Source organism: Corvus cornix, chromosome 6, assembly GCF_000738735.6.
Source record: "Corvus cornix cornix isolate S_Up_H32 chromosome 6, ASM73873v5, whole genome shotgun sequence".
Taxonomy (NCBI): domain Eukaryota; kingdom Metazoa; phylum Chordata; class Aves; order Passeriformes; family Corvidae; genus Corvus; species Corvus cornix.
The window spans coordinates 12,408,901-12,647,300 of NC_046336.1; the positions used below are offsets into that span (position 1 = coordinate 12,408,901).

At 44.2% G+C, this 238,400-nt stretch overlaps 5 protein-coding genes across 11 annotated transcripts; 2 read left to right on the forward strand and 3 right to left on the reverse strand.

The window, feature by feature from the left end:
- Positions 1-604: 604 nt before the first annotated feature.
- TAF5 (TATA-box binding protein associated factor 5) lies at positions 605-11,220 on the reverse strand. The gene is given in 12 exon segments (XM_039554166.1): positions 605-2,537; positions 2,818-2,995; positions 3,145-3,322; positions 4,234-4,398; positions 5,433-5,562; positions 6,161-6,281; positions 6,791-6,926; positions 7,373-7,536; positions 8,201-8,516; positions 9,216-9,456; positions 10,702-10,854; positions 10,857-11,220. Coding segments are annotated over 12 exon segments (2,364 nt in total). The 3' UTR covers positions 605-2,319.
- A 985-nt stretch (positions 11,221-12,205) lies between these two features.
- PCGF6 (polycomb group ring finger 6) lies at positions 12,206-31,918 on the forward strand. Its single transcript, XM_010409392.4, has 10 exons — positions 12,206-12,565; positions 13,502-13,601; positions 14,897-14,993; positions 15,536-15,591; positions 16,498-16,557; positions 17,154-17,262; positions 19,233-19,260; positions 19,825-19,923; positions 26,082-26,168; positions 31,405-31,918. Exons 1-10 carry the CDS (start codon positions 12,221-12,223, stop codon positions 31,453-31,455), a joined length of 1,032 nt encoding a protein of 343 aa, XP_010407694.2. The 5' UTR covers positions 12,206-12,220; the 3' UTR covers positions 31,456-31,918.
- Positions 31,919-40,185: 8,267 nt separating this feature from the next.
- On the reverse strand, positions 40,186-46,743 carry INA (internexin neuronal intermediate filament protein alpha). Its single transcript, XM_039554301.1, is given in 4 exon segments — positions 40,186-41,608; positions 42,161-42,285; positions 45,753-45,812; positions 45,814-46,743. Coding segments are annotated over 4 exon segments (1,332 nt in total). The 5' UTR covers positions 46,687-46,743; the 3' UTR covers positions 40,186-41,334.
- A 5,899-nt stretch (positions 46,744-52,642) lies between these two features.
- On the forward strand, positions 52,643-113,527 carry NT5C2 (5'-nucleotidase, cytosolic II). Of its 7 annotated transcripts, none has more exons than XM_039553925.1 (19): positions 52,643-52,717; positions 71,416-71,536; positions 82,536-82,609; positions 99,569-99,686; positions 101,092-101,187; positions 102,489-102,580; positions 102,771-102,828; positions 104,092-104,185; positions 105,200-105,253; positions 106,395-106,478; positions 107,209-107,250; positions 108,407-108,514; positions 108,836-108,902; positions 109,495-109,665; positions 110,093-110,203; positions 110,528-110,579; positions 110,817-110,877; positions 111,404-111,580; positions 111,791-113,527. In XM_039553925.1, exons 2-19 carry the CDS (start codon positions 71,436-71,438, stop codon positions 112,040-112,042), a joined length of 1,812 nt encoding a protein of 603 aa, XP_039409859.1. In that variant the 5' UTR covers positions 52,643-52,717; positions 71,416-71,435; the 3' UTR covers positions 112,043-113,527. The 7 variants fall into 7 exon arrangements, with proteins under 7 accessions (XP_039409859.1, XP_019147877.1, XP_019147868.1 ...); XM_019292332.3 differs by lacking the exon at positions 52,643-52,717 and adding an exon at positions 60,133-60,441; XM_019292323.3 differs by lacking the exon at positions 52,643-52,717 and adding an exon at positions 60,515-60,735.
- Positions 113,528-116,541: 3,014 nt separating this feature from the next.
- CNNM2 (cyclin and CBS domain divalent metal cation transport mediator 2) lies at positions 116,542-235,869 on the reverse strand. The gene is made up of 8 exons (XM_010409428.4): positions 234,285-235,869; positions 143,819-143,962; positions 137,756-137,893; positions 135,493-135,662; positions 132,988-133,081; positions 130,531-130,596; positions 126,676-126,860; positions 116,542-124,486 (listed from the first exon to the last, which is right to left on the reverse strand). The coding sequence occupies exons 1-8, from the start codon at positions 235,852-235,854 to the stop codon at positions 124,277-124,279; spliced, it is 2,577 nt and encodes an 858-aa protein (XP_010407730.2). The 5' UTR covers positions 235,855-235,869; the 3' UTR covers positions 116,542-124,276.
- Between the last annotated feature and the right edge of the window lie 2,531 nt (positions 235,870-238,400).

Below are 238,400 nucleotides of genomic sequence, written 5' to 3' on the forward strand. Positions count from 1 at the left end.
GGAAGAAGGAAAATGGCTCAGTCTGCTGCTGTTAAAGTCCCATAACACTGCACATTCATGAACAGTACCCCAAGTAGTCCTGTGCTTACTTTTCCTGCCTCTTGCTCAAGGAAGTGCTCTACCACAGTTAGGTGTGTGCAGCCTCCTCTTTGCCCAACACTAAAATCTGTCTACCACATTTGCCACAGTGTCTTTCTACAGCTCAATTAACACTTGGTACCTGCCTTAGATGTCACAGTAGTGCTGATGTGGGAATATGATGATACCACGCTTCTGCCAGCAGCAGGGGTCAAACCATGCTAAAGCTTGCAAATACCCTTCCCAAACTGAGGGCTGCAGGAGCTAGGAATGATTACTGGAAGAAATGGAAAAATTAATTGCAGGGTCTTGATGCTCTCTCTTTATTTCTTAAAGCCATTTTAGTGCATGCTGGGCCTCCTGAACAGATCTGGTCATCTTTCTCTCCTGATTGTTTGCATAGATGGCTTCACCTGTATTCAATTCCCCCACTGAAAAAATGGTGGCTGTAAGAGTGTAATAATGTCAGGAACTAGAACCTGTCACCTTTCCTTACAACAAGATGTACATGGAATGGCTCCTCATCAACTATTTCTGATTACTTTATTTCTCTTAGAGTTGTCACAGTTACAAACTGCTCTTGGTTCCATTGCAGCCATTAAGGGCAGTAAATGTCTTCTTGTAACATATAGACACAAATTACGTGGTTTTAGTATTTATTATATCAAAAGTATAAAACTGTACAAAGTACAAAGGCAGAACGTGGCAGTGTTTTCTTTAAGCTGTCAAAAACTACTTAAATCTAACTGGTCATATTGAGAGCTAGGAAATTTTGTTGAGGTACCATTACACAAAAGAAAATCAAAACAATTTTTACCCTTTTGTCTTTGAAGAAAATGTCTAGGTGACCTTCCTAGTGAATTTTCCACTTTACTTTTATGTATAATGCCTGTAGTATACTTTAAGAGTTAGAGCAAGACAAGAGATGAAAGAGGAGGTAGTTCTCCATTTACTTGACCTTAGAAATTACAAGTCTTGTTTTTATTTTCACTAGAGAGCCAGTAGATTGTTCAAGTGTCCAAGTCCTTACTGTGAAGTAATGAGGAACACAAACCTGCATAAATTTCTCTGCATAAATTTTTTAAGAGATTAAGAACAAAAACCAACCCAAGCCCACACCCCACTGGACCTGGCCTTTGGTGGTGATGTTTTTGGTTCAAAAACACAGATGCTCTTCCCAGTGTTCTGCATGTTTTACTCTTCTTTAGAAATAAAACACAGCTTTATTGGTAGTCCAGGAGGACTCACTGGGTACAATGTTTTCGTGGAATTGTCACTCAAGAGACAAGCTGGCCTTTCAAAAGCAAACTGATCATGCACTTTTCCTTTCATGCTGCTATAATGTTTCAATTTCTTGGCTAGTTTTACTGGGTTTTTTTGTTAAACGTTATGCAGAAAGGATACAGGTTTTTAATATTCTTTTACATCTAATACAAAGTAAAGGGTTCAAGTCCACTTTTTTAATAGTGACTATTTCAGTTGTGCCTCAGTTCCCCTTTTTATTTTCTCATACAATAAAGTATGAAAGTAAATAAAATTCACATTGCACTTCTGGTTGCTTATCACACTGACAGCACTGGCTACCTTTGAAAACAGTAACAAGATCTGTGTTTCTGACACCTTAAAAAAGCACATAAATTTGAAATCTTTTCAGGACTTAGAACTTGGCTGCATAAAAATCATGCATGGAGCTCCGCGGCAGTTCCCCACAAGCATCGGGCTGTCGGGCCCGCTCCGTCAATGCCCTGGTTGTTGCTGTGATCTCACCACACCTGCTGCCCAGCCCAGGCTGTAGTGAATCAAACTACATTCTTCTTTCCTGAAAATGGACAGTTTGCTTGTGTTTGAGACTGATGAAACATTTGCTAACCATAAATTAAGTGCTTTAAAAAAATCTGAGAACACATGTCAAGGCTGTTAACTTTTCACAAGTTTCAGCAGAGCTCAGTACCACCTCTGGGAAGAGATGGCTCATTTCATATGTACATATATCAATGTTATCAAAAGCACCACAAACAGTTCCTTCTTTTACAGCCACGATGTCTTGTCAATCTCCAGCATTTTCAAACTGCAGATAAATATGAAACAGCAGAACTGAGAAATGCTGCTTGCATTAATTACTTAGTTTCATTCTCCCTGCAACAGACTCGTGGGGTCCTTCTGTTCAAGATATTCCCCCTTGTCTCACATCCTGAGGTCACTACTGCAATGACTTGGCACAGTCAGTCTCAGCTTCCCGATCTACTGTGAGCTGTAGGCTCCCGCAGCCAGCAGCAGGTTCCTGCGTGTGAAATGGAGATGAACAACCGGGGTTGATTTGGTCATGTATGTGCCCAGTAGCAAGTCCTGTGAGTTCTCAGGCAAGTTTATGTGTCCAGTGGCTGTAGTAAAGTCATCAGTTTCTAAATCTTCAAATGCCTTCACAGCATCCCACAGACGAACTGTGTTATCCATTGAACCTAAAAAGAAAAAAACCCACAGTTTAAAGTAGTTTATTAATAAAATGGTACATAAAAATGTTTCTGGGGAGCAAGTTAACAGAAATTAAAGCTCAGAAAGCAAAAGACTATAGCAAGCCTCATAGCATACTGAATGCACACATAAAAGTTACCAGTCCTCGCTGCTTTTGCTAAGCAAGTGATTCTACTTTGTCTTTCTCAATTTAAGGAACTAATTATATCATTTCTCTTCAGAATTATGGAATACAATGGACACTTCAGTGTTCCTGGTGAATTTTACCTGATGCTAAAATCTCTCCATCTCTACTGAATCTGAGTGCATAGATAGTGTCAGTGTGCCCTTTCAATTCGCCAACCATCAAGCCATGTCCAATATCCCACAGCAGAACTCTTCCATCTGTTGCTCCAGTAGCCAGGAATCGCCCATTAGGAGAAAATGCCAATGAATGAATTGGTCCCTAAAACAGACATTGGGGGGGGGGGGGGCAACAAAACAAAGTTAATTAAGTCTACTCATATTCAGTCAGTCAAGCTGTGTTCAAAGAACTGTTTAGAATCTCAGCACAGAAATAAAATCACTTTCACACTGTGAGTGATCTGCCTTTACCTTATGTCCAGTGAATATTCTTACACAATTCCCATTCAAAACATCCCAGAGCCGTATAGTCCTGTCTGCTGAGCCCGTAGCAATATAGTTGGAGTTGGGATGAAATCGGGTACACGTCACATCTGCAAGATGGCCAGCAAAGATCCGTAATGGCTGGTAGTGATCTGTTGCCCACAGACTGAAAAGAAAAGCTTTATTAATAAAAGAACTGTAAAGGAGTTCAGTCTCTGTACCTGTTGGAGCAGCTCTAGAGGAAGTCACAAAAGTGCTCAGAGGGCTGAAGCACCTCTGCAATGAGGAGAGGATGACAGAGTTCAGCCTGGAGAAGAGCTGGCTCTGCGGAGACCTTGTTGTGGCCTTTCAGTACTTAAAGTACTTAAGTACTTCAAACTTAATTAGAAGAAAGATGGGGAGACACTTTTTATCAGGGCCTATTGCAACAGGACATGGGATAATGATTTTAAACTCAAGGAAGGTAGATTTAGTCTAGATATAAGGAAGACATTTTTTACAATGAGGGTCATGAAACCCCTTGGTGACCCAGAGAGGTGGTAGATGCCCCATCCCTGGGTACATTCAAGGTCAGGTTGGATGGGGCTCTGAGCAGCCTGATCTAGTTGAAGATGTCCCTGCTCATTGCAGGGCTGTTGGACTAGATGGCCTTTAAAGGTCCCTTCCAACCCAAACTGCTCTATGATTCCATGATCTGTTGCACAACAAGAAAAAAAACAGTAATTGTGGACTGATCTCTTATGGGTCAGTTTATTGAATTATCAGGATGTTTTTGTAAAAAATATACTTTTCAGAATGGAGAAATAAAGAATATTCTGTCAATTTCTTCAACAATTAGAGGAGAATACTTCTAATCAGAGGGTCACATAGGAGGACATCATCCCTTTAGTCATGAGATAATATGTGTGTTGAAAAAATAGAAAAACTGCATTAAAACATTTGCTCAGTATTTTAATTGACATAAAATAAAATTTATTTTCCATAATAGAGTAGGCAAGAGTATATCAGCTAATGACTTTCAGCGTTGATCCACCACAAACTGATCCAGACAAGTGAAAAACACATCCAGTTTCTTACCGAGCCACTCTGTCGTGTCCCCCTGACACAAAGTAATAACCATAAGGAGAGAACTGTGTATCCCAAACTGGATAATTATGTCCTTTATATCCCACCAAACACGTGAATGTTTGGAGACTCCACAATCTCACAGTGCCATCCTCAGAACAGGACAACAGATAGTTCCTGTCACAGAAGAAATTATAGCATATCACATATCAAACTCACACAGGGGCTGTATAAAACATTGCATAAACACTGTGAGATGTCCGTGACAGAACTGTCCCCTCAGCAGCACCTGTTTAGCATGTCACCCATAAATCAGCATTTCAGTGGGGTAAGCAACAGTGACCAATTCAAACAGAACCCAGTCCTAGGCCCTTATGCAAAAAAAGAGATGATTTGACATCGATGATTAATTCTGATGGCACTTAATACTGAGGGGAACAAGGGAAAAAAAACCACACCACACAGGAGGTCTTTACTCAGGGATCCAGTTACATGAAAAAATGACTAGTAAACTGCTACACTATGTTATTTAAAAAAAAAAAAATCTTCTAATACAATTCTGAACAAAATTTCATGATTCCCTGAAAAAGAATTCATATCATGCTCACGTTCTCAATTAATAATTATAGACTATATTTGTTCCACACAAAGTTTACTTCTCAGCTGTGTTTCTGTGGTGGCTGTTTCCTGACTAGAACCAAGCAAAAGCAAAACCTGAGACATCTAAACCTCTTTTCCACTGTCCAGACTCCCATCATTACATAAAGGTTTTAAATCTCTTATTTGAAAGGTACTGTTCCATACATTCTGAAAATAAAGTCTCAATAGAATATGAGAAACTTGAAGGGCAATGATGTGCTACTGAATCTTTAAGTTTTGCAACACTCTAAGTTAAATCAATGCTGCAGTATTTTTCCTCTCTATATCTCAGTTAGTTAAAACCCAAATTAAACTACAGTTTGCAAAGCTGTAGTTTTGCCATCTAAATCCTAAATCTCCAAAACAGTGCTGGTATCCTCAGCTACAGTTGATTTCAGTAATAGCTGAGAGATCAACATCCTGAGCTTTATGAGCATTTGCACAGTTTCTTACAGGCTGCATGAACAAGAATTGCTTTAACCAGGAAAAAGTTGCATTAAGAGTATGTTCTCATTCAGTAGCATGCAATTAAAACTGAAGACAAGCAAACTAGTTAGCTTGTAAATGTTTACCTATCAGGACTGAAGCTGGTGCCATAGACAGGTCCACTGTGACCATATAAAATCTTCAACTCACTTGCTGTTTTTTCATCCATGATCCTCTCCAAGACATCATCTGATTCTTTGTCAATGAGACTGAGGTCTGCAAGATTTCAAAGTTCATGTATCAGAATAACTGTCAGAAGTTCAAGATAAATGTCATCATGACATCATCTCAGTTAAATACCAAGATTAAGAAATGTTTGCACAGTATCCAGCTTCAACCAGAACACATTTTTAAACAAGCAGCAGAATTAAAGCATGCTGGTTTCCATGAATTTGTGTAGGTGTTGAGCTTCTCAGAGTTCCAACCTTCTCAGAGTTCCCTTCTATCATTTCTCCCATGGTACCTCTAGTGTCTCCCCTAGATCACCTAACCCCAACTGTCTATTACACCTTGTAGTTACCACCCCGTTAAGCAGCAAGATGGGTAGTTCCACACTAGTTATGACTAGCTCCAAGCTCTGTGCACTGACCACCTCACAGCAGGTGTATATGACCAGATTTCTCATTCCTTTAAAACTGTTTCTAATGGTAATATGTAAGATGTGATCATATATCTGTGCACATACTGTTTCTTCAAAGTGAAACATCTAACCACTGCAGCCAACTCTCCTGCCACAGGTATCTTTCCCTGTTCAGGCAGAACACAAATGTCACAAGTTATGCAGGCTCCTATTAGGTGTTACTGTCTTAATTACCTGCTGCTGTTTTTACACTACGTAGCTTTTTTGGAGTCACAGACCACACTCTGACAGTAGAGTCAGCAAAGCCTCCTACAATCATGCTGGAGTCATCTGTAATATCCACTGCAGTCAGACCCTACACACAGAATATCCAGTTATATTGTTTGCATCTCTAATGATATATTTCAAATATTACAAAATCCTAAGAGTATTAAAAAGGTAATTTGACTTAATTACAAAAATAGAGAGAATTATTCTAAGATAAACATAAACACACAGGAATTCTTGCCCCATTAAAAATAAAGCTTTATGTGTGAAGCACAGTCAGTAGTGACAAAGAGTATTGCTTTCCAGTATTCCAGTGCAAAATATCCTACTATGTTCTGTAGGATACACTTAGGGTCCCATAAAAAAAGCAAAAGAAGGAATTATGGCAAAATTCAAGCAAAACCAAGGAACATGGAAATTTCATAGTTTAAGGAGTCTTTGAAGAGAATTTTGAACATTTTGGAACATAAACTTTGCAATGCTTAACCCAAATACTCCGATTACCCTGGCCAACACTGTTATGTCTTTTTTCTTTAACAAGAGTGATGCTCATAATTTTGATTCCCTTTCCCCTATTACCCAAACCCTTTTACCAACCTGGTAAGCATTAAGGAATGTGTAGAAACAGATGGAGGGCAAGCACTCTGGTCCAAGACGCACTCGCCTTGCTGCTTCCTTCATATTCATTACTTTATCCAGCTTGTCAGAGTCTTTCAGTTCAGGCAGAGGAATTCTACACAAGAACCACATGTTTTTACAAAGCAAAAGCACCTTCCTTATTGTTAATCCAAACAAAGACAGTGAAACGGTCGCATGCAACCCCATACTTCAGTATTCAAACACAAAACAAGAATTAGAAAAAATGAAAGACTAAGACTGATGAGAAAGAGAGCCAGTAGCTTTCAGAATTTCAGACAGGTGGTGCAATAAGATAAATAATTGAGGGTGAACTGAAAAGATTAGTGGGTAACCAAGTAAAATTTCATCAAGGGAAATCTAGATTGACTTGAAGAGCAGTGACATGCTATGGGTTCCATGACCTCCCTTACAAGTCTTATGGCTACAGCTGTGTACAGCCAAAATAGCCGAAATGCTAAAACTACCATGTCAACAGCAATGCAGATTTGGCATGACAAGACTGGATTTTAAAGACTTCTCTACACATCATTTCCTTGGTACCTGTTTTGGGGAGGAGCATTAGGGTCCTGTTTTTTACTTTTTGACCCTACGTTATCTTTTTTAGGTTTTTTCTTCTTTGGCTTTCCTTCCTCATTTTCTCCTTCTTCATCTTCATCATCCAAAGGCACATCAAACTCTGGTTCTTTAAGTAAGCCGAAAAAAACCTACAAGCCAATAAAAAAACCACACAAGACAAAACAGTAATTGCTGTTCTTACTGAAAACTAAATTTTTTAATGGTAACTTTTCAATGGGATAGTCCAAGAAAGAGAGTTGCCCCCTTAAAGCTGCTCTGTTTAATATTACAGCATATATTACTGCTTTGCCCATTAAAAATGTAGTACATGTTCTTCTGGTTTACCCAGCCAACTGATCTGGGCAACTATAAGTTCTCCCACCATCTCTTAGCCCTTCCTTAAAGCTGAATCCCCACCCTACCTTATTTATTTGTATAGTACTGTGGTACTACACACACACAGCTCTCCTAGTAACAACTGGTAGCAAGTCAAAATTACATCTGCTGCACAAAAGAAGCCAAATAGTCAGGTGTCCATTTTAAAATTCCAAAGTAATTAATGAGTTCGTTTAAGTTCAGTTCAGTGGGCTGAACACAAGGTCGTCTCTCAAAAGGGTTCAGCAGTTTTGTCCACCTGACAGCAATACATCTTGTTCTCTCTACTTCTGTCAACAACTGTTTGTACAGTTCTCTTCCTTTGTTCTGTTCATGCTGGTTTTTAAGACCTCAACTTACAATTGTCAGTCTATACTAAAGTATCTCCCTGAAAAACTAGGGAGATTTGTAAAAACTGCAACAATCTTTGTCTCCTACCTTTGCTTTATTAGCCTCTCGTTTTGCCTCCCCAGCCAAGCTTCCAACCATAGCATCTATCTGTTGTTTACTGCGAGGCATTCCATCAAAGATATCAATGTAAAGATGCTCCTGAACAATGTTCCAGATCTGATTGTTCTGCTTTTCCTGAAGATGCCTCTTCAAGAGTTGGTAAGAGTCACGGGAAATGCGCAGCACAAACTTGCTTGTTCGGAAATCCAGCATGGTCTCATTACCTTTCATATGTTCTTTTTTGGTTAAGCTCGACAATACACGCAGGTCATCCTGGTAATAGCACTCCTGATCCCCATGAAATCTATTGAAACAATTTAAGATACGATAAAAGGTTTAGTCACTCAACTTGTTATAAAATAGTTGTTGCAAGGGACATTTCAACTATTTATAGAAGCATTTTTGCTGACCCTTTGAAGGGAAACAAAGTTATCCTTTAGAATTGCAGTATTTCACAATTGGTCTGAATCCACAAAACAAATTAAATTCTATTTTCTTCTCAAGTGATAAACAAGTGAAACAAAGTAAGAGTACGGAAAATTATAGATTAGCCAGAAATTAATTTCTTTAAGCTTATTTGAAGAATTTCAATGTATATGCTATGATATCAGCAAATACTTATAGCATTCATTACTTTGGCATCTCAGTGCAAGCTTCCAGTGCTAAAAAATGACCCCACAATCTTTCCCTAAAGATTCAGAATCTCTTCATTGATACTTTTGCAGCAAAGAGCCCATTGGCACACCATTAATATGGTTCAAAATCTGCCAGTGCACAGTTCAGTAGTTTGCACATCTTTCTAACAGGAGATTGGAAAAGAATTTAAGAACAGTTACTACAACCCATTGCAGTGTTACTTCAGATTTCAAATTTCTTCAACTTTAGAGAAGAAATATAATACATACCTATATATAAGTATATAAATCTATGCTACGATAGCTCACAGATTTAGCCAAAGTAGCAAACACAAAATAAGGCAAATGTACAAATGAAAATTAATTACCTTTCAAAAAAAGACTTTGCCTCACTCTCATGTTGATTGTAGACCAATTCCAAGTACATGTGCACAAAGAGAGGATAAAAGAGCTGAGACAATTCCGCCCGATGACAGTCCAGGGAACACTCGATGAAGTGTTTCAATCCACTGTAGTACTCCTCGTACAGCGTCGGGTCCCCTTGCTGGTTGTAGGCCGACAACACCGCGCTCACATCCGGCTGATCCTCCACAACCACGGCGCCTCCGACTGCAAAAGCACCAGCCAACAACAAGAGCTGCTCAGACAGTCTGGAAGAGCCAGCAAACAAACAGTGGCCACAACCCCCTGGTCAGGTGAGTAAAACACATCCTGTGCGTGTTCAGCACCAAGTCTAAACAATACAGGTGAGAGTTGGTCCAGCAGCCAATTCTCCCAGCACCTCCAGCAGCTTTTTGGACTTTCCCTGCCAACAGCTGCTTGTAGGTAGGCACTTAGTGCCTAATTCAGACAGGATTTTAAGTGTAAAGGAAGAACCCAGTAACATCAAGAGAATTTTACTGATAGGGCTAGAAACTCTTAAACAAGGAGAAGAATGTAAGACACACCCACCATAATTATTTTGCTTCCAGTAAACAAGTAAGTTAAGTAGACTAAGTGAACAATTCACCAAGACCACCACACAACCATCACAGAGCAGGGACACTTAACACTCTGACAGTTCTGTTCTACACAGCAGTTGTTACGCACTTCCATTGCTTTGTCTTTTATATAAAACAATCATATCTGGTGATGTCAGGAACAAGCTGACTTTATGCTGTACACTGACTGGAAGTCACACTAGCAGTTCTTGAAATTTCATTCTTCTGTAAAGCTGCCTCACAGAACACCTTGATTAACAACACTTAGAATTGAACTATCCAATGGACATCTCAAGTACTCAGAAACTAGAAAAAGAAATGCAGAAAGCCTCATCTACAAATATCCCATGACTATTTCACCAAAACGCAGCCTGTACATCAGACCTCTGTTCTCAAACCTGCGGCCAATCCCCACTAACTACAATGGAAAGCGCCTATTCCTGCTACTCTGTTAGTTGTGATGGGACACAAAGACAAGCGGGAGCACTTTTTACTTCACAGTGCTCCCTGCAAATACGAGAGACACCCTGTCCTTGGTCCCTTGCTCCAGGATATCCAGCTTTCCTTCCTCAATTTCTCCTTCTTCATCTTCATCATCCAAAGGCACATCAAACTCTGGTTCTTTAAGTAAGCCGAAAAAAACCTACAAGCCAATATTGACTTGTATGGGGATTGTATGGGGAAATGACACAGCCAAGGACCTCCCGGAAGACCGGGGTAGACTCTCGGTGGCACCGAGGACCTGACAACCAACCGACCCTTGTGGCCCAGCATCACGGAGAGCCCCCGAGGCTGCGAGCAGCACACGGGCTCCCCACTTCCCGGGGTTCCCGCCGAGAGGAGGGACCGACCCCGCAGTCCCCGCGGGTCTCACCTTTCCCCGGCGGCACGGCGGCAACCGCGGCCACCCCGGGGCTGGAAGTCGCGACAGTGGCGACGCTGCCTCCTATGGCGACGGCGGCAGCGCTAGTGCCCCGGCCGAGCAGTGCCTCGCCGGAGTCCGCGTCGCTGCCGGAGCCCCCAGGAGCCCGGCGCTGGCAGGGCTGAGAGCGGCGGCACCCAGGTCATCGCCGAGCAGGCGGGCTTCGCGGCGTAGGATCTCCTCGGACTCCCGGAGGTTGCTGCGCCGCAGGAACTGCAGTACGGCCACAAGCGTCTGCCGGTCCAGCGCCGCCGGGGAGGCGGACGGGCCCGGCGCCGCGGGTTTCGGGGGTGCTGCATCCCCACCTGCTCCCGCCGCCTCTCCCTCCGCGGCGGTGGCCGGGGCAGCGGCGGAAGCGGCGGCGGCGGCGGCGGTGGCGGGAGGCAGCGCGGGTGGCGGCGGCGGCGTCCCCGCCTCGGGGTCCGGCTGCGCCGCCACCACCTCTGCCGGCTCCTCATGCAGCGCCGCCATCTTCGCCGCCTTCCATTCGCCGGCGGCGCACGGCCGCCGCTAGGCGCGGCCGCCATTGCGACAGTGAGGGCAAAGGAAGGGCACTGCTGCCGCTGCCTCCACAGCCGCGCGCGGCTTCGTTTTGCGACGCTGGCGGAAGCGCTTTGTGGCAGCGCGGGAGCGGTGAGGGGCGGCGGTGCCGGGCCGGTGTGAGGGGGGAAGGGGTTGGGGGTACTGCGGGGCTCATGGAGATCCTTGGAATAGACCAAGGATGGCCTTGGGACTATGTGCCCTTAGGGGCTGTGCGCCCAATTACCTTAATTACGGCTGGGCCTCTGAGTTGTCCAGGTATTTCTAATGCTGCTGCTTTTATTCGTGTCTGTTAAACAGAGATTACTTGTCGAAAGGCTGGAAGAGCTGGGGGTGTTCAGCCTGGATAAAAAAGGCTCCAGGGAGACCTTAGAACACCTTCCAGTGCCTAAAGGGGCTACAAGAGAGCTGGAGAGGGACTTTGGACAAGGGCATGTAGTGACAGGACAAGGGAGAATGGCTTTAAATTGTCAGAAAGCCAGTTTAGATTAGATATTAGGAAGAAATTCTTTACTGTGAGAGTGGTGAGGCACTGGCACAGGGTTGTCCAGCGGAGCTGTGGATGCCCCATCCATGTAAGTGATCCGGGACTCAAAGGTTGGATGGGGCTTTGAGCAACCTGTTCTAGTGGATGTCCCTGCCCATGGCAAGGCGTTTGGAACTAGGTGATCTCTAAGGTCCCTTCCAACCCAAACAATTTAATTCTGTTACGGAATTAAAACCTAATTTTGAATGAAACTGGTGTTGTGTGATTGAGTGTCTTTCGGGACAAATTAACCGTTCATTAGCGAGCCTCTTGGGGAAAAAAAATCAAGAAAGAAGCCGTGGACGATAAAACGATAAAGCTGTTGGGGCTCAGCGCATGCGCGGTGGGGCAGCCACGCGTTCTTTAGAACTACATTTCCCAGTGTGCTCCGCGGCGTTCCCACGCATGCGCCTCGGGCCGTGGACCGACCCGTGCCAGCCCCGGTCCGTGGACATGGAGGGAGACACCGGATCCGGGGTCCTGGCGCTGTCGGGCGGGGATGGAGCGGGCGCGGGCCAGGGCCCGGGCCCGGCCGATGAGGACCGGGACATGGAGGGGGCCCCCAGCTGCTCGGGGTCGCGCTCCCTCCCCTTCGAGTTCGAGCGAGGTCGCTCGGAGTCCAGCGGCGATGAGGACGACGACGACGAAGACGATGAGGAAGAGGAGGTGGAGGAGGAGGAGATGGAGGGCGACACCGGGGCTCGATTCGGGACGGATGACGGGGAGCTCGACTCGGACGACGACCGGGAGGTAAAGGGCGCGGGAGGGTGCCCGGGGCACGCCAGGCCCCGCTCCCGGCGTGCCCCGCGTGTGGGAATGGGCTTTTCATTATTTTTACTATTTTATTATTTTTGTTACTTATTTTAGTATTACCCGCGTTCACTTCATCTGTCTCATTTAAGTGAAGCCTTTACAAACTCTCGGCGTGGCTGAGAGGGTGGTAGACGGTGGCACGTGGGCGAAATGAATGGTGTTACTGAGGGAAAGAAAGCCCTTTAGTCAGGCTTTGAGACGAGAGGAAACGGAATGTTAGAATCTAATATGTCACATCTTTCAGACACATCTCAGATCTTCGCTATTGAAGAAATTTTTTCTTTCTGAAATAGTACTATTCAGCCAAGAAACCTGTTGTGGAACTACTTCTGTGCGTTCCTGATAAGTATTCTTCGTGACCAGAATTCAAAGCAGTGAAATCTCAATCTTTGCTTTAACGTATATTTGTATAATCCCTACCTGTGTGTAGAAACAAGAGATGCCTGTCTCTTGTCATACAAACTCTCTATATGTTGATTTGGGACCCCAACACGATTCCTGAGCATTTTCAAATAATGGTGTTGTTGCCACCACTATCCACTTCAAACTTGCTGACGTGATATTTTGTTAGAAGAGTTTACCCAAAAGAACTTTTCCCAAGATGATTGTTTAAAGTTTTCTTTTTAGGTATGATTCATGAAACAAATTGGATTACTGTTGTCAAAAAGGTCAATTCAGAAGACTAGGTAAAAGTTTTTAGAAAAGAGCTGTATATGAGGATTGACTGATCTGTTAGGAAAACCCATTCCTGTAGCATATTGATCCCATTTTTTCCCCATGCATTTAAGGCTGTGGTATTTTGGAAGCTGCAGTCAGGGAATTTCATGGCTTAGCCTGCGTATTCAAACTCTTACCAATTGTCTTTGTTTGCAGCGTATGATAAACCTCGTAGAGTTGACCCCCTACATCCTGTGTTCCATCTGCAAAGGTTACTTTATTGATGCTACAACTATTACAGAATGTCTGCACACCTGTAAGTATCTGTCAGTATTGTCTGCCTAAGGGTATAGTTGCAAATTCAAACAAATTCAGCTGTTGAAATGTTCTGAGGTTGGAAAAATAATTCTCTGTTTAAAGTGAATGCGTGTTGTGTCTGTTCCTTAAGCGAGATATGTTTGTGGGTATTTTAAGCATCAGAAAATAATCAGTCATGAAGTTAGCTTTCCATATTAAGAAGGAAGAAGATGTAGGAAAAGATAAAAGCCCAAGTAAGACAAAAATAGAGCTACTACATACATTTTCTTAATTATTCTTTTTTTAAGTAGGCTCTGGCAATTTGACTGTAAAGAAAGTTGAGTGGCTCTGCTTTTAATGGATTAGAAAGTTTCCTAAGCTGTTGTTGATGTGAGCTTGTAAATTCACAAAACCCCATAAGCGCCTGTGTGGAAGTACCAGTTCAGATACAGAAACAGTGGTCTGCACCCACGGGACATTTTGTCCATAATCTGATGAATGGAAATAGGTGGGTAATAACAAACTGATTTCGATGTGCTTGTCTTGTTATTTTCCCCCTCAATCCTAGTGCTAACAGTTTTTCCAGTGCTAACAGAACTGTTTTCTCTCAAAACTAATAAAACACTTTCTGTGAAGCTGACTCTTTCATCCACACCCATGTTCCTACCTGAATCCAAGAATCCTGGTTTACTAGACCTCCCAAACGCTCACACTGCATAGAGGGAAAACTTTCTTTCTCTCTCTCTCTCTCTCTCTCTTTTTTTTTCCCCCCCTTTTTGGGGCACTACTCACTAGTTTGTTTTAGAGCATGAAGTATTCAGCACAGTGTGCAATTTATGAAGAGGCACAACTGTTAGTAAGGACAGCATAATGTTGCAGATGCAACCGTGGGGGTGTCTTAGAACTTTCCTGGTAAATATTATGGAAAAGTGTCCTCTGTTCAAACTGATAGGGAGCTGACTTGATAGTAGGTTATTTATTCTAGGTATTTCCACTCAGTAGCTTTCTGTCCAAATTTTTAAAGGACTTGTAAAACACAATGAAAATGGCAGAGTTGTGATGTCTTACCTTGTTTCTACTGAAACTGTTTGTGGGGTGCTTTTCAGCAGTCAGTACTCTGTCTTAGCTCTGCTCACCTTCTACGTACACATTGAACACTCACCCATGCATCCATTGGATTAGGAGTGTTCAGTGACTTCGTTTTGTCTCTGACAAGTTTTGTGTGGGAAGTCTGGGTGTACTTACCCCTTTTGCTTGAACAGATGGCACTGTGTACTGGACATGGGACTCCTACGGGATTTCTTTTCTTTACAGTTTGTAAAAGCTGCATCGTGAGACACTTCTACTATAGCAACAGATGTCCAAAGTGCAATATTGTTGTACATCAGACACAGCCCCTCTATAATATCAGGTAATAAATTTGTCCCATTTTTAAAGATTTGCTACTTGCTTTTAAATGTTTTGTTTTACAGACCTGTAGTGCTTTCCTATTTGAAACAAGGGAATGGTTACAAGAAACACATGTGTTCTTCATTAGGATAAGTTTCATCTCAACAATTAAGATAAAAATACTCTCTTTATTGTTTTATCTAGTTTGTATCCATTTCTAGGGTTTGTTACCCCTGCCCTGGGTATTTTTATGCATTTGCTCAGTGTTACAGGTGATACAAACACTTAACTATTTGCTTGGATTTCCTTTCAAGATGAAGCCTTGTTGGCATGTTCTATTTATTAACTCAAAAAATTGAGTTTTGGTTTCTTGAGCTGTTCATGGGGGGGTGGTGCTTTAAACTTTACATGGCTTCTGTTTAGAGAGATGTGGAGTTGCTGCTCTGCCTCTCCATGTACATCTCATTTCAATGTTGTGTTTGGCATCTTCATTGCAGTTTAAGGAAACCATTTTGTGTTGCACCAAAGACTCATCTTTTTTTTTTTTTTTTTTCTATTTCATAGACTGGACCGACAACTGCAAGACATAGTCTATAAATTAGTTGTCAATCTGGAGGAAAGTAAGTCCTTTTCTTTATTGTATTAGTATATAGAGATTGAAAAAACCAGAAAACAGACTAATTCAAAGTTTGTCTCTACTCTGGACTCTTTAAGATAGTTTAGTGATGTTTGGTTATAAGTTGTAATGAATTAACTGTGACAACTGGCATCTTTCTGGCTGCTAAATGCTATTGTGGGTAGTGGTGTGTACCTTATCTCATGAAACAAAGCTGTCACTGTATCCAGATAAACATCCAAATAACATTTCATAGTCATTCTTCTTACTTTAGTAGAACTATATTATACCATTCTGTGTAAAAAAGTTCACTTGGCTCAGTCAAAAAAAGTTGCTAAGACTGATTCTCTCAAATGCTTTTATTTTTTCCTCACTGCCATATTTATTTATCTGATTTTAGATGTGTTCACCGTCTCATTTCATTTACCTTCAGCTTTGGGAGCCAATGAATCTGCACAGTCCCCTTGGGTGGGCTGAGTGAAATATACAATCTAGGGGATATGTATGGATTATAGATGGTATTGCTGTTTATACCATGAACATATATGTAAAAATATATGTATATATAAAAATATGTCTATATATAAATATGGTTTTAAAGTACTGTGTTCTATGTGAACGTAGTATGAAAATACCATGTCGTGTCATGAGGCATGACAGCCAGAAGGATATTTCTTGCATCTATTTCGGTATTATTTCTGGCCAGTTTTTCTGATTTCCTCCCAGTTTTTATTAACAAAATTTTTAGTCTGGGTTTCTTAAGTGTCTCAGCCTCATGAAACAGTAGTGATGGTGAAGGTCTGTAGAAACTTGAGAAGTTTTTACTGTTCTAACCATTGAAAATTGGTCAATGAAAATGGGTATTCTCAGCATCTGAAACATTTCAATCTGTATTGTGCTTTTTTTTCAGGAGAGAAAAAACAAATGCATGATTTCTATAAAGAGAGAGGATTAGAAGTGCCCAAACCAGGTGAGCTGTAATCACTTCAAGGAACACTCTTAAGGAAATATATATAATATAATTTATTTTTAAGGGCTTTCTTTAAAATATTAGCTCACAACTGAAGGTGGAAGTAGTATTGGAAATACAGGCTTCTTAGTTATCTGGATATTATAAATTGTCACAGGTCTCAGGTTACAAAAATAGATGAATTGGCAACACTTAAACCCTGATCATGGTTGAAAATTTTTAAACTATGTATTTCGCTTACAGTCAGGATATATATATAAAACGTGCATTAATGTTATTTTCTGGCTGTTATTACAAAGGAGCAAAAATGAGAGCTTCAAAGTCTTTTCAACAATGGGGGATTTTTCTAATTATTTTGTGTCTTTCTATCAAACAAACAAAACTCTTTGGAAAGTGCCATGCTGAAAGCTATTAAAATTCTGATTCGGATACACAGCATAGAATGTAGGAAGAGCTGATTTAGTAATAAAAAAAGAGGATGAATTGCATGGGCTTTTTTACTTGGTGAGCTGTTCTGTTTTGCTCAGTGCATGTTAGTATCATATGCTACTTTTATTTCAAGTTATCTTTGCATTTTGGCTACTTGAATATTTTAGCTGTCCCACAGCCAGTTCCACCGAGCAGAGGAAGACCTCGAAAAGTTCTGGGCTCAGTGTTCCGGATCCCACCAGAACTTGACATTTCCATACTTCTGGAGTTCATTGGGTGAGCTGTGGGCAAATATAAGAGCAACTGACTGACATGAGGGTGCTGCTAGCATGTGTTGGACCATTAACCGGCTCTTGGTTTTCATTAAATGTGCGTTTCTTCCATCTCAAATAGCAGTGGGGAGCCAGTTTTAACTTACAGTGCAATAGTGACAGCCAGCTATGCACAGGTAGACTATGCAGGTAATTAAATGTTTAAGATGTGTCTGCCTATAAAGTAGCTTCCTAGGAAGTACAGTTTTAAAATTTAGATATGTTTTCTTTTTAACAAAGTAGTTCTGTCTCAGTAAACTGAACAGAGAAATCCCTGTCTGTCCCTGTCCCTGATCCCTGTAGGTGGCAGTGCCGTTAATGCTGGATGTGCCCAGAGCAAGCACTCAGCAGCTTTCAAATAATAGAACCTTTTTAGCATTGTGAATCCACGTATCTGCCTTAATTTCAAAGTTCATTTTCTTCATGCCTGACTTGCAGAAGTCAGTTTAGACCTCAAAGCTAGTAAACTTGTATCTGCCTGAGAAACAGGATGAGTTTTGAATCTGTCTTGTTATATTTGGTTTTTAGTAGTTTTATTTTAAACTTTCAGCATAGGCAGCAGAGCACATAATACTGTTCAAATACTATCTATACCATGTGTAACCATCCACTGTGGTTTTGTTGTTTATATGGAGGGAAGCACAGAATGTTTCTAACAAAAAAAGATGATGGCTTAACAGCATCTACTTTGTATTTTATTTTAGTGACTTTTTTAACCTTTGCTATTCTTTGATAATTTATATGGTCAAAATCAGAGAGGTTGTCTTGGCAATGAGAGATTAATAAAGCATTTTGGATAAAGAAAACTTGGAATAGATTGGACCAGCCAGAAGAAATTGTTACTTTGAAAGTCTGACTGTCTACATTGTGTCTCTACAGTATATAGTGTGGTCACCCATGGCTGTGGACTGTATCAAAGAAAAGGACAGCTGTGGTGGAAAAGCTTTCTTATATTTGTTTCATAGTTCATGACAGTTTTACTTATCTCTGTCTGATATCGGGTGCATATTTAGAGGTGGACATACTCAGTCACAGTAATTTGAAGTGCCATGTTAATGTGTGGTCTGCACAAGCATTACATTTGTTTGCTGTAGCAAATGGTCAGCTGATTTATAGCAACGCTGGATTTTTTTGCCATCTCCAGTGCAATGAAAATACTGCATTGTTTCCTCTCTGATATGTGCATACTTGCCAATGCGATGCAAGAATAATGAAGTGTCATGTATTGGCCTGAATTAATTGAGAAATTTACACTGCACTTACAAGAATGAGGTGTGGAGTATAGATGATCAATGGTAGATCACATCCTCAGGCTGTGCAAATCAGTGAACCTTGGCTGAAGCCAGCTGGAAATTTGGTCATTTGCGATCTCTGTGTTTATTTCACGTTCCAGAGAAACACATGCTGCTTTCCTGAGTTCCTTGATAGCATTAGCATTGCTATTGTCATGTGAACAGTCTGGAAGGCCAACATGTGGCCCAGAGAGCCCCTTAGGTGGTTGGGTGTGTCCTGTCAGTAATTTCTTAGGCACTGTCTGTTAAAGTTCCAAATATCAAGGATCATGAAGTATGGATGTTTAGGCAGCATCCATATTGCAACCTACTCCTATGAAAATTATTGCTATGTTGTGTTTAAAAATGGCTTTAGGCTGTGTTGGTTTTCATTCACATTTTATGTAGACAAACCTTAACATTTAACAAGAATTCACAAGAAAAATGGAGCAGAAAAATAAAGGGTAGGGGAAAAAGATACATAAATTCAGTCTAATATTATTTCATGTATAGCAGTTTAATGAAAGGAAGAGCCTGAGTTGGGAAAATAAGTTTGATATGCAAGATTCATAAATCAGTAAGTCACTCTTATAATAAAGAGCTTGAGGATATTAATAACTGTTAATCTTAGCAATATTGACTATTTACTCTTTTGCTTTTTCAGAGCTAATGAAGGCACAGGGAATTTTAAGGTACAAATATGATTAAATTTTTCTCTTATGGTTTACTTCAGAAATAATTATAACCTGAGTATATTTAATTTAGTTTGGTTTTCTTATACTGAGTGCAGCTGGAACTTTCATCAGAATAATAATAATCAATCTTGTATTACAGTGTATTTCAAACCTACTGTTGTATAACATCACACCTACCCAGCATTTTTTCTTCTTTTTATCCTTATATTTCACAGTATTTTTTCATCATCTTTTTTCATCTTCAGTATCACCTCTTATCCTTTCTGTCTCATATTTGCCCTTCTTTCTGCCTTGTTGTTTATCCTGGGTTTTTGGGCCACACTAAACATAGGGCTGTTTAAAACATTTAAAAAATAATCAGTTGCTGATTATTTTTTGAATGTTTAAGCAGTGTCTGGAGTCTTAATACATATTTAGTCCTTTCCCTACGAGGTAATCTGCAGGTAGATCAGAGAAGGGTCCAAAAATGTAAGCTGTCTCCCTCTGTTATTGGGCTGTCACTTGGACTTGGAGTTTATGAGGGATTAGTGTCAAAACCTTTAACTTATTTATTCTGTACAGCCTTTGGAAAAGAAGTTTGTACGTGTTTCCGGGGAGGCAACAATTGGACATGTGGAGAAATTCCTCAGAAGAAAAATGGATCTAGACCCTGCTTGTCAGGTATGTCACTTGCTGTAGCAGTCACAAGTTTTCTGTGCCTTGGACAGACGTTTCCATTGTTCATTAGATTCTAGAAGTAATGTTAGGGTTTTTTAATGCAGTAAGGATTAAAAAATTAATTGTTTGAAATGTTGTGTTCTGCAAGGAACAACTCTTCTAACTCATCTGCAACCTGTTCACGGTTTCATAGTACTGTACTAATTGGACAGAATTTCTAAAGTGCCATGTAAAATTTCACCTGATGAGATTCAAAGCCAAGAGATTCTGCTGTTAAACTGGACAGGAAAGTGGGAATGTGGGAGCATGCAAAGGCAGAGACAGGTGCAAGCTGAATAATAGTAAAATTTAACTGAAGACAAACAAGGGCTAAGAAAGAATTATACTGTAGATGAATGTGTTGAAATGAAAGGTATGAATGCAAATACAGACACTTTCCTCCAAATAAGAGTTGAAAGGAGCAGCATATGGTACAAAAGAATTTAGCTTCATATTTCTCAACCATTTTGAGAGGAACTGCATGTCAAAACCAGTTTCCAGTTCTTCAGTGTATTTCAGCAGCCATTCAGTTGAGAAAGTGGAAGAGTTCCGTAATGTGTAAATAATTCTTAAAGCTGTCGGTTCCTGGAAGATCAAGCTGATGCTGATGTGAATAGGCAAATGGTAGAAGTTAAGTGCTGGGTTTGGAGTTAAGATTGTTCTCATAGAGCAGTAGCTGTGGGACGATACAGCATGACTGTGTGCCTCAGTAATGAGCGTTCATGCTGCTTACCTTTTCAGTGATGACAAAGAAAATCGGGTATAAATTATTCATCCTGCAGAGGAATTAATGTATTTTCATTTGCTGGTTTCCTCTCAGTGAGAGTTTGTAGCTTTTACATGGTGGTGACTTGATATTCTAAACAGATAAAAGTATCCTCAAAATGAGGCTGGAGAAAATTCTTGCATTAATTGAGTTGTTTATTTGAGGGGAAGGAATTGTTTTGTTTGTTTGGATTTTCTTAAGTAGTATATCAAAATGTCAATTTTCAGGAGCACTGAGCATCTGTCATGGAAACTGTGGGTATCCATCCTTCAAAATCAACCTGGACCCATGTGTTGGGTATCTTTCAGATTTTACAATCTTGAGATCATCTAGTAGAGATAGCTTGAGAATTTTTCTCCCATTAATTACTTTCTACTTGGACTTTGCCAGACAGGTACCATCCCCTATTAGTGCATAAATGTTATTACATCTCAAAAGCTGATGAGTTCATAGGCTTCCTTTCTCAAGATGTTTCTTGATGCTGAGCCAGTCATTCCTATCTCTCCTAGTATCTAGTTTGCCATCGTGGTGTAAGGCACAATCATTGGCTAATTCTAATCTCTTGGTCTCTTCTGTGCAAGCCCTGCCTGTTTGGAGGAAATGTTAAATCATCTGTCTTGTGCAGAGAGATGCCTTGGCTGCCTTTTTTTCCCATCTTAAATGATGTGCTCCCATCTTTTTTTCAGTAGGTTTTTTTTTGTCATTAGAAACCTGTAGTTGATTTTTATGCCCCAAGTCATGACTGTTTTCTTGAAGATATCGGGGCTTATTTTTTAAAAACTACGGAATTTGGGAAATGAAGCTGGAAGTATTTCTTTCTAGCCTGAGTTGATAATTTCTTTGTCATATGGGGACTAAGATTAAAGGAGTGTATGTACTGAGCTGTTACTTTCTCATGGTAGTACACAAAACTGAAGCTGATGGTTTGTTGGTAAACATGCAGAGAGTGAAAGAGATGTCAGATACGTCTTTGAAGATTAGTAAGTCTAATGAAACATGTCTTACTCCAGCTTCCCAGGATGGCTAATAAAACAAACCGTAAAACAAAATTAAGGAGAACCTGATTGTGAATTTGCATGGGCAGAAGAATTTAGAGAACTAGGTTACAAACCATATGTGCAAAGAATTTAAATGTAGAAGGTTCTTTGCTGCTTTTTTAGTTTGCTGTAGAAATTTGGAAATGTTGAGGACTGCAGTGGTTCATTTCCTGTAGGCTTCCCCAAAGTATGTTAAAAGAAGAAATAGATACTAACTTTGGACAACAAGCTCTTCCTTTTAATATTACTTCTTTAGTCTTAATTTCCAACTCTCTTCATTATCTAAAATAATCCATTTTTATGTAAAATGTCTTGAGTTTGGTGTGTTTAGCTTGGGACTTGAGTCCAAGAATTAGATTTCCTGGGAAGCTAGGAAGTTTCTTTCAGAAACATATGTTTCAGGCATATTGAGCTAAAATGCACTACATTTGCGGTACTTTTTCCTACATTTATCTACAGAAAATTTATTGCAAAAGTTGAATTTTGTCTTACTTGGGACTCGAAAGGATTTGACTGTAAGGAAGGCACCAGCCTATTTCCTCCTTTCTCTCTTCAGTATATCAATTGCAGTTTTGGTTTCATTGTTGAAACTTCTCATAAGGACACTAAGTGTGGTTGTTTTGTGAGTGCAGGCAGTTCCTACTGAACATCAGCTTAGTTTGACAGTCTGCAAAAGTGCTATTTGTGAATGTTTCAGTCATTCCCTATTAGAGCTGATTTGGTGACCAAGTGATAGAATGTATGTTACCCACCCGCCTGAACTCCTGACTCTGTTTGGACATTTCTGACTTAATCTTTTCATGTGGAATATGAGCTGATACTCGCCCTTCTTCATTGACCTGCACAAGTGCAATGGATTTAGGTTAATGAAAATGTGAAATAAGCCATCTGACTTGTGTGTGACAGTATATATAAAAGTCTAAAAAGCAGTTTTGAAGTTACTGCCTTTGTTCTTTTTTTTTCCTACTCTGAGGCTTCAAATTGCTTTCAGACTTCTGTATATGCATTTGCAAATGGATTATGATTTAAACTCCCTAGTTTATCTGAAGGTTAAGGCTTCATTTATTTTTATCTACCACTTGAGCTGGCAGACTGTAGTTTTCTCTTTCTGATGCTTTGTTTTGAACTCTGTGCTTTGGGCAACAATTAATTTTCTGTATGTATTTATGTATGCTTCTAATTACAAGGTCTCTCTTGAATATTCTTGCTGGAATTTGTTGGGAGAGGGTGAAAATAATTTTTTGGAAAGTGGAATTGCCAGTAATAGCTAAGTAGGTAACATCTAATAGGAGCTAAATATAGGTTGTGGTGTTTGGAACCCAGTAGGTTCTTGTCTTTGACATCAGAAGTTTTCTTTAGAGTGTGATTTCCTTTAAGGTCCTCCTGTAGCAGCAGCAGTATTCCTTCTTGCTAATTCTTCTGTAAGGATGAGAGAAACTGCTGAAAGACTTGAGCTCAGGTGCTTGGAATTCATTAACGTAGCTGATGGAACAGAAATGTTCTGTAACCAGATATGCATTCCTGAAAGTGTGTGTATGAACTGCAGCCTTGGGGGGGAGATTGGAAGAAAGGACTCTGTGCTCATACAGTGTAGTTGTTGATGCAATTTCTTTATGCCAGTCTTAACCCTGGAATAAAAGCATCCAGGGCATTTGGAAAGTAAACAGCAGCTAGAGGAAATGGGAAACTCTGACAGCTTTTTGAATAACTAGCCCAAATACTCATGTCAGTCTCTAAAACTTTGTGTTTTCCTTGTCCTTCCCTGGGTAATATGAGTTGGTATAGAAACCATTGATTGAACTCTACTTCTTTCTGGGCCAACTTCTCCCTTGGGATGAGTCTTATGTAAGGTGCTCCTTACATGAACTTTTTCTATTTGTATTTCTGTCTTACTTAGTGAGCATGAATTTATAATTGTCTGTTATGGTGGCTGTTAGAGAAATAGCTCTTAATAGCAGACATGCCACCTAAAGAAAAGAAATGTCATAATGGAAAGCCTACTTAATATTAATAAGAATTTTAACAGAAGGGACTAAGTATTCAGCAGATCCACCTTCATGCTTCCTTTCAGCAAAATGTCCAGCTACAGTTATTGCTGTCTCAGGCAATCAGTACTAGTTGGCTTCAATTTTACCAGTCATTTGAAATTTTAGTAAATTCATAGCACTTTGGTCCTGGTGCCTCTTTTGTAATGGAACATGTTAATTCCTGTATGGCACAAGGATTCCTCTGAGACACATTTCACAACTTACTTTCACACTGACCTGGGATTTTTTTTTTCATCATACGTTTTATTCTCTTGTCTTTACAGAATGAATCCTAGCATAACAATTAGCAGGCAGAATTTCAGGCTTTGGTGCTGGAATTAGGAGATTAAGCATTTGGTATTCAGAGAACTCTAATACAGTAAATGTTAAAAACTCTTCTCAATTTATTATTACACACTGGCTCTTTAATGACTGCCATTTGAAACTGGAGCAGCAGGTACAACAGTGGGATACTTTCAAACCAGCATTCTAATTCTGTTTTGAGAGATTGTCAGCAGCTGCGACTGTCTGTTTGCATCCTGTATTGGTCAAACAGATTAGATTTTCTATGTCTGTAGAATATATAAAACATTTATGTGTTATGTTTCATTGGGAGCAGGATTGAGTTTTCAGTGCATTATGGTATAAAAATTGTAGAAGTAAGTTTATAAAGCAAAAGTAATTAAAGTTGTATCTCTGGAAAGCAAAGCAGTCATGGCTGTCTTCCTGCAGTAATAACTGTAGAGGTTAGAATGCATGGAAGATAGCAGAATAACTGCAGCCAGTTTTCCAAAAGAGAAAGAAATATATTTTTCAAGTGCTGTGTTAAGTACATCAAAAGTTAACGTTAAATATGTGAGTATATATGGACCAATATCTAATCAGTGTTTACTGTTAAGTCCACTCAAATTTTTACTTCCTGGCTTTCTTGTAGAAGCTAAAAGCAGGAGTACTACTAAGCAGTTTACATCTTTTGCACATTACCAATCAAATGTGAAGAGAATATTCTGCATCATTCTCATACAATACAGATGTTGCAGTGAATTAGTTCTTTTTGAGCCTCTGAGGAGTAGAATTCCCACATTCCCAAGTCTCAGAACAATGTGGTCTGCCAGCATAAGTCTTACTAAATCTCTTCATGAAGAACAAGAGAGAGGTAGTGGGTCAGCTTGCAGAAGAAGATAAATCTGGAGAAGTGGAATAGCTGCAGCACAGCGTGCATCCTGGGTGGAAAGTGGCTGTGTAAGACGTCATGATATTGCAGTGTGCTCCCCAACTGCTGCAGGGGCAGAGCTTAGGCAGTTCCCTTGCACAAAGCTGTGGGACAGCTCACTGTCAATGCTCCTACCTTCAGTTTTGAGGTCTTGTCAATTAACAAATGAGAGCACTCTCGTTTCCTTATCTAGAAATTGCTCGTAAGGAAAATGTAAGCAAGCTGCAGTTGAGAGAGAAAAACAGTGCTATGTTAACTGCTCTAATTTGGAACATTTGAGACTGGATTTACATTATGCACTGTAAATACATGGTAACTTTATAGAAGGGCCTGTTTTTCATAATAGTCAAGGCAAGGAATTCAAAATACCTGATTATGGTTTGTGTTTTTGACAAAATTATGTTTTTGTGGGCAGTTACTAAACAGAAGTGCCTCCTGTGGAATTGCAGGCACCACTGATAGAGTTCAGCTGCAGGAGAGGACAATGCATGGAACTGCTGAGTGTGCCCTGCAGCTGCACCCCAGGAATACTGACTGAGTGCATGCTGAAGGAGGACTGTGTGATGTAATTGCTGACAGTGGCATGCACCAAGGTGCTCTTTTCTATTAAGACACTTCTTCCAAACAGCTTTATTAAGTGGAATTAGTCATGTGTTTTCTCACTCAAGATAAGAATAAGGATGGCAATGGCTCACTTTCTGTTGGTGGCACAAAAAAGTTTCCCTCTTCTGCAACTGATGAATGACTCCAGATGTTTGTGTGGTTGTTTTAATATATGATCTAAATTCCCATTAAATTCATCACAGCTATTACTAAATAGCTTGCTTCAGTGGACACCCCAAACTGAGTGAAACAATAAACTGTCCTCTCTGCTCAGCAGTGAGCACAGGTCAGGGCCATGAGAGGCATTAGGGCAGTGCAGTAGTGCTGTGAATGCTAAATACATTTGGACAACAGAGGTGAAGGTGGCTTAGTGTCTAACATGCTAGAATTTAACTCTGCTAATAAAAAAGGGCTTGGATACTGTTTTGCTACTCCAAAGGTAAGTTGGACTTCACCATGCTTGTGTTTTTTCGCAGGTGGATATAATATGTGGTGATCACCTGCTGGAGCACTACCAGACACTGAGGGAAATCCGCCAAGTCATAGGAGAGAGTGCAGTACAGGTACGTGGCAGTTGGGGCTTTGTTCCAGGTATTCTGTTTCAAAACAGAAGACTTCTCTCTTAAGCCCTCAGGTAGCACCAGCTTGTCTGAAGAAGTCACTTAGAAAAATCTCTCCAGCTTATGCAAAATTGTTTTTATCTTGTAAATAGAGTTGACAAGTGTACCGTGTTCTTGCTGGTCTCATGATGTTCTGGATAGGAGGGGTTTGTTTTGGGGTTTGTTTTGGAGGTTTTTTTCCCCCCAAAACAAGTTGCTGTCTTATCAGTAATAAATTGTACCAGCCATTCTTTCAATTAACATTCCTTGGTTTTCCTCTCTGGCAAATGCATCGCTGCAGGAAGTCAGAGGACAAATCCCAAATAAGGCTATCCTTGTGACTGGGTCAGGAGAATAAACTTGTTCAAACAAACACAAACCAATGATAGAGGGTAATGAATGCAGTAAATGTGCTTGATACATATTGTATTGGTTCTGGTCACAGCATGAGTTTATGGCCAGCTATTTCTTGTTGATAACTTGCTGTCTTTAGTGTTGCTGGCTTTGCAAATAAGAATGCAATTTTTTTAAATTCTTTGTGACTCTTTTCAAAGCATCTTTAAAGGATCACACTCTTTTAGAAGCGCTGCAAAAACAATGAAGTGCTCTGTCAAGTGCATAGTAAGATAGAGATGTAAAATTATGATATATGATAAACTGTGTATTAATCTAAACTTGGAAGTCTGAAAAGTTAATATTTAATACAGTGTGAAGAAATAGGATTAGATTGGTATTTTATTTGGAAAGCAGTCTTAGCAGATAGCAGAAGGGCTAAAATCAGCTCTCCTCACTTGTTTGTGTACACACATGCACAAACCTTTACATTTAAAATTCCTGCTGAGCTCTCTTATTCTACAAGAAAGCTTTTGTGTTGGGAGCAGGAAGTGAAAATCTGATTTTGAGATATCTTGGATTTTGCATCACTTGTACCTGATTTGAATCACTAGGAGGGGTGCCAGAGTCAGGGCAGAGGTATTTGGCTCATGTTAATGTTGGCAGACATTAAAAGTCTGTGAGGCTTGTGCTGTTTCTGCAGTTGAAGGGAATGAATGCCACATCTGATGCCTTAGCTGTTTTATAATAGCATGAAGAAGAAATGAAAATGTAACCTAACCCAGTTTGGGGAGCAGGGGATTGCAACTGGGAGGAAGTGGGTACTGGTGACAAACTGGTTTCTAACATTATGAATCACTGTAAGTAAATTCAGCAATCAGCACATAGTGATGGAAGTGCCCTCTACTAGAAGCTTCAGTAAATGGCAGGGGGATGATACATTTCTCAGTCCAGGGGTATAGTCACATATATAGTTTTAGACTTGAACTTAGCACAAAAGCTTTCCATGTATGAGAAATGCTCTTGGGGGAGCACTTCAAGGAATACTGCATCAGTTTCATTTCTTGTCAGAATTGGGTCTGCCTGATTGATGTTTAGTGATGAAGTACCAGTCAGCAGCTCCACGAAGAGAGCAGTTGTCTGGGGATGCATTCTCCAGTGATGTTTCAAGTCTTGTTTATTACCAAACCAGTATGCTAGCAGTTAATTCTCTCAAGGCTTCTCTACTGGACAAACAAACAGGAAAAAAAAATCTTGGCTTTTTGTGAAGTTTTGTTCTTTTATAGTCACTTTTGTCAGGAAATTTGAAAGACAGGTTCATCCTTAATTTCTCTTCATTTTGTTAGAAAACCTCTTAGGATGCCAAATAGTTACAGTAGGAATGTTGCTTCTTTTTTGATACTGAAATAATTGTGACATTTTCATGTTCCTTAATCTAACATGATATAATTTTGTAGAAATCAAGACAATGCATTTGTAGGGTTAAAAAAACCTTGGAAAATATTTTTAGATAATCACCCATGGAAAAAAATCCCAACAGACAGGTCAAGTCTAAAATAGTGAGAGTTGTTTGTTTCTCACCAGGATGTGAAATTCAGTAAGGGGCACAGTTGTCCTGGCCAGTGAAACTACAAATACAGAGGAATGTTTGATGAATTTTACATTAAACTCCAAGGGCATCTTGTGCCTTTGTAACTTTCCAGCCTTTCCAAATCAGTGTTGGAGCTTGGAATGTCCCTAACAGCTCTCACCAGGATGCTGAGACACTGTTCAAAACTGCTGTTGTCATTTACAGGTTTCTGAGGTTCATTGTAGATGCTTCATGCAAAGAAAACTGCTTCAGTAGCTACTTCTGCAACAGAAAGTCATTTAAAGGAATAACATTGGGCTCTTTTATTTAGATGAGTACCACCACAGTTAGAGGAGAAAAATAGCTGCTATTCTGAGTCAAGTTCATTCATGTTAGCAGTTATTCTTTTTGCTGGGAAAAGTGATTATAAAAATGCAGATAAGTTTCTCTTTGGCAAATATATTAGTTTTAATGTGCATTCTTTGGTAGCATTTGCAGTACAGCATAACATACATTGTGTGTAATTGATTTTTCTGGACCATAATCACTGTCAGGGGTTTAGTGGCTTTTACTTACACTGAATGGTTCTTAAGATTTGTTTGTGAAGATTTTGGGTGTTGTATTCGTTTTTGGTGGTTTTTTTTCTAGTGACTAGTACTGTGTAGTGATGCCTTAGAGCCTGACTAAATGAAAGTGTCCTGGAGGTGCAAGCTAGCAGGATTTTAGCTCTTCTGGATACATTTCTGCCTTTCCAACAAGTGTGGGAAGACCAAGTGTAATCTGATGATAAAATAAATATTCCAGACGTTGGCCCCATAGTAACCTGTTAGGGTTGTTTTAATTGGAGTAAATAGGCAACCAAGTTTAGTGGTTTGAATGAAAGCAATTAACATGTTCATTTCTGAGTAGTTGATAGAAGGCTAAAAAAGAGTCAGTACTAAATCTCGTTTAATCTTTTAAGATATTTTGACATTACTGAAATAAGGTGGTTGGTTAAAATTTCCTAATTAGCTGAAAGTAGGATTTCTAGCTCTGTTTAGGGCAAAACCATAAAAAACTCACTGACAGAATTTATATAATAAGAAACAAATTTGCTTTTTTTTTTTTTGAACAGTGTGAAACTTGTGGAATTTGCTGCAAGGTGTGATCAAAGACATTTAGAGAAACTTTTAAAGGCTCAGTTTTGTTACCAGGCATTGAGATCTGCCTGTAATTAAGAGTGTGATCAAGTAGCTGAGGAAGGAAGCTCGTTATTAACTAAATGGGAATATAGCTTCTTCCCTGTATTACCTTCCTCCCTTCTGCTGCACAAGTGCAACCTTATCCAAGCTGCTGGTTATTTTCACTTGTCTAAAACTGGGCCTTCTCAGAGTTCTGCATCACTGATGGATATAATGAACTCACACATGGGAAAAGCTGAAAGGAGTAGCTTCCTTGATGTCCTTGGCCCTTGGCACAGAGGTTTGGCAGATTATAATGGTCTCTTTGTAGCTCTCACCTTTTTGTAACCCAGTGCTATTGTACTATTTTTTGGTCTCCTGAGCTAGGCAGCAAGAGCTGTGCTCTAATTTAATTACTGTGACCTTCTAGCACACATTTCCTATGGAAGTGATTTACTCTTTGCTATGGGGTTATTGAATTTGGAAAGTGGGGCACTTTTTGTTGCTGCTGCTCTTAGAACATCAAAAGGGGTGTATGCTCTGACGTTTTGGTCTGTCAGTTCCACTCTAAAGTTTATAGCTGGGTGTAACAGATGGGATCCTTCGCAGTTTTTTTAGGGTCACAAATGTGTGTCAAAGGACACTCGAGAGCTTTGCTGTTCTTTTGTGCCTGTCTGAGTTAGCCTTGAGATTTGTAATGAGCAGTGAGAGCTCATTCTCTGTTTGGACTTCCTTTTAATAACAGTATCTAGAGAGAGCAGCTGGACATAGATAGAAACGTGTAATAATTTACAAGTGAATAATTACAGAGTGAGAAGTGCCAGTACTGAAGTAACTCTCAGCTTCTCTTTGTAGAAAAGGAATTGCAATGGGTTTGGCCTTGGCTTAACAGGGCTATTTCCTTTAAATGTCCTACTGCCAAATGTACCATTTGAAAACTATTCATCAAAGAATACATTGTAGCATTTTCTTCTTGTATAAATATTTCTTTTCTTTAAGAAACTGGAAAATAGAGGAAAAACTGGTTTTGACCACAATTTTTCTCCAAAAAATAAAGTTTTGAATGTGTCTTATTTTCTCTTTTGAAGGAACTAACAGGCACAAAGTATAAGTACCTTTGGGAAAGTATAGCAATGTTTTTATGTGCCAAGAGGTTCCTGAGTAACCTCTTAGAACCTGTTCAACCTAACAAGCGAGGACAATCAGGCTTCTCTCTTCATATTGCAATGCTGGTATTCCAGTTTATGCTAGCCACGTGTGAGTTAAAGCTCCTGTTTCGTCCTGTAAGCCTTTCAGGAGTTAGCAATGGATTCCTGGTTATTAACAGGATGAGAAGAAGTTAGTGAGCTAATACATTATCTTACAACCTGCGTGTTAATAGATAAAAACATCTGAAGCAAAATATGGTAGAAGTTCTAACATGTCAGCTGGTACTAATGTAGTTCTCTCTTCAAAAGAAAATTTTTTTTTAAGTCTGCCCATATAAACAGGTGTAATACAATGTCAGGTTCCCAGTGGATCTGTGGTGGAAGCAGACTAAGTGCTAGGCCTTTCAGCAGCTGTGTGTGAATTGACATAAGCAAGACTAATGGGTCAGAAGTGTCCTGTTTCCCAGGTGAAAGGGTTTTTTCATTATGTTGAGCAGTCTTTGAAGAGGAGAAACATGAGTTAACAAACTACTAGTTTGTCATTTTGAGGTCTTTTAATTCAATATTATTACTCAATAAATGTATGTAGTAGTAGTCTAGACTCTTCTACAACTTCTGGCAGCACCTTCTAGAACTACTTAATGGATTACTTTTTTTTTGCTCCACCATATGATGTGGATATCAGCACGACTTGTAAACAAGAGCTTATTGTATGAAGATAATGCAATTAAAACTTTAAAATAAAAGCAGTACCAGATTTTACTTTTCTTTTTAACACCCTTCTCCATCTGAAAGAGGAGAGGGGAATACAATTATTTGCCTTGATATATCAAAACTTGCCTTGTCCATACGGAAGGGACAGGGTATAAAATGGTGATATTGTACCTGGGGTCCTGCCATGCAGCAATTGTTGTACCAGGTGGTGACAGAAATGCCTCGAGGAGAAGGGAAAGTGCTATGATGAGACAGTTTCTTTCTCTTCTCTCTAGGATGGTCTACTTGTGCTGCACTATGGCCTGGTGGTATCTCCACTAACTTAAAGGTTGCTGGAATATCAGAAGGCAAAAGAAACTGAAGTCATGGAGCTTCTTCACTGCTGTTTCTCACCAAAGAAGCCATCGCATTTCCTGTGGCAGGAAGCAAGTGAAAGGAACCACCATAACTGCTGTGTGCTTGTAATGTAGTGTCTGACTTCACCACTGTAAAATATTGCAGCTTCCGTAAGTACAGCTGTAGATGTTGCTATGCTTCATGTCACAAATTACTATCTTCAAATTTCACTCAGCTCAGGGAAATTAAATGCTCAAAGTAGCTGAATTTTTTTTACTTTCTAAAACCACAAGATTTCACAGGGTGAACAGCCTTTTTTTCCTCTAAGCTCTGAGATATCTCTTGCTGTCTACGTGTCTAGCTAGAACAGTGCACTCAGGGATGATCTTCAGTGAGCAGTATAATTTGTTTTGGGGAAGAGACAGTCATTTGCCTAAAAAAAAAAAAAAAAAAGAAGTGTACTGTGATCATCTGTCTTTGGATGTGATTTGGGGAGAGGAAGGAAACTTCAGAAATGCAGACCAAAATAGGTAGAAAATGATGCAGCATAAGCATTGTTTTTTGAGAAGTAGCATTAAATTTAGTTGTTTTTCTTGAAGAAAGACAATTTTGTTTGCACTGGAAATATATTTGCTGGTAGTTTGGCTTAAACCAAATGGTGGATCATGCATCTCTAGTGTGAATGGAGATGAGCTAGCTGTAAGCTGGTTAAACTATGCATGAAAAAAAAAAGTAGCACCTCTTTCTACCTGCTTGCTGTATATAAAGTAATCACTGTCAACCTGATTCTTCTATCATGTAAAATATGTCAACTCACTTGACTGTTAGAAGCAGAAATCCATTCACTTTAGCACATACCTCTCCAGCAGCTGTGAAAATGGTTGCTTTTTCCACTCTTTCTGATGTGTTCTAGTGCATTGCATTGTAGTGGAGACCAGGGTTGAGTAATGTAATACCTGCCTGTTACTACCAGATTCACGGAAGACATTAGGTGACTTTAATTTTAACATGTTAAAATACTAGGTTTTGTGACAACTGTAACACTTCAAATTTTCTTCTGTTTAAGATTTCCGTGTTGTCTTGTGCAGCATTAAGGATCAGAGAGCTCTGTGTGTTATGGTCTTGCTGCATACTGGGTCATCAGTGTGGGAATTCATGAAAGCTTCCATCAGGCAGCACGCTCCTTGCCTTCCCTACAGTCAGTGCAGGGAAAAGGAAGAGATTCCTTTGTAAGGCATTTTAGAGCACCTAAGTTACAGAACCACAGAATTGTTAGGGTTGAAAGACCTCTGGAGATCATCCAGTCCAACCCCCTGCCAAGGCAGGGTCACCTGGAGTAGGTGACACAGGAATGCATCCAGGTGGGTTTTGAACGTCTCCAGAGAGGGAGACTCCACACCCTCCTTGGGCAGCCTGTTCAGTGCTGTGCCACCCTCAGTGTGAAGAAGTTCTTCCTTCTTCCAATCCTCCTTTATTTCTTTCAGTCAGTTGGTGAGGCAGCAGCAGTGACTGAGGTAAGTCCAGGGCTGAGGTTTTGATTGAGCTGTACAGGGATTCTGGAGCTTGGAGACATCCGAGCAGCAGCCCTGAGCTCCATCCAGACTTGGAAGCCCTGGACAGCCAGTCAGGCATGGAGGGGACATTGCCAGGAGCAGTGAGGGGGATTTAAGTGTCAGTAAGGAGCAGAGCAACCTTTTGTGGCCTCTTCTGGGCCCCCTCCAGGAGCTCCTTGTCTTTCTTGTATGGAGGAGCCCAGAACTGGACACAGCACTCCAGATGTGGCCTCACCAGGGCTGAGTAGAGGGGCAGGATCACTTCCCTTAGACCTGCTGGCCACACTCTTCCCAATGCACCTCCAGATTCCATTGCCCCCCTGGCTGCAAGGGCTCAAATGTGTTTGTTCACTGTCAGCCTAAGAGGACTGGCATCCTTTGTCTAAGGAAAGCTTTCATGAATCGTCCCTCAGGTCTTTACAAGAAAACATTGTTTTGTCTGAGAAGGTGGTACCATAACAAAAAAAAAGTTTTGTTTGAAGTAATTCTCCTGATGCTTCTAAAAAAATATAACAAAAAGCCTTTTTAGCTACAAACTCCTATTTTACCTTTAAAGTTTGTATAAAAGTAGTGTTTAAAATGCAGCAGAAAATGAGATTATTTTGTAAACACTTTGTGAGTTGTGTTGATAAAAGATTATATATTGTAACAGTAAAATAAACTTTATTTTAGCCAATTTAAAATTGAGCCCTCTTGTTTCCGTGCCGTGTTTCCTATGTCAGCCTCAGAATTAAAGTAGATTATAGTGAAACTGCTGAATGTGCTCTGGGGTTGTTAGAATGACAAATTTCAATTAAGAGACTGAATGGTGAAGGGTAATTCAATACCAAACTCTCTACTGGAGCTAAGTGTGGTATTGTTAGCTGGAGTAACATGAAATCTCTGGGACTCTCTTTTTAATGTGGATCTTAGTGAGAAATAGCTCAGTAAAGATGTCAAGATGATTTTTCCACAGAAATACAGGAGAAATAATCGTGTCGTTTACAGGACCCCTTTTTTCATCAACAAGAACATCTTTTTGTGAAAGCCACCTCTCAATTATTTTCTTTCATGTTTATGTCTGTTGTTACCAAGCCCCTATGAACTGGATCTTTCTCTGCCTCTGGAATTAAGGCAGCTGGTTCAAATACTCCATATTGCCCCCATTATCACTCAGGGGTTTGTTTTTGATTTATAGCTCTGTGCTAAAATACCATTATCAGTACAGTCACATTTTACATTGCAAATTCACCCCTAATCCTGGCTTGTACTTCATTTCTAAAGAAGACTCATGTTCAGAGTTTAGCAGCTGTATAGAAGCTGATAGTTAATTCAAATTAATGTCATTCTAGCATGCATTTGACTTGCATGGCCCTGAGAGGGCTGTGCTGCCACTGGCACTAATGTCAGTGTCAAATTCTGTTTTTCAAAAAATAAAAGGGGCTCCTGGATATTTTCAAAGGATTTTCCTTTTGGGTAAATCACATACCAGCTAACATGCAGAAGGCCAACACTCCCTTCTTCACCCTTTTGGTGGCTTAATGAGGAGGATTGAAGGTCTGTAGCCTGAGGTATTTTGACAAGAATGCTTAGTGACCTGTTATTTCCCTTTTGTCCACTTCCCTTTATTTCTTCCTCACCTGCCTTCAGAAAGTGTATTTTTAGCATAGTTTTCCTGGCTGGACATCCTACTTTCTTTCACCTGAAGGCACTGATGTGTTCCTGCTCTCCAGTGCTGCAGATCCCCTGGGGCACATCCGTGTGCAGCAGGGTGACCTTTAGCTATTGCCAAGGCTGAGCTGGGGCTCTGTGGTTTCCTGCATAATCAGCCTGCTTGCTTTAAAATGTGCCAATCTTCTTTCAGCTCCCCTGCTGCAGTTTTATTTCTGTTGGTCTCTTTTTAACCTTGGCTTTCCTCCAGCTTCTTTTGGTGCTGATGATAGAAGAGCATCTGTAACAACAGGCCGTCTATGGGATGGCATCTCTGACCTCATGGGAGATGAGCCAGCCTCATGCTCTGCAACTGAGGGAAGGTGTGCTTGGGCTCATTCATTGTTTTGCAGACACTATGTTTCTTTACTTAATGAAATAGTTCCAGTTTTACTTTCTTGCTACCTTCTTAACAGCATCATGGCTAACACAGATCCTAATTAAATACTGCTTGTAAATGCAGCATAATTCTGAGTTCCTTTACAGGTCTGCTAATTCCCAGGAAGAGGAGATGATGAGCCTTAGTTTCCAGACTTCTTATAAACACAGAATCAAGGTACAATCAAGTCCTGAGCACTGAGTCATATTGGTTACATTCTGCCTGTTTTCATTGTGTCCAGCACAGACTCAGTGTAATAAGAAGATAAGGTTCAGAGACTGATGCAATGTGCAGCAGCTGAGCCCTCTAAGCAGAGGGGACCTGCAATGGCCAGGGATAGCTGTCATTTGTGTCCTGAACACGACAGTGCACCCAGCCTGGATCTGCACTGCCACCAGACTGTGGCACACGTGAGCCAGGGGAGCTCTTAAAGCTTATTTCTGTCGATGTGAAACAACTGAAGAGTTTTATTGAAAAACCATTCGAGCTTGTCTAATACTAGCCCATGTTGAATTTATTTTCAGGGAGTCATTAGGCATTTATGTGCAATGATTTATGTTAACATATTTTTAACAGTCACTAGCAAAATTACATCCCTAGCATTTCTGGTTTTACTTTTCTTCAGTGTGGAATATTATTAGTATGAAATCTGTGCTCAGTACAAATGAGTGTAGGGCTTCACTCCAGCAGTTGAGAGAAAGCCTATTAACAGATACAGGAGTTTTTATGTATTGCATGCCTTTCTTTTAAAGAGATTGTCACATTGTCCCCATGAATCTTTTAATCTCAACAGAATGCACCAAGGGCCAGCCTGAACATTTACATTCTTTAAAATGTACTTTTGAGGCTGTCATAAATACCTGCTGAGAGACTGAGAGACGTTGCAAATGGTGCATTCATTTCTGCTTTTTATTTGGTTTTTCTACCTCCTGTTTCTTCTGTTCAGCAGAAAGAGAACCAAGGTGACCACAAATGGAATTTTACCATGTCATCTTTAAGACACCCTTGTTGAATGAGCCAAAGGATATTTACATTTACTGAGCTTTCAGAATGTTGCCATAGATACAGGTTTAATCACTGGACAGGGCAAATTTTATTGTTTTTGAGAGAGAAATGGTAATCACATCTGAGGTGAAATGCAATATTGATTGGCTGCTCTGTAGCTGCAGAATTCTTGCTGGAGCTGCATCACTATCTTCACTAGGTTTGGATTTAGTCTAAAACAGTGCACTTGTGTCAAATGCAGCAGTGGTCTGCAAAAGAAGTATTTCCCAAAGTGGAAAAGAGAACTTGCATTTTCTAATTGTGTGGTAAAATAGTCTATTTGGAAATGAACACTTAAAATGTAATGTTTCCAAGGGAAACATCAGCAGTAGAAAAGTGGGTGGTGGGCACTTGGCAAAGACTGAGAAAAATTGTGTGTTCCTGTGAGAGCTACTTTGGAGCCCTTGGTGTTGTGGCAGCCATAACCTCTGTCCTCTGAATGGGTCTTCTGGTGTCCAGTAGGGGAAGCTCAGCTTCTCAGTCCATGAGAATCTTTCACCTGTGTACCTGATACCGTGAAAGTGAGAGGGGTTTGGTATCTTTGAGACTTCCAGTGCTCTCAAATGTGGCTGAAGTTAAGCTGATGAGCATAAGAAATGATCGGGGAGGACGTAGGGGGTAAAGAGGACATGGAGTCACAGTATGATCCTATAATCCTTGCTTCCTTAAGAATCTAGCCTGAATGTTTTGGCTTGCTGAATCATTTTGGCTTGCTTCAGGCATTCTTATTCATACATCTCCCAGGCCTCATTGCTAGACTAGGAATTTGCTAATGAGGTGTCATATCTGGGGCTTTCGGCTTTTTTTGTTGTTGTTTTTGCATTTCCATTGAAATTTGCTTAAAATGAATGATGTTCTGAGCCTCAGTGCAAACCACGTTTTTCAGTCTGGTCTCAGCTTTTCCAAATGGCTTGTTCTTACAGACCACACTTGGGTCTGCATATGCATCATCTCAGGGAATGACTACGTGTCTGTCAGAGCATTTACAAGGCTGCTCTGGACACTGGGGAGCCAAGAACTTGTTTCTCCTTGTGCTCTCTGCAGAGATGCAGGCAGGCAGCAGCTGCCTCTTGATTCAAAGGCAAAGGAGCAGAGTGACCCTGCTGTGATAGGAATGGACTTTGGGCGTCTGCTGTTTCAGAACTGATACAGCACCTCAAGGGCTTTGCTGCCATCAGCAAGTGAATGTGTAGCTGGGGCTCTGGAATTGCACTCTGACATTTTCTGGGTATTTCCCTTCCATCTAAGCAGATGTTTAGCATGGACACTGTTCCTTCTTAAAGTCATGTTCTATGTCAGTTCTGGGCAGCACAATGTCTGCTTTAACAAGGATGTAATTGCTTGTCACAGGGTTGCAGGCTCATCTCTGGTTGAGATGAAGACCCCTGCAAAATCTGTAGGAGTGCTTTCCCCCTGACCCCCCCAGCTCTGCAGTCCCTCTGGTTCAGCTGGAAGCGCTGGAACAGACCAAGGTCAATGAACATTCTCCCACCCCACCCCAAGCAGTGCCCTGTTTGCATGTTGTGCTGCATTTGCCAAGTGATTCTTATTCCCATAGGCCTGAGAAGACTTGCATGAATGAGCTGGCATTGCTTGTGCTATTTTGACATAAACTCTGCTTCACAGTGTCAAACCACAGTGATGTGGACATTTGATCATTCAGAAGCATCTGTTTGGCTGCTGGTGTTAGGGCTCTGTGTGGATCACTCTCTGCAGGAAGAAGCTCTTTTCCTTAAAGAGGTGTCTGTGCCAAGAGCTGGCAAAGAGAGAGTTGGCTGGATTCAGCCAAAGGTGCCGGAAGAGACTTTGCTCTGAATTGCCTATTGATTCCTTCTTGCTGAATGACAGCGTTCTTCCTCAGTCTGGAAAAGGAGATGGTTGCACTCCTGCCAAAGGAAAATGTTTGGGGTTTGTGGGTTTTTTCCTTTGGCTGCTTTTTCTTTGGCTTACTTTTTAATTAATTCCAGCATCTGGATAAGTGTCATTAGCAAAACTTCTCTGTGTGCAGCAACTTTGTCTGTTTTCAAGAAGCTGTACATCTCAGCTGCGTGAGCCAGCATCTACATCCAGGAAAAAACAAAGGGCCAGCCCAGTGGTGGGAATTTGTCCTACTGTGTGGAGGCTCAAGTTCTCCCTGGCATAAAGATGAAGGAAATGCAGTATCATGGAGAAATAGCCGCTCTCTGCTGCTTCCTGAGCTGATGGTGCAGTCCGTGTCCACAGCTGCCTTTTATCCGAGAGGTCGAGGTTTTATAGAGGTATAAATCTTTCAACATCTGCAGTGTGACTCACTCCTTCCCTCTGGCAGCCTGGGTGTTTAACCCAGTAAGAAAGATGGGACCACAGAGGAGGATTTATTGCCCTGTTCCAGCTTATGGTTTCACTATAGAAGCTTTCTGGTGCATATAAGCAGGCAGGTAAAAGGAGCCACTCTGAAGAAGATAGCAATGGAAAAGGAGGCCTGGATGGAGGTAGTCAGAGTTCAGCACTGGCAACATATTCAGCCAGGCCTGTCCCTCTTTGCTGTAATTTCTCTTCTCATAAAGAAAAGGAGAGTGTAGATATGGGCCTCCCTGCTTGTTGCCCCTCTATCACCTCTGGAGTTTAACACCATGAGACAGCACCAAACTGCTGCAGAGCTCCAGAAATGCAGGAAATCTCTGGGCTGGCCCTCACACTGCAGCCATTTTTCAAAATAGTTCCTTGTTCTTCCCGCAGCTCCTCCATTCTCCTCCACCACTGCAGCCCCTTCACAAGTATATCACCAAAGTAAAATTCCTAGCTTCATTACTAGCATCCAGTTAGCTGAGCAAGCAGGAATTCTGATGGAGATTGTGCTGGGAACAAAGGACAGGTCAGGCTGCTTATGCTCAAGGGACAGAAAGCAGCAGTGCTGGAGAGTGAGATTCAGAATATATTTCATTAGCTGCACAGCTACATCTGCTTTTTATTCCCCCTTTGGATTGGGAGAAATACTGTGTGTTTGCATTTCCTAACTGACAGCCGAGCCAGGAGATATTTGGACATTTCTTGACCCTTGTTTTATGTGCCAGTGCCTTTGACTTAACTCTGCAGGTGCTGGCTCCCCCAAGCTCTGCCTGGGCACCCCAAGTTGCTCTGTGCTGTTTTGCTGGGGGCTGCCGGTGAGCTGCACTGCCACAGCCATGCCCTGGGAAGTGCCCCTTGCTTCACCCACCTGCGGGGCTGCCCTCCCTCACGGCGAGCAGCCTGGCCAGGGCACGGTCCCCGAGGTTATCAGTGTGACAGGATCAAGGTGTAGCCATGCTGCTCCTGGCCTGCAGCTCTGGTGGAGAAGCCTGTGACTGTCAGACCGTGGCCCTGGGGCCTTGGGGCATATTGCCACGATGTGGTGCAACAAAGCAGAAGTAGGAAGGCAATAGGACAGTGTGCTCTGGCAGGGCCACCCAGCAGGAAACTGCCTGTGCTCTTTTCCTCTACAGGCACATCTCAAGCAGAACGTGTGCATCTTCCAAGTATAAGCTACTGCTTATTATAACAGCATTAATACTGCATATTATAACAGTACCTGTGACTGCTAAGTTTACTTGGGAGGTGGGTACCTCCCTTCTTCATCTGCTCTTGTGTAAATCACTTTATCTTCAGTTGTGCAGGCAAACCACGAGTCTGTTTCTAACCCCTGAGCACACAGGCAGGGTGGAGAGAAAATGACAGAGACCTTGGGACTGAACTGTCAGGAGCGTGATGCAAATCACAGCCTCAGAGTCCATTTTCTGAGCAAATGAGTGTGCACTCGGCCATGGCAGACCTTGATCCCTCAGCCAGCTGGCCATGAACTCTTCTGCACAGCAGAGCCACCATGACAGGCCCCTGGGTGCGCCCCATACATGCCCCACTGCCATTGGTGGGCCCAGCCACACCTTGTAGCCCCAGCAGGAGGGGTTGGCAGCTGCCAACCCCAACACCACGTTCTTTGTAGGGGCCCAGAAGGACTGCTGGGCACTTACCCAGCTGTGGGCCAGAAACCAAGTGTGTTCCCAAGATGACGCAGTAGTAAAGATGACAAAACAGCTTGGTTTGATCCACACAACTATTTCTTTTTTTAATTATTAACTTGTGCCTTACAATAGAAGAAGAAAGAATGCAAGCAAACAATCTGCTGGTTCCAGGAACTACTCTGGCAGCGCCACAAGGGCAGCAAGGTCTGGTGATGATAACCCTGCCAGGGCACTGACACACAACACATTGAGTCTCCGGCTCTTGCAAAAGCGATCGCTGGCAATTTAAGGCATTGAAGGAAACCTATGGTTGTTAAATCCTATATCAAATTTGGCACACATTGCAACAGTTAGAGTGGAGACAAGGATGCTTTGTGGGCTGGTGTTTAGGAGTCCTGCAGCTTCCCAGTGCCATCTGGGGCACAGTGCTAATCTGGGCACAAGTTTTTCATGTGAAGACTGTGCAGCCAAACAAGGAGCCCTCTGACCCTAATATTTGGGAGATAGTGATACCGCATGAGGTACTGCACCCTGCAGCATGGTGGTGCCTTCACCTCCAAGGTAGCAGTTCACTGCCCTGTGCCTGCTGCTTATAAACCCCATGTGCCTGGCTCGACTAGTGCTGTCAGAAAACAAGATTTGTCAGTACAAAGAAAAATTAACATTCCTTATAGTTCGAAACATACGTGGCTGAGATCAAATGTCAGGAGTGGTTACAGTCCAGTATGGCTATTTCTGTGTTTCTAGGGTTAAAAGTGAATGGCTACAGTTTGAGGAATGGGGAAGAGTTTAGCTCTACATGGATTTGGATAGCTGATGAAGGTATGTAGCCTTGAAACTAGTTATAGTAAACATGTTGAGCTGTTTCCCTCCCCTCCCCAGAGAGCGGGCTCAGCAGCATTCCCAGCCAGCTGCCCCCCGCCCGCCGATGGAGGAGAGAGGGAGCGTGCTACGAGTCCATGTGCCACCACCACAACGACCAACATGCATCTCTAGCTACCTGTCCTGCGTGCCCCCACCCCATTTAAAAGGGAGCAATGTGCCAAGCTCGGCCTCTGCATGGCAGGACCCACAAGGAAGCCATCCCTGGGTTGGTGTCCCCAGGAAGGTATGTGTTTCTAAGGGAGGCTTCCTGTGAGCCCAGGGCAGCTTCATGCTCAGAGGAGCAATTTAAAGGCCGAGTGGAGACTGTTCCCCCTCAAATGCATGAGAACAGGGTCCTGATGGTTACATCTTTGCATTTGCAAGGATTCCTCCATGCAGGTTTAACCTCCCTCTTTTCTTGACAGAGGTTATGGTCCCCTGAACCACCTCAGCCCTGCTGGATGATATTTTAGAGGTCACTTTAATAACCTCTCCTTGCTCCTCCTCTTTGAAGGACAGAGTAGAGGAACTAAAGCTCCTTGGCTGGAAGGAGTAAGTGGGGCTGGGGAGGGAATTGAGTGATGGAAGGCCGCCGCTTCCCATGCTGAAGAGGTTCTCCTCTCCCTCCAGCAGCTTCCTGCAAGCACATCACAAGGGAAGAGGTTAGTATGGGGATGTGAAACATCTGCAAAACTTGAGAGCAAGTAGTGCCCTGAAGGCAAGCCCAAGCCATCACCCCAGGTCACACTGCACCATGAAACTGATTCAAAATCATGTTTTGGTCAACCATTTCTGGAGGACTTGCAATATGGGATACATGAGAGCAACTTTCTCCCCTCTTTCCTCTCCAGAAGCACCAGGAAACTGAGCACCTGAAGCACAGGGACTCAGCCTTTTGCATCTACTTACGACAAGAGAGACAAGTTTCCAACCCCATTAAAAATACTGCTTCTGGGATGGCTGAGGGATGTGGTTCACAGCTGCTAGATTGAGGCAGGACATGGAGCCATGGCTGCTCCCCAGGCAGGAGCATGGCCGATCCACGTGGGGGAGATGAACAACACACTTGTGGTGCTCCTTGAGTGTGTACCCAGGTATTTTCTAGGTCCCTGAAAATACCCCAGCCTAGTGGGGTCAGGGGATTGGGCTTGGGAAGTGTCCAGGTAGAGCAGGAATAGAGCAGCCTTACCTGTAGGCAGCTATCTCGATATCAAGGGCCATCTTGACATTGAGCAGGTCTTGGTACTCCCTCAAGTGCCGAGCCATCTCGTTTTTGGTGTTTCGCAGGTCATCCTCCAGCTGTCCAATGGTGTCCTGCAAAGGCAAGAGTGCTCAGGGCTGTGTTTTGAAACAGGATCTTCTCCCACAGTCCCACTCTGCTTTGCCCATTGTAGAGACAGGGAAGTTGCAATGGGCAATTGATCCATGATGGCACATCCCACCAGGAGCTTGGGACCATGAAATCTCATGCTAGCAGGGATGGAGAAGCAGGCAGAGCACCAGGCATGGCTTGTGAGCGTGTGCAGTGGGGGAGGCTTTTGGTGGATTGCCATTGATGGATTTATGTAGTTTCCCACCTGCAGCGGGGTCTGTGAGATGAGCAAATAGTGCCTGGTGCTGGGACCCCCAGTCCTGCAGGGGACAAGGTAGGCTGCTACAGAGGGAAGGGAAGTTTTGGGCTTAAACATCATCAAGTAGAGGCAGTGGCTCAACAGGACAAGTGAGAGCACCCCACACTGCAGCAGCAGCAAAGAAAGACTGCAGTCTGCATCTGCAGGGCTTAAGAAGAGTTGGGACATGCTTCCAGGAGGTGGAAGGAGAGGTGCTGCTGCCAGAGGTCTCCTCCAGGAGCGGAAGTCTGACACCTTCCCAGGAAAATGCCTCAGAGCCCTGGAGTGGGGTTGTGAATGCAGGGGGATTCGGGGAGGTTACAGAGACAGGGGCCTGCCCTGCAAGAGCCAGGGTGCTCAGCTGGACAACGGCATCCTTCCAGCGTCCTTCCTGTCAGCTTTGCCCTGCCTTTTGTCCCTTATAACACATTCTACCCATGGTGTGCAGGACTCCAAGGCCAGATTTCCTGCTAACAAAGGAGACTAATCTTTTCTTCTATTTTTTTTTCTCAGAAAACAAGCAGTCTGTACTTTTCCCACATGCATCTAGGTATCTAAGCAGCAGCTTGAAAGTGAAACCTGCTCCCATAGGGCTCTTCCCAATCAGAAAGTTTCCCGCTGCCAGCTGCCCCACTGTGCCACCAGAGGATCGTGATTTGGAACAGGAATGAGTCAGCAGTTTGCATTTAAGCCAGGATGTAGCCCTGCCTACAAATGCCTGCAATGGCCACTGCCAACCTCAACTCTCCTGCAGCCCCTCCCAGAGTCAGGCCTCTGCAATTGCTTCCAGATCGTCTGTTCAGCAAATGATCTTTGTCTTGCCATATCATCCCTATCTTGTCCCCTTCCTATTCCTATCATGTCCTCAGCTTCCTCTCCTGCCTGACCTTCCTCATGGACAGTGCAGAGACAGCCACGGGACATGGAGCTGCCCAGGGAGCAGGGAGCTGTGCTGACCCTGATGCAGTGAGCCCAGTTCGAGCAGAGCCCCTCAGAGAAGCAGTGGCAGCTTGTCCTGAATGCAGCATGAAGAATGTCACAGTCAGATTAGCTGGGCACAACCAGCCTTGTGGGACATTTAGGGGTCATCCTTGTGGTCTCAGCTTTGACCTGTACTGCCCTGACCATTTTCCACAGCCAAAGATCTGCATGAAGCTGTGCCTCTGAGGAGATCATTGGGGCATCAACTGAAAAGCCTCACGACATGGCTGCTGCTGCTGTACAGATTAAAGCCTCTGTTCTGATGCAGGCAGATTGCTGCAGCACCGAGCCAGGACAGGAAGGAATGACTTGAGGTGATCCCCACCCTGGGACAGCTCCACTCTTGCTGCTGTGACTCTTCGTGCCTCCAGCCCCCTTCCCTCTGCCAGCAGTCCACATGAACAGAAAGCTCTTTCAAAACCGGTTGTCCTTGTTCCTGGTCTGCACCTCTCTTCCACACTCCAGCTCTACCAGCTGGTGGAATAAAAACCCCCTCCTCACACCACTGCAAACCTGTCCCCTAACAAAAGCCCTTGCATGTTGGTTCAGATTTGACTGGGCAGCCCACAAATACAAAGACAAGTCCCTGCTTTGGCAGGATCATTTTAAAAGCTCAGACAATAGGAATATTCTCTTTTAAGACACACTCCCAACCTTTTCTACTGTTTGCAGCCAGGGAAATTACTCAGCTGCTACACATGCACATTGCTCAAAAGACTTTTAAGTATTGCTACACATAAAGCAGGTCTTGAGGGTCATATAGGAAAGCAGTGCCACGCTGTCACTAAAGCAATTTCAGTTATGAGGCTGTTTAATCCAGCTGCTTAATATTTTTTTCCCCAATTGATAAGTTGCTCCCAGAACTCCTCTTTCACATGGTGACAAGACTATTTAAGAAGATTACTGTGTATAATTTTTTCACTCTAGATAATATTTTATATTGCCTATTTCCACAAAAATTGTTGAAGACGACCTCAACTATTCAGGAAGCTTGCAAGCAGCTTGGAGCTAAGTCACAAATTCTAAAATACTTGGCAAAATTTGGCCTTGGAAATGACAAGGCATTACTTGGGCCCTTCAGATATGATTAAAGGCAGTTGTTTCAGTATTTAGAAGGAAATGGCTTGATTTAGAAATCACAGATCATTTAACAGTCATATAATAGAACAATCTCAGGATTTATTTTATTATAAATCATGAACATTTCCTTGTAGCAAGAAAATGTGGCAATACTGCAATACTGCAGTAATGGAATAAGAGATATGGAGCACTCAGTGTCTGCCCCACATGAGTCTTTCCACAGACATAAGAGGTGCTGGGATCTGTCTGCAAGTCCAGACTTAACCTCTGCAGAGCTCCAATTTCTGCAGTGCAGGTGCCAAGAGCCAGGCCACAGGGCAGAGGGCCAAGCCTGGGCAGACAGCTTCGAGGAATTACCCACAACGATGTGTAGGCAATTTTGGACCTGATCGTTAAGGGACAGGGCAGGGACGGATCGATGCCCCAAACAGTGCTACCGTGTGCAGCGATGTCCCGTGCAGGGACGGGGTGTTGGAGGGGGTGTCCTGACCTGCTTCCCCAGAATCTGCCCTGTGTGGTTTTGCCTCTGGATAAAGGGTGAAGGCAACAGGCAAAGCCGTGGTGGGGAAGGATCTGTGTGCGGGCAGAGAGGCACAATGCTGGGCGGTGGGAAGGCTGCAGGGGTGCCTGGCACTGCGCAGCGCTGCAGGGGCACTGCCTGCAGGGGTGGGTGCTGCGCAAGGCAAGAGGGGTGGGTGCCGTTCCGTGCTGGGGGTGTTTGGTGTAGCGCGGCACTGATCGGGACAGCGCGGGCGATGGTGCTGAGCGGGGAGGCGCCGCACGGGGCCGGGGTGCCCAGCGCTGCACAGAACTGCGGGAGTGGCTGCTGCAGGGGACAGAGCTGCGCTGCAGCATTTTGCAGGCCGAGGAGATGCTCAGCGCTGCACAGGACTAGGGGAAGGAGAGTGCGGGGTCGCAGGTGCCGGTGCAGCACCGCGCCGGAGGTTTGCGTGGGATGAAGGTTCCCGCTGCTACACATTACAGGGGATGGCTGCTGGGATGGAGGTGCCGACTGGGCGCGGATGGCGCGGGAGGAGGATGCTCGGTGCCGCCCAGTGCCCGGCGCTTAGGGAAGGGGACGGTGACGGTTCCCGGCGCCGCCCGGCTCACCTGCAGGCCGGCGGCCTCGGCGTTGTGCCGCTCCTCCAGCTCCTGCAGCTGCCTCTCCAGGGGACTGGTGAGCGCCACGCAGGCTCTCCATCTCCACCAGGCGCGCCTGGAGCTGGCGGCGGCACTCGCCGGCCTCCCGGCGGCTGGCTCGCACGGCCTCCTGGCTGCGGGCCGCCCGCTCGTGCAGGCGGGCGCAGCGGGCGCGGTACCAGTCCTCGGCCGCCTGCAGGTTGCGGGCCGCCAGCGCCTCGTACTGTGCGCGCAGCTCCCGCAGCGCCGCGGCCAGGTCGGGCCGCGGGCCCGGCGGCGGGGCCGGGGCCGGGAGCGCGGCGCCCAGCTCGGCGAGATGCTCGGCGTGGGCGCTGCGCAGCGCCGCCAGCTCCTCCCGCAGCGCCGCCGCCCGCCGCTCCAGGTCGGCGCTGGCGCGGGAGGCCGCTTCGGCCGCCTGCTGCCGGGAGCGCAGCGCCCGCTCCGCCTCGGCGCGGCTCCGCGCCTCCTCCTCGCAGCGCGCCCGCAGCCGCTGCGTCTCCTCGGCCAGGCGCGCCCGCTCCAGCGCCGCCTGCGCCCGCTCCCCGTGCGCCTCCTCCAGCCGGGCGCGCAGGGCGCGCAGCTCCCCGCCCAGCAGCTGCCCCAGCCGGCGCGGCTCGTCCGAGCGCTGCCGCAGCGCCGCCAGCTCCGCCGCCAGCGCCCGGTTCCGCTCCTCCAGCGCCCGCACCCGCTCGATGTACCCGGCGAAGCGCTCGTTCAGGCCCTGCAGCTGCTCCTTCTCGCTGCCCCGCGCCCGCCGCGGCTCCGCGCCGCGCTCCCGCACCGCCTCCGGCTCCGCGCCGGAGCGCGCCCACCGGCCCGCCGGCATCTCGGGGCGCCGCGGGGCCTCCGCGAAGAGGTGGCGGTAGGAGGCGGCCAGGGCCGCTGGCTCCGCGCTGTAGCTCATGGCGGCGGAGCGGGACCGGCGGCGGTGCCAGGCGCTTATGTATGGCGGGGCGGAGCGCGGCGCGGTGCGGAGGGGGCGCGGGGCGGGGCGCTCCGTCGGGGAGGGGGCGCGGTGCGGTGCGGTGCGTGGTGCGGTGCGGTGCGGTGCGCGGTGCGGTGCGCGGTGCGGTGCGCGGTGCGGTGCGCGGTGCGGTGCGCTGCGTGGTGCGGTGCGCGGTGCCGCCGCGGCAGGAGGCGGCAGGAGGCGGCAGGAGCTGTCCGTGCGCCGCGGTGCTGAAGGGCTGGGGCAACGGGCGGGGCACGGGGCGGGACGGACGGATGGGTGTAGGGAGGGAATGTGTGTGCGGAATGGACGGACGCATGGATGCAGAAAGAGCATGCAAACATACACAGGCATGTGGACGAGGTCACACACACACACACAAAGAGACAGATGGATGCACAGGCATGCAAAAAGGGTCAGGCACATTCACAGTAAAACACACATGCTCGGAGCCAGAGAGACAAAGGGACAAGCAGCCGTTCAGAGAGACACAAAGATGCACTGGCAAGGAGGGGCAGAAAGGAAGAGAGAAAGAAGGAAGCAGGCAGAAATGGGCAGGTGGAGAGAGAGAGTCAGGCAGACGCCCAGAGAGACAAAAGGCAGACGGACACTCAGGTGCACACACACAAATCACTCTTGCTGATGCATCCCCAGATGTCCCGTCCAATGCCCAAGGGAAGCTGTGCTGTGCGTCTCTGTCTGGGCTGAAGGTGTCCTGTGGGGGTTGGTTCCAGCCCCTCTTTTCTGATAAGGACCAGGGTGCCTATGTCTGTGTGGGATCTCCGTGGGATAGGGATGGGGGCTGCTGGGGTGCAGAGTTGGGGATATGCCTGGAAGAGGGGGTGACCAGGACAAAGACTGATAATGGTTGGTCCAGATGTGCCAAAGTGACACACAGGGAGGATTTTGCCTTCAGGTTATTTTCCAGGAACTGAAACACTTCGGTTTCTCTACCATCCATGCAAGCAGGCAGGGCCTTCCCACTGGCAAGGGTTTGCTGGGAGTACCCAGGGCTGCATCATCGATGGGAAGGGGGATACATGCACATCCCACCTCCAGGCCAAGCGCACTGCCTGCACCCCAGTGCAGGACCTGCCAAGAGACCAGGGAGAAGTGTCTGATTTCTAGGAGCAGCTGCACAAAATATACCTATGAGATGGAAAAACAACTTAATTGTGATCTGAGTGTGAGAAACATGGTGAAATGAGCAAATATTTGGATCCTGTCCCCTACTGTACATCTCAGTGCCACAGAGTTCTGCACTGATGCCCAGTTCCTCTACTCTGTTTATCCCTGTTTGTCCTCACAGGTGACCAGAGGACAGTGTGAGGGAGTTCCAGCAAATGAGCAGGGAGGACGAACAAGCCCAGGCTGGCATTGGAGAGAGCTGTGACTTCCAAAAGAGCTGTTGCTGTGGTTGAGCAATACCTTCAGTGCAGGTAGCTCGGTACGCAGCTGCAGCATGAGCTGCACACTTGGATCATCCGAGCAGCTCACATTTTGATGGCAGAGCATCCCAGGCAGAGAGCCTTGCCACAGGAGAGGCTGCCCGCTGTCCTTGCCCTGGCCAGGGCTGCCTGGCTCACACAGCCAAGGCAGAAATCCTCTCCTTGGTCTGTTCTTTTCCCCACAAGTGTGTTTTACCATTTCCTCAATATCTCCTACTTTGCATTACAATAGCCTAAGTCAGGGGTTTACTACTGGGAGTAACTGATGACAGAATGGAGAAGTTTCCAGCTCTGCTTAGTTTTGTGCATGGCATTGCTTTGATGACTTTGCTCTGATGCTTATTCCTGATAATAGAGGCTTCTGTGGTTCTCTTTGTCACAGGAAAGTGGGGTGCAGCTTACTCTGGCTTCCTCACTCGTGCTGTTTTAGCACTGCCATACGCATGTAGCCTATCAACTGGGTTAGGAGTGTCACAGTCTCCTCCAGCACATGAACTACAAGGTACCCTGAAGGGACTGCTGACTTCCATGGGAAAGACCCTGGGATCAAATCCCTTTGCCTCCCAATGGGTTGAGGTGTTCTGACATCTTTCTACACACCCAGGAGGAGGCTGCATGAAACAGGTGAGACCTGTGCCAGTTGCTGTTGTGACTGCTCGGACTGTGTAGCTGATTGAGCACAAGGGGTCAGAGTCACTAAATTACAGTGGCTGCTGCTGTCATGCAGAACAAGGATGTGACTCTATGGCTGGAGACAAACTGGACACTGGCATGTCAGACCTGAAATGAGATGACAAGCTGGAAGTGGGCACAAACCAAAAGCAGGGCAGTGCCTGTGATGTGTTCAGCATCAGGAAACCTTGACACTTGAGTAACTGTTGAGACATAGAGACACATGGCATCAGGGGGAATTTTATAAGGGTAGAAAACAAGCAGAAACCCAAAGAGAAACAGTCCCATAGCTAAGAATTGTACACCAATGAAACAACGATGGGTTGTATTAGGGATTAAATTACCCAGGACCATTCTGTACCTCCTAGTTACTTCAAAAATCAAGCCTTGTGTGTGAGACAGCAGGAGGATTCCTTAAAGCTCTGTGATACTCTCCACATCAGCATCTGCCTGCTGATGAGGCTCATTAAACAACTTATCTCCCAAGCTGCAGTCTACCTGGGCTTGTGAGTCACAGGGAAAAGCTGTACTCTGAGCTGTGCACACACAGCAGTAGGACACACACCTCCTGGCCAGCACAGCCCATGAAAGCAATGCTCTGGAGAGCTGTTTCACCACCCAGCCTCACCACAGCAGCTTAGTGAGAGGGAAATGCTTGCCAGCAGTGGGAAAAAGACAGATCCCAGTGTCTCCCAGGAGGCTGCTGCCAGATCTCCTGTGGCACAGGTGGGTCTGACCCCCTGCAAGAGGGAGAGCTCTTTGGATAAGGGCAGCAAAGTCAGGGAGAAAACATATGCAAGTGGTAAACATATACATAAGGAACACGGATGCGTTTGCTTAATTGCGCACACACAAACACTAACAAAAATTGGAAAATGGCTGTACTGGATCCCTCTAACTCAGGATTTTGTTTCTGACAGTGAGAGATTTATGCTTCTTTGGTATAACTTCTCTGGTTCTGTCTGTCTGCAGCTCTGGGGCTCCCTAGACAGCAGTCACATCTCATCTCTGTTTGCTGGCCCTTATCTAATCAGTACAAGTTCACGTCCTGCATGCCATTGTGCTCTGTAATCCACAGTTTGAAAGTGCATTCTATGAAAAAACATAATCTTTTTCCGTGTTTCAGAGTGGCTGCCAGCTAATTTCATTCCAGGTCCCTGGCTTGTGGGACACAGTGGAAGAGCTGGAATATGGTTTCTCCCCATCTCCCCGTGCAGAATTTTGCAGATGTCTGCCTTACTCCACTTCACCTCTTTCCTAGCCTGAAAGGTTTTTGTCTATTACATTTTCCTTTACAGAAAAGCCATTTCACACTTTTAGTCATCCTTGTTGGCTTCAGTGACTCTTCTGGGGTTATGTGTTGGAAAGATGCACAGACAGACATTTCAGGAGGGGCCCTGCCACAAGGATGCATGGAAATGACAAATACAGATGGCTGCATCTCCAAGTGAAAACTCTTGCTTGGGTACCCTGTGCAGGTCCTGTGAGATGTCCCAGGGCAGTGGGAAGTGCAGGCTGAGCTTCCCTGGCAGGCAATGCCTCCCCACCACAGGCTTGGCACTGAAAATGGGCTTTGCTACAGCCTGAACTAATGGTTCTGGTGTCATTGGGTGTTTCCCCTTGGAAAGGCATGGAGCAAGGCTGACAGAGCCTGGAGAGGTACAATAGGCCAAGCACGGCTGAGTCAGCAAAACCCTGCCCAGCTGCGTGTCCCTGTGCCAGAGGGTGGTGGCAGAGCCTTATCACCTGGAACAGAGTAGAGGGTAATAGGAAAAGCTGAGGGAATCCTTGGGCAGATAAAGGAAGCATCATGGCAGTGGGGACAGAAGAGCTGCTGCCAGAGTGAGGGAGACATTCCCAGCCTCTGGCCACCACTGAGGCATGGGAAAGGAGACCGAATGTGCTGGTGGCTTGGCACAGCAGCATGGGCCTGGATGAGGTGGGGTAGATGGATGGCTGCCATCACCCTTGTTGCTGGCAGGGATCAACCTGAGGTGGCCAGGACCCCTCTGTGCAGCCTTTTCCAGGCCTACATGGTCAGGAAAAAACAGACAGAAAAAGGAGGCTTGTTTTGCTGGGGATGCTTGTTTTGCCCTGCACTTTTTGTGGCAGTGCTCACCCAGCATGGCACAACTGGGGGGCCACCACAGGGCAGTTTCTGCTCTGCACAATCATCCCCTCAGCCTCTCCAGCCTAATGGCCATGTCTGGAGGTGTGAGGGATGCAGTCTGTGCTCACAGTAGACTGGGATGGGCAGGCGGGACACTTCTGCCCGTTGCTGTGGTCATTGTCCCCCAAGCCCCCAGCCATCACCCCCTACCACCCCCAGCTGCACAGGGACCTCCTCACCATCCTCCTGGCAGCACATGGGGCACACACTGACCCCAGCCTTGTCCCAGCCCATGATGCAGATGTACTCCCCAAAGTATCAATGATTAATCGCATAATTGTAACCAAAGCTCTGTCTCCCTCAGCTGTCGTGGAGCTTAAAAATAAATGAACATTGTGCAGCATGGGGAGCTCATGTCAAAGTAGACTGACCTGTCTTCTAAAAGCTCCTAGCTCAAGGTACTGTAATTCAATGGCAAACTACCACAAAATAGCCTCGTAACAGACTTTGAAAATGAGCATTATGTGTCACACAGCAACATTGAGGCTGACTGACAGAACTGTGGGAACTCAGGCAGGCCAGGGAGGTGCAGGGCTGGGGGTGCAGCCCCAGAGATTTTGTCCAGAGCGATGCCAGGCCCTGGAGGAAGCCATTGGGGCGGGGCTGTGCAGTTGTTCTGTGAGTTGCCACATTGAATCACAGAATTGCTAGGGTTGGAACAGACCTCTGGATATCATCCAGTCCAACTCCCCTGACAAGGCAGGGTCGCCCAGACCATGTGACACAGGAATGTGTCCAGATGGGTTTTGAATATCTTCAGGCAGGGAGACTCCATAACCTCCCTGGGCAGCCCATTCAGTGCTCTGCCACCCTCAGCATAACGCTTTTCCTCATCAGAGAAGGTCATGGGTCTGGAGCATCTCTTATGAGGAACGGCTGAGGCCTGTTCAGCCTTGAGAAGAGGCAACTGAGACAGGACCTCATTAATGTGTATAAATATCAGAAGGGAGCGTGTCAAGATGATGGATCCAGCCTCTGCTCAGGGGTGTTGGGCAGTAGGACAAGAGGCAGTGGGCAGAAATTGATGCATGGGAAGTTCCACCTGAACATGAGGAAGACCTTCTGTACTGTGTGGGTGAACACACACTGGTACAGATTGTCCAGAGAGGCTGTGGAGTCTCCTTCCCTGGAGATGTTCAGGAACCATCTGAGCGCAATCCTGTGCCATGTCCTCTCGGATAACTCTGCTTGAGTGGGAGGTTGGACCAGACAATCCACTGTGGTCCCTTCCAGCCTGACCCATTCTGTGATTCTGTGATTCATGTTGAGGTGGAACTTCTTGTGGTTTAGTTTATGGCCATTGCTCATCATTCTGTCACTGGGCACCACTGAAAAGAGCCTGGGACCATCTCGGCACCCGCCTTTGACACATTTATATGCATTAATGACATCCCCTCTCGGTCGTCTCTTCTCCAGACCGAACAGACCCAGCTCCCGCAGTGTTTCCTCACACGGGGAATGCTCCAGACCCCCCCATCACCCTGGCGGCCGCCGCCGGGCCCCCTGCAGCGGCTGCCGCTCCCGCACTTTGCCGACGCTCCCTGGGCCCGGGCCGTGCGCCCGGCGCGGGGCTCGCACACTGCCCGCGCTCCCTGCCGGCGGCGGGGCGGGGCGGGGCGCGGGCGGCGCCTGCGCAGTGCGGGCGGCGCGGGCGCTGCGGCAGTTGGTGCGGGGCAGTTCCACCCGAGCGCGGCGGGAGGTGAGAGCGGCCGCGGGAGCGCGGAGCGCGCGCGGGGCGGGTGCGCGCGCGGGGCGGGTGCGCGCGCGGGGCGGGAGCGCGCCGGGGACCGCTGGGGCGGGTGGCGGGGGGGCAGCGCCCCCTCCCCCGGGCGCGCGCTCCGGCGAGGGGGGTGCCGAGCCCGCGGCCGGAGCTGGGGCGGCGCGGGGAGACCCCCGGGGGCAGCGTCCGCCGTTGTCCTGCCCGGCCCTGCCCGGCCCTGCCCTGCACTGTCCTGCCCTGCCCTGCCCCGGCAGCCGCCGCTGCCCCGTCCCGCCCCGGGCAGGGCAGCCTCCGCCGTGCCTCGGCCCCCGAGCTGCCCCCGCCCGGAGCAGGGCGGCGATTCCGTGCCCGCTCCGCCGCCCGAGCCCCCGGCACGGGGCGTGTGAGCGGGGCCGGGGCCGGCACTCCGTGCCTCCGTTTCCGCTTTCCTTCCGCCCCACGTGGACCGGAGGGTCCCGGCGGCGCCTTCCCGCCCGCAGGTTCCCCCGGGGCGGCCGCCGCCCGGCCGGGAGAGGCGGGGAGAGGCGGCGAGCGGCGATGCTCCGTCCCTGGGCGCGGAGGGAACAGCGCGGTCCCGGGCAGCCTTGGGTCGGGGCCGGGGTTCGCTGTCACCGCTCCCGCTCCGTTGCGTTTGAGTTGCTCTTGGCAGTCCGGCTGTGTCAGGCTGGAGCTGATAACCCAAAGCCCGCAGCGAGGCACCAAGTAAATAAATAAATAAAACAAACCAATGCAAGATTGCTTTGCTCGCATTTTGCTTACGCTTTTCTTCTTCTTTTTTTTTTTTTTAAATCCCTCCTTTCGTGCCAAAAATAATGTTGCAAAATGTATGATGGAAACAAACCTACACTGGTTCTCTGATAGACCAGATGACTTAATACGACAGTACTGCTTCTTGTAGCACAGGCAGTTTTGAAAATTCCTGGAACCACGGAGATTAAGTTTATTCCCTTGCTAGTGTTTCTAAAGGCTGCCAAACTGGATGCTAAGGCTCCTCTTTGACGTGGTCTTGAGAACATTCCTCCCAAGCCATAATCACTCATGTTCTAAAATACTTTTTTTTAGCCCTGTAAGATTTATTGTTTGAACATCAAAGATTGCAAAATGCTCTCTAAGTAGTCACTTAGACATGTCTCCCTGTGAGTTTAGAATAACATTGTCACCAACTGAAATGTATTGATACAAATACTCATTTGTCACTAGTGATTAAAGTGAACATACAAGGATTTTTAGGTCCTTTCAGGTACTGCATGGTTTCACTGAAAACCAGAAACAAAACTCAAAACTGCATTTTGATCTTCGGTTCAAGTGCTGAATTTGCAGTTCCAGCACTGAGGAAAAATCCGGGTGTTTTACATGCAAACCGATCAGCTTAGCTCAGGAGGTCTGTCACTGTCCCTGTCAGCCCGTGTCAACCTAAACATATTTTAGAGTGGAACTGCTATTTAAAATAATCTATTGCCATTAGTCCGGAGTCCAAAAGATCGTTCAGGAACCTGCTGGTTTGATTCACAGCAGTTGGGGTTTGTTCAAGCATAGACGTGGTTTCATTATATAGCACAATACAACCTTTACTCTGTACAGCGTCATTCAAACAGATTGTATGGCAAAATGCACCACCGAACTGCATTTAGAATGCTCCATTGAATTAAGTACAATTGCAGAGAGAAACGGGGAGAAAAGCTGTAAGAATGGGAGAGATGTTTTCAGCTGAGGTTTGAAATTAGCAGCCTGTTAGTATATTTGCACTGGTAGCATTAGTGTTATATGATGATTCTGGGATATATGCTAGCGAAAATCAGATGCAGGCTGAAACTTTCCCAGGCAAATTTCCAGTTTGTAGGCAATTTTTAATCATCATAATGATGATGATAATAATACCCCTCTGGAACTGTCACTCCTTGTCATGTTTGATTCCTAATATAACTTGAAGAGAAAGCTAATAGACCCATCTTAAAAATCACTAGAAATATTTATCCTAGACTTTTTTTAACTTTCAGGGGAATGTTTGGGTTTTTTTAAAACAAAAAGCTTAGTGTGATGTTTACTGGTAAACATTGTGGGATTGTGCTTTTTGGGGAAACACTGGAAGGAGTGTTTTATTTCCTTCAAAAATATACAAGTATATTATTTTTGCATTGAAAGTAGAAGGGATGCAAACTATTAGAATACGGTGTTTAAGTGATGCCTATTGAAAAAGCAGATAGCTTTATTTAATCACATCATAACTCTTACTTGCAGTTCAGCTTAATAAAATAATGCTTGTTGAAAAGTGATAGGTGGGTGGGTGAGCTGTTGCAGCATGAGCTGTTATCTGGGGATGGCGCAGGCCGGCTGCAGAGCAGGTCTGGTGCTCCAGGACAAGCTGAGAGGGTCTGCAACCTTTGAATCCTGCAGGAATTGTAGATACTGACTTGCAAGGAAGTGCAGGAAGAAGGGCTGACCACAGCTCTTTCCCTGAAAATCTTGAGCAAGAGACAGAAGTGGGGTCATGCAGTTGCACTCAGTGAACCCATCATTTTGCGGGAATTTTAAATTAGGAAGTGCTGTGGAGTCTGGGTGGTTCAGTCCATGGAATTTGCCATTGCTTGGGCACTGGTGACAATCCTACACAAAGCAGCGTTACCACAGAGAAGCTGCTTGGCCTGGGGAAAGTGGATTAATGGTCTCCAGCCAGGCTGCAGTGGAAAGTTGTCATAGGAACATAGGAACTGGCTCGCTGTTCTGCAGGCCTGTGCCTTGTCTTTGCTCCTTTAGAAGAACACCTCAGTAACTAATAGCCTCAGATAAGAAATACTCATGCCATCCAGTGTAAAGCCATGAAGAGAGCAGGGCACTCCAGCTCTACCAAGGAGGACAGCAGGGCACAACCTGAGTGATGTGCCTTGGGATGAGCTCACTCTGCACCAGGTCACTGCCTCAGGGTGGCCCACAAACACTGGGTGTCCTGATAGAAAACAGCTGTGGCTTCTTTAGCAGGGAGAGTAATAGGAGAGAAAACTGAACAGAATGTGCCTGGGAGTGGGAGGTGGGAGCCTTGCCTGGCTCTTTGGGATGTATTTGGGATGAGATGTTTCCAAGCCAGCGCATGGGAATTCCTTACTTGTTGTCTGTACTGCATCTACTTATAAAATTTTATTTATTTATTGTCAGCAGCACAAATATAATTTGAAATGTTATTTGAAATGGCCACAATCCGGGTCTTCAAGGGTTGGCTATTCTGTGCTGAATCTTATTCTTTATGAGTATCTTTGAAGAGCACATGATACAAATATTTCCTATTTTAAAATGTCTGTTTTGTGCTATTAAAGAAATTACTATGTGTCATGATTATGATGCTTGTAGCAATGAGCTGTATTTTGCTTTTAAATCATTATGACTTGTTAACTGGAATGGTTCCTAAAACCTGGAACTGTGCACTCTACACAGAGATCATGTAGATACTGATGAATTGGCTTCTTTAACACAACTGCAGAGAGAATCCAGCATATACAATAAATAGAACTTTATGTATGGTAAATAAACCTTAAGCAACATCTGGAAAAAATTGCATAGGTCTTGAAGGTAGCTGCTGTAAGCGGTTGATAATCTAAACCTGCCTACATAAATGTAGTTGCTAAGTCTCATGCATGTGTTTGCAGGGCTAAAAAGGTGCTGGGGAGACCTGCCTGTATGAAGCCATATTAGGAGAAATACATTTTTTATATGGCAGTATGAGATCGAGGAGGGAGCCTGAGTAATTCAACCTAAAAAACCCACAGCAGTCTGTGTTGAATCTTTACTATTACCTGAATGTGTAACAGTGTGTGCACCATACTATAAAGTCAAAAGCAGATTTGCTCTTATTTCCTGGCCAGTTGGGTCCCCAGGCATAGGAGCAGTGAGTGGCTGTGTGCCAGAACTCTTAGTCCTGTCACTTTTTCAAGTCTGGTACAGCACGGTAGAGGTTAAACTTGTGGCTTGCTGTGACCTTAACTTATCATCCTCTGGGCATGAATACCTGCTGTGGGACTTAACCAGCACAGTCAGCCCTTTTTTGGCGGTTTCACTAGAGATAACATTCTGACTAAACTGGAGAGGTTGGAGACCCCACTGTGATCATCTGCATGCTTCTCTTAACACCTAAGGAAAAAAACAAGTGGGTTCTTACCCTGTGCATCATACCAGCTCAAACGGACTTAAACTCTGCAAAGGTGTGAGCCCATCAGATGTGGAGAGCAGAAGCCACAATAATGAGACACCTATAGAAATGATGCTGGGACTGAAACTTGTTGGTTTCTCTTTTGAAATTGAAGGATGTGTGGACAGAGCTTCTATAGGTGGATGGAAGAAGAAAGAGAGGTCCAAGGAGATGTGATCCTTTGGAGATTGGAAGGTGGCTCCAAAGTTAGTGAAGTTAGTAGAAACAGATGTGTGGGAAGAATGTACTCCAGTGCAGGCTCGTGTTGTAGCCAGCCTGTAAATAAGAAGGCGGTTGTGGTCTCTATAACTACCATTCCGGCTCTTTTCACCACAAGTGATTTATTTAAAAACAAAACCTCCTTGAAGTCATTATGTGGTCTAAACTTAGCTTAATTTAGTTATAGAGTATTCACATCTCCCAGCTGCGTTTCAGATATTTTCAAAGACTTGCTATTTTGCTTATGTGCTTACATTGAACCTTGCTTGGCACAGTTGGTTCAGAGGAAGGGGTAAAACAGAGATTTCCTGTATGTATTTCTGCAGGAGGCTCTGAAGTAGAGTGGTTTTCCACTGTTTATTTAAGAGCAGGCCTTTGGATTAGCTGGCTTTGACCCAGGCCTTGTAGCTCTCCCTGTTAACATTGGTATAATAGATAAAACACTTAAGATACATTCTCTGCTAGATTTTCAGGAAGCAACTTCTCACTGAATCTTCCAGAAAAGTACACTTCCCCAAAGTATTTTCCAGCCAGGGTGGTTCAGTTTTGGCAGTTGTGGTGGCCAGATTTGGGGTGTGAGACCTTCTGAGTGGGTCTGTGGTAGGAACAGCTGCATCCCAGCCATGTCCATTGGGTTCAGGAGGAAGCGTTTAGCTGTTTAGGCAGTGTTTGCTGCTGGAATCAGTATTCCTTATCTCCTTTGGAGAACGTTAGCTGTGGAGGGGAATCAGCTCATATTTCACTGCTTGGACTGTGGTCCTCTTGGCATTTGCATCAAATGCAGCATGTCTGGCTGTGGTGTATAACAAGAGAAACTTTCTAGTCAGCTTGTAAAGTAACCTGGAAAGGAAGTTGAATTCAAAAGACTGAAGATGGTTTAGCATAAAGCACCCAGAGTTATCTAGACTAGCTGAAATCAGCTGGTGTTTGGGTTGATTCAGTTGGTAGTGAGTTACATATAGGCACGCATAGTGAATAATTAGGAATATGAGGTCAGAGAAGAGCATGTGAATATTCTGCTCTCAGAACCCCAAAGAGGTACTGAGGTTTATGCCAGAGCTTTGTAATCATAACACGGCAATTACCAATAATAACATCTAAGAGTAAGTGCTAGTAAAGGGCAGGCAGCATAGGTAATTTTGGAAGTCAGTAAATAGAACAGTTGCAATTAAAAATAAATAATCTTTTAATGTTGATTTTGTTTGCTTTCTCTGTCTCCAAGATACCTTGTTTTTTCCCCCAAAGGAATAGCTGAACATGTTGGCAAAGATATTTCAAATGTTTCTCTCTGATCTTTTTGGATATTACAAAGCAATTCCATTCCAAAATTATGCAAAGATGTATGTGGCCTTTGAAGTCACAGGAAAGGGCTGTGAAATTTGGTCCCAAGTGTCCTGCTTAAATCATGTCCTTTCTGACACCCTATGCAGTATTCCCTGAGAGTTTTTAAGAACAGATGCCCATAATAGCTGCATAGTTGTTTCTTTTTCATTGCTTGTTCAGTTCCACTTTTATAGTGTTGTTCTCAGTGTGTTCTTTTAGGTCAGGATGAGTTCATTTCCTAAAGAAAAAAACTGATCAGTTGAACGTAATTGCAGATGTTCTGAGCATCAGTTACCTTGAGACTGACCCTGGAAACTGCTCTTCCAGTTCAGTTCCTGTAGCTTTCTCATCATTGATACCAGTGGTGGAGTGAAGCTGGAAAGAGGAATTTAGCATAGAAGCAAGCCAGACTGGTAAATCATCTGTTAGTTCTGCTGTCTGGAAACTGAGGCAGGAGTCAAATTTCATTTTCCGCTTCATACCGCCCGCATCAGTCGGTGCACCAGTGATGTTTAAGGGCAGGTCAGCAAGACAGCCTGTTCTGAGTCTTTCAGTGTTTGGGGATGCTGCATTTCCCCATTGCTTACCTTTGTTAAAAGAAAAAAAAGGAATACAAAGCATAACCTAAAGGAAAGTACAAACACGTGAACCAAGTCTCTCTAAAGGAAGAAGTGGTCAGCAGACCACTGTATTCCACCTGTAATGAAAAGCAAGACTTCAGCAGACAGGGCTGGGTAGAGCTCTGCTAGGGAAAAAAGATGAGTGTTTTTGCCTAGAGCTATAAGTGATTCAGGTAAGTAGAGACAAACCCCATCTTCTCTACCTGAAAATGCTTGCTCTTCCCAAAAGTGTCTCTCCTAAGCAGTGACTGGTATACCAGATGATCTTCTGCTAAATCTTTTTATGTTACTTATGTGAATTTAGCCTCTAGAAGGCATTAGCTTGCCTGTACCCTTAACAACTTGGTGAGTGCAGATACAGACGTCCTGAGCAGAATGTCTTGCACATGTTCTGTTGTTTATTAGAATGTTCCTTACAGTGGTGTTGAAATAGAATGATTTTATAGAGAATAAGTATATTAAAAATGTAATTCCTGGAATCATCAGCAGATGTATGTGATACTTCATGAGCAAATTTATACAAATTGGGAAGAGTTTTAGTTGCTGTCGTTTGAGATGGAGTGTTCATCTATAGCCTTCAGTAATTTGGGGACTTTTTCACTTCTGATCAAAATAATGCTGTAGTCTTTCTAAGAGCTAGTTAAAACCACATCTGCAATCTAACCTTTCCTTTTTTTTTTTTTTTATATGATAAGAGATTAGGTAGGTTCTTAACCTCTTGTTTTATATGTGTTTTAACTTCTCTTTCAATATTGCACTGGCAGTTTTATGAGCCAAGGCCAAAAAACTCTGCTTGCTAAACTTGAGCAATCAGGAGGGAACAGATGATGAAAAACTAACAGTGTTTTACTCATCTACCACTCATTTTTCTTCACGGACATGTAGAGAGTAGATATTAACAAAGACAGTAATAAAATGCACTGTGAGTCCTCATAAATCGATGTGTGCTGGTGGGGTCAGGAACAAATATTGGAAAGGTTAGAACATGCAGAGAACTGTGTTCTCATGTTGTGACACTCAAAGCAAGGCTGGGAGTTTTTCAGTTGCTGATTTGAAAGCAATTAGGAGGAGGCATTTCTGTGGCTGCCCAGGAGGCTTTGTGCTGGCTGGGCGTGTGGTCAGCCCTTTTTTTTAGTGGTTGCAGTAAGTCAGGTAACACACTGAAGAAGAAGTCCTGGGTGAAGCAGGGCTATCATATTGCTCTGCTAGGGACAGGTGTTTTTAAAGGCATCTCAGAATCCAGAGGATCCAAGCTGTTTGCTCATCTGCAGCAGGACGAGACTGTGCTGTTGAATGCATCTTCAAGTCTACGTCGACAAGATACTTGAGGTTCCCTGAAGAGAGAAGTCCTGGCCAGAGGGAAGGTTCAGTGTTGGAAACTCTCATCTCAGGTTTTGGGATAACAGGGATGTGCTGATGATGCCTTCTTAGTTGTTTGTTAACGTTCTCTCACCCTTCAGGCTGGCAGGTTTCTCCCAGTTTGCAGCTGATGAAGTAGATCTGCCACTTCATTGTGTTCCTTATGAGAACTGCTTATGCTGAGACAAATGCAGAGACAACACTCTGTGTCCTCCTCTGCTCCTGCCAGGGAACAGTCTCCTGTGTCAACAGGACTGATTTAACATTAAAACCTAGAGAACTGAAGGGCCTGTGGAAAGGTGACTGTTTTCCCCAAATTAACTTAGTGGGTTGGGTTTTGCTTGGGCAAGATAGTAAGAAGTTTCCAAGGAAAAGAGGTTGATTCAGTTGGAAAACAGTTTAATGTAGGTCTTTGGAATCACTTGATAAAGCTGAGACAGTTAGGTTATCAAAGCGAAGCCAGAAGCCCAGCAAGAGCTCAAAGTAATTGTAGATGTTCAGTTATTTTACTGATTAATTTAGTCACACAGGATGCCTAACAAAAGCTGTACAAGTTAGCAGTCTTTTGGAAGATCTTGGGTATACTGCAAATCAAGTATTCGTAAAATTAATTTACTTGTAGAGTTTCCTGTAGTGGTGCCGCTGTACTACACATCTGTCAAGATTAAATGAGATTTGGGGGCTGATAACATCTAGGTGGGGACACTATTGTGCCCTTAAGACAGATTTGTAATTTCATTTGTAATCAGGCAGACTATAATTACTATATTTGCCTCTGATTAAAAAAACAGGTCAGGAAAGTAATGAATTGTGCTCCTTATGGGGGGAAGGTTGTGGGGGGGGGGAACTTCACACTGTAAGAGCACTTCAAAACACCTACAGTCTTCACATTCCCTGATTTTCCATCTTTGTGCTTGCTCAGTTGGTAGGTCTGTGTGGCTTGTTTCGTGTTGGCAGGGAGCCGCTGCCTGCTGAGAACAGAGTGCAGGAAGGGTTTTGGGTACATGCCTTTGTGATATTCATGATGATTGCTACGTACCTGGCAGCTTCTGATTTGGGGAGAAAGAGGACTTCTGTGTGTCTCAGGGGAGGGGGTACCTGTAGGTCCTGACTAGGAGGAACACTGAGCAGGAAGAAGTTGTACCTCTGGCCTTTGTGAGCACTTCAGGAGGGTATGAGAGCCAGCCCAGGGTCGATTTTGATGAGCTGAGTCTGTATGCAGGGTGTTCTCACCTGAAAGGCTGGATCAAGTCTCTGGGAGGGCTTCTTGGAAGGGAGATGGGTAACCATTATTATGGATGAAAGCAGGAAGCCCATGAAATCTGTGTTAGGCCAGTATGTGTCTGGAGCCCTGTATGTTAGGATAGCAGAGAGTCAGGATCCTCCTCACTAAATGATTTCTGTATTTATTTTCATAGTGCCCTTTACAGCTGAGGAGTTTCATTATTTTGGTTTAGGTTTTGTGAACAAATATCAAGTTGAAAATTGGCTGAGTTCTGTGTATGAAGTCCCTGGTTTTGCTGTCTGACATAGTTCCACAGTCATCTGGTTTTTTGAAAGATGGGTTTATTTGTCAAAGATCTGTCTCTTATTGTAAGTTGTCAAAAAGAAGAGAGACCAAGTTAGTATATGAGCATTTAATAAGCTTTTTCCTTAAAGAAGCTGGGAGGAGAAGGGAATGACACTGAAAAAGAAAACTCTTAGCAGGGAAAGAAAGTTCTCACTGGTTTTGACAGAGCAGTTCTCAGAATTACTGGATTGTTTTCAGCTGTTGATCTCAGTGTTTATTTTCAATCCCTTTTTTTTAATGAAGGAGGAACCAGTGTTCCCCAGTTCTTTACTCAGCAGCACGTCCCTTGGCAAGTGTTGTGTCTAGAGCCCTGGGACTCAGGCTGACCAGCCAGTTGGCTCTCCTCACTAGGGCTGAGCAGGGAATGCTTTCTGCTGAGGCTGGAGGGAGACGTGAGTTTATGTTTCCAGCCTGCAGAGATGGTTCAGATGCTGATTCTGCTGTCACATCTGTTTGTGTAGCCCATAAATGTGTAGAGAGGGCCCATCCTGCAGGGAAGAGGGTTCAAGTGTCTCTAAAAAAATCATCCTTCTTCTTTATAAAGACTAAAAAAAAGCTAGAATGAAGTTTCAGTATCTTTGCTTTTCCTATAAAATATTAATGAAGCAGGGATGTGATCTTCAGAGGCAAGAGGGTTTTTTTTACCAGTAAGCTCAGTCAGTAAGGAAAGACAATTAAAATGTCCTCCCTCACCTTCCGTGTTCAGAAGATAAAGTGAACTTTTGGCTGTTTGCATTATCCAAGCTGTCCTGGTTGCATGCTTTCAGAATGACTGTGCCACTGAGCCCAGCTGTGCATCTCAAATACTTTGTCAGTTGCTACCACGCTTCTGGAAAGGCCTGTTATGTCTGCATTTGCTTCCCGAAACACAGTGGAATCTAATGAAAAGCATCATTGTTTTGAAACACCCTGATCTGCTGCCAAAAGAGCTACTGTTGTATAATCCTTAATAGCAGGTTAGAGTGGCAGTTGCTCCTCGGTTTGAAATTGGTATGTGGCAGGATGGCTTCCCAGTTCTCTCTCTGGGGATGGCACGTCTCATCTTGTTCTTCCCTTTGGGATCTGTGACTCACACGGTGTTCAGCTGTCCTGAGTTGGGAATAGACCCGAGAACAGGCTTGAACATCAGTGGTGCTACTTAGGGGTGACAACCTGAAGGGAAGAGAAACTGGCAGTCTCCCTTGAGAATGAGGAGCAGTGCTCTGTCTGCTGAGTACCAGGGATTACATTTGTCTCTTCTTGCCAGCACATTGTTCTGATGTTAAAAAAAAAGAGTTGGAATAAAAAAAATTATCTTGACTTTCATTTCTGATTTGCAGAACTCAGTGTGTTCACTTCCATGCTGACATTTCTGCCTTTTGTGATCTTTATGTTAACCTGCAGCTTGGCTGGCATGCTGTCAGGCTTCATCTGTGTAGCAAAGATAATATTTGCAGGTACCATTCAAACATTGAGTTCCTGCTGTGGTGGGCATTGGCATCAAACAAACCACCCAATTTTCAGCTAAAGCAAATCTACGAGAACTCTGATAAATATTTTTTAATAAATAGACTATAAATAATTTCTATAGGGTGGACTGTATTACAGCAAATGGGTCAAATTCATCTCTAGTTTTTAATCTTTCAAGACTCTGGGCAACTAGAACAATTGCTTACGGGAAAAACAATGTGAGTAAAGTATTTGAATTATGTTATGTGTTTCTTACTGGAATTTAACAGCTGGAAACAAAAGGCAGTGAGAACATCTTCATAGCCAGGTCCATGCTTGCCTTTGGCAGGTGCTCCGTTGGAGAGCAGTTTGGGAACCTCTGTGGCAGAGGCTGCCGCAGGCTGCTGAAGGCCTTTTCCCAGGGAAGTGAGTTTCCCAGGGTGACCAGGGTGCACAGTTTATGTTGGTGTTGGCTCAGAAGAGCTTTCATTTATCCATTCACCTTCTGTCCATGTGAAACCAGTCTCTGGAGGTTTCTTTTGAATATTGGTTGTGCCTCAGCCTCATATCCACTGAGACACTGGGGTGTAAGGTGAGGAAGAGTTGCCTGAGGCATGATACTCAGTTTGATTGCCCTGCTGTATAGCTCAGACCATTTGACTTTTCTGCATTAATTCTTGACTCTGTGAAAAAAAGGCTGATTGAAACACCCACACACTTTATTTAGAGACCTCTGATGATGGAAAAAGTATTTCAGAAATTTGTTGTTTTGTAGTTAACTGTCCTCTTTGTTAATATTTTTTGTTTTGGTTGATTTATTTAACTTCCCGTCACGGGGCTTGTTCTGTCATTGCTAGACTGAGAGCCCTCCACAGTCAGGCTGCTTGCCTGTGTGCTAATGCTTCTAGACCATTTTCAAATCGCCTGCAGAGCTACTCTCTGTACACTGGCAGCCTTCCACTCCAGCCTTACTCTCTCTCATAGCATTATTCCTTTCTCAGTATAATCAGTGTCATTCTGAATGGGGACAGCTGGCTGAAGACAGTTTTCCAGCAGAGTTTGTGTCAGTGACAGAGAGAGACATGGAGTCCTGCTTGGTAGTCTTGTACATCCAAGGATCATATTTGACCTGCAGTTGCAGCATTTCTTTGAGAGCTCATGTTTGCTAATTCTTCTCTGTGGCATAGCTCTTGTGCTTCTGGGTCAAGTCTCACATTCCTTAAGTATGGTCCTCCTCCTTTTTTTCTAGTGCTGGGAGAATGGGGCACACCAGAGTTAGAGAAGTGGAGAAATAGCATTACCCCAAACAAACTCTCTGTAAGAAGCAGTAAATTGGAAATAACTAAAATGGTAGTTCTGGAAGAGACAGTGAGAAGCATGAGCTACATGGAATGTAGAAAATATGCTGATTAGCTCACTGGAGAATGGAGTTCATGTTTCAAGGCATTAAATTCATTTGCAGATAGATGAGGAGAATGGGTGGTCTCATGGTACTTAGAAAGGGTCAGATTTGAGGTTTGCTCCTCACAGAGCTGCACTTGCAGAGTTCATTGTTTTCCAAATTCTATTCTAACCATCCATAAAATTGATGATAATTAAATAATACATAATATATTTTAATGAACTAGTGCTTCTTGGAATTCCTGAAAGAAGAGAAGTCCTTGGATAGAAATGGATCGACACATGAAGAAACTCACATTTGTGGGTTTTAATGTGTCTAATGCATTTGGGTCCTGGAGTATTGCTGGAGCTCTAGGGACTGCACAGCCACTCTGTGGGTATGGTTGTCAGTAGAAATAGTCTGATTAAAAAATCCATGTAAAATAAGCAGGGTTTTGTTAAATTCATTTTACAACGTATTTGATACCTAGACATTACTTTAGCATCTGGCTTTAAGACAGAGATAAATTCAGCCTGAAATTAGATCAAATCCTGTAATAAATGGCATGAGTAGAATTCTCCTTTCTTATACCTTACCCATTCAGAAATAGCCCATGAGTTACCATCGTCTGTCAGTCAGACCATAGTCAAATGAACATATGACTGGGAATGCTTTACCAATTTCACTAGAAGCACGCTCTTGGAAAAAGCAGCTTCATGATGTAAAGCACTCTGATGGTGTCTGAGAGTAACTGCTACCCCCTTCCTGTCAGAAGAGTCAGAGCCAGTGTCAGAGATTGCAGGCTTGAAGCTAGGACGGTTAGTATTATCCACGGAGCAAGGAGAGTGTTACCAATCTAATGTAATCCTGTGGATCTTTGGACCCCACAAGTGGCACCTGCAAGCTCACTACATGTCTGTGGTTAATCTTAACAGTTCTTAACAGCAGCTCTCTACCTCTTTAATACCCTGTAATCAGTATACAGAATTATCCTGCTTAAAGCCAACCTCAATTACCATGAGGTGAGAGTACACTTTCAAGTGTCTCTTGGAAGTAGTTTACTATTCTAATGTGAAGAATGTATTTTGCCCTTCCTCCCATCATGAACGTGAAGCCTTGCTGTCAGAGAGGCAGCCACACAGAAGTGGAAGATCTTCAAGTGAAGAACTTAACTTTAGGCAGAAAGAGGGGGAAAAAAAGAGTCAGATTTCTGGTTTAGGTCATTTACAAGCATCACTGCTTATCTCTCAAGTCATGGACAGAGTAATTTTCCAAAAGCATCACTAATTAAAAGCACCTTTTGGAAACAGTTTGCTTTTGGCCATCAAGCAGAAGTGCTGGCAGTAAAAGACAAGAGTGGTTTGAATTGTCATCCCAGGGCTGTGGGGGAGAGGGAAGGAGCTATGTGAACTTACGGAGTTAGTGTGTAGGGCTGCGAGTCAGAATAAAATCAGAGTGTCATTTGGCATCCATGCAATCCCTGTGTCTGAGCCCATCAGAAGCCTGCTGCTCTGTGGCTTCTGTCACGCAGAAGTACAGGCTGACTTCTCTGTGTCTGCCAGTTGATGCTGAGTATTGAAATTTGAATTTGTGTAAAAGTATACTGTGCTAGGAACATGCAGTATATCTCCGATTCATCCTGACAGCGCTAGGAACTCAGACTGACTTTTAGCACAGGGACTGAGGAATTAGTACTTCTGCATTTGATTCCCACTTGCTCTGTGTTATTAACTTCTCTGTGCCTTGCTATCCTTAGCTGACAAAATGGGGACAGCACTTCTGCTGCCCGTAAATGTGTTATGTGAACGGGAGTTGGTGAAGTGCTTTGGGATTGCAGGTATGAGAACGGCACTTCTGGTGAGGCCAGGAGCCTGCCCAGCCCCTGCTCGCACAGTGGCACTGGGAGGTGCCATTGAGGGGGATGACACAGTCCTGGCCGCTTTCCACTGTCCATCCCAGAGGACAGGAGGCATGATGCTAACCTGAGTGGATTTCACCTCCTCCGGTGCTAGCTGTCCCAAATGTCTAGCCTGAACAAGGTGCAAGCTACTTCTGCCCTCAGTGGAGGGAGCGGAATGCACCTGGAAAGTGAGTCACTTGCTTTTTTTAACCACCCTTACATGGACAGTCCTCTAAGCTGCAGAAAAGATTGTTTTTCCCCTCCCCTGCTCTATTTGTGAGGCCACATCCTGACCCAGACCAGGAATTTGACACTAATCATGAGCAAGCCAACTCTATTCCTGCTCCCTTTGCTTTTTCCAGTCTTCAGGATTTTAGGATGGTTCGCTTCTCCCTTGCTGAGACCCCACAAAGCACTTTGAGATGGAGCAGTGCTGCAGCAGGGAGCCAGGAGATGCTCTAGGCTCGGCAAGGGCGTAACAAGGCTCGTCTGTACTCCCACAGCCTCTGACTAGACACAAAGCTCTTAAGTAGCGAACATTGGGTGTGATGATTCTCTCTCTTCGCTTTCCACTGTGCACGTACGTGTGTGGGCTGTGCTGCCAAGGTATTAATGATTCTTGAAGCAGAACATGTGAGAAGAGGCAGATGTAGTGCACGGTGAGTCAGTGTGAGTACGCTACAACCTTGGCATAGGTTAGGGATGCTTTTGTTTTCGGCTGTATAAGCTCTCGGAGAATATCCTGGAAACAGCGGGATTGTCACCAGAGTTTTGTTCATCTCTGTGTTTTAGTGTGTGTGCCTCTGATTTGACATTGCATCATCAAAGTGTCGAGATGAACTCAGAAAAAAAAAAAAAGGCAGTCAGTGCATTTAGCATGAACATGTCAGGTGTTATCAGATGCAGAAATTTCTAAATATTTGCTGACCAAAAAAGATTTAAAAAGTAATAGTAAAACTTGAAGAGAAATGTTTCAGAACATTTTATTTAATTTATATGAGTATTTGAAAACAATACACTATGGATAATACTTGAAATCATCCAAAATCTGACAAATGGACTTAATTCAAAATATAAAAATCTCACATTCTTTTGAACCAAGACATATGTGCTGGGCAACAACTCTGTATCAAAGCTTTGCAGCTGAGATTTAAATACCTTTTCAAAAGGAACCATGTACTATAAATGCTATCAGATTCTTAATTAAGACAGCACAAGCAAGGAGCATGTTTGCAATAAATTATGGGGATGTGTTCTGACATGCTTTATCTATGTAAAGATTTCTATTTTTATGTGAAGCTATTTACAGATTATTGATTTCAAAAATAGGTTTGTAACTAAAGAAAGATGCATCATATTTCAGTTGCTTGGAGTTGAGAATCTTGCCTGGCTGTCTGCCTGCTCTCTTAGATGTTTATTCCTGTGGCTTACAAGTGTATGGAGTGATTCTGTCCTTCTTATTTTTCTCCCTTTATTTGGAAGAAGGAATTTGTATTCAGGGACCAGGTCCCAGGTTTCTTACCCTCGCAAGCAGGCTGATTTTTATGCCTTTGAAGCACAGAATAATTTCATTGAGGTCCATGAGGCTTTTTGTGTGAGTAAGACTTTTGGGTGGTGAAGATCCCTCTCAATATATTTTGTCAGTTGTCACTGTTTTGTTTCAGGGCAGCAAGCTGTTGTCACAGTGTCAGTGGAGCCTGCTAAGCTGTAAGCCTGCCTTGGAGTACGTGTAATAGAAACCTTCAGCGTAATTTTTTGTTACTTAATGCTGTGTGAACATTAAAAGAAATATTTAAATAAATCAGAGCAAAGCCTGAAGGTAGAAGTAATATTTTTCATTAGAGGAACCTTTAGAATTTGAAAACTCATGCAAGTTTGTGTACCCAAGAGCCTGTCTATTTTTTCCAGCCATGCCAGTTGGTCTAATAAAAGATACTGCCTCTGTCTACAAACCTTGTCCTGCCTGCAAACTCTGTTCATTGCATCTACAGCAAAATACTGCTGGATTATTAAAATAATTCAGGGCTTCTTTGCTTGATTATGGAAACTCACATTTTTGTGGTTTCCTCAAGTCTCAGCTTTTTGAATCCCAAGACACAGACACAAAATGATGCTGTCTGGTTTCATCACATAGGAGCTCAAACTGCTTCACTGATTCCTCATTTTAGAATGCATATTATAAAGGTAGCCTGCTAGAATTCTTCTGCCATCTGGATTTTAGGGTATTTTGTAGGATACTATTGGTGTATACTATCAGCTGTCTGGCATGGATGGCCTCTGGAAGCAGTCCTGTCTTAGTACCTGTGTCAGCATCTGATGTGGTGGTGTGGTGATGGGATGCAGAAGAAATGGGAAGAAGAGGCTGGCAGAACAGGAAGTCTGGCATGGGCTGTGGGTGTAAATCTTCAAATCTTGCTACATGTCTGGCTGGGTAAGCAGAATGGTGTACCCCTTCTAAACAGCAGGAAGCTTGGATTTGAACTTGTTTGGAAGACCTGGACCCAGAGCTGTCTAACGATCCTAAGGCCAGCCATGCAACGGTTTTTTCAGAGCTGTTTAATGTGCCTTTTAGAGCCCTTCAATGAGCACGTCTCTCGGATCCGAATCTAAGAGCTCTAGGCTAGTAGCTTTAAAATAGACCAAGGTGGTGATGATCTGGACCATCTTGAAATATCCATGGGGTAGATGCTTTTCCACCCTCAGAGAGCACAAGCCCTTTCTGTAGTTTGCAGTCTTAGGGTCTTACCAGATCACTCCCTCTGCTGCATGTCTTGGCTGCGTCTGTCACCCTTGCAGGGACACTGCTCCTCTCCCGAGCAGCCCTTGCTGTCCCCGAGGAGCCTTGCTGCAGGCAGTGCCCTGCCTTCCAAGTGAAATGGGAACAGGTCAGTGCTTGAGGGGTGTTAAGTTCTGTGTCCTGTGCTGCCTCCTGTCTGCCTTTGGGCACGGCTTAAATAGATAGCTGGTAATTACTTGTAAAGCCCTTAGTGGCTGTGGCTGGGGCTATTTTGGAAGCTGATTCTCCCTGCATGCCCTGTTGTGGAAGTTGTGGCTGGCTGGAATGGCCTGTCGCCCTCTCGCTGTGGTGACCTCCTCTCCTGGGTGTGTTGCAGGGAGTTCAGGGGGAGAGCTCTCAGCAGTGGCATGCAGTCTCTTGGGCTGCCTGCCAGGGCCTGAATTTGGTGACCTTTAGGATGTGGCAGAAGATGCATTTGTAAACCTTGGTTATAATAACTGGGAGACAAGCAGAGAATGCTGGAGGAGGAGGAGGAACGTATTTTTTACAGACAAGCTGTTGGCTCTCTGTTTGATGTTTATGACCAGCAGCTAGTAGGTAAATATACTGAGAAGTGCTGTGACAATTGGAACTGTTGCTCTTTAATAAAATTTTAAATGGAAAAATTATACAGATTTCCTTGAGGAGCATGTGTGTGATGCTGAGAGCGCTGTGACTTCTAACGCTGGATGGAACACTTGCTCTCTGCTTTGCTGGAATCATTAAATTCCCTTCTGTAAAATGAGTGCAGTCATATTTTAGAGGTGTCCAGATGTAGTTGCTGTGTCACTACCCATGTAGTTTGCGGGTGGATTTGTTTCTTTTAAGAAGAACAAACAAGCCAAGGCCAGCAGTCCAGCAGTTGTGTGGGTTACACAAGAATGTGGTTTCATGTAATACCTAATTTGGTATCACTGTGGGTTGTGTCTCCCACCATGTTCTCCACACCACCTCTAATGGCAGCGTTGTGGCAGGTTGAGCTGGGTTCATCCTGGGTTCAGCTGACCAGTGGAGAACTGCTCAGCCTTTCCTCACCTTTGGTCAGTTGGTTTTGATAGGTGAGGACTTGGACTGGTGATCTGAACTGACCCACCATGGCTTCATCACCCCCACCTGGTGCCACGGAATGCAGCAGGACATGTGTCTGGCTGGAGGAGCAGGCGAGCAGGATTGCCCCACCGTGCTAATAACAAAATTGGGAAAGGTGCCCCTCTTTCCTCACTGCAGGGCCTTCCTGATGAGAAGGACTGTCTGTGGTTTGGTTGTGGCAGCCAGCACTTGAGAAGGGGTGCTCATGTTTGTGAAGATCTGCTGGTGAATATTTGCATCGCTCATGTTACAGGTTTGCAGTGTGTTCTTGCTCTGCCTGAATGTGTCTGACCTGCAGAGGACAAAGGATCATCTTTCTACTTTCCTTCCAATTGTTTCTGCTAATTTAGCATCAGTTTGAAGCTTTGTCTTTGCTTAGAGATCAAATGGCCAGGGACAAGGCTCTTTGTTTTCACTCTGTGGTAAAAATGGCAAGGTCAGTCCCAGTGGGGATTGTAGGGTTTACACTGCTGAATTTATCTCATGTATTGAGGGTAGGTTTTCCATCACCTACAGCTAATGCATATTGATAACTCTAGCATCAAAAAATACCCTTTTTCAGCAATGAAAACAAGGTCTCTGTTTGTAATGGCATTTTCACCTCAGTGGATAGAAATATCTTTGCAGCCATGTAGAACAGCCTTCCCAGCTCTCTGTTTCAACATCTCAAAGAGCAGCATCTTACTTAACCTGCAAACTCAGATCATTCCACTGGTACTTTGCAAGACTTCCTGAGTGGCACAGGAGTTCCATCATACCAGGAAAGAGGCAACTTTCTGGTGAAACAAACCTTGAACTTAAGCAAGCTTTTCTTTTCTATCTCTATCTCTTTCAGAAATAAGTAAGCCTTTGAAGATGACAACTTCATGGAGCGACCGACTCCAGAATGCAGCAGATCTCCCTGCAAACATGGATGGGCATGCTCTGAAAAAGTACCGCCGGGAAGCCTATCACCGGTAAGCCGTCCGTGCAGCTCCAAAACCAAGCATAACCCCCACATTTCTTGGTTTTTTTTGTTTTTGCTTGTTGGTAAAACATGAAGGTTGTTCTTACCTTCCTTGTAGAAGTGTTGGTAGAAGAGAGCTTAGAAGATGGCACAGTATTGGCCTGCAGGAGTTTGCAAACAGCTGAGTTGAGATACATGTACTAGAGCAAGAGAGGATATGCTTCTTAATGCAGTCAAGAGATTAATCAAAGTCACATTTTGGATAGAAGCTTTCAAGTCAATAAATACTCAGTGGCAGGGGTTTTATAATAATTATTGCAGTGCACACTGGGAAAGCAGAGCCTCAGACACTGGAATGCACAAATACAAAAAAGGAGGAAATCAAGTGGGATCTAGTGTGATTAATTGTGTGACCACAGGAGTACGCAGGAGCACTAGGCAAGGGCCCAGCCTTTTCACTGATAGGTGTATCTAAAACCACCTTTGCTGTAAAACAATTACAGTAAGTGAAGAAGATAGAGTTCAAAATAAAAGGAATGTTATCACTCTTACTTTATAGTTTGGGAATCAAAGTGCAGGCACTAGGTTGTTTTTACAAGATCCCATTGGAGGTTTGGTTGAGCCAAGAATTCAGTCTAGAGCTCTCAAGGTTCCAAGCATAGAGCATAAAAGACGGATGAAGTCTGTATCCTTACCAGATGTCTGGACTGTTACAGAGTTAAAAACAACAGCATCTAGTAATTGTCAGTATTCCGTTTGTGGGAGGTGTATCTTCAAAGTTTAGCTTGGTTATTTTGAGAAGTCATACAGTGTGATGATCAGAGGATATTCAGCAGAAGGGGAAATGTATGTCTGATGTAGAAACAGAAAAAGAAGTCAAGTTTCTCAACCTCATGCTTAAATGCCACGTTGCATTTGTGATTCACATTGGTGGTATTTCTGGGGAAGTGCTTTGGAAGTGTTAGATATCTTTTGATTCTCCAAATGGAATCTAATTTGAGAAAAACGCCTTAGTGCATCATATGATAGGCCAGGTTGTCCAAGTTGCAGTGTCCAGGGCTAAGTCATGGATCCTGTGATGTGTTTCCAAAGCTTTCCAATTTCCAATGAATATGTTTGAGCAACATGTCTTAAGTGGTGGCATTATTTGAATCTCTCTGTCAGCTGGTTTGTCAGATATGGAAGCATTTAATGAATGCAACTATATATAGCATGTAAAAAGAGAGGGATTTTATACCATTCCCTTCAAAAATCTTCACCTTGTTGCAGTCATTGACAGGTTTACCTTTGTGTCATAAATTTACTTAAAACTTCAGCTGTGTTAATCCTGATTCAGGCTGATGGAAATCAAGTCAGAGTAATGCTTATATTTTTTTTCTAAGTATTTCCTTAACATTTGTTATGGTTAAGTGCTGACAGTTTGCTAGATGTTGTACAGGATCCAAAGGAAGTCGTGCTTGTCTTTAAGAGCTCATACATTCAAGTTCTCATCATGTTTACCCTTACTTGTGTAAGAAATCCTTACTTTCAGAAAGAATTTCCTTATGGAAGAGGAGAGTGCAGTCATATAAAGGGGGGTTTCCCACTAGGAGCTGGGATCTGGTAGTCCAAAATAAGTCTGGTAAAGTTTAAGTACCTGTTTTTAGAATCTAGAAATGTCTTATACAAAACGTACTGAGCAGAAATGCTGCTACCATCTCAGATTTTCATGGAAAGCACAACATAGGAAATACATTAAGGGGAGGCACATTTTTGTTTTGGAATTGCTATCCTCTTTCAAGGAGAGAGAGAGAGGGAGGGAATGGGAGAGAATGAGAGAACCTGATGCCAAGACTGTAGTATAAATCTGTGCTATTAATGGCTTTGGTATACCAGTTTCATGGGAGTTATTTTGATAATCCAGTATTGTGAGAATCTGAAACAACCTCGTTCCAGAGGCAGTGTTGTCAGATTTCTATTTCTGGTGCTTTTCGTGGTCACAGTGTTAACAGATGTGATGTTACTTTAAAAAGTGCAAACTTAACACGATAGAGTATGACTGAAGTTATTTCCCCTTGGTGTTTGATATTATATTTTTTAGTGTTTTATTAATGCTTCAGGTGCAGAATATGTGTGCTGGTCACTGCCATGAGCTGTAGGATGTAAATTTGTTTCACTAGGGTCCAGGTATGCTCTGACTCTTGGATATTGCTGAAGCACTGCAAATTTTGTGAAAAAGAGAAATAGAAAATACAAGGTCTGATTGTCAAGGTTATTTTCTTTCTTATTTTTCTTCTCTTTGTTTTCTTTCAGTCTTTTTTTCTCTTTTTTTTTCTTACTCCAGCGACTAAATGAAAAATCCTTGAAAACATGAATCTAAAGTGACTTAGAAACAAAACCAGTAAGAGCCCTGAATTTAAACCTTTTACTTTTTTGTTACCTTAAAGCCAGCCAAAGCTATTTTATGGGTCCAATCTGAAAGGCTGGATCAGCTTGGCAGCTGCACCACATTTACAGATGAGCGTAAGTGGGACTAGTTTTTATAACCTATGTTGAAAGCCTAGTTGAGCTCAAAGTCATTCCTTGGGATTTTCTAAATGCTGCTAGTAATGCCTAGTTTTCTGAAGTGTGAAATCTAAAAAACTTGTTTCACTGTTTGTTTGCTTCATGCTTACTGAAATACCAGTGGAGATACCTAGACCAATCAATTTAACATTCTCGTTCTCATGAGGTACACCAGATTGGATATGCTTGAATTGTAAATGAATTCAGATGAAATAAGGGGAAAAGTTTCCAAAAGCAGAATAGTTTACCTTAAAAAAGATATATAAATGTTCTTGTGGCCATGAAACTTTAAAATACATTTTTTAAAATTATCTCTGAAGATGCCATTCTAATAGTCATAATTTACTGCAGTCATTCTTACTTAGAATGTGTTTTTTCAGGTGCTGCACTTCTAATTGTATCGTAATTGATGGATGGATGTTCAACATATAATAATTGTTGGCAGAAGTCCCAGTTGAGACTGGTTTAACTGGTGTAGTGCATACTGACTCAGAGTATGATGACTATATCGTAATCATATCTGGATTGTCTTGCCATGGGCAAGACATGGGCAAGAATGTTCAGAATCAAATTTTTATAGCTATAGAATCAGAAAAATCTGTTGGGTTGGAGAAGTGGTGGGGTTTTATCTTCAGGGTATTTCTGACAGCTTTAATGGAAGCTCTTTGTTAGCTGGTGTTGCTGTCAGACCTTGTTGCTCAACACTGCTGGCACCTGTCGGAGGTGAGGTCTGAAGATGAATTAATATACAAGCTACATGTTACTCATTCTCTAGCAGAGGTCACTGGTAAGAGGATCCTGCATTACTATGCTGTTGGCAGCACACATTTTAATTTGGAGATAAAATGGCTGTGTAGTTCTTGGGAGGCTTTCCTTGGTGTGTGTGGTTGTGAGGCCACCTCCCTCGTGTGCTGCTTGTTGACTTTTCCGGGTAGAGGATAATCACTAGATCATTTGTTCTGGAGGAGTACTGTCATTTAATGTGATTGTAATTAGGCAAGAACTAGGTTGACTCTGAGCCACCAAATTGCCCTAGTGTCTATTTTTTAACTTGGAGTGAGCACTTCTAGGCACCCTCTGGATTATCTCACATAGCTCTTTAGGGTTTAAATAGCAACCACATCTAGTTAAAGCAAATAATGGAAAAAGTTGGTGTTCAATCCACTCTTGTTACTGACAGTTACCAAGATCCCGGAAACAGGTATTTGCACTTATATTTATTTATCTGTGGTTTTGGCTTAACGGAGCAGTAAGGCTGAAATGGCCTTTTTGTTAAACATACTGGCTTTGGGATGCTTCTACCATTTTGCATCAGAATAATTTGAGACTTCTCATCCTGAATGTGGGGTTTCTGTTGTTGTTTTAATTGTTGGGCTTTTTTCTTGCTCTCTTGTTTACTGGCTAGTGCAGGGCATGTGGCATCATGATTCCTAATCCTAATTCTCCTGCTGACTGCTGATAGAGTATTGAATAAGTTGCTTCATAGCTTTGTACTTCGGTTTGCTTTCAGAGCACCTTATGGTGGTGATATAAGTGATTTTAGCTGTTACTTTACACTGAGATCCTGGATTAAAAAATTGTATATACTTTAATAATGACAAAGCAAAAGGATTGCCAATTGGTTGTTTTGATTTCATGGATTAAAGATGTACTTTAGCTTGTTCAAATTTGTAGACTTTGGGCTATTCACTGCTAATCTTGTTTCTTTGCTTTATTGTTACTGGATCATCAGTGATTGCAAACAGGTGGAAGTGTTGTATAAACAAGGCTGTGAGACTAGAAACTGTTCATCTGTTTGGGTGGCTATATTTAAAGTCGCTTCAAAATGGTCAGTTCATTGTGGTGGAAAATTAGAACAAATCTGTACCAGTCTGAAAGTGCTCTTTTCCTCAGACACATTTGGACAGGTGATGTGTGGTGTTTCCATGTACTGGGTGGCTCTGGAGGCTCTGTTGGCCGTGGTCTGTCCTCGTGTGTCCGAGCAGCCTCCCTGGACCTGTGTGGTGGCATGTGTGTGACAGAGGGCCGCGTGTGGCTCTCTCTGGTTTGTTTTAGTGCTTTAGACATTGGAGGAGGGAGAGGGAGTGTCGAGTCTGCAGAATGGGTGAGCGTACTAAAAAGCACTACACTTGCCAAATTAATAATAAAGAAATTGCATTGTAAATGTCCCATGAGCCTTAGCTTTAATAGTTTCAGGGAGCCGACGAGTGTTATTTTGGGATGGAATCCATATGTGAGCTTCTTGGCACTTTGCTGTTGCCTGGGAAGAAAACCCAAACAATGAAAACAGAAATGGCCAAGGCTATCTCTTTGCATCGGATTCCTGCTGAATTTCAGGGGGAAGTGCTCTTGGTTGTGTTTTTGGATACAGCCTCATCATGCTTTGAAGTTCCAGTCATTACTGGATTTTCCAGTTTTATGTCACTATAATTGTGCAAGTACAGTTAGACTTGTGAAATTGTTGGGCTTTGTGCTGGAAATGTTACTAGAAGTGGCCAGGGAATTTTTATGCCCGTCTTTTATTTCCAGTCTGATACTGTTTCATCCCCTAAAGTTATCTCAAGACCAAATACTGTCTCTAAATACGATTACAAATATTCAGAATATTCATCTTTGGTTGAAGAAGGAATAAAATATAACTCTGAAAATCTAGAATTAAAAAATAAGACCAAAATGATATGATGAAAAATAATATATGGAATGGTCAATACCTGCCTAAAGAGGCCAGACTTAGCAAAAGAACTATTTAATTGGTTTTAAAAATTTAAAGCAGTTTATTTCTTCTCTAAGGCAGCTACCAAAACATCCAGCACCCAAAGATGAGACATTTTGATAATATGGTAGTAACTTCTTTCGATTGCTCACATGCTTTGTGCCAGATGAATATGGTCAGTGGGGGAGTTCACTGCTGCTGGTGGAAGTCACCTGTGACCAGAACTGTGATGTCATGCGGTGACACAAGTCCCCAGGCAGACCACATCTGGGGACTAGCTGGTCATACTGAGAACATCGAGTTGTTGTAACAGTAGAGGGGGGTTTATTTCATTATTTGCCTTTTTAAAGAGGCCACAGGGAACTTGGGCATGGGAGACTATTAAAAGCTAATCCATTTAGTTCCCATTATTTCTTTTTAACTCTCTAGCGTATTAAAAAATGGAAATTGTCCATGAAGTGAAGATTAACCAGAGTTCCTAAACCCTGAGTAAGCAGGAATCTGGGCCTTCTGGCTAGTTAGTCCCCGTTTTGTGGTTGGCTCAAGCCCAACTGTCCACCACAGGCTTTTTTAAACACACGTGTAGATCATGCTTAGCCAGCTCCCACTGTATTTGCTGTTCTGCTCAGCTCTGTTGCAATTTTCTTTGTATTTATTTAGTTTCCAGTGAAACATACTGCCCAGAAAAATGCTAATTGCTGCAAGGCATTTCTAGAAACATTTGGAAAATTATTATAAAGTGCTCTGTTCCAGAAACCTTGCCTCACATTGTTCATTTTCATTTTCTCACTATGAGGAATTGTGAGCCATGTGCCAAGTTCCTCCTTAATTGTAAGGTTCTGTGCATTTTGTTTATTTTGTTGGTCAAACTACAAGACTCTTATACACACAAATTTCATTCAGGGCACACAATTATTTAGAGATTTTGCACAAATAAAATAAAATAAAAACATTTCTCCCTCTCTGTGTTTGCTCCTCTCCAGTGTTACTTGAGAAGAGTTGGGATTTAGGTTCCTGCTTCAGAATTGATTGACAAGAACAGTAACAAAACCAAGATCAGTTCTCTTGTGGAAATATAAAGGACTATGAATTGCAGAGTTGAGGCTATCAGGGGTCTGTGACTCTCCTTATGCATGCTCAGCAGTTCCTTCTTCCTTGCAATACAACACATTTTTCTCTTACCCTGCACAATTCATAGAGCTCAAAAAGAAAATAAACACTGTCATCATTGAGAGCTGTCTGCTGAGGCCAAGCTGCAGGGTTTAATTTTTGAGGAGGAGCTCATTTGAGAGGAAGCATGCTTCAAGGTTTCCATAAAACAGCTCTTCAAGTCCAGTCTTCCAAAGGTGGGGATCTGTGCCAGGCTAAGCCACCCCAAGTCCAGGTGCTGCTCCCCCAATCCCAGCTGTGCTCAGGGAGCCCATGGAGCTGGAATATGGTCCCTCAGCTGCCTTCCCCACATGCTCCACACCTTGTGTTGCTTCAGCCACACTGCACAGGGAGTCCAAAATGCAGGAGACTCACGGGGATATTCCTCAGAGCGGAAATGTAAAGCTTGGGTTTTCATCAGGAGGAAAGGATGAAGGCAGTAGAAAGGCAGTGTCCTGTTTAGGGAGATGCTCTGGGTGCATGCAGGTGTGGAGCTGGGTTTAGGCAATACCCACCTCTGCCTCTCAGCACGAGGAATGCAGAGGGTGTTCTCCTGCTGTGCCTACAGTTTGTTTTGTCTTACTGCCCAGTGCTGTTGGGTTTTTAGATCAGCTTAAATTTTAACTCCAGTGCTCCCAGTTAAAGTGACTATTTTCTGAATGGAAAAAACCAAATTCAGGGGAAGGGAGAGTGTGATTTCTTCTGATTCTGGCAAGTGGAGAAATTATTCTACATTAAAACTTGCTTGCTTAAAAATGTTAGATCATTGTAGTTTTCCTCTTATTCTGACATTGTTTCTACTGTTTGTAGTCTGGAAGCTTCTTTGATTTTTGTTCATCTGGATGAGCTGTAAAAAACTTGTTGTTTCATCCTTTTCTTTCAAGACCAGAGGATCTTTTCCCTCAGGTGGTTGAGGTTCTTAGGGCCCTCAGGTTGCTCTTGCTTTATAGTCATTAAAACAACTCTTGTCATTTCTCTGTAGCATTTCTTCTGAGGAGATGTTACCTTTTTGTGTTTGTAGCTAACAAACACAATGTCAGGTTGGCTGGGGCTTGGAGCAACCTGATCTGGTGAAAGGTATCCCCTGCCCATGGCAGGGGCTTGGAATGTGATGATCTTTAAGGTTCATTCTAACCCAGACTATTCTGAGGTTCTATGATTTGGTCAGTATTCTTGTAGTCAGGCTGAGTGTACCTTCAATTACAATTTAAGAACAGCTTTGAAATGGGCTAAGTCTGCAGCTTCTGGGAAGCACCTGGCTCTTAGAAACTGTCCTAGAGATTTAATCTCCCGCTTTTAATTTCAGTTTCTAGGACACTGCAGATATTTACTACGTTGAATAAAACCCTGAATTAAGCTGGTCAGTTTCTGGGAGTAAATATTTGTAAGTACCTACTTACTCCCTTGTGTCTAGGGGAGACTGTTCATGGGAGATTTCTATATCAGGATTTAAAGTTGAGGTCCTGAGTGCCTACAAAATAAACCAATATCTCCCTGGGCCTTCACAAGAGGAGTGAAATTGGTTCTTTTTTTTTTTTTTTTTTTTTTTGCCACTCTTTAGTCTGCATTTAATCTGCTAAGGCATATGCAAGTTTGAATTGATTAAAGTGTTCTCATTTCCTGTCCTGAATATGTTGTGTAATAGCCTTCTTTAGCTTTTTAAAATATTTGCTCTGTCTCACTGCAGCACTGGTGGGTGAAGTAATTACCACATCAGATCAGTTGGTAGGATGCCTTGAAATCTGCCAGGTTGGGGTGTGATTAGACCCTGCCAGTGCAGTTTGTAGGTCACAGGCAATAAGTGCAAATTGGTGGAGAAAGAGACATCTTCACCGGCTGTTACCAAAGGGTGCTGCTATGGTAATTTTCATGTTTCAGTCGAAAGACTTACTTTGGAACAAAAATATACTTATGGGTGCTATTTGTTTTGTTGTTTAGAAAACTTTTCCAGATCTCCAGTATCAAGGGATGTTGGTTTTGGGTTCAGTTTGTAAATACTACAAAAGCAAGGGATGACAATCTGTCAGAGGTTTAGAGATCTTTCCACAGTTTTTGGTCAGTTCGGTGTCATCATCGTCTAGATACAGGCCGGCTGGACTGGAACAGATCTCTTGGGTCACAGCTCCATTGTTTCTGCCTCTCACAGGCACTGTCTTATTACCCTGTTTATAAGTGCATTCCGCTGTGTCTTAGTATTTGGGGGTTTTGTCCTCGTTTGGGAAATTTACCAAATGTTGCAGTTCTGAAATGATCTTCTTTAAATTTCCCTTCTTACTCCTATCCTCTTCAGACAGTCAGAAAACTGCTGCAGGGATTAAGCCTAAATACAAGAGCAGAACTGGACTCTGCAGGTTAGACAGAAAGTGTTGCTAGTGTCTCCTGGAGGTATGTTATTCCTTCTTAAAGCTCTGCTTTCTCAGAAACAAGCTGCACAAACATAAGATCAGAAATCAAATATGTGCTTGAATTAGCTAATAAATAATGTTTCCTGGCAGCAGCAGCAGAACGTAATCATATGCATTATACAAAATATCAGACTGTATTTAGTACTAAATAGCGCTTCACACTGGTCTCTTGTAAATCAGAGCTGTCTCGATGTTAGAAGACAAACACAGATTTAAACTGCAGTTTTGGATAATTTGCTCCACCTACTCAAAAGCTGGCTATTTCAGGAGAGAATTTTAGTGAGTTACGAGCCCATCTCATATTTCCAAAAGGCATTTCTTTACCAGTTTCCAGTGTCCATCCCATCACTTTGTCTTCTTTAGGTAATACATAAATCTATCAGAAAGGAGCGTCATCTACAACCTTCAAGGCCCCTTAGTGACAAGCCCCATTGTCAAAGGCAGGCACCTTGCCAGGAAACAGTGACTCCCAGAGAGAGTGTGCAAGGTTAGGGGGAAAGGATACTACTGCCAGAGAAACTGTATTCCAAGTGGATTTGTGTGGAACAACAACAATATCCAGTGACTGGTTAAATTAGCCACAGATGTGTTTTCTAGAACACTGTCCAAGAAGATATACCCTACGTTAAGGCTTGGTTCAGACATAATGATCTTCTGAAGTCAAATCAGATCCAAGCAAAATTGCATGGGTACCAGGGAAGCTTTAAAGGAATTCTGTAATGTGATTCAGACAAGTAGATGAATCAGACTGCTGGGAACTGAACAAGGAGCACGTCGGTGAGAGATGAGGTAAGAGGACTGCACAGCAGCCTGGTGTGAGCAGTTTGCTGTTAGAATCCGGGCTGTGGCGGATTGACAGGGCTGGTGGAACGGGCGCGTTATGCCGGCCACCTGCCCGGAATGTGCGTGCGGAGCGGGATCTCCCCGTGGCTCCTTCCAGCCTTTCCGAGTGTACGAGAGCTCGGCTCTGCACTTGCCGTCTCCATTGTGTCTCGCTGTCCCTGTGCCGCGCCTCCGACCCAGCAGCACTGCCGATTCCGTGTCCTAGGAGGATAATCACTGTGCTGAGGGCAGTGTGCTTATTGAATGTTTGGAGAATTTTCACATGCTGAAATCAGAGTACAAGGGAAGGCTGTGGGACTTTCCTCATACGGGAGAGTTTTGTCTTGGCATCACAGCACAAGCAGTGCATGGGATTTCGGTCTGAGATGGGTGTTGAAAAGCTCGGCTTCCCTCCCACAGACAAGTTCTGACTCTCATTTTTAAAGTTCAGATAAGGCAGTCAGTGAAGAGAAGTCCTGTTGAATTGCAGATCTGCTTTATGCTTTAAAGTTCTGGGGAAACATAAGCAGCTTAGTTACTGTCGTAGTTGGAACAGGAAGCAAGAAAAGCTTTGGTTGTATTCTCTGACCTATTTCTTTACCGTGTTATTTACTGGAACTAAATTTGATATCATGTATTAATGTTGTCATCTAAAAGGGCCTGGAAGTATTCAGCCTAAATTCTCTTTGTAATCAGCATTAATGGTAAAAGTGGAATTTTCAAAATAGCAGTTGGCAAGTTTCAGAGGAGTTATAAATAAAAAGAAAAAATTTCACAATAGAAATGGCATGTATTGTGTATGAAAATTTTTCTCAGTTGCTCTTTTTCAGAGCTTTATTAAATGTTTTTAACGGTGTTGGTGAAAATGTGAAAATGGATCTGTTTGGGTTTGCTTTGAATTTCCAGATATAGTTCCAAAGAGGAGTCAAGTGCTGTGAATTTATTCACAGAAATATTATTGTATTTTATTTTCCTTGTTACTTCTTAGTAATAATTTGTTTTAATCAAGCAAATTATATTGCTTTGTATCTACTGCTTCCAGTTTCATGTCCTTTGAGGTCTGAATTCTGCTTCAGGAGATTTTGCACTTCTATTCTTAGGAATTTTTGCAGGTCACATGCAAGGCCGTGTGTGTGTGTGCATGCATGCGTGTATGTCTTTGGACAGCATACCAATAATTAGAATAACTCTGCAAAGTCATGGCTTTGCTTCAGGAGAACTTGCAGAAAATGAGACTTGCCTCTGTTTTCAGGTATATTTGCTGATCTTGATCCATGAAAGCCAGACATCCTGACAGTGGCAGAACGTGTTTGTTCTAAAATGTGAGTATTTTGAAAGTGCTCGTACCTGTGGTGATATTTCTTCTCTCTTTTCAGGGTCTTTGTAAACAGAAGTTTAGCCATGGAAAAGATAAAGTGCTTTGGTTTTGATATGGACTATACACTTGCTGGTGAGTATCTTAATTGTTTTGAATACTGACTTAGTTTGGAATATTGCTTCTTGCTGAGCAAAAACCAGCAAAAAGCTGATTGGGCTACTCCAGTTAACAGGTGCTTCATCTATTAGTAAATGTATCTTTCACTATTCGTTGCACTTTTATTTTAGGTATTTCCCTTAAATTTGTTATCTGCAAGCTGTATTTCGTCACAAGCCATGTTACTGTAGTACAGTTTCAAGTGATTGTGGGTGTGAAGAAAACCAAAGCTTAATAAGTCTAATTGCTTCCTTAGATTCCACCGTGTTTTGACAATGCCTCTTGTGCATGCCTGGCTTTGAGTAACAGGGTGATTTCTTTTGTCCTTTGTAGCAGGCTACACCTTTGGCCCGCAGGTTCTCCTGTGTCCTGGGAGGGTCATTTTTGAATAGGTTTTCTTCTTTCCCCTTCCTGGGTTAGCCACATCAGTGACTCATTTCAAGAAGAGGTATGGCACGGGGAGTGCCTTGTGTCAGCTGAATGAATTAATTTGGAAAGCTTTGTCCATTCTTTATGACAGATAAGCTTTGGGAGGTTGCATAAGATCTTTTGGTTTCATAAAATTATTTGCATGACTTATCCATCTTTAGATACTCAACAGGCAAGTTCCCTGAGACTTTTGATGAGAGGAAATAAAACTACAATTTTCCTTATAGTCAGACTTTCATGTTATGTATTTTAAGGAAGGAAAAGATAAAAAGCTCACTTCCACTTTCCTAGGTTATAGTGTCACATGGGCTGTAACTGAAGATGTCATGTACAATCCTGTCTTCTTTCTCATTACCACTTCCAAGGCTATGGATAAAAAGTTCCTATCACCAGTAATATTTCAGTTTAGAGTTGTTGTGTATATGAACTGAGAAAATGTGAGGTAGAGTGTCAGGGTCACCTAATAATAGGTTAATGCAGTATGTCAGCTATGGTCATCTGGTTACTGTGTACTGAGAAGGAATGAGAGATGAGTAATGTGGCTGGGGACAGTGTGAAGGTCAGAGCTGGGGTCAGAGGCTAAGTGAAGGGCAGGAAGGTTTCCATAGGTTCATGGTTCAATTGCAAGGAGCAGTTTTGGAGATTGTGGCAGGTAATTGCAGTTTATATTTAGATCAGTTCCTTGTGTTCTTTTATCCACAAGGAAGTCATTACATATAAAAGGTTTAGTTGTTCAACACCTTATTTATACATCTGTTTAAAGTTCTTGCCACTTTTTAAGTCATGAAGTATATCGTTGTTAATCTGTGCTGGATATCACTGCAGGCACGTGCTTTCTGTTTATGTTTCACATCTCTGACAGTCTTGTGGCAGTGCTTTTAAGGAGTGCATGAAAAACACTTGTTCAAGAATAAATGCTTAAAAAAAATTTAAAAAAGAAAAGAAAAAGTTGTGGGTTTCGCTTCAGTAACAGAAAAACAACTTCTGTGCCTTTAGCAAAGGAAGTGGCTGTACTTCCCAAGGACCCAGGTGATCCCAGTGGGGCTGGTGTGGAGCATGAAGTTTGTTGTTAATTTTCATCCTGACAGAAGGAGAACTTCAGCACTGTCCTCACTGTTCATTTTACTCAAATGTTGCTTGTTCCTACAAACACAGAGCAAATGTGTTGTTACCCACAAAATGATGCTTAGTGTGATGGAAGGAAAAAAAAGTGGATGTTTCAAGCATCCTAAAGCAGTACCAGGGACATAAAATCCTGGTGCTTCCCAGGCTGGAAGACCACAGTGCTCCAGTTGAGCAGGCAAAGTCAGTGCATTCAGAGAAGTTGAGTGACAGGGTGTGAGGCAGAAAAAGAAATGGAATGTGGTCTGAGCAGAAAACTGGAAATCTGGACCCCTCTGGGGTAAGCTGCTGTCCAGTGACTTCTTCCATGGTAGAACAGAGATAATAGTTGCAGATCGTTTTACTAGGAGTTGTGAGAATGTAATTAGGTTGGAAAGCCTTTTGCAGATAAAAAGTGTCATGACTGGTAAGTACCATTTCCCCTTTTTCCACTCAAACTGGAAATTAACATATGAAATTACCTGTTTATTTTCTTATGTCTCAGAGTTGTCCTTTCCTCTCCATGTGGGCTTTTATTATCTGACCATTATTTGCTATTTATAGCTTGCATACAAGCAAAAATACTTACTGCAGGGGCTTTAAAGAGTGCAGTGTTAGAATATGATTACAATTATAATAAATTAATTGGAAATGATAATGAAGAAGTGGGACAAGTGAAGTATTACAGTAATATGCTGTAGTTAGTGCATTCATTAGACCCTGTTGCGTTTTCTGACTGGTGTCGTTATCCTTTACCCACTCTTTCACATGGACATGCTACTTGTCTTGATTAAAAGAAGAAAAAAAAACAATGTAAAAAGCCAGTTTATGTGTAATTTAACATCTGGAAATGGTATCTGCATACCAGATGGCGCATGCTGAGCAGAAGCCTTTTGGAGACCATTCAAAACACGTAAATAGGCCAAGGAAAAGAACAGAAGCATCTCCAGTGTCATTAGTTCCTTATCTAGTTTTCTGCATTTGTACTTTCAGGCATTGCTAAGCCACTTTTCTGTAAAGTTTTTTAAAATATCCCAAGCACAATCTTCCTATTCAACAACTGAAGGCAGGCAGAGTCATTGACCCTGCCAAAATCTCTGTGTGCCGTTGCCTTCTGTTGTGAACTGTCACATCAGAAATAGACTGATGAAGTCATACATTTGACATCTCAGAAGAATGGTTATTTTGATACACATTGAATTACCTGTCTTGTAAAGAAGTACTCCTGTCTCTTGTCTCTCTTTCTTCTTTCCAAACCAATGACCACTGGTAGCACCAAAAGTCTTCCTCAGGAGGTGGTTCAGTACCAGAGATGTCAGAATCATTTCATGTATTTTGAACTTTAGAAGCTTGAGACAGTTTTATTCTTGTACCTTACGAGTTTAAGGACACAGACTTACTTACAATAACCATCTTTTCTGTCTAGAATAATCTAATTTTGGTAGGGACCTGGCATTTCCATTTTGAAATCTGTAGTAACAGCTACCATGCACAGGCTGCAGTGATCGTGTTCTACTACCAGCATGTCTGAGAATGTCAGCTTGCCAGCTGAGAGCAGTTTTAGTATTATCATGTTACACTGCACATGAAGTACAATTTCATGTGTTATTTTTTAGAGTAGCATTTCTTAGAGTTATTAAATTAAAGAACCACTTAACTCAGAATTTAGAAGAATTCAAGGCTGTCTGATACAGCATTTCCACAGTGGTTTTGTTCACTTTCTAGTCAAAATTAGGTTAAACTTCGAATTTTTGTAAATAACTCCTGTGTTCCCTGATTGTGCTTCTCTCTTTCCTTGCATAGCATTGAGAAATACTGTTAAGGTTAATGGTTGGGTTGGGCAAACAAAGTCTTTTTGTGTTGAAGAGCCTGAAGCTCTTTCTTTTAGCTTTTTCTTCTGAGAAATGATGGACCTTAAATAGCTGAATTTGTAATCACTGTGATTACAGCTAGAATTGATTTTGACTGCTGGGAAAATAAAATGAAAGCAAATTGAAATAACTCTCACAGGTTTTAGATTTCTTGTTTTCCCATAAAGGATTGTTGTTGTATTCTCATGGGGTGAATAAGATCTCTTACGTGTATGGAAACTCCCAAATGTCCCTAGGTTAACGTTCTGGATACTTTAGTACTAGAGGCTCTGAAGTCTCTGATATGTGTGAAACTGGCTGGCCCCTTCCTATTCAGTCTGTTTGGGAAGCATGTTTAGTACCTAAAATAATGCTTTTTTAAGCTAGGTGTTATGGGAGGCAAGTGGAAGGAGCAGGAAGAATGCAGGGTTTGACTGTGGTTTGTGTGCTTAGTTAAGTAGTTGCTGTTTAAAGTTTGCAGCGACAAACAAGAGTCACAAAGCAAACAAGAGTCATCAGCTATTTCAGCCCTTGCTGTTAGTGGAGGTTAAGACAAGTTTTTGTGATGTTACACAGCCCTTCATTCCCTACCTCTGACCTTGCTGCCTGCCAGCCTGGGAGCAAGGCCCTGCCGGTTCCCTGCGGTGCCCTTGCTCTTTGGGATGCCACGGCATTACAGCCGTGGCTGAATTCGCTGTCAGGGCAGAACTGAGAATTACTGAATGATTCCTGTTCAAATTAGAGAGATTGAAGGTCCTTTCGTAGTTATTTGTTGTGTGCTAAATAGTAGTTTCATTTATTATCTCAATGATTCATCACTGCTTATTCATCCAGCTGGAAGATCAACAGTCACTAACACTTCTGGTCTGCCTGCCTTTTTTTCACCAGTACTGTCAAAACTGCCCGTGCTTTGGTAAAGGAAAATGTTGCATGCAATCCAAAAGATTCACAGTCTTCTCTGTTTTGTGTTTACTGCTAAGTGCAGAAAGTAAGATAAAGGTATGTCAGTGGAGGGTCTTCACTGTGACACTCACCTGAGCCTGAGGAGTCGGTGACATCCATTGGAAATGCAGCAGAGAGAGATTGGTTTCACACGGCATTTTATTTGGCTGCTTCCTACTCACTGTGAGCTACACTTAATTATTAGATCTGGATCCAAATAATGCAGGAGGCCTTGGCATTAGTAGCTCTTAAATGGGACAGGCTGCACAATGAGGTGATGGATAGATGTCCCTTGACAGGAGCAGAGCTAAAGCAGTGGGGTTCCCAAACTGGCTGTAATTTCACACTGGGCCTTTGGCAGATGGAGAGGGATAGTAAGAATTACAAACTCAATTGTGCTTGAAAAGATTCCTCTGTGACTACTCTTCTCTGAAAGTTACGGCCTTGTTGAAAGTTTTATCTTCTGTCTCTGAAGTAGATAAGAGGTAATATCAGTAGACAGGATGCTTTCATTTGGAATGCTTTTCCTGTGCTTAATTCATTGCTGCTTCTGTGTTCTCCAGAAATTGATAATAAAATTATCATTGGCTGCTGAAAACGGTTTCAATAAAAAAGGAGGGGAAATGAGGCTTGAAAAATACTAGGTTTATTGTGTGCAAATGTGATTAATGCAACATAATCTGATTCGAATATAGCTTGTGTCCTGGAAACATTGCCAATTTAATGCCAAGGATTGGTGCACTGCAAAGATTTTATTGCAAAATTGCTTATGCTTTCAGCTTGTAGCATTTCCCTTCTCATCACATGGGAAAGACAGCTTTAGTCTTTCCCAACTTAATCCAAAGTGCAACATGCATAAACAGGTTTTGCCCCTTCCTCAGGCAGGTGTTTGTGTCAAACCCATCCTTGCAATCTGGAAGAGGAAAATTTTTCCCACCTTCATCTTACTTTTGAAATGCTTTTCTTTACCTGTTGGCTCTGGAAAAGATACACTCAGCCAGAAGGTAGAATTGGATTGTTCCTGCATGTGATCTGGGAGAAAGGTGACCGCAGAATTGAGAACTGGTTCTTCAATCCATCTACTATTTTTACTGTAGCTGAGTCTATCAGGTTTCTGTGTTTCAGTTTGTACAACTGAGAAGTGGGACAAATGAAATTGTATGAAAGAATTTCTGGATTGCACAAATGAAAAACAAATTATAAATGTGGGAGTTTTATACATGAAAGATTGAACTGAATACTTAAAAAAACTACTGAACTTGTAATGTAAACAACTACAACGTATCTGAATGTCAGTTCAGGTGTTGTTATTGTCTGGTCATTAGTGCTTGAACTCCAATGCAAATGTTCTAATGAGGCTCTCCTGCTTAGGGTACAGGTTTGCCTTTAGTTTCATCATGATGGAAGGACTACAGGCTTTGAGGCTTTTTTGGGGAGATACTAAGCAGTTTTGCTTCTTTCCCAGTTTGCTGGATAATGCAGTTCTTTGTGTCGTACAGAAACATTGTTGTGGTTGGATAAAGGAATCAGTAGATGTACAGGAGAAGCCTTCCAACTGTCCTGGCCAGGACTGGGAGATGCCCTGACGGTTGCACATCTGCTGTCTGCCTTTTCACATTTGCACATTGCCAGTTTGACAGGTGCAGATTTTGCAGATTTCAGAGGCTGGTTTAGCCATTGGTGTTTTAAAGCTAAGGGCAGATGGAGAAGCCAAATTGTTCCGAGTATGCTTTGAGCTGGATGTCTTTTCAAATACCAGCGCAGTGGTTATTGTCCCTGCTCTCTTTGTGTTGCTGCTCTTCAGAGCCTGACCATTTAAAGCTGTGTAATGAGCAAACGAGGTCTGGAGCTGTGGGATCTCACATGCTGGTGCTGGGAATGAGGAGTGGAGAAAGCATGTGTTGCTTGCTCTGTCCCAGTAAATCACTGACTGACAAACTGCTAATCTGCTGTCTGTGGAGTCTTGAAGAATCAGAGTAATAAACAGAAGCTGCTGAAAGAACGACTCTTCACAGTGTAAGGAAAGTTTCAAAAGCTGCTATATTCTGTTTTCTTGCTCTTAAAAACATGATGATAACACCAAGCTGGGTCAGCAGGCTGTTAGTATACTGAGGCGAGTTCTCGTCTGGCAGGACGAGGAAAATAGGGAGGCATTTTTCAATCTAATCGACCCCCTTATCTAGTAATCTTAATACCACAACAGAAGTACTATTAAGTTGCAAATACCCTTGTGATGACTCAAACAGCTTACTCTGTAGGAGGAACTAAAGCTGAGAGTACAGAAGGCTTTGACTCTGAGATCACATGTGTGCCATTGCTTTGTGAATACCTTATTTTAGCATGCTACCGAAAACCTTCTCTATGTGGCTTCTTGCCAGCATGGGCACTTGTGCTGTATCTAAGCCCAGGTGCACACTGTTAAACAAATGTATAGCCTTGGAGGCTTACTCTCTTCAGTGAAAATGGAGAAAAATAAGAAGCTGGATCTGTTTGGATGCTGATAAACCTAAAAAATGCCTTAGATATATTGTATTAATGACTACTATGCCTTTGAGTAATTTCCTTCTTACTTCTAGATGCTAGCAAATTATGTTTGAACCTGAAGCCCAAGCAACTATTTCTTCCCTGTTCATAAGTCTTCATTGAAGAACTAAGCTCATATTTTGGCACAGTAGTTTGTTTCCATGGAAATGCAGGGATATTTCCCATATGGGATTTTAATTCACAGTGGGCTGTATCTGAGAGAGGTAAATTGTGAAGGCCACTTGTTAAGCACAGAAAACATTTTCTTGTGTCAGGGAAACTGTAAAAATTTCCTGTAAAAGAAAGGTGACTCTGTAGTCATCTTTAAAATACTAATCCAGTGCAAAGGAAAGTTATACCAACTATTAAAATAGACAAGCTGAAGTTTCCTTAAATTGCAGAGTCTGAGTTGCTTCTCTCAACATGCAAAATGTGACCTCAGTGCTGCTGTTCTTACCTCAAGCTATTCATTTTTATTCAGCAGAAGAAATCTTTCCAACACAACAGCTCTGCTCTGCCAGCCTCTGAGGCATATTCAAACAGGCCAAATCTTTGTTACATCGAAGGCAAACAAAGTGCAGCAGCAGAGAGCTAAAAATATCTGGAATTTACCAATCAGAGCACTAATAAGCCTGCTTTGGGAAGAGTTAAAGCTGATGATACTTGACAACACTTTTTTTTAATGCAAGTAGAAACACAGCACTAAAAACAACCTGAAGTGTGCACCCAGCAATTCACAGCCAGGCTGCACATCCAGTGCTGTGTCAGTTCTTGAAGCAACAACAGATCCTGTCTTTACATACCCTGTTAGCATGCAGAGCAGGAGAAAGGGAGCTGATACAGTTCCAGGTTAGAGGTTTTAGAGCCGAAAGCTGTGCTGTGCACTTGGGGATGTTTGCAGGAGCATTAGAGGTAAGGAATTTTCCACTGCTCTTAGGCTGCAGTGGGAGCGTCGCTGCTTTATGGGCTCTGCTATGGCTGGGGACTGCAGAGCCCTGGTGCTGCTCTGTAGGGAAGTGCTGGTTTCCTCCCAGAGCCTGTGTTTGGCATCATCACAAAAGGGTGCCGTGGAGCCACTGAAGCTCACATCCAAAAGATTCAACCCTCTGGTGATTAGTGACCCTTGCCTCAGTTACTGTCAAAAACATCCGTGGGCACAAAGGCGCTTTGCAAGATCTGGCTGCTCATGCAGGGCAGAGCAGCTTGTGTGTTAAGCATACAAAAGTATTCCGGGATGCACCTGGAGGTTTCATCAAGGTATTGTTTGCTGATCACTACAAATACATAATTTTTAGTGGAATAGAAAAGGCACATTAAATATTGAAGTGTGCTTAAACACTAAGCCTAGTCTTACTGCACAGGTCACTTCTGTGTTTGAAAACGTTTCTGTGGGTAAGTGAAAATTATACTCAATATGGCAGCAGTTTTCTGTTCATTTAGACTGAAAAATTAAAAATTCAAAGAAACAAAGCATAATGTTGCTACCCATTTTGTTTAGTATTATGAAAAGTCAGTTTAAATATTGAAGTGTTGCAATTCTGCTTTCCATAATAATGTGCATTTTTATTTATGGTTTAGTGCTTCAAATCAAACCCCAGGAGTCAAGAGGACTGGAGCCTGTTCCTACTTGGTTTTCAATTCATTTTGACTGTAGACAAGCCCTTTATGGTCACAGTTCAGCCGAGTTCATAAACAAATGGCAAGTCAGAAGTTCACCGTGTTCCTAACTGAAAACATATGAGTCGTCCCATGGGTTTCATTTGGGATTTCTTGTGGTTGCAATCAGGCACGTTTACCACTTTGTCAGTTTGTTTACAGGCACTGAGCTCCCAGGTCAGCACAGCCCAAAGGTGCTCGACTCCATTGCCTGCAGGCAGGACACGTGTTCATGTGGGCAGAGACGACCCAAACCACTGCTGGACACAGCAGAGCTTTAAATAGAAGTGTTTTTCCCTTCATATCCAGTGAGGATATTGTGAAGTGAAATGCCTGCAGTGGCCATGGCAGGAGTTGAGGTAACACTTGATGTGTCTTTGGAAAGAGAGATGCAAGGCAAGGGGATCTGGAGGTCTGTGCTCATCCCCAATCCTGGGATTGCTGAGCCAGCTGAGTGTACAGAGGGTCCCACAGTACAGGTGCCTCTGCAGGGTTTCTAGTTCTCATGGGAAAGAAAATCCTCAGCTTTATTTCCAGTGCAAAGTGACAACACCCTGCCAGGCTGTGCAAGCCAAGTGTGAGTCTGGGCTCCCATCAGAGCTGAGCAGTCTGACTCCACTGTCAAAACTGAGGGTAGTTAACACCCAGGTGTGAAACTTAAACATGACATTTCAGATTCCTTCCTGGGTAAGTAATGAATTATTTTAACAGGGAGAGCAGCATAGCTTGAAAAACATTAGCGTTTCCCTTTTGTTATGTTTCAGTGGCAGTGCCTGACAATACCTGCCTGATTAGAAAAGGCCCTGTAACACAGAAGCTGAAGTCATTAGTATGCTGGAGCAGAAATTCTCCTCTTTTCCACTTGTATACGAGAAGTGGTGTTGCTCTGTAACAAGTTTTGCAGATAAGATACCCTGAAAGGAGGGTCAGTGTGTAGAGGTCAGACAGCATTCCTCACTACCTGGTGAGGATCCTGGGGATCCTCAGACCTCTGGCCCTGCAGCTGAGACAGACTTTCCTCACACTATGGCAGCGTGTGAAATGCTTGCCCAACACTTACTAGTACATTTAATTGGTATTGTTATTTCAGTGGAGTTTGGTTTTTAATTAAATCCAGTGTCCCAAACACTTCCAGGACTGGTCACTGGCTGTTTCCCTCTGGATTCTCATCTGGAGTTGCAGGTCAGAAGTGATCAGAAGAGATCAGAAGTGCCAGAGGATGAGTATTTGGAGCTTGTGTGTAATAGCCAGTGGTGTGGTTGTCGTGGAGGGGTGACTGTCACAGACACAGTATAGTGGACACTAAATGCCTGGCTTTGGGGCCATGTGCAGAGGAGATAGTGACAGAATGGAGGGCTCTGGGGACAGATCTATCCTATTTTGGGATGCTAGGATCTCATTTCATAGACATTGTTGAGCCAGGAAACAGATATTTGTACTGTTAACAGGGGATGGGTTTGTAAAAGGGGATCTCAGTCCTCAAGGCTTTAACTAAGCAGTTTTTGTCAGCACAACACTGATAGAAATCTATTCCTAATACATACTTGCATTACTTATTTGTGGTGCAATTCAGAGCAGCACTTTTATCCTGCTCTGTAAGTGAGGTTTGTGTAATTTCAAAAATGTATTTGTACAAGCTTAATTATGCATGTTGTGCCTGAGACACATAAATCTGGATACCAGCTCTCCACCTGCCCATGTATGTCCCCAACTGCCTGATTTGCATGCCTGACTCACTGGAGAATAAGCAGCAACTGAAACAACCTGTTTTTAGTTATTTTACTTTCATTTCTTCAAGACTTAACACAAAGTAGTTGGGCTGCATTTCCTGTGCTTCAGAGAAAAGGCGAAACCCTGTGCATTACCTGCCCACATTTTGCCTTACCTGTCTTTGTGTGACCTCTGGAGAGCCCAGAGAGTGGGTAACATTTCTGAAGATTGAGTATTTGTTAAAGCTTTTTGCAACCATTCTGGAGGAGGTCATCACCTCTAATTTAAGAAATACTGATCTTGTCTGGACACCTGAAAGTCAGCAGCACAGACAGTGCTCTCAGCACCTGCGTGGGGAAGGAGTCGAGACAGTGTGTGCCCAAGGGATCAGAGCAGGGATGCATCACCTGCAGGAAGCAGCTGCTCCCGTGAAATGCCCTGCCAATGTGGGTTTGTTTTGGGGGGGCATTGCAAGCACCTTTCCCTGGGCTGCTTCTTGCCTTCCAGCTGGGAGGAGAGGCAGATGAGGAATTGGCAGATGGAAGGGTTGGGAGCTCCTTCAGGAGGTGGTAGGGCGTCACAAGAGAGCAACAGATGGGGAAAACCCGGAGGAAGGCATGAGTGATACTTCAGGTCATCGTTTAGTGGTCCAGGCTCTGCCTCTCTGCCTGGAGGAGCTGCTCTCCCTGCAGGTTTCTATTGTTGCAGCAACCTCCTGAGCTCATTTTTCCCTTCCTAGACGAGGGTTCTGGCGAAGGGGAGCTGCTTCCTGGAAGCTGCCTGGGTGGTATGGGAAATCAGTGTGTTGTCAGTGTTCCCAATTCAGGGCTTTTACCAGCACCAAGTCCATAGTGATTGGAAATACAGTGGCAGGCAGGACTGGCTTGCAGATGTGCAGCTTGAGACAGCAAATACATCTCACAAATGGGAGACAACTGAAGCAGTGCAAAAAGGGGTCGTTATTTTAACTTCAACTCCTGCTTCTTTCCTAAGATCCATAAGTACCTTGTAAGAAGTGTTGGCAAGCCCTGGAACAAACCATCAATGAGATGCTCGCCTGCCTGAATTTGTGTGTGTAGGAGAAACAAGGGAAGATACAGGCAGCCCCTAAAGGGCTTTCTCCTCCCCACAGCTTAAGCAGAGCCATCACATGCACTTCAGCCTTCCCCAGCTATTCATTTTGAAACAAAACAGGCTTTAAACGTTTATTTTCAGAGAAGCCTTCCAGGAGGTCTGCATACTTCTGTGGGTCATTTTTGCAACATCATTCCAACCGGTTCAGCGTTGTATTTAGTGCAAATTGGATCTCAAAGATAATTCTTGATTACTCTGTGCATACCTGTAAGTTGCAAAATAGCTCTGGTGTTCTCCCTGTGTGTGCTTGCCAGTGAGAGCACTGCAGCTCTGTGTGCAGGTTTGGTGCTGGTTTATCCTGCAGTGCTTTGCCTATGAAAGCCCAAGTGAAAGCATGTCCAAGTGTACATTTAAATGCAGACATGCACCACAGACTGACCTGGTGTGCGAGGCTCTCATTGGGAGCACCTTCAAGGTGTAGGGCAAAATTCTCTTCTCAGGTTCCCAGAGTAGCTCCTGACTCAGTCTCCCAAGTTTCCTGTATTGACACTAGCAGGCATTTTATGGTGAGAAAGAAAGTGAGTGTCCTGAAAGGAGTAATTTGTCACTGACTGAGGAATGGACCATAATGGCAAAGCCCCAAAAAGAGCACGAGACCTTTTCTTGAACTCATTGCTCTGCATCCGATAGAAACACGAAGGGTTTGTGTCACTTGGGCAATGTGCTTCTAGCCTCTTCTTCCTAATTATCCCTGAGCTGATGATCTGAGACTGCTTTGTGGATATGAGGACAGAATTTTGCCTACAGGATGCACGATTACCACCTGTGCCTCTTCTATAAATCAGTTGTAAGTGTATTTGGAATAACTGCCAGGCCAGCTTCTGAGCTTACCAGAGGACAGAGCTCCAGCAGACACAGTCCCACATGGCACAGACCTGTTGCAGTTTTAAAATCAGTCTGATTTTTTTCTTTAACAGGGGAGCCCAGTGTAACTCCGTCAAGCCTGGAGTGACACTCTGAATCTGCATCTGCCTCATGTGAGTTAAAATCCTGGCAGCAGCATTTTGCATAAGCTGGAGCCTCTGTAGAGAGCTTTTTTTTTTTTCCTTTTCTTTTTTTTTTTTTTCCTTTTCAGGAAGGCTATAAAATTGTATGTGTCTTGGCAGCAAAGGTAAACACAACCACACAAATGCATGAGAATTGCATACCTTACTGCAAAACCCCTGCTCATTCCAGACCAGCTTCCCTCCTAGCACGTCCTGTGTCAGTCAGGGACGCCCGCACTCATCACAGACCTGAAGGCTTGCAGTGTTCACTCCGGGGTACCGCTTTTTACCTTTTAATGGTGTATTGTTAAGCCAAGTGATGGTATTAAGGGGAAGCTGGAATGCTGTCAACTGGCTTCTGTTTTTTTAAAACCTTTCGTTGTTTTCTTTCCACCGTGGTTGCATAATCCATGAACACTGGGTGCTGATTGCCCTGTGCTGCTGAAGCATTTGCCTGTGTTGGAACAGGACTATTAAAATAACAATTCCTCTGGAGCTGGGGACTTGGCTTGGTGGCAGAGACATGGCCGTCAAGCAGTAAGAAAAACAAATCAGATGAAGTTGTAGCATGTACTTTGGTTTTACTGTCATCCCATGTGTGTTGGGCAAGGATGGTGTGAAAATGTGTTTGTGGCTCTGCCTCCTCCCCTGTCACAGAGTTGGGGATGCAGGAAGACTGGGCCCTTCTCAACTGGGTGAAAGAGCTGGGCAAGGGAGACACTGCAGGGCAAATAGCTGAATTCATGACGTTGCCATGGCACACAAATTATCTCCATCAGAGATACCAGGATTCAGCAACCAGGTCTGAGGGAGGGGATATTCCAGCAAAGTTTAAAACATGTTTTCATCATGCAGCTGCAGAAAAAAGTATTGATCTGTCCTTTCTACTCTGTTTCCTCATGGCTGCCTGAAGTAAACAAGACATGGGAGAGAACAACAAGCCCTGAGTACAATAATGAAATTTTTTCATCTAGTAACACCTGTAACTGGGGCATCTTCCCCAGATGTGCTGCCAGAGTTGCAGCAATGTCAGCCTGTCCATACTGGATCTGAGGAGGTGGATGGTTTGTTTGCCCAGAGGAAGCTCCTGTTACTTGAACAGGCTTACAAGAAATGTCAGGGGGTTGTGGCTTGTTCGGTTGATGCAGCCAGTGCTGTGGTGTAGGGTGTTGTCAAGGTGAACTCAGGGAGCTCTCAGTTTCTTCCCAGCTGTGTGTCTAATTAAAGGAAAGTTTATCTGGAGCAGTAAATATGCTGGTAACTAGAGAACATTTATTGTCCCTTTCACAAGTCCAGTTTCCTGTGTCTCTGTTTAGTTCATGTGTCAAGGAGAACGCTCTCATTTTCCAGATATTGTGGAGTAGTAGAAAGATAGAGATGGGATCTGAGGCATAGATGAGCTAAGAGTTTAGTTTTATTCAAAGAGACATCAAGGAAGCAAAATCTAGGGTTTGAGAGATACGTGGAATAACTGTCCCCCCGAAAGAAACATTTAGATTAATCCTAATTAATCAAATATACTGCCTCAGCAGAGATTTGGGATGAGGAAGGCTGAGGTTGATACCTCTTCTTCAGCCTTTTTCCTAATGGTGTTTCAGCTTGTTTCCTTAGAGAGTTGAAAGGAGGTCTGTGGTGCTTTTTCTAAGACAGAGAGGCAAATACAGAAAGAAATCGAGTGAGGGCATTTTGTGAGCAGCTGACCCCATGTCCCATGCAGCTGTTCCCTGGTGGAGTGTTAACAAGATACACAGATTGCTCATCAGAAAGCCCTCCAGTTTCCCTGGAAAGGCTCTGCTGGAGCTGTTGATGAACCACTTCTGCTTGTCCAGAGGAGATGCCAGTGTGCTCCTTGAGGTTCCATGTGTCTGGACAGCATCACCGTGGTTGGTGAGTTCAGAAAGAGCAGGGTTTCCTTGGAGAAATGTTTTATTTGGAAGTGATGTTTTATGGATTAAGTTGGTAATGTGGTCAAATCCCTAGGAGGCAAAGAAGGAGGAGTACAGCAGCTTCATGGACAGAGGGGGGGATTGGAGTCTGCTTCACATAACAGGGAGCTTTTTCACATTTTGAGAATATGTGCAGGGGTACTTATAAGCATTTTCCCTGGGAAGTGCCTTTACTGTCGTGCATCAGAGGAATTCCGTGTTCCAGGTGATGCTCTGATGTCACTCTCACAATTTTGTTCATCACCTAACTGCCTATTGCTCCCTCCAACTCTAGCTCACTCCCCAGAATTGCCTTGTCAGTCACTGCTTTCTTCATTACTGTACTTTTTGATTGCTTATTCTTATCTATATCTCAGTCAATCCTTCCTTTCCTAAAGGACAGAAAAGACTACGTGCATTGAATGTTGTATCATGCTGTTGATGTTTGCCATTGGTATAATATTGCTTGAAGATTTTGATAACTGTTTTTTTGATTTTAGTTATCTGTTTAAGACCATTACAGGTTTGCTTTTTACATTCTTAATGTTGTTAGTTTAATGGGGAAAATTAACTCTTGGGATTCTGGTGCTTTTTAGATTCTTAAGAGATATGGGAGCCCTCTGTCATGGGTACTGTGATCTCAGTGTTCTGACAATCTTGTTTCATCTAAAGTCCTTGCCTTTTTTTTTTTTAGGTTTTTTTTGTTTGGTTTTTTTTTTTGCTTTCTCCTCTCAGATTGAACTTCTTTATCCCACAGTGAATATACATGCTGGTGATTACCTGGGCAGCATAGACAATGTGTATTAATATATATTGTGAGGCTCACAGATGTGTTAGATTTTTCTTAGGAAAAGCAGTCTGTCTTCTAATGAGTTTACTGCATAACTTGCACATTTTCAGCTAAATTTGAAATATTCAAGTGTTTGAGGCAGTTGGACCCATTGAACCCATGGTAACCCTCATTGCAGTCAATTTATTGTCTTTATTTATGTTAGGACCAGTTTAAGACAGCAACATTATGGTATCCCACTCTTAAGGGGAAGGGAGCACCCAAGATTTGTAGGTTCTTGTGGTCAAAAGGAATGACAAAAGCCAGAGCGTCCACAAAAGCTTATAAAGTTTTATTAATAAATTACACTTGGCAGGAAAATTGGTATGTTAGTCCCTGACCTTCTACTACAAGCACACAGCAGTGGGGTTTGAGTAAAAGGGTAGGGTAAAAGGGAGGAGAGAAAGAGATGAATTAAAAAGGGGGAGAGAGAGAGAAAGGAAGAAAGTGAGAAAAAGAGATCACCAGTCCTGGCAGCAGCACTGATCCAGCTGATGGGATGTCCTGGGGCACACGCACGCCTGGGCTTTGTGAGGGTATCTTTTTATAGATACGTTTTCCCCACCTTGAAAACAGGGTTCTTGCTTTCTATGGAAATCAGTTGCCATGTGTACTTCATTCTTCCAGACCTTTCTGAAAATGGGTTGGAGGGTCTTGGGTGGTCTTGATCTCCCCCCTACAGTCCATGCTCACTTCTCGACCTCCTTCCTGTGCTCGAGCTGTGCTGTGCTTATCTCCAGGAGCCAGAACAAGGATGTTTGTCCCAGAAAAGTGCTGCCCTTACCTCCACATAGCCCCCTTCTCCAGCCACATCCAGTTCTTTCTCACAACATGTTATTACCAACAATCCCTGGTTGTTAGTACCAACAGTCCTTGGTCAGTTTCATGACTATCCAGCTGTCTCAGTGTTTGAGACATGCACATTAGCCCCTTATCTTCTGGGCTTCTGCAGACATGCAGCGAGCGTAAACACACTGCCAGAGAAACCCTGTGATTTCCATCTGTCCTGATTGCCTTTTAGAGGGAATTTAATGATCTGATTAAACAGTAACATTTTCAGTACATGGGAAGGTCATTCGCAGGAAGAAGAGAGGCCGCATGATAGGAATGGCTTAGTTGAACAAGTCTGTTTCTTTTGCATGGAGCGAAGGGAAGGTGTGTGTCCCAGGTGAGCAGCTCCTCTGACATGTGAGAGCAGTGAGCTTGCTTTAAAAAGCCACATTTTGATGCACAAGGGTAGTAATGAACAGATTTTTACAGTACCATATGGTGTTATTAACAAACAAATCATGTGTTAACTTGACGGCTCTACCTTCAAGCTAACGTAGTCTGCAGCAAACATTAATTCCCCTGAGATGAAATCTGGAGCAATACTAAGCTTTGGGATTGTATCCAGAGCAGTAACAGTAGCACAGAAGTGATGAATTTCAGCCTTTCCAACCTCCAATACATGTGTTCCCACAATTTATTGGTTTCTTTATCGGCTTTGCAAAAACACAGCAAACCAAAACCCAATTGGAGCAGGTGGAACAGGGAGTGTTCATGCATCTGCCCAACAGGACTGCAGGGAGAGGAGCTGCTGTTTGAAATATGTTTTCCATGATGCAGAGAGCTATGATAAACTGATGGATATTTCATCTGGTGCACTCTGCTGCTGAAATTCAAACTGCAGCTCTGCTTTGCTGCAGCCCTGGGGCAGGAGCTAATTCCACCACGCTCTGGGCTGGGGGATGAGGGAATGGTATGTGGAGGAGGGAGGAGGGAGAACGGGTACATTACTTTTAATTGCCTTCTTGTTTAACCCCGTAGCTGTCTTCAAATTTTCTAACTGAAATCTCATCTTGGTACAGTGTATAAATCCCCTGAATACGAATCTCTTGGATTTGACCTGACCGTAGAAAGATTAGTTTCCATTGGATACCCTCATGAGCTGCTCAATTTTGTGTATGATCCTGCGTTCCCTACCAGGTAAATGACTAACAGATACTGACCCCACCTGCTCGAGGCCTCAAATACTTGTTCTGTGGAGTTCACAGGTGACACGTGAGGCCAGGTTTTCAGTTGTGGATGTGAAGCCTGTGGCTGGCCACAGATCATGGGGAAAGGAGAAGACTAATCCAGTATGTGGGGGGCCTTTGCACACATAAATCCTTGCCAGCAAAGAGGGAGCATCCAAGAAAAGAACCCTGCTGAAAACATGGTCCAGAAATAGCTTTTCAAAGCGAAGACAGCAGAGACACAATTGGATTGGGAATGAAATCAGAATCAGGGGGAGAAGGAGACATTACTGTCCAAGAGGCTGCTGGGATGTCTCAGAATTCTTTTCTGTAATGATTTTAATTAGTAATGTCCTGGTGCGTAAGACATCCTGAAAATCAAGCTGACAGTTAACAAGAATAAAAGTGGGACCAATCCAGTTCACCTGTCTAGATGAATCAAATGTCAAAAGCATTTGATTTAGTAACTTTTTGATTTCATAACTTTGTGCTAAGTTAATGGTGCAAAATTACTAAATTCCTACATTTTGTCTTTTGGTAGGAGAGGTAAAAAGGGCACTGTTTGTGTTGAACAAAGCTTTTGATCTAACTCTGCACCTTTAATTTCTTTCCAGTTGTGCCTTTGCTGGATTTTGCTTCTTTGACTCCTTTGGAGTTTCTTTACAAAAGATTGGACCAGAGGGTCTGTTGGTTTGTTCCAGTTTCAGCCTGGCAGCCTCCTTCCTTCCCTCCTCTCGGTGTGTTTTAAACCGAGAGTTGCTGCTGGCTGTGCCCTTGCCTGTAACAAGGCATAGCCCTTCACAAACCCGTGATGAGAGCTCTGTTAAATCCACCAGCTTCATCTCAGGGAGGGGACAGAAGGGATGTCTCTGTGGGAGGGCTGCGTTCTCCAGATGCAAGCTACTAGATAACTGAGTTTTGCCAGAGCCAGAACTGGGAATGTCCCAAGCATTTTGTGCCATGGTTACATGCCCCATCTGGCTTTGTCTGTGACAGAGCCATGAAAAAGAGGAGAGGAATTCCTTTATCACACCTTACTGTTCCCTGCAGCCCGACAGAGGTGTCAGGTGTGTGACCCTGTGGAGGAGGCCCACAGCTCCCCTGGGAGGTGCACAGCTGAGCCTCTCGGGTTAAACGCCCTGGGAGCAGTGGGGAGCAGGTCAGGTGTCTCTCCCACCTGGTGATGCTGGGCTCTGATTGCTCAGCTGCCACCAGCTGAAAGGGAAAGTAGGGACCCCATCTGTATCATAACAGCAGCTCCTTCAGATGCCCCATGCCAAGTGAGCAAAGCTGTTCTAGAGCTGTTCTAGCTGCTGTTAAAATGGTCACCCCTTGATGCACTTGCCTCTTCATATCCTAAATTGCTTTCTTAACAGAGGCCTGGTGTTTGACACCCACTATGGAAATCTGCTGAAAGTTGATGCCTATGGGAACCTCCTAGTGTGTGCACATGGCTTCAATTTCCTCAGAGGGTGAGTGCAGACTCTTGGCTGTTCTTTTTGACTTAATACATTCTATTCTGTCAATGATCCTCAGGGCACCCATTGTATAAGGAGTCTCAGGGACTCTATGAACAGCAGATGCTGTTTTGATGGTTCTGCAGCTCCAGGATTAAATGGGGATGCAATGAGGGTCTCAGGTACAGCAACAGCCCAGATGTTTACAAGGGAAAGGGCTGTGCCACCACAGGCACATCTGTAGTGTGCTGGGCGTAGAAGAACGTGTGCTGTGGGGAGGAGTTGATGGGATCATCCAGGGGCTGTTCACCTGCCCTGGCACAGTTTAATGTCAGCAGCTTGTCAGTCAAGACAAAGCCATTGCATGAGGACCTGTGCCCCATGAGGCTGTCAGCTCCACAGCCATTGCTCAGAAAGTCTGAGCTGGCTTGGGGTAGGAACAAGCTTGCTCTATCCCTTTGTGTTTCTGACCTTTGAGAGTGTCAGAACAGAGCATTGCATGCCATCTCCTGCAGCCTTCCCTGGCTGCTTGTGTTTCTTGTCCCAGAGAAGGTGCTTTAGGAAGCAGAGAGGACTGCAGTGCCATGTGCCTGATGTGTCCCAGCAAATCCCACCTCCCACATTCCTGCTGCAGGGGCATATGAATGGAAGGCAAGGCAAGCTCAGGGCCCCCAGGGTGACAAAGTCGCTGCAGGCCTCTAAGTCCTTGCATCAGGGCTCCAAAATTTAGAAAAAAGCCCTTGTATATGCACTGAAGTTCCTCTCTGAGCCTAAAGTTATCTTTAGAAGCTGCAGAAATTCAGGAGACCAGAATAATGATGTGAGTTCAGTCAGTGCCACCCTGCTGATGAATTGCAGAGGGCCCTGAGCGAGCCTCCTGCAGCAGAGCCCTGCACACCCCTGGCTGAAAGTTGCTGGGGGAGTGGAGAGCAGCACATGGAAAGTGGGGGAGAGTTTAAGATGAGCAAACAATGAAAGTGCAGATGATTTAAAGCATCCTCCTAGCCAGCAGCATGGGGCTTAAGGTCGAGCTGTGGACTCTGGACCACTCTGTGTCCCTGTGTGGGCTCTGCTCAGTTTGCTGACTCAGCAATGAGGGCTTTGTCCTGGTTCTGCTGGAGTCAGAGTGTCCCAGGGAATACCCCTGGATGCACTTTTGCTCTTGTGCCAGCAGTGCATGTGGGGAAGCTGGGTGTTGATTAAAGCACAGCAGACTTTGGTTAGTAGACCCCACTACAACTCTGTTTTGCAGGTCAACACTTTTTATCTTTGTTATGTTTTGTGGTTTCACTCTTGTCCACTTTATTTATTCTCAGGCCTGAAACACGGGAGCAATATCCAAATAAATTTATCCAGAGAGATGACACAGATAGGTTTTACATTTTGAACACATTATTCAATCTACCAGGTGAGTCTCATGTGAGCCAACACAGTCTTCTTTCTGTGCCCTTTAAGCCAGTAAAGCTTTGCTGATGTCGTACTCTGCTTTTCTGCTTGGGTTTTTTTACGTGAACTTTCTTCCTTTGGGCACAAGGCCCAGAGTTAGGTGGCTGTATGATGTTGTCCTTGTGTTATAATCTCCCTCTCTTTCCTTGCAGAGACCTACCTGCTGGCTTGCCTGGTGGATTTCTTTACTAACTGTGACCGGTACACGAGGTTTGTATTCCCTCCGCTTTGAGGTGTTGATGGAACAGTAAGATTGTTATTATATTATACAGGAGCAATACAGCACAGATGGAGCTGCTCTTAATATCAGTGGAGGCCCCTCAAGTGGTTTTGGTGGGGGAAGGCTCAGGCCTCCTGTAATTTAGTGGTGATGAGTTGATCTGTGTGTACAGTGGAGGCTGGCTATGAAGGTTTCCTTCACAGAGTACATAAGTACCAACATACTGACTGACACTGGTATTTGGGGCAGCTTCTAGGACTGCTGACTTTTTACAGCATGGTCACAGGCACCACTCAGTTCATTTTGAACCTGTGTCCATTGGAGCCATGTCTGAACTGGTAACTGAAAGGCTGAATTTCCTCAGATGGTTACCACAAGTGCTTCATGTTGTAATAAAGAACATTGCACACTTAGAGGTGAAGTGCTCAGTGTGGTGTAAGAGGCTGTTTGTGCAGCATGAGTACTTACCTTGCTGTCAAAAATGTATAAGCATAAAACAAGCTGTGGTTTGAACTGGCAGATGTGAATGCTGCTGTGCTGCTTATCACCTCATGTGATGGGTCGTCTTTGCATATGTGTGAGTAGAAGGCAAAGGTTTAATGGGATTTCACGTGGGAGTGGAGGGACACTCTATGCAGGCAGTCCATCAGGTGAAGTACCTTTTCTCAGGAGAGGCATGATGATTGCTGTCATAATAAATACAGGTCTGTGTAATCTTTCTTGATTTCTTCTGATGCAAGCTGTCATGGCTGTCTCAAAGATACCTCCAGAGTACATTTTAATTTCTAATGTTAACTCTAAGTGTGCAACATAGAAGCAGTTCCTCCTCTCAGCAGCATTACATTTAGTTGATTTCCATGACATTCCCTTCTCTAGTGCTGGAAAGAGGGAGAAAGGACACCACTCTGTTTATTCCCTCAGTACTATTCATCTTCTGTAAAATGCTGCAAACTGCATTTTTGCAGTTTTCTGCAGACTTTTTACCTTCTTGTAATACTGTGGGTGAGAAGTAAGAGTTACAGTTGCAGAAAGCTGTGGTACTGCTGTGGAGGCGCAGACATTCCTGGGTAGCACGCAGCTCCTGTTAAACTCCGGTTACTTCTTTCAAGTCTGAGCTTCAGTAAAGTAGTAGATAAGAAACCATGATGGCAGGATGAAAACACAAGCTCCAAACAGCATTTTGAACTTGCTCCTTAGTGTGTTTCTTACCTGCTGTGACTGTATGCTAAAATCTCTCTTCTGTCTCTTCACAGCTGTGAAACGGGGTTTAAGGATGGAGACCTCTTCATGTCCTTCAGGAGTATGTTCCAGGATGTCAGAGATGCTGTTGACTGGGTTCATTACAAGGTGACTGCAAGGACTCCTTGGGACATGTATGGTTGTAACTGGGTGAGAGGGGCTGGTTTGTAACTCCTGAGTTCAGATGTTCTCTGCCTCCTCTGGGCAAGGGCCCTGCTTTGCCGCCTAGTGAGCAAATCATAGATTGCAGTTGTTTGGGAGTAAGTCAAGATTTAAACTGCCCTCTTAGTATGGGAACATATCTGGCTTGGCTTCCTATTCCTTTTTCTTGTGCCCAGATTCCATTTTTGTACTGTAATTCATGGGTTTTAGAGCGTGATGCCATGAGGGTATTTGCACTTCAAGTCCACAACTTGAACATTGTCCTAATTATTAAAGCAGTATTCTACTGCAAATTGTTTTCATTGGCACTATCCTATGTCATTAAAAAGTACCTGCATTAAAGAGAGAAATACATCAGCTGTTCTCTAATTAGAGAGCAGCATTTCATCTTCTGCACACTCTTGTGAACAAATTCAGAATATAATTTTGTGAGCATTAACATATGGTTAAAGACCTGATTTTCTTGTTCTCCCTCATTCAAGCAGTCTGTTGGGTGGGATGGAGAACCATCACAGGAGAACTCTGCTCACAGTTGTACTTGTGGTGGTCTATTTACCCATGCAGAAGTCAGGAATCTATTTTTCTTTCCTTATGCAGTGTTGTGTGATACATGTTGGAGTTGGCCTTTGACTAAAGCATTATGGTCAGTGTTGGAGACAGGTCATTAACTGTCTTGTTTGGTATGGCAAATCTATTTTTTGTTTGTTTCTATTGTATTCCCTTCTGAAAGGGTTAAAATGCTGTTGAAGTGGATTATTTACCATGGTGAGGGAATCGATGGATCACAGAGTTTGTGATGGTCCCTGCTACTCAAAGCCTCTCATCTCTAGAGTCACTGGTTCAGATTCGCCCTGGTTTGTACTTTCACAGCATTTTAAAGTGTGAAAGTTGGCATTACTTTGTTGTCCCTTACATCATAAGTTTCCATGACCTCACTGGGTTCTGTTGTTTCTATTTCAGGGATCGCTTAAGGAAAAGACCCTTGAGAATCTGGAGAAGTATGTGGTGAAAGATGTAAGTGTGAAGTTACTTTCCTTGTGCTATGTGACATTCAGTACTGACTTAAGCAGGCAAGAAATAAACATGCCGATTTGTTTCACTAAATCACAAAACAGATAAGGCTGTGATTTCTATTGTAATAACCAAAGACGAAGTGGAAAGTTCAGACACAGCCTTTATTCTGAGCCAGTGACCCACGTGATTTCATATTGATGTGCACAGTTTTTTACATAAAATATAAAAGCCAGAGGAAATGTTATCCAGGTGAACACACTGGCAAAGCTCATGCTGTTTCTTTCAGTGGTGAAAGCAACTGTGTTCGCTGCCCATGTTTTTCTGCCCAAGCAATCCTCTCTTTAAAATGCAACAGTTGAGCGTCTTTTTAGCCACAGGTATTCTTCTGCCACCCAACAGAAAAGCTACGCTTAGCCATGAGGGACTGAGGGAAAGATCCTGAAAGACTCACCAATGTCTAGTCTCTTGATAAACCCAAAATGTGTGTTCAGCACATCTAATTGAGCAAGCTCCAGTGGTTCCCTTACTCCTGCCACCTCTGCAGTGTGCAAGGCCCCTCTGGACCACTTTTGGAATAAGTATTTTTTTAGTTTAGATGTGCTCTGTGGTAGATTATCACTTTAAAGCAGTAAACCTTGTTTCTAGTTACATGCCTACAGAATTCTTAGGTAACTGTTCAGTGAGGTAATCAGCTATTTTGGCAGTGGACTGAGATTTCAGATTCAATAAAAATAGCCCCAGGAATAAATTCTCCCTAATTTGAGGTTGGAATTATAATGCGTTCCAACTTGTGGCTCATGAGCTCAGATTTCACCTGCCTCTGGGCCCATTTCGGGAACGGACTTGGAGCTGGAGCAGATCGGTGGGAGCAGCACAGGGTGCCTGGCACTGTGGTTGGCAAAGGCACCGCAGCCCTGCTGAGCCCTTCCCCCTCGCCTTCCTCCCCTGGGCTGTGCTCTGGAGGGGTTCCCTGGATGGACCAGCAGCTTTCCTGGCTCTGGCCAGTGCACAACACGTGAGTTTGCTTGCTCGATGGTTTGATTTGCTTTTTTTTTTTTGTCTGGTGGGGTCATAGTTGAGTGTTTTTCCCATGATGAATGTCTGTAACTTTTGTGTGTGACTTGTTCCCCTTGGCTTCCAGGGGAAGCTGCCACTGCTGCTCAGCCGCATGAATGAAGTGGGGAAGGTGTTTCTCGTCACGAACAGTGACTATAAATACACAGACGTAAGTGCTGCTTGAATTGTTGGGAATCATGGAGTAAGCATAAGCCAGCCATTTGGATGGGTTTTGATGGGACATGTTCTGGTGGAGAATCGTGTGTTTTCTAACCTACGTGTAGGATGGGTTAGTGGTGGATGCAGATTAACTCTTGAGTCACCTTTTGTAATCCTGGTTCTGGCACTGAGCTAGGTCTGGCTTAAGTCCCTCTGTGCCTCACTCAGTTCCTCAGCAATTAAAGGGCTGAAAGGGAAAGTGATATTCAGTTTTGGATTTTAGCATCCTTTAAAATGCAGACTTTCCCTTTCAAGTGAGATAGTCTGAGTACAGACAGGTCACCAAACCAAGGTCCTGGAGAGGTCTGAGACCCAGAAAGGGCTGTCTGCTAAGCTGAGAAATAAACACAGTTACTTCCATCTCCAGGTGAATGTCAGGATGTTGCAATACTGCTGATCTAAAGATTTATATACCATTTTAAAGCATTGCAAGATACACCTGAGGCAGTGTGCAGTTTTCTGAGGAAACTGTGTTATTTGATTTTAAAAACTACTGGTTGGATTCCTGTCACTGTCCTGTTCCATTCATTTTGTCTCCAAATCTTAGGCTGACCTCTGTGTAAATTCTGAAAATAAAGTTCTGCAATCTAAAGAGATAAAATCAGAAAAGTATGCTTTTATAAACTACACAAATGCATGTTTAAAAGCACATATTTGAATACTTTCTTTCTCTCTTTTAGAAAATTATGACTTACTTGTTTGACTTTCCACATGGACCAAAGGTATGTGAATTCTAGACTGCAGTTGCAATAGACACTGATGTGCCTAATTATCTGTGTAGCTGGAAAGCTTTTTAATCCTGCTTCATCGACTGCATGGGATTAGTTGCTTTAATCTGGTTAAAATACACTTGCTGTTTTGTGTCCTGTTTGAATGGGATCAAAGCAAATACAATATAACAAAGAGAAAAGGGGCATCATCTGGTCTCAAATGATAATCTGTGTTAATGATAACATTATTTCAGTGATAAAACATTTCAACTGTGGCGTTTTGTAGCCAGGTTTCTTAGAAATAATGCACAATGGTTTAGATGTTGTTAAAAAAAGCCATGATGGAAAGGAAATTGTTGTATAAAACAGCAGAAACATTTAGGGCTGATCATGCCTTAATTATCATAACTCTAAAAGTTTCAGTCATGCTTTTTTTTTTGGTTTTCTGAGGTCAAAACTCAGCCCTGCAACTTTTGGAGAAAGGCTTATGATACAAATTTGTACTGTTCTTTCAGTCTCCCAGTGAGAGGCTATCTCATGCTCAAAAGATGTGTTCTCACACTGCTTTAAAGGCAGAAGGCAGCCAAGGGAGAAATTTTGAGAGCATAGAAACTCACCACAACTGATAGCTAAAGAAGCCCCTTGCTGTGGTCTTGATCTCACAAAGTGCAGAAACATGGAGCAGAAAGGGCTCAATATCCTTTGGGCAGGGCTGTGATTCAAAGCCATGCTCTGTGAAATAGAGTCCAGGCATTCTCCCACTCCTGGCAAAAGTACCAGCATGGCCTTGTAAGCTGAAGCCGTGGAGTTGCATGTGTCTGGATCTGCACGGGATGTCACCTTCAGGAACAGTGGTAGGGTGTCATTTACAGCATCTTTATACATGGCAGCTGTGCCCTGACAGGGATGTTCAGTGCTGTTCTCCTGTCTCACACCATGTCCTCAGCCCCCACTGCTAGGCTGGGATGGGATGGGCTTATGGCAAAAGGGGAGTGCTTTAGGAGATGGTGCTGGCACCCCAGTACTGTCCCACAGGAGGCATGAGCTAAGGGATTTTGATGGACCAGCACTGTCACGAGGTTATGGCTATGGACAGTGACACTCCAGTTAAACTCCCTGTGGTTTTTTGTGTCGTGCCTGATTCTGGGGTTTGTTTTTGCCTTTGTAGCCTGGGAGTGCCCATCGGCCATGGCAGTCCTACTTTGACCTGATCCTGGTGGATGCACGGAAACCCCTCTTCTTTGGGGAAGGCACCGTATTGCGGCAGGTGGACACGGTGAGTGGTCAGTGGAGGGTACGCCATGGCTGGAAGGCCTCCTGCACCTCCTGTATGGCATCTCTCAGTGACAATGGTCAATGCAGTGTTTAGGCAGGACCTACCCTAGAGGCTGTGGGCTGGAGTCTCCTCTTAGTGATTCCTGAGCAACCCCATCACCTCAAGGCTTTGCTGGCTTCCCTAACATACTGCAGGTGGCAGGAAAGCCACCTATGGGCTGCTTGGGAGTGAGACAGACAGACAGACAAAGAGTGAAGTATCACTATAGAAAAGATCCAGGCCATCAGCTGTTCAGCACTAACACAACACCTCCTTCCACAGGTGACCGGGAAGCTGAAGATTGGTACCTACACTGGCCCGCTGCAGCACGGCATTGTGTACTCGGGAGGTGAGGCAGGAGCCCTTCTTGTTCTGTGGAGCGGCTCTGACGTGGCCTTCAGCCACTCCAGCTGTGAGAGGACTTGTGCCAGGCAAGGTTGTGCTTCCCAAAGCACATTGTTTTGTGCTCTCTGCACACTGCACCAGAAGCTCTCCATGATTAGAACTGCACAATGCAGGGACAAGATGGACCTGTTCCTCCTCAAATGTCCTTTTCTTCCTTGCCAGGGAGGGTCTGGAAAATCCCTGCAGGGCTTGTGGTGGCTGCAGCTGGCCCACAGCAGTGTCCCCAGCTGTACTTAAAGGTGCTGCCACCAGCATGACCATGCTTGGAAGGTTCTGCCAAGCCAGGGAAGGGCAGGGGGTGGATACAGAGCTGTCTGTGACACCCAGGGCTCCATTACTCTCACATGGGGTGGGAGGCAGCATGGCCTCTGTTGCTGTCATTCATGTAGGGGTGTGTATGGGCAAAGCTGCTCCTGGGTGAACTCCCAGGCAGGTGAGCAGTGTCCAGGGCAGCCATGGTCAGTCAGTAGAGGTTTCTGGGAGGAAAACGCACCTGTTTTGGCTCACTGTTCTGAGCCATGCCATTCTTCTCTCAGGCTCTTCGGACACGGTCTGTGACCTGCTGGGGGCCAAAGGGAAGGATATCTTGTACATCGGAGACCATATCTTTGGAGACATCCTCAAATCCAAGAAACGCCAGGGCTGGCGGACCTTCCTGGTGATCCCCGAGCTGGCGCAGGAGCTGCACGTCTGGACAGACAAAAGCGGTCAGGAGCCGGGCAAGCCCCTGGCCAGGCTTTGCTCTTGCTTGTCTGATGCTGCACCCCTGAGATCGCCAGGGCTTAGGGGTGCGGGGGAGAGATCACCCTGGCTTGCCACTTCTCCTTTTGGCCCTTTTCCCTGGGTCTGGATGCTCGTGGCAGGAGCTGGGGTGCCTCTCTGTGGGCTGGCCTTGGGGTCCCAGGCCTTTCCTGTGCTCTTTCCCAGGGGCTTTTGTGTGTAATCAGCCAAGTGCTGCCCTGGCCACGGGAGAAGCTGCAGCTGGGTGGGGTTGAGTTGTTCCTCATCCATAACCCCAGAACATCCTGCCCCTCTGCATATATGGAGCCGTGGCTTCTATGTTAAAAAAATTCTGACAAGACCTGGGTTATTCTCCCTGTAATGCCTGAGCCATGACTGCTCTCCCATCTGCAGGGAGTCCCTATTCACCAGCTGCTTCCTCCTCGTTCCTCCCACTCCCTCTGCTGCTCTGCCGCCAAAGTGCTGTGTGTTTCCCATCCTCCAGCGCTCCTGCTTTTCTCCCAGGTTTGCCCTTTGGTGTGTAAATAGGGCTGGGGGTTATGCAAGGTGCCCCATGGCTGGTTGGAAGGTTTTGGTGAGAGCTGCAAAGGTTCAGCCTCGAAAACAAAAGGGCCAACCAGAAACCAAGCCCAAAGTTCTGCCCATGGCACAGAGTGTGATTGACCCCTCTCCCTGCCCGGAGGCCATGAGGTGCCTCCAGTGTCCCTGCTCCAGTGTCCGTCCGCTGCCATGTGAGGGGAGCGGGCAGGGGAGTGGGTTCACTTTCAGCCCTTTTCATTTCAACAGTTTAAACTTACCCTTTTCCCCTTTCTTTTCTGGATTTTCCAGCCCTTTTTGAAGAGCTGCAGAGTCTGGACATTTTCTTGGCTGAGCTGTACAAGTGAGTGTTCAAACAGTGACAACTTTCCTGCTGCCTCTCCTGGCTAATGAGCAGCAATGACAAAACCTTGGGGTTGGGTTAGTGGCACTGCTGCTGGAGCTTTGACTCAGGCCTGGGCTCTGCCCACAAGACCAACCTTCCCCTCCAGACCAGCCTCCCTCCCCCAAGCCCCATCCCACAGCATCTGGTTCTGAAAGACTTTTCACACCATGTATTTACCTTCTCGCCTGTAACTAGGCATCTGGACAGTAGCAGCAATGAACGCCCTGACATCAGCTCCATCCAGAGACGCATTAAGGTACCAATCATCAAAATCCCTTTTCATCCTTTTGGATCCCAAAGGGCTTAACAACCCAACCCCACTGCTCAGTCCTGAAATGCTTTGCTCTGCCTTTGGGTGGGCACAGCAGGCTTGGCAAAGCCACTTCGTCTCAACTCACTGGTGTCACTGGCACTCCTGAAAGGCAGCCTGGTCTGGAATAGGGTCCCCTTCCCCATGCCCACAGCAGCACTGGCTGAGGGTGCTCACTGCTGCAGCATGTGGTACTGGCACACAGAGGCTCAGAGGGGCTGTAGCCTCTGGTTCAGCCAGCCCTGGGGTGCCAGCCTAGAACAGTGCTGGCCCTGAGCCTGCTGCCACCTTCCTTTGTTACCTGGGGCTCAGCTGTGCCCTGATGCCACGGGATACAAGCACAGAAAGCCTTGCTGGAGATCCTTGCAGGTCTCATGTAGCCCCCAGCCCTCAGGGCGCTCCACCTCAGTGTTGTCATGGCTCTGAGGTGCTGCCTGCCTGGCCCAGGATCTAAGCTGCCCTTTCCTCATAGAAAGTGACCCACGACATGGATATGTGCTACGGGATGATGGGGAGCCTCTTCCGCAGTGGCTCTCGGCAGACGCTGTTTGCCAGCCAGGTGATGCGCTACGCTGACCTCTATGCAGCCTCCTTCATCAACCTCCTCTACTACCCCTTCAGCTACCTCTTCAGAGCTGCCCACGTCCTGGTGAGTTGCAATCCCAGGGAGGTGGGCAGGGCTCCCAAAGGTGCCCATGCTTGTGTCCGTTATCACTTCCACAGGACACAACAGCACCTTGGAGGGTTGGGTGGCATTTGATAGATCGTAGACCAAACGGTTGCATTCTGGGGTTTGCTCTCCATGTGTCTCAGGGACTGGGACACCTCTTGTCACTTCCTCTCTCTGTTCCACATGCAGATGCCACACGAGTCCACAGTAGAGCACACGCACGTTGACATCAATGAGAAGGAGTCGCCGATGGCCACACGCAATCGCACCTCGGTGGATTTCAAAGATTCTGACTACAAGCGGCACCAATTGACCCGTTCCATCAGTGAGATCAAACCACCCAACCTCTTCCCTCAGGCACCTCAGGAAATCACACATTGCCACGATGAAGATGATGATGAGGAAGAGGAAGAGGAGGAAGAAGAGGAGGAAGAGGAATAAGAAGGAAAAAACAAAGTATTTCTGAAGATAAACCATGACTCTTAGCAGTGATCAGGAATGGATTCTGTTGTTGGGGCCCTTGGGGTGATGGGTTGGGGGGTGTGATTCTTGCAAAGGCACATTTTGAAAGTATTTGGAAACTTCTAACAAATTAACACTAATTAGGAGGAGACCCTTGTTTTCAGTTTTGCAGACGGTTCAAAAAGCTGATGGATTCTACCTGGGTGGTGCATTCAGATTGGACTGCCCACCTGTGCTGTCACGCTACTCCCATTACATTTCGGGATGCTGCATGGTTCTCCCTTTCCCATCATGTGTTGCATTTGGTTTCCATTTGAACAGTTTCCTATGAACGGTTTTTGGCATTTGTTACATTCTCTGTGGAGACAGAAGGGATGTGCTGAGCCCTGCAGGAGACAAAATTATCCAAATCCTGCTGCCTGTTAGGTTGCTGCCTTTAACCCTCTGCTCCTGGGTTACATAATCCCCCCCTTCACATGTTAGCCAGGGTGTTGCTGTGCCTTCCAGCACCCCGTTTACCTTCTGTTGGTGTGAGTTTCTCTGTGTAAGTGGTTTGACTCCTCCAGCCATCGTGGATGACAGTGAGATTCCAGCTCTTGCACATCTGCTGCCATATATGTTTCACCTGTAGCTGCTCGTTATCCTCTCCCAGTGTCTCCAAGCTCAGCATCAGCATGTGATGCATGATTTCCAGGGCATTTCTCAAAACAGCTGAGCTGCACACTGTTCTCAACTCCTCCAGTTTCAGCAGTAAATATTAACCCAGGAGCTTGAAGCTGTTGCTTTAGCATTAACATTAGTCACTCTGTGTTCCTCCTGACCTTTCTGTCCTCTCAACTTTAAGTGAAGCATCCCAAAACCAACCCCAGCCACCATGGGGAGTGAAAGGGCCTGTTGTGCCAGGGTGCTGCGGGCCACATGGGCCTGCCCTAAACTAGGAAACAGCACATGCCACAGGGCCAGCCCCACGGGGGGAGCCGGGAAGCTCCCAGCCGTCCGGCAGCTGCCCTGGTCTTTGGTCTGGTGCGGAGCAAGCGGAGCCTCATCGCTGGCTGTGGTGGGCAAGGCTGCGTCCCTGGCCAAGGAGCGTGATGGCTGCTGCGTGGGGACCGGGGGGTGTGCCCTCATGGATGGGCAAGTAGTCCTTGTGCCTGAAAGCCAGCCCAGGGAAGGCACGGAGCTGGCACACAGCTGGGCAGCAGTGCCCTGTGGTTTTCCTCTGAGTCATAGGTGCAGCCTCCCTTACTCCAGCCTCTGCCGTTCGCTGCAAAGGGATTACAACGAGGGCCCTCTTGTAATGAATTTGACTGTTTCAGTACCATAAACTCATTTAATTTCTTTTTTCATTTTAAAGTACCTTAGTAGAAAATAAAATAAGAAAAACCACACCACCACCATCTGAGCAGCAAAATGCTGCTCTAGTGGCAGTTGTTCAAGTCAATAAATGATGATGTTTCTAAGAAATGCCTGGTGTTTTGTGGTGTGTTGCTGAGATGATGAGGGCTGTGCTGGAATTGGTGGGAAGAGGTCTATGGGGTCCCAGCAGGATGGGTGACTGAGGAAGAGTGAGAGCACCTTTGGGAACTGGTCATGTAAAGCACTGAGGAGCAATGGCAGTGGATCTTGCTGTAAGGGCACACCTGGTCCTCACATTGCCCCCAGAAGCAATGGTGGGTCACGAGGCTTTTGTTATCACCTTCTGCATCAGCCAGGAAAGCATGGGGAGGGCAGAGAAACATTTTGGCTTGGACACAGAGAGTGAGGAGGGGCTTTTCCATGGTGGGAAGGGCAACATCCCCACACTGCCACTGCCTCCTGTGTCTTGCCAGGGCTGTTCTCCACAGGCATTACCAAGGACCACTTCCTGCCCCTTCACCCCTGCAAGACACGTGCTCAGGGTGGCACCAGGGCACAGCACAGCCTGTGCTCACCAGGAGCTGTAAACTCACTTAAATAGACAAGAATACCCAGGGAAGGCCAGTGCTGCCACACAGCCACACAAGGCTGCGCCCAGCTAAGACAGGCAGCCTCGGGCACTGCTGAGCTCAACTCCCCTTACAAACAAAACTCCAAACTACAAACAAAAGCAGACCTGAGGAGGTTCCCCCATCAGCACCACCACAGAAGGATGTTCAGTACCAGGGCCCAAAGTGCCAGACAGAAAAGCAACACTAAACGGCAACAGCTGGTGGCCAACACTCGACACCTGACAAGGGATTGCTGAAAACTCCAGAACACTGGGACCCTGACACCTCAGTTTTGGGGTCTGCAGAGGAGCTAACGTACCCACAGTGAGGCTGGCTGCAGGAAGGATTCCCGGGAGCTGTTCCCGAGCCCTTTCACCAAAGGCCATGCTGGGCTCTGCTATGTTTAAACTTTGTTTCTCCAAGTATAGCTACTTGAATTTTTAAAGCTTTAGCTCAGCAGCTCGGGGAGGCATGTGGCTGCAGGAAGGGAGGTCTGGGGAGCTCCATGCATTCCTCCTTCCCAACCGGTCACCACAAATAGCTCACTCCCAGCCCAGGGCTATTTCTGACTGAGATGGGGAGAAGAGTCTTCAAGGCTAGAGCAATGGAAAGTATTTGACCCTCACTTCATGGTGGGAAAATGTCAGGCAAAGCCTGACAGACACACAGGCACTGCCCAGCCTTGTACGATCCTGTCCATCCTGTGCTGGCTCCACCAAGAAGTTGTGGTAACCCATGGAGCAAGAGCCAGGGTGATGCTTCTTGCCCCGGCTGGCACTGGGGACATGATCACAGCCCAAGTTTCCCTGCCCACACCTTCCTCAGGCAGCTGCCCATGGCTCATCTGCACCAGCTGCCCCTTTCCAGAAGCTGGTGGCCTGGCAGTACCTGTGTCTCCAATCACTCTGCAGAGCTTCAGGAAAAGTTCCTGCTGCTCTCCCTACAACCTGTCCCCCAGCCCAGGACAGACATGCTTTGCTTTTGCCCACCAGCTGTATTCTCTCCTGCAGCAAAAACCTGGTGGAGGCAAGGAGGACGCATGGAGGGAACAGGCCTCACCCCCTGCCCTGAGCTCTCACTGACCTGATTTCTGGCTTCTCTCACTTTCTCCACCACCTCACATCCAACTCCCCTGCTCCGCAGAGCTGGAGGGGGCTCACAGGGGCTGCACCAACCAAACCCTACCAGGAACAGGAGCCCGAGGCTCACTGCCCTTAGCCACAGTGCTGCAGACATCGTGTGTTGGGCACTGCTGCTTCTGGCCAGGTCACAGTCATCAGAGCTGCTCCCAGCTCCTCTTCCTTTATGCCACCTCCTCACTCAGCAGAGCGAGGCCCAGCTGCAGCTCGGTATCAGGATGTGCCCGACCATGATGGAGGGCGCAAAGCCCTGTGCCAGTCCCTGAGCAGCAGCCGTTCCAACCTCTGGCCTGAAGCCCCAGCATGGCAAACATGGATAAAGCAATTCCGTAATGGCAGAGCCACTGGTCCACCCTGGCCTTGCACAAGGGTGCTTTCCTACACGAGACCAGCCTTGGAGGCCACTGGGCTGCAGAGCCTGGCCATGGCAGGAGGTACTGCTGGAGCCTTGAGGACACAGAGCCCTGGCTACAGCTCCCGCCCTGCTGCTGCAGTGTAGCCTGGACTTGAGCAGCCAAAACCCATCCCATCTCCCTGAAGGGATCTAGCCTCTTACACCCTCCCTTCCAGAAGTCCTGGGCTCTCTCTATCCTGCTCCTCCTTCCTGCTGCTAATTACCACCAGAGCCAGCCCCAAAGTTGGCCTCCACATTAATTCTACTTACGTCGTGCATGCAGCATCCCACCATCCTCCACCAGCTGCCAGGGACAGGCACAGACAGGGGAGCAGGAGTCCTCAAGGACCTGCCACTCTATCCTGTTGGTACATCATGAAGGAGTGAGGCCCAGAGGAATGGAGCCATCCTGCAGCACAGAAGCAGGGACAGAGGCTGCACTGGGTGCAGCAAAAATCCCCCACAAGGTTTGAGCAGCTGCTGCCCAATTTGCTAACCCAGGGATTGGCAGCTCAAGACCTGAGCACAGAGGAAAGCCCGCTGCAAGGAGAGCAGCTGGGTGAAACAGCTGCAAGGAGGAGAGTGGCTGAGGGATGGCATAAACACAATATGGGCACATGGCAGGGCTGTATCTGACACACAGGAAAGGGGCTGCTCCTCCACCAGTGTGAGCTGGAAGTGATGGTGGGCAAGGGACTAAGCACAGGCTCGCTCTCCTGCTCAGAAATGCCTGTGTTGCTGCAGGCTCCACACAGCTCCACTGCCGAAGTCCCAACATGAGGAGAGAAAGCAGCAGCACCCAAGTGCAGGGGGATGGACCAACTCACTCCACCAGCTGCTCCTGTCCCACGGAGTCACCGTCGTCCCCAGCCACATCCCTCACTGGTGACCCCCAGTTACGCCCTGCCCGGCAGGAACATGCACTACAGACAGACAGCATCTACACTTAAGAGACAAACATGACCTACGGAGAGCAGGTTGTAAATAAGGGGTTTTTATTACTGAAAGAAAAAGACCCTCACCCTTGAGGGAACTTCAAAAAGTCAGCTGCTTGCCGTTGCCACCAGCTTCCCAGCCAGCCCCTGGTCAGCAAAACCACCAGAACAGCCCTCCCCAGCTTGAGGACTTACAGGTCCAGACCCACCAAAGCAAAGAGCAACACCTGGTTCTAAAGGAACAAGATCCGGCCTCTCTGTGGCTCTTGCAGCTGAAGTGAAGATTAAAGACTGTTAAATGTGCCATTAGCAGAGATGTGGGTACGGGATCACAGACATCAGCCCCACCACCCACATGCCAAAATCTGTCCCTTGGAAATGAGGGGGGAGCATAGAGGAGGGAAAAATGCATAAACTGGAATGTTCAACAGAAAAAAAAATCATCATTTATCTAAAAAGAATAGAAATAAACAAAATGCTTTAAAACAAAATCACAAAATATACAAATAAATCTGGTACAAAATAAATAGGAAAGATTGGAAATCTACAACAAAATTGGAATAATTATAAAATTAATTCGTATGACAATCAGTATATGAAACGTATACACTTCATTCAGGATTTCAGTTGTGCTTATTCAGGTTTATGTACACACACGGAAATACTGTAGTCAGAATACTACAACTCTGGAAACCCGAAGTCATGTACAATATGATACAATTTGCAAAGACCACATACGATGGCAAATAAGACAGAGGGGAGAGCTGGCTGGAGTGGGATCAGACAGCCATGAAAACGCACTGCAAAGGGAGAGCTGCCACGCTCCAGAATGGGGGGACCAAGGCCAAGCCAGCAGCAACCAGGACAGGGTTCGGGGCAGCCAGGAACGAGAAAGGTTTGGTGTGAGACCTCCAGCTGCTGAGCACCAGCTGCTCATGGCTTCCAGGAACACATCTCAAGTATTCGGGGTTTCAGATTCACTGTGTTTGGCATCCAGGCACCTCAGCAGGGCCTGACCCTGAACTGCTCATAAGCCACCCTTGTGCTCAGGAGAACGTGGATCAAATGGGACCAGAGCACTGCTGCTGGGCTCCTGGTGGGTTTCCACTCTCCAAATTCCTTGTGGTCTCCGAGGAAGGCAGAGCCCCTTGAGCAGCATCTCCTACCCTCAGTGTGAGAAATGAAGACAGAATGGCTGCAGCATGGCCTGTTCTCAACTGCTGGCCCTCCTTCTCACCTTCCTGAACAGTCAGCTGAAGCCCAGTGAGAGGAGCAGAGGAGCAGCTGCGGCCAATGAGAGCACAGCTGTCACAGAAGCCACGCTGCTGAATCCAAGCCAGCACAACACAGAAGGACAGAGCACGTACCCTGGGTGAAAACCTGCCAGCAAAGCCAGCCCAGCCCAGCCCAGCCTACTGGACCTGAGATTTTAAAGCAGGAATGACACTAGAGCTGATCTAGGCCCAGCCAGTCTGTCACTTCTCAGAAAAGGAGCTCATCAGGAACCCCTCACCCTCCCACAGTGATCTTTGGGATATGCATTCCATATTGGCACTTCCAACTAAAGGCATCTGACACCAACTAGTTTCTCACTTGTATTTGGAAGGATTTGGTTCAACAGTGATGCCCAGAGGATAAAACACCACCTCCTACTATAAAGCTCTGTAATCAGCAAACAGTTGAGAAGGGATGCTAGACTGCTACACCAAGCACCAAATGCTGGGACAAGCCTTTCCTCCCCAACAAATCTTGCTACCAACCAACCGCCACGCCGCTTTCAGGAGGAGAAGACAACAAAGAAATCAAAACCACCCCTGGAGCATTGGAGCCACCTGCAGCCTTTGCACGTTTCAGGCTCGCAATAGCTGACAAACCTCCAGCTCGATTCCATGAAAGGCCACTTCTGTCAATCCAGCCAAACCTTTGCTTCTGGGGGAGGACTAAACACCAAGCACTTCCTTAGCCAGAAATCTGCACCGGAGGAGCAAGAGCAGCCAGGGCACCACCTTCTGCAAGATCCTAGTGATCAGCCCCTGCTCAGAGGAAAAACAGAGCCCAAAGGCAAAACCTGAGAGGAGAATGATGTTTTTCAGCTGGAGACAGAAGACCAGCAGCTTTGAGTACCGTATTTCCAAGGTGAAGAACTGCTATAGAGTCTGACCTCAGGACAAGAAGAAAACGTCACTTTGAATTCAGTGCTAGCAACCTATGAAACAACTCCATCTGCCAACTGTACAGTGCCACTTGCTGGAGGCAGCTTTCTAGCAAACCTCTCCCATCCCTGCAGCTCAGGAAAATATGCACACACCAGATGGAAAAGCTCAACTGCACTGCCTTAGACCCAGAGCAACAGCATCTCCTCGTCTGGATGCAGCCCTGAGACTGGCCCCAGAGGAACACAACTCAGCATGAAGCCAGGCTCCTGGACAAGAGCAAGACACCAAGCAGGATTGCTGAGGGGGCTCTGCAGGAAGACCTGGATGTCCAGGTCCCCTGTGCTGCCCACACATGGGAGTGAGGCCAGAATCATCACAGACATCACACCAACAAGAGACCTGCAGCTGATGGACCAAGTGTAACAGCAGTACAGGGATGAGGGTGGCTGCCCAGCCCAGCCTGTGGTCCAGAGCCTGTCCTCCCTGCTGGCCAAGTCAGGATGAAGGCTGCTCTCCCATCTGTGCCATGGAAGATGCCCGACTGTGTTAGTTAAGCTCATCATTTCACTGCTGGGCCAAACCAACCCTCAGTATCCAGGGAACAGGTACTTCTTCAGGTCTGTGTAGACCCCCAGTGTAGAGCCAGGTGGTGGGACGGGCAGCATGTCTGGGGCTGTACCACACCACAGCCAGGGTTCCTGCCTTGGGACAGGGCACAGTGTGGACACAGGGACTTCAATGCTGGGCGGGCACCTTTGGGATGAAGCCTCAAGTAACCATGACAAGAGGTACTGGGCAGCATCCTTCCCCACCCCCAGCCCCAGTTTTCTATCGGTAATCCAGACACTGGATAACTGGACAACTGGTACACAGGTACTAGATTGAAAACCACAGATGTATTAGATATTGTATAAAATATGGTACATCTTTCATGTGGGAATGATTTCTATGGAGAGTGTAATTCTGCACAAGGAAGATGCATGTTCCAAGGGGTCCTGGAGAACACGGCTGTGTTCTCCATCATGTAGGATACTTACACAGGATGCTCGTGAGGAGACAGGGCTGCTCTTTGCCATCAGCACCCCCACATCCCTTGGCTGAGCTCTGCAGAGATCACAGGAAGCACCACTGCTGCCCAAGCAGCCCCTTACACAACTCTACCTCTTTGGTTTTCTTTGAGCTGATTTGAACCAGAGCCTGACACCACCAGTGCCAAATCTCATCCTCATCCAAGCTGGGCCCTGAAGGCTGAGAAGCAGCAAAGGGTGATGTGTGTGGGCCATCAGGGCAACTCACCCTGCTCCCCCTGAGCTTTCTCCAGGTCTGAGTGCAAGTGTCCATATCCTGAGACTCCTACTCTTGCCAGCTCCACCCACACAAAAAGGCACTTAAAGAAAAGAAGAAAAACAAACAAACAAAAAAGCCCCCAGTGGTGAGGAAAAGGGGAGCAAGTCCAGGAGAAGAAGGGAGAAACAGAAAATCGAGCATAATGTCAATGAGTGGCTGACCCCTCTTCCACCAGGCCCAAGAACTGCACACCTTCAGCAGCCAGCTCCAGCTGCCCCTGCACCGGTCTCAGCCTCATCCCATTCCTGCTCAGTCCAGAGCAGGAGCTTACAGGGGCAAAAAGAACGTGAGAGTGAACTATACACGACACAGGTTTGGAGCAGAACTGGTGAGCAGGAGAAGGAACTGCCCTGTGGAGCTTCCTCTCCTGGTGCCTCTGGATGAGGCAGGCACTTCTTCCTGCCACACCAGCCTTGGGGCTCCAGCCCACCAGCCAGTCCAGACACCCTGCCAGCATTCCTCATCCCACTGTGGGATAACCCATCCAGAGCTCCTCCAGGGCAGCAGCCTTCAGCTGCATGGGGATTTCAGGGAGTGGACAAGCTGGGAACAAAACAAGAAGCACTTTGTAAACTCCGGAGGGTCTGAGCTTGCGGCACAGAGCGGCCAAGGCTGGTTTGCTAAGCCCCCCACTAAGCCCCTCTCCTCTCAGAGCTAATGTGCTTCATATGATCTCCACATCACCAGAGTCAGTCTCATTTGGAGAAAGATTCTCACTGGAAAGCAAGAACATTCCTTCACTCTTTACAAAGATTTGGCAATACACAGAATTAAAAAAAAAAAAAAATCATAGTTACAACAGATTCAGGTTCATTTCGTTTAAAGGAAATTCAACCAACAGGAGTGTAAAAGATATAATTCACAGTTGTGCATTTAAGATATTAGTGTTGAAAATCTCACTTCAAAGAACTCTTGTGCAAAATTGTATTGACAGTAGAAACTATGGCTAGATGCCCTCCCAGCCTCCCCCAGCCAACAGGCCATCATCCACCCTGCTGCCTGCACCCAGAGGCAGACGGGCAAGGGGAACAAAGGCGGCAGCAGGAGTTGACATAGGAAGATGCAGTATCCTTTCTACAAGTCAAAGCCTGGCCAAGGTCTGAGGTCAAGTCCAACGATTCCCAAAGCCCCCAGCTGGTGCCCTGAGCCGCGGTGACCAGCTGTGTGTCCCCATGGCACTGCAGCACCATGGCATCCGAGCGCCCCACGAGGCAGAGGGAGCAGATCTGCTCGGGCAGGACCCCCCTGCAAGGGCACGGATTGGATGCCGTGGCATCTCCACTGCGGTCAGGAGAGCCAAGCCCCGGCATCAGCAAACGCCATCCCGAGGCTCAGAGGGATCCTGAGCTGGGCGCGGGGCTCCTCCGCTGTGATGGTTCCCACCGGGAGGGCTGGGAACCCCTTGCATTTGTTAAACAGTAAAACTGTAAATACCCTGAGAACAGGGAGACTGGATTTCTTCCCCTCCAGGGAGAGGACCATGCTTTGTTCTTCAAGCTAATTAGTAGTAGCAGCTCCTAACCCCTCTGGGTCAGGTACATATTTTCCATATGAAACACATCTATAATCAACTATTTTTATGGAAATTAAGTGAAATTACTTCACTTTCTGTTATTTGATCTGTACAAATGATGAAAAACAGTCATGCAAAAAATCGCCTGCAAATTTTGGAACAGTGCAGCATGGGCAGAAGCAGGAGGTATTTGCTTTGGGATCACATGGCTTTGGTTGGAAAAAATGGCGCTTTTTTTTTTTGCCTTTTTTTTTTTTTTTGCCTTTTTTTTTTTTAAAAAGGGAAACAGACATTGAAACAAATCCATAACCTGCCATAAGAAGCAGAAGTCAGATCCAGCGAGCAACCTCATCCCAGAGAGAGCTGCCTTGACTTGAGCCTTCCCTCCTTTGGCAGGTTTGACAAAACGGATACTGCATCTCAAGTTCACCACCATGTCAAACACTTCCAACAAACTTTTACATTCACCAACACTAGATAAAAACTGGCGAGGTGAGTCCCTCGCCAAGGACAAACGCTGTAACATCTGGACATTTTGCTCTGTGAGAAAGGTGCAATATTGGCAGCTCTCTGGGAAGGCGCAGGGCTCAGGTCAGCCCGTGCTGCCACCGTGCGCTCTCAGCAGTGCTGGGCTGGTGTACATCAGAGCGAGGGTGGGATGGAGGCTAAGGATACACTTTTAGATGGGAAAAAGTCAAAAAGCTACATGTGAGAGCAAGGCTTTGGAGGGCCTGTTTCCTCCTCACTGGGTGCACAAGTTGGATACTGTGCGATTTCTATGCCCCTTGCAGGGACTTCCTCCTCATGGGTGGCTCCCACCAGGGTGGACAGCAAAAATTAGGGCTGCTTTCTGAAGCTGGAAGAGAGAGGAGGAGGAGGGACACAGGCAAACCCAATTGGCTCTGACACTACACACTCCAATTCCGGCAGGGAGATCCTGCAATGGAATATTGCACCTTTCCAGCCACCAGTCACACAGACGGACCATGGGAACTTGCAGCGAGTGCCTTCCCCAGCCTGTGAGAAGGGGAGACGGGGCAGGCCTGCAGGCACAGAGAGCTCTGGCAGTTGCATTTGGGGCTGGGGGCTTCTTTGGGTGTCCCCAAAGAGATTATCCAGGTGTAAAGAAAGAGAAATGCTACATAGCCAGGGGCCATGGCAGGGTCTTGAAACAGAGAAACCACAAAGCCTGATTTATCAATCCAGATACTGAGGGCAATGTTCACATTTTGTTTGAGACAGCACTGGAAGGGGAGAGGATTGGGGGGGAGACTTTTCATTTGAGGACTTAGACTCCATCTGTGGGAATGGGTGATGCACAACTGCCATAGGGTGCCTCTTGCTGGCACCCAGACTGCATCCAGGTTTTTTGGGGTGGAGGAATTGGTTTCTGCTGTCCAAGGCAGGTGTTGCCCTGCATTGGTGGCAGCTGGGTAGGAGGCTCTCTGCTCTGTTACCTTGGTAATCCCTACAATGGCTGTTAAAAGGGGAAAGAGAGAAGGAAATGCACTAAATCCACTCAAAGGAATGAACATGGCTGGGAACAGCCTGGAAATGAACCTCTCTGAATCCCTGAAGTGCAGTACACTTGCGTCTGGAAAGTTTTGTCAGCTCTGATGGTTCTGGCTCCTCAGCAGTGCCCATCCTTGCACTGGCAGAGGTTTACTGTCACCTGGAGCATGTACTTTGGGTGTAATTGTAGCAGCATCTTTTGTGTTAATATTAGAGATTACAGGGGGGACAGGGACTGATGTTCTGATACTCAGCAAAGGCTGCACATCTGCTCTGGCCAAGGAAACGGTGCACAGACCACTGCAGCACGGGAGTGTTTAAAGACTTGGCATCTCAGGGTGCACACATTACTTCACCATGCAATTGTCAGGAACACCACGAAAAATCACCCAGTTACTTCACTATGGAATATCACTCCCGGCTTTCATTTCACAGGACTGCAGTTTTGCTAATGAATTCCTTCCCCCTAGTATCATCTTCAACATACACAAAGGTTTTGGAGGTTACAAAACTGTAAGTGTAACAATGGTTTTGCCTGTTTAACAAAGAAACCTTCTGAAATATCATTAAATACCAAAGTAACCACTCCTTCCCTGAAAATTAACTGGAAGAACATAAAAATCCTCACCTCTTGGTCCTCCAGGTGGCTGAAACCAGAGGTTCCTTGAAGCTTGCTCATTCTTAGGACACAAATAACATACAAGTACCTGTTACTAACTTTTTCAACAGGGCAACAAAAAGGACCACAGAGGGGTGAGAAGAGGCCTAAGGACATTGGAGCCAATTCACAAAACCACGACAGAGCCCATTTGAGGTTCATGAGGGACAGAAACAATTTAAAACTCTGCAAAATACTTTTTAAAAACATGATCTCTTTTGAAAAAATAATGGAGGAGCTTTTAAACTTCTCCATATGTGTTTGAGGAGGAAAAACCCAACAAGGATCAAAAGTACAGATAAAAAATAAACATAATTCTACTTTGCAAGAAGAATTTTCATCGTTCTCAAGGGTGGCTCACCATTCCCAAATTATGTTTGGGTCTTTAGTCTCTCTTGCTCTTTGCTCCTTTCTTCCTGTTTCTTCCTCTTCTGCTCCCAGAACGGACGCAAAAGTCTTTGGTCTCAGAACACTGGATGCAGCAGTGTTGCAAGCACGCACTAATGGTGTTCACACTCAGGGAGGAGGCAGGAAGGAGCGAGGGCTGGTCCTGCTGAGGAGATGGGATGGGTGGGTTGTGGGGAGTCAGCTCCTAGATGGCTCCTTCACTGTGCATACTGTGGTTGGGCTTGTTATGAGTCACACAGTTCTGTTCATTCAGCAGGTTTGCTGTCTCGTCTGGCAAACCATCGTGCAGCTCCGTAAGAGTCAGTTCAATTTTAGTGTTTTCACTGTCCGAGGACTGAGGTGTTTTGTCCATCCGGGATGCCATCAGGGCATTTTGGTACTGCTGTCTTGAGATCTGCTCCAAGAACAGGGAAGAAACAAAAAAAGTCAGTCAGACTTCTATGTCTCCTGTGGGACACACTGAGAAAATGAAGTTCCCTCCCTTTCCAGATGACCACACTTCAACCCCTCTTTACCTGTTTCCATAAAACATCCCTGCACTTTGCAAGCCTAAAGCATCCCAGCTCAACACCCACAGCATGGGGATATTTCCAGGGAGGGTGGAAGAACAGTGCTGTACAATCACCATGCTGTTCAAAGGCAGGGATTTATTCCTATGCAGAGATTTTTAAATCAGACCTCCGTTTCCCTCTAACCATGCACACCTTTAGGAGCAGAACCAGAGATCAGTGAAGTCTTTCTCCCAACTTCAGTGAGCTCCTGGTGAGGCTCTAAGTGTCCCTATAGAGCCAAGCCAGCTCTATAGTACAAGTACAGAGTACAAGCATTCCTGCTCTTGTCTAGGCCAGCAAACACAGCAGGAGCTACAGCCTTATACATAAGGACATTTGATTCTAAAAAGACTGAGATGCCCATAGAGATGAGTCCAAATTAGCAACCCATGAAGTTTTCCACTGGTCTCTGCAAGAGCTGTCTGCACTCAGCAGAACAGTGATGACAGGGGCTGGCCTAGAGCACAGAGTGGCACTGCCCACGATGCCCCAGGGACAGCAAAGCCCATAGTCCCCGTACATCTGCATGTGGTGGTGGAGAGCAGAATTCCTCCCGGAGCCACAAGCAACCAGCCCTGTGAACTCCTCCAGGCCAACCTTCTCAGCCGGGACAGGCAGCAGGATACATGCACACTGACAGCCCCATGAGCCCACAGCAGTGGGTGATCTTGACAGGCAGGAAGGTGGAAGAGATGAAATGACTTTTAGAAAACACTACGTTTCAGTAGCAACACAAGAAAGGGACTGGAAGTGGAGAGAGTCAGATGGACCAGGTCACAGCTCCAAAAGCAAAATCCAAACATGCATGAGCAGGTCACAACCCTGGTTTTACAAGGTATTAATTGAATGAATAACCACGTGGCACAGTGAAAACACAAACGCTGAGTACTCTGACCTATGCGTAAAGCAGAGGTGTGCAAGTCTGACTGCAGAGATACCAGGACAGTTTAGCAATCATTAGCCTCAGTATGAACACAGTGAGATTTGGAAGGACGTCACATAAAGCAGCATAGGGCGAGCAGCTGCTCTGTACAGCAGATTAGCCATTGAAATCTGTAGTGAGAATCACTTGTCCAGGGATAAACATGTACTGATGTAATCCTTGAAGGATTGAACCACTGACCAGTACGCTTGCATCTCAAAGTTTTGACAGCAAGACTCTCCTTTTAAAATTTGGCTACAGAATATTCAGTTTAGCATTCTAGTATGTCTATCCTATTCCACACCCTTAACATTGAATTAACTGACAGAAGTTAAGTTCACAAATCACTTGAGTTGCATACAAAGAAACTGTGAACATGCACTCAATTTAAGAAAAGCATCAATGTCAACTTCTGGTCATGGGACATCAGCTTCCCTGGACTCCCAGCCGGGCTGGAATTGCTGCCGGCATTAGCTGTTCCTCAGCTCAGCTAGATATCCTCTCCCACAAGACTCACACACATTTCAGTGTGGGATGCACCATGCTGAGGGACAGAGCTGTATTTCATGCAGCAACTCACTGGTAGTATGAGACATGAGCCTAATACATGTGAAGTTAAGATAAAGAGAAATGTCCAAGACTTCTCCAAGCAGAAGAAGGATGGCAAGTCGGAAAGTAAGATCAAGAACCCCAAACTGAAACCAAAATCAGAAGTGAATAAAGACTGCAACCAACAGTAAATGTCTCATCCTTTAGAAAAGGACAGTGTCTGATAATGAAGAGTCTCCATTTCAGATGGCTCCAAAAGCTTCATGAGGACAGGTTTGACTAAAAGCAGAGAGGTTATTTTCTATAATATTTCCTCAAAGGACCTGTAATCCAGAAGATTATGTGGCCAACTTACTTACAAGTCCGAATGAGAAGAACAGTGAAGACAAATCAGTGGACAGCAGATATTGGAAAAAAAGTAGTTTAAAGTAATTTTTAAACAGCTGCTTTCATAATGCTATTTACTCACAGAGGAATTTAGAGGGAATTCCCTTCCCCAGGCTCTCCATCCTACCAGCCAAGCCCGACTTTCCAGCAGGGTCTTTCTAGCTTTTTTCCTACCTTGACAAACTGAATGTCTGTGAGGGCTTTCACTGAGTAGTCTGGAACATACACTTGGAGGAAGGACGCGTTCAGCTGGTTGTTGCTGCTCCCTAACGTCGGGGTCACTGCGTCGATGCGATCGCTCCGGTTTAAAGAGTCTGAGTGATTCAAGCCACAGGGCCGAGGTGGAGACTTGTTTTCGGCTAAGAAACAGGCAAGAGCAAGAGATTTCTTAAATCAAGTGGAAAAATTTAAAGTCACCGTTTCAAAGGGACATAATAAATTGTGACGTAGCATAAATAAACTGCAAATGCTTAATCCATTCATAAGTAGACATGTGGCTAAACAACCAAATTATCCTGAAAACTGGTACATTTTCAGTCCAGAGCTGGTAGCCAGTGTCACTGAGTATGCCCTAAACAAAACTGTATTTGTTTATGCTGCTACAGACATGCCCTAAGAACACAGTGCTTCAGCCGATGAGCAGAAACTACCACAGAAAGGTAACTTCCCAAGACTCCCTTACAGGAGCTCTTGACAGTCAGAACATGCTTAATACATTTTGTTTTCCTTAATCATTGTTGCTTTCATCCACAGTCAGTCCCAGTTGAGCCATACCCCTTTTTATTTCATCTGGTACCTACATATGCCTTGTTCCGTGAGCTAGAGCAGACATTTTCTGTAAGAGTAACAGAGTCCTCAGTAGACCAGAGTGCAGTCCACATGATGATTACTTCAACACTTCCTCTCAGTGCCTGAAGTGGCAAAACCTCAATCAAGGAGAGCAAGCCCCATGTGGTACATGCCAGCCAGTGACAGGCAAATTAGTCCAAGCTAGAGAGAAAAATCTGTGTCCAGGAAAGGAGAACACTGCAGACGTCATTTTCCACCACTGGCATTTAAGTCCTGCAGAGTTTCACTCAAAGACCTCACAGCAGTCCCCTGTGAGTGTGACTGGACACAGTCTATCCAAAGGAAACGTGCTTTCAGGACACCACAGACATTCTGCATCTGTGGCTTCCACCCCAACAGTAACCCAGAAGGAGGAGGGCAGAAATACACCCTAAGAGAGATTCCAAGCCCTCCTGTAGAAGGGCTTCTCCCTGGGCGCACACACAGTACATACTGATCAAAGAACTATCTTTGGGGCTAGAGAATTTTTGGATTTTAATGCACTTAAAATTCATTCAGCCAGCCCAAACTCAAACTTGATGTAAGCTACACTACTCACCACACGATCCCCATTTTCAAGCTGAAAGACCATTTTAATATAATCTTAAGATAAAAAGTCTCTTTGAGGAAATCAGCAACAATATCCTTACAAGCTTTTCAAATTTGTTTTTTGAAGACTTTTTAACATAATTTTATTTCCCAAAAAACCAAAAACCTCCCTTAAATTTAACCCTACCTCTGCCACTTAATCACTAGAAATATATCTCCTTGTCCAAATGACACAGCCCGTTCCACACCTCTGAATCCAGCTTTTCCTAAACCTAACACTTTAGAATGCAGAATTGCCCTGATTCTTATTCCCAACTTAAAATCCTCCTGATACTGTCTTTCTTACAATTTTAAAAAGGGGAACAAAAAAATACCGGTTATGACTACTTGACGATTTTCCCACCATTTCTGCGCTATGGAATTAGTGCAGGTCCCTGTGGCAACACCCACTGCAGGCTTAGGGGAAAGCACTCTGAGCCTTGCAAGGTTTTCCTCTGTGCCAACTTGCCAACTTAAAAGCCACAGCAGGCTGCAACAACTGCTGCCAGGAGCCAAAACTCCACCCGCACACAGGGCTTGATGCTGAAATTCCCACAGGAGAACAGGAACTGTGAAGGCGGGATGAATTTGTCCTCTTTCCCAGCTCTAGACACAAAATATGGCTGTGTGTGACAAGAACAGCATCACGGCTGCTTGGGATAAAGGCTTCCATCTGGAACATCTTTACACTAGTGTGACTTGTACCTGCCTTTTCTTTCCACCAGGGATCTTACAGTACATTATTAATAAAAAGAAGGATACAGAGCAATATGGCAAAGCAGTATAAGAAAAAAAAAAAGGGAGAGGTGAGACAAAAGGACAGAACAAAAAAGTAACATTTCTAAAAATGTGAGGGAAACAACATGATTTCTGGATCACATTCAGTTCAGGGAAGGAGAAGAGAAGATAATGAAGAGGGAAGGGTACAGAAAGAACAAATGACAAACACCAGGCAGGTCCATGTTAGAGCTTTTCTACCCAGGTTTTCCCACACTCCTCACCTTTCCATACAGGGGATGAAGAGCACAAGCCACAAGATGGACATCAATACAAGTCTATTACGAATTTGTGGTTAAACAACAGGATTATTTTCATAAGCACCCCACAAAAGGTCTGAGTTTCATCAAAACTGGTACCACATTGCCACAGTGACCAGGCTTACACTATCAGTTTCTTACAAAGGAGATTCTTCTCACTATTATTTTCCCTTGTTTATTTTTTGTAATTTTTTTTAATTTAACTGGGGGAAAAGCTATGAAAGTATGCTTGGCATTTATACTGGAAACAACCTGCATGTGCAAAGTGTACACTTATTTGTAGAATGGAAAAGGGAAAATAAAAAAAAAAAAAAAAAAAAGAAGACCTGGCAAAACAAAAGAACAAAGCCAAGAAAGATAATCAAAGTTGCCAAGCTTAAAGGAGAGCCATCAGGTACTTTAATTAAAGAAAGATTAAATTTCTCCCCCTTCTTTGGTGTTTAGCAGCAGGAAACTTTAACAGGGCAGGAAAAAAATCCCCTGCAAGGCAACAACCTGTAGTTTGCTCAGAATGTGCATGAAGATAATTTAGGGACCATCAATGAAATACATTTTCTAAAGTTAAAGGAAGAGGGGGAAAACAGGAAGCAGATGGTGAAAGTGTATGAAATGCATGATATGTATTAATGTTTTAGAGATGTTTCACTTAAATATGCATATCATTATCTTGTTTGCTTTTAGTTCTGGGAAAAGACATTTCGTCTGAAAAAAACTTCAAAAGGAAGACATATGTTCACCGTGACCCAAACTATTTTAGGATTCTGCTCTTCCTACAGACTTTCTTGATGGGTTTCCGTTTTTCCCAACCACTCCATGCATGCACTGTCTGTACAGCTCAGTTCTTGACCCTTCCCAATTTATAATCTCTCAATCACATCTCAGAGCTCTTTTTGGCCCAGTTTGTTCCCTCCTTGGTCTCTGCTCTCCAAAGGGATTTCTGTGTCAGTCAGCTTGGTGATACAGCAAGGAAAGGCCTTAAGCACAACAGGAACCAGAGAATCCCACAGAAGGTCCCACAGCCTTCTTGCACATTCCATTGCAAATCCATCCACTCAGCAGATCACTGTGCTGGTCCATGGCATGAACCTCACTGAGAGAAAGCTCAAAGCTTTCCAGGAATTGAAATGCCCAGACTGTATACAAACCATAGAATTGACCCATTATGAGAATATAAAATACTTCCATTAAATAAGTTTTCCTTTTATGGTGGTTTAGCAGCAGACATTCTCCTCTGCCAAATGCATTTCCTTCAGAATTTTTTAAGCCTCAGCTTGGGGGAGAATACATTTTCCTAAAAAAACTCCCTTCCTAATTTTCCACCAGCATCCATATGAGAAACAAGAACAAGCACATATTACCAAATACATTTTCTTTAATGTGTTTTTAGTTCTTCCCACTCTGATGGCTCTGACCAGTTACCATAAACGAAAGTTCAGGATACCTACCTGTGACGCACAGCTCAGTGCTGGACTTCTCCCTAACGAGCAAAGGGGTCAGACAAATACAGACTGCAGCTGACTTTTTATGGCATCAGGGCAGTCACAAGAATGGTGAAAATAGAAGCATGCAGATTTACCTGGAGAACCTGCTGCTAACAACTCTGTTCTGCTGACAACAAAGGTACGAGACAGGGACAAGGGAACTAGAAGAGGGAGAGAAAAAGGATGAGATCACGACCAGAAAGGCGGCAGCTATCCACACTTGACAGGGGAAGGAGCCAGCTGACAAACTGATGAACTAAAACCACAAGTGCAAATCAACTGTGAAAAAGCAAAGGGTTAAAACAAAAGCAAAACCAAAAAACACAATCAAATTCAGGAATAAACCAAAAAAAAAAAAGACCAAGGAATAGGAGTGAAGTGAATAATTTTCACTTGCTAATTTAAATTATTATCCAGCACCAAACAGTCCGTCAAGGTACACTCATGTTTTTAAATAGTTCAAAAGGAGCAGTGGTGCCCACTCCACTTGGAAGGCAAGAATTAAAATAAGCCAGAAAACTTCAGGGTGTTCTTCCTTATGGGAGTCAAATAATAGAAATAAAACCAAAAGATACTTCATAGTTCTTCAAGTTTCCAGTAAAATATCAAACAAGGCTGTGATTCTCCAAGCTCATCCCTGTTGGGATGGGTACTGTACTGCTCACCATTACTGCAAATCCCTCCCCAGCTGTAGTTAAAGAAAAAAGCCTCACTCTTTTCTTGGTTTTGTTGTTTGTTTATTTTCTGTGGTTTTGTTTGTGGGGTTATTTTGGTTTTTTGTTGTTTGGTTTGAGTGTTTTACTCTCCTCTTAGTGGCTTCATCTTCCAAGTGGGGAGAGCAAGCATCTGAAGTCTATTTACGACATACGGAAGAGCAGGAGTTTTCTTTCATTCCACAATAACTTAGACTTTCCTTGAGTTTTTCTGTCTACACAGAGCAACAGGAACTTATTTTTATGAGCTCATCTCAACAGAAATCTCAGGATGCTGCAAGACATCATAAAACAAATTCTCTAAACCTGGAGGGAAAGCCAACAAAATGAGGGGTTTGCTACTGGTAAAAAAAAAAAAAAGGACAAAGCCAACCAGTTGAAGGTAAACAAATTCAAGATTGGCCAAGGTTACTTTAAAATAGTGCATATCTGTAAGTGCGATATGGTGAAATTAAAGATGGATTTAAGGGCACACAAAGAGGAGATCATTTGACCTGATAGGACTTGGGGTAACTGGCATGGGTGTGGGGAGGGTTAGGAACATTAAAAAAAAAAATAACCAAAACCCAACAACACACGAAACAAAACAGAGATGCCACAGGTAATTTCCAAATGTAAGTCTGGTAGAAGTGACCATGCCTGACCACCCCAGCTCCGTGCCTGGCCCATATTGCAAAAGCCGAGGGCACAATGCAGTTGTACACGTGTCACAATTCCTCATGAACATGGCTGCTATTACTGAGATAAAATCCAGCCAGTGCTCTACATGCTTTAAAATCTCTCAAATCTCAGAAAGTATAAGCTACCTACCAAATTAAAGTGCACGTAGTTAGGGAATTAGTCTTGCCTGTAAAAGTGAGCTCACAGAGGTCCAGAGAACTGCTGTTGATTGTAGAGTCTAACAAGGTTACAATCACAACTCACAAAACCATTTCCATTCCACCACCATTTGATAGTGTGCACACACACAGGTACACACAGGTAAAGGGAGCACTCCTGAGTGCACAATTAAAACAAGCTGCCTCTCAAGTGGAATATAAACCCTGCTGTGACAGGACACAATTTCAGCATGAGAAACATCTCTCCCTGGAGCTGCACAAGGGGCTTTGTGTCAGCAGAAGGCCAACACCAGCTCCAGTGCCCCAGCTCACCCAGCAGGGCTATACATTTCCAGCTGAGGTCAAGATCTTAGTGGTGACACTGCTGGCATTAAAATACATCATCAAATGCTGAAATGCAGCATTGGAGCCAACACTTGGTGGATTATACGACAATTCCCTGACCTGTGCCAGTGAGGTGATGGCTCGTGTGGCCACCACTTGTGCAGTGGGAAGTGGCTCACACTCACCTTCAGACACCACTTCTTCGCCCTCGCTGATTTGTCGGGTACATTTCCACATAAGCTGACAGGAGCAATCGCTTTTCCGGCCCTGCTGTCCCCCTTTCTCTCCAGACAGCTTTAGACACAAGACTGGTAAAGAGAACCATGCCCAACCTAACCGGACAGCTGCTCCTCGCACCACTAGATGTCCCTCTGCCACTAATTATTTATTCCCATTAACCACTCTGTTACCCTGCCACGAGGAAAACTACAAAGCTTTCCACCAGTATCAACCACATCCCTCACTGAAGTCAACACTCACATCCTCCGGGAGCTGGCAAACCACTGCCGCCCGCTGGGTTCCGGAGTCACCACCGGCCCCTGCCCCCAGGGACACTGTGCCAGGCAGATGGCCGTGCTGGCAAGGAGGTACCAATCCCATCAAGCCCACGGACACAGCCAGGCAGGACTGTGCAGGAGTGCAGACTGTTCCAGAAGCAGAAGATAAGAGGACATACCTGGTGATGCTGTGAGGGCCATCACCCCATAGTAGGAAAAAGCACCAGCTTCAAACTTCATCCCCTCTTTCCCAGCCTCCACTTCCACCTTCCCCTGTTAAGGAAAAGGAGAGAGAGCTGCAATTAAAAAGGACCATGGCTCTCAAGGCACAGGAGCCCTGAAAGACAGTTTTGCCTGACAACCCTAAGCAGTGTCATGGTCCCTGCAGATGGTAACAGTGCCTGAACAGGGACAGACCCTGAAGGGCAACAGGCATTTGTGCCCAGAGCTACCCTGGTCTTTGGTGCCTTGTGGCCAGCATAAGTGTCTGCAGAGGAGCAGGATCAGGATCACCACACAGCTTTGAGCTGGTACTATTGCCCTCCTCCACGTGCTGCCAGGCTTCTTTCCTTTACTGCAGAGTGAAAAAATACTCCCCCAGTAGCACAAACTTAAATGCAGCACAGTCCTCTGGGATCTTGAGGCACCTAGACATTTTGGGGCACAGCTCACATTCACACAGAATTCCCTCTAAGACAAACAGAGGAAGGGAGATGGAAGATAATGTGTGAGGAGGCTGGCTGCCTACACCAATGAGATTTTCACAGAAGCAAAGCCATTATTCCTGAAGGAGCAGCCTTGGGGCTACTTTGGTCTTCTTGATTTCTAGCAGTTTTACAGATTCCAGCACCCTTAAGATCCTGCTTTTTCGCAGAGTCTTGCCTACAAAGGACCCTCAGTGCTTCCCAAGGTGTACAAAACTTACCACACAAGTACACGTGTTTCTGATGTGGGCTCAACCAAATGTATAACATTATGTCCTACACACGACTCCAGAACAGAACCCACCACATCAAACACAGCTGTAAAACATCCCAGTCACTCTGGCATACAAGTAGCCAAAAATAATTGTCTTCTTAGTGGGGCTTGGTTTTCATGTCCATCCATCCTTACTGCACTGAGACTCACAGCACACCACTGCAGACAGAAGAGATCTCATGCAGCTTTCAGGCTGAACTACACAAAATTTGGAATTTCAGGCAAACAACATAATTACCTGCAATGCTTTCCCTCTGGCTAGGTTGGGAAGGGGAGACAGACTGCCCATCCCAGGTGCACTAAGAAGACTGAACATCAGCTGAACACAATTAGGTGAAAATGAGGCAAAAAGGTAGAATTTATTTCTAAGTGTTTATTTAATTAAGCCCTATTTAAAACAAATCATCATGCCTTTAAATTTACTGTACTGGACAAGGGCAGAAAAAGGTGACAATGAACTCAACCTGCATGAGCCCTGATACCAAGTCAGTTTACCTAATTGTCCCAGATGAGAAAAAACACAAAATCTCCCTAGCAGGAAGAGTGTGCCCAGCTCACAAATCCACTTTCCTGCTATCACAAGCAACAGTTTCATATAAATCCCTTTTAAAACCAATTTCACTCTGTGATACAAAAGTAGCTTATTGCTCCATTATAAGCCTTCCAAAGGGTACAATTTTGTCACCCAGGCAAAGACTGGTTATACACAAGAAGAATATACATTTAATTGTCTACTGGCACACACGGTGAAGGCATTTTTGGTCCCTCAATGTGAGAGAATAAGTCCAAGCCCATTTAAATAACAAAAGCCGAGTATTTATCCCCTCTTGATCCTGGCAGAATCAACCTTGTTACCATTTTTACAGTATGTATTTACTGCAACACTCACTTTTCCAAATGCATTATAGACCTGGCATGCTGTGTTGGCTAAATATTTATTGATTGCAAAATAGCTCAGAAAGAACCGATTGTTCTTTTGTATCCCCATGTCCTCTATTTACATCTTTGCAGTATTACATCAGGAGGATTATCTTGCCTCTGGAATATTTCAGATTGTAACGATTCAGGATGTAAGAAAGAGCAGTTAAAGAGCTACCAGTGGCTCCTCAAACTCTTGGAAAAAAAAGGTTTCTTTTTTAACATCAAAATTATGTTGAATCCACAACATAGTATCCCAATGCTCTCATAGTTGTTTATCACTGACAGTGTTTAAACCCATGCCTTCCCCTTTTCTATTTTAAAGGCCATGTTAAGATTTCAAGCCCTGTGTTAAAACTTCAGCTACAATGCCTGTGCTTTTACAACCAAAACTGATTTTCGGTTGTTTAGGACAGAAACAGATGAACCTTTCCAGCAAAATCTCTCTGAAAGGACGATTCCTGTTTAAATGGTGCTAGATAGAAACAAAATTTCTGTGTAAAGCTTTACCTAAGCCATTCAGCCCTTCCTAACTGGTAACAAAACCTGGGAGATGCCAGCACTGGAAGCAGTGCTGTACAGAACACACAGAAAACAGTCCTCCCACAACTACCAGGGCTCCAATCTAAAAGCCACACAAGGGCAGGGATCTCAAGGGAGATCAGGGATCACAAGGGCAGGATAAAGGCTTGGATGGCAAACAAACTTCAGCAACTGGAAGAGGTATAGAGGGGCATATATCAGGAGATAAAGGGTTTTGCACATATCTACACAATCACATGTCTGACCTGTAAAATGAGAACAAAGTAGTCGACGGGCTTGTTTCGCTGGTAGAGGTAGTGTTCTGGGGCTTTCTTGTTCTTCTCATCGTATTTCAGCTCCTGGATGACGTTGGGATGTTTTAGCAGCCTGAGAAGGATCTTCTCTGACATCTGGGATGGACCAAATGCTTCTACTTCTATAACACAAGATACAGCTTGGCATTACATCTCATATGCCTGGCAAGAAGTTAGCAATACTCGTTAATAAGCATTTGCCTATAAAAGACACACAGATGCAGAGAGATCCATTATGGAATTGCAGGTTTCCTGTCTTTTCAGACTGTTAGATTTGTAAAGGGGGGGGAAAAAACCACAGTAACACCCCAACTTCCATTACTGAAGTATTTTTCAAAACAACCAAAAAACATGTCTTCATCTGAAAGGGAAAAGAAAAAGACATTCTTGCCCTCTTGAGAGTTCTGATTCACACAGTTGTATAAATGCAAGAGCTTTACAGCTGGGGCACAGAGAACCTTTGAATTTGTTTTTTCCTTCCCTAAAAGCTATTAAAGTCACTGCATTTATTGCACTTAAATAAAATAAAAAATAATTAATTACTGCTTGGGGCCTAGAAAGTTGCTCTAGAGAGATGCTCTATACAAATCAGACACAACTAGGGCTGCCACGGCTCATATGGGAAGAGTTACTCAAAGTGAGAGAAAGTACAGGTCAGTTCAAACCATGTGGGATTAATGCCTGACACATAGAACATAATCCCTATCCACTTGATCTTCCGTGTTTCCAACAGGAGCTGTTTGAAGCAGAAAAGCTCATCCTTGTATGGGAGAGGTAAGCCACGGACGACGAGAATTACACATGCAAATTGATAAGCTTTCCCAACACCTCATTTCAGAACAGGACCATTAACAACCCATCATCTGCTAAAGATACTATTCTCAGTTTAGAACAGAGAAACCAAAACTGTAGCTTTCATCTTTTTTAGCAGTGGCTTCACCGACAGACCTGTATTTAAGCTACACAATCCTTTCATCCACAAAACAAGTAGAGAAGCAGGACTGTAAGACTATTTCTGTTGAGCAGGTGTTTATGGAACTCCATCAAGTCTTGTACACTACATGAACAACAACTTGCTTGCTGTTAAATCCACATCTTCCTGTTGAACTGCTTCCTTTCACCAAGGACATGCTCATGTGCACATGAGCCGTAGGAGTCCGAGCCTTCTAAGGAATTACTGCCCCTCAGCTGAGATGTGATAACCGATCATGTACATGTTTCTTTCAAGTCACAGAGGCAAAATAAAGCATGGAGACAGACTAGGAGCATCTAGGCAGGCAGTTACTGCATCTTAGAGGAGGGGAAGTCCTAACTTCCAAGTGGAGCTGGCAAACTTCAGACAAAACAACTTTATAATTTTCCAACCATGAATATATGTTGAACATGGCAGTGAAAGACGCCCGTCTGAAAGGCCTGCATGTGGGAAGTCTTTATATGTCAAAGAGAGACAGCACAAGCAATAGGAAGGTATTTCTCCACAAGCTCTCCTGTTTAAAGGCCTCATCTCTGAGGTGAAAAGACCAACTTTACGACGAAAGGCAATATCAGCCGCAAGAAACCATTCAAGGCCCTGGTCTGTCTGCCAGACTGCCCACCCAAGGGCTAAAACATCAAGGTGTTCTGGGATGGAGACAACTGTCCTCTGAAACCTGAAGTCATCAACGGAGGTCACACAAGCCAGACAGAAATCCATTTTAAAGAGTACAGTTCAACCACCTGTGCAGTCTGCATTAAATGTGTCGGGAGAGTTTTTCACTTGGAGTCAAAAAGTCTCATGGAACAGGTTTAGACCTTCCTGCAAAAAGTCCGGCATCTCTTTCTGGAGAAGGCGCCAGAGTGCAATTACAGCCAGCTGGCCAGTGGTATCGAGTCCTCTTTGGTTTGTTCCCTGAGCTCTTCCTAATGGGGTGTACTTGCTAGTCGTTAATCTGACGGACTCTAGACATGCAGTGCGGCACTTGGCATTCATCCTTACCTTTCAGACCAATTTAAAGTTACTGGTCCACCCCTGGTATATGTCTCAGAGGGTTCATGCCGACACTGAACACAGGAGAGGAGAGAATTTAAAAAGAAAAACACAACAGTGGCATTATTTGTCACCCCACAATCCAGCCTCCCTTCCCGCCTGTACTGTCCCACCCACCTCACCGGCCTTTGCTGACAAACTGCCTCCGAGGCTCTGGCGCGATCACAGAAAGAGATAACCCGCACTTGCCTGTTGCCAGGAACCGGTGCATTGCCAGGAGGAGCTGCGGTGATATTTTAACCTTCATCTCGCTGTCTGTCTGCTTGAAGGCAGAGAAGTCCTGCTTCCTGTCCCGATGAGCTACTTTCTTTTTCGTCTTGTTATCAGCTGGGGAAGGGAGGGTGGGAGAAGAAAGGAAGGAAGCGATTTCTGTTAGAACGGGGTCCAACATGAACCGCGCTGGTCGGAGTCAGTCAGGATGGCCACGTGGAGCAGAGGGTGCAGGCAGACCCCTCTGCAAAGCTCAGCTCATCAGCACGCAGCCCAAACCACAAACAACCAGGAGTTGTGTGGCCATGGGCCCCTGTCCTGCACGGCCAGGCACCCCAGCCTCTGTCACTTCTCTGTCACCTCGGTCAGGGGAAAGTCTCTGCTTGCCAACACCTGACTGCAGAGCAGCTCTGCATGCCACACCTCAGGTGGGGAGAAGTCCCGCTCAGTGTTACTGAACATCAAAAGGTGGTGTTTTACAAGCATAGCTGTGATAACTGTTTATTACATACACATTCCTTAGAAAATTCCCAGCGTGTACACAGAGGAAATAGACAATAACTTATTTCTTTTGCTGCACCACTGGCTTCACTGACTCTCCACAGCTGTGACAAAATCTGCATGCCTTTGGTTGAAGTATTCCCAATGTCTGGTATATGCAGTTTCTTTTGTCCTGTACAAACTTCAGCAAAATCTGGCAAGGTGTATAGCCTGCAGGTGGGAATCTCTGGCCACTTTACATGCACTGAAGCCAGAATAAAGTACAGAATAGCTTCAGAAATTCAGATATGGGTATTTGCCTGCTAGTGATTCTGGACTTCTGTTCTCTATTCAGCTAAAAACCTGCCACTTGGTTCGTCTGTGTCTTAAAACAGGCTCTGTGGCGAGGAATCCCCATTTGTGAAAGACAACATGAAAGAGACACAAACAACTCAGGAATTACTATCTGCCCGCTGAGCTGATCTCCCAAAATGTTTAGGAAACCAGGTAAGTGGACAGCTACAGGTATGTTGGGGTATGGTATACATCAGTTCCAGGGAGAAGAGGTCTCTGCTCAGACAGCAGGGTGCTGCTCCTCTCTGGTGACACCACATGTAGGGTGGCAGTGGCTAGAAGCAGCAGAATGCTGTCAGACAGCTCTGAGCTCCACAGAGTGCAGGAAACCCAAGTGTTGAGGCAATTCCTGTGAGCCTCTCAGAGATGAGACACGGCTCAGGTTCTAGGGCCTTTCAGGGAGAAGATCCTAACAATACCACAGCTACTTGTCTATCAGCCCCTTAGTCAATTGGTGTAAAATGACTGGACTTCTGAGGGACCACAGGCAGCACTGGCACATCGATTCATGGCAGAGGATTTGGGCAAGCACACAAAGAGGTGTAGGGGAAGCTGACACTGTGAAACTGCACATACTCCCACGTGCTTGTTCAGATTTTGGGTTATAAATGCAAAGACAATTGAAGTGATGCACTGTAGCAAGGAAGCCACTGAGGTGTAGAGCCCTTTACAAGTCCAAATACATGCTACAGACTACTTAAGGCTCAGAGTGGCTGAGTTTGGGGCTTGGAAATGCACAATACTGGTAATTTACAGGCTTCTAGATTTTCCCAAGTCACCCAGTCTTTTAGACATGAGTACATCTAGAACCTCAACTTTCCAGGAACATGCCTCCACTACAGAACTATCACAGACTCAACAGCAATACTGTACTGACAGTAATTTACCTACTCGATATATCTCGAGCATATTCTGTGAGCAGTGCAAATCAGAAAGTTTGAGATACTTGTTCCCAGGCACATGGAGAAGAACAGTGATGACCCATGCCCTTTTTCTTCTTTGAAACCAGAAGCCTCTTACCCTAGTAGTACTTTACCCAAGACTTGGACTACATCAGGGACTGCAGTTTCTCTTCCAAAAGCAGGAATAGAAACCACTGAAGGGAGTGGCTACAGACTAAAAACAATCCCTGCCTTAGGAATATAGTCTGAGACAGACCTTATCTGTACTTGCAGTTACAGGAAAGATGGATACCAAAGCAATGGAAAATGAACAGGAGAAAAGTCCTCTAGAAGCTCTCACTAGGTCCTACCTCTTGTAAGAGAGAAGAAGAATAGAAACTGCTTTTTCTGAAAAGCTCAGAGAATGTTATTTTTAAAGCACTGTATCTGAGGTGTTTTCTCACAAGGAGCTCCATCAGGGAGGCAAAAATCACAAGTATTGGCCCTGGGACAGGGAAACATTGCTGTTCTTTTCCTTTGACAGAGCTGTAACACTGCAGGCTTCACACTGCACTTCTGGTACCCGAAAACAAGACCAGCATCACACAATGGGAAGATGCCTTAAATCTTTCTGTCCATATCAGTCATCAAGGTAAGAGATCCAGGCTCTTACTCAAATGATGGGCAATTTCAACTCCTCCTATTTTTTTCCTTGGCAGCTTATCCAGAAATCTTCCCTCAAGAAAAACGGTACTTACAGCAGAGCCACATGGCTTAAAGCCATTATCTTGGCTTATTTTTGCAAGGGATGGTCTTAAATTGTTCTTTGCTATCCAAACAATTTTTGAGTTTCTTCTAAGACACAAGAACCAAGGACTGGACTGTGACTGATGTAACTGAATCTGAGCCAGGTATTTCCTGTCTGTCCTTCCTCTGGTAAGTGAGACAAAGACACAGGCATCTCAAGATGTCAAAGTGATCTCGGCATGCTGAGGTGATCTCTGCTTACTGAGTGCTGGGACGCTGTTTGGTTCTGCAACATGAACAATGGGATGCATGAGGGATACTCTCACTACAACTTCTGGTGCGATATCGACAAATATTGCGAACATCTTCAGTAGGTTCTGGGAATATTCAGACTTCTCCTTCAAATCAAAGACAACAAGCCTGACCATGAGCTCCAGGCTGAGACAGAAAACTCAAGAGGATGAATGGTCAAAACACAATTAAGGTTGTGATGTCTCTTGTAATAATCCTGAACTTTGATGCCCGCTGCATAAGATGATGAACTACTGAATGAATTTCCTTGAAGGAGCCAGGTTGGACTGGAGACAGCTACAGAACAGGCAGTTCAAACCTCAGATCACCCATTCAGTTGGAGGAGCAGGCAGGCTGACAGGCACTGCAAATGCACCCAGGCAATTGCTGGGGAAAGTCCTTGTTCTCCTCCTGTGCTTTTTGTCTTTAGGACAGAGGAGACATCTGCAGTGAGGTCCAGACAAGACAAAGAGGTGATGAAACTCACCTTCAAGCAGAAAGCTAAGTAAGACAGGCCACCAGTCAAACCTGCCCAAAAGGATGAACAAGCAGTCTGTGCAGTCTGACACAGAACATACAGCTTTCTCCCCTGGGCCTCTGAGAAAGTTGAGGAATGCTCTCCCACCATGGCTAGAGCCATGGCAGCACAGGACAGATTCCTGTAGTGTGCCAACCATGAAAAAATGCTCCAACTTTCCAGTACTAAGAGCCAAACACACTGGCAGCTCTTCATCATGACACTGGCTGAAATGTGTCATGTGTCATGGCAGAAACATCTTCTCTCCACCCCTTCAGCATCCCTAATACAAAGTCTCATCCTCAGAAGTACTCAGTCTACCCAGATGTTGATGTCAGACATATTTAATAATTTTTCTTGCTCCTATCTTCTCCTTGCTTCCAACACCTCTGCAAGCCACAGCAGAATAGAGCCATATGAAGAAATACCACACATTTATTTGGCACCCTCCAGAAATTCAGCTGCAGAGTTCAGCAGTGAGAGCAGCTTTCAGCAAAACCTGTAAATACACTATTGCTTCCACCTTAACACAGTTCAAATGGTTTTTCATGGAAACGACAGAAAGGCACAGCTCCAACACCAAGGTCAGCCATTTCATCAAATTTCAAGTCTCCATCAAAGCAAAACAAAACATTTTTAAAACTTCAGAACAAAGTGTAACACTGCTGCCAGAACTTTTCAAAAGGTCTCTTTTTAAGTAAACACCTAGTACAGAGCAAATCAGTCCAAGGGTTTCAAGCTGACTTGTTCTGAGCTGAGCAAGCCAGAATGGTCTAATAATGAACAGAAATCAGAGGTGGGGTTGCTAACAGGGGCACTCTGATATCAACATCAAAAATAACCTGCCTTGACATATAATGGACAATAAAGTACCTTCAGTAAACCCATGTTCTCATTCATGTTCTCATCACAAAGCCAATTGGAGGTTGGCTGCCCAAATCCAAAACCCCTCACACCTCATGTGATCCTCACAGCTTCTTGGGATTTCTGGTCTCTCCCTTACTGCTACAGTATCCTTCAGTCTAAACAGTGGAATGATCTCCAGTGCTTCATAAAGAAATCAGAAGTTCTACTTCACGGTACTTATCAGGAATCATCCCCTAAAATTTCCTGCATCCTCCAAGAACACTAGGAAGTTTCCTTCCTGTTCTGAACCAGGAATTTTCAACAGTAAAAAACTATCCCAGGAAGGAGAGTTTCAAGTGAACTCAGTGTTCACCAGCTCTATTTTGTTGATATAGGAAGCCTTCAGGTAGTAAAATTAAAATTAAGTTCTCACTTCCTTGCCCTCTAACATCCTATTAATGGGCAAGGCTTTTTTTTTTTTTTTTTTTTTTTTTTTTTTTTTTTTTTTTGTCCTGAAGAAGAACACAGCCTGATCTATGTGTTTTCTCTTAATAAACAAGGGAGGGGGAAAACTGAAAGCATATGCAGTGTCTTCACTCATAGACGCACATAAATATCTCAAAGGTAGACAAAGATAGGATATTTTTGGAGTATAAAAGGAAGCTTGAATTCAGCCTGCAAAAGCATTATGTTGTAACTCATTAGCCCAACAATTCATTTGTGAGGGTATGAAAAGAAATCAATACTAACTGGACTTCTGTGATTTACATAGTAATTAGACTGTTCAGCACGTGGTGAAACACAACTGTGATTTACATGAACATTTGGGTACATAAATACTGGTAAAATACTGACCAGGTACAAAAAGCATTTCAGGCAAAAACAAGTAAGTCTATCTCACAGTATAAAGTGCTCATTGGGCATTTGGCTTGAAGGGAGGATAGAAGATGCTTGTGTTGGCCTGAAAAAGATGCTGTAGAAACATTCCAATCCCATCCGTGAGGAAAGAGAAAGAAAGCAAAGGACAGCTGAACAGTGTTAAAGATACTTACAATTATTATTTCTACTATAATAGAATCTGGAGACATCCTTGTGCTGCATGCAAACACGTAGTGAAAAATAGCATCTGCCAGCAAGTGATGAAACCGCAGATAAGACAGATGAAGAGTGACTGAAAGAAGTCCTGTATGCACAGGCAGGATTGTGCAGACGGGGGGAGAAGCAGACACTTTAGGTAACTGTCCAAGCTTTAATCTGGGAAAGAAAAGGGTCCAGATCTCTCAAGTCCCAGGTAATGGTTGACCTGCAGCATCATCTCCCTCAACACACACCAACACAAAGAAGGAAGGAGCTGTGCTGAGTAATAAAAAGAGAAGGCATTTAGGACAGGCTGGTTTTCAGCTCTGAGGAAGACTTTCCATTCTCAAGATTTCTCATTGAGTGACAGATACTCTAAAGAGACTCCATTCCTCTTCCTTGAGGCATGGTATTTGCCTGCCTCCTGCTGAAGTATGGTAGTACATGGATTACAGGCCCTTGAGGCAGAGGGACAATAGGGCAAGATGTGGGAGATCATGAGCACTGTAACAAAGGTTTAACAAGCTACAGTGGTGAACAGCTGGCAGGAGAGAGCAGATTGTTGCAGATGTAAATCTTCCTGGCAAAAGGGTCAAATAAAGAAATTTGTCCTGCTTCTGAATTAATACAGCAAAAAGGAGTGAGGTTCTCATGCTGCAAAAACAAAAATTACTTTAACCATTTGAGGGATCTGCAGGTCATTTTGTTAAGGAAACTTCCTAAACAATTTGACTACTGAGATTTTAAATCAGCAATGTAACATCTCTCTAAACACAGCTATAAATACAATTGCTGCTGAATGAAGTCTTTATTCTCATCTATAAACAAATTGCAAATATTTCTACTCACTGTATAGATCTGTTTCATCCAGAATTTCAGACTTGATGATCTCTTCAATCACATCTTCTAAAGTGACAATTCCCAGGACTTCATAAAAAGGATCCCCTTCTCCTTCATTGTTTACTCTTTGCACAATAGCCAGGTGAGACTTGCCTGCAAGGAGACAAATCAGCAATTTAGACACTTTAGAAATTCCTGAATGATCAGAAATTATAGCAGAACTAGGGACACGCAGGTATAAAGAAAAAGACAAAAAGGTTGGTGTCAGGCTTTATGAAAAAAGGGGCAAAGTTTAACAATGCTTAAAATCATAATCTGATTTCTGAGATACACATTCCTGCATCACATAAATCCACCTAATGCACTAGAAGAGAACTAAAGAGATGAGTGTTCTTGTTCTAATGTCTTTCCCAGCAGAACTGTCACCCTGGCACTGAATTCATTATATTATCTTGTTGTTCTGCTTCTTGTCTCATGCATTGGCAGAGGAAAGCCAGGCTGGAGCCCTCCTTTGCAGTGAGATCCCATGAACATTTTCCTCAAGCCTGGAAAAAACCAGCAACAACGACCAAACCACAGAAGCACAGGAACAGGGTAGAGGTGGGGAGAAGTCAGCCCCATCCATCAGCTCCTCTTTTTCCCCTCCCTTCCTCAAAAATAATTTATTTATATATTCTCCATATGGGGGGATGACACCTTATTTAGGAATTAATTAATTAAAATATTCAAAGCAACTGTCTGATCTACCAAAAGAAAAGCTAAGACGAGATTTAGCAGCAGTTCTAAAGATTCCTGAGCTCTGCATCATTCACAGTGAATTCCTAAAGTCCCTTCTGCCATAGGAATAATGATGGTAAGAATATCATCATCATGACCCTTCAAACTGGCCTTGATACCTTTGGTTGCCAGTTTCTCCAGCTGCCACTGAAAGCCAGTCCTTTGTAAAGCTGCATAAATAATAACATTCATTCAAAAGGTCCACCAAATGCCAGTGGCATTTTGCAGTACAAATACACAGACATGAGCATGCTTTCTGAACTATCAGGGGCTAAGAAACAGTGTGTCACACTCTTCTTTGCTGGTCTCAAAAGTGATACTTATCCCCAACTGTGGAAGACAACCAAAATAGTTCGACTTTGCTTAGACCCCTTTATAGGCAATAATGTCTGCCTGTTTTAAGATTCAGATTATTAGACTAACAAGCATTCAAACTATTCCAGCCCAGACTTACTCATGCTTAAAGAATGAAAATATCCCGAACAAATTAGACGAGGGAGGAAAACTTATCAACTACTAATATAAACATTGCATCAGGTCAAGTCAATTCACTTTGGTAAGTTTTTCACATCTGCTTTCCCAGGGACCCAACATAAGCAGTTAAAAACAAATTCTTGGTGAATGCTGTCTGTCGAAAGTTAAATTCTTTTGCTATTCCCAGCTTGTGATCATTTAAAAGGAATTTTCCAAAGCAGGGTCTAATATTAGACTCAAAATGAAGTTTCCATTCCACTTAGGCGATATTCTCACCAAAGTAACTACTGCATAATCTGATTGTCTTGGAGCTACTCGTTTAGATGCAGATGGACATACTTTAAATACCAACTACACAGCACTGCTGAGTCTTATCTTGAGGAGACCTTATTCTACAGTGAATTAATAGAAAGATGATTTGTGATTTTTAAAGTATCAACATTCATATTGTACTGAAGGTCTTTCACTGTGCCAGGTTTTACGGGTTTTATTTCTCTGCATTCCTTTCAAGACTTCCAGCTCTTTCTACTGCTCAATGAACAGCATTAAAGTGACTTCATAAAAGCATGAAAGATTTAAGTACTATTATTAGTGCCATTCCCTTGTAATATATTACTCCAACTATATCCTTTCAACAGAACAATGTTCAATAAGATCTGCAGCACAAAAAAAAAAAAAATTACACAGACAAAAGAAATATTCTGATTTATTTCCCAGTGCCTGCTCAGATATTAGTATATTTGCTTTCAAGTCAAAAAACACAGCTCCTTCAAGAACCATTTCTATCACAGACCAGAGCAGCTCATTAGCACATGCTTATTCAGCTGCTAATTCCTCAGGATATCTGTTCTCCAATATTAGTAAGTGGTAAGATCTGTCCAAGTCGGTTAAATTAAAAAAACAAACTGAACCAGCCAAACAAAAATGCCAGAAGACAATGCTATTAACTCTGGGTTTCAGCTTTGATCAAAATCATCAAATTCCAGCCTTTTCCTCCACTTCTGCATTGCCTATGATAATGCTGAACTAGGTGATGAAATTTTAAATTTTGAAAAGAACAGTCTTTCTAACGGTGGAGTCCTGAACACATCTACAAGCAACATTAGAGATTCATGAAAATGGGATTGGGGAAGGACCTGAAGGGCTGGAAGTTGTGCACAAGTTTTATCCACAAAACCAGTTGCATGCCCACCAAGAATTCAGGATCACTAAAATATGTTATGTTCTCCCCATTTGAGCAGCTGCAGGACTCTCATCTGAGCAACAGCACCTAATGTGAGATGTGTGACCAAAATCTGTACCAGCTACTGCTCTCTTAAGCAAAGTGAGCTGATAAAACAGGAGTTATGGAGAGGTATCAGACATATGGTAACTTCTACAATGAAAAAGAAGGCTAGAAACACTTTCTTCTGGCCCTGCCACAATCTCCAATTTTTGGGGTTTTTCACTAATCACCCAAAGTATCAAGACCATTGAAACTTGTCAGCATCACTGGATTTTGGTGGGTAGCATCGATATTCAGTTCTACCTTCATTATTAAAACTACATGTTACAGAGAATTTATCTGCTGAGAAGAGAAATTATCCACACACACAGTGACACTAACCTTTCTTCCCTCCTGACTTCAAGTTTTCCTGTTCCAGACTTTATCAATCCAACATTTTGCTGGGGTCAGATGAATTTAAGCCAATCTAATAAGCTGCCCCTAAAAGACTGCCTTTTGCTCCCAAGTTTTCTCCTTCCTTTCCATTGGCTCCAACGCTCATGAAGTTATTTGATGAGACAGACCAGATCCGAAAACTACATTTCTTGGGTCTTTGCAAGATAATTTTGACCCAGATCCAATAATTTGCAAGAAATCAGCAGACAGTGGAACACACATCAGAGGTGGTGATGGAGAAGTTATGAAGATGCATTCCCAGACTGGTTGTCCTCTCACCACAGAAGCCTGCAAAATACCCTGCACGTATGGAAGTAATCAAGACATAAAAGGCTAAAGGAAAAGCTAGGAGCGCAAAGACCTCTTTATACACAGTAAAAGAGCACAACACAGCATGTGCTCAACTGTAAAAGTGGCCTGTAAGTAAAATAATGACTCCTCTGACTGTTTGAAATAGAAATGGGCTACAGCTTTATTCAAAGATTTATCAAGTCACTGGCAATTGTGATACTATTTTAGTCAACCAAAAAGAGAGGTTTCAGCTTGTATTTTCCACTGCTGAAGATGTACAATACACATCCAGTAAGGAGCTGAATAAAGTAAACATCCAGCAGGTAAGAAAACCTGGAGTGCTTATAATATTCCTAGGGCTTTGAGAGCAGAACAGGAGTTAAACAGAACAGGTGTATGGGAGTTCTGTACTTCACTGATTTTCTGGCCACAGTCTCTAACCACACTTCATAGATGACATTAATGTTTCTTTAATCACTTGTTTTAAGTGTTGATACAATGAGATCTAGCAAATGGGCAGCTCTGCAAAACTGCCATGTCTGACAATAAAGGCAGAAATGTGATGTGTGACCCACAACTCCTCTGCAGGCACAGGCAGGCAGTGTTTGCTTTCTGCCTCAGCTTCCCCCCAGTACAGTGAGAGTCAGTGACACCACCAAGGGCCTGTGTGGAGCTGATACCTGCACATGGCCTGAGGCACCACTTGTGACAAATGTTCATCTCTCAGTTACATTCACAGGCAACTAAAGCACCAAGGAGTTTTAGTAAACATAAATCCAGTCTCATCCCATTGCTTAAAACCCTGCCACTCAGCTTAGATTTTGCTCTGTACAACTTCTGATTTATTAAGCTAATTAAGAAACATGAAGATGCTTAGTTAAATCTGCATGAGTAAGTGAACCTAGAACGAGCTCCTGGGAGTCCGTGTGATTTACTGACCACACAGAGCAGAACTGGAAGAAATGCCTGAAATACTCATTCTCTTATGGCACCATGACAATTTCTTGAAAAATCAATCACGGGGGAAAATTCTTCCTTTCATCCTGAGGCATTCATATGTCTAGAGCAAGGACCTTGAGAATACTGCCATGCAGTTCAAACAAGAGATGAAAACATCTGACCAAGTTCAATATCTGCTCTGGTCAGTCACAGGATCTTGACTCCATGAAGAGTTTTGCCATTTGGATGGAGCTGTACCAACCCCACTGCCACATATCACTTCCCCACAGACACACAGGCAGAAGAAACGGGATGACAGGAACATTATGGAGTTCAATAAATGCAAATGCAAAGTCATGAACCTGGTACAAAATATCCCCGTGTGCTGGCACTGGGGACTGACTGGCTGGGTGAACACACCACAGGAGTCAGCAGCGTGTCCCTGCAGCAATGAAAAGGAACTGTGTGCTGACATCAGCACATGTGCAGCTGGCAGGTCAAGGCAACGGATTATTCCCCTCGATTTGGCACCTGTGAAACCACACCCGCAGCACTGGTATTCAGTTTGGGGTTCTCCAGTACATGAAAGACATTAAGAAACTGAAACAGTTTCAGTGGACGGATCCTAAGATGGGCTGGGGCTGGAGCCCATGATGCACAAGGAAAAGCAGAGGGCAATGCATTGGTTGAGTCTCACAAAGAAAAGGCTAAAAGAAAGGACTTAAAAGTCTTTCTGTACCTCATAGTAGGCTACAGAGAACACAAAACTAGAGTCTTTTGAGCTAGATACTGATGGGACAAGAGACAATAAACACAAGTTTCAAATATGGAGACTCTCTTTAATAATGAAAACTGGAACAGGGGCCCAGAAGGGCAGTGAAGTCTCCAGCTTTGGAGGTATTCAAAACTCAGTGACGTGACCAAACTTCAAAGGTGGCCCACTCCAAAGAGGGGGTTGGACAAGATGACCTACAGAAGTCCCTTCCTAAATTATCTTGTGATTTTAACAGACTTTGAGGGAGGTCTGACTGAAATCCCAGGCCAAACTTAATTTTGAATTTTCATTACTGAATTTCTAAAAAAAATTGCAAAACTTTCAGTACATAAGGACATATAAAGACAGCAAGTTTTACTGATCTGGAATGCCAGATCTGGAATGCCAGCAAGTTTTACTGATCTGGAATGCCAATCTGGCTTTGTATGTGACCAAATGTAGTAACAAAATGATACTGCTAGCCAGACTATGCTGCAGAAAATTACAGTACTGCTGCCATAGCTTCAGAGCAAACCCAGGTTCTCAGGAAAGAGTGATCCAACAGCAAAGGTGTAACACAGAAGCTCTGAGCAGTGAGCCACAACCTGTAGTGACATGTATAAGCTTACACTACGTGAAAGCAACTAGAGATGCCTCTATTTCTGCTGAAGGAGGTTTATGAACTCAGTAACTGGGAAGATTTGTAGGTGTTATTCCCCCCTGCAAGCAGCAGATCTCACTAAAGGCCCCTGGCTTCCTTTAAAAAAAAAAAAAAGAAAGAAAAATCAGTGTTAAATCAAAGCTATGGTAAACACTTAAAAAACAGAAGATTCCTGTTAAGCCAGTTTGTGGTAAAACAAGAATCAGACTAGTCCATTTTTGTTAAAACCAGTAATCTGAGTCTGTTTGCTGTTGGTTAGTACCCTGGAACATTAAGCCATAGCCTGTTTAATGTGCCTTCAGTGACATGGAGAAAAATCCCAGGCGGTGTTCAGCTGCCCTTGAATTTGCCAACTAACAATGCTTCTGAAAAATCTCCCTGTTTAATCTTACGGGACTGTTTTTGTTTTGACTGATTTGTACAAAGGTAAACACTGGTCTGTCAGTGAGATTCCCAGGTTCAACAACACATTATTCAAAACAATAAATTTTAAATCGTGCTGTATAATTCATGCATTAAAAATAACTCCCTCTGGAATAGCCCTGCCTTGTACGCCATAGTAAAAAGTGTTTTCCTAAATTTCTTTTCTGCACCACAGTTCAAGGACATTAAATCTCCATTCTATTAGCAGAAATTTGCATTCATGCTGTTTGCTTTTTCACTTTGATTATTTTCAGTGGGCAATCAGACTTCTACTTTCTCCAAACACACACACACAAACCGGTGCATGCTGTCTTTGGGTTCATAACACAACACCATTCACAGAATCAAGAGAAACCCAAAACTGCTGCAAAAACATAATCTAGGTTTAGACTAGGCTTTTTAGATACTGCTCTTTTACCATTTTTAATATATATTTGGGAAGGGAACCTGATAACTAACATTCATTTAATATAGCCACATGAAAATCATCCAGACCCTCAAAGGAAATGAGTGGAAGTATCAGCACAACCACTGGGAATACAATGATTCTCCTTTAAACCAGAGAGCTCAGTCTCGTACAAACATTAACTAGAAACCACAGCAGCCTTCACAGGAAAATAAAAAAGTAGCACTTTAAATAGACTCTTTGTGTTAAAGTCCATTTAGTGGGAGGACACCAAAAAAAGCAAAAATCAGGGAGAGTTTCAGAATGACTTCCTGACAGTGAATTGTATTTGTAAGGAATACTTTCCCAAGGGAAACGACAGAAGCTCAGTCACTTGCAACTTTGAAAGCTCGACTGGATAAAGCTCCTAGAAAGGACTCAACAATTCTCCAGTGCCCCGTGGCAGATGGAAGAGAAGCGATGAGCTAACATTTTCCATCTCCACAAGCCTATCAGTCGATGTAGGCGCTCCAACTCAACTGCTCCTGCTTTCCCTTCAATCCCTCCTGGTAGGACCTTGGTGAGACATACACTGACAAACATAATTTGCTTTGCTGCTGCTTCTAAATGTGAGAGCACAGCTCTAGAAAGCTGCAGCTTTACCTGCAACTGAACCAAACCCAGCAACCAACTCGGATCAGAAGCTGGGAAATCTCCACAGGTACATGAGTAAAAGAAATCAGCTGGGAACCAGAAATAATTTGAGTGTAAGGAAAAAAGGTAATTTCAACTCAGATCTCTGCTATCCAAGTAGGAATCTTAGGGAAGAATCAGATGTGAGAATATTTAGGGAAAACTATTACCAGGTGGAGGCAGGCCTCAAGAATGAAAATGAAGAGTGGAAAGAAAAAGTTTCAGAAACTGCTTGAACATTGCTAATGACTCCCTCGCCATGAACAGCATGGCAATGCTTCCCAGTCAGGCAGTGCTTCTCCAGTAGGGAATTTGTGCTGAATATGGCTGGGGTTAACAATAACCAGGGTCTACGAGGGTGTAAAATGCACACCACTAGCTGGGCTGCTCTCAGTGCTAGCCAGAACACTGACTTCAGCCTACTAAATGAACAAATACAAGCTGCTTCCCAGAACTGGAAGTTTCTGTCTTAGAATCCACTGGATCTGAAGTAGGAGAGGAAGAGAAGGAAAACCTAACACTTGAGAAAGAAACCTCTCCCAAAACCAAAGTGTTTTGGGCACCTGTCTGAGGCTCTAACCTGAGTACAAAGTTGTGACACCAGGACGCTGGTGGCTTGGCATGAGAAACAGGGTGGAAGTTTAAAAACAAAATTAAGGAACCACTTCAGAAGTGCAGCAAACTAAACTTGAGAGAAGAGGTGTTAACAAGAAGAGAAAATACGGAATCTGGAGAGAGACCTAGGGCTATTTGGGCTGACACAGAACAAAAAAGTTCATACAAAATTTAAGGCAAGCAAACAGAATATTGAAGTCATTCTTGGTCATGGTTCAAGTCTTCCACACTGGATTCAAAAGATACTGAAGTGTAACTTCTGCTGATGTGATTTCCCCTGTGCCCCCACTTCCCAAGGCAAGTAATGACCTTTTGGAAAGAAAGGCAAGAAATTCATCTCCTTACTGACTCGCACCTCCACAGCATGATCAACAAGGAATTTTTTTTAGTGTTCAAGAACCCTAAAAAGGAGCCATACTAATTTTATTACTTCCCTGTTTGTTCAAGACTGTCCCACTGATTTCAGCATTCCTTCAGGGATGAACAGCAGGCACCAGCAGGCAGAAGTGCTGCCAGCAGAGGGAGTGCAAAACCTTGGGTTTGCTGAGCTCCCCGCTCCAGGTCCTCCCCAGACCTCAGTCCAGCAGATGGAGAGAAGAGGTCCTGGATTCTGGCATCGGTGGGGCCTGTCTGCTGGCCGGATGCTGAATCCTTTGAGAGATGTGTCCTCCAGCCTGGGATCCACAGCAATGACCCCTGTCTGCCATGGCCTGTTCAACATCTCCTCCTGCAGCTTTGCATTGCTGCTATGACTTGTCCCACCCAACTTCCTCCGCCTTCCCTCCCCTAGGGGAGACAATTTCTTGAGCCCTTCACAAGGGCTCAGGAGAGCAACTATCACCTCCTCAGTCTCCTCCAGTCCAACAGTTAATCCACTAAATGAAAACAAGAACATCAAGAGATGTACCTTTATGAGCAAAAAAACAGAAGTCAATCCAAAACAACAATGAACTCGGATGACTTTGATGTTCAGGTAACCAAAACACAACACCAACAGAAACAACAGCCTTGTTCTGTATCACTGCAGCCAAAAATCCTACTGATCTAATCCGTCCTCTAATCCTGCCTCCCTCAATTCCTAGAACAGACTGAGTTTAATTCAGGGAGCTTCTAGATTTTGGCATCTACACCATGGGATTTTAAATCCGACAAAGGTAAAGTACTAGAAGGCACAACAGAAACATGTTTGGACATTGGGAGGAGGTTACCTGAGGCCAGCATGCTTACATAAGGACCTAAACTGTGCTGAGAGCAAAGAGAATGAGCTGAAAAGGAAGAGCAGCATCTTGGGACTGTGGGTCGTGAAAGGAATTGGGGGCTAGATATACTCTCTTTTTTTTATTATTATCATCATCACTTCCTATAGTTTACTTCTAGCTCACTATTTAGGACATAAATTTAAAAGGGTTCTTGTGTTACCAGCATCTTAGATCATTAATATTATATTTTAATGACTTGTTTTACTTCAGGCCATTTATATCACATGCAGTTTGCAATTCCAGCAGCTCCAAACCCAGCCTGGTCGATGGCGCCATCAGATTTTTCAAGCTCACTGCAAGGCTTTCAAATTTATATTGCAGCAGAAGCCAGGGGAAGATTAATGAAAAGCTACCCTGTTAACTTTCTAAATTGGTGAGACCACCTCCATCCAGCAGGGTCTGTACAAGCCCAGGAGCACTTACGTGTGTGCACTGCCACAGCACCCGAAGCTGTGGGATAAACACGTGCCTAAACACAACCAGTGCCGGTGACCTTGACTTTGCACAAGCGCAGGGTCGGGCCCATGTGAGCTCTGACACTGCACATTTGTTTCTCCAGAAGGCAACACGGGCACAGGGATTCACGTACTGCCATTACAGAGCAACTCCCGAGCTGTGCAGCAGAACACCAAGGACACTGCAGCAATCTGAAGGCACAAGAAGCACAGCCACCTTCTCCCACTGGCTTTTAGTTTGGGTCAGGTCCCTCGAGGGGTAGCGCTGCAGGAAGAGCTGCCACAGAACTGTGCTTCACACTGTCAGGAAATTCAAGGGGAAGGGGGAATATCCTCTGGCTGGAAAGTGACTCTTTTAAAAACTAAAGGTATGGCACACCTAAATGTAGAGAAGTGCCAAGACACACCCAAAGTTACAGAACAGAGAACTTCACAGGAGTGACCAACTTAAACTTTCTTAGGTCCCATTTTCACTTTGGTTTGGTGCAATTTTAGCTAATGACACAGATTCCAGATCCATGCCTCTTCATCGAGAACATGTACAGAGCAATGTACAGAGTTACGGATATGACATGGGGGAAAGTCATTTAAACCACCCAAACACATACTGGAACTGTCTGACACAAAGCAAAAGGGCAGAAGAGCACCTGTGATTTCAGAACGGGGCATCACAGATATCCAAATGCTTGCAAACTACAGGTTTTTTGCAAAATAATAATACAATAATATTTAGAGAAGAGAAAACCCTTAATTTTGCATCTTGCTAAGGATTTAAGTAGATCTTGTGTTACTTTATAAGCCCATCATATAAAGAAGCCAAAAGAATTGGTTCAAATGCTGACTCATCATCCCCAGGAAAAGGAAAGACTACAGAAAATTGCCTTGTTTGAACAAATGACAGTTCTGATGGTATATTTCAATGCATTCTTACTCTTTCCCAAGAACAAATGTAAATTGACTGGCTTTGTTCCTAGGAGTTATCAATTACTCATAAATGTAAGATTTTCAAGTGAATTAGTAATACAACATCATCTTTTCAACCACACAAGGCAAGATTAATTTTCTGAGAAATGGCACTACTGGGTCATATTTTAGAAATGGGAACTTCAAAGATCAATCTCCATGGCAATTATGCTATTAATATTTTTAATTACTGACTTGATACAAAAATTTCTTAAAGTTTCCATTTGTGAACAACCATCTAATTAGTGGTTTTTTGGGCCACCCTGCATAGCCCTCAGGTAAGCTGAGTTTGTCCAGAGCTCTTGAAGGAGGAAGAAAACCTCTCAGATAAGACAGCAAAGCCTTGCTCCATCAGCAACAGCCACTGGAGAGAACTGGAGATAAGGTAAAGTGAGAGCCTTGCCCCTAAGCAAGAAGACACTGGAGATAAGAGGAGAAAAGGGAGTCTTAAGATATTGAATTTGTGAACTTGCCACTTGCGAGTTTTGCTGTGATGAAGAGTTCCTTTACTCCAGAAGATTAAATCAGGATTGCTCAACAGTTTTCCAGCTGCTGGGTATTGATGACAGGGGATGACATGTGACTCACACCTACGTTACAATATTATTCAAATTCTCCCTGTCAAATATTTACATGAAGTGTAGAGCTGTAATATTTTAGTGACATAACAGGAATTCAGTGAGAATGGTATTTCTTTCATGATGCTTAGCTCAGGGAAGATGTAGTAGAGGCAGCCCTGTTTTCTTTATTATTCTGCAGAAGTCTTTATCATTATTTTAGCCCTATCCAAAATCAATCTGAATGTATTTGCTCACAAATAACCTGAACACTGGCTTTAATATCCCTGACTTCTGAGACTGTTTATTTTGTCAATTTTACTCCAGAACAAGCTTTGTGGCATAGCTTCTCATAGGGAATGGGGCTATTGATCTAAGCAGCACACTTTTTCATTCAGTCTCCTCTAGCAAAGGACAGATCTCTGTTGTCTTTTTAAGACTGTTCACCTTTGTTTGTACATGTGTGCGTTAGAGCATCTCTATGATTTTGTCTAAGCCTAATACTTAGACAGAGCTACCTAAGCTCTTACACTGTTACAGTAACACCATGTAACAGCATTGCACTCAGGTATCTCAGCACAGCAAGGGCTCACAAGTGTCTGTGTGAATCATCTAGTACACACAGCTTTGATCATTCACGTGATGCACTCAACCACTCCTGCAACACTCTCAAGAGTTACAGTGAAGCGTAACTTCACTAGCTATGGAGGCAACCTCGATTACAATGGTTGAACCCACTGGCACAGGGCAGTTTAGCTTCCCTTGTGAGGGTAGAGGGTGAATTAAAACTCATGCAATCCGTACAGTTTTGCCCATAAAACTGTATCCACACTAAGAATGCAATACCAGCAGCCCTGCATCCCTAAAACACTCTGACCATGGAAATGGCCTCAGAGAAACAGAGTCCTACTGCTGTGACTTCTGCCTTGCATTTGTTTATTTTTAGCTAGACTTAGGCTGAATTCTTCTACGTCCCAATAAATACTAAAGTAATCAGCTCAAACTTCTGCTAGAAGAGACATGGACAACTAGGTCACGCAACATACAACACACGTTTCTCTGTTATCTTCCGTGACTGCTTGCAAATCCAAACATGCCTGGTACATCACAGCAGCACAAACCCCAACCAGAAAACCAGTCTGCTAGGCTCTGAGGACTTGCAATTAAATCTGTAGTATAAACAGTATTTATCTAGCATACAATAGCAGAACGGATGTCTGTCGCTATATGCGGTTCACAGGAGAATGTCCATGGACTGGGGCACGAGAGTTTGAAAAACTAAAGATTCCCAGCCAGACCCTTTCTTGGGGTCTGCAACTCTTGAGTTTCTTCCTCCATCTTCTGTTTGTTCAAGAAAGGTCCCTCCACAAATGCAGCTACAGCCAGGTGATGCTGCCTGCACAGAACAGGTCAGGGCTGAGCTCTCATCTCTACTTCAGAGGGAGCAACAGGAAAAATCTCCTCTCTTACCCACAAACCACATTTTCATGAAGCTTACAGAAACATGGTATTTCTGACTTTTCTAAATCAATGACTTTTAAAGCTAAGGCAGGTAAGGAAAAAAATAAACAACAAACTGATTAAAAATAAACTATACAAAATCCCAACCAAACCAAATAAAAACAACCAGACAAAAAAACCTCAACTAATCCCCTCAAGCAGCTTCCTTCACAGCAGTAGCAGTACAGACCCTATGCCAGCCCCCAAATGACAGAAGACAACAAACTTCAAAATATTGCTGTAATTTCCACTTGCAGGAAGAGGTTGTCATTCCTTCACAACAGTAAGAACAAAACCCAAACAAATTTTCTAGAAAGCCATGAATAAAAATTATTATATAAACCCCAACTTTATACCATGCACAATTTAGTTGAAACACCCTGTATTTCCAAGTAGAGCTCAAATACACATTTAGTCTAAATAATACAGACTATGTATGATCTAGTGCTCTGCATCTCAACGTACAGCAGGTACATTTGTGAAGGTCCCTGTCCTTCCAGGAGCCGGGAGCCTGGCCACAGTCACTGCATCACTGTCCTTACAAGGGTTAGACAAACAGACCAGTGAGCCCTGGCAAAAGGAAATGCATTTGGAGTTCACAGAGGGGCTATTGCTTGGCTATTTCTGTAGTGCCTGCATCTAAAAAAAGATCCAGTTCACACAAGTAGCTATTTTACCTTACTGTCCCACAAGATCTAAATGCATTTTTTCCGATTACACTTTCCCACCATAAAATACACAACAAAATGTGACACATATTTTTAAATATTCCTATGAAAGGATTTTGCTTATATATAGAAACATGAGTATATATGGAAACATAAAAAACTCTGTGTTTATATATAGATGTCTCCTCACTGTATAACTAATATTAGTTCATGGAATTGAAGTCACACACAACAACAACAACAACAACGAGAATTTAAGTTCCAGGGAGCTTTGCCATAAAGTACACAAAGCAGAAAAAAACCTCTTGGATTTATGATAACCTCTGTATGAAATGCTGAATGGTAAATTCCCTTGAGAACTTCTCTGACACAAGAAATACACAACAAAATAAACAAACAAGGAGGCAAGTCCAAGAGGCTCTCACTGAAGAGACATCTAGTTCATTCTTTTGCCTTTTTTTTTTTCCCCCCTCCTGCATTCCAATGAAATCTGTCATGAACCACAAGAGAGGTGCAAAGAGGTCTTCCTTGGGTCCTCTTCTAAAGCCCACCTCCTGGGGAACCAAAGACCATCAGCTTCACTAAGATAAAGCACTTCAAATGACTACCACAAGTGCTGCCCTTCTGAGAGTGCTCCACACTGCAATGCCCCATCTGTATGAAAAAAATGTACTTTGATAGTTACAAGAAGGTGACAAAAGTTCTTCAAGACTTATTTACACCAGTCTGAAAGGTTTGACTTTTACTCTCTAATTATTCCTCCACGGTTTGGTGTCCCAAACACCACATTTCTTCCATTTAACCAGACGATGAATACAAAACTGACTAATCAGTTTCAGTGTTTAAGCTGAGGGAAACAAAACAAGCAGAGAATATGAGAGAAATTTTCTAAAGTGATAAAATCTAAATATTTTTTCCAAGCCCCTAGGGGAATTAGTAAAATGGATGAAGAATACCCCAACTCTCGAACCCATCTCATCACATCTGCTCAAGCACTGTCCTATCCACTCAGAGCACTATTGCTACACTACTTAGAACTGTCACAGGAGCCTGTTTAAAATATCCCAACCCCCCTGCTTGAATGCCTTCCTTGATGAGTACAAAATCCTGGGTTTTGTGAGAAGGAGAGTTTTCAGCAATAAAAGCCACACACTTTTGTAGAAGTTCCACAACAGTTACCATCAATAAAAAGAACACTTGTATGACCTGAGCAATCAGCAGATCAAGGTTTTTTCTAAATTAAACTAATGTAAAGCACTATCCCTGGAGCTTAGTGGAGGGACTCAGGCAATAGCTGTGTGTAACAGGAGTGGCAGATGGCTTTCCAGAAATTACAATCTTTCTTTAAATCTTTACAGGCTGGTGGCATCTCACCTGCTTATTTCCATGGCAACTGGATTCCACCAAGAAGCTGTTGATGCTAAGTTGTCTCCTCTCCTCCCCTGTAACTCCTGTTGCATCAAGTAATTGTAAAACCCAATGGGATGGAGGATGAATAAACTCAACTGTGCAACTGAAACAGTAAGATTTTGAAGTTTTTTTACCGAAACTTTATAGATCTCTGTCCCACTTCACAGCATTATCACCTTATTGATGGCAGGAAATTAGCAACTATATAATAGGTTCAGCTATTCAGGGCACAAGGCAAGGGTACCACTCTCCGATCTAGAGCAAGACTAGATCAGTGTGGTGACCACGGAACAAGAACAGTTCTAGATCCTGGGACCAAGAACTGAACATCTACCCAGCTTCATAGGAATGCCAAGTTCTTTTATGACCACAAGTAATCAGGAGCTCAGATCTATTATTCATTGAGATGATTACATGTCTGGCAGAACAACAGCTCTTGGCAGGACAGTAAAATATTTATGCAGTGTAACAACTCAAAGAAAATGACTTGCCAAATTGACTGCAACAATGGTCTTCAACCTTTTTCAATTTATGGACTGCTAAAAATGCTCAGTGGGAATGCAGAACCCTGTAATACTGAGCTCTCTACTGACAAAAGGCTTATTGTTTTTAAGATACCTTTTATTGAGACATCTGAAATAGACCTTGGACGCAAGCTAAAAAAAAAAATTCACCACACTGCATAATTTTCTGGAAAATATTAAGGAATCTTCCTTACAGTATACAATAACCAAGATACAAAAGCCTGAAATCAAATTATTACAGGTCTCTGCCCAATAAAGATATTCTTCCTAGTGACTTTAGCTCTAGGTTACACGACAAACAGGGAGACCAACCACCACACAGATTGGTAAAATGATGGAACTCAACAGCAGAAAAGCTGCAGGCCAGAGAGAGCATGGAGTGTGGTGGTGGTGGTCACCAAACAGAGAGCCCTGGGCAGAAAGGAAGAGCAGACACAACCCTGAGAGGGACACTGGGTGCTGGATCCCACACGGGTGTATTTCTAAGGAAAGCTGAAGCTGAAATTAGGGACTGGCGACAGTGGTTTTGTTAAAGGCAGCATTTAGAGAATTATCAACAGGAACAAAATATCACAGAGGGGGAAGAGAAGGAAAGGGAGGAACTTTGAGGACTGCAAATTTGATTCATGTTATTTCCACTGTGGGAGCATTTGAATCAGTGCTCAAACCACCATCTCTGCCCCAGCTCATTAGAGTACCTAGTAATTTGCCTGCCCCTGTACAGTAATCCGCATGGAAGCCATGGCAATGCAAGAAGGAGAGAGGCCAGCATTCCCCAGCCTCACTGGGGGCAAGGGAGCAGTTGGTGGAAGGAGCAGGAAGATGATGGCAGGGACAGTATGACTGTTTCATCACATGTACTGTTCCAGTAGATATAAATATCAGCAAGTTGGCCTGGTGGTGTGGCCACTGCGAAATGGCTGCTTCCCACCAGAATCACAAGAGTTGGCATCTGAGGGAAGGCTTTGCAGCTAATGCTAGGAAATATTTTATGAGCAAAAGGAGCAGTGTGAAAGAGCTCGTGGCAGAAAGCACAGCTGAGGTTGATGCTGCTCTAGATGTGCGAGACATTTTAAATGGTACAAGAACAAATGGGAACCTCTTGGCCACCCTGCATCTCACCTGCAATGACAAGCCCTTGGTTCCCACCCTCCATCATGTGCCTTAAATTCCTCACTGCATTCAAGGCAGCATCACACTCTACCCTTACACTTCCCACTTCAACACCTTGCCGTGAAACACCCTTTCCAACGCCCAGACTGAAAACAGTTCCTTCTGCCCTTGCAATGGGTCTGAGCCAACCTCTGAAGGCAGAGCAGAGAGCATGAGGTCCAAATCTTTAATCTAGAACAACCATTGATCTGCAAGCAAATACTATAGCAATTTCTTCATCAAATATAGGAGAAGATGTGTTTTTCCAAACACCAAGGCTACTAAAACTTGATTAGCAGAGGAGGTCTGAGAGAAGATTGTGGTGCTCTTGGAAATAGGTTCAAAAATGGCAAAGGGAAACACAGAAAAGAAAGCAGCTTGAGAGAGATTTCACTGATCTGACAGGGAAAAAGACAGAGCAGCCTACTGTTCTAAAAAGAGATAGGGAATATCTTCAGTGTTTAAGGGATTATGAAATGGTGACTGGAATGAAAATGTGCAAACCTAAGGTAGCAAGAAGAGCATGAATACAAGTGAAATGATCAGAAGTGCTAACAGTGCTATGTGAGTTACTCTGGAGGATGAGCATAGAAAGTACCAAGATGGAAGTTAAGCTAGGACAAGAAGGTACAACTGCTGTAGCAGTTACTTGCTGAAGCAAATAAGAGACATCAAAACAAGAGCAGGGGTTGTACACAGAAATCCCCCGGTCATGAGTGAGCTGCCCATGGGGTTATGCCAAGCTATTCATGAGAAAGTCTCCTGGACCATGTGAACAATGAAAGCAGCCCTTTTTCCATCCATTTCTCTCAGAGTATTTAAAGATTTGAATTTTCCCATCTCATTTTTGGTTCATCTCTCTCTTCCTATAAATAGAGAAGCAGCAGTGCACCCATCTCTTCTTCATCTTTTTTGGTGGTCTAGCATTGCACAGATGCCAGAATGTTTTTCTAGTAAATGATAAGCGATGGGAAACAAGTCAAAGACAACGGATAAGAGACCTTGAACTCAGACAAGTAGGAGAGATGGGAGCCTTCTCCTCTTTCTCAAGAGGCAGGTATCTTTTCTCTGGACCAAAAGATTTTGTTTTGGAAACAAGTGTATCTATTTCTGTCACTTCCTTTAGACATTTAGTCTTCAAGGGGCTGATAGTAAGACTGACTACAGTGTCTGAGAATGACAATCTGGCCCCCAAAAGAAAGCATTTCTAATCCATTATGAAACCCAAAGGAAACACCCCCCTGCTGCTAGGCACACGTCTCAGTGGCCTAATGCTGTGATCTGTGCTGTGCTCCCAGAGCCTTTACTTTAATCCCAAGTCCAATAATTGAGTTAGCGCTTTGTAAGGAGAGCTAAAGCCCCTGGGGTTTCTGCCGAGCTGTCAGACGGTGGAGAGGCTGAGCTGGACATCAGCAGGTGGTCGGCTGCCATGGGAAAACACGCATGGTGTGGGCAGGCAGACAGCTGAGCAAGGAGCTACAGGAACGCCTGTAGCTCTACCCTGACCCATAGGAGGTCAAACACACCACTGGATGTTCCCAAGAAAAACAAAAACATGAACAGAAGAGGAAGGGCAAGCCACGGTGAAGGAAGAAAACGCCAAGACCAGGCAGTTTGGGCTTGGAAGTTGCTTCCTAAGTCAGTGAGCCCACGTGGAGAGGCTTTAGCACCACAAAAGGCAGCGCAGGTATCTCAAGCTGCAGCCCTGCTGTGCCACAACAGCGATGAACAGGATGAGCCGTCCACGCTAACACAGCAATGTCTCTGATAGATGGGGAAGGAGCTGGGCAGTGGCAGCACGGAAAGCTAATGAGTTCCAGGAGATCACAGCCTTCCACCCCTGCTTAAAAATAGCAACTGTGGTCAGGGGTTTGAGACAGAGAGAGTCCAACCACAGCATTTGGATGCAGATTTTGAAACCACAAGAGGTCAGAGTTAATTGATGGTTGGTCATTCAGAGGTCCTGGGACAACTTAAGGATCAACAACGTGCTGTAAAATCTTATTGAAGTTGGGCTCTGGTCTCCCATCTGAAAGATGCAACAATATCCCTGAAAACAACAGTCCTGACCAACACCCTTCCTAGGCTTACCTGCTCAAGATCTTGGGGAAACAAGCAAATTGCTCACTAGCAGCAGAGTCCTGCAGAGTGTGTTTGCAAGAGAAGCAAGAGAGAACAGCTTTCAAAGTAGGCAGCAGTGGGCAGGTTCTTCCAAGCTGGCAAGGCCATTGACTCCGGGATAGCCTAATCCACTAACAGGTAAATCCCCTCCACAAAACATTCCTTCCTGCCTGAAAAGACTTATTTGGCAACCAAAGCCCCCTGCTTTAGCGTAAGAGCTGGGGAGGAATGTGACCTGTGGCTCCTGATGGGAGAAGGCCCCAGCACACGGAGTACCAGACTGAAAGCTGCCCAAGCCTCAGCACATGGGGCTCTCCAGTGAACTGTCCCTGCTCCACAAGCAAGATCATTGTTTGGCAGGCAGGACATTGGGCACTGAAATGTGGTGCTTGCTGTACTCTTTAGATACATGGACTAAATGACCTGTAAAGGTCCCTTCCAAGCCAAACTATTCTATGGTAAGGGACTATCTCTCCGAAGAGTTGGATCTGCAGGAAGAAGGAATTGTGTATGGGGGTTTTGACAAACATCATCCCACGTATAAGGGTTTAGCCTGCTAGTTCTGAGGACAACAACACAGAAGGGAACTCAATGGCCTAAAATGAATTGGACTCTGCTTCAACATATTCCTAGACACTGCTCGTAAATGGAGTCATGGTCCATTCTAGGATTTTCAGGCAAAGAGAGAGAGGGAATTATAAACATGTCACTGATAGCAGGCCAGCCCTGGGATCCTCCCAGCTCATCAATCCCTCTGTTTAGTTTTTGCTAACGTAGTGGAAGTCCTGTGTAACAGCACCAGGTTAGCAAACCAATCAAATCAAACGTCACTGACTGAGATTGCTGAGGAAGGGGCACAGATACTCTCACCTCTATATAAGAGTAGCCAAAATTTGCCACATACACTAAACCCAGACAAACAAGAAAATGTTAGAAAATCCCACTTGGGAAGGTAATTTTTATCAGACAGTTTGCCCAAAATTATGCAGAAAGATGCTTTTTGTTTTTTAAAGTTTCCAACATTTCTCTTTGCAGCTCTCTAGGCAGAGGGGGTTTTGAATGCAGGGATATGATACACTGTACTGTAGCCACACTGATGTCCTTGAATGGAGGTGTCTCACTCCCTGCCCAGATACAGACTCACAGGGGTAAAGAGACTGCATGTGCCCTGCAGGACTGCACATTCACCACCCCAGCTTGTACCAGTGTGGGCATGAACTCAAAGGCAGGAGAGCACAGATGCCTCATGCAAGAAGAGTTGGTCAGTCACGGTGGTTTAGTTTACACGGAGTGATGGAACAGCCCCTTACCAATGCAAATGTGTGGTAAGAGAAGTCACTGGACCTGCTGTGGCTTCTCAAGTGCACAGAGATAAGCTTTCTTATCAGGCCTAAGTCAGTATAAGATTCAACTGTTTTCCTAAAAGAACTTTCACTCACTCAGTCTCACATCTTATTTGTTAATAGACATTGGAAAAAAAGAAAAACAAAAGAAGTTTTGGGTTCAGCATCATCTGGGAAAAAAAGATCACCATTTTGACTCACTACTAGAATAGGTATGAAAAAGTACTGGGGTGGCCAGGGTGGGACAGAACAACACACAAAAAAGGAATTTGATACTTAAATCATAAAAATATGAGGAGGACCCAAGGGCAGAAGTACACATACAAATACAACCAACTATCAATATTTCAAATTGATGACTTTTCTTTACACATACCAGAATGGAATGCTATGTTTTTATTACTGTTCCTTCAAAGAAGGACATGTGGTAAGCTTGCACTTAACCATTACCAAGAATTTTCTGTATTATATTAGTATCTGGGAGCACCAGACATGTATCAGGTGGTTATCAGTTGCTCTGTTGCATGCAGTAAGATGCAAGTCCTTGTTCTCTAACAAGTTGAAAGATCAACTAGGGCATGTTAAGGACTCTCTGGCTTATGTGTACCTGCAGCTGCCAGAAGTAATTTAGAGCAGGATCTTCTGGGAGAACACCCACACTACTGAGACTGAACCCCTTGGAAATACAGTTCAAACCACCACCACTGATTCTCGCTCAGTTTTTCTGGTAAACTTTCAGGGAGAAACAATCTCCAGTTGAGGCTATAAGAACACTCAAGAGCTGATGAGAAATCTATCATGGCTCACTTGTCTCTAACAGGATTGTAGATACAGGCCCTGACTTTTTCCTCCACGTTTTTAGGAATTTGAGCTGTATATGAATTTCCTCTCCTTATAATCCCTCACTGGAAATGATCAGAACTGCTTGTCCCAAGCCTATCACAAGGGGGGAAAAAGCCAAGACACAGACAATGTGCAAATTCCACCTCGTAGCAACAAATGTGAACTGAAGAGGGGTGAGACAAAGGAAGAGAGGGCTCTACTTAAGGGCTTGTAGATCACTTCCTACTTCTACTGTCTTCAGTACTCAGGCTGAAAGCTGTAGAGCTGCTCATAGTAAAGAAGACATGTACAGTGGTAAAAACAGTCCCATTGGATTAAGGAACAGAGACAGAAATTAAACAAAGGCAAGAATTATCAAATGGACAAAACCAGCTCTCTTTGCTAGCTCCGCTTCTCTAAAAATAACACACCCCCAGGTAAACAGAGATAGCAAAGCAAATCCTCCAGTCTGTGTGAGAGCACAGTAGGTCCAACAGTACGAATGCTCACACTTTAGCAGAGTTAGAGAGTAACAGATTTTAAGCAAAAGTATGTGTGCATGTAAGTTTGCTTTCCAAATCCAATATCCCTTCCGATCCCCTCATAACTTCTCATCAGCAGTTTTCTATTTCTACTATGAAGGGCTCTAGCGCAATTATGCTCAGTTACTGAAAGCCTCTTTACTCTAATCCTCTTTTTAGTCTCAGAAAGCAACAGCATCAACTGATACCTGTGAGCTTAGTCTCCTCCATGGGAAACACTCTACAGAGTTCATGGCAGAAAAACCACACTCAGGACATACTCCTCTACACCAGCTCCCCTGTTCACCTTGCCAGCACTAAATACCAGATTTCTAACTAAGCCAAAACAAAATTTCAAAGCCAAAACTCACAATTTTGGCCTTTTAAAGAAGCAAGCTTTGAGCAGAAAACTAATGGGAAATGTCAATGTACACACACTGCTATTTTAAGCTATTTTTAAAATGAAGTTATTTGCCATGAGGCTGGTGGGAAGAGGGTGCTGAAGAGGGGCCACTGTGCTGTTTGTTACTTTTGGCATGGTTATTGAAACCAGGCCCTAACATGCATAATTACGGGGTAGACTGAACTCTTCCCTGACGAATTTTTACCAACCGTGAAGCTAAAGGCAAACTTACAGAGAAGTATAAACAACTCTGATTGAAGCAATGAAATAAAGAGAGGCAAGCAAAAGTTATAAGCATCTCAGAAGTTCTTTTGAGAGTTATTAGACCTATTGAATGACTGCAGTTTTCCCTTTAATGCAGAGAGCAGTGCAGGTATTCAAGCCCAGCTGTTTAACCCCTGCAATGCATGGTGACCTTTTATTTCCATTGCTCCTGCAGTTTTCCAGCAGTTTGAGTTTATTTGGGCTAATTACCTCAACATGGAGCTGCAAATGGAAAATGTTGCCGGTAAGTTGTTCCATTCACAGCCATTTAGTCTTGCACTGCTGGCGTCAAGGTGCACTACTTTTTTTCCCCATCTCCGTAGGCACTGAGGCTTCAGAGCTCGCGGCCGTTCTGCTCCCAGCGGTCACACAGCCTCTGAGAAGAAGTCAGTGACCTTCCAGCCAGAGGACTCCACCCCGTCCACATCTGCATGTGCACCCTCCCTTTGCAGCCTGCCCTGTGCTGATACTCAGGTGAGGGACACTGAAGCCCCTGCCCCCTGCCCCACCAGGGAATCTACACTCCTTGAATCTCACTGTGAAGGAACAGCAGTCCCTCCAGAGCCAAGAGGTCACTGGGTTTCCATCATAAACCTTAAGCTGACACTTTCCTGACCCTCTCTTGCAAAATGCACTAATTTATAAAACATCCCATCAAGAAAATTGGTAGGTCTGACTTGGTAATGGAGAAGAAAAACCCCTTTCCCATGCAGATCCTGAGTTAACTTGAAAGCTGGCTTTCAAAAAACAGAGTCTGTCTACTCAAATATCTAATTGTGGCTTTGGACCTAACTTTGTGAGATTTGTCATTGAAACACAGAATCATCAATGCTTTAAACTAGAATTTCTAAGCTGGTTTTTAACTAAGATGGAAAACAAACCAATTCCGCATGGCTTGCATATCCCCAACTGCTTGGTATCAAGATTTCACTAAAATGCAGTTTTGCGTTAACAGTATTACAGGCACCCTTGCCAGAGCAGTAACTTTTGGGTCATCTCAAGTGTCAAAAGAATAGCTAGAAAATTCCTTTTACTTCCCTGGAAGCTGACAGATTTCCTCTTTCTCCTGAAGAAACCGAATCAAAGCATAAACAGACTTCTATCAACAGAAAGAGGCCTGCATTCTCATCCAAAAAGCTCCCACCTAATGTTTTGTCCTCTCTGCCTGGGGAGTACAGGATTTCACCCAGCTGCTTCCTTCAGAACACAACTGTGCACATACACAAGGTGCAAAAAACTCCCTTGGAAGCATCCACTATCAGGGACCTTAGGACAGCTGAAATGGAAAAGCAGGGGGTGCAGAGCTATTGCCTTCAGCTGGTCCTGCAGAGATCTGGAAAAACAAACGTTCAACAACCTCACAGGATCCAGGAGAAAGTCTTTAAGAGTTCTGAAAGGAACTTGTCCAAAGCCACCTCCAGCTCTCTGGGAATGTCAGGCACAAGAACGTGTTATTCAGTGATTACAAAACGTGCCAGTTCAGTGAGGGTCTGGGGGACAGAGGGCAGGAATCAAGCAAGGGGGAAGCATTGCCTTCTTCAACACATCAAATATTGGAGAGCCAGGAAACCTGTGGTCCAGACAGCACAGTACCTGTCCAGGTACTTAACTCCATCCTCAGCATGGGAAAGGCCATTTCAGTACTCAGAGCAATTGCATTTAATCCAGCAGGCACACAGCCTGAAATGCCTTGGTTCTGCTGCAGACCACAGAGGCTACTCTGCAGCCTCTTTACAGCTACACAGGGCACCCAAATGAGGATGACAAGTTCCCTCTAAGACAAAGACTGCAAACGAAACAATCAGTTACCAGCCCTTGTTAAGAGCCCTCTCTCTCAAAGTGATGAGGTCATTTAGCATTTAACACGCTGCTTAGCACACCAGGACCAACAGAACTCTGTAAATGGCAGTAGACTCGAAGTGAGCATGTCTCTACATCAACACTTTATATACCCCCAATCAGGAGTCTGGAGGGCTTGCCTGAAAAGCTGTATAATTCTTGCTAGAACAAATCTGTGAGATATAAGAGTAATATTTGACATGTGTTTTCAGAGCCTCACATATAAAGACAATAAACTGGAAAAGACAGAAAGCTGACATCTGAGCAAATGAAAAAAAATCAGGCATGTTGTCTGGCAAGTACCATCTTAACCTTCCTATGTACCTATATACTTGAGGTGAAAGGTGAAGAGAAGTTCTTGATGGCTGATATTCTTGAAAGAGATGGTTGATATTCTCGAAAGAGAAACTCCATTTGTCACTCATGATTGCAAAGCAATTTTTATTTCCCATGTTGCAGATGATCTCAGCCTGCATTCCTCTTTATTTAGCATCATCTATATTTGTCCAAGCAGCACCAAGTGAAAACTTTCTCCCCTGGGTTATTATACCCCTCAAATACTTACAAACAGCCCTCAGGTGCCCACTCAGCATGGACCTGCAAAGTGAATCAAAGGAATGTGTGGGCTGTGCTCAGGCTCAGCTACAGAGGGGATGTCACAGTCTGTACCACCAGCACTGCATGGGCATGTGGGGGACATTTAAATCCATAACCCTGTTTTTTTGTCAGTCTATGACGAGCACATACAGGAATTCCCCTGAGGATTTACATGCTTTTGCTAAGTTCACACCAGAACCCAGGTAGAGAAGTTACATCTTTGCTACACCGGCATTTCGCCGAAACCATCTACACAAAAAAATCTGTTACGGAAACTCCAGGTACTTAGGACTTTCAGCCCCATTTATAAACTCTTCAGCTCCTGATGACTTTTTGGTTTAGTTTGGGTTGGCTGTCAGACTTTCACACATGGGGTATCCTGGGGCCAACAAACAGCACTGAGCCTAATGGGTGCGTGAGTGTAGCTTATTCCCACTAAAATCCAAGTGCGCATGTAAAACAGTGGCTGAATGGGAAGCAGTGGGATATACCCTTTACCATCTGTATTCCTACACAGTTACTCCAGTTTATGCCTTTCTGTGCTTCTTTAACTACTTCCCTACAGATGGCACTGTACCACTATCCAAAATACCCCTTCAGGAAAAAACAAGCTCAAAACAACTGAGATTCGTGCTGAGTCACCAAAGAGGAGCTGAATGTCCTCCAAGGTTCCTGCTTTCTCATCCAGAAGGTCTTTTGAGGAGAAGCATCAGCATCAAACACTGAGAGATCACAAGGCTTTGTACAATCCAACTTTCTCTACTATAGATCAGGATGGGATCTAGTAGGAAGATGGGTCCTAATACGTAGAAATCGTTGCTCCACATTTCCCTGAAGCATTTGGTTCATACCACTGTTTAAGATAGGACGGTGGGTTGAACATATCTGGGTTATGACCCTGTCTGGCAATTCCTATGGGAGGCAACTGAGAAACCTCACAAGAAGCCAGTCTGTGTCCAAAGACTTACAGTCAGGGCTGCAGTGTCAGTATTTGGATGAATGCAATAAAATCTGCAGATTCCTTTCTCTCAGTTGTGTGGTATTTCTATTACTTTCTCTGCAACTGTTTTACATCTAATAAAAACACACTGAATAGAAAATACAGCAGATGTTACCCTTTGCTCTTGGTAAGAAGAATAACTCATTGGTTCAGCACTTCCCAAGGCATGCATGAAGGGAAAAAGCACTTGGCTCAAACAGGCTCATGATTATTAGCAGCGCATTCAATCTATAGCACATTTCACCAGCTGCTTCTTAATTTTATTGCCTCTGAGACACACAGATTTATGTGGCAAGTATTTAATCAGAGCCTACCATAACTACTGAAATTCTTTTCTTTTTGATTCTCATTAGTGAAGGGTGAAACTTTGCCCTTAGATGCACATACAGAATTTCTGCAACTTTCCAAAGAGAATAACTATGGCCAAGGCCTTTAAGTGTTGAGTTTGAGACCTCGAAAAGAAAATTAAATTCAGAAAGTACTAGAGGGATCCTTAGAGATATCTCTACTTTGTTGAATATCAGAGCATCACAGGCACTTAAATACTCCTGCTGACAGTATTTTTATCCATATCTACATCAAAAGCAGAAGTTTCTTGAACGGTGTCTGTCTAGGCTGTGTACGAGGTTATTATGGAGTGAAAATAAGATTATCATTTACTGGAATGACAAAAGAAAATTTTGATAAAAATGAGAAGAGTATGTGTTTAGGATTAACAAAATGCCTACAAATTGCAGTCAGAACATCCGTTTCAATCACTACGAAAGAGTTCTATCAGCATTGTGTCTGCAACATCAGCACTGGCTAAACTTGCGATCCTGTACTCAGAGTAAAATGAGGGGTAATGCTCATTCTACCTTCACTGCTCTGAGGTTACTCCTGATGAGGAGGAACCCTGCTCAGCTTCAAAAAATCTAAAGACATGCTATAAAGTTCGATTTACATCCACAGATCTCCTGGTAGTAGCATCACAGCCTACTACTGCTTTCAAGAGGCTTCAGCAACACTGGTCAGGGGCCAAATAACAACTGCACTTAATAAAGCAATGCCACACTTAGGTTACAAAATACAAATATCTATTCCAATCAAATTCCCTAAAGGCATTGTAATTGAATGCTTCACAGCAGCTGGCTACCCCTGCACAGTTCTGTCTCATCACTTTCAGTTTGCCCAAATTTCATCCCAGTTCTTAAAGAGTAATTAGACATGACAGGCTATTACCTAGGCAGGATCCCAAGCCCCAGCTAAAAATGTGAGTTTATTTCCAACTAGGAGCTTATGAGCAGGTAGTAAAGGACGAGGAAGTGAGAGTATTTCCCAGCTCCTCCGTGGTAGGAGCGATAGGACCTTATCCTCTTCTTTCAGTTTGTTATCCACTACTTGTGATAAGCTCTTTCTTTCCCAATACAACTAAATTCACTGTTGGTCAACAGCTGCTTTTCCATCAAAATCATAATGCCTGAACCAAATGCTCACTAGGGAATACTAAATGAGTCTTGTCTTCCTAAGCATTTAATCACAAATACCACAAATGAATAAGCAGCCAAGCATAGCTCTAATAAGGTTGTGTTTGTCTGGGAGGTTTAACTGGGTATGCAGCTCACCCCCTCAGTAAAAATAATTTTCTACTCCCCATTTTCCAAGGTGATAACATTGGTCTAAACACTAATTTATTTACAACTTTTATCTTACCTTTTCACACAGTAGCAGGACTGGATGAGTTGTTATATGGCATTTGTTACAAACTGTTTTATAGCCCTTTTTATAAGCACCACCTTGCTGTGATCTTGTTCCCATGACTGACTGGCATGCCATTCCAGACCTGACTGCTGTGAGGGTGAAAGAACTTTCCCCACACTTCCAGCAGAAATACATCCATAGCCACTTTACACCAACTCATTCTTGCTCTAATATTGTTCTTTACTCGGCTCTTCCCTTTTCTCAGGTCTAGCCTTTTTGTTCATTACAGAGAACAAATATATTGATTTTTATGCTTTGTTTAGCTAGGCTAAACAAGACAAGCTCTAAATTCTTTCATTTCTCCATCCCCACACTCACACTGGTAATCCAAAGGAGGCAGGCAGAATCACCAGCTACAGCTGTCTGAGAATCACAGATGGATAACAGATTCTTGGAGTGATGGAGCTAGAAGCACTCTGGATTCCCCCCCTAGATATGAAAGTTGCTTCTCAGAAACCATCAAATCCAAAACCTAAGTTGTTATTACATTTAAAAAAAAGGATCTCTTTAATGGAAACTGCATTCTCATGGCCCTGAGTGGGTAGAGGATGACCTCCATGAAATTAACAACTGAGTGCAAAGCTGGAGAAAACTGTTTCTTGAATAAACTCTGAGGAAGATGCCAAGCTTGCAGACCAGTTTATTCAGTAGGAAGGGTTCACTCTCTCTATGTGCTTGTCAATGTCTATGCACCAACCAGAGTCTCAGCATGGGTCCCTCTACTGCCTGTTGGCATTGGGATTTGCTGAATAGAAGCACCTCCCCAGGTTTAAGCCCAACTCTTCTCAAAAACTGGGCCATTTCCAAGATTTCTGTAAGTACATACTGTGTTGCAAGACCAATTCCCTCTCACCAGAGGCCATACCTACCTTTCTCGTAACTTCAGAGTCCAGCTCCCTCAGCTCCGATACATCACTGACTCAGATCCCACATTTATTTGGTTTTGACTCTCCATGTTCCCTCAAGATGTTTAACCTAACAGTTTAACACTCATCATCACAAAGTCTTTCTGCACTTCTGTCAGATTCTGGTTTCTACTGCACTTGATTAGATTAAAATTCTCAGCTCAGACGAACAGGACACTGCACTGACCCCTCCTCTTCATTAAGGAAACCAATCATTTCATCTTTACCTCTGATTCTTTAACTAGTTACAGAGCCATATAAGCAATCTCTTTTATCCTGCTGCTGCTTACTACTACTAATTTGTTGCTTGTAAGACCCTACTTCCTTTCACAAAAGCTCTGTGGAGCTGGCCTAGCACACACTGTCATCAATGGCTCTAAACAGTGCAGTCCTTAGTTCCTTGTTTGCCGGGGGTTTTACAGTGTCCAGAATCAAACCCTAGTACAGCATCTTCCCCACCCCATTTAGTTACCAGAGAGTAACAAATCTGTTACTCCTGTGTGCCCTGTCCTTGCTGCCTCTTCCACCTCCCCTAGCACATCACAGCCACTTTCACAACCACCTCTGAGGTAACTCTTACACTGCCTTTTTCCCCCTGAGAAAGTTATCTAAGGAAATGGAGCTAAGGATGAAGAAATCATCACTTCCAGGAGCCTGGACCAGGGAACAGCATGTGTGCATGAACCACTACCACCTGCTGCACCAACCCAGCTCTTTCCAGATGCCCAAGGGTGACATGACCCAGCACAGAAGACCCACTGTGACATACACTGACAGCTTGATTGCCTAACACAGGGCTGCATCATTGCTGAAGCTGTAAGAGTTTGCTTCTATCTTTGACCCCTCATCCTTTAGCTCTGACAGCAAGGATTTATGCTTTAAAATTCAAAACTGAAGTGCAGTGAGTGACAGGTGTCAATAGAGGCTGTGTCATTTAATGAGACAGAAGTGCTCTGCATATCAGCTTTCCTGACAAAGAGGAGTGTCAATGGCCCTGTTGCTGCCCCTGTACCAAGGGCTGTGGGGGGGCATGGGGAATGAACAACACTTAAAAATAACCATTAGAGTGGGATAATTTTTTTAATCCAATTCTATTCCCTGACCCAGTTTACAGTACAACCCTACAGACAGTGATATTGGTATAACCAAGCTGACAGAAATGCAGGCTACTGGGGCAGGTTTTTTGTCTCACTCTTGCAATCAAGAGGTGTCTTGACAACAGATGGTGCTAGGATCTGTTGAGTCCAAGCTTGAGACTTGAGTCATGTAATTACCCCAAAAATATGTAGACTGAAAACAGCATTTTTATTTCCCAGAAGAGTCTAGACGGAGGGAGCTCAGTAGGGCTATAACTGCTTTCTTTCCAGTCCATCCATTCTCACTGCTGTTGTCTGCGTGTTGACTAGACCCATCAGTCCCAAGCCCTGACCTCCTGTGCCAAAAGCTGACAGCACCATTACATGACAGGCCCTTGTATGGAACTTCCAAAATAAATCGCGTTGTAACTTTCAACACACCTTCCCGCGGCCCATAGAAAGAAACCCAAACCAAGCCATTGCATACCTTAGAATGTAAAGCACCAGAGTTTTAAAGCACGGCTGAGGAACATAATGAACACATTTCAGCAAGGCAGCACTTTCTAAAGTAATTCTGACTAACCTTGTACCATGCTTTTTCCCTTGCAGAGTGCCTTAATGATTCAAGCAGCTCATAAAGTCCAATAATGCATTTGGCATTGATCTCCTTACTCAAAAGCATTCTTACAGAATGCTTTCTGCTCTGTTAAAGCTGCATTAAGACCTTCATTTTAACAGTGGGGGCTCTACATCAGCTCTGAAAGAATTTTACATCACTGAGGTTTCTTTTCTTATGCCTTTTTTAAATTAAGAACTTGCCATTACTAACCTTGGCCTTTTTATTTCTTTGTAGGAACGCTTAATATTGAGGAGGAATAAATTAATGGCACTATGTCTGCTAAAAGGATCTATGGGTGACTATATTCTAATTCCAGCTGCAATAGGTTTATGAAAATAGATGTTTGCATCTCCTGACTTTTCCTCTGATCTCCTTTCAATTCCATCTAGAGAAAGACACTGGACAATAGCCTAGCAGTACTTCACAACTTACAGGTGGCTTTACTCACTGAGTATTTTGTCTCCTTGGAAGCAAAAGGGTACCTAGGAATTCGAAAGCAGTGCCCTTCACTTCCTTCTATCCCCAGAGGGGAAGGAGCTTTAAACAGGGATCATATAACAGGTGATCACAAAAGCAGTGCCAAGCAGAACACCATCAGGTATGGACAGTCCACAACATTTATCTTTACATGCTGCCTTTTATGGATGTAATTTGCTGAGCTGTCAGAAGAACAAGTGTTTTAGTGAAGCTTAACAACTTCAAATTCTGTCCCAGCAGGGCTGTCAAACCCTGCTTGTAGCCTGAGGATGTTACAATGACAAGTTCACACAACTTTGCAGGAATTTTCTAATTACAAGGTCCTGTTTTAAATCAACTTTAATCTGATTTTATTGGTTAATGTTTTCATTCAGCTGATGGGATCCGTCATTTTTATAGATCTGGGGAACGTTAAATATTTGTTGGGAAGCTTGGAAAATGTGATTTTTCTGAGAAACGGAAAAAGAGTTTTCATCACTGAACTTCATCAGTTATCAGTTCTGCAGCATTTCCAGAACACCTGAACAGGGATATCAGTGAGAAATTAATCTGGTGCTACAAGGCAGGCTTTCAGCAGTAAGCAGTCTTTATCAGCAGGGTTTTCTGTGCTGTCTTCAATCACAAAAGTTGTTCCCAAGTCCTTAGTTTACCAGTCTTTTTTTCATTAAAATTAAGATATAAGCATGGGCCCATTTTTGCCCAACAGCTGTACTGACTTACCGTACAGATATATGTTTGAAACAACATAAGCACTCACCACATACCCAATGCTTCCAGTAAAAAAATTCCAGTGTGGAATCAGTCAGGATGGGGAAGAAGTACAGACATTGCAAAAAAGATTTAGAAAAATATTACAATTCCAAACCCCATTTTTTCCTGCTAACAGGCTATTCTTTCAGTGGTTAAATACACATGACCGACCACAGGAATGGGCACTTACTTGTGAATTTTGTTGCGTCAGTCTTACGTGTCAAAATCCCACCATGTACTTGCTCTCCCTGAGTTTAATGAACTGATTACCAAGGGCGTGTTAGAGTGCCTAAGGAAGCTGTGTTCCCAGAGCTGGAAGTCCCCTGCTCCTCAGCTGAGATGCAGTGACTGACCTCTACACATTCTTACCCCATGACAAAGCAGAGTGCTGTGGGTCTGACAGCACGTAGGAAAACTAGTGGGAAAAGGACTTGAGCTTGCAGACATGTTGGTCTCATCAGGAAAGAAAATTATTATAAGGGCACTTATACTTGTGCCTCTGGGCAATTAATTTCTTTTTGTAGACAAAACAATTTAGAATGGAGAGGCAGCAAATAAAGAAAAGAAAAGAGCTTATGGGTTTGTTACAGGCAAGTCAGCAACAACAGATAAGAGAGCAAAGATGCAGTCCTTACAGGCTCCTACACAACAGCAGCATCTGGTCAATGCCCAGTGAGGAGAAAGAAAGTTCTACTTATACATCATCTTCTGTGGAATAACAGCAGTAGTATGGGCTTTGGTTACAACACATTATTCTAATGCCCAACACCCCAAATTTGCAAGCCAAGACCCCAAAGGAGATTGAACAGATTAAAAGATCTCAGAGCATTAGTGTGGCTTTCTTGTTTGGGGTCTTCCAGGTATCATATCCCCCACGTGAAACACAGATGTCTACAGCCAGAAAAGCTAGAAGCTCACTCTGTAACAGGTAAGCATGCATTAACAGAGCACAAATATTCCTCCAAGGCACACACACAGTAATCGCATGCTCTACAATCCAGCATTCCTCTAGTCCACTGAGAGCCAAAACACAGCTAGCAGGCACAACCCAGTTTGGAACCACAGTTTCCATCTGTATCCTCCCTGCAAAGAGGATCAACTTAACAGAAGAGAGTGTCTGAAGAGGTCTCCTCAGAGATGTAGGACAAACTTGGAAAAGTAGTTGCGCTCTTCAGGATCATTTAAAGTGCTTCGGGTCATGACAAAAAGGCATCAGTCCTTAAAATAAGGACATGTTACAAAGCATCTTGTTCCTCTTTGGTTTCACAGTTTGAGCAGATAAGATTTTAGCAGATACCTTGTGAACTGTTTCAGTTTGAGACTAACGCTTCATACTATTTAAAAGCTGGGATTTCAGGGCTGCATTCAGAGACTACAAAGCAGTGGGTCTGGCTTCAGCAGTTCACAAGGCATCGGCCACTGTAATCAGGCTGAACTACAGACAGGGAACTCAGAATTGAAATTCCTATTAAGAACCCCAGGAACTGAAACTCCATTCTCCTCAAGCTAAAGAAACACAGATCGTTTGAATAGAAAACTAGGTTCTCTGCCATAGATGCACAATATTTGCTTCCAGCCTGGGTGGCGTTAAAAAAATACAAACATCCCAGATCTTTAAAATTACTGGGAGTCCTCTGGCTGTGGTTACAGATTTAGCAGCAGGGACAGCCAGGCTGAGCAACCATCCCTCTCTGTCCCAGTGTCCTGAACCAGGTGGTTCAGTGATCACACAGAACACACCTGTTTAAGTAACAAGTTAAGCACACCTTACTCCTCCTGATTTCTTCTTGTGTTATGAAATGTTGTTAGGTGTTTGGGTTTTTTAAACTTAAAATTCGTATCAAACTAGAAAGAAAGCAGACTTGAATTTACATGCAAAAGATGACAGCATTTAAGCTTATTTTAATAATTCATGTTTTAACTGCATCAGATAAATAGTCTTTAAATGTTTAAATTCACCTGGACATGATTTGCATTTTAAAACTGTTCCATCAAAGAGGAGATTTTGTCTGCAGGGAAGGAAGTGAACTTGTCTGAAGCATATGATAATCAGCTCTTGGAACTAGCAGATGCCATCATCTCAATCCTGCTCTTTTATTCATGGATGGACTTCTCTTACTTTTTTACCCTGCTTTTTCAATTCCCAACTTGATTTCATTTGATCATTAAAATTCAGAAATAAAAATAGCCTCTCTGTATTCCTTTATGTACTCACCTATGGTGTCATGGTCACCGAAAGTTGCTTTACTACTTCAAACAAGTTCTGCTTCTGAGTGTTCAGCCAATGACCTCTACAAATTCAGTCGATGACTTTAAAACTTCAGCAGGATACATGGACTGTTTAATGAGTGTAGATCTCATTAAGACAGCTACCATTATTTGAATAGGCTGGATCACAATCAAAAATCCTACTAAGTACAACATGAGAGATTTGAGTTTCAATTTTTTTTTATAACATATTTATGCAGCCTGCTCTGAATGCAATACAAATATTCTTTAATGAAAAAGTGCTTTATATAGAAAAATCCATCAGAACAATACCACAGGCAGGCAGCCAGCCAGCCACAGACTTGGCATATATCTTGGCAGAGGTCAGTGACCCCAACACTGCTTCATGTTGGTAAAGCTCCTTAGTTTGATCCCTCTTCTCTGGAAAATCTGCCAGGTTTTTGCATAATTCCCCCTTCTCTCCCAAGTATGCTGCCCTCATTCTCAGTACCTTAGTAAATTTTACGTCAGCTTCTGGGAAAAACAATGGAGAAACACCAGTGGGCCACAGCTCACTGCGATCACCTCTCCAAAGTGCCCAGCAATTAGCAGTTGGCAAAAAAATGAGTTCTGGCATCAAATTCTTTGATTAATATAATCTTCTAAGGTACAAGGGAAATAGTGATGTTGTCCAGGGTCCTCCTCTAAGGCTCGCAACAGACATCTCCTTGGAATTGAAAATCCAAGTTCAAACACAACTTGATTGTATGGGAAGGGTCACTTTCACACCTGACTACCATAATTTTGACTGCAGTGCCCTAAAACACACTTTGCCAGAAGCTTCTCCACAACACTATCACTGCACAGAGCAAGGCATGAATTAGTTGTATCTGACTGATACAACTGACTCTTTTATCAGCCAGAAGAAAGCTACTTGCTCCTCAAGGCCTGGGGAGTTTAGGCTATACAAAGGTGGAAGATAGGAATAATTCTTGCACTGAATTGATTTTTAACTTAACAAAGAAATGTTTAACCCTTCATGTAAACATATTTAGTGTACACGGAGGATCACATACAACATGTGGGCATACACACACACACACAGAGACACAACTGCTGGGCACACAGTGACTGATAAGATTCAGCATCCATCTGAATTGAGACAAGTTCAATTATTTAAAAAAAAAAAACCAAAATCCTAAAATGCCTCATTCAGTGCTGCTGCAGAAGGGATATAAGGCATAGCTACACACAGGTTGATGTACAGACATCCACAGCCCACTTTGAGAAGAGAACAGAGGTAATGGGCAAAGGTGAAGTGGAGAAGGTGGCAGCGATTTACAACACTGAAAATATTTGATGTAGAATCAAAGATTAGAAGATGGCATTCAACATCCTCGGTCTCTCTCCAGCAGCAGTTTCAGGGAACAGGGCAGACATTGACTTGTCTGACCGCTCAGAGAGGGCTGGGTTTCTCAGGGTGAAAAGGAAGGGCAGAAAAGGTTCTATTTTAGTCTCACCCACTTGAAACTGTGTTTAATACCTCTTCTGTTACCCCCAACTCTCAACACTGAAATGAAGAGTCTTAGAGGGGCCAAAAGGTGGCAGAGCATTCCAGGAATATGACTGCAACAGGGCAATACCCAATACTGAGATACGGTACTGACCCTTGAGAGATTTTCAGGGCCTTTTTGTTGAAAAATGTAATTTTTCTCCTGCATCATGAGTGATGGTCCCTACAAATCAGAGAATTTCACTTTTACACAACCCCAGAGAAGCTCTGACTCAGGGAAGAGTCCTTTCCCACTCCTGAAGGGCTGGGCAGCACGTGGACCCTTATTCCCAGAAGCAAGGCAGCTTGCAGGAAACCAAGCTCTGGCTACAAAGACTGGAATGTGTAATTCCATGAGCTTTTTTGGAAATTAAGCGGGGGGTGGATATCAGCCATAGTTAAAATTCCCAAACAGATGAGCTCTACATGATTAAAGTGACTGCATGTATGAACCCAGCTTTGAATCATAAAAAAATGATGAGGGGATGATCCAGCAACTGGAATGAAGCATAGCAGTCAGGGGTTTCTTTCCACTGTGCAGCTGACTCATCATCACTGGAGTTGTTCAATGAAGAATAGAAGGCTCCAGGGACACCTCATTGAGGCCTTCCAGTACTTAAAATGGGCTTATAAAAAAAGGAGGGAGAGGCTTTCTACACAAGCAGACAGTGATAGGCTAAGGGGGAACGGTTTAAAACTAAAAGAGAAGAGATATAGTTTAGATGTTAGGAAGAAATTCTTTACTCATAGAGTGATGAGCCACTGGAACACGCTGCCCAGAGAAGTTATGGATACCCCATCCCTGGAAGTGTTCAAGACCAGGCTGAATGGGGCCAGAAGCAACCTGGTGTAGTGGAAGGTGACCCTGCCCATGGCAAGGGGTTTGGAACACAATGATCTTTAAGGTCCCTTCTGACCCAAATCGTTCTGTGCTTCTATGGTCCCAAACAAATCTCCTCCAGACCCACATTCTTCTGTCTACTCAGTGCACCAATATACATTTATCTGAGCACAGACCTTCATTGAGCAGCACTCACAAGCTTGCGGAAGAAGTAACAAAACCAAGAAAACCCTCAAGTCCCCAGAGATGCTTGAAAACTTCCAGCCTATCCAAGTGATATTTGTACCCAGCTAACCATGGCACACGTAGCACTAACAGGCTGTCACGTCCACTGCACTGTTTAGCATTGGGACTTTCTCCTGATGGACATGGCACCAATCGGATCAGTCATATCCCAGGGTCATTAGTAATACAAGAGAGAGTAAACACAGGCAGTGTTTCTTTTGCTATTTAAATGTATTCATCTTCTAGATGCATTGATTTTGGGCAAGCCAGCAAGTTTTTCCCCCACAACAAATACACTTGCTTCCTTTTTCAAGGATTTTAAACATACAAGAGAAACCATGGGAACATACTCCGATTAACAAGGATTTTATTACAGGAAAGTAGGAGGGTTAAATGCAAGCACCATTCCAGTCAATTAAATACTATTATTAGTGATGCTTACACATTAAGTTCTTGAAAGGTTCAACTGTGTAAGGCACAGGGCAACAAAGAGAATTGCACAGCACAGGGTAGCTTCCAAAACTGTGTCCATGAAGACTTGCAAATGGGTTAGGAAAAGCTGTATCCCCATTAGAATCACCATTGATTTTAATCAGCTGAGCATTGTAATAAGATTAGAGGTGGTTGGGCTGAGTAGTGGGATTTAACCCATTCACTAATCCCCAGAATTTACTATTCACAGCTCAAGCCCGTTAGCCCTTCAGAGCAGAAAGGGCTCCATCCTCCTCCTGAAAGATGCAACAGCCAGAAGCAGTATGAGATACTCGGTAAAGGAAAGTGATCTTTAACACTGTTAAATGAACACCATTGATTCCTGCCTGCAGAGCCTGCATCCAGCTGGGCTGTTCACTAGCAAACAGCCTCACCCTACCAAGAGACTGCCCAGAAGAACAGCGAAGTTTTGCCTCTGACCTGTCAAAAACTAACCAGAACAGGTTGTTATTGAGAGGGGAAACTGTCCATAAAGGAACATTACAAAAGAGGATACTGGTCAACAGCTCAGAGTCCCAATGGACATCAGTGGCAAGTGGTGTCTCCCAGGGGTCTGTATTGGTACCAGTGTTATTTAATATCTTCATTAATGGCACAGATGAAGGGATCAAGTGCACCCTCAGCAAATCTGCAGATGACACCAAGCTGAGAGGTGTGGTTGACACACCTGAAGAACAGGATGCCATCCACAGGGACTGGACAAGCTTGAGAAGTGGGCCCATGGCAACCTCAGAAGGTTTAATAAGATCAACTACAAGGTGCTGCACCTGAGTCAGGACAATCCCTGGCATCAACCCAGGCTGGGGGATGAACAGACAGAGAACAGCCCTGCCCAGAAGGACTTGGAGTGCTGGGGGTGAGAGGCTGGACATGAGCCAGCCATGGGCACTCCCAGTCCAGAAACCAATCATGTCCTGGGCTGCACCACGGAGGGGATTCTGCCCCTCTACTCCACCCTGGTGAGACCCCACCTGCACTGCTGCATCCAGCTCTGGGGTCCCAGCACAGGAAAGACATGGACCTGTTGGAGCAGGTCTAGAGGAGGCCACTGAGATGATCACAGAGATGAAGCATCTCTCCTAGGAGGAAAGGCTGAGAAGATTGGGATTGTTCAGCCTGCAAAAGAGAAGGCTTCAGGGTAACCTAACTGCAGCCTTCTGGTACCTGAAGGGAGTCCACAAGAAAGATAGAGAGAGACTATTTACAAGGGCCTGGGTAACAGGACAAGGGGAAATGGCTTCAAACTCAAAGACAGTAGGTTTAGATTAGATATAAGGAAAAAAGTCTTTACTATGAGGGTGGTGGGACACTGGAACAGGCTGCCCAGAGAAGCTGTGGATGCCCCATTCCTGGAAGTGTTCAAGGCCAGGCTGGATGGAGCTCTGGGCAACCTAGTGAAAAGTTTCCCTGTCCATAACAGAGGGGTTGGAACTAGATGATCTTTAGGTCCCTTCCAACCCAGGGCATTCTGTAATTCTATGAAAAGTTGTCAGGAAGACACATTTAAAGATTTCATGAAATAAAAGGGTAAAACAAAAAACAACAACAACAAAAAAAAACAAACCCAGGAGAGCACTCACAAAAACTTGCTGCAGCCACTGAAGAATGAAATGAAAAAGTATAGCTTAGAGCAGCAAGCTATGCAGAATAATTCTGTGTTATGGCATTGCAGTAGGCAGATAAGAGAAACCCCAAAATGTGAAAAACAGTAAGACAGCATCAATGTAGGGATTTAGAAATATTTTACAAACATAGGCATATGTTTGTGAGATGGGGAAGAAGAGTGAATGGTTACTTGATCAGTGAACCAGCAAAAAGTTATGAGCCAAAATAGCTACCAAGAACACCTGCAGGCTGTTCCTCCAGCCCTTATCAAAAATCCCTTTGTTACTTTACTAAGCTCTATATGCTACCATGTATCACTCCTCTGCCACCATCCCCTGCCTGAACAGGAAAGGTTTAGCATCTTTTTGGATGCCACCCAAGCCCATAGTTCCTGTAGGCAATTGCCTGCTCTCCATTGCTCTCAAATGAACCACTAGTTATCAAACTATGGACCCATTTCCATATTCATTTTGTGTAATGAATTTTCTTCAATTCTGCAATTATAAACATTCAGAATATTTTCAAAATATCAGAGAGCCTCAGACTACCTGGAAGAGAAGAATCAAGCAGGATCCATCAAAATAGCTGTTATTATTTTTGCAATTAGACTGGCAGAGGAAAAAGAATTAAGTCTGAAGATTTACAAAGAAATAAAGCTGATTAAAAAAATTCCTACCTCTTTAACACGATCAAAAAGATCTCCAGAGAGACAGTTACATATACCAGCAATCAGCATTGCCCAATTTCCTTAATTTTCTTGGAACACTGTGCTCCTTTTTTGGCCTGAATTTCAGAGTCCTGAGAAGGCTAAGGAGACAGGCTACTAATGGAACAGGTATGAAACACATTTCCAAGAAACCCCTTGGTCTGCTGTTGACCTTTCAATGACAGAATCTTTTCAAAATGCATTTGATTTTCATTTGGTTACTGGATTGCGTGGGTGGCCACTGACCTAAGGGGCTTTCTAAGGACATCAACAGAGTTTGAAATCTTGGGAATTGGCTTCTCTGTATGAGTCACCAAGGCTGAAGGAGGCAGTTTGGAGCTGCTGTGTGCCCTGAACACTGGGAGGGCAGAGTCTCTAACATTGCTGAGACATATCAGAAAACGCAATTAGAATGCAAGCTTTTTCCCTTAAGTCAAGGTTTCATTTTAAGGCTTAAAGGAGCCTCCAATATTGCACTTACTGGAAGCTCTCAGAAAGAACCGCAGTGAGTATACGCATATCTGACAGGGTCAAAACCCAGCTGCAGAGATTGTTTCCCATTTTCTGGATGTTTCCCATTTACCAGTGTCTTAACTTCAGTCTGTAAGGCACAGACCAGGACAAAAAGGCTGATTACACGGCCTTTTCACATTACAATTTTCAGGTTATAATCAGGGACAAGGTTCACAGACATGAGGATGGCAGGACTGAAGTTCAAGTCTCTGCCTGAGCACCTCCTCCTGCAGCACACACTCCTATTCCCCCTGAAAGGGGTGTAAGCACCAGGTCATGCTGTTCCTCCAGAGGCCAGTCATATCCAGCCCTGGGCACAGCCAGAGAGCCCACTCAAACATTCACTCTTGCACACAGCAAGCCTAAGTAGTTAGGAATTACCATGTTGTATGGTTACAGAGACTATCACAGGACAGCCACTCAACACCACAGAGAAATGGAAACTGGTAACCTTGAAGTATAAGGTGCTGTTCACATCAAATATTTATTCCAGGGAGGTTCAAGATGGCAGTTTCATTAGAACATTCACCAACCAGATCAAGCCTTCAATGCTCTCCACATCCATCCCACACAACTGCCACTGATGGCCCTCTGTGCCTTTTCAGGACACTTCTAAGCACTCATTCAAATGCATATTGTGAAGGCAAAACGTCAGTAAAACACACAAACCCTTGCCTGTCCTTCCAGTGCATCTTTCCCCACATGCAGAATCACAGCTCCAGAGAGTGAAATGTCTCCCCTCTAGGACAAGGAGTCCAGATTTGGCACCCAGCATGCCAAAGTACAAGAGGACGACAGAGCAGCCAGACTGGATCACACGATTTCAGCAGGTCCTTTGGATATTCACCATTTTCACTCTCTGATCAGCAGTGTTTGGTCAGATGCACTAAGTCACTCATGAGTGGGATTTCTATTTATCTATCATGAAAACTTTTCAAATTGTATCTCTGTAACATTTAAAATTCAGCTAGTCCAAGACCTGACTTATGCCACCATCTGTGCTGTTTATCTCCTGTACTTCACAGTGACTTGGTTTTTGCATGACAAAAACAAATGGCATTCGATAAAATAGAGGACTCGTGACAATGACGATAAACCTAATTTTGCAGTTTGGAAACTGTAGCATCAAAACCACTTAAGTAATTCCAGACCAAGATGCTTAGAGGAGGGAGTCAGGAGTTTTTCTTCCAACCTTTCCCAGCTAACAACCATAATACTATAGAAAGCAATTAGCTGGAAACTAACAGACAATTGGCATTTAAAAGCCCCCAAACCCTTTTTTTAAATAAACTGACTCTCATGCTATTACTCACAGGCCAGACTCCCTTCCCACAGGCAGCAGGAAGGCAAGCTGGATAGGCTCAGGTTTGCATCCTCTGGGACGCAGCAGCACTCCCAAGCCATGGGTACCCATCCACCATGGAAAGAAGCCATCTCTTCTTTTGCTCTCCTCCTAAAGGGATTCACCAGATTGGGAACATTTGCATTTGGTGGCTTGTGGGTCCAGACAGCCACAAACCTTGAGGTGACAGGAAAGCACAGAAATTTCTTTCCATGCCTCTTCCCTGTAACTCTCTTTTTATCTCTCTTCTAGCAGTCCCTCCCTGAAAGCTGCCCACTGATCAAACTGGAGCAGGGACTGTGGTCTGCAGCCACAACTTACAGCTGATTGATATTGGAGCAAGGGAAAGAAGCATTTGGCCACCAGTTCTGTGTCAGCACCCGCCTGTGTCACTGCAGCAGCCCCAGGCAGCAGGGAAGAGGAGTGAGCAGCCTCCCGAGACAGCTCTGCTGCTCTTACCACGCTTCCCCCATCTCCCAAGGTATCCTGTGCTCATAAGATCACTTACAGATAGCACAAACACTACTGGAGACTTTTCCCACTGAAAACCTGGATGATTCAGGTGATTCAAACCAGTGGAGAGCTTGCAGCAGGAGATGCTCTCCCCTGAATACACACCAGGACTTCTCCATGGAAAACAGCTGCTGTCAAATGGCAGTTCTCCACAAAAGCTAGAGGAACCACAAGCAATTACAGGCAAAATTACCTATTTCAGGGATTTCTAGTCATTATTGTTAAATTCTTGTGCTGTAGAACACACCTGTAGCCCCTAAACTGGGACTGTGATCCTTCTAAGATGTCCAGGTTTTACTTCACCACCAAGCTAGATTTCCATGCATTTGGCCACGCAACAGCTGCCACAGGAGCTCCCCTCTGCAGCATCACACAGCCCTGCTCACCCACTGGATCACAGCTGCACTGGGCAGAGAGGGGGTGAAGGGGGCGTCATGGACCAGGATCGTGGAGACAGGGATACCCACCTGGCTGTTATGTTAGGAGAACCTGAGGTCTCAGCTTTTTAACCACCACAGTTACAACTCCAGAGCTGTATTTTTCTGCCTGTCCCACTGTTATCAGCAGTGCACAGCACAAAGGCACAGAGACACAGGCAACGTGCAGAAAGGAACAGTTCATAAGGCAGAAATAAGGCACTGGCCAACTGAAAAACACCAAACAGGAGTGTATAAAGGGAAGGGTTAGAGAACAGAAAATGCAAGGAAAAATGGAAGGTGTAGGAGGCAGAAATGGGAACAAGATCCCTGAAAGGGAAAAGCTGCAAAAAGCAATCTGATATTAACAGTAAAATGCAAGAAGTGCTGCTGCAGCTCCTGCAGGCAGATTTCTGCTCAAGTTCATTAGTTATCCTGAGCTTATTTGGCAGAAGTGAGGCAAAGCCACAACCTCAGCACAGTTCTAGACAAAAAAGCAAATCCAGTTTCCTTCCAGAGGGTCACTAAATTTGCTATATATTTTTTTCCCATGATGAGATAGCAATGAGGTAAGATCCTCCCCCCATGAAGTTAACAAGCTTCAGCAACCCCATGTCCCCCCCCTCAAACAGAGTTTCTCCCTGCAGAAGAGGGGAGGAACTGGACAAGGCACACATTCATCCCAGCCTACTTCCAACCTACTTCTGAAACAGAATGACCAGAATGAGAAGTTTGGTCTTAGTCCAGTCTGTACTTTTTTGCAAAAATAGTCACTAAAGAGAGTCTGCTCCAGACATGTTTCAAACCTAGCCTTCTCACCAAAAAATCATGCTTGCAAGATCTGACACAGTGATGCCAGGCTAGATGCCATGTCAGGTTCAGAGCCTGGTTGGGTTATACACACATGACACTTCGTGCAAAATGAGATCAGATGCTTGCTGACACTGAAAGGTGTCCCTTGTATGGCACATTTAGCCCAGACAGGCCACACACGCAGGTGTCCCTGCACTGGAGCATAGGAGGGAAGGAGGCTTGCTGTGCATCTCACTCCAGCTATCACTGGACTCTGAATGGGACAAGTGAGACCACCTGATGGCTCCATAGAAGACATCAGGCTGTCTTGGCATATTCTCTCCTCCCAGCCACAGGAGATTGCAGAGAGAAACTGAATGGAGCCAGAAAGCAGCTGAGCAATTCAGACACCTTCACATGTTTTCTTCTATTTTAACTGCAGTGTCCTCATCTTTGCTTGTCTGCTCTCCTTTCTCACATGACGAATCTTCACGGCCCTCCATCATCCCTAATATTGAAAGCCATTGCTCCCAAAAAGCCTCCTTGTAGCTACAGTGTCAAATACTACTGACCTCTCCCCAGACCACTGAGACAGCATCCTGAGGAGTCAGGGCAGGCCATTACCCTGCATCCCATACCTTTACAGCACAAGACTTTATTCTAGGGTAACCAACCCTTGCTGCTGTAATAAACATAGAGGTGCCCTCACAGGTGGTTTGACCTCATCAATCCCTCCAGTGTGGCTCTCATATGCCAGGTAGTGAACCCAGCAGCAGCAGAACAAGTACACACATCAAATCAGGGCAGCTCTCAATTACCTGAAAACAACATGCACCTGGAGAGGTACTGTGGCCTGATGCTGCCTCAGAAATAGCTCAAGAGATAACAGAACTTATCTGGTCCAAGGCAAGTTTTCCTACTGAAACATAACCTGGTTTATGCAGAGGCCAAGCATCACCTTTCCCTTACATGCACCTGAGACTGTCTCCTTTCTGCTTTCAGTGCCCATGTGCCTCTGACACTAAAAGAAGTTTACATACTTAATGTTGCAGTAGCTGCCAGAGGATGAAATAACATCCTGACAGCGGAATTACTACAAAGAACACATTCAAAATCCACAGAGAAGGCAAAGGTTGCTCAGAGGTCAAAGTACCCTGGGATTGCCCATATCATTTAGGGACAACACTGGAGAAGGTGAGCAATAAAAGCACAAAGAGCACAGTATTTTTTTTTTTTTTTAATGCAGACATCCAGAATGGATAGAATGTGTTTCTTCAGAAAACCAAGATAAAACAGTCAGTGTCAACTTTCACCAGAACAGTATTTCCAGATAGAAAGATGAGACATCATTTGAGTTGACCTGACTATAACGCACCCTGGGTAAAAAAACACAGCTAAAATGGTCAGCAAGAGCTTGCTCTGGATTCAAAGCTACCCAGCATCACCCTGAAAAATGTTGAATGGTGCCAGGCAAAGCAAGAGACAAATATACTTGGTAACACCCATAGAAAGTTTACTCTACAAGATGGGAAGTAGAGGAGGGTCCTTTGGGGACTGAAAACAACCATAAATTATTAAACTTGTCATCGCTTTGAAGTTCATCAGAAAACTACACCAAGACACAAAGTCTTGGGAGAAAGAGACTAAGGGAAATTATCATCACCACCTGCTTCCAGCCAAGAGACAAGCCCTACAACACCATAATCCCAGTTGCAGATCCTATACAGGACTGGAAGCATCCATCAGGCACATGCAAAGAGCATGTCTAAAGCAGTGACATGCTCAACCCAGGACAGATCTGCAAGACCCTGCAGCTTGTTAGCCTAAGTAGAGCAGCAGATTAGCACAAGTAGACAGGATGTGCTAGCTTCAGGCCCACGGCAGTCAGGAAAATCTCTGCACAGAGATCCTCCTGCATTTTGGGTTTTTAAGATTAGCCCAAGGAAAGTCAGCTCAGCTCTCTCTGTAACTGTTGGTATAAAAATAACCCATCTTCTGTCAAACAATACCTCGCTAAACCTTGTTATAGGTTGTGTCATACTCCCTTCAACTATGGTCTTATGCCCCTGGTCTGCATTTTTGAAGACAAGTCACAAAGTCCTCGAGGAAGACAATGAAAAAACATGACTAAGCAGGGAGAAGAATTTTTAAATTAATGCACACCATTAACTAACCTTGATATTAAAAGACATGGGAAAAGGAGGGGAAGGAAATGAATAGAAAGGGAGATAATGCTTATCTTATTTTCAGAAAAGAAATGTTAATTTAGTAAGTGGGGAGGTGAGCAGGAATTCAGACAGACAAGTCAAGGATGGTCACGTAGCTACACATGGACTGAATCAGTACAATGGTCACTATTTACCTAAGACACTGAAATTACCCACATTTGGATATTTGTTTAAAACATAGCTTCCAATTATTTCTAAAATAGTATTTTCCTCACATTTGGTGGTAATAGAACAGATTAACAAGGTAATCTAGCTGGCCAGTACAGAAGCCTAAAGAAGCAGGCACTGTACTAGCTGCAGGCTGAACGTATCTTGAGCCAAGATAGCACTTTAGATTACCTTCAAATCCTGCCTTCCTAAATACTTTTCCAAATGTACTCCTATTCCTCTCATGTTTTTAAAATAAAGCTTGATAGCAAGGTCAAAACAATCAAGGAGGTGGGTAGCCACATGCACTAGAGCCATGGATGAGAAAGTCTTGGGATACTGTGGAGATAAAGTTAAATGAGTTAAAAGAATAAGAACTGGAGATAAATAAAAGAACTGGATGGATTCAAGGAAAATAAGTCAGCTGAATGCTGCTAGATACAAAGATGCTGCTTCTGCTTCTGGAAAGGCTGCAGCCACAGGTGCCTGGAGGCAGAGAAGGTGTAGTGGGATGTGCTACTGTACACACAGTGTGACCTGGGAACACCTCAGCAAAGCCAAGATACCAGGATGTGACTTTGACTTCACCCAACTTCATCCAGCCACCCAGACTCACTAACCTGGCGCTGGTGGTGGCAGAGGAATCCATCACAGCTTTAAAGGATTCTTTTCCTGTGCTTGTTATCTACACAGCTGGTAACCCTGACTCAGGTTTGGAACCAAAATTTGCATATGATTCTAGTCCAAAGTGTATCCAAAGACATTAATTTGGTTACAGAGCTAACAATTGACATGTGGATCATGTGAAACACAGATCAAAGTGGAAAGATCAGCAAAATTTGTCTACAGTTTGAGAACCAACTCACATCTTACATTAGATAGCATTCAAAGATAGCACACTGAGCTCTGATTATATCTTCCACACCCTGACTTCATGGTTACCCAAAGTGGCCCTGGATTAAAGAACTGTTCATAGTAGTTATAATTTTTGTTTATATATACTGTTGTTAGATATAAACTGCTGTTAGACACATATTGTTAGTAGATATTTAGAATAGAGTCTCGACAAGGTGGAGGTCCTGTGAAGCCTCTAAAGGGGGGGAACAATGCCTTAGGTTTTAACTTTTACATTGTTCAAATCCTCTACTGCTTAGTACGTAACTCTGAAACTTCACTGCTCCCTCATGCTGGTTAGACAAAACAAACCCTCTCTACGTTTGCACTTCAAGGACACCTTGTTGTCCCAGGCCCCAAAATATGTAAACTAAAGCCTCTGACAGGGGGAGCAAACTTGGGGTAATTACATCCCTACCTGAAATTATAATTGGAGAATTAACCCTGATATGCAAATGGACCAAACCTATAAAAGTGTGAAAAATCTGTGACCCAGGGTCCATCTTCGGTGGAGCCCCTCGGAGGCTTTTGACTGCCCAAGGTGTACCTTTGAAGGCCCTTCAATAAATACCTGCTTTTATTCTCTTAATCTTGTGTAGCCTCTGTTTTCAGGTAGCCACTTCAATGCCTCTGTTCTGCTTTAGTACACTTGCAATCGTTTTCCCTGTGGCAGTGGCCCTGAACATTTAACAAAACATTTTGTACACTCAGCAAGCACCTTGAACACTGTGTCCAGCCTGAAGTATTTTATATTAAATGTTAATACACTTTTTGCCTCTGAACACTGAGCAGGGTAGGCTATGCATACAAAGCAAGCAGAGCAGCACATCAGATTTACTACAGGTTGACATACTGACTAAATAGGACTGTATATTTTTCATTTGTAATTCCTGTTTCCAGTTTGACCCCCTCTGCCTGTGCAGAACAAGAACAAAATTGCAAGCACCAAGTTATCCAAAAAGAGCATGTGCTGCTTATTTTGCTCTTAATTTTAAGCAGATTCTGACTCTGAACAGATTTTCAGAGAACATGAGTCCCTTGCCTTGATCCTGCACAAAACAACAGTTTCTTGATGGAGCAATGGGAATGGGGAAAAGTTCTGTGCAAAGAGACTCAATTTAAATTGGAAGGTATCTTGAGATGAACGACCAGGAATGGCCACAAGAACCCTGCATAGTCTCCCACAGCTTTAGGAGAAAAGCTGGTGCGTTTTTAATAAAAATGACCCTGTCATCAACCCATAGATACACAGCACCTTCCAATGGGCAGGGGGTTGTGTTTGGGGTGAGGGTTAGGGTCAAGGTGAGGGTCAGGGTTAGGGTCGGGTTTGGGGTTAGGTAAGGGTTTTGTTAGGGTTAGGGTTATGGCTAGGGTTGGGTTTCGGGTTAGGCTTGGATTAAGGCAGGAATAGGGTAGGGTTACGGTTAGGGGTAGGATAGGGTTAGGGTTGGGGTTGAGTTAGGGTTAAAGTTAGGATTAGGATAGGGTTAGGGATACAGCCAGGGTAAGGGTTAGGGTTAGGGCTAGGATAGCGTTATGGTTAGGGCTCAGGTTAGGGAGATGGTTAGAGTTAGGGTTAGGTCTGGGGTTAGGTTCAGGGCTAGGGTGTAGGTCAGGGCCATGGTTAGTGTTAGGGCTAAGGTTAGTTATTAGGGTTAGGGTAGGGTTAGGGCTTGGATTATGGTTAGGGTTTAGGATTTTGGATAGCATCTGGGTTAGGGGCAGATCTAGGGTCAGGGGTAGGTTTAGTGCTAGGATTAGGGTTAGGTCTAGGGTTAGGACTAGGATTAGGTTTTGAGTTAGGGCTAGGGCTAGTATTAGGTTTACGATTAGGGCTGAGCTAGGGTTAGGGTTAGAGTTAGGGTTAGAGTTAGTCTAGGTCTAGGGTTAGGGTTAGGGCTGGGGTTAGGGTTAGGGCCTGGCCTAGGATTAGCATTGGGCTAGGGTTACGGCTAGGTTTAGAGTTAGGGTTAGGCTAGGTCTAGGCCTAAGGTTAGGGTTAGGGCTAGGTTTTGGGTTTGGGCTAGGGTTATGGTTAGGTCTAGAGTTCAGGTTATGTTTGGGCTGGGGTTAGGGTTAGGGCTAGTGTCAGTGTTAGGCTTAGGGTTAGGTTTAGTCTAAGGGATTGGTTTAGGCTTAGGGGTAGGTTATTCTGAGTTGTATTCTTATTACAGGAGTTACAGTGTTTATAACACAGCAAACAAACAATGGATATATGATGTTGTAGCCTCAGGAGTAAGCCAGCACCATGTGCCTTCAAATATATTCTTTCAATAAATATCAGTGGAAAATTTCTAAGGTGTGTTAAACTGCTGCTTCACACGAAATTACGCTTTTAAACTGAACGTGTCCATTTCCATTCTTTTCATTTTGTAGAAGCATCAAGGAGCTTCAACAACAACAAGATGAATTTAGCAATTCTAGGTCAGAGCTTTATGTTTCAATTGATACATACATGTTAGAAACAGAATTTCATTCTATGGTATTTGTGAGTTTTTAAAAGCATGTAATAATTAAGAGCCTGTGCTAGGCCTTTCCTCTTCCTAGGTTTTTGTTTTTAAAAGCTTTGCACAAATAAAGATAATGTTTTCTTGCATTGAAATAGGCAGCGTGGGAGTGCTCCAGAGAGCAAATACCAGCCAACATCAAATTTAGGGAACTGTAACTTTAGAGACAAAAAAAGAAATTTAAAATTAAATTATTCTAAACTCGCTTAGGAACAACTCCCTTCCATATATCTGGGTTGTACTTCCAGTTTTTAAACCAAGAATTATGCTCCGGTTTGTGGTGTAGGATCAGAAAGCTCCTTAAGTTTACAATTCACCTACATGCACTCTAGGTTACACATTAATAGACTTTTTAGTTTGGAACTTAAGAATATTGTGGTTGGGAAAGAAAACTCAACATTCATTAGTTTAATGACATCCTGGAGCCAAATTCACTGTCAGCTGTTATGTAATCTTCCCCTTTGATTTCCCAAGGCAAGATGACATGTGCAGCCTGCCAAAGACAAACTTTCAGATTATTTAACAGTTGGAATAATGTGTATGACAGGGATTGAAGGCAAAAGAACAAATTAGCTTTTAAATGAAAAATAATAATGGGATAGAAGTTAACAATGGTCTCTGCCTGGCAGGGAAGTGTTGAATTCTCCATGCTGAGTCACCAAAGAAAAGGTCAACAAGCAGAGTCCACTCTCAACCAACTGAATACCAAGGAATTCTTGCCTTAATTACTTAATGTGAACTGAATCAACTTGAACAAATCTTTACAAATGAGACCTTCTATAAAAAAAGGAAATTGAGAACTTGGTGCAAAACCAACAACTGGCAAAAGGTTCCTTGACACATTCATATCAGACTATTGCCTCAAGACATTAAATCAAATATGCCCTAATTTGTTTTACGGTAAATTTGGGAAAGACAGGATGCAAAGCTCTGTCAGCACACAAAAACACAACTCTGAAGTTGCTTAGAGACTGTCAGGCTCGCTTGGCCAAGCTAGACAACGCTAAGAAAGACTACAAATGTTGGCAAGAAGTGTACTTCTAGGTATCTCAGTTGTAGAGTTTTACATATTTCGCTGTTCATAGCAAAGACATCCTTGTAAACCAGCAGGCTTTTTAAAGAACAGCCAAGGCATTCACTCTGGCAGCACTGTACCAAACGCTTCTGAAAATTCTTCTGGTTACTCTCACTATTGCACTCAGGTACCACATCTAACTGGAAATATTTTGCAGATTGGTTTCTTAGGCTGGGGGTGACTTAAGATTAAAGTGAGTAAACCCACTTAATTTCTTCAGAACACTGGAGGACTCATTAACCAGTAGTGCAGTAATGAACATTTGTGCCGTAACTTGCTGCCTAGGCAACGAGGGACTGTATTTATCAAGCGTGAAATTAGCATTAGAAAGTAGCTCCTATGGAAATTAAGTAGAAACTGTTGTAGCACTGCAGCTTCCCACTGAAATCTGAACAGTTGTGATGCCCTCCTGAAAGAACTCAAATATTTGGGTGGGCTGGGGGGGAAAGAAGTTCTCTGTTGCAGAAGTAACAGTAGCTCCCATTAAAGTACTTAAGAGTCACAGTGGTGTGAATTCAACTAGAGAATTAATTAGCAATTCTGTAATAACATACCATAATCCAAACAGTAAGTGAGTGCCAAACTGAAGGTCTGGAGAGCAAGAGGAGGAACAGACTAAGTTTTTGGCATATTAGAACAATGTATCATATTTGCTTTTTCTTCTCAATTTTTCCAAACATCTACTCCCTGCTGAAATTCAACATGTACTGTGCTTGAAGGCTTATCTGCAGGTAGTCTAGCAGGAGGATTAAAGTGTTTTGGCTAATTAGACAGAGACACGCTTAGCTCTTTTCCAACAGGGAAGTTTTGTGAACTTCCACAGCAAAAGCCTTCACAAGAGAACTATTTGTCCACCAAAACAGAAGAAAAGCTGAGCCTGTCCTGCTAAACAATTTCACAGCTCATCCTTGGCCTACTCCAACAGACTCAGTGAAAAGCTCATATTGACTGTAAAACGAAAGACCTCTCAATTTCACCTCATTTTCATCATCCCTTGAAAGTTAATGTCATATACTTAATTCAGGACATAGACACAAAAAAGCTCCATCTCCTTGTGAGCCTTCATAGAGGACCTCGTCCTAAGACCTTCAGCTTTTCCTAAGTGTTCTTGGTTTCAACCATGCCTTTCCTGATCCTAGATGACTCTGGGTCCTGCTATTTCACAATAGCTGATCTACTTCCCTGTTCTCATTGGCACTGCAGCCTGGCCAAAGCCACAGTCAGAGTACCAAAGGTGTAATGGGGTTCATTAAGAGAAGGGAAAAAAACATTAGTGACTTCAAAGCCTTGGCAGAATAGTTAATTTTGCCAAACCAGAGCTGCTAGCTATGCCTGATGAGATTAAAGTACACCCCATGAACAAGATTCATTAGAACATACTAGGTCCACCGGGAAAGCTATTCCCTGGCCCCCTAAGTGTCTTCTAACCTACTTGCAAAAAAACCCCAAAAGCTACGCAAAACCCTTGTGCCCCCAATGATAGCGATTCCCATGCAAAACACTACACAGGAACATGGTCTGTAAAACTGGACAAAAAGGCCTTCAAAATACCAGAGATCTGACAATCATTTGAAAGCCTCCACATACACAATCAGACATCACTGTGGATGAACACCACCACCAGGCCTGAACTGAAATAGCAGATAAACATCTGCATTAAGTATCTTTAGCAAAAAAGTTATTCCAGGTTTCAGCAAGACTTACTATCCTAAGGCGAAAGAGACAAAATTAGACCTACAAAATGCCTGAAACTCAGGTAAAAGTTTGCTTGCTTGACTAAGAGGGACTTCTCATATATAAACCAAAAAATTATTACAACTGGCTTTAAGTCACACCAAAATCTGTGTTTCTTGCAAACAAGTATGATCACATAGCTAGTCACATAAGCACAGATGTGATCCCAAAGATGGGAGAGTTGAAGAAGTTAGGATGCACACAACAGCGACGGAGCTGTGATGACACAAGCAGTGAACTACAATCAGGGTAGGCGTGTGTTCACAGCTCATTAACTCCGCTGGGTAACTGCCTATATGGAAACTCTTCCCTCGCAGTGACACAAGGCAGCCAGCTCCACTTCTGCCCAGGGGTCAAGCTCTGTTGCAATTAGCATGTTATTTATCCCCTCCGGGAGCTGCCTGTACAGGCCTGCCACGCGAAACAAAAGCCAGTGCTGCTCTTAGCATAACAGCTCAGGGTAGCACATATTGTAACAGAAGCAAGATCAAACAACTTTCATTCTGTACAACAACTGCTTGGCTTCAGTTAGAAATGTGCCAAACACCCCTTTTTTAAAGGAGGCTGCAACAAAATGAACACTTTTCCACAGAGCTCCTTGTTTAGAGAAGCGCCAACAGATGAAAGAGTTGCAGCAAGACTGTCGTCCGCAGATGGCAGCGCCTGCAGAAGGACATGAGAAGTGATGTGACAGACTCTATTCAGAACAGAGCATGGTGATTACAGTAGGCTAAAGATGCATCCTAAAGGACAGGAAGTAGCTAATACTGCTCCAGTCGTGTAATCTTCCCATGTTCTCCTTGAGAAAGGCAGCAACAATGAGCAAACCATCCCTCTTCTCCACCTGCACCGCCATTGCAGCCGTGTTTAACAGACACATAGTATCACTTTTAAACCACAGTAACAGAGAAGAGTTATGCCCTCAGCTTCAGCAGAGCTGAATGGGTTTTCTGTTGAAATAGCTGTAAGAAATTTGATCAAAGACCGCCCCAACCCAGAAACTCTTCTCTCCCCAGGGCCAACAGCAGATGCCAAGGGAACAGAACCACATAGCAAAGCAGTCAGCAGCCTTCCAAAGGATGCTCCTCCAGCCCTCAGCTATTGGTGATGTCTCGCTATTAGCAGAAATCAGCCCACAGAATTTTTCCTGTTCTTTTTACAGTGTACTGCAAATGGTAAGAGCAAATGAAGGTTCAAAATATATGTTGTTGGCTAGTCACTGGCCAGCTCAGGTCAAACATTTCCATACAGCAATAGTGAAGCAAGGTTAAAAAAATTTAGTAAAAATTAGAGGTGCTACAGCAATTTCATTCAATAAAAGCAATGAGCACATCCATAAAGACTACCAAGAAGCATAATGACAAACGCAAACAACGGCCACTCCCAAGATATTTCACCAGGATTTGCTCAGCAGGGCTAACAACTTCATTTTTTTTATCAGAGCACACTGTTTTAGGATCTATTATCATAGACTCCTTTCTCTTAATCACAGCAATTATGCCTGTTTTATAACACAAATGCTCCTTAGCTAGCCTGCACAGAGAAAGCTTGATTTGATTCCGAGATCCAATCCAGAATCTCATGAACTGAAAAGACAATACCAGTAAAACCTAACAAGTGTTACACAGATTTCAGTTTTGATCATTTCTTCCTCACCAACAATATCCCTCTTAGAGATCAATACACTCATTATGGAAAACAATGCAAATCTATGCTCTGCTGGGCTTGGGCTCCATCACGTTGCAAAGAACTATTAATCAACTGCCCATGTTTAAGAATAGCAATAACCTTACCTTTATATTCGGGAAATGATAACTTAAAAAGGAAACAAATCTTTAGGCTTAATTTAAAATCGTGGTTGACCCTCTATACCTACATTAGGTGTGGCAGATACCTTCCACCACCACCAACTCTCCATCAGTTTCCTTCCTGGTGCATGCATACCTATCAAACCAGCCCCACTTCAAGAAAAATCTTGCCATTCAAATAATAGCCAGGACTTAGATGTACTTAGACTAGTACATCCAAGCATGCAGAGATATTTGAAGCTGCAACACTGCTGAGAAGTGTGTGCTGAAGAGAAGGTAGGTACAAGTACTGCCTGACAGCAGGAGGAAATGCTAGAAACAAAGCCACATTCCAAATATCAGGTAATCATTTTCCTTATTTAGGTCAGGGGAATCATCTCAGTCACATATTGTGAGCCTGCTATTTTTGTACAGACCAGCTTTCACACTGAGCAGAGACATTATGCTTCCTGGGTTTTGTTTTTTTAAAAATAATCCTTAAGAAGAGACTGATGCCAATTCCAACACTTAAAGCCTTACGCAGGTCAGGCCATCTGTTTCTTAACTTGGAATGAGAGGAGAGGAAAACTGGATAAAACCACCCTCCCCTAGCCTTTACATAAATCTAAAGCAGAGAAATACTTTGCAATAAACCCCAAATTAGCTAGCATACATTGTCTGTTTCCTCCTAATCCCACTACGAAACATATTTAAAGAAAGGAAACCAGAAGTAATGAAAGCACCTCAAGAATCTACCCCAAAAAATTACTTCTCAAAAGCCAGCTTATGTTTCAGTTTTTATTACCTCTACAGAATTTGTCAAGGTCAGATTTGGTTTAGTTTGGGTTTTTTTTCTTAGACGGGTACTGGGAGAGTTCTTGGTAAAAATCAAAAGAAGACCGAGTGGAGGGGAGAAGGGAACCTGTTGGGAAAAAATGCAAGCCTAGCACCACCAATTAGTCTTCTGGTGTCCCTCAAAACCTAAATCTAGACTTTCTCATGGACTGTACATGAAGCGGGGTCTAACAGAGGAAGATGCAGCTTTTCTCATGACAAAAGAACAGCTAGCAAAGGGCAGTACTGCTCTTCCCCCGACAGCAGCAGTATTGTCAGACATCAACAACTCAAACATGCATTGAAATAGTTCTTGCTTTCTCATAACTCATGACCAGAGAATTATAAAAAGCAGTCATCATGGCGGGGGTTCTTTGGGGTGCAGTGGAAATGGTCTCTGACCATGTGGATCACATTCCCACTGCAGAAATGCAGGTATGTCTTCATCTCTACCAGAACTCTCACACCAGTCCCTGGTATCCACTCCATCTTTCTCGATCTGACCACCCACAGGAACCTTCCAAGACTCCTGGTATATATGGATCCTACCTCTTTGAGTGGTGAGCAAGTTCATCCCACGTTAAAGTGGAGAAACTAAGCTCCACTGAATTAAAAGGGAGATTTGCTATCAAGTTTGATAAGATAATTTAATTTGATTTCTTAGTCAAGTATTGCCTGCAGAAAATCAGGAGAAGCACACTGGAAATAAAGCCAGTATCAGTGATGCTGAGCTGGTAAGACCGTCAAGTGTAAACACTCTATTTTTTCCTCCCCCTCAGAAGATTAAAATCACATAATTTTTAAGTGTATTTATAAGAAGATCTTAAAGCAGAGCCTTTGGAGAAGTGGGCTCTCAAAGTCCTTGCTTCAACCCATTCAAACCATCATATTTAAATCAGATTGCTTAGAAAACAAATGAGCAGGCCGTTTTTCCCACAGTTTTACAGACTGCTATGCAGGAATTCAATAGCATCTAGGAGGTTAAAAACATGTTTTCCATACACTTCTCTGTAACAACAATGAGGGCAGTGCAGAGCTAACCCAGGGCTGAACAGCAAAACAGTCATATCTGCAAACGTGCACATTCTTGGCTATAGCTGTTTACAGGTTTGTGATTCATAATTAATACCCCCAATGAAAACAACTACTCGTGTCTGAAAGCCCTAAAGCCACAACGAGCTAATTACTAATAAAAGCTCTACAGTCTCGGTTAAGCTGTGGGAATGCAACCAGGCACAGCAAATAGTGCAATGGTGGCAAGGCTTGAACACTGGCTACTTTTTGATAAACCAGTCTCAGTTCTGCCCCTTCCCCTTTTCTCTGCCCTCAAAAATAAAACAACTTGCTCCCCAATGCAACACAAAGGAAGACAAAGAGACAAGACAGCCAAAGCAGGAAATACAAAACCAAACACAAAAAACCCACACCCAGGTGTCTCAAGGGACACTAGGGAGCTTCAGTGCAGCCATCACCCGTGGTCAGGCTGGCAGCAACAGCAGGACACACCGAGATGTGCTGTGCAACATGCATACCAGATCTAAATGTTACTTTTTCCAGGAAGAACTAACAAGCTGCTTTAGAGAGCTACAGATTTTTTTTTTTTTAAAGGACTGTTAAAGTTCATTTTTCAGGGGCTGAAAAGCCAAAGTGGCTACTGTGCCAGAAGTGTAACAAAGACCTCCGACATATTTTTCCTCAGTTTCTCTCACACACTTCAAGCTTCTCACAGCCCCAGCAGACAGTACAGTAAGTTTTCCTCTATTTGAAGCCTTTTAGATTTAAAACCAGAAGTACCAACATGGCTCTCAATTCAGCAACCAGATAGAACTTTGTCTAATTACCTGAGACTTTTCCGTAAGGGATCTGACGAAGTTAGAAACTGCATTACCCAGCTATGTTGCACAGGTTTAGCTGCTACCTGTACACCAGGGAAGTCTACTCCCATCAGGCTGTGATCGGGAGCAATAAGCCAAGCAGCTGTGTGGCATGCCTTGTTGGAAGCTCAGCACACGTAACTAGAACATAAAAATCAGTATGGATAGAAGTTTCAACACACTGTTTGCAGATTAATAGCTGTTGTCCTTATGTAACTAGGCAGTCAATCTACAGAGAGAAAATTCAACAGCGCCAGGATCATCTAGCGCTTAGACTGTGCCTTTAAGCAGTTTTGGTACCAAGAGAAGTGAAGTGTTCTTATCACTCACGAGCGGCTGTCAGCGCCGGGACACGCTCTGCTGAGCGGCACATCCCCGTGGTGCGCTCTGCTCACCCAGCCCCAATTAGCGGGGATGGCAGCAGAGATGTTCCAACCCATCATGAGACGATTATTACTGCTAGATCATACCAGCAGCAATTGTGTCAATTAACAATGAGGCTGACTAGAGGTATTTGTTCTGAAATTTGGGATTACAAGGTCAGGACAATGCTCTATTAGCATCAAATCTCAAAGGTCATCTTTATTTTCCTGCTGGCTTGTGTACAACTGCTGCTAAACTGTAAAACAGCAGCACTTTCTCAGGGGTCTGATCTGTACTTCGGTGCTGCTGCTGAGTGTTTGGTGGGTGAAGAAAAGGAGTCAGGAAAAAAAAAAAGTCAGCCATAACTTCTGCAAAATTCAAGCAATTCACAAGAACAAGCTGCTGTGTTTGGGCACAGAACAGGGACAACAGACCACATGTGAGTAGTGAATATTCATGGCGCTACTTCTGTTTAAAAATAGGTCCTTAAGCACAATGTAGGTCGACTGACTCTGATAAATCCCCCCCTCTTTGAAAGAATAATCATTTCTGACATTTAAAAAGTTTAATTTGTTCACTGGTGCATTCAGACTTCATTTGTTTGTTTTCTTTTAATCAATAACCATTGCTTCATGAAGACGAATTGCTCTTAAGTGTTTTGGAGGATTCACATGTAAGTGTTTTGCAAGTTGGGTGGTCAAAATGGTATAAGCTTGAACAGCCACAACAGAAATTGCTACTGCAGCACTTTGGTTATGACTAAAAGGCCTCCAAGCACTGTGACCAGATCTAATTCTCTACCCGAGGAGGAATTTGCGGGAATGGAGGGAAAAGAGCAGGTGGTAACTCCAGCTTAAAACACGGCATTGCTATGTTCCCTTCAGAGTAGGACTTAATATTTAGTATCCACACAAGTCTGTTGGTCATTATCCAGTGAAAAAAGAAGTGTCATTTTTACTTCTCAGGAGCATGAAAATTTTACAAGTGTAAAATGAACAACTCCTTTTCAGCAAGGCAATAGAGCACTCTAACACAGCTCCCACACCAGCTGCATTCAGAACCCACGTCTGATGTGAAATCAGTCCAGAAGCATCAGGGTGAAGATGCATCAACTCCTTTCTCTTGCGCACCATCTTCAAACGTTATCAGTATTGATCTTGCCTTCAAGTCAGACAAAAATCTGGACCACCTCCAGACTCTTAAGTAAGAGAGGCCAAAAGAGCCAGTCTTCCAGCTGCCAGAAACACAACACAACCTTGCTATGGGACAGGCTTCTGTCACAGCAGATTTTCAGCCCTGCTGAAACAGAAGGCAAGGAGCTTGGCTGTACTTGTGCTCAGAAAGGCGTGAAATATGCCTTCCTATTTGATGTGGGATATCAAAGCAGGGTTAATTTGCAAGTTGCCCCAACAGAGTATGACCATGAACATGACTCCAGCCCAGTTCTAAACATGAGTACATGTGCATGACTGACATAGCTCCCTCCAAGTGATTTGAAAGAGCAGAAAACCGGAAGCAGAGAGAAGCTTCCCTTATTCCAAAGGACTTAGAATAGATGCAAATCTTAAAAATGTTCATCAGCACTTTTCCTGTCCTCAGTACTGACCTTACCACTGAAACACCAGGGCAATTTGGAAGAGCTGCTGAAGACAAGCTGTTAAATCATTTAGAAAATGTCTTAGAGAGTGGAACACACCACGTTTTCCCCTCCCCTACCTTCCCAAACAACACAAGCCTGCAGGCAGTGTTTCACTGAGCAGTAAGTCCAGAGTGAAGCCGCAAAGAAATAAGATAAAGAGCAGGAATAAATAGTTAAAGAGGGTCAGTTTTCCCTGCTTACTCCTTATCAATAGTCAAGCTGTAAACTAAGGAGATGCATCCTTAACCTGCAGAGCTGACTGCCAGACCTTTTCCATTCTGAACTCTAATGTAACTATTACATGAACTCATTCATTAACATCACAGGTACTATGCAGAAGTCATCACTTAAGACTGCTTTGCTTTTGAGTGACCTTGCAGGCACTTCTTGCTCTGCTTGCAGGAGATCATGTGAAGTAGATGATCAGGCCTGGCAAACTGGTGACATTGCTACGGATTTGATAGCGTTCCGGTATAACACAACGCAGATGAGACAAATCAACAAAAATCCCTTGCTATTCTTGAGTAGAATTCCGGTAGAATTCTTAATTCCAGTTAGAGGGATTTTTTTTCCTCAGCTTAGTTTCATTAGTCAACATATTTTATAACAGGAAGAGTCAGTGGTTGATGAAGGCTTGAAGGCTGCCTACGGAGTTCAGTGGTTTTGCCAAGGAAAAAGTTTGTAACTGCTTGGCAGAGGCCTGATTTTAAACAAAACTTGCCAAAAATTAAGACACATGGTTACATGCTGTACAAGACAAAAGTTACATGCTGCACTTTGTTTCCAAACAAAAGAAAAGGTGAGTTACTTATTTGCCATTTTTTTAAGATGAAGAGGGAGATGACTGACTACAAAACCTAGAGCAGTGAGATGCTTCAGAAAGTTTTAGCTGAAGATTACGAAGTCTGCAGAGCAAGAGCACCTTTCTTATTCCTATGGAATGCCTGACTGGCCGTGCAAGTCTGGGGGGCAAGATAAAGGCCCATCATTCCCATGGATGGGTTTATTATTTGCACATGTAATTCCATGAAAACCCTTGAGAATATAACGGTTCCCTACTAACCTGCCCCAAATTCAGTGCATGCCTTCATCACCAAATCAGTGCACACAGCTTACAGCGCCAAAGCAGTATATTCTCACAGTAATTTTCCACCTCTCCAGTAAGAGGTCACTTAGAAGACATCTGCTAAGTTCCTGCAACTTGCTTTGTTTTTCCCCTTCAATATTCCATCTTGCACCCAGGATTAAATTCAATTTATACCTGCAATATTTATTAACATTTCCGTTTAGACTTATCTAGGATATTGGCAAAGCTCCAAGATAAGCAGTTGGATTCAAACTCTGAATTCCTGTTCTAAGTAGAATGTATTTGTGTTTATTTATAGCCACTATATCAATTTTATCTGATGATTTATAGAAGTCAGGTCCGAGTCATCTCTGTGGAACTCGGAGTCAGCATCCACATTACTGGCTTTGAACTCGCAGAATAAGGACAGTGGAGTCAGGGTCAGTATTTGCAGAGCAGGTTGCTGAGCTGCTTTCCAGAATGGTAACAATTTAATAGGTGTGCTTCTTCCCAACTCTAGCCATGACACCTGCAATGTTACACCATTTTGCAGCTGCCAAAGAATTTCTAGCAGTGATTAGTCAGAGAATGGTTGCTCCAAAGGAACAGGATTCCAAGTATTGCCATCACAGAGGGCCAAGTGCCTTTTTCCACATCAGGAGCTTTTTGCTCAAGTTCAAAGTAATTTCTAAACACTTCCTACACACATCAATTGCTGTGAAAGAGGCAGGCAGTACTCTGAGCCTCCGCTTTGCCACTTGGCTGTTTAAGTCATATGAGAAGCTACTTGCACTGTACAGGATGCAAACATGCAAAATGTACTTTCACCCTCACTTGGACCCTGCAGAGGTCAATTTCTGAGGAAGCAGTGTTAACTGATACTGTTATCACATAATTATACACAGAACACAATAAACTGAAGGTCTGGGAAGATTCCAAACACCAAGAGACAATCTTGCAAATAGGAAAAAAAAAGAAGATTCCCCTCACAGCAAGGGACACTGCAGTACCATGATCATTTCAATGAACTGCTGCATGTCATTTAAACAAAACATGCTTGTCTTGGTGCCAGATTGTGTCACTTTTGTCAACCAAACCCTGAGGCTTGACCTCCTACCATTTTGTCCACATGCTGAGGGGGAAAAGGGATCATGGCAGAGCTGTGCAGACATTGCTGCTGGGAAAAGGGCAGCCAAATGCTGATGGCTTAGAGGAAAAAGTAAATGGTTATCCTTGACAATAGGCTTTAAACCAAATTCCATCTTCTCTACATTCACAACTCACTTGATCTGTTTCCAAGTAAGACTCATTCCAATACAGGACAGGAGAAGCACACTAAGCCTTCCTAGATGGCCACGTACACCAAGGAACACACCACATCTAACACAGAAGGAGTTTTCAGAGCTTACAGAGGATGAATTTTAGAGTACACCTGTACAAAACAGAGAAGAGGGAACAGTTCAATGACAGGTCTAGTTTATGCACCTCTTTCAATTTCAGGTATTGACAGTACCATGGCGTCGGGCAGTCTCAGGGCAGAAGGGTTACTCAACACTGCTCTGTGAGGATCACCACAGACAAGAGGAAAGGTGTGTCAACACAACCTGACAGCTACAGAGACAGCTGACAAGAGCAAACAATACAAGAACAGACACCGGGTCTCCATGGACTGCCAGGAGAAGATAGTTACAGTCAGACTAACAGGCTCCAGACTACACCCAGGTCACTGCTATCCGGCAGGAGCCAAGGAAGGTTCAGACATCAAGATAATCTCGCCACTGCCTTAAAAGGAATGGAATTAATGATCACCAGCATGAAGACCACAGCTTTGTGAAAGGTCAAATACACGCTTCCTGCCAAGAAAGAGACCCTGCCCTCTCAGTGACATCAACAGCATCCAATAAAGCTTCCCACTAGTCTTCCTCTGCTGTATAAGCTCCAGTTCCCATGGGGTTGTCAACTCAGACGGAAAATTGTACACTAGGTGTCATCTCCCATCCACCCTGGCAGGCCAGCTAAACTTACACTAGTCACCAACATGAAATAAGAAGGGGACACTCTGCTCAGAGTGTTGCTGCTTGGCCCATAAACCCTAGAAGGATTTAGCTCCTCCTCACCGGCATGAGAAGGAATCATTGGTGTACAGTTTCTCTAATTCTCAAATGTCTTCTGCACTACTGAGACCACACAGATAAAATAACAGCACAGACTCAAAGGACAGAAAAAGGCATTTTTTCACCTTAAATCACACTGCTGTTCTGTGCTAGCCCAAGAAAAGTTTTGTTTGGGTTTTGTGCTTAGTTTTCCTGTTACATTATGGTGACCACTTGAATTCACTGCAGTTGCTGAATCTGTAGGCTCAGAGCTGTGAATGTATCTACCCAAAGAACATCCTTGGCCTCCAGGACTGTTTGCCACAGCACAGTATTCTCTGCATCGCGGCTTTGGGTGCTTACTGGATATGTGCCTATTCAGAAAAACATTTTGCTTACCCAGCAAAGCACCTTTATGAAAGTATCCTGAAGGACAACGAAAGAGTTGGATTTCTGCCTGAACCAGCACGTGGTTCTGCAGGCTGTGGTCCCCTCTGGCTGCATCCCTGCACTAGGAGGAGCAGGAAGCACAGACATGGATGTCTGTGACCACCAAGTACCACAATGGATGCCCTTAGAACAGACAGGCTTAATGGCTATGAAAAGTCACGTTCAATCCATGCTTACAAAAATGTATCAGCACAGCTAAACAAAGGTAAAGGTATGTCCCTGCTCATTACAGAGGGACTGGACTAGATAACCTTTAAAGGCCTCTTCCAACCCAAACTATTCTGTGATATTGTGCCAGTTTCTGTGTTCCCTTATCTCATCTTAGCAAGAGGCACAGAAGTGAATGGCATGAGAATCTTATTCCAAGAACCTCTTAATGCTGCTTAAAAAAACTAGAGGAAATATAAGCAGAGACATTTTCAGGCATCTTGAAGAAGCCCTATCTGATTCAAAGTCTTCCAGTAGGAATTACCCAACTGGACTGATCCCACTTAACTTTTGACAGGGTTCAGCAATCTGGCAGAAGCAGGCATTGTTGCAAGGGTGCACGGGGAGCTGCTGAGTGTTCTGCTGCTGGTGTGCTAGGGCAACAGAGATCAGTGTTTGCTTCTGCTCTGGTCAAGAAGCAGCAGTGAAAACATGACTGCTCAGACTAATTGTTTGGTTGCTGGGGGACTATCCCCAATTTAGAGAAACCAGATCTTTCCTGGCTTTGCTTTTATATTTTTCATAGACATAAAGAATTGATGTGAAGTGCCCCAGGGACCAGAACTGGAAGAAGCACTAGGTTGAGGGTATCTCTGTGAAGAAATAGAACCAATATAAAACCCAAGTCTAGTTATTTTTCTTTAAAATCCACAGTTACAGAAGCTGCACCCATTCTTTGGCCTATAAAAACAGACAGGCTCTCCAGGATAACAGGTTATGTCTCTTTTAGATAATATTTTATCAGACTAGATTGCATCTGCATCCTCATAGGATATCCTCTGATCTCTCTCAATCTAACTTCTCCAGAAGAATTCTGGCACCCAGTAGTAAAAAACATCCTTCCAGACTGGTTGAACTCCAAAGTCCAGAGGCCCCACACTGGTAAATACCTGAAGAAACAGAAAAATGTCTCTGCAGTCTGGAGAGGCTGCAGGAAGAGAATACAGCCCAGAAAGTCAGAGTTTCCTTCATTGTCCAGACACACTGTCTACTTTCCCCTCCTGTATGGCTACAAAGGGATGGAAAATATTGAATGCATCACTGTAATTAGAGAGCACATGATGAAGTTATCTTCACCATGACTGATCTGTGGACACACACAAAGCAGACCTTCAACACAAAGACTGCTACTGTCAGACAAGGCATACCAGTGGGAAAGACATCATTCCTCCCTCACGCCCCAGAGAGCTCAGCAGAAGTCTTAGCACCTCAGTAAGATGCAAACCATATTGCACTAATGCATTCATCTCCTCCCTCACTCTTATGATTCAAAATTGTTTTGATTTAGGAAAAGTAATTTGTAATAAATGGTAGAAGTCACCTAGAAACCCCAAGGCTCTAAGCACCCAAGTTACACCACCAGCCATTTGGAGGATTAAGGCATGCAAATACATAAAGTATCAACTCTCAAAATGCCTGCAAGAGCCTCTGTTTACAAGCAACCAGAAACACAGCATCTAAATAATTTCTATAAATCCTCAGTCACTGTGTGAACAAAGCCAGTCTGAATTTCAGCTGCGTGCTCTACTTGGCTATAGAGCAGCAGTGTTTCTGTGTTCAGGATGCCTGAATTACGAAGAAGAATGAATCAGCCTTGAAACAAGTCTGTTTCTTTCATCAGTTTCTAATTAATGGCTACAGATAAAACAAATGGAGAGCAGCTTTTATCTTCATGCTGTGTTGGTCCCCCTCTGGTGAAGGCAACATTAAAAGATTACGTTGATAAGCTAACTGAACAGACAGGGCACTGGAAGCCACACTAGGATCTCTTTCCACCAGGAATCTTCCAACTGGGTTAGAAGGACCAAGCACCACAAAGGGAGACCAGAACACCATCAGCCTGACTGGACAGTACATGTGCATTGCCTTCACTCTGGACTAATTAGTCCATAGCCCATTGCAGCAGTTTTGCTGGCTTCAGATGTCTCAAAACAGACACTTGGCAATAACCTGGGAAACTGGAAGTTTTTCAAGTAGGCTTGATGTTGAGACAAGTCACTTGACTGATGTCTCAGTTTTTCAGTTTTGTGGAGGTAGCAGAGGTTGTCCTTTGCTGCACCACTGGCTGTTGCTCTTTTGACCACAAAGGCATCACTAAAAAGATGTCACATTCTGGAACATCTTTCCATCTCATGTTTAGGCATGTTTTCATTTTCATCTGAAAAGAGTCTGTATGAAACCTGATACACCAAGAAAACCAAATGATGCCTCCCCACTTACCTCAATCTAGGAAAAACAGTGTGTGACTGAAATGCTGTCATTTAACACATTTAGCAAGTCAACCATCTAAAGACCAACAAGACAGCGTTCAAGAGACTTATTTTTACTAAGATACCTCGAACTCCAACTCCTGCATGATTCTCTTTGCCCCTTTTCAGCAGATCTAATAATACCACAATATGCAGCATCATTGTAACACACCAGATTCTAGTCCTTAAAGTCCAGTAGGTTTTAATTTATTTTTAAGCATGCATCATTCAGGCTGAAGCCTTCACAGAACCTCCGATCTTTCTTTGAAATTCAGCTTCCTCAGAGAGCCAACAGTGTCCTGCAGCCTACCAGGCCCAGAGAGCCAGCACAGACTGACAGTAGCTTAACCACCAATCTGTTTTGCGCTTGCAGCTCACTAGCGGCTCTGCCTTCAGCTGCAGATCTGTTATAAACATACATCATAACCCACAGTGATTGACACATCCAAAAAGATGCCTTTGTCCATCATCTCCTATGCACCATTTTCACTTTCAGTTGTGCAAAATGCCTCACAGAGGAATCCAAGACAAAGCCTTGAATGTGTTACTTTAAGGTACCAACATCTGTGACACACCTGGTTCTAATTTCATTATTACAAATCTGACATCTGCAGGCATAAAGAGTGGCATTTTTGCCATCTAGAAAAGTTACTGCTAAATAGGAGCTTCTATGAGTAGCTATATGACAGTTACTCAAACTGTCTGCTTTTAGGTTCTACCTTCTCATAACTCAAAAGTTTTATTCAATAATATTCTTGATCATGCTTTTTTTTCCTGAGAATTTCAGGACATTTCCCTAACTTTGTGCTGCAGTCAAACTGCTGTCTACCACAGGAAAAGCAAGAAGTTGTTTGTGAGGAAGATTTATTATTTCATCCTTTTTCAACAGCAGAAGCAGGGCTATTTTAGGAAGGGAAGAAAAAAACCCAAAACAAAACAAAAACAACACCCAAAACCCCAGCCAACCAGAGTTGCACAGGCAGGTAGCTGTACCACTGGCCAAGTTAACTTCTTGGATTTCAAGAACATCCCTTCTCATGCTATGGCTCACATATTTCAGGCATTATTTTGGTTGTTCAAACCAACCCCTCACAGAGAGCCAGTCTTCCAAGTACCAAGCACTCAACCCTTCCTGAAAACGTGATACCTTTCCTGGTATGCTGGACTACAGAGAAAACCAACCAGCACCACTTGTAGAAAAGCTGCTCTGCATATCCCTGCACATTCACAAAGCCCAGAACATTTCCTGGTTTCTTTGACATGCACTGATAGCTTCCACACTCGAATTACCTCTGTTTACAACTCACAGTGACTCGTGCGAGATTGCATTGCTCTTTCTACAGTGCAAAATTTGACAGATTGAAATGATCTGCATCTCATTTCTCTCTCCTTGAGGAACGGTATGTTTGCCAGTTTACCACAACACTTTTAAAAATCCCTATCACAGTATAATCCTGTAATGTTAGAAAATGAGGAAGACATTCTTTACAGACAAAACATCCACAGCTGTGCCAAACATTCTCCACAATAACCTTAAACCTTTTAGAACAGCCACACTTACTATCTGATTCCCAAATTCAAAAAAACATTTGAGATGACAGGAGAAAAAAGCCAATAAGAATCTTTTAGTGAAGCAGTAAGCCCACAACACATTTTTAGGATATCTGAAATCCTATGCTAAGACTTCCAAAGGCAAAATTATTTAAGCCATTATTGGAGGAGAGAAAAAAAAATAGAAAGGAAAAAGCCCACTAACTTCAGTGAACAATTCGTCTATCCCTGAACACTCATAGTACAGGGTACTGACTATTTTGGCATGTTATCTCCCAAGAGGAAAAGCAATGGGAGGAAAATTGATTTGCTCTGTCATGCACAATGAAGCAACTGCTCATCTCAGGCAGTCACATTTTATTATGCTCTATCAGAGTGTAACACAGCATTTTCAGCATGAAGAAAACCTTCATGCTCTACTTTAAAGAGCCCGAAGACTCAATCTTTGGCAGTCATATGTTTAAATGTTCAATTTAAGCCAGAAAAGGACAATATGGAAGGCAATTAAAGCATTTTTGAAATTGAAAAGCATCTCCTCTCTGATGTAAGGCAGATTAAAGTAATGTTTCAGGGTCAGACTATGATGTCTAACAGCGTCTGCATCTCAACAAGGCATAGGAAAGATAATCCAGTCCTCAGAGGAATTCTCTTCTGTGGCTATGTACAAGATCAGGACCCGGGCTAACACTGTTCCACAAAAACGTCTTAGTACCAAACCCACTTTAGGATGCACTACTCCCTTCAAAGTCCATGGGAAATGGGTACCTAAAGATTCATAGCACTTGGAGCCAAGTCACATTTCAAAGAGGTTCCTTCCTCTCTCCCCATCTTTACTCATTCTCTGGCAGAGTGTCTGTCATTTGCTCTTTCTACACTGACCTAAATGCTTCACCCTAGGCAGCAGACAAGTATCACAGGCCTTCCCCTGGGCAATACAGAGCTCAGTAAGGTATAACTCGGTGTACAATGTCAGCCATTACAAAGCATAGCAGGACCAACATCAGGCATCGCTTCTGGCATGAGAAAGAGATCAGGGAGTGGTCTCAAGCCTTCCTAACATGCCATATGCACAAAGAAAGGAAAGCACCACTATCAGACACACAAGATAAAGTCCACTGAGACCTTAAAAGTGATTGAACCTTAAGTTTATGGTGGATGCAGACAATCAAGGTTACACTATGAAGCATGGTAGAATAATACTGATTTTTAATATTTGGTTGACTTAATTTTCTAAGCAATTTGCCTGTTGGAAGAATAGAAGCATTATGCCATGAGCAGTTACTTCAGAGACAGGATTTCTTTGCTTTCCTTTTAGAATTCACCTATCCAAGGTAATATCTGCCAAAAAGGGAGGGAGGATTTAAAAAAAAAAAAAGGAATAAAATATTTGGACTTTCCCAATGATTTAACCAAGGCTAAAGACATATTTTTGCATTCTCTTTGGCTACCTACTTGTTGAAAGGCTTTGTTGACCTCTGTCCCCCTACATGAAATTATATGCAGCTAAAAAACCAAAGTTCTAAAGGACTATTGAAATGCAATTTCTCTATTTATTTATAAAAGGACTTTTCACTACACGCAACTCTCCTGTGCCTCTACTGAGCTTCAGAATATAATTCACTCTGTAGAAAATACAAATAATGTTAGTATGGCAGATGTTATGTGGCTGAAGGCAAAAGGAAGAGCATTTCAGACTGAGGCAGGAAAACCAAGTAAATCTTCTGAGAAGATTGTTAGCTACTGAAAAGAGATACAGTTTTTCAGGTACTGTGGAGGCTCAACTCTAAAATCAATGGAATGGCAATAATATGACTCCAGAGAAAGAATTAAACTTTTTTTTTCTCCAAATAGTACCTTAAAAATTCTTCCTAAGAAGTAATCTTCCTGAAGGCTTCCTAGCTTAGTCACCCAGAAAACAAAGTGGTTTCCACTTTGCAAGGTCTCTATTTTTTATACTCTTGCCTGGCTTAAAAATGGGGAGACTAGACTGCTCCAGCTTAACATCTACATCTTTGCAAGCCACCATTGTCTCAATACTAATTTGGGAGGTGCAAACGTATTGCCAAATGCATTCATTGCTGATTCAGCCTGTGGCTTCCATGGTCCTTCTGGGATGCATCCACCATCCAGTCCAATGGGAGCTCATGTATTTCCCCAAAACTACAAGGGTAGGACCCAAGCTCCAGTGCCTAAAGCCTTTGCTGCTGAAATGCCATACAAAGATAATTCCCACAAACTGCAGAGTAACCTTACAGCTGGAGCCAAGTGCCAGAGCAGGGATGTTCATCCCTATCACAGCCACACACATGCAGCAGCCCTGCTTCCAACAAACCTCAGACCAGCAGAGTAATGCTTCCCTTCATTTTAGGCAAAGTGAATTTTAAAAAAGCATGCCTTTAAAAAAAAGAAAAATCTCTTTCCCTCAGCAAAGCCTGGAGAAAACATTTGGGTTCCTACTTGCTCAAATACACAGTGTATGCAGCACCAGCAGTGGCCCCAGGAGAGCAAAGCAAGGGAATGTGCAGAAACCTTCTCAAACCCAACCATTAGGAAAGGTTTGCTGACACAGGCACATCAAGCTCTACACCCTCAGCTCAGCGACAGGTGTCCTGCAGCACCCTGAACATGCCACAGGCACATGTGTACCAACAGGCCCAGAGTTTTGCCAAGAGCTAAAGCAGGGGAAGGAAGACAGGAGAAGATGGTAAATTGGCAGTGGTCCCTGACACCCTCTGGGGGCTGCAACAGAAGCACCAATTTCCCTGCAATCTGGAGCACCCTTGAAAATTTAAGCCTTGAAACAACTGGCAGCGCTACCCCACTGCAGTACCTTTGGTTATCTGCAAAGGGAAACCTGAGTTGAGAGCTGCCCTGGGAGCAGTGAAGCCCTGCTGAGGTGAGCTACCACTGCAGCAGCCTGGCAGGGGGAGCTGGGGCCCAACCACCCCCAGAATTAGCTCCAGCCCACTGGATTCATCCATCCTGGAAGTCCTGATTAACACAGAGACATAATGGCAAAGAGCGGGTATAGCCCTGCTGCTGATGCAAAGAGCACTCTGCCATGCTCATCTGATTTTCACATTTTGGGACCTTCACCAGGTCTGTGCTCTGCCTAAATCCTCTGCCTGCAAGTTCTCAATACCCTAAAGTGAAGCAGCCTGCCTGGAGTTAACAAATCCTTTGACCAGCTTAGAGACAGTCTTGGCTGTTACATCTCCTCATTCCAGAATATTTCCATGACATGATGCAGTTATTTCTGTTCCTAACCATGAAAATAAATATGGGCCTGATCTCATTAAAATCTCCCAGAGCCTTTGATGTAATTTTAATATATTACCACACTTCAGTTCTTACAGTTCTCTTGGGCTGAAGTGACACAGTTTTCCAACTGCTCTACCCAAAGCAGGCTGTAACACAGGTTGGTGTGAGTCAGCTCTCCCTGCGTGCAGCAAAGCAAGGCGATCTTTTTTTAATGTTGTAATTCTCAACATAGTCTTCTCTGCTTAGTATACACTATTTCCTCTGCTGGGGAATAAGACCTGCAGGTGCTTTACCCAATAGGTGGCTGTGCAAGAGCTAAACCCCTGCTGCTGAACTGCTCTTTGCCAGCTTCTTGCAGTGCCATTTTTCTGCACACCTTCTCACACCCCTGAAACACTCAGAAGCAGCACAGTCACTCCCTTCCCATAGCAGGGAAACACAGGATGACAGCAAAGTAAGATCAGCCAAGCTATCAAGCATTTAAAGGCAACTCTTTCAGGGCTAACCCTCTCCACTCACTTTGGTTGGAGTCAAATATGATGCAGACTGAACACCACTGCTCCCAGGCATCTGTATTCAGTCACCTTTTGCATTCATTCTGCTTTGAATGCTCCAAAACACATGGTAATACTCCACAGCTGTTTCTAAAAAAAAAAAAAAAAAAAAAGGCAAAAAAACCCAAAACAAAACAAACTTCTGCCAAAAGAAAACCATTTAAAACACCACTGGGATTTAACTGCTCTGAAAATGCAGTTCTCACTTGCCTCTTGCAAGAGACAAGTCCTTAAAATAGGATCTTTTTCACAAGTAAAGACACCCTACAGTGCATACCTAGATCATCCCATCTCCCAACAGGATTTTAAGGTGAAAACACATCCAAGGCTAACACACAAAATATAGAGTTTGGATATCAAAGAATAATTAAGAAAAAGACCATCAAATCACTGGAAAATACTATTAGGGAAACAACAGTGGGGAGGGAAGCAAAACACACAAGAAAACTGACTTGCAGGCTAGCCAGCAAGGTCATCCATTGCAGTGCCACCCAGAAAGCGTGAGGCTGGGGGCAGGGGTAAAGGCACATTTACAAAACTGGTTTGTTTGAAAGACTGAAAACACCAGAATGCATGTTTTCATCTCCAATTGCAAGGACAAAAGCGCAAAATGTTATGCATGTTCACTTTACTCGATGTCACATCTTGCCAGTCAGTTCAGTGGCTGTCACCGTAGGACATCACATCCCTTAACTCCATTCTGTGGTGTGGCAGTGGTCTGTTCTTTAGCTAAGCTGCAGCAAGGAGACTCTGCAGTAACACATTACCTCAATTTCCTTTTCCGCAAGGAAAGCAATCAATATTTTATGATGAAAATTCCTGGCTCACAGTCCTATAGCTTTGTACAGCTGATCTTTGCAGCAGTTCACATACTGATGCTGCTTCTGATCCCCAGTCTATGTGAAGGGCAGTTAAGCGTTAACCATTCCATATTTTTCAAAGAATTAAGCATTATTTACTTGTGTTTCCATCCTGTGATGGGAAGCCATAAAGCCCCCAAATTGTCCAGACAGAAAACAACTCTAGCCCTGAGGAACAGTTAACCACATCCTCTTTTTGAGGGTTCTGTGAACAAATACTCAGCAAAAAGCTGAGTTTAGGTAGAACAGTTTTATAGATGAGAGTATTATAATAAGCATTACAGGACATGAAGCAAGCAGTGGGAAGCAGTGTCCTGGGACAGACTGGAGGTTCCCAGTATGAAAGGGGGTCACAAGTACAATCCGCAACAGCCACAAGAACCACTCTTCCATATGCGAGCATTTCACATTCTGATCTGAAGAACTTCTTGCCCAATAGAAGTGGTTGAGTGTCACAGCTATAGAAAAGAGCTGATGACACATGGTGGAAGAGGAATAATTTAGCCAACAGATCTTTACATATCTGCTAAATATCCCTGAGCCTTATCTATTGACACAGTCACATCCATACTGCCTAGGACACAGCAGTGTAGCTCTGTACACGCCATACTTTAAGCACAAGGATGTTTTGATCCACAACTATTCTGAGACTAATAATTTCCTGGTGCTGTTTTAGGGCATTGCTTCAGTTCAAGTCACCTGCAGCTTCTGTACACACCACACGTACCTGGGGCTCCCAAGGGAACACGCAATTTGTATCAGTAAAATCACTCTTTTCCTGCCCAAACTCAACCCAGCTCTCTAAATGGAGAAAACTGAAGCATCATGAAAACACTGCCCATCTAACTGCATTTGTATCAGCACAGACAGATATCATCCCTAACTAATTTCCCATCCTGACATGAAACATTAACAAGTGGCTAATGTCAACCAAGCTTAAAATGTCAGCAGTTACTTGCTCAGCATTTAAAAGGATCCCAAATTTTTCACAGAATATTGCTGTGCCTTCTCCATACAGGCCAGTAATGTGGTGAATTTAATCCTGACACAAGATTTCAGAAGCTTTTTTGTTGCTCTTGCTGCTGTTTTTAAACAAAGGGTTCTCCAAACAGAGACCATGCAACGTGAAGAAAATTATCAGCCAACACAGGGTGTTCTCAAAGTCAAAACACTTTTCACTCTCACTTCTGAATCAAGTCCTTTAGCTAAATCTCCAGGCTCTTTAAAAGGGCCTTTGAATTGTGACAGTGTTTTCCTCACATTTTTTTAAATTAAAAAAAATATGGAAAAGTAATTTGTGCAAACAGCATTAATCAAATACAGTACTGCTTGCAGTTTTCAGCCTTTTCAGTCAGCTCAAAAAGATTCAGCAGGCTTCCCCTGGTGCCATGCTCCCAAAGCTTCCTCAGCTTTTAGCTTCTTTTCCTGCCTTACCTCCCTGCTGTTTTCTGCTCAGAAAAATACTCACAAAAATAACCAATGAAACTTCTGCAAGTTGCAAGCTGGGGCACGAAGTCATGGAGAGGTATCTGGTCACCATCAGGCAACTGTTTCCAGAAAAGAAACTGTATTCTATTTTTATTCCAGAACAAACCATATTGCTTCTATCATTGCCCACCATCCCAAACGTTATCAGGCACGTCAAGCAGGTCTGTGTACAAAACTTTGTGAGCAAAAAGTATTCTTCAGCAGCACCACAAAGAAAGAACTGCAAACAAGTCACATTTTGCGAGTCTGGGCTCTCTGCTCTTGGTAGGGCGAGAAGCATCCGCAGATCAATGAAACTGGGACACAAAAGTTGAAGGGAGAAGAAGTTGAGCAGAGTTAGGCTGAACCCTTGGACTGGAGGGCAAGCACTCATTAACAAGGGGAACAACTCGTTACTTCCTACCTGCCTTATTCCAAATCTCCCACGCCCAAAGAACTGATTAACTTTCACTTGGAAAGGCAGAAATCCCCGCAAGGCAGGGAATGTGCTGGGGGAGGCACAAGTGAGGGGAAAAAAAACCCCAGATGGCTTGGGCCTAGTGGCCTACATACGGCTGAGATGAAGGTAGAAGTTTTAATTTTACTTCCATGGATTTTAACAGCAGTAAGAGCCAGGGCTTACTCAATTGGGATTCCTAAAAATAGCACTTGCCTAAGTAACCACACAGGACCACATGGGGCTCTATTTTCCTTAACTAGCTTTTGATCTAATGGAATTCTTCAGTTAAGTAAAAGAAGAAACGGGGTCTTTGTGGTGAAAGCACATGACCAGGAGTTAGGAGAACTGGCTTCTCCTCCACACTGCTACAGATTTGTTGTTTAGTCTTTCATGCAAAACAATGTAGCTCTTAAAGTACCTTTCCACCTCAGACCAAAACCTGTGACTGCATTTAAAAGCTGAAACTTCCGTGCCAGCTTTGCTCCTTCCTTCCAGCCAGCCACACAGCTAGAGCTCAGTGCGGGACACAGGCTCTACCCATGAGCCAGACAAGGACTCAAACAATTTCCCTGGTTGCACGCCACACCTCAAAGCTACACTGGCTGCAACAGGGCTGAGGGAAGAGAATTTTTGGTATGTATCTATGCACTGCATTTATCTTTCTGTACTGTGCTGTTGCACTGTCCTCTGCACTTCACTTGCCTCACGTAGGAAGTGAAAATTAACCTTCTTGTAGATGCAAGCACAGTGCATTAAGCACTGGTGGGGTGTTTGTCTAGCACCCAAAGATGCTTAAATCTCACAGCAAACCAAGGCAGCTAATGCACCCAACGCAAGGAGGCAGAGCTGCAGTTCAGCAAGGCTGGAAAGCACACGAGCAGAGCGGAAGCGACACATGCTGGTATTTCAAACAGTCAACAAGCAGCAAGTAACCTGGTAAGACCTCTGAGACCTTGACCAGGATAGACAAGCTCTGCCCTGCCAGAACCGGCTGCTTTCCTAAGTTTGCAGGACCCTACCTGCTTCCCACACCCAGGAGAGGGCTGCAAAGGGCTCACAGCTGAGACGCATCCTCCCACCCTGTAACCTGCCAGCCGAGCTGAACATTTTCCCCAAATACTCCCTTCCACCCTCCCCAGCTACCGTGTGAGCTGCTACGGCTGAGGGCTCTGGAGATGGGATTCCCCACAGGAGCAGGTCCGGGGAGAAGACACTGGACAGCAAGAGACATGCTGGAGTGGACTGTAACAACAAATTAACCCCTTCTGTGGCTGCTGGGAAAGTGAGCCAAGCCTAGCACAAAAGGAGGAGACATTTCAGCAGCCACACTGTAGAGAAAGGACATAATACACCTGACAACACATTTAAACAATGCAAAACATCCTTCTCAATGCCGGCAGCAAGTCAGCTCCTATCCTAAAGATCTAACACACTTGGGCCCACAGGCGCTTGCCAAGTTGTCAACATGGCCTTTGATATCAGAAAGCTTTGAAACCCCTGCCTTTAAGGCCAACACTTGCTTCTCCACCCATATTTGAAATGCAAGATGCCTGAAAGCTATAGAACTATTTTAACACTGAACATGCAGGAGTCTACACTGCAGAGCGGACACGTTCGCTGGGAACTGCACTTGGAAAACTAACAAGTCCCCTACTGCTACAATAACCGTAGCTGCGTAACGGAAGACATGCCAGGGATCACAGGAAGCTCAAGCCTTCCAGCGCTTTCTGAAATCTCCATGGGGAGATCAGGCCAAGGAGCACCTTGTTTAAACCCATGCTAAATACCAGGATAGCAAGGAATGTGGGGCAGGGAGGATAAATTGCCACCGTTTTCCTTAACAAAACAAAAAAACAAACAGAAACAATCCTGCTTAAATCAAGTTTTGCACCAAACTGAGGCGTTATGAATGTTTGTTTTCGCTCGGGGGGGGCAAAAGGATAGTCAGTAAAATGTTATTTCCCCAGATGTCAACAGAAAATCCATGCATCCCACCCTGCAACTCAAACATTACAGCTTCATGCTTTTTTCATCTAGATGTAATCCATTCTCTATTTTAGTTCTATTTCTTTTCCAGGGGGTATTGATGCAATTGCGATCTTCCAAAGTCAGAGGACATCTTCTTTTACCCCTCGCTTTCTGAGTTTCCCCCTCTGACTTCACAGCTGAACCCACTACAACCCTGGCCATTCTTCAAAAACAAGAGGACTCCACAGCACACGAGATGCTGAGACCGTATCATGTGCCACGATCCACCGGCTCTGACTGTGATGGAGCCCCAAGGCCCCAGCCCTCAAATCTACAGCCACTCCACACTCATGATTTCACTCATACACAGCAGAGCCATCCACCAACTGTTTGAAGTACCCTTCTTCCCAGGCATGAACAAAACAAGGCAGCACGTGTTTCAGTAGGAGTTGAGTCTTCCTACTTTGGCACAGCAATTTAGGAGCTGTAAGACAAGCACTAAGGCTGGTCTGATCCAGCCTTTTACAAGCTTTACATTTCACACTGATGTTATCAGCAAGTAAATCAAACACACTGCAAGCAAAAGAATTTTTCATATGTTTTTCCTATATGTGTTCCTCTCAACTGAGTGTTCCGGATACATCAATTGTTTTCTGTCAGTCATCTTTCCAATTAAGATCTACTCCTTCCTTCCTTCCTAATTTTGCCAGTATGTTACACAAAGTTTAGTTGCTGACATGTTCCAACAGGGACAAGAGGAATGATCAGTAGAGATTAAAGCATGCCATGCATCAGCCAACTTTTCGAACAACTGACAAAAGAAATGCAAAACATCTTGAAAGGAGAGGTTTACGGAGATGGCAGCTCTGTTATGATGGTTGGCCCCAAGATCATCACCATTTCTGTCAGTTGTCAAAAGTGTTTCGTGTTGCATTGAAAAGAATGGCAATTAAATCCCCAAACATGCACAAGAGGAGAGCCCACAAATGTTATCTCCAGATTTTATTAATTCAAATCCAAGCAAGACCATATAGGGTCATCTCTAATATGTACTAAATAGTACCACAGAAGCTCTGTTCCAGGTTGCACACAGGCAGAATCATCGATAAAACTAAGATGAAGATGGTCGTGCCCTTATGGATTACTTCCATTAACATGAACATCCAAGTTCTGCAGTCCTTAGGCATAGGCACTTGTCAAGGGCTCCAAATCAAGAGCTTGTCTGGCCATAAACAACTTGGTATAGAGTGTGCTATTTTAAGAGACCAGCACCTATGGCTCAACTCCAGATGAGCAGTAAATGAACCATCCACTCAATCCACAAACAGAGTAGCTAGTGGTAGGTTTTGTTTTCAAATAAAGATGCTACTGATTATACATCAGCAAGAAGTCAAGTTGCAAGGCATTAACTAGTATGCTCTCATCTCATTTTCCCACCAGCAACAGGATCCTCAGATCCAAGTTTTATTGCTCAATAGCCACAGCTTCTGCCAAAAATCACAAGGGAGCCAGGGGGAGGGGATGGCAAATATGAAATGGGACAACAGCTGTCAAGGTAATTTGATAGCAGCAATGGCTTCTTGAACCAGTGGACACTCTTGAGAATGTGAGCCAAGGCCTCCAGGCATCCACAGAAAAGCCAAGTAAGATAAAGAGCTCGGTGAGAGAGCAGATACAGATGTCTGAGACAGAGGAAAGAACAAAGAAAGCCAAGGCCATCTAACTTCTAAGAACTTCAGTTTTCCAAACAAAAAAAAAAAAAAAAAAAAAAAAAAAAAAAATCAGAGCAAGTGTCCAAATGAACCCTCCCAGCCATGAAGACAAACCATCTTTTGTTTGAAAAATGTTTGCAAGTTTTCCCAGTACTCTTTCCAAAAACATCTCAAAACTACAACATCCAAACAGAGAAGAAGAGTGAAGAATGAGCTGACAGATTAAAAGATCAAGTCAATAACCCTCTACAGGTTCAAATCTAGCTCAACTTCCACTAACAAGTAGTCACCTGCATTATGAGATTCACATACATTAAACTTAGCAAAAGTCGATTCCTAATAGACCAATGCCCACAGTCAAAAGTTGCATCCATAGCACAGAAAACATCCAAAGGGAAGAGTTATCAGCGGAAACCCTGAAAATTTCTGTACTTTCAGTTTAGTTGCTCTGCTAAATGAACCATCCCTTCAGCAATAAGTCAGATCCTTTGGTGGAACAGTAAGAAGAAAGCTCTTTTGCTTGTGTGTACGTGGCACCTGTTTTGGTAACATTAAATGGATCGCAGAGACGTGCCAAAAACACAGGCGAGCACAAACAGCAAGGCAGGAACGTGTTAGCTGTGACAAGTGCAGCAGAGGGAGGTCAGACACTTTAATGGTTACTCTCATCAGTAGGTTTTACTCTTCTTTTTAGGATAGTTTTCATTTTCTGCATTTTATGCTTTAAACTTCTCCCATGCACTGAACAATTGCTGTTTTCTTACTTTCCCTCTCTTCCTAGGGCTTCTGGATTCTCCTCAGCCACCCTTATACACAGGCTTGTCTCAGCAATCTCAGAGAGCTTGCAATAGCTGGGAGAAAAAAAAAAAAGCAAACAGAAATGCTCACAGCTTTGTTCAGTATTATCACCACCTGCTACAGATGTGTGACATACCAAGGAACACATACCCACAGATGCATTTTGGCAGTGATCATGATGCAGATCAATTGTTTCTTCATGCTGAAGTTAACATTTTGACTGACACTAATGCAGTTAGTCATTTATGTTAAAAACAGCTTATTCTGATAGGGACATAAAAACCAGATAACAACTGACTACCAGAATTTAGCATCAAATTTAAAATCAAACTGTAAACCTAGTTCAACATTCGATTTCTCTAGTTAGATCTTCAAACATTGTACTTGAGCACAGCAGTCCCTGGTTTGTCTAACTGAGGCTGCAGATCTCCCCGCAAGCCTTGCAGCTCCCTCACCTGACCCAGAGGGACAATCTACTGCTATTTTTGAAAGCACTTACTAAAAAAGCCCTTACCCAACACAGAAGCTTTTGCCTTAAGTGCTGGTCCTGCAGAGCAGACATCAGACATGGAAGAGGAGGGTGGCCTCTGCAGGCCTCCTGACCCTCACAGGGGTAGATAAAGAGAATCCACAGAATGACTGCCTCGAAGCCAAACAGGTTTAACAACCCTGCACCATCTCTGAGGCAAAAGGCAATTTGCTTGGTATGTCACAGATAAAACCATGCCTTCGTTGAGGTGAGGGTAATGAGACATCTATCCATGCCACCTCAAAAGATTAGCAACTCAAAGGTTGCAACACTCCCATCTCCTTGCTGCAAAGGCTGCCCTACCTAGTCCCACCATCACTCCCTTCAGGTCCCTGTTCCAGCACAAAGGGATTAAAAATTAAGGAAAAATAATTATCTAAAACTAGAAATCTACTTCTGTTACTTTCAGTAGCAACTTTTTCAATGAGACTTCTGAATTCACACTTTACTGAAGGGTACCATTCCCTCGCCTCTTCATTTAGTGAGTCAAAGGAAGAAGAATGAACTAGTCCCTGTCCCTGCCTTCCCTGCACAAGCCAAACTCCTGGGACAGGGATGAGAAAACAGATCACGCCTTCACTGTCCCAGTCACATCCATTTTCTGAATGGGACAAGCAGGAAAATTCTCAGCTCCTCCCTCCTGTTCCTATCTCCTCTGTCAAAGAAAACAATAAAGAGCCAGGTCACTATGATCACAAGCACAGCACATCTCTTCATGCCAGCAAAAATGGTGCCCTGGATTACAAGTCAACACCGAGCTTCTGCACTAACAGACACTTTAATCAGACATCAGTCATTTGCGGAAGCATAAAGAGACATAGTGATAATGGTATCATCAGGACACAGGTCCTTTCAATTCCGTGTCACAGAGGCAACTGCACCCTAGGGAACAACCACCAGGCAGTGACAGAACCCAGTCTCTGACAATACCCTCAGGAAAAGCAGGACACACTGAGTGGCATATGGAGGAGGCTGCCTGCACCACCCTGGAGCAGGGTTGGACCATCACAAGGACAAGTCTTGCACACCCCCTTAATTGCTGAAAAATGTCTGGTGGGCTGCACTTTCCCCACATCACATCACTGCACATGGAATAAGGGAAGAGTCCAACTAAGCCATCCTTTTTATCCCAAATGAATAGGATTCACCAGCAGTGAGAACAGACTTGGATCTGTGCCACTGCACCCCTCTTAGCCAGCTTGCTCAAGATTCCTTGGAATGGGTGGCAGTGAGGGACAGTGCAGTGTTACCCTCTGGTATAACTGACCTGTCCATGGTGCAAGAACAACTTTCCAGTGGCACCAGGAGTAAGAGCTCGAGACTTTCTGGTTCATGAGGGAGCCAACATATTTAATCATACTTGGGTTACCACCTTGTCACCAACAAGAAAAAAGGACAGTCACCTGCATATCCCTCAACACTGGGAATTTAAGCACTAACAGGTTTGCCATTTAAAGACTTGTCTACAAGGTTTTCAGTCCAGAAAAACAGAAAAGTATTTAGTACACAATTAATCCTAAATTGGACATTAGTTTAAAACAGTCTGAAAGCAAATGCCAAGCAGCACAGGATAAAAGGATAAATGGCATCTCTGACACAGTAAAGAAAAAACAACATATCAAACCCCTCTCTGCGCCAGTAAGAGGTAAGAAAGCACCCAACAACGAACTCTACAGCAGCAATTTTAGTAGCCAGAAAGCTGCACAAAAACAGAGCACTAACCATGGGACAGTCACCTTAACTGTCTCCACACACTTGCCTAGTGGATGGCCTCATCTCATCTGTTGCCTAGTCTCTTTCTGTTTTTCCTCACCTACTGCTAACATATAGTGCCAGGAGAACTACACATTGATCTGAAAAAGGAGTGAAAACACTGAAGACATTGACAGCCAAGCAACTCAGGGCAAGAGAAACAAAACCTGAGTCACTGGAGGGGCTGTCAGTCTAAAGAAAGTTGCAATCATCATGCAATGAAGCTATGACATGAACATTAAACCAAATTCCTATTATAGAACCTAAATTACAATAGACAAGCTGAAACATACTGGCTCCCACAAAACCAATTCAGTTGATATAGAGGAAAGGAGAAAAATGAGTCCTCATTCTACAGCAAAGTATTTGAAGCACAAGGAGAAGGCATCACAATCAACTACAGCTTTGGACAGTGCTAGGAAATCCAAAAGATAAAAGCCACCACTTTATCCTTGCCCAGTTCTCAACTCAGTTGAAGGAGTTATGCCCTTTATTTCCTGGGGTCATTTTTCCATTTTGAAGGAAAAGAAATGCAGGAATAGGAAAATTAAGTCTCAGTTTTACAAGGATTAAAAAGAAAAACAACCCCAAAAAAATTTGTTCCTATTTGTAAGAACTTTTGCATCTGGTCATATCTTGAGGTTTTTTCTAATGTCCCAATCATCCTCAAAGTCACAGAAAACACTGAGATGAGAATTCCTTTTGTTAGGAGAATTGTTCACAAGCATTACCACAGCAAGAGTTCTTCCTCCCAGGAACTACATGCTGGCTCTCACTGTGAGTACATGTTTAATCACAGTACACACTCATTCCTTGTCACAACTACTAACTGCAGCACTGGAGAGGATGGTTAAGATAACCTTATTTCTTAAAAGAATCTTTGGCGTTTAAAGCACTTCATTCCTTCCTAAATGTTCACTCTAAAAACTGGCAGGACACTGCTGTCCCAGCGCTTTTCAAAGGAAATAGACCCAGACACCACTCAAATCCCCAAGCCTACCAGCTTCTTCATGGTGGCTCTTTGCTCAGCATCCTCCTTTGAACCTTTCAAGCACTGCTCGAGGCACTCAACTCCTTCTGCTGATCAAGAGGTGGATTCAGGTAGAAGACAGGGTACCTAGAAACAGCCTCCAATACTTTCAGGTGTGTTTCCAGGTAGAGATTAATCAGATAGTGGGAACAAAGGCAAACTACAGAGCATCATCAATACAAACTTGGTAAGAGACATTTTCTTCATTTCTCTAACCCATGCTTGGATTAAGATAGTCCACGTAGTTATTAGTTCCAGGATGGCTGCATGTCTGTCTGAAAAAAAAAACATGCACTGATCTCTCTGCAAAACCAAATAGTTTAAATACAAAACCATCAGGAATTACAGCTAGACAACTTCCCCCTTTCTGAATATTTTCCTTGGAACTTTTTGGTTGGAGCCTGTGCATTGCATAGTGCTGAGAAGGCTATTACTCTTGGAAGCTATATTCCCAAATTCTTTCCTTTACTGGAAGATGTGAGGTTGATGATTTGCAAAGAAGAAATGTACTAAAGCCTCTTACCACTGGACCATGTTCAAACAGCAGGCAAGCAACAAGTTTAAACCCAGTTTCCAGGCCAGGAATCAGAAATGAAAATGCCCTCAACACTAAAATGTATGTGTGTCTTCACTCTACCCTACATGCTTCCACAGTGTCTCTCTCATAATAAAATAAAGCTTGTTCAAAGATTACAGCAAAGACTGGAAAATTCAAAACAGCTGCTCTGGAAAGAAAAAAAAAAACATTAACAGAATAGAGCCATTGACATCAGAGCTCTCCTGGTAGACCTCTTATCCCATGCACAGCAAGTGTTCCCATGCAGAGAGGAGGAGGAGAGACTGGGATTCCCGTCTGTGGTGCATCACACAGCACAGGGAAACCTTCATTCCCACCCTTAACCCCAGGGGCACTGAAGAAAGCAGGAAAAAAGAAAACTACTCTATTTGCTTGCTCGTTGACTGGACACATTACAACTGCACTCACAGGTTCAGCTCTATGATTGGCATCAAGCAACAGATTGCTGTAGCTCTTGGAGCCTGCATCCAGTAGGTAATTAAGTTTTTTCACTCCCACAGCTGCCTTTCTCAAGCTCTAACCTCAGGGGATTCCCACACTGGGAAGCTTCACCCCACACCAAGTCTGCCTACAGGGCGAACTGTGCAACTTCTCCATTTCCAGGTTCTCCTTGGGAGCCTTCAGACAACACAACACAAGCTGCATTAAACTAGCACACTACTGGTAAAGCAGTTTCACTTTAGTGATCGCAAATCCCCTCTGGGTCTCTGTCAAACGAACAGAAAGACCTAGAAAACTGTCAGTCCTGATTATGATGGAGAGGCTGGGTCCACCATATGGGATCAGAGCTTTAAGTGGGCTGTGATCCCTGTAAGGGTCACAGTAAAACACAATCACACTAGTACAGAAGGATCAGAGGCTGGCTTTCCTCTACACAAGATACAAGAAAGTCTCCTATTTCTCTTGCAAGGGAGCACTAAAACCTTTAGTAGCTGACATTGAGTCTGAAGTACACTGTACAGCATTTTTATTGAGAGATATAGACAATGATTTGGATAGGGATCTTGATTTCTCTAGGAGAAATCCCATCCACATAGCATAAGCAATTCTTCAACACTAAGAGAAGGAAAAAAAAATACTCCCCGTGAGCAGTGTGAAGTTATTGAAATTCACTGTTTTGAAATTAGTGTTTTCAAACCTAACCACTCCAAAAGGCTCCAGGCAAATTAGAACATCAACAAGAAGACAGAAGTTATTCCCCATGAGGGTAGGGAACCAGCACACGACAAGACCAGATCACATCTGAAAAACAGCATAAATCCCATACCTCTACAACCATGTAGTCCACACGGTGAGCTACTCACAGTCCACTGCCCCAGCTTCCAGTGAGGAAGCTCTTACTCCTCTACTCTGCTGGAGGAAAAGGAAGACCTAATGCAGTGAGTCTCCAAGGTACTTTGAGAGATTCTTCCTCACCCAATCCCCATACACTGCATGAAGACATTTAAATAAAAGCTGACCGTCAAAAAGCCAAAAAGCTTTATCTGTACACATACCTCAGTTACACAGCAGGGGAAAAAATAAACCCCACACAAATTCACAGAGCAAAATATATCACACTAATTTATCCACCTTGAATCAAAAACTTAGTGACGCCCCTTGGAGTTCAAGTTAGAGCTACTGAATAACTCTAATTGACAATTCTGGCCTACTTTAACTAGTAAAAAATTGAACTGAAGCCTCTTTACTAGATGCCCTGTAATATCAACTGAATGTCCCTGTCTGCACTTGCTGTGTATGGGAATTGTAACTGTAAGTGTTGTTCTTGCTTCCAACGGAAAGATGTCCCAGGCAAGATAGGAAGAACTAAGCCTGCAGCTTGCCTAAAACCCACAGCCACACCTACTTTCAATGCCAGATTGTAAATTTTTATCAAGAACAGGCTCACACCAGCAGATCTTCTTCCTATTTGTAGGAATCTAGAAATCGCTGACAATTGCAATTCACAAGCAATAAAAGCAGGCAACTTGTCCTCCCATAACTGCTGCATGGAAAGGGGTCCTGCAGGCTGCACTTTGAACCCCCCAGTGCAAAGGGTACGTAGGACAATCTTCTGAAAGCCGGAGGTGGAGTCCTGGAAGAAAACCAGAAATGGCAAGATCCTTCTTAGAATTGTTGGCAGCAGAGTATCCAACCAAGGCAGAATCAGCATTTTTGTTGCCCTCTTTACTCATGGACAAATGGGGAAAATAAAGCCTTGTTCAACTCCACAAAGATCAGCTGTCACAAAAGGCTCTGTCACATCACTATAAGAGATTATACCACCATAAAAAAAACTCACTGTAAAGAAAACCCCACCTTTCATTCACACTTGCTGCGGGAAAGAACCTCAAGGAAGCAGGAGCCCAGTCTCAAGGGCACAGTTCACCCTGCAGAGAGCAATGTTACCACACCGCTCTCATTTGAAGAGCGGCTCCTTTTGGGACTGCCGGCAAACGAATGGTGCAATCCCAACAGAAAGCATTACAGAAAACATAACTATATAGATCTTTAGTGCTGAATGTATGCATTCATCTCCTGGCTCCAGTGCCTTTGGCTGGAGTAAAGCGCTTGCCTGGTTAATTAGTAACTGCAGCAGAGTCCTGTTAACTTGCAAACTCTTAGGGCCTCCACAATCATCAGGTTTCAGCTCCCAGATTGACAGGCATCACACTTACTCTGTCCTTCAAAATACAATTCCTTGATGAGAAGGGCTGTTGTTTCATAAACACTGAAATCATTATACCAAACAATTCACAAGTGAAATGCTTCAATATAAAGAGACACAATTAAGTCCCAACCACACAAGCTTTCTACACTTTGAGGTTTCTGTTTAATCTAGGGCTTGGATATTTTAAGACAAGTTGGTTACAAGACAAGTTGTTTATCTAGTATTCTTTCACTAGTCGTTTTAAGCAGATATCATCACCAGTAGGTGAAGAGCAAGTCTGAGTCATGTTTTCATATAAAAAAAAAAAAAAAAAAAACCACAAACACCCATGTAAGAACCCAATTTCAACATGCCAGCCAACTCAGACAAAGAAACACCTCTGGCATTACAGGTTGTGAACTACAACAACCCAATCCTCAACGGCAAACAACTTACATGATGCCCCATAGACAGCATGGAAGTGTGGAAAATCCTGAAAATTACTCTTCACTTCAGTGAAAACTGTCTGTCTACCAAAACTCTGGAAGGCTCCCAGACAATTTTAACAGAAAACACGACAACAATGGCTCAAAGATTCCCAAGGGCCCCTACCTATGACCCTTCAGAGCGGAAAGCTACTACAGACAAAGCCACAAACAGGGAACAGAACACTTCTGAGTAAAGGAGGACAAAAAATGGAGTGAGTTAGTGGAGGCAATTTTTAAAGAATCAAAGCTGCATTATTACTGAGACGAAGAACGCAAAGATAAGCTGACCTGGCCGCTGTGTTAAGAACATTTGGTACATGCAACTCCAGTGGCAAGCCAAAAGAACATTCAGTTCCTCTCCAAGCATGATGGCTCTCACTGTCATCTCTCCTTCTGCTATTGCAACTTTGTGTTTCAAGCTGGAGTGTCAAATAGGGACCTGGTTCTTCTATGCCCACTTTGCGAAAGACACTGTATGGCTTGATGTCCTGGAGTCATAACATTAGAGGGGGTTTTGGTGGGTTTCTTGTTGGTGTTTGGTTTTGGGTTTGGAGGTTTCTTTAAGAAGCTATGGGAAAACTTCAGTTCCTCTGACTCAACTCATAACAATATGTTTTGCAGAATCAGAACTTTACTAGCCCATGTTGTACAAAAAGCTATTTAGAACACTATAGGAACACCTCACCTCTTCCAAGCCATCCCTTTCTCTTCCCTACGTCTACCTCTCTGTAAGACCACCTACACTGAGGTGATGAGGTCATCTCTTTCCCTTATAGTTCTTTAACCAGTCTTTCTTTTCATGCCCTTCTCACAGATGCTTTGTATACCATCACACTTAGCCCTAGTTTATTCCCAGCATAGCTTCTTCTACCAAATATTGGGCCATGCAGATTTCTTGGCCAATGGAAAAGATGCATTCCTCCAGAGGAAAGTTAATGACAGATTTATGCGTCTCATTTTCTATGATTATAAATTGGTGAAAAGTGAAACAAAACCCCATTGCTTGATAGTCCTGAAATGACTCAGTGACCTTGGCAGGAGCCAGGCTGGATCAACCACCTGGTATGGACTGTTAGCCATGTGCTGTGGGCAGTAGCTCATTAGCACCAAGTATTTACACTCCTATTTGTAGCTGGTAGGCTGTAATTCAGGACCTTGTCAAATTAATGAGAGTGCCAGGTCGCACTCACTGGGGTATGGTTCAGAGTATCCTGTGTTGAGGGCTAGTTTTATAAGCTCCATTAGTGAAATTGGAAGGGACTCAATAGTTGAAGTGCAATTGGCCTACCTAGACTGGCAATTGCACCACAGCTCTGTAGAGGCACATAAGCAAATGCAAAAGTGAGCTCTTGCTAAATATTAATGAAAAAAGCACAGCTGGGTGGTGGATAGACTCACTCAACACTGCTCAGCCACTGCTTTCACTCTCTGCCTACTTGATCCTGACTAAGTTGCTGTAAGACTGACTTAGGACTCCTAATATTGAGAGGACATTAAATGTTTAAAAGAGGTGAAGTAGTGAAACTACTTTGAATCCTCCAGGTCTTAATTCCTGCGCAGTGGGATGTGTGCCCTCCAAGTGAGCAAGACAAAATCTGACACCAGACAACACCAGGAAGATGAGTAGATCTTGTCACAGTTATTAGTGGCACTGACGCTCCAAGTTAAGCAGCCTAATAACCCCCACAATACTTCCCCTCACTATAATGATTCCTTCAATAACACAGGAAGGGGACTCGGGCTCATAACACATATGAAGTGTGAGGTGGCTCATGTCCTCATTTCCTAAATTACCAGCTAGAGTGACACCATAGCCTGACAAAACAAAACCTACCTTTGGATGGCTTCATACATAACTGACAATCAGAAATGTACTTCTAGACCCACCTTTCTCTGCCACTAGCACTACACAGCTACAGACAGGAGACACCAACTACTGGTGTTTGTTTCTGTGCAAGAGCTGACAAAGGTTCAGTGTTGATCAGACATACTCACAGAGAGAAATAAGCATCTAGGGCTATTTAATAAAGACAGTATCTTTAGTCCCAGAACTTCCTGAATCACAGCCTGATGAGATCAGTAAGCTTCCGTAGGGAACAAAATAAATTGGCTCTTTTCTAATACTTTCTCTAAGCAGCCCCAGCCATTGTCAGAAGTGACCTGCTGCAGAGGATTCGCTGTTATTGTTCTTATGCCCTCAGAGTCAACTGAAGTTCACTGAGAAAATGTTCTGCTCCTCAGAACCTCATGTCGGCCAAGAAAAAAAAAGAAACTCAAAAAAATTCTCAGACCTGGAAGGACACTGCAATGGTTAAACTACCTGATCAGTTTCACACACTAATGAGTTTGCTCAGAAGTTGACATTCTACTCCTTTGGTCTATCCTGCTCCAAAACTGGCTGTGAAATGCTGTTGGCTGCACAGACTGACCTGAAGTTTACATCTGTGCCTATTACAGATAACGTTTACAGACACAGAGAAAGCAGATAGGAGCATGGTTCACTTGTGGTGGAATTCACTCCCATCAGCTTCAGCACAGGAAAGCATTTGCTAACTGAGCAAACAGCTGAGGGGAGGAAGCTTCTTGTGTTTGTCGAACGACAAGAGTTGCGAACAATCGGTTAAAAAGCAATCAAAGAATTATATCCAACATGGGCATCAAACTCAAACCTCTACTGCTTAAGCCATTCAATTCACTTATTCCTCTCCCTGCCAGTCACCTGAAAGATGTTTCTTCCTACTCTCAGCACCAGAAGGAGTCCTCAGCTGGGCTCCTCACCAAGGCTGCTCTCCTAGTAGCCTCTCTTCTCCTGGTCCCTATAAAACGTTCCCAGTCGGGAGCCCAGGAAGAACTGGAGCTGTTCCCTGATGCATTCCCCTTGGCGCCTCTCCCTCAGCATACCAGCAGGGGGGCTGCCTGCAGTAACCCACATCCGCTGCTCTCCAGTGGAACGAGCACGCATCCCCCAGGAGCTCTGCAAGGCCAGCAAAGCTCTTGGCAGTGCAGTACCTGCGGGTGCTGCGCTGTCAGACAGCCAAGGAACAGTTTGTCACGAGGCAACCCCCACCCCCACATGCAATTTTTGTTCAGGGAATAAATCTGCAGGCATAGCATGCTAAGACTTCTGCTTCTTGGTGGCAAATTCCTTCCCACCTACCACTCCCCTACTCTCTTCACAAAGTCTCCACACTGGACCTCCTCAACACCCTCTCTGTAACATGAATTTCCCCAAAAGGATCGGAGGAGGTGCCTTTTATTAGCTAAGCAGCCTTGAAAACGATATTGTTTTCCAAGAAGTTTTACGTGCCTTTCATAATCCCAGAAAGGATTTATGTAGTTTCTTCCACTTTCTCGTAATGCTGCAGTCACAGGGTTACACGGAAAATGCACCCAGGAGACAGTCAACCTGCTAGATAAACTAGAAAGTGAGCATTCAGACCTACTAAATCAAAGTTACTCAAGGGTAGACTGGACTCAGATTCAGCAGGTCATAAAACTTGAAAGGAACCAGTAAAGAAGCCACCTACAAACCTGGATTAGAGCTGCACCAGAAAGGTAAGTGACCTAGTAAAAAAAAAAAAAAGCTCCTCAGGCCAAGTGACCTAATAACAGAAAAAAAACCCCTCAGACTAACAACAGTCATGCACAACTTTGGATCCGTGGGCTAGGAATTACTTGCTATTGTACCTGTTTCCAAAAAGAGGATCTCTATGCTCAAAAGAGAAGTAGGTCTAAGTATTCTTCTCTGCACTCAAAAGTCAGAAGTTTATGTTTCAGGCTGCTGGGGCTTGGTTTTCTTTTGAGGGGGAAGAGGAATGAGAAAAAAAATGGACATTTTTCCCCAACATCCACTCTAAATACAGCCACCAAACATACATGCTACTAAAACCAGACAATACAAGAACAACAGAGCCTGAAGAAAGTATCGATCAAGCTAAATACATTGTTTTTAGGAAGGACAGATCTTTTAAGGTCCAGTTGGCAATGATTTTAATAAGGAATCCAGGAGTTTTCTCAAGGCTGCCATGTGATTCAGAAAACAAGAGCTCAGAACTGCTGCACAGTTATTGTGGCTTCTTTGCAACAGGTTAGTAAGCTCGGATCTGTAGTATAAAATAATAGTGGAAACAGATATAAATAAGATCAAAACATATGACTCAAAGTTCCCAGATAAGGAGAACTCCAACTGAGAAACTGCTGCCCTCCAAAGCCATCCAGGCCACCAGGAACACAGCTGTACAATGGCTTGCAGAAAGTGGGCCAATCTGGAAATATTAGTATTACAATGTGAGGCTTTTCAAGCTGAATTTTTGTAGCTCCAGCAGACAGGGAGCTAGAAATAGAAAGCTTTGGATTTAGGATCACACATGCAGAGATCTGCCTGAAAAGCACCAAGAGCAAGTGCCAGAGAACATTTAAGCAGAGACCTAGGAAGACTGTCAAAAAGGAACAGAAAACTACAACCACAACAACAACAAAAAGCAGGTCCACACACATGTTGACAAGAAAAAGGAGATCTGTGGAGACAGTTCACCAGCTTCTTTCTAAAAATGACTCTGTAGCTCTTTTACTCTCTGCTGTAGATTAGGAGCCACGACAAATCAAACCTGGAACAGGTAACGCCTTGCTCCCCTTTACAGCAACAGCCAACATCAGATTAGCTCAGAGTGAAATCATTTCAAACTAGATACCTCTTTGCTCTAAGTAAAGTCAGGCAGGTCCTTTCCTCAGCCAGTAGAAAAGGTACCTTAGACTCCATTGCATTAAATTTGAATGATTGAATTCAAGTTAAGCACTCAGCCTGCTCAACCTGTAGGCAAGTGGATTTGACAGCTCTGGTAAAGGTTTAAGGTCTGTTTTTAGAAGAGAAAAATTGCACCTATTTCAAAAGCTATTTATTTATTTGCAAGTAAACCATGCTTTTTAGAGGAGAAGCTTGTTTGTGGACTGCTTCAGGAATCATGTTTATTCACACTTTAGGAGATTTGAGCGGCAAGGGAGTGGGAACATGCTGAAGCTCTTTTAAAATTAAGTTTCTTGCCTGGCAGCGTGGAAGTGAAACAGATACTTATTTTACAATTGTGGTCAAAGAATGTTAACAATAGGCCCACCACCAAATCCTCCTGCTGTTCAGCCTAAGCACTAGAAACAACTACAGAACTACCCATTTCATCTTCTGCAACAGCATAAGGATGCATATCCTGCCATGCTTGGCTTTTAATCTCCTCCCTGTAAGCTTCCACTCCATACTTAGGTTAAGAATGTTTTGCTTCTGCCCAAAATGTGAGTTTCAAAACCCCACCCACCCAGCTAATTATCAAAAAAGAAACCATCCTCTCTCCTCAAATCAGTTAAAGGTATTACCTGACAGCACTATCACAGGAGCTGCCTGTTGCACCCAACAGTGGTAGCAGGGGCCTGGCTATCAAAAAAAGACACACTTGTGAGTTTTGAAGCAAGCTGGCTGTGGCAGAAGATCACTGATGGGAAGGGAATGATTAAAAACTGTAAGCTTATTTATTTCCAACACTCTACTGGAGAGTAACATGCAATTTGATTCTCGCCCTTAATTTGTACATTCTCATGGGAATTTGGCAAGGTTGTTCTAAAGAAGAAAGTTGGAAGAGCCCTTGCAAAAGGCACTGTGCTATGCCAGATCAAGCCAGCTATCAGTTATTTACATTCATTTCAAAGGACACAATGGAAGCCACTTATTTCCACTATATCTGCACTTTTTAAAGAGAAACCAGTTAAGACAGAGCTGATCCTAACACAGGGCTTGCCCATACAGACCAACCAGCACAGCAACATTTACGTATGCTCAAATGAGCCTGAATTAATTCCCAACTACAGAGACTATTCCACGACTCAGCTATCTCAGGAGGGAACACACACATTAGGAAGTGATCCTGAACTTGTGCTACCGGGATGTTTCCTAGCGCAGGCAAGAGAAGCCCTCTGGCTACCAGGGAAAGTGATCTCCAGTCTGCACCCTCCAAGCCATCCAGGAGAATTTTTAAGGAGCCTATTTGAAGCACCAGTTTCAGGAACTGTAAGGAGGCATTTGGCTTGGCCATACTCGCAGGATTAAAGCGCACACCTAATTCTCCCAGCTGTTAAATAAAAGGACTGCTATGCTAACACACAGGAGTGTTAGCATACTTTCAGACAAGGGAAATAAACATCCATTTCTTCAGACACATTGCTGCATACAGAACTAGAAAACACCCACAAGTCTCACTACAGGCTAAGAACCCTATTGTGCTATCTGGAGTCTGAACAACAGGGACTGAGGGGAAGAAGAACCACCCTCTACTTGCACATGCAGCAAAATCCACCTTAACCAGCCAACAGTTAAGTGACATCCCTGAGTTTCCCACATCCAAGCTGCAGATCCTGCAGCATAGAAACCACAGTCAAGGGAGGCTCTCCCTCATCTCTCCTTCAACACCTCCAAAACCAAATAAGACTTCCCCATCTCTACACACAGACTGAAAGAGATAAAGATAACCACTGCTGCACCGGTCAGTAAAAAGCAGGAGTATGCTCACCTTCTATCCACAAAGATGAAATAAAGATGAGGTAAGCCTCCAAATCCCCAATATTGAATTAAGCAGGATGAAGAAGATCAAATGCCATGACACCAGAGCTTAGCATGTGGACAAAACGGCACCTGAAGCTTAAGTTGCAATTTAAACTTATCTGGAAAGAACATTCACCAATCCACAAAGTTTTTTTCAAGGTTACTTTTGCAGTTAATAAAAGGTGAACTCAAATATTCCCCACTAGATTTCCCCTCTCAAGCAAATCACCTCCCAGGAACCATGCTGTTCTGTGGTACTTTGAGCAGATCTCCCTGGGTATGAACAGTCTGGTGGCACTCCCAATGGCCTTTCTTTTTCCAGCACAGGAGTCCACACATCCAAACTGTCTGAAATTTCACTTAACAGCTACTTTGAAAGCTCCCACCTGCACAGGCCATAGAACATTATTATTTGGCTTGCAGACAAGAACAGATATTAAAAGAAAAACAAAAAGAGGTTTTCCCTTTCTCATAACCAAGAGCTTCTAACAAGAATTAAGATGCATTTGTCAAGTCAACACCACCTACAATTAAGACAAAGGTGGAAAGCCTCAGTCCCGTTCTGATGCAACTAATACCCAAGCTACACCAAAGAGGTAGAAAGGGTCACGTCTCTGCTGAGGCTGTGGTCCTGAGGCACAGGGAAGCCTGGGAAAAAAGAGCTGTAACTCTGAAGTGCAGCACCAACAGGTGCTTTGGAACATATTTTAAGACACTGAAATGATTTATGAGTTACAAGATCAAAGTGTCAATCAAAGTAACTAGAACACGAGCAGGGAGCTGAGGTCGGCTGGCTGAGCCTATGAATGGAGCTAAAACGCCTTGTTTATCTCAGCACGTGTGTGCACTGAGCCTGAAAGGCACCCGAGCAGCCCACCCACTCCTCCCCGTCAGGCCAGCTGAAAAAGCACAGAGAAGACACAGCCAAGGAATGGGCGCAGATTCCCGTCACTGGTTCTCACTATAACGGACAGATGACTGGAAAAAGCAAGAAAGAAAACAACCTTGCTTGGCACTACGCCCACACACACATCCCAGTGCAGTGGGGGAAAAAAGGCTGGGGGCACATCCCAGACGTGGATCAGCTTTCTGGCCCAGGGAACGAGCAGACCTGGCAGATGCCTAAATACTGGTCACTCACTGTCCAGAATGCACCTTCCCACACCCCTCCGCGAGCAGGAACCCCAGAGGCCCCCCTGCAGAGCTCCCCTGCTGCAAGTAGGTAGATGCTGACCCCACTGCGCACCCGCCACAGGCACGAGCCCACCTTTCTTGAACTCCTCCAGCATGGCATCGAGCTTGGTGTCATTGAAGACAAAATGCAGCGGGTGGTTGTAGAAGCGGGTGATGGTCTTGAGTGGCGTGCAGTCATCGGGGTCCACAAAAGCCAGGTCCTTAACAAACAGCAAGTCCACAATGTTGGAGCGGTCACCCTCAAAAACAGGGATGCGGGTGTAACCGCTCTCCATGATCTCGGACATAGTGTTGAAGTCGAGCACAGCCTCGGCGGCGATCATAAAGCAGTCTCGGAGGGGAGTCATCACGTCCTCCACAGTCTTGGTGCGCAGTTCCAGGGCTCCTTGGATAATGTTGAGCTCCTCCTTGACTAGATCGTTATAAGGGTCGGTGACCCGCAGCATCTCCAACAACTTCTCACGGTTATAGACCGTGCCGATCTCCTGGCCCAGGACACAGTCCAGCAATTTGCTGACAGGGTAGGAGGCCGGGAAGGTCATCATCATGAAAAACTTGGTGAGGAAGATGGTGTTGGCGCCCACGGCCAGGCCGTGCCGAGAGCAAATAGCCTGCGGCACGATCTCGCCGAAGATGACGATACCGATGGTGGAGACCACCACGGCCACCAGCCCAGAGCCGGCAATGTCGTCCAGCAGGATGGTAAGCGTGGTGTTGACCAGGACATTGCCCAGCAGGAGGGAGCACAGCAGGTAGTTGCCCTGACGCCGCACAGGCTCGATGCGCTTGGCGTAGTTCTTCTCTTTGTCCGTGCCACAGTTCTGCACGATGCGCAGCTCCATGGGGTCCAGGGCCATCAGGCCCAGGTTGAGGCCACTGAACATGCCCGAGAGGCACAAGAGGAGTGAGATGAAGATGACCTGCAGCCAGAAGGGCAGCAGGAACTTCTTCTCCTCGCCCACAATCATCTTGGTGTCCTCGCCGTCATGGTAGATCCAAGTGGTCTCACCCCAGGGCGGGGGTCCCGCCGGCCCCTCGCCGCCTGCCAGCCCTCCGGGAGCCCCGGGCCCCAGGGCAGCGGCGGCAGGGGCCGAGACGGAGGTGCACAGGTAGTAGGACTTGCTCTTCTCCGTTTTGCGCAGGGGCTTAATCTCGATCTCGATGATGCCCGAGGTGCGGCGGTTGAGCACGATGTGCGGCAGGATGATGATGTCCGAGGTGCGGATGCCGCAGCGCTGCGGGGCCCCGCCGCTGCCCGCCGATCCGCCGCCGCCCCCGCCACCGCCGCGACCCGCCGGCCCCGCCGCCGCCCGCCCGCCCCGCCGCCGCTCGTGCTCCGTGAAGGCGATGCGCGACCACGTCTCGTTGTTGATGTTCTGCCCGTAGACCCGCAGTTTCACCCGCGTCCGCTCGCTCACCCGCAGCGCGCCCCCCTCCATGAAGGAGACGTCGTCCGTGTCCTCCAGCCGCAGGCCGATGATCACCGTCTCCTCCGCCGGCGGCGGGGGCACGACGGCGGCGGGCGGCGCGGCAGCGGCAGCGGCCGGGGGCCGCCGGCCCAGGCAGCCGCCGAGCAGCAGCAGCAGCAGCACCCGCGCCCCCCGGCCGCCCCCCGCCATGTTCCCACCGGGCAGCGCGGCCATCTTTAGTCAGGGCTCGGCGCCGCCGCGGCCCCGCATCACCGCGCGGCGCCTGCGGCGTGCCCCCGGCTCCCCGGCGGCGGCGGTGGCGGCGGGCGCGGCGGCGGCGGCGGGCGAGACGCGGGCTCGGCTGCCCGCGGGACCCGACGGGCGGCGACTGCCGGGCCGTGCCGACCAGCGCCGCCTCTACCCGCGCCCGCCCCGCCCCGCCCCGCCCGCCGCGCGGGGGAGGGGCCCAGACTGGGAGCAGCCAATCAGCGCCCGCCTTCTCGCCAATCAGCGCCAGGCCACGCCCCCGACGCGCCCCGCCCCCTCCCCAGCCCCGGGGGCGCGTGACTCCGGTGTGTACGCCGGGCGCGCGGGGGCGGGGCCGGCCGCCAGGCCGCGGCCAATGGCGACGGCGCTCGGGGCAGGAGGGGGCGGAGCCTTAGGAGGGGCGCGACCAATGGGGGTGCGGTGCGGCCGGAGCGCCCGGCGCTCGGCGGGAGCCACCCCGGGAGCGCCCGCGCCGGGGCACGGGGCGCCCGAACGGGCCGGGCAATCCCGCTCTCCCCACTCCCCCCGCCGCTCCCGCCCGGCCCACGGCGGCCTCCGCTCCCCTCGGACCCGCCGCGCCGCTCGCCCCCTTCAGCGGCCCGGGAGCGCCGCCCCGCGTCCCCGCGCCGCACCGGTCGGCGGTCGCGCAGCGCCCCCTGGCGGCCCCGCTGCGCCTCGCAGGCCCGGCCTAACGGGGCGCATCCCGGTGCGTCCCGCCGCGATCCGCTGCGGTGGGGGCGGCTCTTTCAGCCGTGCCCGTTCCCTGGTCGGCCCCGAGCCGCCGCCGCTGCAGTACCGTGCGACGTTCAGAAATCGAGCCGTCACACTGCGGCCCCCGGGCACCGTCCGCCCCGACACCTCCTCAGTTGCGTCGCGCCTGAGAGCGGAATTAACCATTAAATACTGGTTTTAACCATTAAATATGCTGCTCCCTCACCTCTGCTCTGCTCCGCCGCCCTGTGGGGAGTGGGGCGAGCGGGTCCGGGGTTTGGAGCTCCCATGGAGAACGTCCGAAGCCGCCCCGGTTGTCCCGCTCCGCTCATCCTCAGTGCATGGATGCACGGAGGGCCGACAGCCCCGATTCAGGAAAGCACCTGTAAACTACCGTGTGCCATGTCCCACCGCCCCGAGAGCCCGGCTGTTCCCAAGGCCGCGGCTGCTGTCCCAACACACACCCCACACCCCGTCATCATCGCTCCATGTCCATCGGTCATGAAGGAGCCAGGAAACAGTTCAGCATCCTGGACAGACAGAGACGAACAGCCATGGGAGCAGCCAGCGTCTTGTAGTGGCTGACACCCTTTAGAGGAGGTAAAACAACCTCCCTTCTGTTTAAGTGCTTGGAAAATGGAAGAATAAGTTGTGCAGGGCAACCCAATACAGTGTGGAGCAGAGCACAGTGCTCTGGGGCTGTAGTCACAGCCAAATCTCCAAATCTCATTCAGCTCATCCTGAGGGAGTTCCGCAGGCCTGGTTCCCCAGGGAGGTGACAGGTATCCCTGACCCACAGCGACACCCTGCTAACCACACTGAACAGGGACTCAGGAATCCCTTCTCTTTCCCCTCAGAGTGAATCAGACCATCACAACTTCTGGCTGCTGCCATCACAACACCCTATCTGCCTGCTGAGGGAGGACACCAATGCTGCAGAGCTTCACACTAGGAGGACAGGATTTGGGCCATCTCTACAATCACCAAAATACACAGACTGGGGTGTTGGACAAATTATGTTGAAGTTCCTCACATGGGATGGGGCTGCAGGACTCCTCTTTTCATACATTGGTGGCTGAAAACCCCAAGACTGGGCGTGCACAAGCAAAGCCAGGCAGAGAGGACACCACTGCATCAACAACCTGGTGAAGACCTCTAATGCTCCACATCAAAGTCAAGTTCTCTTAGCTGCTTCCTCCCTGACATGCTGAGAACTTGGGAAAAACACAGTGCTATGCAAATGCAGTGGCATTTAAGCTGCGGCCTTTTTCTGTATGCACAGAGAGGGGATCTCACTGTGGGTGCAGCTCTTCCCAGGCAAGTTGAAAGGCCAAGCCAGGGAATCATGTCTTTTTAATGAAGGGATTTGCAGCTAGGACCCCTCTGCCCCACCTGCTCTACCGTTCCCACTGGGAAGACTGTCTTTGATAGCAGGAGCTAATTGCTGCAAACCTCCCAGGATGAGCTACTGGGGACTTGGATGAAGTCTTTGTAAATAATCTAGGAAGAGGGCTGGGGGTGGGGTGTGTGTATTAAACAGCTTCTTCTTCCCAAGGTCCCATCAGTGAGGTCATTCCACAAAATTTCACAACAATTTCAGGGGTCCTGAACACCTGGACCCTCCTCAGCTGCTGCTACTGTTACTGCAGAACATCCTTGGCAACGGCCCATGTTTGTTTTTGAACCCAAATTTTACTGGGTTTTGCTTCTTAACTTCCCTCATGCCACAGCAAGATGATGTTTAAGTGGCAGAGATGGGAAATTTGGTCCCCCCTGGAAAATCACTGTGAGGAGGGGTGGAA

What these genes read in the sequence shown, in the direction of transcription:
- PCGF6 (XM_010409392.4), top strand. Translation starts at nt 12,221, where the DNA reads ATGCGCCTCGGGCCGTGGACCGACCCGTGCCAGCCCCGGTCCGTGGAC. An exon ending in AAGGCACAGGGAATTTTAAG is followed by an intron (nt 19,261 to 19,824) that starts GTACAAATATGA and finishes TATTCTGTACAG; the next exon opens with CCTTTGGAAAAGAAGTTTGT. An exon ending in ATCTAGACCCTGCTTGTCAG is followed by an intron (nt 19,924 to 26,081) that starts GTATGTCACTTG and finishes GTTTTTTCGCAG; the next exon opens with GTGGATATAATATGTGGTGA.
- NT5C2 (XM_019292323.3), top strand. Translation starts at nt 60,600, where the DNA reads ATGAGAACTGCTTATGCTGAGACAAATGCAGAGACAACACTCTGTGTC. An exon ending in CACATTATTCAATCTACCAG is followed by an intron (nt 102,581 to 102,770) that starts GTGAGTCTCATG and finishes CTTTCCTTGCAG; the next exon opens with AGACCTACCTGCTGGCTTGC. An exon ending in TATTGCGGCAGGTGGACACG is followed by an intron (nt 108,515 to 108,835) that starts GTGAGTGGTCAG and finishes CTCCTTCCACAG; the next exon opens with GTGACCGGGAAGCTGAAGAT.
- CNNM2 (XM_010409428.4), bottom strand. Translation starts at nt 235,854, where the DNA reads ATGGCCGCGCTGCCCGGTGGGAACATGGCGGGGGGCGGCCGGGGGGCG. An exon ending in GCTGGAGGAGTTCAAGAAAG is followed by an intron (nt 143,963 to 234,284) that starts GTGGGCTCGTGC and finishes GTCTCCTTGCAG; the next exon opens with GCAAGTCTCACCTGGCTATT. An exon ending in GCACCGGTTCCTGGCAACAG is followed by an intron (nt 135,663 to 137,755) that starts GCAAGTGCGGGT and finishes CTTGTGTTATAG; the next exon opens with AAGTAGAAGCATTTGGTCCA.